The sequence below is a fragment of the Aptenodytes patagonicus genome, chromosome Z (assembly GCF_965638725.1).
Source record: "Aptenodytes patagonicus chromosome Z, bAptPat1.pri.cur, whole genome shotgun sequence".
Classification (NCBI taxonomy): domain Eukaryota; kingdom Metazoa; phylum Chordata; class Aves; order Sphenisciformes; family Spheniscidae; genus Aptenodytes; species Aptenodytes patagonicus.
Window position 1 is genome coordinate 11,229,477 of NC_134982.1, and position 280,544 is coordinate 11,510,020.

Here is a 280,544-nt window from a genome sequence, read left to right on the forward strand (position 1 = left end):
TTGTTGTGGGGTTTTTCCCCCTCCGGAGAATCTCTTTTGTGCAAAGGCGAGAGACAAGGCTCCTAGCTCAGCCTGCTGTGTTGTTGTTCGCCTGAAGTCCAGCAAGAATTCAAGGAATGGTTCCCCACGTCTCCTATTCACCTTGCTCCTGCCAGTGGCAAGGGGTCGGGGCAGGGGGGGCGGATATTTTGGGGAAGCCGTGAGGAAGGAGCGCAGACCTAGGGGCTGCTGTGAACTCAGGGATTTTGGAGGACTGAAACTCATCTGCGTGTTGCCTGCCAGTAGTTCAGTGCAGGAATTTGGGCATTTGGCTTTGAACAAATGATTCACCAGTAATCATTCAATCAGCTCTCCCGATGGTTGAATAATCTGTGAGTAATTTATTCAATGTTTGCCACAAAGTATCAAATAAATGGTTTGGAAAGACACCGGCTCAGACTCCCGCCTTACATATAATCAGCTCTGGGGTACAACCAGGCAAATGTTGTCCCCCGAGCTTTGGCCCTGGGTGTCCAAGGGATCTGTATTGCTTTACAACTAGCCAGGTCCAGCCCAAAAAGTTCAGGATCTGACCATGGCTCAGCCCCATCATACTCTTGCCATGCAGCTGTGAAGCATCCGCTCTCCTGCTTGGGGTACCACCGCCACTGGAGGCAGGTGGGTGGCATGTAATGGGGTACTGACATTTTTGGTGATAGTCTCCTGGTTGAACATCAATGTACAGGCTTGTGATGAGCCCCCGCTTTCTGAGCAGCTCCCACTGGGATACAGTGGATGGGAAAAGCAGCCCACGGTGATGGCCTGACGCTGGCTCATAGGCTAGCAGAGAATCATTTCTCTGGGTCTAGCTCTCTTCCTGGACCCATTGGTGCTGCGGCATCTTTCCATCCCTGTCCCCATGAAGCCACCTGCTCTCCTGACATGTTTCCCAGTGGCATCTGAGTGCTGCTGCTTTCCCCACAGCTTTTCCTCCTTCTTTTTCAGCCCTGATTCTGGCTGAAAGCAGGGCTGGAGGGTTGAAGAGGGGTAAAAAGGGGTTGGGATTTTCTTTCCTCTTCTTTCATTTCGTGACTATTTCAATCTGGTTCAGAGCCTCCGGGCAGGAGGGTCATTCTCCAGCTCTGCTGCAAGCTGCTGAACAGCCTTGGACACATCCCCTCTCCGCTCTTAGTTTTGCCTCCTGTTTTTTCAGAACCTGCTATTATCTATCACAAATTCCCCCCAGAGCCCCAACATGCTGGTTATTATTCACAGATAAACCCAATAACAATAAACAGATAATTTATTGTGGACCTTCGTCTGAGACAAAACATCATTATTTTCATCCAATTAATAGTGGCTTTTAGTAGCATCAATGAAAAACTAGACGAAACCTGGCTTCCACCCAGCCCCCTTCCTCTGCCTGTGTGACATTGTCTGTGTGAGGCCAGGACTGTGGGGAGAGGTGGTATCTTTAATTTGATCAACATATATCTAGTTGGAACAAAACAGATGGGCTTTTGTAGGTTTGCCCAAAGATTACCTTCTCTTTTTTTTTTTTTTTCTTTAACAGGAAGATCAGGAAGAAAGTCTTGTTGTTGTTGTTACTACTGTTGTTTTCTGCAGCCCAGGAGAAGTCCTGGGATGCCAGAGAAAGTAGGAACATGCCAATGGGAGTATTTCTCCCAAGTCCTCTCACAAAGTTTTCTCACATGCGTTGTTTCCTGAGTCATGGGGATTTGTGCTGGGAACACTCGGATATCTGGAAGCTGAAACAGCCCTTACTGCCGACCTGAGTGCTGATGTCCAGGGAGCAGCACCCCAGCCCTGCCACAGCCCCTGGGGTGGGGGCCAGGGCAGAGGACTCCCATAATGAGTTGTAGGGCTCTGCAGGGCTCCCCATAAAGCCCCCGTCAGCACCAGTCTCTGCCCCTCGCCAGCACCTAGCCCCTGGCAGCGAGCAGGCTGTTTCTTTATGAGTATTTGTCTCTTCCAGGCTGGAGAAACAGAGGTATTTACCTGCACGCTGGCAGCCAAGCAGGGGATGTGGCTGGCTATTCCCCCCAGACCCCCGGCCCCACGGCACCCTGCAGCTGGTGCCACCACGGTGCCAACTGGCCTTTCCCCAAATCCTCCCCCCAGGCGTTTGCAGTTGCCTGTGGGGGTGGCAGGAATTGGGGGTGGTGGGAGCCCTGGGAGGGTGCCTTCTCCTCAGCCTCCTGCCCACCCTGCCCTTCCTTGCCTTGAGGCCGCTCAGCTGTCCTTGCTCACCCTCCCCTTTGGCTCCTGCTCGTTTGGCCTCACTGCCGCTTTAATTTTAGCAATTCCTTGGAAAGAGTCATTTTCCATAACTCAGCTCGCAGCAAAGCCCTCTGCCTGCCAGCTCTGCCTTCTCACACGTGTTCCTGGCGTGCCCCAGCAGCACACGCCTGCACCTGCCCAGCCAGGCCTGCCTGTCCCAGCCTTTTGCACACCAAAGCCTCACAGCCGGCTCCCGTCCCCCTTTGGCACATTTCATCCTGGCACTCCCGAATTCTGTCGTGCCACGGCTGGAGCGGGCACCCTGGCCTGGCAACCTTGGCTTGGCTGCATGGCCACCCCTGCGGCTTTCGTGTCATCAGGAGCCATTGTGCACAGCACATCCATCCTCTTCACCCTGCAGACCCCCCGTGTGTGTGACAGCTCATGATCTTTACCTGCAGTGGGAAATGGGGTGACCCCACACACCACGGGGGACCCCACAGCCACGGGGGTGTGATGGATGGGGGCAGGGTGGGCTTGTCAGGCATGCACCAGCAGGTTGCATGCGAGTGGGAAAGGTGGGTGCGCGTGTTGGTGGGCTGCCTCGCTTGTGCATTGGTTGTGCAAGAGGGTGTGGGAGCACAGTGTTGTGTGCGTTGGGCGTTCAGTTGTGCAGAGTGTGTGCGTGTGAGAGGGGCGAGTGCCGTGCTTGCATTTCAGTCTGCATCTGCGCGTGGCGCTTTCCTTGTGCACTCTGAGAGGGTGCTTGTGCAAGGGGGTGTGGCACTCACAAGTGAGGTGTGTGCGAGGATGTGCATGGAGGTGTGCATGGAAATGTTAGTGAGGTGCCTTCATTTGGGTCTGCATCTCTTGAGGGGGGGGGGGAGTGTGCGGAGGGTGCATTGTGCATGACAGTGTGTGCGTGGCTCCATGTCTGTGGGGCACGCGTGAGTGTGCATGTGCATGGGGGGGGGGGGGGGGGGGCTGTGACCGTGCTGCCTTTACTCGGGTCTGCATCTCGGGGGAGTCGGGGGGATTAGCGGCGTGCCCCTTGTCCACGCACGCAGGGACTGTGCGCGCTGTGGGTGCGTGCGTGCGTGCGTGGCTCCGCGCGCACAGTGCCTTCACGAGTGTGCTCCGCCGTGTGCATTTGCACGGCGGGGCGGGGTGTGTGTGTGTGTGTGTGTGTGTGTGTGTGTGCGTGCGTGTGTGCGGTGCCCCCCTCCGGCGCAGCATCCGCGGGGAGGTGGGGAGGGGGAGGCCGCGTGTCCGCAGGGGCGTGTGCCAGGCCGCGCGTACAAGCGCTCGCGCGTGGTCGGCGGCGGCCGCGCGTGGGAGGGGTGTGTGTGTGTGGGTGCGTGACTGTGTGTCTGTGTGTGTGTCTGTGTGTGCGTCTGTGTGTGTGCGGGCGTGGGGCGGGTGCGCGCGGCGGGGCCGGGAGCGCGTCCGCGGCGCTGTGCCGGGGGGTGCGGGCTGAGCTCATCGCTGGCTCCCCGGCGCTCCTTACCAGTGGCTTCTGCGGTCACATGGGTTATGTGCTGGAGTTTAAAAGAGCTTATAGCCCCCGAGCCGGTGCAGAAGCAGCCGGTGGTTGCATGGGGTAGCGCCGGGAGCGGCGGCGAGGAGGGCGCCGTGAGTACCGGGCGGCCGGGGCCGGAGGGCGGTGTGGGGTGTCCCCCCACCCGCGGGACGGAGGTGGAGGCGGCGGGCGGGCGCGGGGGTCAGCGGAGGCGAGCCCCGGTGCCCGCCGCCGAAGCGCCGCTGCCTTTCTGGGAGGCGAAAAGTGGGGGCGGGAACGCTTGCTCCCCCCCTCCCCCCCCCCGCGGCTGGTGTTCCCTCCCGCCCCGCCGCCGCGCACCTTTCCCCAGCGCGCCCACGCGTGTCCGCGCCCCGCCGTGGGCCGCGCGTCCGCCCCCCGCGCCGCCGGGGCAGGGGCGAAGCCCGCGAGGAAACAATTTGGGCAACTTACTTCCCTGCTCCGCCGTGTGCGTGCGTCCGCCCTGCGCCCCGGCCGGGCGTTCCCGGCGGGGGAGGGATGGGGGGCACGGGGTTGGGGCGTCCCCGCACCCCCCAGGGCAGCGGGTCCGCGGCGGGGAGGCACGGCGGGACCCCCTTCCCCAGCGAGGAGAGGGCATCGCGGCCGCTGCGAACGGCATCAGGTTGAAGGCTGGAAAGGGATGAGCCCTCCTGCCTGCTGCATTGCATGAGCAAGGCTGGAGCCGAGGTTGCGGGGTGGCCCTTTGTAAACCGGAGCCCGTGGATTTCCTGGGCGGGAGAGCAGACTTTTTCTTCGTTTCTCCAAAGGCGCAACCTGCCCTTTCCTCTGCTGTGGCACTGCTGATTATTTTTATTATTATAATTTTTGAGGGGTGTGTGTGTGATTTTATAAGAAAAGCGTCTGCTTGGCACTTCTCTGGAACTGCTCTCCCTGGGCTAGGCAGTTCATCCCGAGCGCGACTATGAGGGCTGCTTTCCAGAATTGCATAATACACACCGATCCCTTTGCTGCACAAACTCCCTGACATTTCCAGATCTTGGTGACTTCCCCCACTGCGATCTTAAAACCGGATTGGGACTCCAACCCGCGCGTGAGCTAATTTGTGCTGCCTTTGCTGGGGACAGAACCTGGTCTGCATGTTTCGGCTTCCCTGGCTCCTCTGGCAGTTGTTTCCTAATCCGCTAAACTTTTTGGTATAAAGATTGGCACTTCTCCTTCAGTGTCTTAGAAAGCCCCTTTCTTCCCCACCCCATGCTTATCGACACAGGCGTAGGGTCTGTGCAGAGCACAGGTTGTGGAGAAAGGATTGCCTGCAAAGCTATTTGATTTCTTTTTCACATCTCTTTGTGTTTTAATTTGTGGGATAGTCCAGGAGGTCCTTTTCTCAGATTGCTTTTTTGCTCAGGAATTTGCTGACTTCTGCTAGGATTTTGCTATTTTAACTCTGACTGTGCCCGCTCTCAGTGCACGAGCGTTGTTTACCTCTGTGAGGGACAGGTCCTGCACACACTGCTGCTGGTCCTGCTGGCTGCGTGAGCAGGCAGCGGGGCAGGGACACTGCCTGCTTCCTGCGAAATGTGCAAATATGTGGGAGCAGTTGTTCTTGCTCCCTGCCCTGCCCCTCCGTGAGGAGTTAGAGCTTTGGCGTGATGACTGGAGACGTGCAAGGGATGCTCGTGTCCAGCCAGGCATCTCACTGGGACCAGGTCCTGGGACCAGAGCTCGCTGGGTCTTGCTGGGGAAGGGTGGACTTTGCTGAGCCAGGCTGTGCTGTAGAAATGAGAGCCCCGTGCCTGGCAGACTTCTTTGCAACAGCCTTTTACGATAACTTCATCAGAGCCTGTTGTCAGAGCAGGCCAAGCCATGATCTGACGATCGTGCATTATTTTTGGTCTGATTTACCTCGAGAGGACCTGATCCTGCCAAGGTGCTGTGTCCCCATTCCCATGGAAGGTGCTCAGCACCTCCTGGACTTGGGAAGGAAGAAGCCTTGGTACCTCTCAGAGCCGCAAAGCTTGTGATGCACATACACGTACAAATAACGGTGCAGCCAAGGCTCGGCTTTTGTGGCTGACTCTTTGAAGCCGGCAGCAGAAGTTTTGTGGGTGCAAGTCCCAGCTCCCGGCCCCTCTCAATTAATTCCCCGGCAAGCTGGAGGAATGCATCCTGCTCCAGCTTAGGCTGAGGCTGGGTGTGCGTCTGGGGAGCCTGTCTCTCGGCTCTGTCGTTTATTACTGCTGCCGCTGCCATTACGCCTGACAAATGGGAGTTGCTGAGTAATGTGCTGTTTGTGTGTAAATATCTGAGTGCTCGCAGCTGAGCTCACTCCTGTGACTTTGCAGGAAGCCATCTCAGCACCTTTCCCCCATGAAGATCTGGGGAGAGCAAAGACATCTTTCTGCTGGGACCTTCCCACCACTCCCAGTGGTTTTAGCCTTCGCTCTCTGCTGCTTTCCTGCAAGCATGAAGCCTCCATCCTCTCGGGTTAATGTGGAGGCCCTGCTGCTTTCCGGAGTGTGAGTCAGGGGTGGGAAAGGGCTCTCTGTGTGTGTGCATGCATGTGTGTGTGTGCACACCTTCTTAGCCACCGAGGCACGGTTGCTCCTTGTCCTAGGCAGAAAGAGTTTTGGGGACTTCGTGTGTTTTGATAGAGAAAGTCACGCACAACTAGGAAAGGACTTTTATTTTGGGTTGGGGTTTTTTTTTCCTACCTACTCAGCTCCGAGTTTCCCTTAATTTCATCCCATTACTGCTGAAGATGCTAAATTATTCCGTCCCATATCGGTTTCATCCCATTTGCAGATTAGCATCCGACTGCTTCTGTCAGTACTTGCTCAGCCTAGCTAGACTGATCGCAGCTCTTTTAATCTCCCCTTGTAAATCAATCCCTTCTGCCTCCTGATCATTTTTGTTGCTCGTTTTTCTGAAATCCCTCCAATTTGTCCATTTTGTGTCGGTGACGTATGCCTGGTCCTAAACATGATGTATACCAGGCATGGCAGCGTGAGGGAAGGACACCTCCTCCCCTCCCACCCCGCTGGGGCCTGTGATGCTTTGTCAGCACTGAGCTGAGTTACTTCCCCATTATTCTAAGCTATAGTCCCTGCTTGGTGTTGCAGAAGAAAGCAGCATACCCAGGTCAGTGCCCTGGGTATTGGAGAATTCCTCCAAATTTTGGCGATGAGTTGCTGAGGTTTGCTTGCATGCTGCTAGCACATGCTGGAAGGGGCCGGTGCTGTCCGTGGGGTGCCTCTCCCCACAAGAACTAATAATTGAACAAGGAGGGATGAGCAAAATAAGAGAGGGCAAGCTGCACTGGGGCTGCTGGACAGATGGGGAAACTGAGGCACACGCACGGGCTCAACACACATTTCCTGTGCTCCTGTCCAGCACGCACCTCTTGTTTAGGTGCTCTGTGTGCGGGGTTTGGTCCCAGTTGCACCCATTAGTATTGCAGCCATCATGGGCATTTTCCCAGGAGATACTGGATCTTGTCGCTTGGTCAGAACAGGCTGGCAGGCAGGGATGCTGGGTTCTGGGCTGGTTTTGTGCATTGCTTCTTGTGCTAACGGCCAGAGCTTGATGCCACAGGTGCTCTCATGGGGAAGAAAAGGGGACTTCGTGCAAAGGCAGTGGTGTCTTGCATTCATACACTTTGAAGTTTTGTCGTCCCAAACCCTGAGCTCCTAGCACCGAGCATTCCCATTAGCTGGAAGGGCCGTGCCCTTCCAGGGACCATCTATTTTTAGGAGGAGTTGTATTCTGGACAGTGTCCACCACAGATGCTCTCTGCCTCCTCCTCTTGGCCCCTCGCCAGGGACACCGCTCGGGCTATCTGCCGGTGGGACAGATCTTGCTGAGGCTCTGTGGGAGCATAATGGAGGTGGCACTGTGCCGGGCACAGGGACACTTGGGGGGCTATTGCTACCCCGGGGGTGCTTGGGAGGGCCAGCGAGCTCACCCTGCCCTTCACCTGAACTGTCGGAAATGGCATTTAATTGCGTTGTTGGTATCAGCAGGACACGGTGCCGGCTTTACTGTGGGGTAAGTGAGGGCACTGCCTGGGCCAGGTGGTACCCGGTGCCGGTGCCCGGTGCCGGTCCATTCGCCAGGATGACACTAGGGGGCACGAGATCTGCTGGAATCCCTTTGTTGGGGACGGGGATGGAGGCTGCAAAGCCGCTCTTGACCCTTCAAGCCCGTACATCATCCCCCTGCACATTTTGTAGGAATCCAAGTGTGAAACCCCAAGGGCTGCCCCGGGTAGCTCGTCCTGCGGCAAGGGCAGGACGCGGCTCTCCGCATGCTGCTCCGCTGGATCCGTGTGTCGCCGGCTGTGGGAGCAGCAGGAGTAAGGATAGGAGCGCTCAGACGGAAACATCTCTGAAGTGAGGAGGAGATGGATGCAGCCAGAGTGCCAGGGAGTCTCCAGGGAATTTGGGAAATCCAGGAAAACACCTAGCATGGTTTTAATGCCTCTCCAGAGGCATTGGCCAGAGCAGGGATTAAGTTAGATTCAGGGTTGGCTTTCAAGATGAAGCGTGTTATGGTTTCATTTTCTGCTGGATGTTAAGTTGATGTGTGATGTCTCCTCAGGGTCATGTTCTCCCAAAGCAGCAGAAACTTTAGATTTAATGAATGGTTCTGACTGATCGGAAACATGGTGGGTGTGCATGTTATACATATGTGTCCATGTATATATCTGGGTAGGGTGCAAAGAATGTGTTTTTGAAGGTATGTTTATGCATTTCTGCATACATTCAGCTGTAATATTGTCTTCTGTCCTTAAAATCTATTATTCCAGATGTGAATGCGTGTATGTATATTAAAACACTGTATACTGGAGTCTCTCTCTCTTGTTATAACAAACCTCGTGAAAAGCAAATAAAGAGACATTGTTCTCATAGCAGGCTTGGAAGGACTCAATATTTATCTTCTATGAATTTTGATGTATTTTGTCCAGCATGTTTGCAGTTATGATGGTGGGCAGTTTTTTGCCTATCTACTTAAGATTTTGTGCTAGTGGGAAACTGAAAACATTCAGATTGTTTCAGTTTATTCATTACTTCACAAAAACAGAAATCAAGCTTCTGGATTGAAATATTGATGCTTGATAACATTCTGGCATATTAATTTCTAAATGGTTAGGTTTTTTAATGCCTTCTGTCACGAGATACCAGGCTCCTTTGCTGGAGCACCACTTCTTTCTCAAGCCCCCAGGCAATATTTTTAGTAGGACACTGACACATTGTGAATACTCTTGTTCTCCTAGAAGGGGCTTTGCTGACTGTAGTTGAAAGTAGCACTAGGATGGCTAGAAATGAGAGATCAGAGGAGGACGATGCTGCTGCGTCAGTGTATTTGCTTTGTGCCTCTGATGGAGGGTTTGTGTCCGGCCACGCGGGTGCGTGCCTGCGCAGATGTGAGGGCACTTCCCCAGCTGGTTTCTGAGCCAGGGCTGAGGACCAGGGGTTTGTTTATTTTGAAATGCCTTGTGAAGTGGAAGGAGGTCCCCGAAGAAGTGCCGAGTCTACTTTTAAAGTCAATTAGGGACCATATCTGAAGGCATGACATGGTCTGAAGAAGAGAGGGTGATTTGTCTGAAGGTGTTACCTAATTAGAGGATACCCTCTAATTAGTCAGGGCTCTAATTAGCTGTAATACCCTAAAGATGTCATCGAAGTGCTCTTGAGGCACCGCTGATCCAGCAGCGTGGCTGTGAGCTGTCTGGGCAGTGTGGCCATGCACAGCTGGGGCTGCCACCCTCCATCTGGGAGGCAGCCCAGACGCCAGCGCTGGAAGAAGCTGTTTTCCTTCAGGTGACTTGCAGTGCCCTCTGGGGCTGCTGCCAGCATCAAATGAAGTTCATAAAGTCACAGAATGAAAGGAAAGCAGCAGCAGATGGAAGAATTAATACTAGTGTCCATTATGTGGGAAATCTCCTCGCTCTTTTCCCTGGGGGGATCGCTTTCTGCTGCTCCCTGCTCAGGGGAGGCTGGAGGAAGGCTGGAAGAGTTTGCAATAAATGATGCTGTACTGTAGTCGTGGCTGCGTTTGCAGCAGCTGGTGGAGGAATCGTGACCCCGCTCTAGTGTTGCCTTACAGAGGGGACATGGGATCAACTGAAATCTGTCTTGCCTGGACCTGGTTGCATTTAAATACTATGCAACACACCCTGTGAGGGGGGGAACTCGTGGGGGAAGTGTCACAAGAAATGCTGGGTGAGGGGAAGAGGCTGCTGGGGAGGCTTTGCCCCAATGCTGGAAGCAACTCTCAGCCTGGACCTCCGCTGACCCAAACCTGGGTGATGGGGTGGTTGGTCCCTCTCCAAGAGGAGGGACTGGGGGCTGCTCCAGGGCTGCTCTTGCTCCCTGCTTTTTATCCATCGAGTCAATTGGTATTTATTGACTCAGTTCACTCCTCCCCCACAAGAAGAAGATAGTATGAGTTGCCCATTCCCACCAGTGATGCTAAGAGCCAGTAGGAGCCAGGCGAAGCCGGGGAGTTGGCTGGTGAGAGAGCAGGGAGAGCGTGGAGAGCAGGGCCGGTTGTCATTCCCAGCATCAGTGAGCGAAAGCATCCTCTCCCTCGTGAGGGCTGAGGTCCCCACCACTGTCAGAGCCCTCTGAATTGCCAGGAGGGTTTGAATCCAGCCCCTCAGCACCCAAATGTCCCCTGAGGGTGATGCTCAGCTCTGGGAGTAGCAGTGGACGTCTCGGACCTCCTTGGGAGGAAGGAGCTACTGTTATTCCTGTTTCAATGTGAAGAGGAGGGGATCCTTGTGGCAAGGCAGGGTCAACTGTGTGCTGTGAGCAACCTTGCTCTGCAGAGGGACTGGTGATCAGCTTTGCTTTTGTAGGTAGTACCACAGGACCCCTAAAGCCCAGGCTAGCAATTACTGAGGGATGTGCCTGCTTTTAATTATGTGGGTGTTAAGCCAGTGAATGCATTTTGTTCACAAAGTTGCAGCCTGGTATTTTCCTACTGCTCATGGTCCCTAGTGGCTTTCCCAGTCTCTGGAGCACAGGTGAGAATAACTTGGAGACTGGATGTAGTATCTTGTAGGACTCTGCCATGGCCATATGGGGCTGACCCACCCAGCTATCCCTATATATCCTCCACGCTATTGCCATGGCTTCCCAGTGCTGCAAAGGGGGCACTGCGTTTTGAGGTGCCATGTTATAGGTGATGGATGGGGAAGTAGAGAAGGTAGCTGCTTTTTGACCGCTGCATCCTCTTTGCTCCAGAAATACCTTCTTTCAGGGTGACCACCAAGGCATCTTATTACTACGTGCTTTGCAAATGCCCAGCAGCAGAGCTGCGGATGAGGCAGGCAAATCCCGTGCAGGCACAGCAGCTATTGCATGCTGCATGGGATCATCTGTGAGAGGTGTAAAGTTCCCTTTGCTGGAGATTTGCAAACTGAGCAACATGGAAGGAGGGATCTGCTGCTGCTGTCAGCGTGCTTGGAGAAGGCAGGCTGGGCTGGGCTCCTCGGGGCCAGGCACGAGCGTTCACTTGTGAAATTAAACAATATTACATATAATAAAACAAGCTTGTGTCTGCTTGGAATATAGGTACATGCTCTGCACTGTGGTCCTTTTGTCCATGGCCTAAAAAATACTGGTGATAACAAGGACACATCCTCTCCTGTGGTTAGAGCGTGGTTCTCAGATGCAAAGGGCAGGCAGCCTGGGCCAGACTTTGCCAATGTGTGATTTACCCTCCTCCGTGCATCTGAACTAAGGTCTTGAAAAATAAATATGTTAAAAAGAAGGAGAGAGAACGAAACGCTGCTGCTGCTCTGAGATTCGATCAAAAAAAGCTCTGTCCAGTCCTCCGGGCTTCTCACTTAGCAAAGGGCTCTAGAAATAACAGCATTACAGCAAAGGTGCACCCACAAATAACTATGGGTTTGGGGAGGGCACGGTTTTGTTCTGGATGAAGCGCGTTTTGGATTTTTTTTCTCCTGAAAGGGTGTGTTATTCTCGCTCCCTGAATATGAGGCCCTTCAAAGCTGCCTGGGATTGCTCAGCTTTTAAATCTTTGCCTAGCCTGTTCTCTTTCCCCAGCACGCTAAATGCCTGTATCGGTGGGAGGCTGTTTGATTTGGGAACCTGGCTGGGGGGGTGGGAGAAGTCACACTGAACAGCAGTCACTGTTTTTCACAGCTCTCCCGCGCCGTGGTTCGGAGCAGTTTCCTCTCACCCCATACCCCGGACATGTGTGGGGCGGCCGATTCCTCACACGTGTTGCACAGACACATTTCCATGCTGGCTCTTTGTGCCTGCCCACCTATTTGCAGCTGGGGGAGCTGAAGCTGCTCTTTCTTGTGATTCACAAAAAAGTCTCTCTCTGGATGGAGTTGTCTGTGCTTTTATTGACCTGGTTCCGGGAACGACAGAGGCTTTTCCGTCTCCTGGATGCATGATTTCTGCAAGGGCTCTGGAGCAGGGGCTGGCTCTTGCTGCTGGTGTGTTTCCAGTCCTCCTAACGTGATTAGTTTGACAGGCCCATTGGGTATGTTGGCGAGTCTAGTTTTTATTTCGTGCATGAAAGTTAAGTACTGTGGCAGCGCCCAGAGCACCGGCTAATGCTGAAATCTATGCTGGAGGGAGCTTATTGGCTGGACAATATCTTTGGCCATGCCACAGATGGGCTGTGCCACCCCTAGCCCTTTTGATGGGGCATTTCTGTATGTCCCAACTCCCAGAACATTTTGGGGTCCCCTCTTTTGGCTATGGTTTGGAGTTATTAACTGCCATCAACCATTTCCCATCCACGCACCCTGCTTGCTGGGCTCCAGTTTGATGTGTGTTGCCCTCTCCCAGCAATGCTGAGATACACCAAGTTCTCGGGGCTTGTTCAGATGGGAGGAGGACTGGGAGAGGGATCACTGATGCTCCATATCCTCACTCTACACAGTGCTTTTTGCTGTATAGACACATCAGCTGCCCGCCAGCCCTCTTTGCTTTGGATCAGCGACTTCAAGTTCATCCTAGCTTGTCCCTCCACAAAGCAAGGATGAAGAGTAACTTTTCCAACAGCCATGGTGGGTCCCTGACTTCAAGGGAGTGCGGTATTTGTGCTTCCTAGTTTTTGGCACATCTTTACCTGCAGTCAGGCCAGCAATGCTGTTTTTTCCAAGTAGGGTTGCCTTAGGCACAAGAAAGAGCCAGTCATGCACTGATGGGCTTGCTATCTCCCCAGGGCTGGCAAAGGGAGGAGGAGATGATGTGACTTGCTCAGGTCAGAGGTGTCAATGGCAAAGGAAGTGGGTTGGTGATTTTGACTTTCCCTCTCACAACAAGGAATTGGGATGGTCTGACCTGTGTTTGGGTCTAGGACCCAAACAAAGAGGTTTGGCTTATTGCACATCTGTATTTAGGCTTGGAGGGTTCCCCAAGGCTGCTCGCTATAGTACATTACCAGGGTCAGCCTTTAACCTTGCTATGACCTGGGGTTGCAGGGAAGCATCTTTGCCTGCAAAGAGGGGAAACTGAAACCTGAAGTGGCTTTGGGATTTCCTTGAGGTCCCAGAGCAGAGCTGGTGGCAGAAAACCAGATTTCTTGAGTTGCTGACAGCTCATGCCAGCTGTGGGACACATTAGTAAATACTCTACATAGACCAAAGCAGGGCATCCGGCTCTCTGCGCAGCGCTGTGTGCTTATCTGTCTGTCTCTAGTTCTTCTGGCAGCTGAACCCCTGAGATGACATTTAAAGGCTTTACATTTATTCTCTCTTGCCAGTTGCAGATCAAATTTGCTGAGTTGTCAAGCTGAAGATGCTTTTCTCCTAAGTGCTGGCCCGGCAATAGCTCACCCTGCTCCATCCCTGCCTTGAAGGAGTCCAGCTGGGTTCCTCCTGCCTCTGCTGTCACTGGCAGTAACGCATTGGGGCTGGAGCAACAGCTTAGCTGGTGGATACATGAAGAGAAACAGATTCCAGCTTCCTCTTCCTCTGTCGCTCAGGCCATGCTGGAATCAGCTGGGGGTGGGTGTTCAAAAGCAGCAGACGGAGCCAGGGCTTGCACTGGAAAAGGGGCGCTGGGATGGAGAGGGCAATGGTAGGGACTTGCATGCAATCCCTTCCTCCTCCGCAAGCCTGCATCTGACCTAGGTCTTAGTGGCAAGCATGTGTGCAATGAGCCGGTGGGTTCTCATCAGAGTCCCAGAAGGCTGGGTGTCTGCCTTGAGACAACCAGGACGAGTGACACTAATCAGCGGCTTGCCTGCTGGATTTCAGCAAGGAAGGCGAGCACTTGTCCATGCATGGTGAGTAAATTGCTCTCTTGTCCCCGGAGGCTGTCACTGTAACACTTTGCCATGCTCTACTGGCAGGGAGTGGCACCAGAGGATGCCTCTACTGCTGCCGTCTGCTTTGGGGACAAGCACAGACACGTGTCTCCAGCTGGAAGTCAGCTTGGGGAGCAGAGAAACCTCCCCGGAACATGCATTTGCAAGCTCTGGTGTGTCGTAGTTCCTCCCAAGCAGTCGCAACCTTCTGCCACCGTGTGAGCTGGGAGGAGAAGTTGCTGGGCTCGGCGCCTGTTTCCTGGCAGGAGAAGGGGATGGTGTCACCTCTGCTCTGGAGCAGCTGGTGCAGAGAGCCAGGGGTGGCTGCAGGCACTGGAGCTAGAGACGTCCCTTGGTCCCAGCCCCAGCAGCCAGCTCCAGCTTCGGTCCTCAGAGCATTTCTGAGGGCTTTGTGCAGTATGGTTTTAAATCCACCCCTTCCTCTTGTGCAAGCCTCCTCCCTGATAAACTCAGTCCTGCAACAGATGTATTTTACTGGCTTTTGCTAGGCTCTCATCTCCCACTTTATGCCCACTAGACCCTGCACAGTGTCTGTCAGGAGCTGCCTGAGCTCTGCCTGAGCAGCATTTTCCAGGAGGGATGGCAGTTCAGAGGATACCACATAACTCAGTAGGGTGATGCCAGTTTAACCCGGCCGATGGCCCTCTCACAGCCCCAGCACTCACTGCCATGCCTGTGGAGGACACCAAGCAGCTGCTTGACAGTAGAGACACGAACTGACCTGCATCTTGGCTTTTAAGGGCAGAGTCAGCACATGTGGATGGAGCAAGGCTGTGACACAAGCAATTACAGTGTTGGCTTCAATGACCAGAAGCCCGAGGTTGCTCCCGTCACCCAGGCTAGGAGATGGAGGAATTTAATTATCATTCTAACTTCTTCCAGGAGTAGCTCGAATGCCTCAGCAACAGACAGCTTTCTAAAATTGAAAGGAGAGGAGAAAAGCAAAGGACCTCTTTTTGCTGAGTCCTGGCCAGTTAGCCTTTTAGCCATACCGTGCCCAGATGGTGTGACCAGGCTCCCTGGGGCTCAGGATCTCCCTTAGACACAGCCATGTCCACAGAGCAGCAGGGCAGCACCTCCTCCCTTCTGCAGAGGTGGGATCTGCCCTAGGTAGAGCCTCTGCCTTGGTAGTGCTCCGTTTCAAAGCCCTGCCTGCTCACTGTGCCTCCGCAATTGCTGCTGTGGACATTAATTTTTCCCAGATTTCTGCTTCCCTTTGAATATCTATGCTATGGATCATTTTCCTTGCATGTGTTAGCTGGTATTTTCCCAAAGCTGAATCTTGTGCTATTTCCTGCCTGTCTTTCTATGATTTCTCTTGCTCCCTCTTCTGTTATCCCTAAACCCACCTTAGTCTTTGTTTCTGCTCACTTTGGAGGAGACTAGTTGCCCCTCTGGTTCTAAGAGTTTGCAAGAGGGGAGGAATTGGCCGTTTAAAAGATGAGAAATCCTGCCCACCTGTGTCTTGCTTAGCACCTCCCCAGCTGGACAAAAGCAACTCCAGTTCCATAATAGCCAGGGTGGAAGGATAAATCAGGTGTTTTGGGGGTGGGGAGAGCTTTGTAGGAAGGGAAGGGCTGCAGGGCAGGGGCAGGCTGCTGGGGCTGGTAGGAGTTTGCAAGGGCTGCGGGGTGAAGCTCCTGGCTGCAGCAGTGACTGGAGGTAAACTGGGAGCTCCTGTGCTGGGGGGGGTCTGAAGGTGAATGAAGTTAAATCCAGTTGGCGGCCCATCACAAGTGGTGTTCCCCAGGGCTCAGTATTGGGGCCAGTTCTGTTTAATAACTTCACCAATGATCTGGACAAGGGCATCGAGTGCACCCTCAGTAAGTTTGCAGACGACACCAAGTTGGGCGGGAGTGTTGATCTGCTTGAGGGTAGGAAGGCTCTGCAGAGGAACCTGGACAGGCTGGATCGATGGGCCCAGGCCAACTGGATGAGATTCAACAAGGCCAAGTGCCGGGTCCTGCACTTGGGTCACAACAACCCCATGCAGCGCTACAGGCTTGGGGAAGAGTGGCTGGAAAGCTGCCTGGCAGAAAAGGACCTGGGGGTGCTGGTCGACAGGCGGCTGAACATGAGCCGGCAGTGTGCCCAGGTGGCCAAGAAGGCCAATGGCATCCTGGCCTGTATCAGGAATAGTGTGGCCAGCAGGAGCAGGGAAGTGATGGTGCCCCTGTACTCGGCACTGGTGAGGCCGCACCTCGAATACTGTGTTCAGTTTTGGGCCCCTCACTACAAGAAGGACGTTGAGGTGCTGGAGCGTGTCCAGAGAAGGGCAACGAGGCTGGTGAGGGGTCTGGAGAGCAAGTCTTCTGAGGAGCGGCTGAGGGAACTGGAGAAAAGGAGGCTGAGGGGAGACCTCATTGCTCTCTACAACTCCCTGAAAGGAGGTTGTAGCGAGGTGGGTGTCGGTCTCTTCTCCCAAGTAATAAGTGATAGGACGAGAGGAAATGGCCTCAAGTTGTGCCAGGGGAGGTTTAGATTGGATGTGAGGAAAAATTTCTTCACCGAAAGGGTTGTCAAGCATTGGAAGAGGCTGCCCAGGGAAGTGGTTGAGCCGCCATCCCTGGAGGTATTTAAAAGACGTGTAGATGTGGTGCTTAGGGACATGGGTTAGTAGTGGACTTGGCAGTGCTAGGTTAATGGTTGGACTTGATCTTAAAGGTTTTTTCCAACCTAAATGATTCTATGACCAAGAGGCAATGAGGGTGTAAGGGTGAGGCTATAAGGCCAGGCTGGAAAGAGGGGTGTCTTCTCTGTGGTGGTGTAGCTGGGGTTTCATGTTGCGGGGGGGTAGTATAAAAATTAGCTTGTCCTTTAGCAGTGTTTTTCCACAGTTTTCTGTAGCTTCCCAAGTGGAAACTTATTTTAGGCTTGAAGTCACCCCTATGCAATCTGTTCCTCTAGCTGTGTGTGCTGCTTAAGCTGAGGCTGCATGGGGACTGTGTGATAACTTTTTTGTGGCTCCTTGTTTAGGTCTTGCCTCCTTAATTGCTTGTTGTAGCTTTTATCTCTTCCAGCTGCTGCTCTTGCTATTTGTCCCTCCTCAAGGGGAGGGGAATAGCAAGAAGTGGGACAGGATTACTGCAGACCCCCTGGCCCCACTGTGTGCACTGAGCTGGGGATGGAGGGTCCTCTTGCTTTGCCCTAGTTCTCGTGCAGCTGGCTGTGCTGCGGCACCTCCAAAGGGGGTGGGCAGCCTTGGTTGCAGGAGGAGGCAGACACAGGGGGGTTTCCGAGAGGATGGAGTGGAAGGGGTGGCTTTTCCCATCTGAAGCAACGAGCCCCTTTGTGCACCCCTTTTTTTAGACCTTGCCTTCCTTGTACCCTTCATCAAAGTAGCAGGACAATGCTGCTTTTCCCAAAGCCCGGTGCAAGGGGACCACCACTTCCATGCTACAAGCTCAGGAGCCAGACGGTGGCTTAAATACTAAATATATCTGCTGCTGCAGCTCTTGGCTTCTACAAAAATAAATCTTATGGAGGTAACTTTTTGCTGTGCAGTTCTCAGGGCTGGCTGTGCTGTGGTTTCCACTGAGATAGCATTTGGCTAATACAGCCAAACATGAGTGGAACAAGCCTGGAGCTGTAGAGAAAGTGATAAGATAAGGCAGGGTTATGATTTGCCTGTCTGATCCTGAAGCTTTGTGCATTATTTAGCGTGTGTAGCAGGAGGTCAGTAGCCTCCTGATAATTTTCATTAGATTAGTTGGGCAGGATAATCACCTGCTCAGAAAAAACAACTTGACACTGTCTGTTCAATAGTTGGAGTTTAACTGAAAATAAATAGTCTTGTAATTATAAGGACATCGTCAAGGTCAAGAGGCTCAAAGATTCACTTTCTTTTTTCCTCTGGTATGTTTACAGAGATCCTGCAATTCTTTGTGAGATTTTTTTTTTTCCCTCTCTCTTAAATTCAAACTGAGAGCTTCAGAGCTCTTAAAGGAAATTCAACACTTCCACAGCAGTGGACGTGAGTGGTGTTGCAATAGCCAAGTGGTGCTTGTGCCCTGCTGCAGTTGAGTGACCCCATGCTAATGAGCAGGGTACTCGCTAGTGAGCTGGGAGCACGTGCTGCCAGCCCAAGCAGACCTAACCGGGGCAGAGATGCTCTTCCCTCCTCATCTGTGCTAATTGTGGGATGGATCCAGCCCAGAAGACCAGGCTGTGCGTTGCTCCCTGCTAATGTGGCAGAGGGTATCCCTCCTTGGGAGCACTCAGCCCAGCACGAGTGCCACCCTGTTGAAATGAGAGCATGCATTAGCTCCTGGGGGTGACTTTGCTGCTATAGCTAGCTGCTGGTTTCAGAGCTCAGGAAGGAAAAGGTGGGAGCAAAGCTGATGCCCTAATCAGTACCAACAGGCTCTGCAAAGGGGACTCTGCTAAGGAAACAAACAGGATATTAAAGCTGGGGTTGGTGCTTATGCGCTGCTGAAATGCCTGCCCTTTTCCAGCCTAGAAGTGGCAGTGCTTGCTATTATCTTCCTCAATTGCATGCAAAAATAAAGCCTGGGGGGATCTTGTAATCTTCTAATCTGGCTGGCTGCAGGACCAATGCTTGCTGGGTGAGATCTGGGGTGGCTTGCAGGTGCTCAGGGTAGGTTCAGAGCTGACAGTTCCCACAGTGATGGAGAGTTGCTGTGCACCCATGCTGGGTGCTGTGGTTCCTCGGCAGTACGTTGCGATGGCAGGTAGCCTTGCTTTGAACCAAGCAGTGGTGTGGAACATATGGAGGAATCTCTCAGCTCACTGTCCTGAGCTTGGCTGTGAGCCAGGAGAGCTGCTGGCTGTGCAGGGAGACTTCAAACCCGGTAACCTCTATGGCAGAAGAGGCAGCGTTTGCATGCTTGTGCCAGCTGTGCATGTCTCTGCCACAGAAAAAGTGAGCTGCTGATGTGGGCAGATGAGCTAGTGCATTGAGCCCTTGCTGCTCTTGGGTTTTGTTTTTCACCAGCCTAATGGCCCGTAAGTGGGGATTCTCGTCAGCAGAGCTGGTGGGGCTCACGCTCAGCCTATCTTCGCCAGGAGTCTGCTTCCCTGTCACAGGCTTTGACGGATGCCCGAGGGAAAGCGAGGGCGCGGCTCGGCCTGATGTGCCAAGTGACTGATGGTGTGGTCTGATGACTGACGCCACGCGTCCGCGGCAGGCGCACGGGTGCTCCCTTGCTCTTCCTCTGCGGGAGATGGGAGGAGAGGGGGCTGCCTTGACAGCTTGTTTTGAAAGCAAAATGACTCCAGGGCTGGATTCTTTTTTTTTCCCTCCCCCCCACCTTTTTCTTTTTTGCTTGACAGAAAAAGCATAACTCGTCTTTGTTTAATTGGTGCTTTGTGCCTGTCTCCTGCCAGAACTCAGCGGAGAGGGGGCTGGCTGGATCAGAATGGCTCAAAGTTGGGAAGCTGTTATACGTCTGGCCTGCCTGTTTAAAACAAAAAATCAACTTTTACTTCTCCCCCCCCTTCCCAGTTGTAAGCCAATTTCCTCGTGCACCATAAAAGCAAAGCGGCAGATGCTGTTGTAAGCCCTCCTCAGAAGACACCCTGTTGGAGGAGCCCGATTGACATGGGGAACACACGGCTGAGCGCCGGTGAGATGACATGCTGCGCGCTTGACCTTCTTCTGAGTGTGGGGTTTGGAGCATCTAATTGGTATGTTCTTGTAAGGCTTCAGACTGTTTCATGATCTTACAAATAAGACCTGCTGGTGCCTCAAACACAAAACAAATGTGTCGTGGATCAAGCGGGGAAGTGCTCTGTACTCCGTGGGCAGCGCCGCAGCAGGGTGAGCAGATCTGGCTGTGCTGCCTGTTTGGTGGTGCTTTCTATGTAAGCAGGGCAAAAGTACGGTTAGAGCAGTGCCCCGGCTCTTTGGGAGGGTCCCTTCAACCACCCTGTCTTGGTTTCCATCTCTGTTGAACATCTGTGATGATACGAGGCCAGCTAACGTCTCCTCGGTGGGGTGGCATATCTGGGAGGGAGTCCATGCCCTTGTGCTGTCTTCAAGCTCTAACTCTGGCAGAAAACAGCACAGGGTTGCCTGTGCTATGAGGCCTTTGCAGGCTGGGCTTGCCCTGGTCTTTGCAGAGCAAAAGCAGCTAAATAGTTTGCTGCAACATGTGGCTCCTGCCTGGCTGAGCACTCCTCCGTACAAGGGGCTCCAGCTGCTCTCCAGGACTTCTGGAATGGCCTGGGTGTCTCCTAGTGCTGCTTGTTTCAGCCCGGCCTGTTGGGGTGGTTGGGTCAAGAGCCCTTCCTGGGGGAGAGGGCATGGACTAGGTGTCCCCTTGAGGTCCCTTCCAGCTGGATCTGTCCCGTGCAAGGGGACAGCAAGAAAGTCAATTGCTTGGCTTTTCTTGTCTCTACTGTGGAGTTTGCGGGTGCTTCTGCCCTTCCCCAGCCAGAGGCAGGGGCAAAGCAGCTTGTTCTGGTTTGGGGGCATGGCCTAGCCCTGCTGTGCTGTGCTTCTAGCTCTCTGCCTTGCACAAGCATACATAGCTTTTGGTGCAAGACCAGCCCTGGTGCATGTGGGACAGAGGAAATGGAGGTGATTGCAAGTGGCTTCACAGCAATTGCTTGGTCACTACTGTGGCATCACAGCAAACCTGGTGCTGGGGCAATGCTTCTGTAGGTGTTTCTGGGGCTCCTTCTCAGGGTGATGGGAGCAAAGCATAAAGTGGCTTGTCTATGAACATTAGGCTGTCCCATGGGCATTTTGGGGAGCCTTGCTATAGGTGGTGAGCAGTGTTTTCCTTTGGGGGAAAGGGGATCCTGGGAAGGGGCTTGGGGGAGGATGCAAAGAGAGGAATATTTGCAGCTGGAGGTTGGTGGGATCTGAGTGGGGTCCATTTGCCCAAGGAAAGGCAGCTGCAGTGGTGGGCACGTGAGAAAGTGGGAGCCTGGAGGAGCGGGGTGGAGTGGTGTTACAGTTGATGTCATTGGGCCAGGGAGGTACTGTGGTGAGCAGGTGGTGGTCAGGATGGGAGTATAGTTGCTGTGGAGGCATCTGGAGAGAGAACTGGGAAATTGGCTTGTGCTGGAATGAATTGGAAGTTACAGCCGGGTCTCCATGAGGAGATGTCAGTGATACTGCTACAACTTTGCACAGCCACCAAAGGGCTGTGAGTGGGGTCTCCTTATGTTTGGTAGGTGTTTGCCTACAGAGGAGATGGGAACGGGCTGGAGCTGAGTCCTGGCTGGACTGCTGCAAGTCCAGAGTCACTTTACTGGCCGTGGTGAATGGTGCTGCTACAATGAACTTACCCTGCTCTTGAGACAGGCAAGGAGGTGAAACGCCATCTGTGAGAGACCAAAGCCCTGATGGGCTGCATGTGTTGTGAGAGATGGGGATGTTTAGATTGTGGACAGGGCTGGATGCCCAAAGGAAGAGGTATTTGAGGGGAGCAGACCTCTGGGGCTTGTTCCTTATTATCTTCTATATGGGAGCTTCGGACCCTCTTATGGGAGGGAAGAAAAAACAAATAGCAGCTCCATCACAGTAAAATCCTAATTTGCCAAATCATCTTGTCCAAGACTGTCTGCACTCTGCATGTAGGATTTTTCTTCACTTTTTTGGGACTGCTCCAGGCATCCTCCCTCAGGGGTGGTCGGTCTCTCTCTCCCATCCACAGCCCTTCTTCTTGCAGCCACACAGAGCCTTTCCCAGCTTGTTCTCCACTCTGGGCTATGCAAGGCATTGATGCTCTGGAACTGTCTTGCTTCTGAATTTGCAGAACTTATTCAGCAAATCAGTATTTCAGACCCTCCCCAGACTTGACTGTATTGATCCGCAAGCGTGGGAGAAGCCGGCAGCCACTTTTGTGGGCCACTTCTATTTTTAGCTCCAGGTCCGCAGTCACAGGGCTCCTACCCTGCCATGCTGACAGCTGTGGCTGCCCTCCTTGGGGGTGTCTGGAGGAGAGCAGGGCAAGGTGCTCTAACCTGGTAGTTTAAGGGGTAATGCAATGAGTCTTTTCTGCTTTTCCTTCTGACCCTCCTTCTACTTGTGCGTTAGTTACTGTGTTCTTGCCAGTGGAAAATAACTGGTATATACCTATTCTTAAGTTCCTGAGGAGTCTTAACCTTATTTCTAGGCTGGAAATACCATACTCCATAGGTCAGAAATTGAGGGCTGCAGTAATTCCAGCACTGCACTGTAGCCTCTGGAGAGCAGCTGACTGCTTCCCTGGGACAGATGCTTTGCTCGTATCTCCTTGTTCTTGCTGCCATATGTGTGATGGACAGTGGCTTCTCTGCCCTGAGTCTGGGAATAGGGCTTTGGGGAGAGAGGAAAATGGGGAGGAGTGATGATCTCCAGCAGAGGAGGTTTGGTTGGGAGCTTTGTGCATTGCACCTTGCCCTGGGGATCAACTTTCTGCTCCTTCAGCTTGATGATAGATCAGCCTGCTGCAAGCTCTTGCTGTTTGTGCCTTTCCAGGTGGAGAAGGTGCAGGGGGCAGAGGAGGGGATGGCCCCTTCCTGCATTCCTCTTCCCCATCAGTGGGATTCAAAGCAGGGGTGGGAGTCCATCTTGCAGAGGTGAGTGGGGAGCCCTAATTGCCCCTCTTCCCAAGGCTCCTCTGTGTGTTAACGACCTGTAAGGGGATGGGTTGTGTTAGCCTATTAAGCCCCAATGGGGTTCCTTGTCGACTTAAAAGTGTGAGGAATTTCACTCAACCTTGTTAAAACATTTCCACCCCCTTTAACAGTGTGATACATTGATTTAACCCTATGGCAGCTGGGGTTGCTTGCTGGGAAAAGCCATCTGGCTTTCCCCAGCCTCCCATCCTGCCTTCATGCAGCTACTTTGGCCAAGGTTTGCATTTCTGGGGGATCTTATTAGCAGGAGGGCTGCTCAAGCTCTTGCCTTTGCAGTCCTCCCGGTGGCTGGCTTGACAGAGCTGGTGTGGGAAGCAGTTTCCCTTCCATCATACTGAGCGTGGTCTTGCTTTGCTGCTTTTAATGAGAGTAATTTTGCCCTGGCTTGTATCAGCCGCAGCCCACCTGTGCTGCCAATTATACCGGTGGATTTGGTGTGACCTACGGAGCTGGGATCAGGGTGTCCGAGGTTCAAGTGTTTCAGAGCTGCAAGGTGTGAAAAGTCTCACCAGTGTTGAAACAGAGAGGGGTGGGGGAGCAGCTCTCTGGGTTATGAAAGACCTAAGGACATGCCGGTATCAGGTGCTGTTGATCTCTGGGGAATTTAGAGAATCAAGGGCTTGCTAATTGCAGGCGTGTTGCCAGCATGTTGGGAAAGAAATTCTCCATAATCACAGGCTGCGTGCCCTCTATTTTTTTTGTTATTGAATTAGTTAAATGTGTATTGTAACACCTCTGTGCCTGGGTAGGCTGGGAGGGCTATGTGTGCGGGCCTGCAGTGTGTGCCTGTATGCAAACACACTGATAGGACTCTGCGGGAGTGCGGGTGGTGGTTGTGCTACATAAACATGATGCATCTGTCACACATTTCCCATTTCTGGAGAAGCTGGCGTGCAGGCCAGCATGTGCCTTGCTCACACTGACCCAGGCACCGTCCAAGATGAGCTTTCTGCAGTGTCCACGTAGCCGTGGCTTCCTTCTGGCTGGTGGCTGATGCTCAAATTTGTTCCTGCCTCCTTGTAATTAACTGCTGTTGGTATTGTCATGGTTTCAGTCATTGCAGGGCAGGTTTGAAGGAGAATATTGGCTGGACTGGTGTTAGCCTGTGTCCTTCAGGGCCCCAGGCAAAAGGCAGTGGCGGGGGTGTGAAAATTGGGGTAGCTGGGTGATTGCAGCACCATTGAGTCCTGTCCTAGGCCTTGGTGCCTCTGCTGGTATTTCTGCACCAAATGTGTGCAAATACACTGATATCTGAGGCATGCATTTAAAGTTTTGGCTGGTTCGAGATGCTCTGCTAGGGCCCATCATCTGAGTGTTGGGAGAAGACACAGTATTTTAGAGGCTGGATAGGTACTGCAGTGCCTTGGCGGGTGCTGTGGTGTCCTGCGTGCAGAGCAGGAGGCACAGCCTGTGGGGAGAGTGATCTCTGGCAGCATGGCTGCACATAGGATGACTTACAGCAGTAACAAGTCATGTCAACTCTTATTTTGTCAAGGTTTCTGGTGTGGGGAGCAGCTTGTGTTGTCGCTAGCAAGCAGTGCTCAAAAGGCTGTGCACAAAGGCACTTGGTGAATTTTGGGGCAGAAGCTGTACTGGCTCTTGCCCTGTGTGCAGGTCAGCTGTCTCCTTCATTTGTCATTCAAAAGTGCTATGCTCTGTATGCACCTAACTACCTCTGTAGTTAGGTGCAAGGAAGAGGGCTCCAAATTTTCAAGGTGGGGCAATTGGAGGGAGAGCTGCAAATGAATGAGGAGGTGTTTGTAGGCTCCATCCTCAAAGCAGCGGGAGGTGGGGGCAGAATTGATGCACTTTGAAGAAATGTGAAGATGCTGTTGATGAAATGAAGGCTAGCTTCTATTTCAAAGGCTTAGACCTTCTCTGGACACCCTGGCACAGCCTGGCCTGGGTCTGTTCCTTCTTGGCAAGGATATTCTTGTAAATGGAAATGCTGGCCTGGGTGACCTTGTGTGTCTGGCTGTTGGAGGAAATGTGCTGAGCCGAAACAAGAGTTTCCATAGCTGAGCTCTCAGGCTCGGGGTCTGTTGATCTCCCTGCTGAGATGCTGGGGTTGGCAACCGGGCTGCGGTCCTTCTCAAGTGCCTGGGCTTGCTCCCAACCCGGGCCCATCAGACCACTTGTGATATTAGCTTGCTTCTGACTCTGAAGGTCAAATGGCTTGCAGCAGGGTGACAAAGGAGCCCTTGATCTGAAAGCGAGATTGTTCTTGTGCCTCGCCCCAGGAGGGGTCTCATGGGCTGGGATGCGTGCTGGCTGAAAAGAATGCTTAAAATGTTCTTTCTTTGCTCCTGTCAAAAGCCCTTGCAAATGTGAATCAAAATATCTGCCCCAGTGCTTTCCTGCTGCATGCTTCAGGCTGGCTTATTCCCTGAGAATGGCTTGATCAGTACAGCCAAATGTCCTGGGGTCCTGTCCCTGACAGCGGACAGTAGTGGACACGCAAGGAAAAGCATAAGAACAGGGTGAGCATGGACTGGTGTAGCTCCAACCTTTGACAGCCCGTGGCTCAAACGTCTTCAGCCAGAAGTAAAGAGATTTTTTTTTTTCCTCTGCTGTGAATTTATTCAAGTGCATAGATTCAAGAAAGCAAGTCTTGATCACCTGCAGCAGCATCCAGCTGGTAGTCCCACTGCTCTGCTCCACCTCTTGTGAAGAGCTGGTCCTTTCTGCATTAGGGACCTGCTGCTCGCTGCCTTTTTCTGCCTCCTGCTGTGGGGGCTTGGGTGCTGTCAAGGGCTGAGTGGGACGCTCACGCCTTACACTCTGCCAGTGTGAAGCCTGTGCTTGTGTATCTCCAGCCCTGCAGCTGGAAGGTATCCTCCAGCAAGGCTCTGTGCTATGAGGAGTATTGCATGATGCTGTGCATCCCAGCCTCACGCTGCATCCCTTCTCTGGCTGGCCATGCCTTGTCAGGTGTCTCCAGGCACATGTTTCATGCTGTGCCACAGGTGTCTGGCTGCACATCTCTAGTGCTGATGTGTGACAGCTGAAAGATCAGCTTGTTTCTGCAGGGAGGCAGCAGCTGCAGCCGGGTGTAAGTTGCTCCTGGGGTCCCATGTGCATGTGCCAGGCTGTTGCGCTGCAGCCGTGAAGCACATCCCAGACACATCTCACTGAGATTTTCCCCAGCTCTTTCTCTTCTTGGAGCTTTATTCAATTATGTTTTGGCAATAAAGCAACTGAGGGCTCTCATACTGGGCAAATGTCAACATCGCAGCCAGAAAAATACCTCGTAAGTTTCTCTATACAACTTTAAATTAAAAAAGAAAAGCTGCAAACTGGCAGCACCCATTCTGGTGAGCCTTTGGCAGTGTCCTTTTGATCACGAGGAAAAGGGATTGGGGTGACTTCTGCATTGCAAGAAGTTGTGCTGGGGCTGGAGGGAGGCTGTAATCACTAGATTGATCATCCAGTCTTAATCCAGTAGTGATGGTGTGTTAATTACTGCCGTCATGTGTTAACAAGACACTTACACCAGGGGGACCTGTCATACCCTTAACTTGTTGCAAGCTGTCCTGATGGCAACTATCATTCCTGTCACATAAGCTGTAAATTGAAGGCAGCGTGTGGGTCCCTGGGAGGCAATGAGTCTACTTATGCATGTCAAAGGGCTTGCCTGTTGGAGCCGTGTGGCCCGTATTGCATTTGTAGCCTGATTTGCAAGCTTCCTGCTCTGCCCCTGCTGCAGCTGTGGCTTTCTAGCATCTGCTTGGCCTTGAGCTGCAGAGCATGGCTCTTGGCCTGAGCAGTGATGTGCAAGGATGTTTGCAGAGCAGGGAAGAGCTGCCTTGTGCCCAGGGGGGAAACACCAGCAGGAAAGATGCTGGGAGCTCCCAGCTGCACCATGTGCCTGTTGTGCTTTGCTGGGAGTGATGCTCAGGCAGATGGGAGTGTTCTGGTCTTGCTCTCCAGCTGTTCTAGGCCTGTACTGCTGAGCTGCAGGCAGAAAGCTGTTTGCAGTCTTTTGCTCCCTGGGTAGATCATGGCAGGCTTGCTCGGTGCTTTTGGGTTAGGATAACCCTCACCTGGGTCTAGCCTGCAGATGTGGTGGGTTGCAGCCCTGGTAGCAGTTTGCCTATATGCCTGGTTAACAAAAAGCTGAGTGGTTGTAGCTCTTTCCTTAGGGAAAAAGCAAGTACCTGCTGGCTGGTGCTCCCCTGGGTGAGGCGGGGTCTGAGCAGCCAGACTGCAGCCAGTGGAAAGCATGTTCCCTGCATGCCATTAAGTCTTGCACGTTGCTATTACAGCTGGCTGTGAAGTGCTTGGGGGATTTCTCTGCTTTCTCCATGTAAGTGGAATAGAAAATCTAATCTACTTAAGATGCAGGTCTGCATCCATTCCCTCCACCCTGCAACTCCGGGTCGTGGATCGTCACTTAAAAATCACAGCACTCTGTTTGCCTTGAACTGAAGGAGGCTGTGTGACCCGCAGCCTCTGACCAAGAGATGCTACACAGGCAGGTGAGGGAGAGGAGAAAATCTATTTTTTTTTTTTTATCCTCTTGTTCCTTGTACCCTCCCTTTGAAATGCTCTGAGCTATTTAGGGAGTGGATGGTCAGGAGGCTGGCAAGGATGGGAGGATGAGAGCGAACTGTCATTTGGTGCTGGTCCAGAGTACCTGAGGAGCTTGTGCAGGGCTGCCCAGGCATTCTTGCTGGTGAAGGATGAAGTGTCTGGGCTGTCGGCAACTGATGGACAGCCCCACTGTGCCCCCCTCCCTGAATCTGCTGGCCCAAGTGCTCTTCCCTGGGGAACAGGGGCCTGCCAAAGGGCCCTTTTGCTTTCCCTTCTCTTGTTCCCCACAGGGCATTCAAATGCAAAGCTGTCAGGTTTCTCCAGCATCTTCCAGCTCTTGGGGGACAGGCATGGCTAAGCCCACCCAGTGCTACCTGCAGTCCACCTGGCTGGCCCTGGTGCCTCCCCTGAGAGCTGAGGAGCATAGGAAAGAAATGGCACAGACTGCAAAGGAGCTGGCTGGTGTGCTTTGCTCTTCTCTTAGGTAGATCATGCAGCTGATCAACAATCCTAGCAGGTTCCCTGTGCCCAGGAGCGGGAACATCATGGCAATGTAGGGGTCAGAGAGGGGTCTGGGAGATCAGGGCTCAAACCCAGCCAAGGTTAGTGTCATCCTGGGCTCTCCCAGGTGATTTGCAGGAGAATATTGTTGTGTGAGTAGTGCAGTGGGGGTTACTGTGATCCCTTTAACAGGACACTTTCAGAGACACTTAAGAATTAGGTCTCTGGCCCCAGACACAATGCTTGGTGCCCTGTTGTGTCTAGGCTGGGCTGAGGACAGCCTGGAAAAAGGTTGCCTTGTGGCAGAGCATGAAGCAGGTTTCTTTGAAATGCTGCGGAGGGAAGGAAGGAAATCTCCCCTCCTGTTTGTTTCCAAATCCTCTTCTAATGAGATGGATGAGGCTGATTGTCAGCATGGCAGCACTGTGACTGTCCAGATAATAACTTCAACTTTTTTGTCTTAAGCAATGGAAAATACCAGCAAAAAGTCTCTTTGCAGGAAATTAATTAAAAAACCCCAATTGCCTGATTTTTTTTTTTTCCAAAGATGGTTGTTTCTCATCTGACCTTTGGCTGTACAAGAGCTTAGGCCAGCAGAACCTCAGGTGGAACAAGCTCCTGTTTTGGTGGTCAAAGGCACAAGGACACCTTGTCCTGCTGTTAAGGCCAGAATGCATGTACATCACCCGTGTCCCTGCTGCATTGGGGAAGCGGTGGGAGTTTTAAGGCCTCCTTGGTTATAAGGCTTCTTTCCTTCCTGGTTTTGCTGTGGCCGTGAAGATCTAAGCCTTCAGGACAGCATTCCTTGACTTTTAAGGGCCACCTCACCTTTTTTGACAAACATCCGTGGGCTGTTTTGTGAAGTGTTGCAACACTTCTCTGCTTACAAACTTGCTCTCTCCTATAGCTGCTTGTGTGCACAAGCGCTGCTGTATGGGTGTGAGGTTTTCCCTTTGCAGCTGCACTTGGGCTGCTCTGTGATGCCTTCAATGTCTTGAGTTGAGGAGTGCTGGTCTGGGGAGCTCCCCGCTGGTGCATGGGACTAGGAAGGGAGAGCAGCACCCGGAAAACATCCCCTCCTAGCATGGGTTGCATTTCTGTCTTCTTGTGTTAATCAGTAATGCCTGACTGACCTCACCATGCTTGGGAGAAGTTTGTCTCTGCCTTGCTAGCTTTGAGCCATTCTAATATGCTTCCACAGGCATTTATTTCTGTGCTTTCTCCAGAGCTGTCACTAGCTTGGAGCACAAACCTCTTCAGGATTGAATGCTCTCGTGTTATCATTTGGAAATACATGAGGGAAAAAGATTTTTCTGGGGGATGATAATGACCTTGTGTTTGAGGTCAATGAAACATCAAGCTGCCTCTTCTGGGGTGCCCGTGGCTCACTCGGGGTGTGTGTCTGTGAAGGTGAAGCCTTTCTTTTAGGGAGGGAACTCTTGGTTGGTCATATTTTCTAGTGGTACCTGCAGCCACCAACCTCCTATGATAGTTATTCATCCTGGGAGATGAATCTTTCCTGGATTCAGGCCTCTTTGTACTAGGGATATTTCTCTAGTATGGGAAGCTGTGGGGAGAAGGGAAAGAGCTTTCTTCTGCCCCCCCCCCCCCAACTCAGTCCTTCAGTGTTGAATCATTCCGAAGTCTCTCTAACACCTTGGATGTGCTCATTCTGAGGGTTGCAGGCAATGGCACAGAGGGTCCGTGCTTGCCCTCGGCTGCTTCCGGAAGCCAGGCTGTGCCAGAGTCCAGCTTCAGTCTGGGTTCCCACTTGCCCTTTGAGCTGTGCCACTGGCCAGCAGACTCCAAAGCTGGTGACCCATCCGGGTGCAGTGCAGGAGCTTCTCTTGGCACTTGCTCCCATGCACTTGGCTGCAAGCCCTGTGGTGTCTGCCATCTCTGCTTGGAGGGGACAGGCATGCTGAGGGTTTGATCTTGCCAGCTGCTGGCAATAGCTCATTTTAATTTCCGTAATGGACCTGGTTCCTGTGGAGGTGGTCCAGAGAGAGATAAATCACAAGGCTTGAAGAGGAGGGGTGGGGGCACCAGGTGAAGGAAGAGCCCATCTAGTTCCCATCCAGTTTCTTCCTCTGTCTCTTGTCTTTGCCAAGGCAGACCCACTTCCTGCAGTCCTGGATGCTCTCCAGTATCTTATAGTTTACCAGGCTGGAGATGGTATAAATCACACTTAGAAGATGCTGAACCAGAGAGTTTCCTGACCCTGATGGGAGTGGGGAGGGAAGAAGAGGAGCAAAAAGGGCTGAAGAGGGGAGGGAGCTGAGGCTTGAGTGAGTGGGAGATGATTTCTGGGTAAGGGTGAACATAAAGCAAGCAGGAGCCAGGCTCGGCAAGCAGCGAGGCTGTTTGAAAGGAAGGTGGTGTATTGCTGCAGCATGTCACTGCTACCTGTCATTGCTCTTTCCCCACCTGTCCCAAATGCTCAGCATTTGGCACAGGGGCTGCAGGAGCTGGCTTGGAGGTGGGTGATGGTTCCAGGTCTGTGCATCCCACCATCCGGCAGAGGAAAACAGCACTGCTGGGGGTAGTCCTGTATGCAGCTACCCTGTGTCCACGTTGACCAGACCTCTGCTGCTTCCCTGATTAAGGCTAATGCTATAAAGTGCTGTCTGGTTTTAGCATGTGGGCTGTGTGCAGCATCTCTTCTGGATCTTCTCTTCAGGCGTCTTCTGGAAAAAGGGACCTAGAATATGCTGCCAAAACAAATTGTTTTCCTTAAGACTTCCTGCTTAGCTACTTTTTTCTGCATGTCTACTAGTGCCTCCTTCTCTACCAACTTTCAGCACTGCTGAGTGTAGGGACTTTTTGCAGTCAGCTGGTGAAACATGGTCCTGAATGTCCCTTTGAAGATCCTCTAAGTGAGGGGGAACTGTGAGATGCCGGGGTGGGGAAAGTGAGTGACCTGGGGGACCACATGTTTATCCACTCACCTCCTGGGAGGCTCCAACCAGCCATGGCAGCAGGGTGGAAGTAGCCAAAGCTTAGCAGCAGAGAAGAGCTCCCTTGTGCTCATGCAATGGCAAAAAAGACCCCAAAGCTTAAAAAAAAATGACTGAAGAGGAAGAAAAACTTCTTCCCTTTTCCAAGTCCTCTTTTTCTCAGACTGACCAGCAAGGTACTGTTGCCCAGATGAGGAGGCAACGTGGAGGATGGCAGGACAAAACCCACACAAGTCAATGGGCAGATGGGAATTGAACTCTGCCTCTGGTGCTCCAGCACTGCCCAGTTAAATCCACTCTCCTGCATAAGCTCTAGGAGGCAACTTGGGCTGCGCAGATGACCCTGGGCCTTGGATGTCCTGGCCTGAGTACAAGCCCGTGTGTCTCGGTGGCTGCAGGTCCTTCAAGAGCTATTAAGTGGCTTGGTTTGGTTTGTAGCATTCTCAGCTCTTCTGCCCCTTGTCCCTGTGCTGCAGTCTTTCCTGTTTGCTTGGAGCTGGTGGAGACCAGAACGAGCCTCACAGCTTGTAATGAGCATGGATAATATGGATCAGAAGTGCTCTGGGAAATGATGTTTTCCTTCAATTATCTGTGCTTGTTACTTGTGGCAAGGGGAGGAAGTGCCCTTGAAGGTGAAGGGTGGGTAGAGTTCATGCAAAACCAAAACAGCCTTTTCTTGGCTGGTGCTTCAAGTCTGATTCTCTCCCTCCCTACTCACAGACATTTCTTTGCACAGGTGACTGAAAGCCATGCTTGTGCAAAGATGTTTGAACTGGATTGCTCCAACTTCCACCAGTCCTGCAGAAATGGTTGCAGATGAGCACGTCAGGCAGTGGAGAAGGAGCATGCAGCATGGTCTGCTCTGTGGCCTGCAACTAGTTGCCTTCCTCTCTCCAGACCTGTTTTTTTTTCCCCACCTGCTGTGTCTGCACAGGCTGTAAATCTTTCCAGGCAGGGCCTCTTGCTGTGCGTGCGGTGTTGGAGCTGCTGTCTCAGCTGGAGGCTCTGGGCATGCTGCAGAGACAAGAGCGCTAAGAGATGGTGGGGACAAGATGGCTTGGAACTGCCCTGGCTGATGCAGCAAGCCTGGGAGGCTGCCGTTGAGTTGATGGTACTGCAAGTAGGCAGAGGTCTGGGGACCAAAGAATTTGCATTGGTCCTAGCTGCCTTCAGAAGGTGATGGAAAGGCTGTGATGAAGCAGTGAAGGACTATTGTGAGGTAAGAAATCCATGAGGCAGGATTCTTGCTGGGAAGTTGTGGGCAGCTTTGTATCCCCAGGATACCTTGCCCAGTTGCATTTTTAGGTCAGTGATTTAGTACCTGGGGAAGCCGAAGTAGAAAGCGGACTTAAAAATTACAGGCACTGGGAGGTGTAAAGTGGCCCTGGAGGATTGCATCAGGGAAAGAACCAGGAAAGGAAGAAATTCAGGAGGCAAAATGCAGCAGTGAGGGATGTAAAATGGAGAATAACAGAAGTGTGCTCATGTATGGATTTCTGGAGGGACTGGGAAGAGTGGTCAAGCTATTAAAAACTTGCAATGTCTGCAGGGATGTTGCTGGATGCCAGAGAGGAGTGTGGAGGGTGAACACTGTTGAATGCAATGGGATGAAACTTTTAAGTTACGGTGTGGAGGTGTCTGAGCTGTATGATCTCAGCTCTTCCAGCTGGCAATGGAAGGAGGGAGAAAAGCTTTTTCACAGTACTGCCAGGGAGATGTAAATACAAGGGAGACAATAGGTCTATTAAATAGAATTGGTTTCTCACCAATTTCTTTTCCCTTCTCAAATGACTGAGATCCTCACCTCACCTGTCTTTAGCAAGATTAAAGAAGCCCAAAGAGGTGTGGGGGAGACTTGGAACAAAAGATGACTGTACAGAAACAGCTATTAAGAAAAGCTTGAGAGTGCTTTGCAAGCATCTCAAATGCTTGGCTAACCTCAGTAAATAGTCTTCAGGGCATTAGGGGAATTAGTGATTGAATGTAAATAACTGGTGTCCCTTTGCTTTAAAAAAAAAAAAAAGGGAGCCTAGTGCCGGGGTGTTGCCAGTGCAGGGTGAGTACCAGTCTGAGGGTCAAGACCGGCTCCCAGTCGGTTGTTCTTCTCCACGCAGGAAGCTGTGTGATGTCTCTGCTCTCTCCGCTTGCAGCTTGACTCTCCAGGATGCAGCTCTGCGATGGGATTACAGCCCCAGTCTGGCAGCGGCTGATCTGTGCCATTTATTACTCAGCTCAAGTAGGCATCCTGGGCAGCCTTGCTTTAAAGGTGAAGTGAGCACTGTAATTGGAGGGAGGAGTGAAGAGCAGGTTTCAGTGTTGCAGATAGGTTTTAGAGCAGTGTTTGATGCAAAGCTTCCCTGGTGAAAATGGTTTCAATATGGAAGCGGGAATGAAAGGACAGTGAGACTTCAAAGTGCTGGAGAAGCACATGGGATGCCTGTTCTGACCTCTTAAGGTTGCTGGTCTGTCCTAATTGATCCTCCTCCTGATCCGGTGAGGATAGCTGACTTGCATTTTAAAAACAACATAATCTGCCTTCCCTTTTTTCCAAATGACCATTGGCCTGACTGTCTTTAGTGAGAACATGGGCTGTCTCCTTTGGTAGGTTTTTGCATGTGAAATGAAGAGCTAAAGGAAGGTGTAGAGGGACATCTTGGGGTGGGCTGTCAGTAGATGCCGTTGGTGTTGCTACATGGCTTGGCTTCTGGTTCATCTTTGTGGCTGGTCTGGAGGGAGGGGACCAGGGCATCTCCACTGCTCATCTGCCCTCCTCTGTTACACCTGGGGGTTTAAGGGAGGGGTGGCTTGCAATTGGAGCTGACACTTGGGCATAACGCTTCCCAGCCCAGGCTCGTTTGTTTGCACTCTTACAGTGATCCACAAGCTGAACTGTCTCCATTGCCTTTGCTCTGCAGGATCTGAGCCCATAGCCCTTTCCGATCCTGCCTTTTGCCTACCACGTGCCCCATGCAGGAGCAATTTTCCCTTCTCCCCTCTTGGGAAGGGCACTTAGCAGGAACCTGAGCAAGGGGCAGACATGACCCGTTTCCCTTGGTAGCCCTGGGGGAGGGGGGGAGGCATCTCCGCTGCCAGCGGAAGTCTTTTCCCTGCACTGGTAGTTTTGCAGGGGGTGATTAAATCCTCTCCTGATTGTCTCTTGGCTTAGTTGAACCAATTGAGCACTTGAGCCTGTGGCTGCACAGCAGGCTTTCCAGTTCCCGCCTCATTCTCCTAATTCTTCTTGGAAGCTGTTCCACTTCCACAACCTCTCTTTTTTTTTTTTTTTTTTTTTTTTTTTGCAAGCGCAGACACCAGTACTGAGGGCAGCAGCCAGGAATAGTCTCACTGTGCTCTAGCAAGACCTAATACTAAGCTCGTGCTGTTCAGGATGCTCCCTGGTGTATGCAGGGTATTTTTTCCCCTTAATTATACCACTGCCCTTGAACAGCCTGACTTGTGTGTAGGAGCCATGGAGGAGATTTGGAACTGCATTTTGGGATATATGAGGCTCATTTAGACCAACAAGTGGGTTGCAGTGTTTGGCTATGCTGGCGCACACGGTGCTGAAACTGAGAGAGGAGCTTCAGCGAAGGGGACATGGCAAGGGGAGCCAGTTGCCCTTGTGACACTGGGTTTGCAGCTGATGCAGCGGAGCAGGGTTTTGCTTATGCCACGGCATATGCTGTAGGGATGAAATAGTGATGATTACTTGGGAGGATCGGCTTTCCGCTGAGCAAGTAGGTGGAAAGTCAGGCAACAAAATTAGCTGAATACACAAACAGTCTGGGCTGGAAGAGGTTCTCTCCCCGGGGAGAGATTAAGGCATGTGGTGTCTTACGTAGCAGTGATGGCCCGTGTGCTCTTGCCGTGCCTTGGCGCTCTGAGCTGACAGTTGTTGAGCTGTTGGCTTTGTGCTCTGTCCTCATTGCTCCCAGCTCCTTTCCGGTGACCAGCTGGGCTTGAATATCTTGTGACACATGCTCAGTCCTTCTTGCTGCTCTTTTCCCACAGGCGGTTGGGTGCTCTGCCCCAAGCCCTTCCTCCCTGGGACGCTTGAGCTCAGCTTTGCATCTTGCCTGGATCCATATGCAACTCCCAGGGTATGAACGGTGCCGGGGGGACAGGCAGGGCTCTGCAAGCCCTGTGCCACTGGTTTGTGCCAACTGAGCTTTTAACAGCAGGGGCTGTACCCATGAGCATCATATGAGACTTCAGAAATATCTTTGATTGCACTTAGACAACCTCCCTGAGTTTCTGGGTGGTAATGTCAGCACAGTGGATCCTGAGCATGGAGCAACAGGCATCTCTCTCCGCCTCTTCCCTGACACACAGGCTTGCAGAGGGGAGGAGATGGGTGCAGTGGAGCATAGCAATAAAAATCTGCAGGTCCTCAGTTGTTTGGCTCCTGGAAATGTAGAAATCAACAGGATGCTGTTGGTCCTGGCAGCAGGCTGGTGTGCAGTGATTTTCCTTGGCTCACTGTAGCTGTGTCTCCATGGGAGGCTGTAGCTGACCAGGGCCCTGCAGGCAGTAGCTCAACTTCCCATGCAGGTCTGGTAACATCCTACCCAAATTCCGTGAATGGAAAAAACCAATAATCATTTGTTGCATGTTTTTTCTGCAAGTGGGTCATATGTGCTCTTCAGTGTCAAAAGACCTTAGCAGGTGGAAACTCTTTTGCAACAAACTTGATGCAGGAACTGAAAGCCTTTAGCAAAGCCTCAAGATTATCTTATTTCTGAGAAGGATGAGAGCTCTTCCCCCAAACCTACCTAACAGGATGTAGATAAACACTTGGCAAGGTCTGGATGTAAAGTCCCTTGGTTGGTCAGAATTCACAGTATGTGGCAAGGCAATAAGAGGCTTGAAGGTGTCTCAAGTGTTATTGCAAATAATCTCATTAATTCTGCTTTTAATTTATGCCTGCTAATGAGCAGGGAGGAGTAGCAGAAGTCTTAAATTCAGCTCGTGTAACTTGGAAAAGAGAATGAAACTTGAGAAGCCACCAAAAAATAGCAAGGATGTGAAAAGAGTGTAAGGAAACTATATCCTGAGAGGATGAGAAATGAAAACTGCAGGCTACTGCAGGAGGGGGAATTCTAAAGTGTAAGGACTTTGGACATTTCCTGTGCTGAAAGCGTCAGGCTTCAAGTGTTTTGCAAATGGAGTACAGGGGCCAGGTTTCCTCGTGCAGAGCTTGGTGTGCCCCATGCTGGGTTCCCATCAGCTGCCTGGCTCCAGATGTGCAGTTGTCCTGCTCAGGCAGGAGTGGGGATGGGAGGAGAGGTCTCTGGTGGTCTCCTTTGGTGTGCATACCTGGAGACTCCCTGCCCCCTGCTCTGGGGCTGCTGGTGGCTACTTATAGGCAGAAGTTAATAGTGGGGGTCTTCCAGGTGCTTGCAGAGAGCAGCTTGGCCTGGTTCTCCAGCTGTTTTTGAATAAAAGGGTCACCCTGACTCTCATGTTACTTATTTGGCAGTGTTTAGCATAGGGCCAATAATGTTGGTGTCCTGTAGCTCCTTTGCCATGGATGTGTGTCACCAGACAAGCAATAAGGAGCGGGGTGTGTGGGAGGAACAGGTCTGGGTTTTCTGTTCCCTCTGTCCTGCCCCAAACTCAGTCTGGGAAACCCTTAGGAGGTGCCTTGAGGTGGAAATCACATGCTGCAGAGGACTGGGACCGTGTTCTGCAAGGTCTGAAGGTGGCATGTGGCTCTGGCACCGAAAGCCAAAAAAACCTGGGCTGTGTAAGTGTGTGTGGGGGGGGAAGGCTTTTGCAACCAAGGGGGCCAGGGCTTTGCAACCAGGAACCTTAAATCAACAATTTGGTCTCTGGCTCCTTCATGGCCAGTGTTGGACAGGGCAGATGTTGAGTTGCATCTCTTCCCTCTCATTTTCACCTGGAGACCCCCACATCCTTGACTAGTAAATTACTAGCCTAAACTTCTCCACAGCAAACTGCAAGGTAAATAAATATTCTGTTTTAGAAACCTCTTTGCCAGTTAAATTCACCCTCTTGGTACTTTCATGCATTTCAAGAAGTCAGAACAGTTCACAATTGAAAACAAGTGGTGTTTAGCTCCTGCTGTGAAGGGAAATAGTCAGGCACCAGAAAGACTGTCATTTTAGCTGTGCTCTTACAAAAGAGGGTGTTACAGTAAACTTGCTTATTTCACTGAAGGAGAATTCAGCAGGCTTGACGGAAACCAGATGAGACAGGCAAGGTAAATGGATTTTGCTGGCCGAATTGAAGGCAAAGAAACATGCATGTGCAGTGGCTGGTCAAGAATTGACTGTATCTTGCAGAAACCAGGAATGAATTAGGGACAGTGAATTAGCAAGCCCTGAAATAACATCTGTCTAGCTGTATTCAAGGTCCTATTCACCTGTGGTATGCCTCCAATGGCAATTGAATGCAGCAAGTGGGGCAGCTCTGTTTAACTGCCTTGCTGCCTTTTAGCTCTATGTGCATGCTGGAAGGGTTAGGGGTGCCTGCCTGCAGTCTGCTCAAATGGTACTGTTGAGGTTCAGTAAGCTGCAATGCAGGTTAGGTCTAAGGCAAGCTGAGGAGGCTTCCTCTGGATGCAGCATCCCGGCAGGCAGCATCCCATGTGCTTGGCACCAGCTGCTGGAGGTGACTGGGCGCTGGTGGGGACCATTGGGGTAGAGCAAGATGGATGTCTCCTGGTGCCCGATTCCCAGGGGAGGAGTGGCACCCAACCCTGCGTGGGGGAGTTTCTCCAATGTTTAGAGGGTGGATTTAACTCCCCATTGAGTACTGTGTGGGGATTGCAGCATTTCATTCCCTACTAGCACAAAGTGTTTGCTCCCTGTTCTTGCTGCAGCACTGGCAGGGGCCCTCCTGATGAAATGGGACCTATCCTGCCTTGCTGACAGCTGTGTGGAAGGCCAGGGAGATGTAGTACTGGAGAGGTGTACAGCGTATTATCTGTGACCTCTTCAGCAGCAGCTCCCTGCCAGTAACACAAAAGCAAGGCTTTTGTCCTGGTGTCCTGCAGGCTTTCGTCTCTGAGCAAAGCTACACGTTGCACCATTATAGCTACTAAAAAGGACTGATGCTGCCTTCCCTCCTGGGCTGGGGGGACTCCTTTCCTCCTGGGGACAGAGAGGGGACTCTGAGCTTCAGCTCCTGGGGGGTGACCAGGTGGGAGCCGAGCAGGGTGGTGGGCAGCACAGTTGCATGCGCTGTGCTCCTCCCAACTCAGTGAAGGAGCCTCAGAGCTGCTGGGGGCTCTGGTTAGTGTGTGAGGACAGCTACAGCAAAACAACCTTTCTGGTGTTAACCTAAGGTAAACCAGCTTGGCAGGGAAAAATCCAAATGCCAGAATGAAATGTCCTCCTTAATCATACCCCAGCATGTTCCTCTAGCAGACATTCTTCTTTCCTAACCAGAATTGACATTGGCCAGGTCTAATGCACAGCAGAGGGCTTTTGTGTAGCAAATCTGACCCAAAGCATTAGGAAGGTGGGCTTGGTTCTTCCACATTGACTGTCCTGCTTCCCCCATAAGCACTGAGGCAGAAACATGCTTGTTAATAAAAAAACATGCTCTGCCTTTTGGTAATGGCTCTATTTACTTTTCTAAAGAGAAGTTATGTACTCCATCAGTATAAATCAGGAACAGTTGCCAGTGCTGTGTCCCTTGGCAGGCTGCTGAACCTCAGCTAGAGATGAAGAACAGAGGGACTTGAATAGGGGACTGCAGTAACCAGGTAAAAACTAAAGAACGAGGCAGGGGCTCCCAAGACTTGGGAGGCTGCTTGGGTACAGGTGGCCTGAGAAGTGTTTAAGAAGTGCCTGTTCAACATTAGAGCAGTACATCCTACATGGTAACCCATATAGCATTTTGATCTGTGGGCTGATAATCTAAAAATGGCTCTTGGACAGTTGGTTTACATTTTCTATGCATTTGAAGTCAAAACACCTGGAGTCCCTCTGGATCAGTGATCCAGAGGTGTATGAGGTGCAAACTGGAGATGTGCTTGGACTCAAAACCTTGATTACCTGGATCTTATGTGCTGTGTTGGAAATGGCTGGACATAGAAGCCTCTTTTTCTTCTGTAGACAGACGCTGGCTGCCTCTGTGTTGGTTAGTGACACAGACCGGCTCAGCATCATGGTTGGTGTTAAGGTTAAATGGAAGTCACATACTTCAGGATGAGGATGGGAGGGAATCAATCTTACACCTGTCTCAGTGGCAAGGGGTAAACCCAGTGTATTGCCTCTTCCACCAAAAATTAAATCCTTCAGCTTGTGAGGTATATCAGCAGCACCTTGATTTTGCAGGGGCGTCAGTGTCCCTCCTGTTTCCAGTATAGTTTGGTGCTACATGGTTCTGTGTGGTCTCACTACTGCTTTCCTTTGGTCTTGTCCTGTGCCAGCCTCCCCCTTGCACCCCAGGTGGCATGGCCAGTGCCTGGCTTTCCCCTTCCCTGCCTGGGTGCTGCCTGTATCCCCCTGCTTGGCAGCAGGCACGTGGCTGCCCCCTGAAGGGAAATGGAGCTTGCTTGCCTGGGGCTCCCAGGGGACTTGGAGGCAGACAATGCCTTGGGGAGCTGGAGAGCTATCATTTTCCAGCTGCTGTCATGTTGGCACAGGCTTGCCATGGAGCCACAATTCCAGTGGGACTGGGGAGAGGCTCTCTGTCTTGCTACAGAGTTTGTTTTCTCTCAGCAGCCTCCTTTGCTGGCCCTGTGTTTAAAGCCTTTGACCTGCTGAGGTCTGGGGAAGCTGGACTCCTTGTGAAGCATGCTCTGGGAAGGGCATTTCTTAGCATTGGGTTGTGGCTGCTCATTACAGGGTAGCAGCAGGATTTTTACCTGGTGGCAGTATGCCTGGGCTCAGCAGCCTGGCAGGAGGCTGCCTGGACCCAAAGCTGTGTTTATCCAGCTGCTCTGGTGGCTTTTGCAGCATCTGCTGAGCGCCGTTCTGCTGCCAGCACTGGAGGGTGCTGCGTGGGCTGGCAGTGCTACAGGTGTGGTGGTGTCCGGCTGTCAGGTCGTGTCCTCTCTGAGTGTCTGGCTCTTGGTCTCTCCTCCTGCACAAGAAGGTCAGGCAGGGATCTGCCTCCCCCAGACACTGCAAGACCAGGGCATTTTCAGTGTGAACTCCCTCTGTGCCCTTCACTGGCGGAAGAAATGTCCCAATTTTTACTTAATGCCCTCCACACGCTCCCCTGTTCTCCTCTAGCAGGGTTGGGGCCCCACTGCCCCACACCTCCTGATTTATCAGCTCTTCCTCACCTCTCCATCCCTTTGCTTAGATCCCCCACCCCAGCCTGGCAGTGCTGTGAGGAGAAGCATCCATCTGGGAGCAGGTACCGGACAGCAGCAGGATTAACAGAGACGTTGTCTTGGTGCATCCCAGCCTTTATCAGTGCCACCTGCAGATGCCACATCTCCCAGCCAGATGCTGCCCATGGGTGCCATCTTCCATGGGCGAGCGGAGTCAGTGGCAGGTATGGGGAGGCCATCGAGCGCCTTTTAGCAGGAGGCCAAGGCTGCTTCTCGAAGCCAGCAGGACAATGAAGGCGCTGAAGCAGCCAGAGCACGGCCGGGGGCAGAGGGGGACAGGCAGGCAAGGGGAAGCCATGCAAATGGAGACTTTGATGTGGCTGCAAGGAGCGGGGCTGGAGCATTGTTCCTATCACATCACATCAGTTTCACATTCCTCATGCAGGAGTGATCAATGCTTTCAGGGCCAGACAAAAGAGCGGGAGATGAACAAAAGCGGGGAGGGGGGGGGCTTTACCTACTGCAGAATAGAGGCAGAGGATGAATTGCTCTCTTGGCAAGCTGTGGAGATGGGCTGGCGGTTGCTGTGCTTTAAAGCACCAGCTTAAAATTTTTCTCTTTTATTTAAAGGAGGAAAAAAAAAAAAGGTAGGAGAAAGGGTTTCCTGTGTGCAGAAGCAGGGATAAATAAGATAGCATGACAAGTATCTGTGGTCTTCTTACATTCCCTTGCTTGGTCTCCCCAAGTGATGACTCTCAGCTTATTGCAGAGGTGCATTGTGTCCTCTTGAGACTAGGGGCTGGCAAACATGGGTTTGACCCAGACTGCAAGGTGAGAGTACTTTTAAGGGAACTTTCTCCCAAAATTAGCGATGTAAGTGGGTTTGGAAGGGGGCTGGCTACATACAGATGAAGACTGAGCTCTGCAGAGTCATGGAGTATGTTGGCATCAGCCCTGGTACAGGGGGAAAAACTGTGTTGGAGGGAGCCATGGGTTTTTCCCAGCTCTCCTAAGCTGGGGTGTGAGGCAGAGGAGGGTGGAGTAGATGAGGAATCGCTTCATCCTTTCTGCTGGCTGCTCTGGGCATCCTGCCTGTTGCTGCAGGGGAAACTTGGTGATGTCCCTTCGCTGGGCTGGGTTTTGCTGGGGCTGGAGAGCAGGGATGGGGCATGAGACAGAATATGGCACAGGGTGCACATGCCCACATGTGTGTGCTTCCCATGCTGCCATCTCAGCCTTTGCTGCAGCCTCAGTGGCTGAGCCCAGGGTTATTAAGCACTGGCTTTGCTCACCTGCTTTCCCATCCCTGATCCCTCCTGGCTCTTGCCTGCCACTGACCCCTCTCCTCTCTCTGAGCCTGGGGTCCCCCTTCTGCCTTGTCCTCAGCTCCCTGCTTTCTCTGGTGCATGCTGCTATCCACTTACCTCGGGAGAAAAAGTATATTAAACCAAGTCTGTTTTTTTTCCTTTGTATGTGCTATCTGCAGTTTGGCTTTTGCCAGTATTAAGTGGAACTGCATCCTTCAAGGATGCTCTAGCCTCTCTCATCCTTCCGCAGAAACCTTTTTCCTGTGGAAGCACAAACCTTGAGCATTGTCCCCACTTCGCAGCCATCCCTGGTCTCCCAGCCCCGTGCATGGCTCCAACTGCCCCCCCCTTAGCCCTGACCCACGGCCCCCTCCCCTCCCTCCAGCCCTGGGCCTCTCTGCCTGAAAGGCTGTCAATCAGGCTGAATTGTCTGGTGGTTTTGTGATGTGGAAAGACTCCCACCAAGGAGTCAAGGGCCAGGCTGAGACCTTTAAACTCGATCCCATTTGCGTCTTAAATCAAACAGGAATCCAGGTCCTGGGATGGAGGGGGAGGTTTAAGGGGATGCAGAGGCTCAAAAGCCTCCACTGCCCCCCCTGAGTTTTCCTGGAGCCCCTTCCCCACCTGCACTGTGTGGGGGGGCTGCTGTGCCCATGGCCCTGGAGTTTAGGGCTTGTTTCCCTCTGTAGCCCTTTGCCCTGGGGCTGTCCTGAGAGGCTGGGTGTTGGCAGCAGTGCTTCCTTTAGTGCGGGCCCTTTAAATAAACCCTGCTGCCTAGGGTACATGGCAGGGAGGGTGCTCTGCCCTGAGCTGGAGGGGAGGGTTGAGGGATGTGCTGGGAAATGGAGGCTCTGCACTGGGGAAGGGGAAGTTTCTGGGATCTGCTGCTGGGAGCACGTGGGGCTGGAAGGTGGGCAGAGCTGTGCTCGCAAGGTCTCTGGTCTCACTAGTTTGTGGTGGCTGCTGGTGCATGGGAGGATGTGGGTGCAGAGGACAGTCTGTGGCTGACTGATGTCCTGCAGATGGTTGCAAGGTTAAAAGCAATGTTTTAGCCTCCTCCCAAGACAGTACAAGCAAGCTTGACTTTTTTGGACTGTTGGCACTGCAAAGGGGAGAGTGCCCTGGTCCCTGTCCCCAGAGTGCCTGTGTCTTGGTGGCTTCAATCACACAGTGCCTGGTGCTGCAGGTCATCCACTGGTGCCTGGGGGGGGGGGGCAAAACCACAAGGCAGCATGTGAGGTGTCCTGAATTCCCCATCTGCTGCCAGAATAGGGCATCAGGGCAGGTGAGGAGGCTTAAACACCCTCTGTCTTGTCCCTACTGTGTGCTGAGATGGGCACAGTCTCCTGTCTGGAGAGGGAAGATCATCTTAAATGGCAGGTTGATATTTCTTTTTTTTTCTCCAGAAGAGGGTTTGACAGCAGCAGAAGTAGTGCTGCCTGGTTTCCCTTGGGGTTGAGCCCCATCCCATCTCATGGGGGCTTCTGGGAGCCCCTTGACCTAGCGCTGCTGGAGAGAGGAGGGAGACCAGGGCTGGGTGGGGAACTGGCTTTTGCAGCTCAACCCGTAGCTTTCTCTGCCTGCCTGTGAGCAAAGAGTTTGCTTTTCTTTTTTTCCTTCCAACTTCTTTCCAAAGTCCACGTAGGTGAGAGATTTCTTTTTGTCTTCCCGAGGGAAAGTTGCAAATCTTTCTTCCCCTGACTGAGCTGTGTTTTCAGGAGAAGCCTGAAGCTGCCTTAATACATGTACAAGCTCAGAAATGCAGTGGCTGTGTTTGTTTTTGCATTCTGGGCAAAGCCAAGGCTGCTGCCAGTGCTAAGTAAATACAGAGCTGCCCTAATGAGTGACTGCAGTAGCCAGGGCCATGCTTGCTGCCTGTGCGAAGCCAGATGGATCTATCTGGGGACTTGAACAGCAGCCTTCTTGCGACTAGGAAAGGCAGAGCCACTAGCATTTGGATTACCAGCTCTCCTGTGCTTTTAACAGAGTGCCAATGTTTGACAAAACCATTAAGTTAAATTAAGCCCTGCGCATTTCAAATGGATTTGGAGACTTCTGGCTGACTCGCTATTAGCAGAGCTGTCTCTTCTCCCTTTCGTCTTACTCTTTTTTTTCTTTTTTGTTTCCCCTCCTCCTCCATTTAATTCCCTCTGATGTGTAGCTGGTTTTACTACTGACATTTAAAAGCAACATGCTGGGACTCAAGGAGAGGCCTGGCATTGGGGATGGCACTGCTGTGAGCCCAGGCATGCCTGGTCTTGCTGTGGTGGACAGGAAGGATGCTTGGAAGGTGTTTGCTCAGGGCAAGCCCTGTGTCCCACAGAGCCTGGGCATGGGTTGGCTGGGGATGCTCCAGTCCCTGCAGAGCCCATGGCTGCTCTGCTCTTGTCCATTGCCAGTGTTATTTATGGCACATGCTGCTTTGCTGGGCTGTTTACAGAGAGTGGAGAAGGATGCTCTCTGCTCCAAGGGGCTCACAGCACAAGGGCAGGGGATGGCAGAGAGCATCGGTGGGAGCAGGAGCAGCAGTCTGTCCAAGCCACCTTGACTTGCCTCGGGCAAAAGTGAAGGGCTTTAAAGAGGCACAGGGCGATGACCTTGTAAATGGATGCATGACCCAACTGCTCCCCTGTGGTGTGGGCTGCTTTGTGTCCCTGATACCGATCTTCATGCCTGTGGGGAATCGCTGGGCTGGGGGGTGGTTGCTGGGGTCTCATTTGCACAGCTGCATCTCAACTGTGCAAGCTCTGCTGGTCACCGGTGTGAGAAATGCTGTCAGCTTCCCCCAGCCCATCTAATGTAGCTTTTCTTGGGGTAGGAGAACCCATGTGGGACCTCACTGTGGCTGCTGGTGGAGCTCTTGCTGCCCTGGAGCATATTTTGAGGGTGGCCTGTGGAGTTGAAGAGGGGTGAGCAGAAAGCGCAAGAGGGTGGGTGTGGGGCACCAGTTCACCTATGCCACTGGGATGTGGAGGGATGGATGGCCTCTGCTTGGGAACATCACTGCAGCTGTGCTGGACTGTGAGTGGGGTGAAGAAAGATGGAGGGTTGGTGGCATGGAGTGGGCTTAAAGGCCAGGGATAGAAAAGCACTGAATATTACAGTATAGGAGTGAAGGTTTTCCAAGTAGTAAAAGTGCTGAGTGGGATCTGATGGAACTCCTGGACTAGGGAGAAGATACAGCAGCTGGATGGCGGACCAAAGCTGGAAATGGCTTGCTGGTGTCCGAGGCTTGCAGAACTCTCATCTGCTGCCCTGTAGTCCTGGTCTGTGGAAACACGTTGTGCCAAGTGCTGTCCTGGCAGACAACATCCCACGTAGCAGCTCCTGTTGCTCTGCCTGCAAGCTTCAAAATATTAATGATGCAGATGATGTGGGGGACTGCAAGCTTTGGAGAGAGATGGGCTGCACTGCTGGAGCAGCCTTCCTGCTGAGCAGGTCACTGCTCCTTGCACTGAAATGCCCTCAAGCACCTCTGCTCCTGTGCACCTCTTGCCCCTTGGTCTTTGCTGCCTCGGCCCCATGTTTATCACGTTGCTCTGAGATGTGCCCTCTTGACACACATCTTAATGCAGCTCTCCTCTTGCTCTCCCTGTCGCAGCTTGCCTGGAGAGGAGCCAGAAGCTGCTGACGGAGAGACTTCAGCAGAGGGACAACATGGTCAGTCTTGGGTGTGCAAAGCTGGAGTGTTAAACCATGGGAAACACCTCTGGGTGAAGACCTGGAGGAAGCTTAGCACCATGAAGCCTGCTCCCATTGACACCCAGCACACAGTGCCTATAGCCAACTCTTCCTGCTGGGTGCAACTCCCCCACTATCAGTGTCTTGTTTCTGTGGGTGCTCTTGTTATTTCCATGTTCATTAATGCTGAATCGCTCAATTGCATCAGCTCATTTCCAGGGACCAAGTGCAATCCTGCGCCTTCACTTGTATCCCCGCTGCCTAGCTGTTGCCCAGGCAATGCCAGGTGCTTTGACATCATTACCCAGCCAACGGGCATCCTCTCTGCCCCATTAACCTTGCCGTAATTGACTTCGAATTGAAGGAACTGGGGGGAAAACTGTGTTGAAATGGCAACTGTTTGTATTGCTGTGGAGCAGGACTCTGTTTTTTGAAAGGAAAACTGTGACAGTCGGTTATGGCTACGACTAGATTTGGGAAGGGTTTCTTGCCCTCTAGGAAGCTGTGCAGTCTGTCTTGGTTTACAATATTTCCCCACCACCATCTCCTGTGGGAAAGTGATGTCAAAACTCATCGGTGGTTGTCAGCAGGGAAACTCAGAGGGTTTGTGGAGAAGAAGAATGGTGTTGGAGATGCCGAGAGCAGCGGGTCTGTGCAGCCTGGGGAAGGGAAGGTGAAGGGTATTGGGGTGGGTCTTATTGCTGTTTTGAGCCCCTTGATAGCTGAGGAGAGACAGGAGGTGGACTCATTTTTTGGAAGCACCCAGGGACAAGGGCAGCAGACAACAGCCCAATTTGGAGCATCTGATTGACTATCAGGCACTGAGAAGTATCTCGTCCCCGTGAGTGTGGTAAAACACTGTGACAGGAGTGAGAGATGGGGAAGGTCCAGCCTTTGAGATGCTTAGCCCTGACCTGCAGCAGCCCCTGTGTGACCTGAGCTGGCTGGTCCTGCTCCTCCTGCATGGTATTAGGTTGAGATCTGAGCCAACCTGTCTTATTGTACAGATCTAATCCTAAATCCATTCTGGTAACTAGCAATACTTTCTTCTTGGTTAAACTCTTTTTTTTTTTTTTTTTTTTTTGTAACATGTTGAAATAGCATAAAACTACTCCGGAGTTTTTCTATTTAAAAGTAGAATTGGCTTTTGTCATGTTTTCTTTTTTGCCCCCTTTTGAGCCAAAGTCATTCAAACAGATGCTTCGCTACAGAATCTCTATCACTGAATTGGCAACTTCCAACCAACTTCACTGCTCATTTTTCTGTCAACTTGAGTCAATTTTATTTATTCACCTTCTGCTTGCACAGCACCATGGTCGCCAAGTCTTCCTTCATTTGCTCATCACTCGTGCTGGATGTAATTCGTTAGGCTTAATTGAGCTGCCTGAGGAGAAGGGCAGTGTGAGAGTGGATGGATGGAGACCTTGGCATCGGCTGCTTGATGGCCAAACCCAGAACTTGTCCTGCTCCAGCAGAGCCCCGACACAAGGCAGGTCTGTCCAGCGTGGCGAATTGCTGTGCTTCCCTATGCAAGAGAGGAACTTCCCATGTGGTTCAAAGTTGGGACAAAGGGGGGCAATACTTCAAGCTTTACTGTCTCTTATTAAGGAATTATTACTCATTATTTATTAATATTACTATTTAATTACTCATTACCTGTTACTTACTAAGAGAGGAGGTAATTCTGCACTGTGTTTCTGAGCTTGCCAAAAGGCAGACCTGAGAAACTTGTGGCAGGAGGGGTTTCTTCAGCTCTAGGATCTCCGCTGACCTGATCTTACCTGTCTGGCGTGGGCTGACTGTTGCATTGCTTCATCTCCTTGTCCTCTGCAAGGTGCAGGAGTCAGCATAGGGCCAAGCAAAATGGGGACTTGGTGCTGTACAAACTTTTAAGTGCTGTTGGGATGTGGTGATAGGGAAACTGTTCATCCCCTCCCAGCAGGGAGATCTTCATTTGAGTGGAACCCTGGGGCTGTCACCCCCAATTGCTGTGTTATAGAAAAAGTCTGGTGGAGGCAATTGCTGGTGCTTGTGGTTGTTGACTTTGGATTTGCACTTGGGTCTGACCATCAGCTGGGAGAGTGTTTGAACCTTTGGTTGTCACAGTGGTTGGAGGCAGGTCAGGGCTGGGAGAAGTGAAGTATTAAGAGATACTGGGATCTCAGATATTGTCAGCCAGATACACCTGGGCTGGCGTGTGCAGCTCAAGCTGGCAGCAGTGTGACTGTGTCCCCAGCAGTTTTCCTGGGGAGCTCAGGCCCCTCATATCGCAGTTGCAATCAGTGAGCCATGGTGTGAGGGGCACAGCTGTGCCTCTGTTTCCCCTGGAGCTAACAGGGCTTAGTATCAATTAGCAGCTTAATTTGTAATTAATAACTTGCTCTCTTTTTTTTTAAATGGCTTGCAGGGGGGACTGACACAAGAGGCTCACACAGCCCGCAGTGTGCTGCCATCAACTGCCTAGGAGCATCCTGAGATTTGGGGGGTGGGTTTGGTCACGGAGGTTGTTGGAAAGCAGGGAAACAGGGGGATGCGATGCAGGCTGTCCTGGAGATGAGCCTGGGGACTCAGAAGCCTAATGCTTTTCTGCCTTTGCATCTAGGAGTGCTGGCTGGGGCAAATCTTGCTTTACTCTGTAGCACTACAATGCAGGGATCCATGCTGGGAGGGTTTGGGCTTGGCTTGGATGTGCCCTGTTGAGAGGGGCGTGCAGAGCAGTCTGGGTGCTCTACTGTCCTCCCATGCCTGCAGTCCTCCTGTGACAGCCAGCCCAGCAGTGCTGGAGGTTGTCCGTGTGTCTGGCAGGCGCTGTGAGGGGCTGGCAGGGCCATTGCTTCCCTTTGCATGTGGGAGCTGGTCCAGCAGCACAGGTTGCTTGGCTGGGTGGTTGCGTGTGTCCCAGAGCTGCAGTCCCGCTTGGGATCTTCCTTTCTGGGGTTGACATATGTCATCTTCCTTGCAGCTCTTGGTGGGTTTCCCTTCCCTTTCCATATTACTTTCCCAGCCACACCAGCTCACGGCAGTGTGTGGGGACTCCAGCCTGCTGAGTGCCTTTTGCACAGGAAGCAAAGGTCCCTTCAGTGAAGAAATTGGGGCTGCCCTGCTGAGAGATGCAGCCCACAGAGATGTGACTGGCCCAGGGCCACCCAGCAGGGATGAACTTGGGCTTCCTCATACCCCATGGCTATCTGCTAGCAATGTTGCTCTCAAAGTAGCCTTCCTCATACCATCCTACAAGGAAGAGCTTGATGTGATGATGGTGATACCTCTTTTTTCCTACTCCCCATTCTGCTCCATCCTTCTCTGGCATGCCCACTCCATGTAAGCGGTCCAGAGGACTCCTGTCCTGTGCATTCCTCCCATCACCTGCATGGTCTGTATCTCTCACTTTTCTCAGCACCACTACTGGTCAGTGTAGGATGGAGAAGAGCTGTAGTTCTTTCTCTTCAGCACTTTTTCCTGAACAACTGGTTGCTGCTTCATTTTCTGAGAACTGCAAAAAAAGTGACTGTGACAGGTACAGGGAGAAAAATGCTTCTGTGCTTCACCTTGCAGAGGAGATGGCACAGAAAACACAAAGTGGGTATGTGCAGCCATGGGAACCAGCAGAGAGCAGTGGCAGGATGCCAGTGCTGGGGGATTCCGTGCATGTCCCAGGTTGGGTGGGACACCAGTGTCTGAGGGACACCCGGTCTTAGGTCGCTCCAGCCTTGTCTTCCCTGTGTGAGTGATGTAGCTGGGTTTGAGTCAGTTTTTTTCCATTTCAAGGCTTCTCAATGCTCAGCTGTTTGAGCCAACTGTTCCCTTAGCATTTGAGGTGCTCTGTGCAGGGAGAGATTTGCATCCGAGTTGCTTGGCATTCGTTTGCCGTCCAGTGGGTCTCATGTCTGGAAAGGTCTGCAGTCAGGGTAGAAGCTGAGTTAATTTGCACTGGAAGGCAGGCATGCTTTGTTTTGCATGTTGGTTTCTTCTTGCAGAAATCCCATTTGAGATATTTGTTCTCTTCTATTATTGAAGCCATGTTAGGGGGCATGACAGCCTCCCTGCAAGGCTGGGAAAAGAGAGAGCTAGCCTGAAAGGTGCAAATTAAACCTGTGCTCTGCTGTAAACAGCTATTGCACTGTTAACATGGACCCTTCTCCCGAGTTTTGATGCTCTTTGCCTGCAATTGAGGAAGAAATGCTCACCAAGACAGTCCTGTGGGAAGCAAAACAGGCTCCAGAGTTCAGTTTGCAGCTAGATTGGATGAAATGCTTCTAAAATTCAGGGAAAACGTGCCAGAGGGTCTTTAACTGTCATTTGAATCTGCTCATGAAATGATCAGACAGGGCACGGCATTTCAGTACAGCTTGCCTAGGAAGAAGGACGCTTGGGAAGAGTGGCTGGGTCCGAGGGTCCCTGGCACTGTGGAGAACACAGAGGGGGGAGCATGGGGAGGTGGCTGCAGCGCTGCGCAAGCTGGAGGTGTTTTGGTCTGGAACTTGATTACCCAAAAACTTTGTTCTTCCTTACCTGGGTGCCAGACTTAGGACCTGTGGGTCATCTATGTCCTCCCACGGTTGCTTCCTTCTGGGGTTGCCCCAGAGCCCGGTGCGAGCTCCTAGCAGTGTGCGGTGTTACTGCTCCTGGCCCCATGCATCCCGGGGAGCTATCACCACCGACAGCCCAGTGACCATGGGTGCCGCGGGAGGGCTCCCGATGGGCTGGGGCAGAGGCACCCCAAAAGCATCTCTGTAGGGAAGGCAGCTCCAGCTGCAAATCCAGAGGAGGTGGAAACCAGGAAAGGCCATAAACCTTGTTGGTTATTAAGCGGTCAGTGACTCGGTGCTCCTCTGTGCTTTGGAATGCTGTTTGCACAGTCCTCAACTCATCCCAGCCTGGGGCTACTGCCAAGGCCCAAAATACTCCTTTTTCATGCCCTGCAGCAACATTGTCATGGCTTTGACAGGTAGAAGGTGATTGCTGCAGACTAACATGAGCTGTCGAGCTTTCCTTCACCTCCCCTTGTATCCTGTCCAGCCAGGTTGGGAGCTGGGAGAGGCACCCATCGGTGGTGCCGGGCTGTGCCGCCTGCAGAGGGGCTGGTGCCGGTGGAGAGCCGGCTGTGGGCTGCGCAGGGTTAAGCAGACATTGACAGAAAACAGGAAGAGAGGACAAAAGCAAGTCTGCTGTAATTATGTAGCATTTATTATTAATACGCTGGAATTGCTGGAAGCAGCCTCTGTAATGTGAATACTGATACAGAGGTTCAGAAGACAATTTAGCTCTCATCTGTCTGTTTATTAGCTCCCTCAGCTCTGGCAGGCAACGAACTAAAGCCTCATTTGCTACTGCCTTGTTGCACCCCCTCCTTCTCCCCCCCAAACTCCTTGCTGTTTCCATAAAGAAACCTGTTCTTTGTTCGTCCTCCCGCCGGGCACCGCAGCGATGCATGGCGTGATCCTGGATAGCAAAACAGGCTTCAATCCTTGACCTGAGCCTGCCTGTTTGCAAGGCAGGGCCCAAGGTGTGACACTGGGCTGTGCAGAGCTGTTGCCTTTCTGAGAGCAGCACAGCCATGGCTGATGCTGGCTTGGAATGTCCCAGCTCCCGGGTGCAGACGTGCTCATCCTCAGGGCAGTGGCTTTATCAAGACCACACCGCGTGGGCTGGCACAGCTTGGGATCCCCAGTTCATAATGGGATTGTGATGAGGGGAGAGGGCAGGGGAGCTACGTGTTGCTTTAGGAAGCTGGCTAGGAAATAATTAAAGGCCACTGGGGTGGAGAGAGCAGGAAGAAATTAAACCAGCTGTCAGGAGGTGCAACAGGTTTCCTTTTTTTTCCATGGCTTGATAGGATCTGTCATTCTAGCTTCTGTCCAAGTTCCTGAGCTTCAGCCTGTTTTTTTTTTTTTTCCTGCATATCCAGAGCATATAGGACATCCATTCCCTTATGTATTATACAGTAGTTTAAAGAGGATTAAGACAATAGCTAATCTAAATGATGAATGTAGTAGATTGCTCAGCCTCTGAGCCACCAGAGTTTTTCTTGCACACAGATTAGTCAGCTCAGTAGCTAAATATTGGGGCAAACAGTATAAATCCATGCAGATAAGCCTCTCTGGCTTGAATAGGATAGAAGGATTTTGAAATGGGCTTCAACGCCGCTCTGCGTCTTGTCACAGCATCTGTGGCCACGTCGCTGACATGACGGATGGGGAAGGAGGCCCAATGGCTGCTGATGCACAGCCCGGGTGGCTGAGGAAGTAAAGCATCCAGTACTTCCAGGTCGATGCCGTTATCGGATATGGATGGTGGCAGGAGAGGGAGGGGCTCAATGCCACTTACCTCCCTGCCACCTGAGCAGGCTGTTTGCTTGTGGAGCCGGGGGAGCCTGACCCAGCCTCAGAGACGGCAGCCTGCAGCAGGATAACATGGGCTGCTGGGGTTTTACTTGGATGAACAGGCTGTGGCTGGTCCCTGTCCTCCCTCCCAGCATCAGCGCCGGGACGGTGCTGGCAGCCCCCAGGGCAGCATGACCCATAGGAGAGAGCTTGTCCTGGCATGGGACTGACAGTGGGTTTTTCTTAAGCTCTGAAGCAGAAGGGTTTAAATCTTTTATTTATATGTCTGGTCGAGTCTGTCAGAGTTGTGTCAAATATTTTTGACAAGCAAAATGCCATTTGCTTCAGCTTAATGAAATTTTTTTTTTTCTCCAGGAACTAAAAGAACTGTAGTTTCAATTGCAAACCCAAAAAGCTCCTGAGGAAAAAAAAAAATAAACCCACAAAACAAAACCAAAAAACCTTCTGATAGTTCTAGAGTTGGCTGTTAGAAGAGACTCTTGGTTGGTGTTTTGGGTCTGTGTAAAATGAGGGTCTGGAGAGCATTCAATCATATGGTATCTCCTTTTATGAAGCTTTCTGGGCATATTATTCTAATGATGTTTAATGGCACTGATTTCTTCATCAACTGAGTGTGTCTTTTCCCAGTCCCATATCATTTTAATTCGTTCCTTGTATGAGAAGTATGAGAGCCGGGACTGGCTTGACTTCGTGCAGACGAAGAGCCATCCTGCCAGGTGTCTCATCCCTCCTGGTGGGGATGCAATCCTCCCAGCATCTGGCTGTCTAAGGCTGAGGGTTGTGTTGAGGCACAGCTTGCATCAGGACCAGGATTTGTTAGAGGACCCGTTCTTGAATTTTCCTTGTTCCTCTTGAAATCATTTGTTTTCTGCCATTTAGCAAGGAGCTGTGTAGACGTCATGGTTTGGCCAATACAGTTTGTGTAGCCAGAGGTCCTGTGGCGAAGTCCTGTCTCCTCCTTCTTCCCTTTCCCTCTTCCCAGGCTGAAAAGTCTTGGTGTACTTGGTTTGCCCTGATGCAGAAGCTGTTTTGTTCCCCTTTCCCTATACCTCTTGCAGTCTCACTAACTCCCTTTCTGAGGCATGAGAACCGGAGCTGTGTGTGTTGTCCAAGTGACAGTTGCATAGTAGACTTGTATGGTGGCAACATGGTCTGGTTTGGGGCAGAGGGGTGCTGGACCCTGTGGCATAGCTCATCTACTCTGGATGACACAGGCACAAACTCTGCTCAGAAATGCAGGGTGGATCTGTGTCTGGATCTTAATCTGGTTTCCTCATTGAGTGAGATCTGGGTTAAAATTCAGCCTGGATCATGTTTGGCTGTGGAGAAGGTCTGGGTGTCACAGTTGGTACTGCACATTGAACCACGCAGCTGGCTAGGTAGTGTGGGGCTGCAACAGACGGGGCTGAGACACAGGATGCTGCAGGCATGGGGAAAAAGGTTAGGGGGGTTGTTTTTGTGGTTTGTTTTTTTTTTTTTTCCCCTCCTGAGATTCAGGTAAGGCTGGCTTGGGGGACAGATCTCCCTTCTCCATAACCTAATGCAGTACTCAGCAAGGGAGACCCTTGCTTGGGTACCAGCTGGGAGAAGGGTAGGGCAGTGGGACAAACCTATGCACACTCAGCACTCATCCTGCAGCTGAAAGGTTTGTCTTGTGCATCCTGAGTCAGGATCAGGCTGTGTCACAGCCCGGTCCCCTGCCTTGCGTTGCATCCCCTGGGAGCTGTCAGGAGGCTGCCTGAGACGTACAGTAACACAGGTCTCAGGGATGCAAACAAGGTCAGATGTCTGCTCAGAAATGAGATTGGTGATGATGCCACTGGTGCTGACAAATGGCCTGTCACTAATCTCTAACTCACAGCAGCGGAGAGGGCAGTGGTGGAAGAAACCCATGAGGTCACTCGCAGCCTCTCTCTCCAGGGAGCTGCACACAGCTTCCACCCTGAACCTTTCTGGATGGGGTGGGTGCCCATCCCCAGGGATGCTGGGTCTCTTCCTACATGCCTACCCTGAGTGTGTTTGTGTGCAGGTGAAGGTGCATGGCATGACTCCAGTCTAGCTCCTAGGCATGGTGCAGACAGCGCGAGACCTGTAGCCCCTGTTGGGGACTGCCTGCACGTGGCATATCTCCAGCTCAGCAGTGGTACAAGCAGGATGAAGGTTGAAACAAAGCTTGTGTTTTCAATGTGTTGCAATACCATTGCAATACACGAGGTGCTGTACTGCTTGGAGGTGCTGCAGGGAGCTGGGGTAGACTAGACCTGGGATGCTCCAGCCCTGGCTGTGCTCCCCAGTGCTGGGGCGTTGCCTGGGGCCAGCTCTGCTGGGTATTCAACCCTCTTGCAGAGCAGCCTTCACCTCCTCTTGCTTTTTGAGTCTCTTTCCATGCCTTTTATAGAAAGGACGTCTTTCCTCAGTTGCAAAAGACCACTTGGAGGTTATAGCCAAAACAGCCAGGACCTCCCATGGTACTGGATGCTGGTGGAGATGCTGCACTCACTCAGCCATGCTGGCAAGCTGCACAGGGCTGAGCTGCGTTTCGGGGCTGCTGTTGATGCTACAAGTACAACCTTTGCGTATGTGTGGGGAACAGGTGACTTCCTCCTCTGAATTATTTGGGTTTTTTTAATCTCTTTCAGGAGGAAAGGAGACAGTTATTCCACCTCTGACTCCCTCCAGACGCTTAAGCCTGTCGGCTGGTGCTGGGGAGTTGATGGGCAGCAGGAGATGGGGGCACGTGGGATGGGGTTTCTTTGCCTGGAAGGGCGGAGAAGAAGGGTGTGCTGATGGGCATGAGGAGGTGCTGGTTTCAGGAGTGCGAGGGCTGCCGCCAGCCCAGGCTGCTGCAGCCATGGCACAGCCCAAGCTGTGCCTCCAGGATCTTCCCCCTCCGCCTTTGCTGAGCTACGATTTCATTTTTCACTTTTCTTCCATCCCCTCTTAACTGGAAGAAGTCCTAAATAAAGTTGCTGTCACTTTTATTTATGGGCACACGGGAAGAGATGGACAAAAAGCCTGTGTGCTCCTGACAGCTACAAAGCAGCTGGCTGTTTTTCTTTGCTCATGTTGGCAAAGCGATCGATCTAGGCGCAGGCAGGCACCCTCCTCAAGTGTGTGGGGCTCCCGTGTCCCCCTGCCTGGGGGCTTGGGGAAGATGGATGGAGGGGGGCTCTGCATCCTGGCTCCTGGCCATGGGACTGTTGCAGGGCCAGGCTTCTCTGAGAACACCTGTCCTAAAATCCTGGACCCCCGAAAATACAGATGCGTGAACTCGCTTGCCTTAAAAATCCATCACAGGCTTCTTGTCTCCATCTTGATTGGTTCCAGTGAGGTCAACTTTTTTTAATAACTTCTGGACTTAGGCAGGGAAAACTATTTCCTTCAGGAAATAATATAATTAAGGTTGCCTGACACTTCTGATTATAAGCCCCTGTCTTCAGTTGCTTGAAAGTATGCCAGCCTTTAACCATTTGGACTGAAACTTCACATGTCTCTGCCTCCGGCTGAATTTTTTTGGAAAATTTTAGCAAAGAGGGTTTTAAGCTGCTCTCAGAACGCAGTTTGGGGGAGAAAAAGACATTAGTTTATCCACAGCTTAAAAAAAAGAAAAAAAAAAACACCAGGAAAAATTCTTGCAGTTGTTGCGCTGAAGAAACTCTAGTACCTTTGTGCTGTGAGACTGGGTCTGATAGTTATGGGGAAGGCTTTCAGCCAGGTGTTAGGGATCTGCTTGTTGCTGACGCCATGAAAATCCACCTTCTCCGCGCCAAGTTGTGAGCCTCCGAAAAATGCTGCTGTGTGGGTGTATTATATATAGCATGTGCAGGGAGGTAGCGGCCGCTCTGCTCCCACAGCAGGAACTGTGCTGCTTTGAGCACATGTGAGTGCAAAACCTATGCTCCAGCTCTTGCACGGGATGCCTTGCTGCTGGGAAACCGTGGGCCCCTTCTGTTGGTACAAGTAAAACTCATCGATCCCTGATCGATGTAGCCCTGGCTTGTGCTGGGGAGAAAGATCTTTTGGCAAGTGCTGTGTGTTTGGCTTTTTTTTTTTTTTTTTGCAATAAGTGGTTCAGTTATCCCTTAGCCCTTGCTGTAGCATGCAGATGCATCATGTGGGACATGCAGCATGCAGTGGGTGCTGGGTTTCCTTCAGGGTTTTGCAGGGACCAGTTTAAACAGTTAGTGCTTTTGCATTGCGATGATTGCAAGTCCTTCCTAACTCAGCTTGTTGCTACAGGAATGGCCAAAACGAGTATTTATGGGGGACAGCCCAGCCAGGCCCTATAAAGCAGGTGTCACATTGATGAAGTGTCCTGACTGTGGCATTGCTGGGACTTGAGAGTCCTGAGTGATGCGGGGTGAGCTCAGGACTGGTGCAATCCCTCCTGCAGGGACCTGCCCCAGGACTCGTCCCTGCTCTGTGGCTGGTGATATTTGCTCCTTATATGAGCCTGCCTGAGCTGTGGTCAAGGCTGTCCCCTGTTTTTGGGGCAGTCTAGCTCACAGATCTTCCTGCTAGCTCAGCAGTAGCTCATGCCCTGAGCCAGGTCCTTCAGCTGGCAACCTGCTTGGGGCATGCTGATCTCCTTCAAAACCCAGTTTGACCTCTATTTGGGGTTCTTAAAAAGCAAATCCGTGCTTCTGACTTCCATGGGAAAAGTTGGGCTGCTGGGCCTGTGGCAGGGATGGCTTGTCCCATCAGGACGGGGCACAGAGGTAGCAGGGGGTGTCAGTCCTTTCCACATGAGCAGGTTCCAGGGATATCTCTCAGCCAAGGCACTGGGATTTTGCACTTTGTACCCAGCATAACGTGCTGTCCCTGCAAGGGCCGTGTCCTTACGGCTCGGGCAGAGGACACTGCAAAAACCTGCCCGAGAGTTCTCGGTACTAAACCCATCTCTCTTGTCCTATCCCTGCCAAGCTGGAGTGACAGCCCAGGTGGGTCCCTGCCAGGTAGTGACGAACGAGCCTTGTCACTTGCTGTAGCCTGGTCTCCTCTGTTCCGCTTCATCTGCAGGTAGAAAAAAAATTAAAAAGTTGGCATTGGCATTGCAGAGCAAGGGGAGGCTTGGTGGGGAGGAGCCCTTTCCTCTCCTTGCCAGTCACTTGTGAGCTCGGGGGTGCCTGGCGGAGTGGGTTTTGAGTGATGGGGTGTTGCAGGTGTTGGGCTCAGGGCAGCTGGAGTTAAATTTCTCAGTGGCTGACACCTGACAAGCGTGATAAATTGCGGCACACCATGCGCTGCTGGCATGACAAAACGGTCCACTTCCCTCCTTTTAAGCTCTGGGAAAACTTTTTAATTATTTCCCAGTGCTTTGCAAATAAGGGTTTCTCTATCAGGCACCCAGCAAGGTTTGGGGGGATTTATTTATTTAGGTTTTGTAGGCAAGTGGGGGGTGGATCGGGGTTGTAGTTTGGGTTTCTGTAGCATCCTCCCACTGACTCGCCCAGGCTTTGGATGGGATCCCAGGGAGGGCTCTGGCAAAGCTCGTCAGCTCAGGGTTGGGTGCTAATTAAAGCACGTGGTGTTCCAGGCTTGGAGTCACTGTCGCCCTTGGGAAAGCATCTCCACAGGAGCGGCTCCCAGACTTTCCTCTTGCCAGTGGAGTTTGGCTCCTATTTTTCATTTTTAATAATGCAGAACCATAAGACTTTTTTTTATCTCCTCAAAGCATTTAAAAAGGAGGGGGGGAACAACACAAGCTCAGCCACAAGAGCTAGATAATGAGCGCGGATCTCGACTGATAATTTGTTTGTCTAACATGAAAAGCATATTTGCTGCTATAACTGAAGGCACCGCTGGTTACAGTAATGCCTCAGACTCCATCTCAGTAGGCCGCATGTCAGATGTAGCACAGAAAGTCTCTCTCCCACTTCCAGTCCTCGGTGTCCGTGCTGCAAAGCCGTACGTGCGTGCTTTCCTCTTCACACTCCCGGGTTCAGACAGATTGGCCTCTCCCTGCACGGTTTAACACGTGTGTGAGGCTTTGCAGGATTAGGGCTTAGGCAGCACAAGACCTCATGGGCAAATGCCTTGGTGCTGGGCTGACGTTTTTAGTGCTGTTATGCTGTTTTGACTGGGGAGCGTTGCTGTCTGTCTTTAAAGAAGATCAGAGATGCCCCAAGCTGCAGTATTTTTTTCCCCTCTCCCCTTTCATGTCTCTATATCGAAATAATTAAGTAAATGCGTGCTTTGGGGCTGGACTGTGATGCTCATGTGGGAGGGCTCTTCATCTAAATGAGCTTCATGTTTACATCGGTTACCCTCAGCCGTCAGGGCTGGTAAACAGATGCCCCCCCTCTGCTGTTTTCTAAACCCGAAGGGACAGCAGAGCTCCACCTGGTAACCTGACAGGTTGTCTTTTCTGTTTTGTTGAAGAAAATCCCAGATCTGAGCGGCGAGGGTTGGTCAAGCAGCCAGAAGAATCCCCTGGACGTTGATGAGAAATTGGGGACACCCCAAGGACTCTGGACTGGTGGAGAGGTAAGAGGTGGGTTAAAACACTTGCTCACCCGGTTTGTCCTCGGTTGGTGCGCTCTGGGCCACCTGGCTGTGGTGGGGCTGCAGGCCATATGTCTTTTGGCTAGGATGGTATTTATTAGTGTGAAAAAGGCTGCTCCTGGTTCTGGCGTGTGAGCAGCCCCATGGCTGCTGTGCAAAGGGGGCAGATGCTGACAGTGGTTATTTAGATTGTAGAGGGCCAGGTTTGGATGAACAGCTTGGAAAGTGCACATGTCATGGTGTGGTGGGCTGACCCTGGCTGGATGCTGGGTGCCAAAGCTGCTCTATCATTCCCCCTCCTCAGCTGGACGGGGGAGAGAAAATACAATGAAAGGCTCATGGGTTGAGATAAGGACAGGAAGAGATCACTCACCAATTACCATCATGGGCAAAACAGACTCGACTTGAGGAAAAAAAAAATAATTTGATTTATTACCAATCAAATCAGAGTAGGATAATGAGAAATAAAACCAAATCTTAAAAACACCTTCCCCCCACCCCTCCCTTCTTCCTGGGCTTAACTTTATTCCCCATTTTTCTCTACCTCCTCCTGCCCAGCGGCGCAAGGGGACGGGGAATGGGGGTTGTGGTCAGTTCATCATGCGTTGTCTGTGCCACTCCTTCCCCCTCAGGGGGAGGACTCCTCACACTCTTCCCCTGCTCCAGCGTGGGGTCCCTCCCACGGGAGACAGTCCTCCATGAACTTCTCCGACATGGGTCCTTCCCACGGGCTGTAGTTCTTCACAAACAGCTCCAGCGTGGGTCCCTTCCACGGGGTGCAGTCCTTCAGGAACAGACTGCTCCAGCGTGGGTCCCCTGTGGGGTCACAAGTCCTGCCAGCAAACCTGCTCCAGCGTGGGCTCCTCTCTCCACGGGTCCACAGCTCCTGCCAGGAGCCTGCTCCAGCGTGGGCTTCCCACGGGGTCCCAGCCTCCTTTGGGCATCCACCTGCTCTGGCGCTGGGTCCTTCATGGGCTGCGGATGGATGTCTGCTCCACCGTGGACCTCCATGGGCTGCAGGGGGACAGCCTGCCTCACCATGGTCTGCACCACGGGCTGCAGGGGAATCTGTTCCAGGGCCTGGCGCACCTCCTCCCCCTCCTTCTTCACTGCCCTTGGTGTCTGCAGAGTTGTTCCTCTCACATATCCTCACTCCTCTCTCCAGCTGCAACTGCTGTTGCGTGACAACTTTTTTCCCCCTTCTTAAATATGTTACCACAGAGGCACTACCACCGTCACTGACGGGCTCAGCCTTGGCCAGCGGCAGGTCCGTCTTGGAGCTGCCTGGCATTGGCTCCATTGGACATAGGGGAAGCTTCTAGCAGCTTCTCACAGAAGCCACCTCTGTAGTCCCCCTGCTATCAAAACCTTGCCATGCAAACCCAATACACATGGACTGCACGTGGGAGGCTTCTCCATAGAGAGCCATCCTGCTTGAAAGCCCTTAGGACAGCTCGGACATGCATGATCTAACTGGGGTATTAGAGGTCCTGTGGTGGCTGAACTACTCTGGAGCAGATAAGTGTCACCCAGCCCTGCTTTGTGGTGAGAGGTGAGGTGCCACCTCTCACAGACAAGCACAACTTCAAGCTCTCAGGCCTGCTCGATGTTCCTTCTGCTTTCCTGCACTGGAGGCTGCAGCATCACGGGTGTGATGAACTTCCCTGGGCTCTGCTCTGCTGAAGGGGGCTGTATCCCCTTAGGAGATCACCACCATCACCAGCCATGGTCAAGCAGTTGCCTCACCTCTGAGAGCTGTTGCATATGTGCTTTGTATGGGGCTGTGGTAACACAGTGTTGCTTGAGAAGAGGTTTGGGGTCATCTTCTCCAAGCCGTGGGGACCCTGATGGAGCAGGGAAGGGGCCCGTGGATGGGGCTGCCCCATTTGGGGACACAGACCCTGCAGAACCATGCTGGGGAAGCCAGTGCTTGCTGGCATTGTGCTTGAGAAATAAAAATGATGAATTAAAATTTAACAAGTCTCTAAATGCCAGGCAAGGACATCTTAAGTGGGAATTGTCACCGTTTGATTAGCGCAGCCTCCCACTTAGCTAAAACTGCATGGCTTTAATTACATTGATCTTGGAAAAACAATAGCTTACACCAAAGAGGAGAAACTGTTGGCCAAAATAGCATGAAGTGGCATGAATTTTCCCTGTGCAGCTCCCCTGCCCTTTCTCCCTGCATTGTGCTTCCCAGGGGTGTTTTGCAGCCCCTTTCACCCTGGGCTGGCAAAGTCCTGTATCCTCCGAGCCACAGGCAAGGACAGAAATGCTCCCTGTGTGCAAGGCTGAATGCGGGCTCGAGTTAAAAGCTCAAGGTTAAGGGACTGCAGGGGTGGGCAGCACGTGATGGAGCCGCAGTGGGAAGCAGGCTGGGGTCTGGGCATGCAGGGATGCTCTGCAGCAGCAAAACCCTGCCCTTGGCACTGCCCGGTGGTGGCATCCGTGGGTTGGCGTGGGATAAGGACCCTTTTCCTCCCCATCCTTGGTGTGAACTGGCCCACCCACGGACTCCTCACAGCTCTGCAAATAGAGCAGCTCAAGGAGGGTACATCACTAATAATACCAATTACTGTTACATGCTGGCTACAAGGTACACTAGCAGTAATGGGATCCAGGGGGATGAAATGAAAGCGATATAATATGGTGAGATAAATTAGCGTTGTAAAATTAGCCATGGGTCTAGTCAGGGATCTGACAAATGTGTCGCAGCATCGGTACAAGCTCTGAGTGCTGCTGAATTGGATTTAGTGGCCCAGAGCAAAGCAGATGGGAGCAAGGGAAAAAAAAGAGTTTATGAGGGGTCTCCGTACACACATGCTAACGGTTAAAGCTGCTTGTTTCTTCCTTGGCTTTGCTGAATGATACGTCCCCTGGTGCCCACTCGTACGCGGCAGCGAAGGAATAAAAAGCCCAGCCCATTGATGTGCTGTTGGAGTAGCTTGAGCCTGGCAGAGAGATGGGAAGGGGGTTGTAGAAGCATCAGCAGGCCGGTACTCCTGCCAGCCTTGGTGCTTCAGCTGCTGGTCCCTGCCCTGCATCACGGCTGTGGGCTTTCTCGCCCAGGTTTGCTCCCAAAGGGAGCATCGATGGGGTTTGGGTGGGATGTGTGGCAGGCGTTTGCACATATTTTAGCCTTGTAGGGATGGTAGAAAGCCGGTTTCTGCTTCCTATGTTACAGCCTGACCTCGTTTTCCCATGCTCGGCTGGGCTTTGGGGCAGAAGGATGGATGGAGCCACACATCCTGCAGCACAGGGCCTTTGCCTGTTCACCAAGGGTGTGCAGCCAACTCTTTCCAGTCCAGATACACACACATTATCCTTCCCCCTCTGAGGCAGAGGGTGGGAGCCAGGAGATGTTTTTTGTGCCTCGTGGAGACTGGGAAATGGATGTGGCCTGTTCCAGTGGGATCCGCTTCCTGGTGGCTCATTAGGACAGGCTCTGGAGGGACGTGAACGGTCCTGCCTGTGAGCGATGGATGGCCGGTGAGAGCCTCTTACGGATTTGTAAATGCAGGCTAATTGCATGTTTAATGGCTGACGGATCACACAGGATTTAGGGAGGGGCAGGCATGATTTAGATCTGGTTTGATAAGGTATGTCATGGGGCTCACTTAATAGTAATAAATAAAAAAGGGGGAGAAAAATTCTGAATATGCTTTGTAGTGCTCTGCAGTGGAGCTGGGGGGGACAGAGGGCTTGCAAGGGGGTCTGTGCAAGGCCTCTCCAAGTCATGCCACGATGGTGCAAGAGGTATGGTGGGTACATGGCAGACATGTCTGCAGGAGGGAACCGGCTTGTCACATCCCTGGGGATGAGATTGCAGAGGGCAGGCTGCTGCCCTGTGTGGTTCTGCAGCAGCACCAGGTTGAGCAACAAGTCCCAGGGGATCGTCTCGGCACTGCCTGGAGCATCCCAAGAGACTTGAGTGAACTTGTGTGCTGAGCCCATGTGGATGGAGGCCTGAGGAGACGAGCTCCAGGTTGTGGGACGTCAGCCTGGCCACTGCCAGCAGTCCCTGTGTCCTCTTGCTGTAAGCAAGGCACGAGGTGCGGTGGTGACCCTTTTAGGGTATCTCAGACCCCAAGCAGCCCCAGGGCTAAGTTGTCCTGGCAAAACCAACGGGGTGGTGAACTGCAGCAGTGGAGGAAGCCCCTTCCTTCAACTTTGCTGCCGGAGAAGTAGTGATGTGGGACCGTGGCAGGGAGCAGCAGGACAATGAGCCCGTGGCTGGAGTGCTAGTAGCAGCATAAATAGAAATACAACTTCTCAGGTTCTTGTGCAGCAACGATATATCTTGTTTCTATTGACTTACTTAAACCTCTAAAATACTTTGTAGATTGATCTACAAATCTGCAAAAAGCACCTGTTTTTTTTAAAGTCTAAAGCAATTTTCTGCCTGCTCCTTGTGGTTGGCTCTGAACAGACACATGTTCTCTTGTCCTATTTGAGGCTGGCATGCTGCCACAGTGGTAGGAAGTTTAGTAATACTTGAGCTGGATCGATTCAAGCCCATTATCTGTGCTGCCTGGGACTCAGCGGTGAAGGGGAAAAAAATACTCTCCCTGAACGCATTAAAGCCCTGCGATAAGGACACATGGTTGAGCTCTATTTATAGATGGACAGATGTCTTGCCAAAGCTCTGCTGCTGTCACCTGGTTATGCAGTTTTTGAGTGTTTAGCAGTGTTTGGGTCTGAAGGAATCTGTTCTACCTTCTGGCGTAGGTGTGTCCCCTCCAGGCACAACCCACGGTGGTACTGCTGCTAGGTGGGCTTTGTCCTTCCTCCAAGCAGGGACCTGCTTTTTAGATGGGAAGAATGAAGCGGCTGAGAGGTCTTGCAGGTGCTTGTGGAGTCGGTGACCAAGATAAGGTCTGACCAGCAATCTCGCATCTTCTTCTTGCATCTTCATAGACCCACAGGGACCTCAGAGGTCTCCAGAGCAGAACTACCACCATTGCTATGTCAGATCAGTGTGGCTGTTCAGCTGAGTGTTCACGGCTTAAGTGTGGACATCCCCCATCACTTGGGGTACCCGGCCCTCAGCTGTGCCGCCTCCAAGCAAAGAAGTTTTTCCTACTCTTCACCCTAAACCTCCCAAGCAGCCACATGTGGCCACTGCCATGTTGCATCTCATGTGTTTTCCTCCTTCATCAAATGCTATCAAGGACATTTGAATCAGTACCAGCCATGCAAACTGCATGTTTGGAGTGGTTCCTCAGGCCGAGTTAGCACAGGTCTTGCAGCGTGTGTGCGCATACATCTTCAGTGAGTGTATGGTTTTTGAGGGGACGGTGGAAAGGGTGGGGTGAAATGGGTTACCAACTCCAGGTTCAGTTCCTGGTGTGAAGGAGTGCCTGTGCTCATATGGCAGAGTTGCTCTTCATTTTCTTCCATACATTGCTCTGTCACAGTAGTCATGAAACTGGGAATGGGAGAAGGGTAAAGGCTTAATTCTGCCTCGTTTTGAGTGTTGTTGTTAAAGGTGCTGTGCTGGTTTTCCCTTGGTTATGACCCTAGGAAGCAGTGGCCTGATGTGACATTGCAGCCACAGTTTTTCACAACAGACTTGCAAAACCATCCAGTTTGGAAGGGACCTTGGAGGTCTCCAGTCCAGCAGAGGCTCTGCACTGAGCGGGAGACTGAGATTGGACATAGCTGCTCAGGGCTTTATCCAGCCTGCTCCCGAAAGCCCCTGTGTATGGAAAGAACATAGGCTGTTTGGGCCACTGTTCCAGTGCTGGTGGGCTCTAGAGGGGGGAAAAGTTTCTCCTTGCATCCAGTGGGAACCTTTTATTTCAGCTACTGCCCACTGTCACTCAGCTTCTTGTTATGTGTTGCTGCGAAGAGCCTGGCTCAGTCTTCTCAACAACTCCCCTAGCCATCTCAGTGGCCCCTGCTGAATTTGCTCCAGTTAATCAACATGTGCCTTGTTTTGGGAGCCCCAAGACTAGGAGCAATGTCTTGATGTGGTCCAAGTGCTGTGTGAGCTGCTGGCTGTGCCGCAGCTCCTGCAGCCCAGCGTGCTGTTGGCTCCCTTTGCTGCCAGGGCAGGCAGATGGCTCATGCGGGGCTTGCTGCCTGCCAGGACCCACGCTGGCATGGGGTGGGTGTCCCTATGCCCAAGCCCTGCACCACACCATGACAGCAAGCTGGAGACTTCACAATAAGTGGAGTTTTTTCAGGCATTGGTGGATTGTGACTGCAGGAGGGAAGGAGTTGTCCATGGGCAGGTTTGGGGACCAAGATCTGACTTTTTTTTGCTTTTTTAATGCATCCTCTTGATCAGGTGCAAGATAGTTGCATGATGGCTTCTGGCTGTGTGCCATTCCCATGCTTGGGAGAAGGGAGATTTCTCCTCCCCAAGGCGTTCATAATGTGTTTGTCTGCACAGCTTCTGCAGAGCACTCCGAGCATCCCTTGCTCTCTGCTTCATTTTAGTCTGTCTCCAGGGTGCTGCTTAGCTTCGCTCATATATTCCTCTGATGAGTGGGCAAGACAGGAAGCAAATACCTCTGTTACAAAACCACATATGGGCTTTCAACGGGTGATGACACTTCCCCAAGCTATCTGTCTAGTGAACGCACTTTGCCCCGCTTGTTTATATTCACAGGAGTGTTACTTAGCTGCTCAGGTGGGCCATAGATGTAAAGAAAGATGTCAGCGTCAGGCGAAGACTTTAATGCAAGGCTTCCTGCTGTTCTGTGTGACGGGTGGTGGATGAGACCCCAACGCGCCGAGGACCGTGGGTGTGGGAGAGGGACTGTCTGCTGGGTCTGCCACAGGAGCCGTGGTTCAGGAGAGAGGCAGCGTAGTGCTGGAGGTGACTTTTTACAGCTGGCCCAGGATGCTGAGCTGCAGCATGACTGAGATGATCATTCAGTAAATGAGGGCTTGATGGAGGCAAGACGTGTTTTCCAATTAGAAGAAAAACCATCAGCAAGAGGGACTGTACTCCCTCTGAAACCATTACAGGTGGTGTCATGGCTGCTGCAGGTCTCGCAGCTCCTGGAGGACCATGGTGGTGGATGCCCAATGCTCTGCGCAGTAGAGCTGGGGATTGTGGGGCCACAAACGTGGGGTGTGTTTGCCTGGGGTGGGAGCTGCCCCACTGAGTCCTGGCTCTGAGCCATGGGGAACCGTTGTCGGCCTAGAGGTGGGCATATGGCTGTGTAAAGTGGGGACCCACTGCATCAGATGGAGGGAGGGGGGGAAGTGCAGACCTGCCTCCTCATGGTTCCCCTTAATGCCCAAGGGGAGCAGGTGCTGGTGGGGATTCACTGGAGGAGCTGTCCAGCTGCAGTGGAGATGGGCAGGATCCCACATCTGGGTGGGAAGAGGAGCAAGGGGCTCAGCTGCACACACCTGGATCCTTTCCATGGCGCTCCCAGGGTCATGTTTGCTCAGCACCAGTGAGGCTGTTCACAGGGGAGGGAGACTGCAGTGCTGATGGCACCCCTTAGCAATGTCTATTGTATTATTTTTCCCTTTAGGATTACTCTTTTTAAGCTCTGGATGGCTCTAGGAAGCCTCCACTGAGGCCCCATGTCTCCAGGGCAATTTACAGCACACAACAGCCCCTCAGCATTCGTTACAGTCCCTAATGAGGAGGGCTCAGTGCTACCCTTCAGTAACGTTGCGTATTACTGGCTCTTTTTTCTTTCTCTTGCCCTAAATTGTTGCACTTTACATCAAAAAGGAGGGGCATGCACGTGGGGGCCAGCACAATTTATGGATCAGAGATTTATATGCCGCTGCGACACTGTATTTTTTCCCCACAGTGACACTTTATTGCCACAAATTACCAAACAGGCAAGGTTACGTGAGTGACAGCAAGCAGAGCTGTAAAGGACAGGAACAAACGGCAGCAGGAAAAGTACCCAGAGGAGAGGGGGAGGACGGGCACCAGGCAGAAATAAAACAAGGCGGGAGGTGGGACAAGCATCAGAAATCTGCTTGCCTTGCAGCGGAATGCGTGGGTGAAGCCTGGGAATTGGTGCGCGATCTCCGGTGCACGGGCATGCTGTGAGGTCAGGAGAGCGGCTGGTGGTCTGAGTTTGGATGCTGTAAATCTTGCTGGTTTGGGTTGGTTCCCCTCCCCCCACAAAGTTGCTAGGTACTTCTGCAGGCTGCTTTTTTTGCTGGGGGAATTGCAGGTTTTTAGTTGCTGAAGGTTTTTCCCTGTGTGCTGGGTGGTGTCAGCAGGGAGGAGCATCCTTAGAAGGAGAGACTTTATCTTCCTTCTAAGCACCCTTCATCCCTAGCAATGTTCAGCCCATGGTAGAGGTGCTTGGGGAAGTGGTGGTGTCCCTGTGCTTGCCTCCACACCAGCAATCAGTAAAACCCTGAAGTGACCTGTACCATACAGAGCAAACAGATCCAGCTCCCTACAGGTGGGAAGCAGCAGACTCTCATCTTGCTGGCTGAGTTCTTGTCATCCCAACCACGGCATGAGTGGTGCTGGAGTCGGGGATGCTCTCGGCAAATCCCGGGAGCACCAGGACTCCCATGAGAAAGTTATTTGCAGTCTTGTTTTCTCGGCTTGGTTTTCAGTGCTCTGCCTATGTGCTGCAGGGACAGTCAGGTCATCTCCTGGCGTTGTTTGGACATCAGGCTTGGATCTGGAGGCTGAAGGCTAGTGGCATCAATTTTTCTGCCTCCTTGGTAGAGGGAAGGAGGTGCTGGGGGGGTGGGCAGCACGCAGAGGGTTAATAAGATGTGTTCTGCCTTGCAAATGGTTGCTGTATTTCTTTGCTTTATGGTTGCAGGGGGAGGAAATGTCCCAGGCTTGCCCTTTGGTGGGACAGGTTGGTCACTTATGTCCATCTATATTAATACATTCAATATACATGATGGTGCGTGGGGGACAAGCACCGATTCTTGGGCAGAGGGGCGTCCGCTTTGCTCCCAAGTCTCTGCGGCAGCCCTGCTGCGACATGCTTCGGCTTTGCTTGAGCAACTCTGCGCCCACTCACCCAAGTTAGATCAGCTTAACTTCAAACGAATGTAAAAACTGAAAGGCTCGAGATCGACGGCGGTATTAAGGCTGCCTTTGAGCTGGGGATGCTACTCAAAGCTGCCGGGGAGCTGTCACTCTATTGTTCTTGCAACAAAATGCTACCGGAGTTGCTGAGAGCTGCAGAGGCTCTGGAGCCACAGCCAAAACTGCACTTAACTAGCAGAAATGTGCTACAGCCATGGGGCTTGCTAGACCAGCCCAAGGGAGAGCCAGCACTGCCGTGTGCCTCCCTCCCTGGCAGCAAGATGGAGGGGGTTCAGGTCGCCGTTGCACCATGATGGACCATTGCACAAGGCAGTTTGGCTTGTCTATTCCTGTGCTTGTAAAAGATAATTTCCCTTGAATCCCAATGCCATAAGCCAGGTATTTAATCTTACTTGAAGGGAGCATGTCTAACGCACGCAGGGCATCACAAACAATAGTAAGCAATCAATAGGCTAAATCCTGAGGTTTCTTAACCAGACTTTGCTGGAGTAAAGGTTGACAAAGTGCTGAGTAGTTACTCGAGACTTCAGCCCTGCACTGAGGGCAGGAGAAGTGATTGACTGATTTATTGATGATGCATTTCACTATGAATCTAGTCTGTCTGTTAGTCACAAATGCTCATTTGAGCATAAATCCTGGGCTGCCATGAGCAGATTGCTTCTCCTACAGCAGAGCTGGGCAAAAAGATTTCAGATGAATGGCTTATTTGGTGAAAAATAATTTTGGATCAACAGGAATAGCTTGTGTTTCTATGTTGTGCTTGGCAAATAGCCTCAGCAGAAGAAAGTGAAAGCCCACTTATGAAAAAGATCAAGTGCTGGGTTTTGACATGATGTTTAGATCTCCTTTCAAACTGGTTTTAGGTTTTCTTCCCAAATCAAAAAGCCAGCCGAGTTTCAGAAGATCACTCTGAAACCCTTTTTCCTCGCCCTCTGTGCCTGGCTTCTGCAGTGAACCAGCAAAACATGGCACTTCTTAAACCTGGCGCTGACTTGCTGCGAACCCATACTTCATTTATTTTTAGTTCACCCAGCGGTGTGGAGGCTCAGCCGCTGGCGGGCATTCATTAGTGCTGCTAAGCTGGGGGCTGGGATGTGTAAGGCTGCAGAGGGGCAGCTCTTCGCACCCCTGGGTCTGCTCCCACGCTGGGGGACTGGGCTTATCCTGTCTCGACGGACCCGTGGAAGGCTTGGGGAGGGCATCACAGCCAACAACAGCTCATCCCCCATGCAAGGTTAGGTAAAGCATTAGCTGTTTCTGCAGCAAAAGAGTGTGCAAGCCCTTTGGAGGTGTCCTGTGGAGTAACCTTCACCCCAAAGCCTCAGCAGCTGGGACACGGCTTGGTTAACCCCTGTTCTTGAATAATCATCCTTTTTTTTTGATCCCTTAAACTGAGTAGTTTCTATTAATTTGGGAATAAAACCATGCTACTCTATCACCTCCAAGGCTGTTTTTTTCCCCTGTAGTGTTGATTCTTCTTTGTTTTGAGCCTGGCGGCTGCTCGCTACCTCTGCCGTGGCTCCTGGAGCCTGTGCTCGGTGTTGAAGTGTGTGGATACGCCCGTGGTAGGTGCCGAAGGAGACCGCTCAGACAGATTTGTGCATGTGTATATGCCTCTCTAAGTATTTCCCATTAATTAATGGACACTGGAGTCTGTCGTCTGTAACAAGCACTCACTGGCGGGTGATAAATTGCTTGTATGACAAGATGGCAGTGAAAGCTGGGCAAGCCGCGGCTGTCGGCGCTGGGTTTGGGAGCGAGGGGCAAACATCAGTCAATATCTGGATGGGAAGATGGGTGGTGAAAAGCCTAGCAGCCGAATGAGAGATCCCCAGGGTATCCTGTCTGCTCGTGCTGGAGGAGCCCTCACTGTGGGCTCTAGCAAACAGGCAGTGATCCTGCACTGGACCCCACGATTGCCTACCAAACCCCAGCTCCATTGCTGCTTTTCGGTGTGGAGGGAGGAGGAGGAGGAAGGGGCTTGCGCCATGGTGGCCACCCCTGCTCCACAGGGATGCTGGCTGGGGCTCGGATGGATGCAGTCGGAGCAACCCCTCCCAACCCAGGCTGGGTTTTACTGCCTCCTGCACCCCAAAGAAGGGACTGTGTGCCAGGGCCACCTGGTATCTGTGCTCCAGCAGTGCCACAGCTTCCAGTAAACCCTGCTTGGCAGCCGAGTCCCTTGCAGCGGTGCCAGCACTAGACATCCCTGGCATGCCTTGCCTGCTGGCACCACCATGAGAACAGTGGCATGAGGCTTGGCTGGACACCTCTGTGTGAGACCAGTGTTTTTGGTGGCCTCGCTGGGCAGCATTTGTGGAAGCAACTGGGTCTATACCACCAGCAGCTGGGTGTCAAACCACTAGCAAGTGGTGGTTGAGGTGCTGTGTTGCAGAGCGATACAAGGCTGGACCTTATGGATGTGCTGGAGCACAAGGCTGGGCATGATGTATTCGAGTTGCTGGTGTTCACAGCCTCTTCAGTCGTAGTCCTGTAGCGAGCCCAAAGTCTGTGAGCCCCACGCAGCAGAGATCCATCCCAGGGAAGCAGTGCCAGCACCAAAATCTGCAGCTTCCAGGGGAGCAGGCATGGACTGAGGCTGATTCTTGCTGCATCCCCAGTGGGACTAATCCCTGCTCCATCCCTCTGGAGCACACCATGCAAGCTGCACACTGTAGATCCATCTCCATTTTGACTGGCACTCTGAAGCTGAGGTTCAGTCACCCGCTGTGCTCATTAGGACTCCAGCAGTCAGAGCAGGGATCCCCCTTGGAAGGACAGTGGGTGCTGGGCACCCTGCGGGATCCCCTCTGCCCTGGGACCTGTCACTCTTGCCACAGTGCAGGGGGAGCAGTCTGCATTTGCTGGGGAATTGAATTATCTGCTTCCCCGAGTGGGGAAAATAAAAATAATAAAAAAAGTGCCTTCCACTAGGTCATGAGCCATTACCTCGAGGGGCCCTTCATCAGCTGATGAATTCTACTTAATAAAATAAATACTGAGAGAAAATGTAATTGGATTTCATTTATTACCCAGTTCCGCCTAGCAGCCCCAGATTATACAAAAGCAATTAGAGAAAGCTCTCCATTAATAGCTATCTTCAAGCTGCCCAATGGGCTCATTCCATCAAACCTTCTGGCTCGTGTAATTTCCTTTCTTGGAGCTTGCTCCTGGCTGGGGGAGGATGCGGGGTGCGCAGCACCATTGCCAGTGGCCTCTAAACAAAAGCAGCCCTGTCTCTAATGCTTGCACAGGCATCTTCTTCCCAAATGTGTGGCTCTGCCAAAGGGTCTCCTTGTTTGGGGCGAGAAGCCAGAGCACCTGGGCAGTTTGGCTGCAGACTAGGGCATGGTTGTGCCTTCCCTGGGCTGGGAGCATCCTTCCTCCACTTGGCATTGACACGCAGTGAATCTGTCTGTGCTGCTTGGCAGTGGGTATGCAGAGTCCCATGGGGGCATACGGTGTAATGCTGTCCTCCTCGGGATGCGGTCGGTTCTCTGGTGCTGATCTTTTCCCCTAAAGCCAGCAGCTTGCATAGCAGCTTCTGTCTCTGCCAGCTTGCAGGGACACAGCAGAATACTTCTGCTTCCTTGCTTTTTTGCTGGGAGCTCAAGGAGGGCCTGGGATAGCTTGTTAAGGTTGGGCAGAGGAGTATGTCCATAGCATCTCTCTGAAAGTCTTATGGCAACACAGGGAAGCATGTTTGAGGCCTGTCACAGGGCAAAGGACAGATGTCTGGCACTTGTGTTGTCACTGAGGACAATGTGCAGGTTAATCTGCAGCAAAGGTTTAGCCTGGTATCCTTACTCCTAATCCCTGTTTACAGTGCTGGATGAGGAAAGACAATTATGGTGGAGATGGCTTGCCAGGGGGGAGATGCTGATTGATCCTGGTGCATGCTCTGAGGAGTGGTCTGGCCTCGGGGGTGGGGGTAGGAAGGGACATACAGTGTGTGTGTACAGCAGTAAGAGGCCAGACAACCCTCTGACCCCTCTTCTAGCCTGTGCACTTGCAGCCCTGGAGGAAGCTTATCCAGCCATGCTGCCTGCTTTTGGGTCAGTCTCATTTTCTGGGGGGGCCTGTAAGGACTATCTCAGCAGATGGGTGGAGAGGAAGGATTCTGAAGGTTGGTCCCTTTGCAGGATAGAGGAAAGGCTTTGGGGGCCAAGGAGGCCCTAGTCTCCTGCCTGGGGGTGTCATTGTCTTCTCATCCCAGTTGTCATCACCCTGGGGAGAAGCCAGCAGCCTTTCTCAGCTCAGGCAACTGACTCTGTTCCAGTTGATGGTTTGATGGAGCCGGAGCGGCTCAGCAGGGATGCGCCAGCCCCCCTCCTGCATGGGAACCTGCGCTTGGCTTCGGCATCTTTGACATCCCCTGCCACGAACATGCTGTCTCCCTCGCTGCCTCTTGCTGTCACCTTTCCTGGCTCACTTTTTGTTCCCTCCCTTTTATGCCTTCATTGGCCTCTTTGTCCCCAGCGCAGGGTGCGGGCGATGGGAACAGCACAGCCGGGAAGGAGCTGATGCTTAGATTCAGACAAGAAGCAGCATAAGGCGTAATGCAACCGGAAAGGCGTGGGCAGATGGAGAGGGGCGGCAAGAATATGTGGCTCTTTGTCTTCGTTACAAGGCTTGTGTCTGTGATCTTGTTTCAGTGCTGCTTGCCGGCAAGGGAGGGATGGCCAGCAAGCAGAGATGTGCAGGGAGGGTTTTGTTTGCAAGCGGCAAGGGTTATTTCTGCTGGGTGGTGAGGCAGAGAAGAGCAAAAGGGGAATTTCTTAGGGGGAGTGAGCATGGGAACAGGGGGACGCGGGAGGGTGATGCGATGGAAGACCCAAAAAGGATAAAGGGGTGGCTTTCCTTGACGCACCACTGGGAAATGCCTTGCAAATGCAAGCTGTCTGTTCACCCTGGGTGCTCTGGAGAAAGGAGAAGTGAAGGGGGTTGTTTGAGAGCACAAGGGGGGGTGTCATTGATGCTGGTATACCTACAGAGGCAGGGGATTTGTCTAGGCTGGTGAGAGGGAAGGTGGTATGTGCCACCTTGCTCAGAGAGGGAGGAGGTAGAGCACGGGATGGTGAAACTGCAGGTCTGAGAAGAGGGCTGAGGTGTGGAAGAAGGTGGAGACCTTTCTAGCATGGAGTGAAGGATGTGGAAAGATCAAACACGAGCTGTTGGGCTGGCACTGGCTCTCCCTCCTCCCCAGAGCAGCAGCTTGTCTTTGGCCTGGCAGAGAGGAGGGTCTGGGTGGTAACCTTGGGCTCAGCTCTGAGATGACAGGACAAGCTCTGAAAGAAGTAAACCCATCCTCCAAAGAAGAGAGAAGACGTCAAAACTGTTTTTTTCTAAGCCAGCCAAATGCAGTGACTACATGAAACCTTCCTTTTTCATCTCATTGTTTATTTTTCATAGGGGGCTTTTATTTATACCCCCTTAACATCCATGCCATTAAAGCAGCCTTATTAGGATGCTGCCCTTCACCAAGGAACTCTGCTCTCGAAAAAGAGCATTAAAGATTCAACAAATAGCTGAGAATTGGGATTGATCCTAACCTCCCATAACTGGGAGTACCTTCCCCCATTAATCAGCTTTGGTTTTCACTTACAGGATGATGGCCTCAGTGCTACACTTCTTCAGGACTAAAAGCACGTTAAATATTTATCACAGCTGAGTATTCACTTCCCCCTCTATTGCCAACTAAGATCCACTGCTTAAGCCTGCGTCGGCTTGACAGGTTGCATAGTGAGGTGGCATGCCATTAGGAAACCTCTTGTGCCAATGTGCTCCACTCATTTGCTGTGCTAAGCACGGAGAGATGGTGGCATCGCTCATCTTGAAGCATGGTCAGCATGGGACCGTATTATAAAGTTTCTCTGCTGGCATTTGCACTAGTAAATTAAACATGCTTAGGTTTGCTCTCTAGCAGAGGCTGGAGCATCCACGCTCCTCCATGTCTCCTTTAACCTCCAAAATAGCATTATTGCATCCAAACTGCTCCTTGGGAGCAGCCCATGGTATGCGCTGAGGTTTTGCCCCATGCCAGGAACTGCGTTAGCAGTTCAATGTGTGGCTGTTTGCATTGCAGCGCCTGGAAACGTTTCCCAGCTTACGGCCATGCACATGGCTCCCGTGTCGTCCTCCCGTGCTGAAAGGATGCCGGCAGTGCTCTGCATTTCCCTGGGTGTGCTGGGAGAGAGCTTTCATTGCCTTGCGAGGCTTGAAATGACAGCAGGGTGTTTAGTGGTCCAGTTGGTCTAAACATATGTAAGTATGTCCTTGGTAATTGTGCCAGGTGTGCCATAGCATTTTGGAGAGCGGCTATTTTAGGAGGATCTCTGAAAGCTGCCTTTCCTTTTTGCTCTCTGGTCTTGTGCCAGCATTTCTCAAAAAAAGGCTCTGACTTTGAGAGTTGCTGATAAACCTCAGAGGCTGGAAAAGGCATGGGCTGCTCCACACCAGTGTCCTGGGGTGCTGCTGTAAGCAAGCCTTGAGCCCTCCTGAGCCACAGTGCTCCTGCCCTGTTTAGCTGCTAGGGAAAAGCTCGCCACAATGCTGGAGGGAGTTTTGCTCCTGCACCAGGCTCAGGGCAGACTCCACTTGGCCAACACCAGCAGCTGAGATTGAGCTGTTGTTGCTCGGTTAGTGCTTTTTTTTTTTAATATATTTAACTTGTTGGCATCATCATGATGCATCTCCCTGTCTTCACGCCCCCCCATCGTCCCCAGTTTGAGTTACTGATGTGCGCAGCCTTGTTATAGCCATTTACACATATAGGCGCACAATGTGTTTCATTATCCTTGTATCAAACTTGTTTTGCTGCTGTCACGCACCAGAAAAGTTAAACACGTCTGATCAAAGGCATGTAAACACAGCTTCAAAACAAATGCTTTCGAGTCCTGCCAAAAGCACAGAGCTGTCTCCGAGCAAACCCCATCTCGTATTCCCCCGCCTGCGCCTCCCGCTCCTTCTCTGAGCGCGTGTGCGATGCCGCCTGATCTCAGAGAGCCTTGTGGCTGCCATTTGCAGTGGGGAAGGGTTGCCCACTGGTTGAGCAAACCTCAGCAGGGTTTTGGACTGAGCGAGGCAGCTGGGGAGGAGGAGAGCAGAGCCTCAGCCGCAGGGCGGGAGGGAAGAACTTGCTGCATCTTTGCATGTGCAAGATGGCAAACCCCAATAGCCTGTGCTTTGCAACGTGCTGCAGCTCCAGTGGGTCGAGGGAGAGGAAAGCATGATGTGAGTTGGCTGGAAATAAAGGTGCTGAGTGTGTTTTTTCCAGGTCTCCTGTGGGGCTCTGGCTAGTGTGTTACCTTGATGGGGAAGCTGCAGGACCAGGAGCGCGCTCCCAAGGCTGCCGCTGCCAGCGCTCCCAGGGCATCGCTCTGGGGTTGGGACTCAGCTGGAAGCGGAGGCAGCTGGTTGCATCCTTTAACCCCCTTTCATCGTAAGTGGGATGAGAGGGACTGGGGATCGTCCCAGACCAGGAGCTGCTTTTGCTCTGCCCCGTTTCCAGCCGTGGGCGGGCAGGGAAGAGTGAGGTGAGACTTGCACCCCTGGCTCAGGCGTCTTGATGTCACTTGATCTCCCATGAGATTGCTAAAAGGCAGGGGATGCTCTTAGTATCTATAGTTGCAGACAAATGAAGTTTTCATCTTATTCCTGCCTCTGGGAGGGCTAGATGTGCATCTTAAACGGGCATGGAAATATGTGGGCTTTTGCAGCCTAGGAAGGCAGGTGTTTTCAGAAAACACTAGCTCCTTTCAAATCTGCCAAAAACCCATTCATAGCTTGGCTACAGGCATGACCAGCGAATAGTTTGGGAATTCATGAGCTTGTGAACTGACCTGGACTCTGCAAATGAGTTGCCCCAGGTCTTTGCCAAATGCCTTTGAATAATGGACATGTCAGAACCAGATGGGGTTGCAAATGGCAGGTTATTAGTGCCCACTGCCTGGGCCAAGCGGTGCCATGCGTGTGAGTGGCACATAGTGTGAGTGGCACTGTTGCGTGCAAGGCTCGTCCCAGGACTGCGGGCAGGTGAAGCGGCCGGGTTGCTGCAGGTAAGATGATCCGATGGGTCTCCTTCAAAGCACCTAATTGTACTAACTGGGGAGATAAAAACTCAGTCATCCCCCCACTTGCTGCTGGATGGTTCCAAGCAGGCTGCGAAATGCCCTGCAGGCAGTGGGGACATGGTCAGAGGTTAACAATGGTGTCAGCCTTCATAAATCATCCCTAATGAGACTTGGGAAAATGTCAGGTTGGAGCCTCTGATGCATGGCTGTGCTGGGTTGTCTTTCCTTTACTTCAGGCTTTTTTCCCATTTGTTTTTTAGGATTATTTAGGTGAAACCTTTGTGCAGCTGAAGGTGCTGGAGGCTTTCCCACTGCTTTGGGTGGTAAGAGGTCCTGGGCTCTGCCCAGCCCTGTTCCTGCTGGCTGGCTCATGTGCTGCAGACTAAATAAATTTTCTGCCTTTTTTGTCCCCAAGGAAGTAGTTCATGCATCCTTAGGGTGCCAGAAATCGTAGGCTGGAGGGTATTGCCCAGGTCCTGGTGCGGAGGAGGAGCAGCACGCCGCATGCTTGCTGGTAGTGCTTGATGATGCTGGGGTTGGGATGGCTCTGGGTAGAGTCCGGGTCACAAAGCCTGGCTGAGCCAGCGATGCCTGTGGGCAGTGTCCTGCCCAGCCACCGGACAGCCGAAGGACTGCAGGGACCTTCGCTCAAGGTGTCCTCTTAGCCCTTCTCACCAGCATGGGGACCACATTATGGGGGTGCCATCAAGTCCAAACGCTTCGCCTGGGAGAAGCCTGTCTGGAAGCAGGACCCAACATAAGAGGCTTGCAAGGTGGGAAGAAGAAGCAGAAAGAAGGTTATTGAGGTCTCCACCAAAGGCCACCTCTGGGGCTGGTGGTGGTGGGCTGCTCTAGACCGTGTGTGGTCCCTGCGAAAGCTGCCAGCCACCAACTGGGACACTGGGAGGAGTGAAGCAGGGTACAGTGAATATTCCCTCTGACTTATTATTTATAAAGTATTGTCACAGCCCTGGAAGTGTTGGGACTCTCAGAAAAGCTGTAGGAATGTACTAATTAAAGAACACAATGGGAATGTAAATTGGGAAAGCTCCCCAGGGGGAAGCAGCCCTGGGGGGAGCTAATTTGCCAGTCCCCACTCCTCCTCTGCAAGCTGGCTGAGACACTGGAGCAATTAAGGAGGAATTTGAGTGTTAAATATAATCTGGAATTGTGTTTTTGGCTTTTTTTGTAATTGGTTTATTTTTCTCTTGGGTAACTGTGTTTCCAATTCTGTAATTGGGTCTTTAACCCTGTGCTCTGCTACGACAAAGGCTGGGTTTTGGGGGTTTTTTTGGTGCTTGTTTGGTGTTGAAAACAGATTCAGGTGACTCTGCCGGTGCCAAGGTGACAGGTCACCTCCTTGGAAGTGGTAAAGCTGGATGGAGTGGTCCCACAGATGGCACTGTGGTGATCTTTGCAGCCCGGGACAAATTTGGGAGGCTCCCGGAGGATAGCTTTGGGGGCTGCTATAGCTCCAAACTGGTGTGATGAAGGAGATGCGGCACCAGGGCAAGGCTATCCAGAGCCGATCTGGTAAGAGACAGTCCCTAGCTTTGATATAAAATATCGGTTGTCAGAGCCATCTCCTGAAGCCCATCCTAAGAGTATGGCTTTTTTGGTTAGTCTTTTTGCCTGCCTATTTCTCTTCTGCATGGTCTGGCTTACTCTTTTGTTCTGTTTTGACTCATCTTGCCCTGCTGAGGAAATATGTGTATTTGGTATCATTTGAACTGTGGCCAGTAGGGTGGACTCAGGGTAGTGGCTGTGATGTATTTGTCTTTTTCTGTAAACTTCTTTGATACAGTCCAGGGAGAGAAGAAAAACGAGGAGATTCCGTCATAGATGCAAGGTGAAGTAAAGACATGCTGAGGCTGCGGTGGTCAGCGAGGTATGACCATCAGCTCATGTGCTGCTTCGTGTTGGGTTTGTGGGTCAGCTGTGTCCCTGTGGCCAGGTTTGCAGTTGAGCAAAGGGTTTGTGTTCTTGGGTTTTGGGTTTTTTGGTTTGCATCATCTTGAGCGGATCCTTTGGTGTGCTTTTTATTGGAAGGTATCCTCAAAGCTTGTAGAAAGGCTTTGAGAAGAGAAGCCGGTGTGATTGCAGCTGGGGTTTCATGTGATGGCTTGGCTGTTGGATCGTTTTAAGATGGTGCTCCCAGTGGCAGGCAGGAACTAGTGTGTTACAGGGTCCTCCTCCCTCTCTCATTTTTATTTTTCTGGTTAACTTGAATATTTATTCTGTTTTTTCCATTGGCATTAGTGCCTGAGATTCTCAGCCGTTGCTAGCTCCTGTTGGCAGGGGTTAGAGGACTTTCTAAGCTGAGACACAGAAAATTTGGTAGATGTACTCATGTGATCTGAGTACCCTCAGAGCAGTAGGATTTAGCATGGCTATGGGTGCTGACCTGCTCTGGATTAAGCAGTGCTTTGTTGTACAACAGTGTCCCTGGTCCTAACCCTGAAAAGCCTGAATTCAGCCTAGACTGTTGCACAGCACAGAATCTCTCTCCCCTCCTAGGGATGTTGGGAAAGGAAACCCCCATCTGCCCAGCCCGCTGCAGCCGGTGGTTTCTGCTGCCACCGGACCAGGCTCCATCCCCAGGGTAAAGCCATGATACCCTGTGGCCTCGTTGCTGCGGCTGCTCTGTGCCAGCCCGGTGGCTCTTCATCTCCTCTCCCCATCTGGATCCAATAGCTGCATATGGTGAAAAGTCACACCGAGCCTGGGAGCCTGGGGAGAGCCCTTTCCCGGCTGGGGCTGGGTGAGCCGCTCCCTGGCCAGGACAGGAGGGTCACCCGGCGGGGCTGCCACCGTGGTCCGCATCTCCCACCATGGTCCACATCTCCCACCACAGTCCTTGTCTCCCACTGGGGAGAAATGGGTCCCGGGGTTTCGGTGGTGTCAGGAGATCGCCACCAGGATCTGGAGCTCTCCCAACAGTTTCCCTCTAAGCCCGCCTGTATTTATTGCCATTTGTTCTGGTTTGTTTTTCCAAAAATAAAAGTTGGTTGAAGTAGCACAAAAGCTTGGGAGGAAACAGGCTGAGGGAGCCTGGGAAAACAAAGATTTGGAGATTGTGCTGGTTCCCCCCTCCTCCTCCTCACCCCCATCTCTGAAAAATACATGGAACTGTGGGATTAAAAAGCCTTCCATCTTTATTTACAGACTCCATCTATTGCCTGTGGTAGGTAGTCTGGGGAGGCAAAATAGGAGAAAACTAGTATTTTCCCTATATTTGGAGGTGGGGAGGGCTGAGCCCCTCTGGAGCCTGGGCTGGGAAGCTGCGGTGGAGGCAGGAGCATGGCCGGAATCACTGGCTGGCCCTTTCTCTTCCTCTCCTGCCTGCAGCACCAGGGACGGTCTTTTGGGGACCGGGCTGGGACCTGCCGACACTTGGAGTCGCATCCAGGTTCCAACACGGCATTTTCCTGTGTGACCTCTGGCCAGCCTGCCCCGGCGTGTCCGATTCCCCCCGGATCTGGCGCGGATCGTTCTCCCTTCCTCCCTCTCTCACCATCTGAAGTTAGTTTCCTCTAGATGACAGGGGTCAGGAGTACTCGGGTGCTGACGGGTCAGCATGTGCTTCCCTGGATCAGGGCCTCGCATTCCTCCTGCCCGTCCAACTGGATGCGGGATCCCTCCTGGGCTGCAGTGCTGGGGGGATGCTGCGGTGGGGGATGAGACGCGAGCAGCACAGCGAGCCCTCTCGCCTGCAGTTGCTGCCGTGGCTTTTCTGCTGGCAAAGAAACTTGCCTCGATTGCAAGGATAAATTAAAACTGAGGAGCAACTGCTATGTGCTGGGCTGGATCAGGCTGATAGTGGCTATCAGTGCTTTGTCTTGACCCAAGCCAGTTTGTTTAATGCGCTGGTCTGTGAGACGGCAGCTTCCCGCTGGGAAACAGCCCTCATCTTTGCTTGTCCCGTCTTTGGGCAAGGGAAAAGGCTTCCTGGAGGCGGGGGGTCTGTGATCTCAGCCGGGGGCCAAGGTAAGTCACCTTCTCGGTGGGGTTGTTTGCACAGCTGTGGGTGGCCGTGCCCGCTCCAAGAACTCCACATTCTTCCTTGCGCCGAATATCCGGGACAGGCATCCCTCCGCGCTCAGCGCGCTTTCATTTCCGTCGGCGAGCTTGGGAAGCTTCGCCGAGCATCCAAGCGCCAGGACTGACCCTCCATCCCGCCACTGCTGTTTGCCTGGCTGATGGCAGCATGATGCAACCGGCTCTGGGCTGTGCAAGATCACCGGCACTCCGTGCCTGCAGGAAAGCAGCTCCTCACGCTTTCGAGTCCACATGCAGCTGCTCCCCTCCTGCTTGCACACTCCTGCGTGGTTCGCTGGAGGCTGTGCTGGCGGAGCAGGAGGCTCTCCGCCACCTCCGGGTGCTGACAGCCTCCCTGCGCAGAGCCTCCACCGTCACCCGGCACGTTGTTTTCTTTCTCGCCATCCCTCCCGCCGACCAGCAAGCCCTTTGCTGCATGCGGATTTTAGACACTGACAACCTGCTGACATCCGTGGGTTGTGGGGTTTTTTTATTTGCTCGGCTGCCTCCATCACCCCAAAACCCCAGCACCAAGCCCAGCTCCCTGCTAGCGGTTGCTGTGAGATTTTCATGGCTTCTCCCTGTTCTTTCCTGCTTTGCAGAGAGCTTTAACGCTGCCCTGTTTGTCCTGAGACTCTGCAAAGTGGCAAGCCTCGCGCAGACAGCGCGCCGGGGCAGCTGCCTGTGCCGGCCCTGGGATTTACTACAGGCAGTTTATTTTCCCAAGGAAGTTAGTTTCCAAGATAGCATCTGGTTTTTATGAGGTCTGATCAAATAAGGTGGTATGTGTATGAGCCGGGGGGGGGGTGGGTGGGGGTGTGTTTTTATGTTTGTACATGTATTTTTAAAGTTTTATAAATAGCGGAGTAATGAGTTGCTTGCTCCTTCCAAAACTGCATCTCTTGTGACAGTGCTTTTGCTGAAATTATTACTGAATCCAGAAAGCAAGTTGTTTCTCTGAAACGAGAAAAGGGCAGTATAGATACTCATACCTTGCAGCATACACATATTAGCAGTAGGTGCTGTTCTTTTCAACAGCGATGCAGAATTATTCTTTACGTTTCTCATCCACAGCATGAGAGGCAGTCAGCTGCAGATGTTATGGGTGAAAACTAGATACTTGTCCAAGCAACTTGCTGGCCCATTGAAGCTCTTCAGCAAATAGTAAGAGAGACACAATGCGTTCTAGGGGGCTTGGACTCAGTTTGCAAATAATTTTCCTGGAATAAAAAGGGTTAGAGGTTTGAATTTGCTTTTGTGGGCAGAGCTGGAGAGAGAAGCTATGTGCAAGTTTCCAAAGGGATTCTGAGCTTTCATCGGTGTGCAGTGAGTCCTACATGGAAAAAGGACTAGATGGAAACTTGCTGTGGAGCTGCTTCTGCTTGTGTTTGTTTCTTTTAAGGCTTCGGTTGAAAGAAAGGAAAAGAGAAATGAAAGCGCAGCTCTTGGGTATTAGCTTTTGGAGGAATTTCTTGGAATAAAATTGGAGAGGGAAGGAGGAATGGCTGAAAAATATGGTAATGGTAGAAGATGGAACTCTGCTATCTGCAGCCCTTTCATTAATGGGTGATTAATAAGTGATGTGCTAATGGTGTGTGGGGACCTGGTTACTTGTGGCTTCCCATCTGGGTTGGTTTAAAAGTATCTACATAGCCATCTCGTCTCATTTATATTTTAATGCTACCATCTCACCTCTTCCTTTTCACTTTCTTCTCCACGTGCATCCCCTTCACTCCTCCTAGGTTGGCTGCACCAGACCAGGTGGGCATCATCCTATGGCATGGGGTTGTCTCCTCCATGGAAAGGCTGGCCAGCAGAGTCCAGCCAGGGAGACCACCAACATGCTCATCTTCTCCCGGTCCCACCAGTGCTTCGGCCAACCGTGCAACCGGCAGGGATAAAACCATCCCAGTGAGACCTGCCCTCCTGTTGGTTTTTGGAGAAGCTTCCCCTTTCCCCCCGCCTTTACGGAGGCATGTCCACTCGTCTGGATGTGAGCGTTTAATCCCCTCTCCTGCAGTGACCCCCGCGGAGCCCACCCTGCCGACAGAGATAACACCGTGCCGCAGCTGCCCCTCGGCACATCCCCAGCTCTGGGATTTGTTTTTCATTTCCTCTTGCTCTCCCCTCTCTCCCTCCATGAGACGTAAGGGTTTGGCAGCAGATCCTGTCGCCCCGTTTGCTTTCCTGCAGAGAATCATTTCTTTGGGGTGTTGTGTTAGCGGCGACAGGGGTCTGAGCCGAAGCCACTGGATGTCTTCTTGGAGAAGACATGAAAAGCAAATCTGTGCTGTGCGACCTCACCTCCTACCTCCTCGCCACTCTCCTGGGGACCACCACCAGCTTCCCCAGCTCCTTCCTTTTTTGCTGTTCTGTGCACTTTAGTTTTTCTTGAAAATTTTTAACCTATTCCTAGAAACTTGTACAGAAAGGGGAGACAAAGTGTCACCCCTGTGAGACAGATTGGTAACATAGCTGGTATTTCTACTACCTTAGAGCAAGCCAGCATCAGCTGGAACCAGGATTTTCTTTGCAATATCATAAAAGCATTACTTAAATGCAAAAAAAAAAAAAACAAAAAACAAACAAACCCCACCTTCTTGCTGAGAGAGAGGATTACCAGCTGATTTAGCATCTGCACCCAGGCTTTGTTGCTCAGCTAAACCTGCGTCCCGGTGTCATTGCAGTCATTTCCAGTTTGGTACCAGCTGTCCTGCAGGCGTCTCTGAAGCATTGCCAACATTATGAGAATATGATGCTGCGTTCAGACACTGGCTTTTATGAAGATCGGAGCTGCCGGTCAGGAGCAGCTGATGTTTCACATGATGAATTTCTTCCTTTTCTGGGAATTGCTAGGAAGCAGTTCGTGTAGAGGGGAGGATTTTGGGGACCAGGAGCTCATGCATGTGTGCGTGTATGCCTTTATAAGGGAGATGGAAGAGGTAAAGCCTTCTGGTAGCTCAATAAAGGGCCTAAGAAAATATAGCCCTGAGCTTTGATTGAAAGCCTGGGTGCTGCTTTACCAAGAAAATGCCACTTGCTGCTGTTTGCACTGCTGTGAGTTATTTACCCAGTGCCTCCTGCCAGCAAATGTTTACATCACTCAGGAGCAGCTTACCCAGAGTTTTCGGCAGCAGGAACCTGCCTTGTGTTGTTGTTTCTGGCTGCCGGTGAGGCGCCCAGCCCTGCCTCCTGAGGATGAGGATGCCAGGATGAAGGCGCTGGACTCCCTGCGGCTTCAGGGAGGGCAGCTGATGTGTCGGTGGCTCCTGCTTTAGCTTTTTCTGGGGGCACAGCATTCTCCCCAAAAGCTTTGCAAAATCTTTCTGCGGCTCGGTGCAAGCAGGAGGAAGACACCTCCTCCTTTTTGTCCCTTTGCTGTGCCTCCACCTTGGCTCACTCAGCTGTGGTCCTGCTTCGACAGAGGACAACTCCGGTGCCATGAATGAATAGCACCAGGGTGAGGACTGTCTTTCTGCACCCAATCTGCCAAATGCATGTTCGTGTCCGAGTTCAAAGCTGTCTTTCCGTGAGCATTTCGTATGCCATGCTGCTCCCATGCACGTTTTTTACCTTTAGCTGAAGTATTTCTGGAAAACAGATGCAAACTTTTCATGGGAAATTACTGCAAGGCATTTGCTCAGTTCTGGCCATGTATTGCAGAGGAGCAAGCGGTGCCTTGCCGTGGCCCAGGAGTCTCTGCTTAATCATCTGCCCATACAGAACAACAGAACAGATAAGAGAGAGCTGCCTTATGTTGCACACTTGTTTTTTCCCAGCTTCTCATTTGGGATGAGGTGAGCATAAGCAGGGATTAGTTTGTTAAGCTGTGACAGTTCATTAAACTTCTTGGACTTCTTCTCTGTGTTTCCTCTCCAGACACCGCTGATGGCTGAGCCGGTGGGGGTGGGAGGGGTGCAGATACTGTGGGACAAGACAGGCAGCAGAAATTTTCGTGACTTTGGTTTCCAAACACCCTTATCTATTTGCAAAGCCAGCCGAGTGCCTGCAGGAACTGTTGCATTTCAGATACTTCTATTTTGAAAAGTCTGTGGAAGCTAAGTTCATTTTTCATGGCTATTTTTTGCCTTGAAGTGAGTCTCTTTTTTGTCAGAAACTGATGGCTGAGGCTTAGATGTGTAAAACTTGGTGAAATTAATGGGAGCCGTGCCCTGAAACTCCTGCGTGGCTTTTAAATCCTCTGACTTGTAAACAAGGAGTCCAGTTTGCAGCTGGCTTTCAAGTCTTCCAAGGAAAACCCTGAAGTTTGAAGGTAAAGCGAGAGGGATGCTCACAGGGAAGGGGAAGAGAGTGGTGCACTGTTCCTCAGTTAATGCCTTGTTGCATTAATTGCTGTGCAAAGAGTGAGGTGAGAGCTTTGTGGGCACCCTTGGGTGAAGAATGCCGGGATGCAGCAGGGCTGTGCCGGTTGGTATCACCATCACACCGGTCCCTTTTGTCTTTGAAGCCTGTGTAACCCCATCATTCAAGCTTTGTGAGGAGACCCCAGCTTGCAGGACTTGTTTGGACTCTTGCAAAGGGCTTGGGTGCCCCATTGGGTAACCGTGTGCAGGAATGTGCTCCCAGTTGTATTTTTCCCAATGTGAAAAAGTCATCGTTGAGGGGAAATTATTTGCATGCAAAGCTGTGCCACCCCATGGTGGGTTTCACCCCGCGCAGAGCACAGAAGGGGCAGCTGAAGGGAAGACGTGTGAGCATCTCTGTGTAGCCACAGAAATCTCATTTGATCCTCAGTGGTGGGAAAGGAAATGGAGCAATAACCCAGGACAGTTTAATAGAGTTTGGGTGAAATACGGTTGTTTTTGTAAGCTGGTCTTTGTGCAGTGAGGGCTCTTTAGCCCGTTTGTTGTGCTTGGCTCTGCTCTGGATGTTGGCACCAGCTGCTTTGCAGGTGCACGTGTCTTTGGCAGGAAGGAGCTGGGATTTGGGGATTCGCCTTGGTTGGGGGGGGGAGAGGAAAAAAGCAATGAGAGATGATGTTTGTATCTTGCAAGTGAGGAAGACACATTGGGGAGGGGGAAGGACACAGCCCGGGGTTCAGTCCTGTCTGAGAGCCGGCTGGAGGGCAGGGTCCTCTCCCGGTGGCTCCTTCTCCCTTCCCCGGGACAAAGTGGGAGCGGATCCTACAGGCTCTGGGGCTGCAGAGCCTGGACGAGGCCAGCTCCTGTGAGCAGAAGTTTGCCCCAGAGCTGAGAGCAGCTGAGACAGGGAGCAATAGCAAGTATTGCCTGTAATGCCCCCAAAATCATGAAAATTGGCGTGGGGGGTCATTTCCAGAGCTGAGCCCGTAGGGATGCAGAGAGAAGAAATTTTGGGGGCTGCTTGCCCTGCACCTCCCTATCGTTTTCACCACCAGCTTTGCTCCCTCCTTCCCATCTTGCGCTGTGGCAGTGGGTCCTGGGGACCAGCACCCCAAAGGCGCAGAGCCCAAACCCCAGGTGCCCCCGAGGAGGCAGTGATGCCGAGTCATCCCAGCTGTTTCACCCTCCCAGCTGGTGGTGGGGCAACATTCCCAGGGCAGCTGGTCCCTGTGGTCCTCAGATGTGGTTTGTGGGGGGAATCACTGCTCTGAGCACCCCTGTGCTTGCCCACCCCCGCCCAGTTTTGGAGCACAGGGACTGGTGGGAGAGGACTGGGAGCCCCCGGAGCCCCTGAGCAGGGGTGGTTTGGTCCAGCAGGCAGAGGAGGGGAAGAGGCCGATGTTTCCTCTAGTGAAACCCTGCGGTCGAGCCAGAAGCAGCAGACCTCCGCACACTGGCACGGGCCCAAGGCGTCTTTGCTTCCTGCCACCCTTTCAAATTAAGCAAACGATTCATTTTATTTCTTTAATTTTCCAAATGGAAGTGAATTGGCCATGCTGGCAGGTGCCTGATTGACATTCCAGAGAGGATGGGAGCTGGGAGCTGGGGGGGGGGGCTCGCCACTCCACACCTGCCACCGCCCTCCTGGCAGCGCTGGCGGGGACACAGCCCTGCACCTTGGGGCATGGGGGCCACTTTGTCCTCCTAGGAACAAGCAAGAGATGCCTGGGTTTCATGCCATGGGTAAAACAATTGCACCTCTGAGCTCCTGCGAGGTCCTTTCAGAGCGGAGAAGCGATCCGTGGCACCCCCGGTGCCCCGTATTAACTCCTGGCATTCAGTGTTTTATGAGTGTGGCTTTTCCTCTTGCTTTTATTATGCTTTGCAGAGCCTTTCTCATGCATCTGCTTAGTCCCCTTGCTTGCCTCAAGGGGACACTGTCAATAAATGACACCGGCTTCCAAGGAAGGACCAAGTCTTCCCTTGCAAGGAGGTTTCGGGGTGGGATGTTCCTGCAGGGGACCCATGGGGATGGCCATGCACCCTGCCCAGCCCAGCACTGCCACTGTGCACGCTTGCTGCAGGGCTGAACACCCATCTGGGTGCACCGCTCTGCACCCATATATCCTCCCGGCTCTGCTCATGGGTGCAGGGCTCGCTGCAGAGCCAGCTGCAACTCTCCCTGCAGCGAAATAAGTGCTGGGAGATGACGAGGGGAAGATTATCCCCACTACGTGGCAGCGATTATCAAATCTATACGCTGCATCGGTGAAATGAACAGCAGCCGGTGGCTCGCTGCTGGAGTGCGTGGTGTGTAATTAAGTCTAGCTCCCCAATCTCTGTTAAATCTCAGAGATCCTTTCCTAATCTCTGGCACCACAGTACAGGGAGCATGAGAGCACGGTTGTGTCATGGTGACGATCCCAGCCTGGCTATTAAAAACAGCAACTTAATTGGCCTTTAGAGGGGGAGAAAAGCAATTCTCATACTCACCTCACCTGCTCTGAGGAAAGCAAGCCCCCCCGGCTTGCAAACACACCATGTTCCTTGGGCCCATGCTGCTGTTCCTCTGCTTTACAAAGGTGTCACCAGCACCCAGACCGTTTGTGGCAATGGGGAAACTGAGGCATGGCATGGCATGCTGATGTGATGCATTCGGGGCTGCTCAGCCTGTGTCCCAGGCCAGCCGGACTCCCAGCAGGGCAGGGATGGGCCATGGGACAGGGGAGCCCACGGTATGCCTGTGCCAACCCCTCGGGGCGATGGGGTGCTACCAGCCGTGCTCTGCAGCACTCCCCTCTGTCCCAGCAGCCAGAAATCAGCTCTGCAACAGCTACAATACTCTCATCATCCGGAGACAAGCCCAAAAAATTGGATCTCCACTCTGCCCAATGCCCTGCCCATGGAGGGCACCATCCTCCCGGTTTTTGTGTAAAACCATCGGCAGTTTGGAAGAGGACGGGCAAAACACGAGCTGTCTGCAAGCTGCATGGCAGCCAGAGGGATACAGATAAAAGCTCTGCTGTCTACCACTGAGATAAATTTCATCTCTGGCTAATTCAGGGGTAAAAAGGAAACCCAACAGCTGGGTTTTGTAATCTTGCGAGGGAGAGGTTTTCTGGGAGATGCTGGAGCTGGCTCATTTTTACGTGGGCATTAGGGATGTGACAACTTAATTGCGGAGAGTTCTCTGGAGAGGGAGCAGGAATCAATAGGTGTTGGGTAAGGCACTCGTTTTAAGATAAAGTCTATTTGTTAAATTATAGTCATTTGTCTCCTTGCAGCCTCAAAAGCAGTTAATTGCGAGCAGCCTGGAGGGGCGGCATGCTCTGCCCCAGCTTGAAGCCCAAACGCTGGCCGTGCCCTTCGGATGCCCGGCATGGAGATGGCTGGCGGTGCTGCCGGCTAGCGGTGCTGCTGCCGCAATTCAGGCGGGAGGGACCCGAGCTCTGGGGGAGGCTGAAGGTTGTGAATTCAAGCCCTTAAGCGTGTCCTGTAATCCCTTTTCTGGCCCAGAGGAGCAGCAGCCTCTTCAATTACCAGGGCACGGAGGGCTGCAGGGTATGCGTTTCCCAAAGGCCAGCCCAAGGCTGCAGGGAGAGCGGCCAAAAATACTCAGCTTATTTGGGCACCATGAGGACTCGCCTTACAAGGCCGGAGAGTAGTTTGTTAAACAAAAAAAACCAACCGACCCTGGTATCCAGAGGCTGAGTTTTGCATGCTGAGGTGGTGGGGAGGCCTCCACAGGCTCTGCGGGGCCAGCTCTGCCCCAGATGTGAGCGCACAAACCTTCATGGTCTTGTCCCGGCCCCGCTGGGACACAACTCTCCTGGAGCTGATGCTGTTAAGCCTTTTCTCCCCAGGGCCTTGGGCTCACATGGTCTGAGCTTGGAGGTGTGTTGCAAACAGGAGAAGCTTCAAGGAGACGCTGCTGCTCCCAGATGGGTTTGGGGATGGGGCTTTGGTGCTGCATGTTTGATGGACAATTTACCTAGGCTGGTGCATGTTGCAGACTTGCTGTGTGCTCGCAGTAGTGCCTGGCTCCATGGCTCTTAGGGGCACTTTGATAGGGAGTGGATCTGGCAGGCCACCCTGCACACCCATGCACAAAGCTGCCATAGGAGGATGGGACAGCTGGGGTGATGGGGACCACCAGCAGGAGCTGTGTCCACCGGCCCTGTACCACCCCCCCTCCCCCGAAATACCTGCATGCATGTGTATTTTTGCAGGAGGTGGGAAGGTCTGGACCAGTGCCACATGTTTTCTACTCAACAATTTGCTTAGGGCATCCTTTATTTTTCTATTTGTTCCCTCTGCCTTCTCTGGCCTGCCCTTCTCTCCCCAGCTGTGCGAGCACAGCCTGCTGCCACCCGGTGAGACCTGTCCGATGCTGTGCATCCCCTGGGCTGGGAGACTTCCCCGGGCTGCCTCCCTCCCTGCCTGGCTTTGCCCTGCCCGGCTCCTCGCGGGTGTGCTCACATGGCCATCCTCAGCACTAGTACCCAAAAGCGGCAAGGGGCTGGGGAGGACAGTGTCGAGATAAAGAAATTAAGCAGGAGAAGCTCTTTATGGAGCAAGGGGTGGGATATTCTCTCTGTTTGTCACTGGGGATATCTGCTGCGTTGCGATCTGATGGGTGGTGCTCGGAGCATCCTCCAGAGCTCTTGGGAAGGAGCACACGGAGCTGGTTTAGTGCTTTGCTGTGGGTCTGTGCTGTGATGGTCCAGCTGTGGAGCAGGACCAGGTGGGCCCTGGATTTCCCTCCATATCCAAAATGGGGCTCAAAACCCCATGGAAAAAAGCCCAGGGACAGTTATTCCTGCAGCTCAGCCCTTCAGCACAGGGTGAGGGCCTTACGGCCATGAAGGCCAGGCAAGCAGCAGCCGCACAGGGAGACCTTGCAGAAGGGACAGGTTGTGTTTCTCCTGGGAGGTGGTGGGGGCAAGGAGTCCTAACCCATGCAGCCACACCAGCATCCCTCCCTCAGCACCCCGGAGATGGCTGGGAAGCTCTCCAGGGAAGGCAGTACGCAGGGACGATGGGAGAAGAGTTGCTCAAACCTCTTGGTCAGTAGGGAGTGAGGGTCTCCTCTCTGCAGAGAGCTCAAGGCGGTTTCCTTTGCAGGCCAGGTAGCCAGCAAGCTAACACTGCTCAACCTGGGCTTTCAGCCTTCTGCGCGGGCTGCACCATGCTCCCCTGTCTGCCTTCATCTTCCACTTACCTGCCCAAGTGTTGGCCCCTGGATGTGGTACTTGAGGGTTAATCATTAAAGTCTGCCTCCGGCAGCAGCTGGGCTTTGGGGGCTGATGCTGGAGACAGCAGGATCGGGCCTTCCCACTCCCATGGTCTCACACCGGCTCCTTAACCATCAGCGATCCTGGCGAGAAGGGCTCAGCCATCATTCCCCAACCTGGGAGCAGCATCCAGTCCTGCCTCGGGGCAGGCAGCTCCGGCAGAGCTGAGCACGGATCAAGGTGGGCGGGGAGGGTGTGCTGGGGTCCAGGGCGTTTGCAGTCAGGTCCAGCCAGTGCAGCCAGGAAAGTCCTTTGCGTGTGGGCTGGATGCGGAAGCATGCACCAGGCTTTGTGTTTGCACATGCAAACGGACATGCGTGTTCATATGTGCCCATGCTTGGAAGGATGGGGAGGGTGCCCACACTTTGCACGCCCAGGGCGAGGAGGCGGTTGTCTCTGCTCACAGCCTCCTCGGGGGGACGGAGGTGCACACGTGATGATCTCCATGCCTTGCACACCATCCGTGTTGATCTCATGTGCTGAGATTCTCGCAGGCACCCAAAGGAGTCATCGAGCTGTGCGCCGATCACTGCGTGCTGCCAAAATCCTCTGGAATCTGCTCCCCTGCGTCGCCCCTTCCCAGGTCAGCGTCGGGCTTCGCGGCAGCAGGTGCTGAAACCCGTCCCTCCTCGCGACCTGCCTCCCTTGCTTTTCCAGCACATTTTCTGGAGGTCAGTTGTCCCCTCCCTGCCGCTGGATTGCTTTCCTGCCCCTTCCCACCTGCTCTGTCCACCCAGCAGCTTTTTTGGAGCTGGAGAGCAGCTATGGGGGGGTCTTGGGGGGGAACATGAGTCCGAAGGAGAAATCAATCCTAGCCTGGCTGGGGCTGAAATCTTGGAAACACCATGCTCTGATCCAGCGGCTCTCGAAGAACCAGGGCCGAACATGGCACTAGCTATTTCTGGCCGCTGGCGGCTATTCCTGGCCCCGACCCCAAGGTCGGTCCTTTTTCCTCGCCTCCTTCCCTGTGCACTGGGGTGAGCTCGGTGTGGTGCGCACGCTCAGCAAGCTATAAATAACGGCAGCCGTGGGCGGCCTCCGGGAAGGGCACCAAGGGGAAAGCATCCCCGGCTCTGTGGGCAGCCGGGATCCCCTGCCCCAGCCCCCCAAGGGCGATGGGGGGCCACCTTCGTTGTGCTTTTTCCATGGGGTTTTGAGTCCCAGAGCCCTGCTCTTCCCTGCAAGCAGCCAGCAGGGCTTTCAGGCTGAGTGATTGCTTGGGGATGGGTTTATTTTTTTAATATCCCTTGCGAGCAGCTCAAGCTGGACTTGCTGCCCTGCAAGGCGCCTGGGCTGGGATATCTTTTTTCCTCCAGATCTCTCTTTTCCTCTGAGGAGGGTTGAGCAACCCGACAGATGTGGCAGAGGGAGCATCCAGGTGGAGGCAGCTCCGCTGGAGCCTGCATGCAGCCGCAGCCTGAAGTTTCCTGAGCGCTTTTCTCCTCCTTGCTCGTCCCCCTTTCCTTCTCCACACCCTCGCTTTCTCCCCGCTATCTTTCCCTTTCTCATGCTCTCGCTTTCCCTCTCCCTCAGTTCCCCTCTGTGCTTTTCATCGCTCCGTCTTTCGCTCCATCACTCCCCTGTACTCCCACGCCCTCCCCTCCCTACTCCCACTATTTTTGCCCTCCTCCTACCCCATCCCCTTTCTCTCCTCGATGCTCCCCCTGGCCCTTCTCTGCAGCAGGGTACCGTTTTGCTCTGCAAACACCAGCTGCCTTGTTTTTCTTGTGGTGCAGCAAATGTTTCCGCAGCGCTGTGGAGATCGACGGAGCCGCCAAACAAAAGGACCTTTTCATTTTAGCAGCAGGATGGAGAGTGACTGCGCTGCTGGCCTGTGAGGTTGGCACTCAGGTGGCTCCCATGCCTACATCCAGCCACCTCGCTGGCGTGAGCACCGGCCCCCCATCCCCGGACAGAGAGTGGAGGGGGAAGCCTGGTGGTCTCAGAGTCGCTCTGGGTTTATTTGGAAACACCCGGCTTGTTTCATTTGTTCCCCCCTCCCGCCTCTCTTGCTGCAAAACCAGTGTAATTGGAGCAGGAAATTAAACATTTGAAGCGTTAACGTGATAATCTGCTGGTTTAGGCTTTTGGGGGGACAGGGAGCTGGGAGCTGAGCGCACTGCTGCTGCCCGGCGTGCTGGGAGGGACAGGGGACACGGCACTAGGGGGGTCTCCCCGGCACATCCCACCCTCTTGCCCTAGCCAGGGAAACCACAGGGACGTCTCTCCTTCAGTTCACTCTGGCCTCAGGCAGTCTTTAGGCTCTTGGTTAGGATGGTTGTGTTTTTCCTTTGGTCCTGATAGCCATTCCTCATTGCCAGTGCTGGTGTACGGCTACACCCATCACCTGTGATGAGTTTCTCAGTGCTTTGCTGATGCTGGTGGTGGATGAAGCAGCCAGGGACCTGAGCATGTCCCATGTCCCCAAGGCCATGGTTTGGGAGCGTTGAGGCTGGAGAAGAGAAAACGCAAAAAAGCTGTACGCTTTCAGAGATGCAAAAAACTCCCTGGGAAACCAGCCCTCGTGTCCCTGGGGCAATAAACCCTGGGTGTAAAACACAGCAACAGCAGTTCAGGCTGGGTGCCAGGAGAGCTGATTCTCATGGCAAGGGTGGACGGATGTCCAAACTGACTGCCAGGCAAATAGGTTGGCGTCTCCATCTCTAGACGCATTGAAGAGCTGAGCAGACCCCCATCAGAATGGGTGCACCAGGATGGTCCTGGGTGTGGTGGAGGGTGCATTGCTCTGAGGGGGTTTGGGCACCGGCTAGGCGAATGAAAACAGGTGTCCCGATGCCTTCCCTGAGCTCATCAGTGGTCTATAAAGATGGCTGTCACGAACATATTATGTTTTTTTAATTCCTTTTTTATGTCAGGCTTGGATTTTCTAATAGACGCTTGCATTGTAATTTTTTACTTTAATAGGAATCATTTGTAGAGAGATCTGCTGAGCTCAGCATTCCGGCTGGAGCTTTTGCATTATCGGGAGTTGCTGTCTTTGCAGATGGATGAGTTTCAAGGATTTCTAAATACACAGGCCTATCTGTCTAAACAAAAGTTCAAATGCTGTGCAGTTCACTGGTTCAGAGCAAATGTCAAAGAGGCAGGACAGGGCCGTCGCCACCAAACAAACCTCTGTCCCGTTTTCTTTTGCGCTTTCCACAAAATCCTGCACAGATTTGGTGTGATCGGCCTGTTTCTATTTGCAGGGTGAAAAACCAGCATAGAGGAGAGCTGTGGGGTTTTTTGCTCTGCTTGGGGTTATGAAGGTGTTGGAGGGAGGAGCAGTGCTATAATTGCTGTAAACCCCTTCCCTTTCCAAAAAGCTTTTCAGGGAGGAGACTCGACCGTTCCTGAGGAGCATCAGTTTCCATCGGCCTGAGGTGCTGGCAGAGTTGATGCCTTTTCCCAAGGATCTTGGATGAAGGTGAAGGTTGTCCAATGTGCCCTCTTCTCCCGGAGCAGGACCGGACATTCTCTTCATCACCCCCATGGATGTTTGTCTCACTTTTTCCTAAATAATACCCCAAACAGGGGCTCCGGAGCCAATGGTCACAGAAGCGGGGCGAGCTCCTGGTGTGTCTCATGGGTTTTAACATGCTGCACCCTCTCTGAAAAAAAAAAAGCAGTTGTTTGCAGACAGGGATGTCACCAGGAGATGCCTTGGGGTAGTGTTTAACTCCTGGCCTGACCCAATGCCTTTGTCCCTTTGCTGCAGTTCTGAGGGCAGGGAAAGGGGACTGTGCTTTTCCCAGTGATGCCTGGGATAAAAGTGCCCCGGTGATATCTGTAGCTGAATGGTGAGATGATATCTTGGCAGGGGCTCATATGCACAGCTCTCCATGTCAGCATGGACATATTTGAAGCCTCCAAGGCTAGATACCATTTCCAGATACTTCTTGGTGCTGATGGGCATGGCTGGGTGCATCCTCTGCTGCTTCTCTGGCTGGTCCAGGTCGCCGACGAGCCTGCGGAGGGATAGAGTCCTCTCCGGGTGTCAACCCCACACGGGAAGGCTTTGTGGGATAGAGATAGCAGCCTGGCGTGGGAGACGGGAGACCTTTTTCCCTGACACCTGCATATGGTGCGACTTCGGCACGGCCTCTCGCGTCCGGTGTTTTTTGTGTGTTTTCCGAGGCGTTTTGTGTTCGCTCCTTGGCCGGTGCTGGGAGGACTGGATTGGAAAGGAAAGGGATTTTCATACTTCATCTTTTTCTCGCCAGGGCCTGAAATGTGAGCGCCTCCGAGGCGTTGCCGAATGAGGTGGTAATGTGTTCATCAGCTGGGAAATCACCGGACCTCAGAAAAACAGGGAGGGGAGAGATGGAGAGACGCTCGAGGACTTGTGTCCGCCCGTCCACCCCTGGGCAACTGTGGTTTTAGGATGCAGCTGGTGGATGCAGGGAGCGTGGTGTTGAGGAGCATCCCAATGGTGTCAGGGAAGGTGGGGGCTCTGCCTCAGTTTCCCCACCCTGAGCAGCGGCTGCCCTGGAGAGCCATATGGACATCGCGTTCATAGTGATGTGCTGGAAGCGGTGCTCCTCATCAAGGGTTGAGGGAGGCATGCGAAGAGAGAGAACCCAAGTCAATAAATACCTAAAATACCGCTAAGAGGCGCAGGGGAGAACCTGCCTGCTGCAGGGCATGGGTTGACCCTTGGCTCTGCCCAGCCAGGAGCAACCTCCTGTGGGGAACAGGTCCCGTTTTCCTGGCTGGATGCGGGTTTTGTCCATAAGACCTTATGCTGGCCGTGGTGGTGTTTCCCTCAACCTTGGTCCTCTTTTCCCCAGCACGGCCCTTCCTTCACCCACCACCTGCCAGTGCCACCACGCACCTACGAGTCTTCTTAGAAATCAAAGCATTTAATTTGTGCTTTTAACTCTCCCTGGTTGTGAGACTGCGGGATGCTCAGAGGCAGCACAGCCCAGGAGCTGGCTGTGCACCGGGCGCTTCGTGTGCATAAATAAAGCAGCTTTAAGTCTCCTTTTCGGTTTTGTGGACTCTTCTTCTGCCCTTGCCGTATTTGAGGAGCATTTGCCGGCTGTCTTTCATTGCTCCCTGCACCTCCTTCCTCTTCCTGTTTATCCGCCTTTAAAGTCTCAGACTTTTCAATCTCACACTCTTTCTCTACATCTCGTTTTTATTGCCTGTCTCTGAACAGAAACGCTTTTCCTCTGTCTTTTTTTTACGCAGGATATCCAGGATTGATCAGAGCATTCCAGGTCAGGGCACACCGTTGATTTACACTGTCACGTATTTTATAATCCCAGGTCTTTATATATCACCTAACATTTTGTTTGCCATTTTAGCCGTGGCTGCAGAGCGAAGGCTGACATCACTTTGCTGGTTGTTTTCAGCTAATTTAGACTCCAGCAATGTGTGTGATTAGTTCAAAATCTCCCTTGCAGCGTGTGGTGGCTCGCATTTATCACCATGCCGGGCTTCCTCACTGCCTGGCGCTGCTGTTCGCTTTGAAGGTCTCCCCTATCCATCATATTCTTGATTAGCCTAAACAGTATTGTCATCTGCCAGTTTTTCCTCCTCGTTGCTCAGCCCTCTTCAAAGCATTAATAAACAGATTATAGCGCGCTAAGCCTCATTCAAAACACTGAGGTGCAGAGAGCTGGCAATGCTGTGCTCGGTCCAAGCTGCTTTGGCTGCTTAATAAATTCAGGAACTGGGATGTGAAGAAGGTAATAGCGAAAGGAGGCAGAGACAAAACGGTTGGTTTTGTTACAAATAAAACTGTTTCTATTTTCTGACATCCCTACGACTCTGCCCTATTCACTTTATGAATGGTTAATACCGGTCTGTGTAACCAAATATGCTCTTAGTGTTAATACTTTGAAACGGAACCATTGTGCATCTAAATGGCAAGGGCCTTTTTAGGGAAATACTTAGGACTTTGGTTTCATGGGAATAGCATAGCTTAATATGAAAAAAGTGTAGAGTATTATTGATGTGCAATATGGTAAAATTATGTATGTGGACATATGCTTACAGTTAGATCAATAGATGTTATTAATGTGTAAAGATAGCATTTTTATGTTTCTTTTTTCCAAAGGGTTTTGTGGTTAGCTTATATTTTGAGCTTATTGATGAAAGAATAGTATTTATTTTGAAAAGTCAATGATTCAAATCAGGGCATTTTTTTTAATGGGCTGTAACTTTTAAGCAGCGTAATAAATTTTCTTTGTCATTTACAGAAGTATTTCCCTTTGCATTTGAGATGAATGTGGCAGTCTTCAGGTCAATGGCTCTGGTTTTCCCTAAGGTAAATTCTGGAGGTGCAGAGCTGGCCTCTTCATGGTGGAAGCAGCTTGCAGCTAAAATGCCTTTAAAATTTGCATTATTTGGGAAAGGAAGCAAGGGAAGAGTGATTACAGCCATGTTCACAATTTTCCTATGTATTGCCCAAACTGAAACAAATATAATTCTTAAAGAGCATAGGAAACACAGCAGAAATAGCACATCTGTGCACTGGTTTGTAGCCTCACGGCTTCTTGCAAGCAGCTGCTGCTCTGGCGGCTGCCTCAGCATCAGCAGACCTGCGCTTCTTGAAGGTCCCTTCCCTTCAGCCATCAGGGTGATTTTTTGCTCATACAAAGTCCTGCCCTGGCAGTGACTTCTGCTGGGTTTTGCTGCGTGAAAGCACCACGAGAGTTGTGTCTTGTGTTTGCTTTAACCAACTGGTTGATGGTTGTATTGGGCAGCCTGCGATTGATGTGCTGGGTGGAGGAGCAGCCAGTTGCTCCCTCTTCGCTTCCCTGGGTTTTTTTGTTTGTTTTGCTTTTAACTTCACTATAGAGAGGTTGGGAAGAGCACTGCAGCTTGCCTGCTCCCGAAAAACTGCACAACCTGCTTTGAGACGCTGGCTGGGAAATGGGAGAAGAGCATCCACCTTCGGGTGGGTGCCCCATGGGTGCCGTGCCCCCTCCACTGGCTCCGGCTTTCCTCTTGGCTCAGGCAAGCTGTGCTTTTCATAACCCTGAGCAAGAGCTGCTTGGATATGGGAGAGGTGCTTGCTCGGTTTTATTTGTGTCTTTGCACCGGTGGGACCAAATTTCTGCTCTGACTCTGAATTCAGCTCATGTCCCCACTCTCCAGACTCCCACCTCACCCCGGAGCTGTCAGGGATATTTGTTCCTGTGAAACCTCCTTTTAGAGGATGGTGGTAGCTCTCTTCTGCTGTTGTTTTGCTCAGTAAATAGGATGAAAACAGATGAGGTCATTGGTGTCTATACAGGCAGATTTGGCCTCCATTTTCTGTTTACTAGGACTGCATTAGTTATGAATAATGGCGCGTCAAACTACTCGCTCCAAGCAATTTATTCACGGGATTTGGCCCTGCTTGCTGTCTGAGAATTGCCTGCCAACAGGATCTGATTTTTAAAATACACTTACGAACACACAGCCATTTGCCCGATTTGTTTGCAGACATATCTGGGCCTCTGGGTGCTGAGCAGATGCTCAGCCCCTGTGTTGGGGCTCCAAAAATCACCTCCTGGGGTTTCGGTCCACGGACGGGCAGTGGCGATGTCCTCTTTGAAGCCATTAAAAGACATGGAAGACAAGAAGTCATGGGAGGTTTTAAATAGTCTTCTTTCTCTTTTTGCCCTGGGGGACATCATTATGTGAAGCTGGAGGCACACACACAATCACGAACCTTTGAGACAGGATTCCCTCCCCGACCCAGGAGAGACGGCAAGAAATGCTAGCTCGTTTCTCGCCGTCTGGCAAATTTTACGTCTAATTTTTTGCTCTGTCATGTCCCTGCAGAATAACCATTGATTTATACAGCGGCTGAGTCCAAAACAAATGCTTTCACTGGATACCTGTATTCTCTCCAAGAAATGGTCCTGCTCCCCAAACTTGGATAAAAAGGCCAAAACCAAAAAGAAACCCCCAGTTGCTGTGATGTTGGTGGAGAAGGGAACACAACAGCCCATGTGTGATGGGAGGCAACCACGGGTCAGCTCTGCTCACCCGCTGCCAGTACGATGTGCACCGCGCACTGCTGTTTTCCAGGGTATTGCTCATTTGATTGATTGCTTAATTTGCGCGCTTGTGCGATAGTGACTGTCATGCAATGGCTCTTTTGTCGTGCTGGACTGAAGGATTTTATTCTTGGGAGTTCAGGCTCCGAGATGCTTCTCGAGAATGCCTGGGCTGATGTTCCCATGGGCCATATTTGGAAATCCCAACCGTTTCTTCTTGGCCAAAAGCACCAGTTGATTTTAAGGGACATTTTGTTTGTGTTACTGTGCAAGTTTCTGGCCCCTGATGGTCTTGAAGGAAAGAAAAAAAAAAAAGATTCCCAGCTCACAAGACATTTGTGCTAATTAAACAGCGGTGTATTTGCTTCTCTTCACCACGGGTTTGTTTTTTAGGCTTCTGTCAGGTCTTTTGCACACAGATTTCCACAAACCTCGGTAACATGGGTGGTGGATGTCACACGAAGTTGGGCAGATTTTTCCTCTCGAGGTTGGTGAGATGCAGACTGAAGATGAGGATTGTATTCCTACCACCCGCCTCCATTGCCTGAAGTTCCAGATCCCCTCCATCACCTGTCCAGAAAGGAGGGTCCTCGATTTATTAGGGGGTGATTTATGCCAGGAGCCTGTTCTAGGTCCCTTCCATTGCTGCCTCTCTCCGTGGCTGTGGAGGGAGTTTGGGAGAACTGCATCCCGGGCGAGACACCGGGAAGGATGTACACCCTCCACTGGGTACCACACCACAACTGGAAGGCTTATTATTTTTTGGCCTTTTCTAGCCTTTTGGGCAGGGAGAAGCAGACGGGGCAAGGTTGAACTTTCTTTCTCCTTCATGCCCATGGAGCAGTCTTGGAGCGTTCGCCCTCCCCACCTGGGAAGGCTGTAAATCTAAAGCCCAGTCTCACTTCCCTCCTCCTTGAAGTTTATTTTCATAGAGTCATAGGATCATAGAATAGTTTGTGTTGGAAGGGACCTCTAAAGGTCATCTGGTTCAACCCTCCTGCCGTGGGCAGGGACATCTTCAACTAGATCAGGTTGCTCAGAGCCCCGTCCAACCTGGCCTTGAATGTTTCCAGGGACGGGGCATCCACCACCTCTCTGGTGTGGTGTGGTGTGCTGTGCCAGCGCTTCACCACCCTCAGTGTAAAAAATGTCTTATGTCTAGTCTGAATCTGGCCTCTCTTAGTTTAAAACCATTACTCCTTGTCCTATCGCAACAGGCCCTGCTAGAAAGTTTGTCCCAATCTTTCTTTTAAGCCCCCTTTAAGTAGTGATAGGCCACAATAAGGTCTCCCTGGAGCCTTCTCTTCTCCAGGCTGAATAACCCCAATTCTCTCAGCCTTCCTTCGTAAGAGAGGTGTTCCACCCCCTGATCTTTTTTGTGGCCCTCCCTTGGACCCGCTCCAACAGGTCCGTGTCTGTCCTGTGCTGAGGACTCCAGAGCTGGACACGGTACTCCAGGTGGGGTAATTTTGAGTGATTTGTCCATAAAAGCCATAAATTCTGGAGACGCTGGCAAACTTGGGAATCCCCCTTCATCCCAGGGAAATGAAGCAGTCCCTGGAAAGCCACTGACGGACTGGTCTTTGGCAGATAACCTCTCCTTAAAGCCTGCTGCTAGGGGAGCGGGCTGCGTGCCACAGCAGAAGCCCTGCGCAAGCTCTCCCCGTGCTGGAGGCTCATCCTGCCCGCCCTGGGCTCGCCTCCCACTGAAACCCAGCGGCTTTGCTGAGGGGCAGCTCCAACTTCCAATGCCAATCACGGCACGCCGAGCGTGGACCGAGAGGTCGGGGAGAGCCCAGCCATGCTCCGCTCCCCCCCGTGCTTCTGCAGTTTTGCTCCGTTAATCTTCCTAGGTTTCATTTTTGGCTGTAGAGAAATGTGAGAGGGGTTTTGGCGGGAGGAGGATTACAATCTAGGACCCTCTGGATTGTAGTAGATGCCCTGGTGTTGCTCAAGGTGTGGGGGACTGCAGGAGCAGAGCTCCTGCTCCCCCCGATTTGGAGCAAGGGGCTAAATCCCGCAGCCCATGGCCGGGTGAGCGCCCGCTGCTTGCTCCGGCAAGGTCTCTGGTTTCAACCACAAATTCCCCTCCTTCATCCAACAGATTTGCCCTGGAACACCTCTCTTCCAGGGTATCTGCAGGATTTTTTTTCTCCCCCTCCTGTGCAAAATCACGCAGTCGACAAAATCTTTTCCAGCGCTAATCCTCGGCTATGCAGGAGGACTCCTCCAGCCCCGCGGTAGTAGGGGAGAGACAGATGTTCAGCAGATAATTAGTGCAGTTGTGCAGTGCCTTCCTGCTCGAAGCCTGGATGCCAGAGCCCCCGAGTAAGTCGCTGTGTGTCTGCCTGCACTGCTTTGTGCTGTGAGTCCTCTTTGGAAAACTAAGTGCTGACAGGACTTGCTGCTTTAGGAGACACCATGTTCCCCAGTAAAGTTTGCTCTTGCCCTGGTTCCCGGAGCCATTTCTGCTCCATTGTCCATTTAAGCACTGCTGAGCCTCTCTGAAGCCTTTTTCCTATGGCTTATCCCCAAGAAAGGGCTTTTTTTTTTTCTTTCCAGAGTTTTTCCAAAGTTAGGGGTTAAGTTTTGGGATAGAACCAGCTCTTTCCCAATGAGGATAGCAGTACTGAATGCAAAGGGAAGTGACGATTTCGGCACAGGGCAGGGAAACACTAACAGTTTCTAGAGGTTTCGTTTCCTAATGACATTTTCAAGCAGTTTTCAGAAGCAGACAGAAATAGCATAGGGTGATTTTGGTTGAAAACCAGGGGGAAATGAGTCCTGGCTCCCATTCGACAAAAGACATCACGTTGGGTTGCAAATCCTTTGGAAAAACCAAGCCACTGCTGAGCAGGTGGCTCGCTTTCACGTTTTTCCACTGTGGTCCTGAGGTCCACCATCAGCTTAATTGTTTCCTAGTAATTGGATACTGTGGGCGTGATGGCATCTTTTAAAAATCCAGGTCATCCATGGGGTGCAGCTGGGTGATGCAACGCCAGGCCATGCTCTCAGCAGGACTCCTCAGCTTGCCCCTATGCCAACATCTAAGGATATCCGTAAGGAGAAGCTGGAGGTGCCCACCCTGTTAGAAGCATTGGACCCTCCTACAAAGACCCTGAGAGGTTTTTGTGGCTCATTTCCCCCTGGCTGGGAGGGAGATGAGACGGGGAAAGCTGTTTGGGTTTCCCAGGGCAGCAACATCACCCCCTGAGGATGGGCACCTGCATCCCACCTGGGGTCAAGAGGACTTGCTCAAGTTGCCCCCACGGCATTGACTGGCTGCATCTCTCTCCTGGACTCCATTTGGTTTCAGGAACTGGTTCACAGAGCTTCTGCTCCCCAGTTCTGGCCCCCGGTACCCGCTCCCCAGGAGGGGTAAGGCAGGGCTGTGCCCGTGGCAGCATGTCAAGGGGCTGATGTGAACTGGCAATTTATTGCACCCATGTGAAGGCAGCCTGGCACGGGGAGACCTACACCAGGGCATGCTCTTTTAATGTGCTCACCGGCAAATTTAGTGTCATCATTTAAAACTCCATTATTTATTCAGGAACAGAAGCATTGCTTACTTTCCGTGTGCATGTGGGATGGGGATGACCTGAGAGGCGGCTGGCCACGCTTGGCCGCAGTGGTTGGAGGAGTTTGCAGGTCGGCGCGTGGGATAGCAACTGGAGAGCCCAAAAATGGAGCCAAATCACTTATCCTTCCTCTGTTCTCCTTTGGGCAGCCTTGTAGCTCGCTCAATATTCACTCTGCAGCACGAACTGACTCTGTACACAGCACCTAGTGCTGTGAGATTAGTCTTTTGGGGTTTTTCTTTGTTTAAAAGAAAACCTTTTAACAAAAAAAGAGTACCTTTTGATGCACATCATTCTTCCCCTCTTGCATATGTTCATTTTTGATTCAAACACACTGTCGAAACCTTTCTTCCCTCACAGAGCAAAATCCCCTGGAAAAGAGCAGAGCCTGCTTGTGTGCATTTATTTTTACCAGATCTTGAAATAATTTGTGACTTAAAAAGAGAGAGGGGAAAAAAAAAGCCTGTTCCTGATTGAGGCTGCTGAACATTACTGTGATAGAACCAAAAATAATAAGGTAACAAGCAGCTTTAACCTTAGCTTAATTAACACATCGTTAAGATCAAGTGCACAGAGAGGTAGCAGCTCTGTGCTGCTGTGCCTCATACGCTGCTCTTACAGCTGAACTGGGAGGCTTGGCGACCCAAGAAATGCATTGCAATTTATTTCTTATTTAAGTATTTGTTCTCTAGCCCCGGTGAATAATCTAAGTAATTTCTCCAGGGGAGACCTGCGACACACTCATAACAATTTTCGGGTATGAGTGGGAAGAAATGAGCAATGTGTGAAAGGACGGCATGTGATGGGGGAAGAGTTGTTCAGAAGGATGCCTGGTGTAAGCAGGTCCAGAGCTGGATCCTCGGCTGCTGAGAGCAGTCAGGAAAATGGGAGATGACTGAAAGCTTTTAGTGCCAGAGCTATTTCTTGACGTCCGAGGCAGATCGCTTTCTGATCTCATCTCCCCTTGCACTGAGCTTGGAACCAGAAGGAGAGGTAAATGGGTCAAGATTCCCAGGGGGGCGGTGAGAAGGGCCAAAAAGCAGGCGTCCATGGGGGGAAAACAGTCGATTTGGCAGGTCTGGAGTTCATTGAGAAGTTATTGCTTTGGAAGGCACAGGAATATCTGTTGGGAGTCATAGAAGAGTTATTGGTGTTGGAAGTTATGATGTAGAATTATGGTGGAGGATATAGAGACCCTTATAGAAGCTCAGCAAACCTGTGAATCCATCTATCTAAGCACCCTCAATTCCCACTGAAATCCTCTTGGAACAATAATAATCATTTAACAAAGGAAATGGTTTTTGACCCAGACAACTAAATGCATTTCCGCTTAGTGCTTCCCAGCCCTCGCCTGATGCTCAGCCGTGTGTTGAGGTTGTCTGTTATTTTCCCAGACATCAAAGGCTTTGAAGGAAAAATTGCAACTTGGGAAAAATTGATTGTTTGCCATGAAAATCTCCCCTGAAAAGAGCAATGTGAAGAACAATTAGCCAGAGGCATGCAAGCAGATTGCAAAGCAAAAATACAACATCGGGGCACGGGCGAGGATTCCCCCAGGAGAGGTAGTGCAATGCCCTGCTGGTGCAGGAGCAGTTAAGGAGGACAAGGGCATTGCAGAGACCTTAACTGTTTCCTTTCATCAGGTTTCGTTACAGCGGGTATCGGAGGGAGATCTGCTCCTGAGCGAGTGCTGGCAGGAGGGAATGGATGAAACCTGGAGCTTTTCTTTGCTTCTGGCATGCCGGGTCCTGTCTGATATAACAAAAGCTCAAAGAGCATCCTGCCCTGGATGGAGGGACTGATCCAGTGTTGCCCTCTCTCCTTCAGCTGGGGAGTTGGGGATCTGAAACACTGCCCTTCCTATAACTAAAGGCGATGGTACCCATCCGCCACTGCTGCTGGAGATCTCTAGCCCAACACCTGTATGGATGATCTATCCTGCTACGAAGCCCTGGCTAGGTGATGAATGTTTAAAGCTAAAAGATAATTTTGGGTCATGAAAGCTGACTTTCCACCTGCAAGCCTCAGCACCACTTCCTTGATGATGGAGAAGGATGGAGAAATAAATCCAACCTTGTACAGTTAGCTCTGCAGAAGACATCACAAGCAGCTACGAAGGACCCGGAGTCCCCTTGCAACACCAATGCCATGGGGCCACGCACAAGTGCCAAGTTAATTTTGCCATCACTAGCTCATTCTTTTATTTTTTGTGTATTTTGGACCCAAAAGAATGATTGTGCTGAGAAGGGATCAATAGCTCAGCCGAGCATCCAAGTTATTAACTCACAAACAAACAGCGTCGGGGCTGATGGGAGGAGGAAGAATGTCAATTTTCTGTGCAAATATTATTGCGGGGGGCCTTCAAGGAGTGTTTTATTTACCAAATCAGGGCTATCAGAGACAGCTATTCCTTTGCCGGGTGAAGGGGGAGAGTTGGGGAAACGAATTATGTGTCTGGTAAAGTGTCTCGGGGGGGTAGACCTTTAGGCTGAGGGTCAATCTGAAGGGACCAGATGGGGTGGGATGTCATGTGTGAGAAGGATTCCTCTCCTTCCCGCTCCATCTCCCCATCTAGCTTTGCTCCCACCCATGGAAAAGGCTCTTTGCTGAGTTCCCTCTTTCCTCTCCCCTTGTTGTTTTTGGGATGTTTGCCTTCACAGGCAAAGGACATGAACCTACCCTGACTTTTTCCACAGGGGAAAAAAAGGGGGGGCTGGCCTGTTCAAGCCATTCTCCCTTGGAGGTGGGTCATAAAAAATTGGGAGTCACCTGCTCAGCCATTCTCATCACCCTTAGGGCTACCAGCAGAGAGCTGTGCCCCCTGCATCCCGGCAGGTTTTCAAATCCTCATCCTCCTCTTGCGCAGTCTGGCATGCCAGGACTTTACATCACCTTGGATTGTTTCAATCTCTCTGCCATGTGCCCGTAACTAAGAGTGGCAGAAGGCTGGAGGGCTGGGCTGGCATCTGGGGCCGTCCCAGTTCTTAGCAAATCCAGCCATGCATTAAAATCTTTGAAATCCCAGCCCTTTTCCCCTGTTATTTCCAGCATCGGCAGTGACTCAATATGTAAAAAATATTACCAAGGTCAGAGCTCACGCTTTGAAATCTCAGCTGCCACAGAGGAGGTGGTTTTGCAACACATAAAATGCAGTTGGTATGTTGCCACATCCCAAACTTGCAATGTACCGTGCAATGCACTCCCTCGCCCGACGTTTATGAAGTAGATAGAGAAAATCTCTATTTCATTCCCCTCCGTTCAGGTTTGTCCTGCTGCTAAACCCTGCAACAAAACCCAACGGGTTGTTTTTTTTTTAATGTTGTGGTGTGGATCTCTCTTACTGAAGTTTTTGCAGCCTGTGTGTTTAAGCTTTATCCCGCAAGTATATTGCTGTGACACCAAAGGGCCCTGTGAGGGCAACGGCATGGAAATCCCAGGGCTGCGTGCTCAGGGTTAATTGCAGGATGCTCTGCACAGCAGCATTGCCTGCCAAACTTGCAAAACCCGGTGTTAATGTCAGGGGGTTCGTGCCTGCAGCCACCAGTGCCATCCCCCCTGCCCCTTTCTGCATGGGAGGTTGGGTGCTGCTTTTAGGGGGTGCAGTGCACCTCTCTGACCCGGCATGGGTGCAAGGGGAGGGAGGGCTCATTGCAGCGATACCTGACCGCACAGCCCCCTCACGCAGCACGGCTGAGCGCACCCTCCTCTTCTTTCCACTGGTAAAACCTGACGGATGGCAGGTCCTCACGAAAACGGAGCCTGACATTTCCAGGGAGCATGCAGCCACTTTGCCTTTACAAGCCTGTAAAAGCAGAGTGGAAAAGTGCCCTTCTACTGCCATGCAGCCACCTGTCATTTAAGAAAACGGTGTGTGATTAAGGCAAGCATCTGCCGGGGTGGGTTAGCCCGGTGCAGTGTAGCTCTTGCGATGCCTCCATTTCCATGACTCCGTGGGGGTCTGTGGGCATATTGGGGAAACCCCTGCCTGCTGCAAAGGGGTCTGGCTGCAGTGGTGCAGCACAGCCTGGGAGCTTCATTGAACCATGGAGCAGCCCTGAAGCAGCCAGCCTGTTTTGGGGATTCAGGGTTGTACAGTGGTGATGCTGTGCGGGTGAGGGGCCCGGTGCTCCTGGACCCAACCATTGCTCCTCTGCTTGCTGAAGCACATGTCCCAGGCTGGATTTTCAGGGCCTGATGTCCCAGTTGCTTGAAGCAATAGATGTCATGCTCTCCTCACAGCCAAGCCTGCTTGGCTGCACTGTCATTCCTTTATATACACCTTGCTCACACATCTGCATCTCCTGGGCATGCTCCTGTGAGCATTGCAGTGTCTTATCTGCTGATGAAAAGCCTTTTCCTCAGCTAAAGGGGGAAAAAATAGTGAAGGATGGCATTGGCTTCACATCCAGCGAACTCCAGGTGCCAGTCTGCAGTACAGCATCACGCTGGGCTCCTGTGAGGAATTGTCTGAGGCGGGTGATACCTTGCTGAGCAGCACCTGTGTCCCAGAAAGTGGTTGTCTGCAATTTTGTGTCACATTTCTCTCCCCGAAAAACTTTTCTTTCTAAACACAAGCTGGTAGCAACTTGCTGCCATGCACATTGTGCCCTGGCTCATGTGCCAGAAGAATTCTGGTGGGTTTTTCAGGGCAGAAGAAGCTATGTCTAGCAGGCAAGCCGGCAAAAATTTTGCCCTTGGATGAAACAAGAAAATCTGGCCATAAAGCCCAACATTTTATTCCACATGCAGCAATTCCTTGGAAAAAAAAAAAAAGAACAAGCCCTTCATATTTTTGCAGAGCTCTGGTCCCAATCAAATAGCTGGACTGGGAGAAGCATTAGAAAATGGGAGAACAATCTCATGTTAGTCCATTGGGAAAGTTAATAGACCTTTTCCATCCCAAGTTTGTAGGATTCTGGGCTTTTCGCAATAGCTGCTCCACTTAAACCGCAGCTCTGTGCATTGCCTCGCTCAAACTGACGGCTCCTTCCCCTGCAGCGGCCCCGCTTGTCTCATTAAAGCTCCCACCTTTCCGCTGCTCAACTGAAAATCAACAAAGGGAAATTTAGGCTGGATATCAGGAACAATTTCCTCAAGTTGACTGTGAAAGTGCCTCCAGGGAGGAGCAGAGGAGGCTTCGTTGCTTGCAGCGTTTAATAGGTTTCCCATCTCGGCGTGGGAGGGAGGGCAGCCCAGGCTCGGAGCCGTCCGGACGGTGCTGGGCACCCCTGGCTGCAGGTGATGGTCTTGCTCTTTTTTTGATCATTTCCCGAGGGAGGAACAGAGCAGGTGTTGCTGCTTCTCCTTCCCTGCCGTTCTCGCCATGACGCTGCTGAGCTGGAGCCTGCAAGTGTGTTGGTGCGGTGGCTTTCCCCATTAATAAACCCTGAGATAACTCCCTGCCTGGGAGAGCGACCAGGGCATGTTTGGCTTGAAGAAGCGTGTGCTCTCTAGCTGTCCAAAAACTGATTTCAGGTGAGAATAGATCCACATGTGTGCTGGAAAAAGCAGACGCCTTCATTCAATGACTCACGTCCTTTCTGCATCTCATCGTCGGCCCTGCGTTTGCTGGAGGGGGGTTTCACTCCCAGTTTTGCTGTCCCAGGTCGGCTTGGCCTGGCTCTTCCCCATGTTGGGGTAAGCCTGCAGCCATACCACTGGGTATTGCTGCTCCAGTATTTATTGTACATCTGGGAAAGTGTTTTTCTAAATGAGGTGTGGGGTCCTGCTCTGGGCCCCGGCATGGTGAGTGCATTGAGCGCAGTGTCTGCTGGATCCTGACACCACTCTGCACCTTCTCTGCAGTCCCTAAAGAACAGACACCAGAGAGGCTCCCAAAATATTCTCTCTCTGGAGAGGCTGGTTGTGGTACGTCACTGGGTTGGACCTTTAATTTCAAACTGGGCTTTTAAGCTAATTGTTTCAATTGGAAAATTCAATGTCTCATGTCGATTCCCCTGGTCCAAACGAAGGGGGCAGGAGGGATGGAGAAGCTGCCACTTTGCCGAGGTCACTTTGAATGGAGGGAACCATGTTCTCCTGGAGGAAACGCTGCAAGATTATCGGGGATGATGCTTTGGGATGGAGGAGCCTGGGGAAGGAGCGGGCGTAGGCAGGGCTCGCCGGTCGTTCCCGGCTGGCAACGCAGGCAGGAAGGGCTCACAGATGGGCTGTGAATTAAGGTGAAGCAAACGTTCCACGGAGCCAGGCTGAGAGGGCAGCCTGTAACCCAGGCAGCGTGAGAGGTGGGGAGGAGATTCAGCGAGGAAGAAATGAAGCCCTAAGGGGAATAAACCGTCACCCAGGCTCCTGCAATGTGTTGGGGGGCTCCTTGGAGACCAGCGGTGTTGAGGAACAGGGTAGGTAAGCATCTCTTAAGGATATTTGATCTAACCTTGGGTGACTTTTAGCCCAGAAGCCTGAAATGTGGAAAGGGGCAAAGAAAGACCCCATAGTTTGGCATCCCATAAAAGTATAGCTGCTGTTGCAGGAGCTTTGAAAGGAGAAGAAAACACGTTTGCAGTATGAGAGAGAGATGAGTGCTTTTGTGGTCCCTGTTCTTCATGGTACCATGTGGGCATCTTACGGCTGCTCACGGGCTTTCCCCTTGCAGTGACCTTGTGAGGCCGTAAATATGATTGAGAGAGAAACCCCAGAGTTTCTGGGGACCATCATTTCGGGGTGTTGGCACGTAGTATCCCACAGTGATTTTTCTGGGTTGCATGTCCTTCCCTTCCCTCCACAGCTGGTGCTGAATGAACGCAGAGGAGGATGTTTAATCCTTTCCTTGAATAATTTCATAACCTAAGGCTAAAGGCTACAGATGAGCATGGCCTATGGGGGACAGGGAAAAATCGAAGGTCCTGGTCAGTGTGACAGGCGGTGGTGTCAGCTGCCAGGCTCTTTTAAAGCAGAACCCTCTCTAGATAGCTTTTAAAAACGTACGTGATATCTCACAAAAACATGGTCGGGGTGTGGATTCCAGCTGTGCACTTCAGAGATTTCCGATCTTTTGTTTCCCGTGCATGAACCCAACGCACTAATCTGCAATTTGGGGTCTGACTGTGCTCTTTGCTCCAGCCGGTGGAGCTGTGCCGGGAAGTGGGACGCCACGTGTGACCCGCAAGGGCTCGGCAGAGAGCAAGCCAGGAGCGGCGAGGGGGAAGGGGAGCAGGTTGGGCTTGATTTGTATGGCTCAGCTTGCAAAATGCTGTCCTGCTGTGCCGGATGCTGCTGGGAGATGGGAGACCCCATTGGATGCTCTTCCAGAGACCGGGGATCCTTGCAGCAAGCCGCTGCCCCCAGCGGTGTGGTAGAAATGCAACATCTGGGCTCTCCTGGGCTGCACCCACATCCCAGCTCTGTAAGGAGGCATTGCTTGGAGCCTGACCCTTGGTGCAAAGACACGACCTGATGCCTCCCATGAGGGGAAAGCTGCCACCAGCATGGGTGCAAGCTGGCTCGGAGTAGGGGCGGAGGTGGTGCAGAGCCCAGGGGTCCGATCTGCTCCATGCATCAATGGTGGGCCAGCATGGCGGGGTACCTTTCCCCAGGCTTTTCCTCCACTAGCATCATTCTTAGCACCACCAAGACGGGCCCTGGGTGTCTGCATCCTCCTTGGCGTGAGGGCTGCTGATGAACTTCCCAAGGCATTGCTGGGGAAACCCACAGAGGAGGATGGGTGAACGCATGCAGCCCACCGCAGGAGCCAACACCGGCAGCATCTGAGTCAGGCAGTTGAAAGCTGTCTGGAGCCAGGGTTGTACAAGCCGTGCAGGCAGCGGGGTGCACAGGCTTGAAGGGTTTCTTTGGAAGAGGAAGCCAAGGCCATGTAGCGCAAGTAGGGCTGCTCCTGTAGCGTGCTGGGAGCGATTCCCTTTGGGGAGCCCAGACCCAACCCTGCAGCCTTTCCCCAGGCTTTCTTAATTTCATCGGTGTCTTTAGCCAGGTCAGGGTTTCCCTTGTGGTAGCTGTCATGAATGCACCTCTTGCGATGGAAGTGACATTCGTTTTCTGCAACAGTGACGCTTTGCCCTCCCAGAGCCAGCTGAATTCCCGCTAATCCTCCCCTCCCTCGTTTCACACATTTTTCCTTCGTTCTGCTCCTAGACCATGGCGCTTTGCTAAGCGTCGCAGTCAGCAGCAGGTAATTTAAGCACACATCTGCTTGCAATCTGGGAGGAAGGAGAGAGGCAGTTTGTCTTTGTTAGAAGCCCGGCGGTCGTGGCTCTTTGCTTACCTGGTGGCACTAAGGCTTTTTTTGTGGCTCTGCGGGGGCCAGGTGGGAACCAGGGGTCAGATAGGATGGGGACAAGGTGCCCTGCTCTGGTCCCTCGCCCAGGGGTATCGTTGGGGATGTTCGACCAGGATTGATGGGCTGCATGACACAGCTTGAGTGCTGATACCTGCCGGGTTTGGCTGTCCCCATCTCCCCTCCCTTTTGGTCCCCTTCTTGTGGTCTGCTGGGCTGTCAGCCTTCCCCGGCGAAGGCTCACCATCCTGCTGGCCGATTGCAGCCGGGTGTGATAGACAGAGAAAGCCACCAGAGTCGGTGACCAGGTCCATGCCCACGTTTCAGGAAAGCTCTGGGGTTTGGGTCCCCTCCCTATGGATGAGGCAGGGGACACAGGATGAGCAGGAGGAGGTTGAAGCCATTGCTGGGGTCACAGGGGGATTAAATGGCGCAAGCCTGTAGGACACCAGAGCTTTTCTCCTTCCAGTGCTTCAGGGCAAACTTATTTCGGCAAATCCTCCATCCCTTGTCGCTGTTCCCTCCTATTGGGTTTCCTCTTAATGCACCAAGCTGCTTGGTTTATTTTCGGAGCTGCCCACTCCCCATTGGCAGCACAGAGGTGCAAGGGCACGCGTGCGTTGGAAAGGCTGAAGGTGGGTAAATTGGGAGACACTGCTGATTTTCCTGGGGAAATGAGGATACATCCCTGCGTTTTTCCAAGGAGCTGGAGGAGTGGAGCAGTGCTGCGATAGTCCCTTTGCTACCGAGAGAGATTGGGGCTGTGGAAGGATGCCGGCACCCCAAAATCCTCCTCTTCACACACCCCTTGCAGACCTCTCCTTTCCCATTCCAGTCCGTGCAACTAGTTTTCAAATGCATCGAAGCCTTTCGTCGTGTTTTGTTAAGTTTAGACTGACTGCCTTTTCCCTCGGTGTCCCAAAACAGCTGCTGAATGAAAGGCAATCGTTTTCTGATATTCAATACCATAAGCAGGAGTGATTTGAAAATGTGTTGATTCCTTAGACTGTGGGAAAAAGACCTGTACTGCTGGCAAAACTGGGCTGAAAAGTAATGTGGGGTTTTTCAGGGATTTTTTTTTTCTTTTTTCGATGGGTTCATGGAAAAACAACTCATATTTCTTCATTGCTTTGAATTTTCCCTGGAGGCTTCCAAGGGGCTGAAGTCTTGTATTTCTATACACTTGTTTGCAGAGACGGCAAAACGTGGTGGATTCACACAAAAGCCTTGGATTTGGCAGTATTGGAAAAAGGGGATCTGCGTAATGCCCCGAAGCGTTGTCCTTACAGCCCATGAAAGCCAGACATCCCAAGGGGAGCCCGATACCAAAATTAGCTGAACTCGCAGCCACATCAGTGGGGTGAAGGGACTGTCCTGCGGCCAGTGCCGGAGGAGTCGTGCTTCCCGGCCCTTGCTTTGACACAGATGTTTTGTGTCACACGCGGGTCCGCTGGCAGCAGTGCCGGGGCTTTCTGCTCCCCGCAGCTTCAGGGCATCTGCGAGGGAATTGCTCCCACAGTCAGGCTCGACCCTCCAGGCCAAGCACGGGGCGAGATGCCGATACCCGGGCTCGGTCTGGATGCTGCGCTGCTGGCTCTGCGTGGGCTTTCCTCCGTCCGTCCGGCAGCCTCAGGTCCTCTGAAGATTGCGTGTTTGAGATATGTGTAATATTAGTCCGCGTAAATCACATCAAGCCTATGGCTTCCAGCGCTGCTGGCTTGGATTCTTGCAGACTAGCTCACTGTCACTCAGCCGCGGGCCGTCTAGGTTAGCTTAATGAGGAAGCCAGACTAAGATGAAATAATTAATGCAGCTGTAGAGTGGAGATGTAGGAGTCTTTGGGGGATAAGGGAGCTGGCCCAAATCTTCCTCCCCAACTGGAGCGCTCCAGGCCTTCGTGAAGGTTCGGAAATACTCCATTTCCACTGGGTGCCGAAGGTGGGTCTGTGGTCCTTCCAGCCTGGGATGCTCCTGGGAGCTCTCCAAATCAGCTGCGTAGGCATGGGGGTCTGGACAGGGTTCAGGGCAGCAGCTGGGCTGGGGCTGCAAGCTGGGAGCATGGTGGGGGGCCGCTGATGTTTTAGGAGGGTAAAACCCCAGTGCTGGGGGAGAGGAGAGCGGTGCCAGGCTCTGGAAGATGCTCTGTTGTTGGGATGCTCTTCTTGGCCCTGAGAGTGGGGAGATGGGCCAGAGCCCTTCTCGCTTGGGGCTGGCCCTACTCCACTGGTGTGAACAGGCAGCATTGAGGGGAAGCACCCGCTGCCGCTCTGAGCTCCTGCCCCTCGGCGTAAGCCCAAATTAAAGCGGGTTTATTTAGTAAACCCATTCCAGGATAAAGCTTTTGATTTATAGGCGCCTCGATAGTGCTCCAAGGAGGACTTGTACAACTTTAACTGCATTTTCTCAGCATCACACCAGCCCAATAAAAGAGAGTTCATATGAGCTGCACAAATTCTCACTTCCAATATAAAAAAGGTTTTATGAGACTGGAAGTCTCGCTGGCTCTGCGGGGCCGGGTGTATTGGCGGATACTCCGCATGACAGACCCTCGATTCCTCTTCGAGTTGTCAGACTTCAGTAGCATTTACAGCTATTTAGCTATCAAATTTTATGTGCGGCTCTGAGAGAAATGTGTCTTTTAAATACCGCTCTGTCTCATAAACAGCAGTCTGTTAAACCATGTCAATGGTGCAAGCGGTTCGTGAAGCCCTCCGATGCAATCGCCTACAGCTCCGCTCGTTACCTGAGCGGCAAAGTGTGGAACAACGCACTTAGTTAATTTTCCGAGCCGGTCGTCTTGGCTGGGGATCGGCTTGCCGAGCAAAAGCTGGTAATAACCGCACTCCAGCAGCCCAAATTTGGGTCCTGTTTTACCCCAGTGTAAATCCCCTTCCTGCTAGCCTCCGTAAAGCCCCGCTCACTTGGTACTTGCTCGGCGCACACTCAGGCAAGGAGCTAGGGTTTGTCATCTGCGCTATAGTTGCATCCAGAGGCCACTGGCGAGATCAAATCCCTAATTTTCCAACCCAAGGCTTTGAAGCTCAGGATCCTCGCCTCTCCACGGGAAGACCGTTCGGTCTTCCCTTTGGTCCTCCTTCTTGGAGGAGGAGCTGGAGGCAGGAGGTTTCTGGGGTGCTAGCCTTGACCTTGGCCATAACAAAATCCCTTTGTTGCTCCTTCAAATCTCCCCCTAGGATACTGCCATCCCATCGCCTTTTGTGCTTTTCCAGGCAGCAGTGCAGGGGATCAGCATGTACCACTTTGCATCTCCATGCTATTTATTTGGTGACCCAAGCTGAGCCCATTTGTGCCGGATGAGGAACAGAAGCTGCTCACCCTCTTTGCTGATGGTACAATCACGCCAGCTCCAATGCTTGGGATATAATTTACAGACCCTGAGCAAGGTTTCGGAGCTGAGCCAGGCTTGCGCTTTCAGCCTCTTATTTTATTGTTTTCTTCCTTTTTTCTTCTTATTATTTTAGCACAAAATGGTAACTTTATGTGTGTCTTGAAGCCTGCGCCACTTGGAAGGTGCAGGTGGTGCAGGCGGTGTGGAGAGCCCAGGCTGCAGGCGCCTTCGCCCAGAGGCGCCGGGTAACGAGCGCTTGGATGTATAATTGCTGCCGTGCGCCACAGACTGGGAGGTTTGCTCTCCCATTGCTGCTGTTTCCGCGTGCAATGAGCCGGGCGCTGGGGAGGAAAAAAATAGGCGTGCGTGTGCAGCATGGTTATTTTCAAATACGAAATTGCACCTGCAGAAATAGAAGCCAGGACAGGACTGGCGAGCAGCTCAGAGCTGGGAGGTGTGATACGTGCAGAGCAGGGATGGGGACAGCATCTCTGAGTTTCTTTCCCATGCTCACGCTGCCTGATAGTTTTAGCGGACGTTACTCTTCCTCCCCCTTGCATTTCAATTAATCATCTGCTTGTCAGCGCTCTTCCCCCCAGCTCCCCTCCCCGCCAAGCCTTGGGGAGCAGCATGCACGCATGCAAGCACCCATGCACGCAGCCTGCGTGCCAACGGGCTTGGCCGCTTGTTAATCACTTACTGGTGTCGTGCACGTTGGTCCCCACAGAAGGAGGTTTGGAAGAGGGGAAGATGGCTGTCTCCTTGATCTCCACTTCATTGATGGGGATAGGCTGAGCGTAGCATCTGGCCCTGGTGTGTTGCAGCCCACGGTCTCCATCCCACTCCAAGCGAAGAGCTGGTCAGATTTCTTCAAACAGATTTTGCTTTCCAACGTGTTTGAAAGGAGCTCTGGGCTGAGCTGTCCCCCTCCCAGAATTTGTGGGGGACTTTTTTATATTTAATTTTTCCTGGCAATGGCATGGTCATACACCCATCCATGTGAGAAGTCACCTTAGGAGGTCTCTAGTCCAGCCTCCTGCCCCAAGCAGGGTGAATACTGAGTGCAGACCCGTTTAGTTTGCCCATCTGGGTCTTGAAAACCTCCAGGGCTGAAGATCCCACAACCTGTCTGGGTCCCTTTTCCAGCAAATGACTGTCCCTATGGGAAAACGTCTTCCTTACGGCAAGCCTGAACCTCTCCTGTTGCAGCTCATGCTTGTTGTCTCTCATCTTCCCACCATGGAGGGAAAGGGTCTGTCTCCATCATCTCAGTAACCTCCCTGTAGGTGCTGGCAGGTTGCTGTTAGGTCCCCCCCAAAACCATCCCTTCTCCGGGCTGGACAAGCCCTGTTTTCTTAACTTGTTCTCATCCCCATGTGCTTCAGCCTTGTCACCACCCTAATGGCCCTTCACTGGACTTGCTGGAGGTCAGCAATGCCCATCTTGTACCAGAGCCCCAAAACTGGGCACAATGCTCCAGATGTGGTTTAAGGACATTTTTTTTAATTGAATTTTTTTCCCATAGTGGATCTTGCAGACCATGCCTAGGCATGTACCTGGCATCAAATTTCCCCTCTGGTTGGGAAAGGTTGCCAAAAAATAACAAAATTAATAAAGTGTGCGTGTCTTTGTGTGTGCATGTTTGCGTGCACAGTTATTTAGGTGTGATCTCTGTTTTGAAGATTCAATAGATTTTTTATTAATACTTTTCACAGGTGTGTTTAAGAACTTTGGTTTGACCCTTGTGCAAATGCACTGCTCTGGTCAGAGGCTCCTCTGCAACCCCAGCAGGAGCTGTGCCCTCTCCCCGAGCTGCCGTCTGCTTCACTGCAGCCACAGAGATAGTGAACTCAGATGGTTTCTTCTCCTACCCCCTCTCCTTGGCCAGAGTTTCTCTTAATTAGTGCTCTGAGTTTTCATCTGCCAGGAGGAAGCTTTTTTGGGGCTGTGCAGGATCTGCTCTGGCGAGGACTGTTGCACGCTGTGCTGAGAGGTGCTGGAGCTGCAGAGAGCAGCTCGGAGGGGCGATGGGGATGAAGGGTGCAGCCAGAGCTGGGGACAGGGAGCATGAACCCTTTAGGAAAGGTTAAAGAAGGTCAGGCAGCCTCGGCAGGCTGCAGGGCAGGAGGCAGAGCACCTTGGAGGTGGGGGCTCATGGGGAGGAAGGGAGCATTTGCTGGAGGTGAGCATCCCTGGGAGACGGTGAGAAGATGCTTGGCGTAAGTTTGGTTCCCTCCAAAACAGCTCATTGGCTTGTTGCAGAAAAGCCCTCAGCCCAAATGCTGCTGAGCCAAAAGCTGAGGGTGAAAGGGAGGGAGCCGGCAGCACCGGTGGGAGATGGGGGACCGAGCGAGCCCTGGCAGTCGTCCCCTTGCTGGGACAGGCTCAGCTCTGCGGCCATGGTGGAGTATTTCCACCCTCCCTGAGTTTTGCAGAAGGGTATTAGCTAAAGGGTATGCCCAGCAGCAGGTCCAGGAGCCACCTCCACATCCCTGGGGTGGAGAGCTGGGGTTTGAACTGAAGCGTCCTGCTGTGCCAGCGAGGTGGAAGTTGGGCTCCCGCTCTCCATCCAGGCAGCATTGCAACGGGCTCAGGCAACCAGAAAGGAGCAAAACTGGGGGTAGAAATGTGTTTCCCTGCATTTGCTGCTCATCCGTGACTTTACCCTGCAATGAGCACAGCAAGCTGATGAGTATGAGTAGACTTGACTCTGGCTCAGCTTTTCCTTTGTTCTGCCGCTGAGGAATATTTGGGGATTGAAAGTGAAATACAGCGCTTTCCTTTTCCAAAGAAAAAAGAAAAAAAGAAGGGAAGGAGCCCCTCTCGCATGCTGCACCAGTGAACCCTCGTCATCCTGTAGCAGGAGGCCAGCGCACATGAATATTCCTGTGCAATATGCGCGAGTGATGAGCCCCATATGCAGGCCTTGGGAGAAATTAAATATTTTCTACGGCGTTTTCCAAAGAGCCTTTCCATCAAAGTGCTCGGTTGGGAGCCAAAACGCCCCAGCTTTTGCAGCCCCAGCTGGTTGACACTTTTTTTATTATTTTATTTTTAAACACTGATGAATATTTTCTAATTAAAAAACAAGCCCTCCCCTAAACTGAGTCTTGCCCCAGTGGATGGAGTTGAGCCAGAGTTTGGGAGGGGGCTGGAGGCCGCCAGGGACTCCACGGCTGCTCTCGGCTGCTGGTTTTTTCCTCCTTCAGTGCTGGAGCCTGCAGGAAGGGTCCTGAGATAAAGCGTACACGCGGTCCGCATCTGCCCAGCCATGCGCGGTGGAAGGCAGCCGGCCAGGCAGGGGATGGCAACCTGGTCCCTGTGTGCTGCCTGGCCCCCGAGAGAGGGGAGGGATGAGTGCAGGCTTCAGGCAGGCGGTTTAAGGAGCACCAGCCTCCCAGGATGGAGGTCACTGGGGTGCAGGTGGGCAAGGGGACTTCCAAGCAAAGTTTGGCATTGCAAGGGCTGCTTTTCATATACCGGCTGTTTTGCCTGCAAAGGTGAGAAGGAGCAAAGGCTTGGCATGGTTTTGGGGATGGAAGAAACAGGGCGATTACTGGAGGGGGAGGAGCCCGAGGAGGGGCAGATACGCAGGATGAGACCTAACGCTGGCTTTTGTCTTGAGTGCGGGGACAAAACCCCTTGCTAGTTTTAAGGTGTGTGAACCTGGTGCAGAGTTGGAGAGGAGCTGACCTGTCGGGGGCACGGGAATGGGAGATAGGTGCTGATTCTGTGGACTGGAAGGAAAGGAGAGCCAGGAGAGTCCAGCAAGAGGCTGGATGGTGGGGCAGGGTGATGGGCAGCAGGGTGACGTGCACCAGCAGTGGCAGAGAGCATGGGGCCAGGCAGGAGGAGCGTTGGGCACTCCCCTGCTCGCTCCTGGGGTCTCGCAGCATGGCCAGCTCTGGAGCTGTAGCCCCTAGAATTGCCCCAGAATGAATTTAGGCCTGGATCCATGCTCCTTGGATGCGAGTCTTCATGGCAAGTCAGAGAGGCCATTTGCCTTCATGTTTAGCACTTGGCTTTGATGGTTTACTGGTGGAAAAAGTGCCTTGGAGGAGCAATGCTGGCAGCAGCCGCCCTTGCCTCCAGCCTCTGCTGTAGTGGTCACAGGGCTTGAGGGCAGAGCAGGGCTCACGGAGCAAAGCTCAGGTGCTGGAGAAAAAAGCTGCTGGGATCTTGCAAAGTGGGACGTCTCCCAGCTAAGTTGTTTTTCTCCTAAGGAGCCAGACTGGCTCCAGATTGTTTTCTGCTCACTGCAGCCAGTCCTGGTAGGTAGGAAGGTGATGGTATGCCCATCTTGAGTACTGTACCCCACAAACCATGAGAAAGAAAGAAAGAAAGGATCTGCACAGTTTGATGTCACTTGGGGACCGAATCGGTTCCCGGGCACGGTACCAATGTGTGCATCTTCCCTCCCTTGCAGGGCTGGAAACAAATTGGATTTTAACCCAATTTCTCCTGTATTGAGTATTCATTTAATTCTGCTGGCTTTACATAGCAAAGTCTTCCTCCAAGCATACATCTTCTTGGCTCTTTCTTGTTTGGAAAGAGGCTGAGACCCAAATACGGTCTCACGCCACAGCTCACCTGTCAGTGGCAGCACACAGCGATGCTGGGCTTGCCAGAGCTCATCGCTGCTAGCAAGAGCCATGCTCAGAGGGGATCCTTGTTTCCAAAGGGGTGTTTTGTTTCCCCCATCACCACTAAGCCCGCCACGCCGCGCCGGCACACGTTTCGGTGTACAGCCGCTCCGTCCTTCTCCTCGCCCTGCGGGAACTGCTTCCCTGATGTCAGACAGCTAATACCCCCTAACAAACATGCTAATTTAAGAGCTGCTAAAGCCAGGGGCCAGCGGGAGGTCACAGTCCACACAAACAGATGGTGTTTTGTCCTTGATAATTAAATTTTCCTGTAGTTTTGGGCGAGAGACTTTCTTGCCTTTTATTTCAGAACAGCTGCCTCGAGCCAACTCCGTTCCTCCCTCCTCATCCTCTGCTCACTCTCAGCAAACACCATCTGCGGGGCTGGGGCAAGACCCCATGGAGGGCGAGGGTCCCCAGGGGGTTTCGGAGGTGCCCTCAGTGGCCCACTGGGCTTGCCCCACGTGCTCCAACAGCTCTGGGCTTCAGTGTTTGGAGTCCCCCCGATGAGGCAGCAGTTGGAGACCAGGTGAGTGGCACCAGCCCGGGGTTTGTGGGTGCCCCCAGCCCATTTCAGCAATGCTGGAGGGGGAGGGGACCCCGTGCTTCAGCCTCTCGCGGCTGCTTTTCTCCCAGCTCCATCCAGGCAATGCCAGGCGGCAGGGGGGCTGGGGTCAGTGAGGTCCTGCTGCAAACCGAGGTGGCAGTGACGGCAAGACAGCTGCCGGCACGTGGCAAGGCTCGACATGCGAGTAGTGCCATTTCGGAGGTTGGAGAGAAAAGGGGTTGGTTCCTCCCCCCAGCTTTCCCAGAAGGTCATTTGCAAGCAGGACTGTGCAAGCGTGTTGTCCCGGTCCCACTGCCAGCCCTGGTCCCATCACTGTGCCCAGTCCCACCACCGTCCCTGGGCTGGGCTCTGCGGCACATCCCCATGTCTTCCAAAGGAGCTGCTGGCAGCAGAAAGCCCCCGCAGTATCACTGGCCCTGACCCGGGCTGCCCCCGCCAAAGAGGAGGATTAGTCCCTCCCTGCACTGCCACTCTCCTTGCTTGTCCTTAGGGTGTCACGGAGCAACCCCGTGCCTCAGTTTCCCACAGCTCACCATTTTGCAGCATGCTCAGTTGCCCGCTACAAAAACCGGGTGCCACCGTGGCGTTTGGAGGCAGTCACCAGCAGGCTGCACGGAGCATACTGGGAGTCTGCAGGATGGCACGGGGTGAGCGGGGTGGAAAAACTGGATGGAACTGGGAGAAGCAATGAGCACCAAACCCCATCTGGCTGCGGGGTGGGCAGCATTTCTCTCCAGTCTGTGCTTTTCCCTGCCCAGGTTTTGGGCAGCATCCTTGCAGTGGGGAGGGAGGCAGGGGGCAGCCCATATGCAGATGCAGGACAAATGTCCCCACCATCACATCTGTCCTGGCTGCCTGGGGTGGCCTGCGTCCCCACAGTGGCTTGTGGGCTGGTGACCCCAGGCTGGTGGTTGGTGTGAAGGAGTTGCAGAGACCACTGTCCAGGACACTGTCCCATTGCGTTGTTTACAAACAGGGGTAAGAGGGGAGGGCTGGGGTAGGCTCACAGCCTGGCCAGAGCTGGGGTCCTTGGACCATCCTGATGGTCTCCCCATGCCATTTGCTGTCCCTCACGGTCCGTTGTGCTGGGAAGGACACATTGCAAGGGATGGAGGGAGCTCCTGGGGTAGGTGGATGGGTTGCAGAGCGGGGAGCCCAGCATCTCCCGTGGGACCTGGACAGGGAAGGACAGCAAGCAGAGACCAGTGAGGAGCACACAGTCCCCAGCATCCTGAGCCCCTGCCTGCATCCAACAGCGCCCGCTGCTCTCCCTGGGCTCCGGAGGCTGCCTGGCCCCTGCCCGCCCTGTCCTCCTGCCAGCTCGTACTGCAGGCATGGGGGAGAGATGAAGCAAAACAAAACAAATCATCCCGAGGCGCCTCTGGGAAGGCAGCGTCAGAGTCATTGGAGTGGCTTCCTCCGTGCCAAGCACTTAAAGAAAAAAAGCCCAAACAAATAAACAAGCCAAAATTAAAATGCCCAGCAAGCTCTGTACAACTGGATGCTCCCTCCCTTACGCTCCCAGCTGCTAAGCCAGTGTCTTATTCCCTCCCTGGACAAGATGGGCTGCCAAGGTCTCTTCCAGCGCTCCTCACTCCAATCCTGCTCATGTCCCTGATCCCCTGCAACACAGGCTTCAGGCTCTCATCCTCCTCCAGCTCTGTCTTGGCGTGCTGTAAAAAAGCAAACCTGCCCTGCTTTCTGAGCAGCGATGCTGCGGCCTCAGTCCTTGGCTGTGTTTGTTGATTTGGGAGTGAGCTGTAGCTCTGCCTGGCTTGGGGACATCACCACCGGGAGGTTTTCTGGGGCCAAGCCAGCGTGGTCCTGCCTGTGCCAGAGGGAAGGGGTCCTGCAGGCTGCAGGGTGCCAGCGGTTGGGTTGGGGCAGCAGCCAGAATTGCACCCTGCTTGCCCCTGTGCTTCTGCAGCAGCACAGTGCCCTTCACCTGTCCGGTGTGGTAGTGTTGAGGTAACTCCAGCACCAGCGAGCTCAGACCCTGTGCCTACGCTGGTGTCTAGCCCCTTGCATGGGTGCTGCAGAAAACAGACCTCCAGAGGAGCAAGTTTGGGCTACAAGGAGGTGCAGTTTTCATATTTCAAGCCAAACCCCTTTGTCCCTGTGTCCCCAGATGCCATTGAGGGGGCTGTTAAAGGTCCTGTGGCCAGACCCCCCCAAAATCACCATTACCAGTGACCAGGCTCCTGAGGCTTGGAAAGGCTTGGAAAGGCTTGGAAACACTATGCTGCCCTATGCCATGTCCACTGTGCCACGGGCATCCAGCTGATGGAGGAAGTCTGGACAACGAGCTCTGTCTGTCCTCCCTTTCCTCTTTGTTTTGCTCAGGACAGCGCATGACTATGGCACGGTCCCGATTATAACGCTAGGATGCTTTTCTCTGCTCTGGAGGTTTGCATCTTTAGGGGCGTTGGGGAGTTCATAAAGGACCCTGGCCACAGACTCTCCTCAAGGCAAAAGGCAGGGTTGTGAGCAAAATCCTGGGGGGGTTGAAGGGCAATGCAGCCCCACAGACAAAAATAAGAAGTGTTGCAAGCATTTGCCTGGAAATCAGAAACTGAACCTGTAATGAGGCAGCAGAACCTTCCTAAAACTTTTGGGGCTGTTTGCTCGGTGTATTGGAGTTGGGTTTTGCTTTTGTATTTTGTTTTGGGTTTTGTTCCCCATCATTAATATTCTGTTTTTGTGAGTGGAGACTGGGAACTGAAGTGCCAAAATTCACTGTGACACCAAGAGCTCCTTCCCACAGTAATCACAGCCTGGAGAGGCGGAGTGAGCAGAATCTGCCCCCAAATGCACCTGTCTTGGGTGATTTCTCCAGCTTCCAGGGAGGAGCACTGGGAAACACCTGGACCACGAGCATCTCCCATCTGCCATCTCCCTCCCTTCTCTGATCTCCTCTGTCTGTCCCTGGCATGGTACAATCAGCTCCACGCCACTGGGGAAAGCATCTATGGAAAAAACCAACCCAAGACCCAACTTGAATGGAGGCTCCAGAAAAAAAACACCATCTTTGGCACTTCTTTAATAGAAGCAAACATCTGATTGATTCCTGCAATCTCTCTCTGCAGGGAGCTGGAAAATGCTCAGCGCGGGGGAAAGTTGAGTAAAAAGGGGATGAAAATGGTGTTTCCCATCATTGGTCCAAGCTTTCCTCCATCTCGGAGGCTGTCTGGGCGTGGGTGTGGAGGAGTGGGGCTCAGGTACAGCAGCTCAGTTGAATTCCTGCCCGGGTGGCACCGGTGTCCTTGAGGAATAGGCTTGGGGCAACATTTCTCTGCTGCCCTCCTGCCCTGCCATGCTTTCTCGCGGTGCCAATTTCGAAGACATGCGATGCTTATTAGTATGCTGTGCTTTGCGTTGGCTTTTATCACCACTGGAGCAGATGGCTGGTCTTGGACCACTGCCCTCTGCTTGCAGAAAGGCCGGTTAACGTGATGGTAGTTGCGAGGACAGGTACAGGCTGTGGGAAACGTTCCCCTTCAAGGCTCTGAGCGGGAAGAGGGGATGGGCAGCAGCAGGCAGCTGCTTGCGTGGCAGCATTGCCCCGTGATGGCCGTGGCACCGGGGGCTGTTGGTAGGCAGGGTCGTTGGATAGGTTCCCAGTGGTGTACCTGTGCAATGCTCTCCTGACATTGCTCATGGAGGTAGGATATAGCTGGCTGGGAGCCACACCACAAGGACGGTTCCCCTGCCTGTCCTCGGGGCACGGAGGAGGGAGGTTGTAGCACCCCTGCGCGTGTCCCTTGTCCTGCCGGGGTCAGGTGTGGGCTGCAGTGTCCTGATGCATTAGGGCTCGCTTGGTTGGTTTGGAGGAGCTGCAACGTGTGGTTTGAGAGGAGAGGAACCCACCTTGCTCCTGGAGCAGCAATCCCCCAGTCCCTGCAGCTGCAGGGTGAGGACCTTGCTCCTGTGGGTCTCAGGGCCCTGCTGGCCTTTCCACAGCTCCCTGCCCCAGCGGGAGCACATGGCTGTGATCCACACGAACAAGAAATTACCATCTCAGCTCCCCCTGGAGCCCATGGGCTCTGCAGTACCCCCTGGAAAGCAGCTCTGGTTTTAGCTGAGCTGATACTCCCTCCAGGATAGCCTCTTTCTTCATCCCCATGGGCATGGGGAGCAGCTTCGGTCGCTGGCTTTCTCACTGAGACATCCTACCAACAACATGCAGGGATGATGGAGCAGCTCCAGGCTTCAGCACACATGTGGTGGAGCCAAGAGCCCTGCAAGCCTACAGCTACCTTCAGGGGCACGTCTTCAGCCAAAGCAGCTAGGAAATTTTTTGAGGGCCATCCGTCCGCCATCTGTCCATTTCTCCTAGACCACGAGGGCAGGAGAGTCTGCGCAGCCACCCAGGGGTCTGTCAATGCTCCCCAGGCCGGCAGAGGCACAGTGATGGAGGGGCTCTGCCGTGGGGGGCTCCTTCCTCCAGGGCATCCTCTCACCTGGCATCTCCACTTCGTTACTGGAAAGGGAGGAGGTGGAGGGAGGAAAGCCACAGTCTGGAAGAGCGGTGAGCAAATTAGTTTCAGCTGGCCCTGGTCATCCCTGTGGCACTCGTGGTCCAGGGGGGCAGTGCTAATCACCCTGTTGACAGTGGGGGTTTAAATTAGATTTAAGAAGGCTTTTCAAGTGGCAGGGGCTCTGGCTCTGCAGGTAAGGCTTTCTGATAGCACATATTAAGGAGATGATAAAGCCCCTCTTTTCTCTCCCCCTCTTAAGCAGCAAAGTGGAGTTCAGCACGAACAGCACATTGCGAGACTGGGAGGTTTTAGGGTTGTTAGGAAGTGTACAGCATTAAGCAACAACTATTTTTTCCTTTTCTTTCCCTTGCCTTGCTGCCAGGGGAGGTCTGAAGGGAGGAGATGGCACTTGGTGCTTTTGGGCGCCCCAGTGCTGCTCCCAGGGCTGCCCCCCCCACCCCGAGCCACAGGGCTGCCCATGAGTGGTGCAGTCCCTGTGGGAACTGGGACTGGGGGATGTCCTGCCCACTGCGGTGCTTCACTGCTCATCCCAGCAGCACGTGCTGCCCTCGGGGAGAGATGACATCTTGCTGGAGGCACCGCAGATCCCCGGGGCTGGGAAAGCTGTGGCAGGATCTCTGCTGGCTGGGCTGAGCAATCGAGGGTGGCTTTGGTAAGGGTGTTTCTGTGGGGCTGGGGCCCAGGAGGTGTCTGCTGCAAGTGTCTCCAGCGCAGGTGCACTGTAATGGCTACAGTTGGCGTCTGCACTACAGGCGTAGCATCACACCTCGGGACAGGCAGATCGTGACCTCTCCTGCAGGATAGGTGTGCTGCGCTGTCTATGGTCAGCATCTGCGGTAGAGGGGTATGGTACCATCTACAGTCAGCATCTGCAGTACAGGTGTACTGTAGCATCTACAGTTGGCATCTGCAATACAGGTGTACTGTAGTGTCTGCACTCAGTGTGTGCAGGACAGGTGTACCATAGTGTGTACAGTTGGTGCCTGCAGTACAGGCATACCAGAGCATTTGCAGTCAGTGTCTGCAGTACAGGCGTACCATGGCATCTACAGCTGGTGACTGCAGTAGAGGTTGTACCATAGCGTTTACAGTTGGTGCCTGCCGTACAGGCACACCATAGCGTCTACAATCGCTGTCTGCAGTACAGGCACACAGTAGTGTCTACAGTTGGTGCCTGCAGTACAGGTGCCGCAGAGCTCCTTTGGAAGCCTCTGGGCAAGGCTGCAGGGGTGGCACACAGGGACAAGACGACTTAATGGAGCTTTTTTCTCCCCCAGATAGCCACTTCAGAGCCAGGCCTTGAAGTAGACTTTGTTGTGGAAACACTAGGTTTTGAAAGTACCCCCTTTTTGGGGGGGGAACCCCCCCTTCCAGAATGGGGTCTTACTTATTTATCATGGCTGGGAGGGGACTACGGCAGGTGAGAGTTGCGGGGGGAGGCTGGGGTGCAGCCCGTGTCCCTCACCAGCCAGGGACAGCCCTGTCTTGGAGCTGCCATTTCCAGCTGGCTGTCACCAGTTAATACCCCATTGCCAGCGAGCATCGCCATGGGTTTGGGGATCCTTCTAAGGGGGAGCTGGAAAGGATCCATCTCTCTGCCTGCTCACAAGAGGACACTGGGACTGTTCAGCAGACGGTGGCATCCTACTTACGGTTGGACTCGATGATCTTAGAGGTCTTTTCCAACCTCAATGATTCTATGATTCTATGATTCTATGATTCTATGATTCTACTTTTTGCCTGGATACATGATCCTCTTTGTTCTTGCTGCCCACCTCAGGACTGTCCTCACCCCATCACACCACAGCAGTTAATGTCACATCACTGTGCCCCTTCAATCCTGCTTGCAGGAGCAGCTTCTGGGCTTGTCTTCATGTAGGTTTGCCCACAACCCCCTTCCACATAGCCTGATCTGGCTCAGGGAAAGCACAACTGGAAATGCGTTTGGTTTAGACTGAGAGCTGCTGGAGGGGACCGTATTCATGTCTACGTTGAGTTGTCTTCTGCTAAGAGTGAGCACGACTGATGTCCTTATTACCCTTGGTGCAGGGGACAAGGCAGGGAAGGATCAACTAGTTGGTTTCTCCCAAAGCAAGAAGCTGGGGACAGTGAGGAGGGCTGCCGGAGGTAGCTCCAGCTCCAGAGCTGCTGGGCCACCGCATCTCATGTGCCCCCTCACCTCCCTTTGCTCCTGCCGAGGCTCCTCTTTCCTCTCCGCCGCCAAGAAATGATTCACTACAGGGGCAAAAGCAAATATTCTCCAGTCTCTTTTTCTGCAGAAGATTGAGTTTCCCACTGCTGGGTTTGCTGTGTAATAAATGCGGTTCCCCACCATCACCTTTCAACTGGTCCCTGCCGGAGCAGGGACACAGCCCGGGGAGCTGCACGCCTGGTGAGCTGCTGCTCACTGGCCTGTGTGCCTGCGTGCCGGGGTGCTGGCTTTTGCTAGAGAAATTGTTAAATGAGCAAATACAGCAAATGGAAATTTGCATTAGAAGCATCTGCAGAAATTGCGAAGGTTTTGTTATGTGCTTGGAAAAAAAAAATCAACATGGCTTTGGGCAAAACAGGCAAACAAAGCAAATACTGCATGGGAAATTGCGATTCAAGTGAGAAAAAGTTGGTTTTCTGGCTAGACTTTTTGCACTAAAATAACTCTGGCTCCTGCCTGGCGGCAAGGCTCATCTCTGAGAAGAAATGAGGTTTTGCAGGGCAAAAGCAGCCGAGTGGTGAGGTCTTTGTGCCAGCACTAGGATCCTCTGCCTGTGTCCTGGCCACGCCACAGAGTGCCCAGAGACCTCGGCCAGGTCCCTCCTCTCTCTCTCTTTTTCTACCTGTAGCCAAACAGCATCACCCTCGAGACTGGTGCTTCAGGGCAGGAATAGTCCCTTGCCACTTAGTTCTGGTGCCTGCCTCCGCACAGGTCCGGCCTCGGGTGAGGCTGCTAGGCACACGGGCTGGAGCACCAGCAATTATTTTAATGACTGATAAAATGAGGAGCAGCAGGGGAGGGTGAGTGGCTTTGCTCCCTGGCAGGACCAAGATGTAGAGTGTGATGGTTGGCAATGATATTTGCACTGGTGCAAGCCAAACCGAAGGCTACGGTGATCAGATTTCACGCTTTTCAAAGAGCAGGCTGATTGCTGGGGGGCTGGAGGGGCTCCCGTCCTGCGTCCCGTCATTGCCACCATCCCCAGAGATGGGATGACTGCTACCTGGGGGTACCTGGACTGCGGTGCAGGGGGGGCTCCAGCCCTGGTGCAGTTCCTTGCCTGCTTCAATTCCTAGTGCCACCCACCAACTTCCAGGGCTGTAGGAAGGGAATATTCAGTGGGAAGTGAATTTGGGATCGGTAGGGAGAGTCAGCTCCTGGTTTGCAGGCAGACCCCAAGCTGCTCGGGGCCCCACGTGCCAGCACTGCCCCGGGATGTGGCATTGCCACCTACCTTGGGTCCTGGCCATCACCCACTCCCCAAGCTGCCGCTTGCGGTGGCAACTAGCGCACAGGTGGGGTGGCAGCAGGGGAGCCACGCTGCCAGCACGGTGGGGACACATGGAGGAGGCAGAGTGGAGAGCAGGCACAGGGGAAAAAGAGGAGAGAAGCAGCAGATTGAATGATAACGATGTTGTAATTAGCACTTAGCGCTCCCCGCCCAGAGCTTTCAAAGGAAGGTCACCTTCATTATCTCTGTTTTACAGGCGGGGAAACTGAGGCACGGGGGAGGCGGTGAGAGCGATTTGCTCAAGGTGACCCGGGAGGGCTGGGGCTGGGCTTGGAGCGGGGTCTGGTGCTGGCGTGTCCATGCTGTGCTGCCACAGCCATGCCGAGGCCAGCTCTCACTGCCAGCCCTCACTGCCCAAACCCAGCGCTGCAAATTCAGCAGCAAAGCCATGGGTCTCTTCTCTGCCTGTCCCCTGGCTCCCCATTTTCAGGGCCCCTGTTCCTCCAGCATCTCTGCCCCTGAGAGGCATTTGAGACCAGGCTGCACCCCAAAATCTGCTCGTGACATCCCTCCCAGCCATGCTTGCCTTCCCCTCCAGCCCTGCAAAGGCTTGTGTCCTGCTGCAAACCCAAAGCCATCTGGGCTCCTGCAATGGCCGTATTGGGTAATGGAATATGTTTTGCTGGGTTTTTTTCTCTGGCCGGTACAGCTCCCCCTTTATTTAGGTTTAAATGGATGCCATCTGGCTAACGAGCCCATACGCATGTTCTAGTTTAAAAGGCAATCCTCCACGCGTTACTGATAAGGCGCTGGAGATTAGAGAGGTTTAAACGGTTTTGAAGGTGTAATTTGCTTTTCACGCATCGTGCTATTTACCTCCTGGCAGGTGGGCCAGCATCCCCATCACTGTCTCCAGCAGCTCACTCCTGGCTCTGGTCTCCTCCACTGGCCCTGGCTGCAAGAGGAGGAGAGCTCGGGTGTCTCCGAGCCTGGCAGGGCTGCGCAGGGCATCCTTGTGGTTGTTGCTGCCATTTGTCCACTCCCAGGGAGGCTCATTGGTGCAAGAAGGATGTTCCCTGCTTGTTCCTAAAGCACAGCATGTCTCCACCCGCCTGCCTTCTTAGCTGTTCCCTGCTCCGCACCTCCCTGTGCCCCAGCATCCCCTGGGACATGGCATGGCTCACTGGGACGTCACAGCCTCTGTCTCTCTCCCAGCCCAGAGAGATGGGGACAAACCATGGCCCATCAGGGTGTCAATGGAAGGCAGCTGAGGCAGCATGCAGCACCCATCGGTCACTGCAAAGGCACTGATGAGGGTTACGCTGTCCCTGGCATGCCCAAAAAATGCTGCTGCTGTTGCATCGGGCTGGTGGACAGCATGGTGCTTGGTGCTAGTGCCGGAAGGGGCCATACCAGAGCAGCAGCAGCAGCTGCCCGTGCTGGGATCTGCATCTTGCACATCCTAAGCACTGGCTGCTGCTGTGAAGTGCCTGGGTGTGCTCTCATCTCTTCAAAAAACCTCTGCGACCCACTTGCAGGCAGCAGGGTGATGCTGCAGCTGCCAAGGAGAGCCCAGCACCAGGGCTTGACTTTCTTAAAGGAAAGGTTGAAAATGAGACAAGGAAAATGCAGCATTTGTGCAAGGTGTATCGTTGCCTCTGGGCATCTGGTTGTGCTGGCAGCTCCCATGGAAAGTGCCACAGGCCATTGAATGATGAAGTATGCACTAGCAAAACACCTTGTTTTGCAGCAAGTTCCCCTGTAGCTGAGGTGAAGTCTTGCTTCGTGGCCATCTTCTTGCGGTCCCATTGCACCTTTCAGCTGCCCAGGAGGGACCGGCTCTCAGCACGCTGTGTGAGAGGTCTCCTGGGGGCAAACCCTGACTGCTCTTGCCTGTGTTTGCTTCCACAGATGGCTAACCCCGTCCCGTCAGCCTGCTGCGTGGTGCTCGCCGCAGTGGTGGTGGTGTACGCTCAGAGACACAGCCAGCAGGGTAAGTCTCTTCCCACCTCTCCCACCTTGGGGGTCCCAAAAAATGTCAGTGCCACTCCTCCGGCCTCTCTCCTGGGGCAAGCTGAGTGCACTCTCTGGGCTTGGCTGATATTACATTTCTGGATGTTATCACTTTTCTCCTCTCCATAACACGTGTCCCCTCCTGCCTGCTGCTGTGGGATTTGGGCATCCTGCATCCCCCCAGCACCTGCTGGTCCCCCTCATCCTGCCCACACCCCCGTGTGTTCCAGGGTGCCCCTACAGCCAGGGCACCGCTTCCCAGCCCTTCACCCTTCCTTTTCTGCATGCTGCCCTGTGCAACCCACCCATGAAGGGATGAGCAGGTGGGAAGAAGCAGCAGCCTGACAGCCCCAAGCCCCAACGCCCTACCCCATGACCATGATGGGTGCCTCATCCTGCTCTCACCTCCTTGGGGTGACTTTGCTCCCATTGCCACCACCCATCTGTGCCCACCACTAGCTCCTGCCTCTCCGGGTTAGCAGAGGATTTGGGGCTTACCTTAGTGATGGCTTTAGAGAGATGAAATTTTAGAGACACCGGTGATCCTGGGACCAGGCAGGAGCAGGAAGGTTATGGGGCAGCGGGTTGGGTCCTACTGTAGGGTCACCTGTGGGAGCCCTGCAAAAATGGGACAAAATGGGGGACCTCCAAAACTCACTGAATTCCTGGCAGTCAGCCTGGCTGTTGTTGCTTTCGGTGGATTATAGAGGAGAATTTTGCTGATTAGCTCTGGTAAGGACATCTGTGCATCCATGGGCCCTGTGGGATTGAGGAACCCAGCCAGAGCACCCCACTGAGCTCCCCTAAATCCAGCTGGGTGGGTTTACATTGTTGGAAGCTGACAGCCTTGCTTGCTTGGACACAAAGCAGATGGGGTTCAGTGGCATGTCCCCATCGTGTGGGGACAGCCACTCTCTGGACACGGAGGGAGCTTGCTGGGTGGTGTTGCAGGAGCATTCCCAGCACCTTCCCAGGGTGCCTGCTCAAAGCATTTGGGTGCTGAGCTGTGTGCTGCTTGTGGTGGTGTGATTGCTTTCTGCAGAGGAGCAATGCTGCTTGGTCCTCCTGTGCTTGCAGGACCGCTGCTTGGGAAGCCTTGAAGGACCCCCAGTGTCAAGGCTGTCAGAGCATCCCTTGGATGCACCGTGCTGCTTCCCTCCATGCTGTGGGGATGGCAGCCCAGACCTGTCGTACAGGGAGATGCGCAAAACACAGAAGTGCCCGATACTTCAGGGTTACGCACACTTGAAATGTGTTGCCTAGACAGAGAAACAAATGCTCCCCACCAGCGCTGGCCAGGGACACGCATTTCGCCACTGACAGCAGCATGATGGCACAGAGACCACAGCCCTGGGCAAGGCCCATGGCCAGGTGAGCCGCAACGACTGTCATCTTCTGCTCCATGATCCGGCAGGATTGAGGGATTTGGCAGCACAGCCTCCCCATCCCTGTGTCCCTCCTCCTTCCCTTGCTCGGCTGCATCTGGGAGGGAGATGTCTGGGGCACCACCTCGAAACCGGAGCTGCTGAGACCTGAGTTCATCAACAGGCACCTGGAGGGAGTGCGCAGAGTGAGGCAGGGCTCTTCCCATCTGCAGGAGCCAGAGAGGCTGCTGTGCACTGGGGGACATAAAAAAAATTGGGTATAAAAAGAATTCCTCAAAAAGAATTGGGGAGAACTGGGTGTAAAAGCTGGAGGAAAGCTAGTAGGGCAGTTCCAGGACTGTCCTCAATCTGTTCTCCAGAGGCACCGTGCGTCCCTCCTGGGCACCTCTCTGAAACACTGAGGTTATGCTCTGGGCACAGGCTTTGGAGCAGCAGGTCTCCTGCCCACCCCACTGTGCCTGGCTTGGAGAGGCTGCACGCATGCAGGTGATGTCAGGGAGCGTCTGTCCTATGTTGGAGACCTGAGGGGTGTGCTCCATCCCCCTACCCAGAGCTCACCCCCTGCCCCACTGCAGCCTCCCCTCACCAGCCAGCTCTGGGGCTCATCCCCCGCCAGCCAGGCACTTGGGCTGGGAAAGCACAGCAGGAATGGGGTGGGAGGATGGATTAATCCCACTGGTGGCAGAGACCGGGTGGAGTGGGGGGAAGACGCTGGCATAGAGTCCATTTATCATACACTTGAGGCACACTCGACTTTAATAGCTCATGAAGCACTTTAAGAGATGCATTAGCACTGAATACTTGAGTGAGGAGGATGTGACAAGCTGTTAAGTGAGCACGAGCACAGCGCAGCAAGGCGGGCCACCCGCTCCTGGCTCTCACGTGCACCCTGGTGATTACTGGAGTGTCCTGCAAAGTGCCACATGAATTAATAAAAGCAGCATCGGACTCAGAGGAGGTGAGGCTGCTTATGCATTAACCCTTCTGTTGCTCATCTTTGGTCCTTCTCCTTGGAGCTGGCAGAGCAAAGGGTGCATTTGTCTGGGATGCAGGAGCCCAGGATGCTCCCCAAGGTTGGGGAGGGGCTCAGAGGTCAGTGGATTTGCGTACCCTCTCTCCCTCGGGTCACAGAGCTCCCTTGCTTCGCATCCGTGGCAGGTTGCTAAAATTACACCTGCACCACCCCGCTGGGCACTGCCGCTTCCAGCTACCCATGGGGGTGGGCACTGTGCAGTGGGAGACCAGAGCCATCGCTCAGGGCAGCCCCAGGGGGATGCTCAGAGGGTGTCACTAATGTGCTGGCTCGGGCAGGGGGTTTTGAGTGTCCTGCTTGCAGGTATGGGGCAGAAGAGCAGTGAAAGAGGGTGTTAGCGAGGGCTTCTCCCACAGTGTGGTCCCTTGTGTCACCCCGACTTGGGGCCACAGGGATGGCGCAGAGTACCTGGCTGCAAGTTGGAGATGCCAGTCCCCAGGAGAAACATCCCCATTTCCCATGTTGTGTCTTCACCCCCAGAATAGCTCAAGCCATCAAACGGGGATTGCTTCCAGCCTACCTCCACCGCAGGGTCTTTGGCTCCGGCGTTGATGCCATTTTGGGGCAACCAGGTTGGACTGTGGGTTCTGCTGGAGCAGCAGTTTCCTTCTGCAGGCAGTGGTTGCTGCCGATTTATTTCAGAGTAGAGGAAGGTGATGGGGAAAGCTCAGCAGAGCACAGAAGCGATGCTGCCTGCTGCGACACTTGCACCTTTTGTTGGCCAGGGGCTCTGTCGTGTGAGAGCAGCACTGGCAGAGGTCCCTGCCATGCAGAGACCCTCTCCCTAGCAGGGCTTGGGCACCCTCAAAGGAAAGGGAGAGGCCACAGCATGAGCCCTGGGACTTTGCCAAAGGTCCTTATGTGGGAAGTGTGTACATGGTGGAGATGCCTAACCACGTGTCAGGCCATAAAGTGTACGTGCATGGGTGATTTCAGCTCTTTCTATTCATTGCCATGACTGCCTGTGGCTGGACTTAGCTGTTCTCAGTAGACCCAAGGGCTACAGCAGTCCTGGGAAGAGGGAGTTCTGCTTCCCCAGGCTCTTGCCATGACCAAAGCATCTTCCCTGTCCGTCAGCTCTGCCAGAGTTATGTCCACATCTGTCCCAGATTGAGATTTCTCTGCTTTTAGAAGAGGAGTAATTCTGCTTTATTGATCCTCACCTTGCTGAATTAACTCATGTTTAAACAATAATTACGTTTTCACCCAAGAGAGGAGGCAAAGAGATAAACGTCTCTGGAAATGAATGCGTTTCAGATGCCACATGCTGGGGTTAATTTATTGATGGGCACAGAAGCTACTATCTCCTCTCTGTCTGACCAGCAACAAGCAATTAGCCCCCATCATTCCTCAACCAAGGAAAAGAAAGAAAGATTTTGTTTCATTACTTTCCCTTCTCTCTTGCTCTCTTAAGCCCTGGTGCTAATCTTTTGCAATCAGTTCTGCTGCAAAGCCTCCCAGGAGCTCCAGTTTGCATGCGCCTCATTAGAAATGCTGCCCACATTTCAGCTAAGACAAAGCCTGGGCCAGTAAACAGCTTTCAAAATGCACAGCAAAGCCATGCAAATTGGCTTTTTGAAGAGAAACCAACTGTAGATATGTCTCTCTCTCCCCTCCTCACATTGTCCAACCTTCTCCGTGTGGCATTCATTGGCTGATGGGGATGCAACCCGCTCTTTCTGGACTCTGCTTCCTCCCACATCAATCAGCCCTTGCAACTCCCCAGGGCACCTGCCTGGCACGGTTAAACTAGTTGCTTTGCTTTTGGGGGCGTTCTCTGGGTTTTCTGTGTAGGAGATGGTTTGTAGATTCACGCAGAAACGTGTGGCTTGTTTGTAGACATCTGAGTAGGTTTTGGTTGTTGTGCAAATGCTGTTCAGTTAAGGTGCCTGGATTCAAGTGGCATGATGGGCTACCTGGGTCTCAAGCCTTGGTCTTGTGCCCATGGGTGCGCAGGGGAGATGTGCATCCAACCTAAGACAGCACTGCAGGAGTAGTCTCTCCAAATATACATACAGAAGGTCTCATCTTCCCTTCCCTTCCCTTCCCTTCCCTTCCCTTCCCTTCCCTTCCCTTCCCTTCCCTTCCCTTCCCTTCCCTTCCCTTCCCTTCCCTTCCCTTCCCTTCCCTTCCCTTCCCTTCCCTTCCCTTCCCTTCCCTTCCCTTCCCTTCCCTTCCCTTCCCTTCCCTTCCCTTCCCTTCCCTTCCCTTCCCTTCCCTTCCCTTCCCTTCCCTTCCCTTCCCTTCCCTTCCCTTCCCTTCCCTTCCCTTCCCTTCCCTTCCCTTCCCTTCCCTTCCCTTCCCTTCCCTTCCCTTCCCTTCCCTTCCCTTCCCTTCCCTTCCCTTCCCTTCCCCTCCTCTCCTCTCCTCTCCTCTCCTCTCCTCTCCTCTCCTCTCCTCTCCTCTCCTCTCCTCTCCTCTCCTCTCCTCTCCTCTCCTCTCCTCTCCTCTCCTCTCCTCTCCTCTCCTCTCCTCACCATGCTGTTGGAGTGCCTTTCAGTCATGCATTAAGCGACATGACTAACATCTGTCATGTGTTGTTTGTTTTTCCACCCGCTCCCCAGGGCAAGATGCGTGTGCAACAGAGTGTTTTGGAATTTTTGTAATTGGCAGTCGCTGTTTACACTGGGGAAGGCAAGGTCAAAGGGACCATGCGTGTGTGTTGAGCGGCCGGCCGGGAGGCTGGAGACAGTGCGTGCTTCCCACAGAGGCTCGTTCCCTGCTCCGGCTGGGGCCAGTGCAGGAGAAAGCTCTGTCTCCTCATTACATAGCACTTCCCACCTCCCCTGACACCTCCTTGCGTCTCGGGCCAAGTTTTGCTCTCATCACAGCACACTGGCACTTCATCTCCGGGTGGCTCCTGCCAAGGCATTATCGGCGTTGTCCTCCTCAAGATGCAGCCCTGCTTTCTGCGAGTCTGACCTACATTCCTCCACTGGAGATGAATGGACTTGTGTTTGGCTGCATAAAACACGTGCTTTTGACGAGGAAAGGCTACTATATTAACTGCTCCAGAGCTCTGTGTGCGATGGACTCGTCCTTTCCGTTATATACATCAGCCTTTTTGTCACCGGCAAACTTTGCCAGCAACAGTTTTATGTTGCCTTCAAGATAATTGATAAGACAAGCGATTAGCAATGGGCCAAGAACAGATCCCTGCGGAGCCACACTGGGAACACCCTCCTGCAATGATGATTCCCCATTAACAATTAATTCCGCATTAGCAATTACATTTTTTAATCCTTCCTGTTGTAAGTCTGGATGCTGTCATTATCCAGCTGGCTGAAATACCAGCCTTGCTCCAAAATGCAGCCCCGTTCAGCATGCAAGCTGGTTTCAGAGTATTTCCAGGATCTCTGTCGGGTTAGGAAGCAAGGTTTGGCATAGCCTCTACCTGCCCCTGCATCCATCACTCATTGCAAGCCATCTTGAAGCCAAAATGCTCTTCAAATTTGCTTCATGGAGAGCTTGGAGAGCCAGAACCGAGGCTCCGTGCTGGATCAATAAAAGGACATGTCTTGGCATTGGAAGGATGTTATCAGGGTTTGCTCAGTGCAGCCAAAGTCAGGGGGCTTAGCTCAGCCTGTTCTCAGGCTAAATGAGCTCAGTTCACGGTGGTGTTCACATAATCTGCTGAAGGAGCCAGCTGTATCTGGAAGACCTCGGTCCCAGGGCATGTCATGAGTAGATAGATGCTCCTGCCTTGGAGCTGCAAGAGGGGAAAGACACAAGCACTGGGGCCGTGGGGGAAGGTATTGCCAAAGGTTTGGGCACCCCTGGATGGCAGCACCCCTGGCAGAGCAGTGCTGCCTGCACCTCTGGGCACCCCAGCAATCACCTGACTTCTGTAGGCAACTCGTGTACCCAGCGGGTGACTCAGCCTGACTCATCGAGGACACACTACCCCTCACATGAAGGCTCCAGCACCGGCAGCTTATGTGCAGCGATTAGGATTCGAGCTTCTCCGCGAGACAGAGCCTGTTTAAATCATTCTGAAGGCTGCCATTCAAGGGCAGGCATCCGCTCTTTGCCTCCTTTACCTTGCTAATTGCTTCCCAGGGCTAAGCTAGCCCAAGCTTATGGCCGTCTGCTGGGGACCAGCATCATTCCAGTGGGGTTGCTGCGTCTGCTGGGGGCCGATCTGCTAGCCCACCCCATGCTGGCCAGAGGTACAACCTGGCTGCAGCTCAAGTTGCATGAAACTCGTGTCCCTCTGATGCCTTTGCAAGCAAGGTCCGTTACCTCCATCCCTGGGCATTTGTTACCATGGTGGTTTCCCCATTGCCTCCCCATTTTCCCTGCCAGCCCACAGCTGCAGGGAAGCAGCAAGAGACACCAACTCACCCCACCTGCAATGACACCCCAGCTGCAATCCATTAAACTCTGCTGCATGCTATTAGAGCATTTAAGAGCCCATCAAGGTCTAGGGTGCCCCTTGCTGCTCTGATCTTTCCCTGCTGCTTCTCTACCCTACATGGTGAAGGTGAGTCTGTCTGAGAAGAAGAACCCCAGACCCAAATAGGCACAAACTTCTGCACCATCACCCCCACCCCCGCTTTTCCTTCCTACCCTTCTGTCTGTCCCAGGCCACCTGGCTTTTTTTTTTTTTTTCCAGCACAAGATGCATCTCCTGAAAGGTTCCCTGTCTGTAAAGTAAAAGAAAACAGCGAAAATAGCCCCGGGTCCCGGATCATCTTTTTCTGTTACTGGACATCCCTCTGAGCTCAAGTAGATTTCCTGCCCAGACACAGAGTGAATTATGGCCAAGCTCTCGGAGGCTGACCTTGTGGTCAGCTGGAGCACAGGCTTGCTAATAAATGTGGTCAGCCCCTACTGCAGACAGCCTATTTTTAGTGCCTGTGTTTCCTCGCCCGCTGCCTCATCGCTCTGCAGGTCCCAGAACCAAGCATCCCCCCGGGTCCAGCTGGCACTGCAGGATAGCCCCATGAGGAGCACGTCCCAGGCTCACTCCTCCCCCCAGAGCACTTGGAAATCGAGGGGATTGATTTCCACGCAGCGTCTGTTAGTTTTGCATCGTAGAAAGTCATGGGTGCATGGGGTGGGATGGCCTGTCTTGCTGGGGTGGGCTGCAGGAGTACAGCTCAGATCGTGCCCATCAGGGAGCGGAGAGCTCATGGCACTCACCTAGGGTCTGTGCTTGGAAAATAGCTGCAGGTCAGCAGCAGATTGATGTCCAGTTGTGCAAAGTGCTGTCGGATACATGAGGAGAGATGCTCTTAAAGTGAAGGTGGGGGAGAGAGGAGAAGGACAGGAAGAAAAATAGAGGGACTGGCACTTAGGTGAGAGGGAGCACAGCTCTGTGGCTCCAGGGCTTTGAAGACTTGCTCTTAGCAAGTTGCTGAAGTTTGGAGACATGCAAAGGACATACATTGCAAATAAGCTGCCTGCTTTTGCTATACATGTCTGTCTGGAGGCATTTGCACTGCATTTACCCCTTTCTGGGAATGGAAGAAGTTATTTGAAATGGAGCCAACAGAGATAAGGTTCTGGAGCAAAGCGGGGATCTGTCCCCAGGTCCGTATGAGCCATCTGAGAGCTTGGAAGGAAATCTAGTAGGAAATAATCTGGGATGCTAACAAAAATATGAACCCTTCTATCAGTCTGGTGTATTGAAGCAGATCACAAAGCTGTAAAAGATTAAAGAAAAGAAAAAGTAACTAAAGGTAAGAGTGTGGATCTGGCAGGTTTTGTACAAGCCTGTGGTCTCACAAAACTGGTGAAAATAGTTCACATCTGTGGTGAGAAGAAGACACCACCAAGAGGATTGCAGTCTGCCAGGATTCATTAGTTCTGCCAGTGGCAAGGAAAACCATGTCTCAGTAGTCTCTTAGACTTCATTAAACATATCGACAAGCAATGAAGGAGGAGGAATGGGTTTTGTAGTCCAGCCAGACACGCAGAGGAGCTTTGGATGGAGAGTGTTCAGCCCAGGATGAAGCCCTGGGAGTTACTGCTGGCAGGGGCAAAGCTGCTGCGACCCACAGGGAGGAGGCAGGACCTGCCGGTGTGGATGTGCAGAGGGGACAGCGTAGAACAGGGAGCAGCACTTGGCTCATGGGGCATCTGTGTAAGCCAGCTGGGTCTTTGCTGACAAATCCTTGCTGAAACCCACTGCTGGACAAGCCCAAATCATGGGGAGAGGCTGGGAAGAAGGGTTTGGATAAAGGTCATCTTCTTGGGGTGGCATCATCCCGTTGTGTGAAGCGGGAGCATCACTTCTTCTGCTGACACCCAGTTGTAAATCGAGGCATTGCTGTAGCAGCTGGGAGCCCCCAAATACTGGTGGAAGCCAAAATCTCATTTGCACAGTTTTTTTCAGACCCAGGGAGCTGAGGCATAGCCCAGCACATGGGGAATAGCTGTGGGCTTTGCTCTTTGCATGAGCTCTGGCTGCTGAAGAAGGGCCACGTCCTGTCCTAGCACTGAGCTCCTTTTGGCGAGGGAAGAAGCAATCCTCGACCGTGGGTTATGCCTGTTGTTTTTTTATGCCTGTTGTTACATTCTCAAAGGGTTCCAGAAATGGAAGATCTCATAAAACAGTGACAGTTGGAGTGGAAAACTTCAGCGCTTCAGGGGTTTGGCTTCAATTAGCCTCCAAAAGCTCGGAAAGGTCTTGCCTTGGAAGTCACACGGAGCCATCCCAGGGAGCCAGCCATGTCACATTTCCAAAGCAGCCTGGTCCCCACCAGCCTGTTCAGTGACACGTGTCCAGCTGAACGTGGACTGAAGGTGCCATTCATTATTTATCTCCTTTGAAGGGTTTCCAGTGTCTGAAGTCCCGGATCGTAGGCTGCCCTGGGACTGCAAAGCCAATCTCCGGTCAGGCTGAAAGAGCAGAGTGCTGCAGCTCCAGGGGCAGCTCTGGGCACTGCCTGCAAGAGCCCACGGCCTTAGCAGAGGGTGCTACAAATCATTCCCAGAGCATGTCAGCAGGGCTGTGTGTGACAGACCCTGGGACCAAAAGGGCAGGCAGGGCTCGGGCTGAGATGTTCAGGTCCTGCACATCCATCAGTAGTGTTGGACACAGAGTGAGTCACTTGCTGCTGTCTTCAGGCCACCTGTGACATGTCTGTGACCAAGCAAAGCCCTGGATAATGGGAGCACAGCCACAGCGAGACACTGAGACCAAACATCATCATCTCTGCTTTCCGGGCAGAGGATTTTGCTAGGGTGGGAACAGAGCAAAGGAAACCTGAAGCAAGCTCGGGAGCGCAGATGCTGGGACACAACATGCACAAACCTTAATAATCGGAGTCTTTTGCAGGGTTTAATTTCTCTGGGCAGACAACTGTGCTTCTGTGCAAAGGAAAATACCTAATACCCAGGTTCCTAATCCAGGTGGGAGATGCTGGAGCGTAAAAAATAAACAGAACAGCTTGCAAGATGTGTGGTCTGTCCTGTGGATGAAAAGAGCATCTTTCAGGATAAGCAGTCTTGGGCAGCACTAAATGGAGCAGATCCACGCGGAGAAGCCAATATAATTGTGGCATATTAAAAGGAAAAGGAGAAGAAGAAGGATTGAGCAGGGGCTGTGGCAGGCTCGTTACAGAGGGGAAAAGCGATGTGTGTCACCTTGTAATGAGTGCTCCAGGAAGACCAATCAGGTGGAGAAGTGAAAGGAAACTGCATAGCAATCGACAGTGATGGAGGCAGGAGGGGTTACAGCAGTATTAGTCCAGCGTATGGACCATTGATCTCTTGGTGTAGGATTTGCTGGGAAAGACTGTTATTTAGGCTTAGCTGCCACCAGGTGCTAACTGAAGCTGAGGAGTCTGGAGCCTCATTGTACCACCTTCCTTTGCTTAGAGCCTTACTGGAGAGGCTGGTGTTGGGGAAGGGGCTTTGTATATGTGACTCACAACATGGGGATGAAACAGCCTTTGTCTCCGCTTAGGAGACAAGGGGAGGGGGCTAAAAACTTCTTCTTGCACAGCTGCATATATCTGTGTGCAGGGTGAGTCCCTGTCCCACAGCCCTGGGCAAGACACATCCGCCTCCTGGTGCAAAATCCCCCTGGATGGGGCAGAGCCTCACCATAGGGTGCACATAGCTGACAGAGCCACGCGCTGCCCTTCATCCCAGGTTCAACACACTTGACTTTCCTAACTTTTTTAGCTTGCAAAGCCTGAAGCATTTCCCCCAGTGCAGATCTCTGTTAGTGGATTTAAGCCATCCGACAGTAGCTGGGCTCTTCCTAGTTATCTATTCTGGAGTGTTGCAAAGCAGCCAGAGGTCTGCAGAACCAATGCTGAAAAACATTGACCTGCAAGGCTGGAAGCCTGGAGGACTTCTGCCAGCCAAGAGCTGTGGGCTTTGTAGGCAGAAGAGAGCCAGCACTGTCACACTGAGGAGCTGACTGGGATGCACAAGCTAAAGCAGAGCTGCAGTGTGTAGCATGTCTTTCTTGATTTCTGCTGACTTTGCTAAGGTGTAATGAGGTGTGCATGTATGTGCATGTATTTCTGATGTCCAGGCGTTGGGCGCGCTGCTGGGTAACACAGCTCTGCTGGCAGAGAGCTGGTGGGGAATGGATGTTTTGCTATGCCCAAGTGTGTTTCTGCTCTCTGGAGTGAGGTCCCCTCTCTACTCTGCCGGTCTGTGATGCTTGCAGAGGGCCACACCTGCTGCCTGCAGGATCCAAACTGAAATAAAGCTGAGGAAGTTGCCGAGCATCCCTCACAGAAGTAACAGAGCTACGGAGGGGGATCAGGGTCCTGTCCTGTTGTGAGCCGCAGGAAGGCAGGCTTACGACAGCAGCAGCTGGTGCAAACCTGCATCATGCAGAGCATGTGCGCAGGGGTCTGGTGCTGGAGGCCAGTCCTGGTAGCCCCATGTCCATGCATCCGTCCAAGCACAGATCTCCAACCAGGCAGGAGAGCTCTGCTCACCATCCGCATTGTCTATGTGCAAACCTGCTCTCGGGCAGATGGTAAGCCAAACCCAGAGCACTTGCTCCCAAGGGGAATCTCCAGCCGTAGCCGTGAACTGGAGACTTCGTAGGATGAGTCACAGAGAGCCTCTGACTCCAGCCAAGCCGCAAGCCCTGGCAGGTCAGGCTCTGCTGCGTCTGTGGGTTGCTTGCACTGTGGTGTGGTTGCTCCAGCTGAGAGCATGCTATGCAAATGAGAAACTGAGGCACAGAGGAGTGAGAGTGTATTAAATCCAGAAGCTAATGTCTGTCTGTCTACTCCTCTCCCTGCGATTTTCCATGGGAAGCCTCCGTGTCTGGCCATAACTGAGAGCCTGAAGATCTGCCACAACCTGTGCCAGCTGCTGAGACAACTGGAGAGGCTGGGAGCAAAGCGTGAGAATCCAGTGACGTTGCTCAGGATTGGGAAGGGACTGCTGAGCCCTGCAGGACTCCTGCTGTTGGGAGGGGATGTAGCATTACCTGGGATGCAGCGAAGTGCCTGGCTGGTGATCGCATCCAAGTGCTCAGCAGACTTGAAAATTAGTTTTACCTTTGTGGTGGGAAGCATGAGGTAATTGGCCTGTGTGCTTGTGTCTTTTTTTTTTTTTCCTTCGGGTGAGGATCCTTGCTGTGTGGCAGAGGGGAAGGGCAGCTCAGGAGCTTGGGTCCCCACTGATGCCTCCCAGCTCTTAGAGCATCACATGAGCCCCTTAGCAGGGGGAGGAACTGTGGCCATTGCCAAAGGCTACAGGCTCACTTGCTAGTGAGCTGTAGCACCATTCCCACTGGGGCTCCTGCTGGAAGTCCATCCACTTCACTGGGACTCTTCCCTGCCTCAGCTATCTCCAGGGCTTCGCCCTTGAGGAGCCTCCCCAGCTTTGCCCGGTAACACCCAGCCCTTGCCTTGCCCTCTCCCAGCATCACAGAGGACTTTGGGTGCTAAGAGAAAGGGTGGTGCTCCTCCTTGCTCTTGGAGGATGCTTGTGCTCTCTTGCTGGACCCATCGCAAGCATCCTCCTCTTGGCCTTGGTCGGGTGAAATAGCTCTGTCAGCTCCATGGTTCTTGTTGGCGGAGAGCCTTTAGGGACGCCTCCAGGCTGCCTTACTGCCCTTCCCATTGTGTCAACGGCGCTTTGCTGATTTACAGCTACGGCGCGCTGGGTCTGCCCCCGTGCAGGCGACTCTTCCAGCTCTCAGCCCTGAGATGGACATGTCTGTCTGTCCCTCCTGGCTTGCAAAGAGAGTTTCTGTTGTTTTCAACTCAAGTTGCTGGAGACTGATCCTTGCTTTTATGGAGAGTGAGCCCTGAATATTCAAGAAACAGCACTGAACTCAGTGTGACCATGGGTGGCAGGTTCTGGCCCATAATTAATTAGCATTGATCGTACTTCACTTCCAACAGTGGAGGAAGGAGCTGCAGCTCAGGGAAGCAGTGAAGTGTTGCAATATAATCACTGCGGCCATTTTCATGCTGTCGGTCGGTGCTCTTCAAGAGTTACATAGCTGCTGCGATGGCAGCATGGGAGACAGAAAGGAAGCTCCTGGGGGAGCAGTAATGACATGGGACTTAGGAAGCTGTCGTTTTAAGAGAAACATTTGTTTATGCCTTTATGCAGGGTTGGGGTTTTTTTCTTATTTTTTTCTGGTTCTTGGCATTGGCTTAGCTTGACTTAGCCTTAGCGAAGGTGCTGCTCGTGTCTCCTGCATGGCAGCAGGGTCAGCGTGCGGTCCATCAGCCCACCAGGAGATTCAGCCATTGAAGCCTGGGATCTCCATGTGCTCCCTTTGTTCCCAGCTCTCCTGTCTGAACGCAGCAGCAACCTTGCAACCCCTGGGCCACCAAGAAGTGCTATTTAGGAGGTGGAAATGTGCCTTGTCCCCCAAGAAATTGGGGGGGGGCTGGATCAGTCACTTGAGAATGGAAGTGTCTACCCTATCTGAGCAAGATACCCAGTGGTCAGCCTTTCTCTGTGATGGTGAACCCTCCTTCCATGTGAAGTTGTCCATCTCACTCCATAATCTGGGCAAGTCTTTTCCACTGAGCTCTGTGAGTCCATGGGCTTTTGCATCCATGATGCATTTCTTTCCCCGTATTTCTGCAATTACATTCTTGGCAGCTCCAGAGAGGTGGCTGTGGGCATCTTTCTGTTGATCCATGGGTAGGACTTCAAGATATAAACGCAGAAGGAAAATTTCAGGATTTAGGTAGGCAGATTTAATCCCGTTGCATTCTTCATCCTCCCCTAAATCACAGCTCCAGAGTGAAGACTGCATAGCGAGAGCCACCAAGAGCGCATCACTTTTTTTTTTTTTTTTTTTTAACATGTTGCGTGATGTTGCAAACCTGTCTCCCAGGTGAATATTGAGCCCTCCTGCAAACACTGTCTTTAATTCGTGCTGTGGTCTGGGCCAGCAGCTCCCAAGCTTGTCCTTCCACAACCCATTGCTGGGGGGTCCCAGCTGGGCTGTGACCACATGCTGGGAGCCCCTACCTCTGGTGGGTTTTCTCTCTCACACAACACACGTGCACGGCTGGCTTGCCAGGGTGCTGTGAAAAGCAGTGCCGGGGCTGGAAGAGGGGTGGGAGGTGGGTGTCAGCAGGCAGAGACATTCGAGTCAAACCCAGTGGGCCATAGCAGAAGGGATTAGTGGATACAGACTGTTAGCTGATTTAATTGTCTTCCTTCCTCCAGTGAGTTTGGGCCATTTTTCTTAACTTGCTTAGCTCTGAGGAGTTTTTTAGCATAACCACTCTTTGTGGAAGGCTTTTCGCTTTGCTGCTTCAGGGGGAATCACCGGTGTACACGGCAGCAGCCGTCTCATAGCCCCACAAGCCAACGCTGCAATGTCTGAGTGCTGGCATCCTGGGGGACATACGGGGGTTCAAGATGGATAAGAAGACACCACCTCAAATGAATTCTGTGCTTTGGGTGTCTGTATTTCAGCAGGGCCAGGAGAGCCCAACCAAACCCTGGCGTCGATGTACTAGGTACCATAGGATCACAGGGGAGATGCAAAATCAGAGCCTAGCTCTGATGAAAACAACTTGCGCACCCTTGGGCCAGTCATTTAATCTGCTTTGGGGACTTCAGCTCTGTCTGTAAGATGGGGAGAATGATGCTTCCCTTGTTTGTCTCATCTGTTTGAGTTGTCAGCTCGTTAAGGCGGGAGCTGCCTTTTGCTGGGTGCCCACACAGAGCAGTGGGTGACAGGGTGCCCGTCCTCAGGGGGCTGCAGGCAGTGCAGTAGCGTGAGTGCTGGGGAAGAGCTGCCTCCATCCCCTGCACCGGGACTCTGTGCTACCCATGAGGGGCATCTCCGTTGGGAAGCGAAGCGCTTGCTGCCAATCTGTCTCGAGCAGAGCTGACGGGGAAAATCCTCAGGGGAGCCATTTTCCATTGGAAAATGAAGTCCTGTCAACATCCGTATGTTTTACAAAATCATATTTCTCTGTTGGGGGTGCAGGGGGGGAGTTGCGGGATGAGGTGAAGGGCTGCAGTATGTCTTTCTGGTATTTTTCAGAAATGGTTAGGCTCTTCACTTTAAATTGGCGCTCCCTGACCCCCAAAAAGGGTTGCAAAGCCTTTTGTACAACACAGTTTTTGAAAAAAACTGCAGTTTTGAAAAAAACCTAAAAGACATGAAACCCTTTGGTTTCCTTCTGAATGAAAGAACCTTCCTCTTTTTTTTTTTTTTTTTTCTTTTTTTTCTTTCCCCTCTCTTTAAAGGAGAATTTTTGGAAGTTTGGGCTTTTGCCCTGATGGGTCCAGAGCAGCGTTTCCAACTTCATGGCAACCTGAGCTTGACCCGGCTGTGCCATAGCTGCGGGGGGCTGCAAGCGCCGGAGCCCGGAGGAGCCGGAGCATCTTCTCCTGCCCGTCCCCACACAGGCGGCCGCTCTCCCTGTCGCGGTCTCCCACGGGCCAGCAGCCACTCTTCCTGGGTGGGCTGCAGAGCATCCTCTTTTTGCTCTGCTTCAGTTTGTTTTCTATTCATGGCCTCAAGCCGGAGGTAGGGGAAGAGCTGCTTGCTGCCTGTAGCTGCTTTCCGTGCGTGCATAGATTTGCACTGATTTTCTCTCCTTACGGGCTTTCTCGTATTCCCCCTCCTGCAGGCAGTGTGTGTGGTTGTTTGCAGGCTCCTGCCTGTGGGCAATTTCCTCCTCCTCCTTACTACCATTCACTCCCTCATCCCTTCTTCTCTTCGTCCCTCCTGATGGAGACAGCCTCTCACAGCCGACTCATTTCAGAGATGTTTTTTCACTGCCAAAGCCAAGATTTTTCTCTCTCCCATCACGCTTAGTCTGGAAGTGGGAGGGGGAAGCAGGTTTTGGGGTTGGGGTTGGTTTTTTTTCCAGCAATAAATAATTTCAGCATGCTGAAGAGGCAGGAGAGTGAAGCCAGCGTTAGGCTACATTGAAATACTCCATTTGTTCTGGGAGTCTCTCTCCCCTCTTCAGAAAGCTTCCTCTAGTGTTTAATTTTAAAGCAAGTCACTATTATTTTTCATTTTCTTGCTTTCCAGAGGAGATTCCTGTATTATTTCGGCTTGCCTGGATGTTTCCACGCACACCAGAACTTTTTCCTTTGGCTTTTCTTTCCTCTTCGCTTTCTTTTTGCCGGGGTTAAAAGCCCCAAGTCAGCAAGGTACTTAAACACATGCTGAAAGTTAAGGGCTTGCCTAAGTGCTTTGCTGACTTGGAGCCAAAGATATTTTCTCAAGTCCTTTAAATGCTTCAGAACCTGAATTCAAAACGTTTTACAGAAATTCCAGAATTCAAGTATCTCTTGTGCTAATAATAGTTGTAATTCAGTAGTGCCTTCAGATAACTGGAGCTCTAGACATGGTGAGCTTCTGTATAATCTCACTTTCAGAAAATATGCTTCCCTAAAATCTTCTTTTGCTTCAAACAAAAGAGCTCTCCAGAGAGCCGGGCACGTTTATTTGTATTTCAGTCAATGAGCATAACTGGCCTTTTAGCTGTTGTTTTGCAATAAGACACTGGAAGCTTTTAAGTGTTGAAATTTAGGAAATAATGGGCAATTAGTTCAAATCATACTGAATGAATGTCTGCTCCTGAACTAACATTTGCTCCTCATCCCCAACACAGGGAAGAAAAAAAAAACGTCACCAACTTAAGGGCTCTCAGAAACAGCAGCATCAGTAACTGGAGGTTAGGAGATGCTCTCAAAGGCAGGATGAGCTCCTGTTTCACAGAGCCTGAAAACAGCGCCGCTCTCTCCTTTTGAGAGTTTAGTCAGAGGGGTGGCAATAAAAGTGGTATGGAGAGGGAATAGCGCTGGGTAGACAAGCTGGAAAGGCTCTGCAGGTGAGGAGGTGTTTCCAGAAACGGAGAGGCAGCAAGCATGGAATAGAAATTGCAGTGCAGTTGTTAGGGGCTCTGTGTGATGAACCAAGGGGCCTCTGCCAGCAGCCAGCCGATGGGGGCCGCTTGGAAATGCTCAGTTGCTTAATGAAGGTCATCTTCTTCAGGGGTTTTGGAAAGGGTGCTGGACACCGGTGCTTCAAGGCACCAACAAGGGAGCAGGACCAGGCAGGAGATGGCTTAGTTCACAACCCTCTAAGGAGCTGCATGCACCCTCCTCTGAAAGCACTCTGTGCTGCTGCCGGGAATGGGAAACCCAGCTGAAAGCTCCCAGCTTACCATCCTCATCTTAAGGCTTTGTTTTCCGAGGTATGAGCTTCTGCGTTGCGCTTTGTAGAGATATGTGTGTGCATCTGCACAAGGCATGCAAAGCCTCTATCCACATGCCCCAAAGCACCATGTGCTTGCAGTCTCCTGCTGTCTTATAGACGTGCTCTGTGAGTTGCTCAGAAACTATTTGGGGACCACGATCCTGCAGTCGTGTCATCCGTGGCCCAGATACACCTTCCAGCCCATAACCAGAAACCCAGCCTCATTTAACCCCCAGCTGGAGCCTGCTTCCAAGCTCTGGTCAAGATCCAGGAGCTCTCTCCTGGTGTCCTGTCATGGTCTGCAATGCTCCTTTAGCTATACTCAGGGATTTATCTTGATGTCTCTGGTGGAAGTAACCCTCTTTCCAGTGTGCCATCAGTCTGATATGTTGCCATCTTTCACCCCAGAAATGCTTGCACCCAGCAGATGCTCTGTGTGACTGTCGGGCTGCAGCTCTACAGCTGTGCCACGGCTCAGCGTGCGCCGGTGATTGTTTCCAGGCTTGGCTTTGCTTGAGGATCCTTTGGAGTGAAAGGAATGAAATGCAAATGTGATATCTCATTATTACTGAGGCAAATCCTGAGGCCTTGGCTTAATTGTTAATACAGCCCCTAATGGGTAGAGTAGATGGTTGCCTTTTTATTAATATTGCTTTGAAATCATCACCAGGCTCCAGAAGTGCAAGTGTTACTTGGAGAAGTGAGTGATGGTGACTGAGTCAAAAAAAAAAAAAAATTACTTGGGAAAACGCTTCCCATTTTATCAGCATCTATTCTTCCCACCCTCTGTTCACCATGCTGCGCTGACAGCAGCTCAGTTCCTCTGTTACCCCGTAGCCACGTGCGTAAAGAAAAGTCTTGGTGGTGATGCAGGGGGAAGAAATCCCTCTCTTGGGAAGAAACAAGTCCTGGGGTCTAACCTCTGGTGGATGTAGGGATGGAAGAAAAAGTATTGATGTTTCCTTTGGGAATTCCAGGGCACAGGACATCACTGGGAATACTTTGGTGCTGCCCTGTCCCGCCATGTCTCAGCGCAGCAGGTTGCATGCCTGCTTTGATTTCTAAATCTAGTGTGGGTGATGCCTTTGAGTCCTGGCCCCACATGCAGTGTGCCCTGTCCCTCCTCCTTGCCGGGGCTGGGTCATAAGGAGGAGGATGAACCTCCTGTACCTGTGGTTAAGAAAGTGGAGGAGTTTTTCCAACCTCGGGCCACAGAAGTTCATGTGTTTAGTTGCAGCGGTCCCAGCTTCAAGCCCAGCTGCTGCCGATCCACCCAGGGGTGTGAGCATTGCATCTGTAAGCGACAAGCCACTGGCCTACAGCAGGCAAAACCCAAGCCAACAGACAGAAAGAGCCTGAGGGGCTGAATTTTAGAGCTATTAAATGATTAAATGCAAGGAAAAAAAAAATTAATTTAACATCACGGTTGTGATTTTACACACCCAAGAGCCTGGAAATTGAGAGCTCTGCTTCTCACACAGGGATCGTAACTTGGCACTGCACAGATTGTACAGTATGTAAAATTAGACTGGAGAAATAGTAAATATGCTGCAGGGACCAATACTGTCTTGGCAGAAGGAGGATGGACTGAGTGGGACCCAACAGGTCTTTTACGCCTCTGACTTCCATAACTCTGTGCTAATAAAAAAAATATTGCACAATGCTTGATGCTAATCTGCAGCCTTGAGCTGGGTGAAGCGGGAGCCGTATTGTTATGTGAACAAATAGCGGTCTCCCCCGGTGTATTCGTGCGGAGGAATGCTGTTATTTGAGGGCGGGCATGTGGGCATTGGCAAACAGTGATGGGGAAGTGTACACTGCGCACCGGGCTTAAAAGGCAGGCTGCGGTCAGTGGGGTGCGAGGCGCCCCGATGTCTCTATCCAGCACTGCCCCCCGTCCCCAAAGCTCAGTAAATACAGGCATCTTCGCGCTGTGGCTGGACCACAATGAGCTTTTCTTGTGTTTACGGCTGTGATTTGGGTACCTAATTCTGAAGCATATTGATTTCTCCTTAAACAGCATTGAAAAGCCTGATCTAAGCACTCTTCTGTAGCCTAGAGTTATTTGTCCTGTCTGCATGAAAAAGCAGGACCAGAAAACAAGCCTTTAATTCACCCGGGGTGCTAACACCAGTCACCTGGCAGCCAAGGGCAAAGGCTCAAGTGAGCCTGGCTTGGAGGATATCGGCGGGATTTTTCTGCTGTGTGCTGGTTCCCGTTAGTGCCATTCATCTCCCTCTGGTCCTCCAGTACCTTCCCCTCCATATTGTAACACCCCACGTGCTGGGGCAGCCACAATGTAGATGCAGGGGGCTGGAGGAGTTGCTGCTTCACCAGGCAACTGCTCTTCCTTAGGACAAGCCATCTCAAGTTGAGTTTGTAAGGAAGCTGAGCGGGCAAGGTCCCATCCAGCCTTCCCTTTGCCTTAGGGTGAAAATGGTGTCATAGCTAAGCCTGTCCTGGCAAGGAGAGCACTTGGAGTTCCAGAACACAGGCATTTTTGGACCAGAAGAGCTAGGACATCCAAGTGAAGGTCTTACCAAGGCCTCCTGCTGGAAAACAGATCAACACATGAGCTCAGGTCCCCTCCTGGGATGCAAGAGCAAAGTCTCCTGGGAAAAAAAAAGCCAAGATCACCAGCCCAACAGCATCCAGTCCTCTCTGCTGCAGAGCTGGTGAAACAGAAAAACAGAATTAACATCAGAGGCATATCTTCTCCTGGTCCTGCATATGGCAACACAAGACGAGGTATGCAACCACTGCAGATGGGTACACACCAGCATTAGCACCCTCTGGCAGAGCTCAGTCCTATCCCGAAGCCATGGGAAAGGACAGGTTCTTTGGGGTCTCCTAACCATGCATGGCTGGAGAGACCCTGTTACCAAGGCAGGATGGACTTGCTTGCTGTTCCCAGGTTTGCTTGTCCCCTGTGGCCGGGGACAAGTTGGTGTTGGGGCAGCACGCTGCTGTACAGCCCCTGCTACTCCCAACAAGAGCTGAGTGTGATGGCATGTGGGGAAACAAGGCTGCCTTTGATGTGGAGCCCTTCTGGCTTGCAGCAAGGAGCACTGCCAGCACGATGCTCCAGGCTGATGTGGTTTGGCAGGTCGAAAGAGCTGCGAGAGAGGCTCCGTCCCAACATGGGGCTGCCAGAAATGCACCAAGACCAGTACGAGACACGGACATAGCAGTCCTGTCCTGGCACAGGGAGGGCACATTCTGCCCAGGTGAGATCCCACTCAGACAGGGCCAAAGCTGTTCGCTCAGCCAGTCCGATGGTGTGATACAAGCAGAAAAATGACGCTGACGTTACTCGTCTGCTAAGGCAGCTTCCCCCATCCTGCTGCATGTCTCCCAGCCAGGGCTCAGCGTGGGACCACAGCCCACAAGACATGGGTAGCTGCCGCATCCCTTGGGGCTGAGCCAGTGCTGCAGCAAGGACTTGGCCCTCGCTTCTGCTGCGAGTTTGTGTTGCTTCTGCTTCCAGTGGTGGGTCTCTGTTCTGTGGTTTCCCACTGGGTTTAGCACTGCGTTTTCTCCCCAGGAGGGTGCTTATGCTTAAGCCTTGTTGGCCCCAGTGCACGAGCTGTGCAAGTGCCACCATCCTGACTATGCTGCCATCCCAACTATGCCACCTGGAGTTTGGTCCCAGGGACGGCATGCCAAGCTGGTAGCAGAGTAGGCATCACGCCTCCCCACTGCTGGACTATCGGGTCCAGGAGGGAGCCTGTGGCATGGATTATCATTTGTGACAATGGCATATTTGATTGCAAAAGTGTCCCTTCGTCCTCAGAAAGTCCCAGTAGTGCATTAATTTTCATGGAAGAAGCATCAGCCTCTTGCAGCTGAGTGGCTAGAAGGGCCACAAAGGCCCTTTTCATGCCATGATGGACATCCCTAGCTGGGTTTGGGGTGTAGCTGCAGAGGGAGGTGCACTCAGCTGCAGAGCAGTGGTGAAAGGTAAGGCTGCTGCAAAGCTGGAGGAAAGCTTCTTCAGGGGCAGCAGGGCTTTGCTGCCCCTCACGGGAGGATGTTTTGTGGTCACATCCAGGCCAAGAGAAGAGGCTCTCCTGCCCTGGAGCTTGTCCTGAGCCGAGCATGTCAGAGGGGGAAAGTGCCTCCTTTACAACACCCCTGAAGTAAACCAGGCTTCCAGGCTATCGTGGAGTGATTGAGTACAAGTCCTTTAGCACCCATCTGTTATCTCTTAATTAAAGTTTCTCGCTAATTATTTTTTCTTGTCAAGAGAGCAAAGCTGCTGACTCCAGGGATTTACCAAAGTAGAGCAAACAAACGCGGGCTCTGCTTGCTGCAATTCTTCATTAATGGACAAAATTAACTTGGAACGGTCCATATCTTTGGCTACATCGATGACACTTAATTACGCCTGTTTCCTTACAAAGATGTATCTAGTTTTAAATCACTCGTGAAAGAACTGCCTCCTTAACCATGAAATTTCTTCTCCTTGAAGGGAAGGTTTCTGCTGACAACAAAAGCTGTGCAAAGACCAAGCAGCACTGGAGGGAATAGATGTGAGGAGGTCAAGGATGGAGTGTGCTTCAGGAAGCTGGTGTCGGGAAACCCTCTCCAGTGCCAGAGGCTGTTTCATCTCAAGAAGGGCAGACCTCAGGGCTGTGGAGCTGCAGATGGGAGCAGAGCCACCAGCATCCCTTGGGCATGGTCGGTGATGCTCATGCCGGCCAGCATGGGTGCAGGAGCGGGAGAGAAGCCACAGCGTTGTGCCACCACTGGCACAACCCAATGGCCAGGAATGTCCTCCTCCATGCAGGAAGGATGATGGGATATGGCCAAGCCACCTCCTCCCCAGGCACCGGCACATGAGACATCACTGCAAGGAGGCAAGGCGACCTGGGACAGAGCTGAGCAGAGGCACTTGTAGCTCTTGCAGCGGTGGCCAGCCAAGGTGGGGATCAGTGCCGTCATCCTTCCCTCCCCACGCTGGCCAGGCTCTTTCCCCTCACCCTCCCCACCCTCTGGGGCTCACCGCTCTTCTCCTGTGGGCTTATTCATTTCATTTACCACAGGAAGTTGCAAGGTGCAAGACCTTGCCAGTTCGTCTGTTTGGAAAGCTCTCGGCACAGCCCCGGCACTGTGTAAATATTAAATGTATAATTTATGAATACATACACAGAGACCTAATTAGCTGCTGAGATGATTTTTCGTGGCTAGTTGCTTAGCTCTGGGAGGGAGGCATGAAGGCTAACGGGGGTGATGTGAAGGCCCCTCTGTTTGAAGGCACATATGTAATTCTCCGTCCTGCTGCAGAAGTGCTCCACTTCCTGTCAGGGGAAGTGGGGACATGTCCTTTCTCACTGCCTCAGTTTCCCCATCTGCAAAAGAGGGGCAGAGCCAGAGGCTCTGCATCCTGCAGAGGAGGAGTGCTTGTGTCTGTCTCCAAAAATGCTTCCGTGCCTTCCTTTTTCTCTCGCTCTGCTTACGCCAGCCACAACCCTGTGGTACATTTGGGCAGAGGGCTCCGGGGGGAACAGTTGGCTCCATCTGCCTGCAAATCGCTGTGACGGCGAGGACGGTTTTGGCCCCTGCGAGTGCGTGCTGGAGGTCGGCTCGCAACAGGCCCTGGCACAAAGAGCCCCATCGAGGGGCTGCGGTGAGCGCCGGTGCCGGGAATGCAAACCATCTTCTCTGCTTCCTCCACTCACTGTTCAAAAGACCCCTCGGGCATCTGGGCACAGAACGCCAGGGCTGCATCTGTGGCGCAGCCCCATGCATGCTGCATAGGGCAGTGCGCAGCGGCACGCTTGCCCTGGCAGCTGCCCACTGCCCACGCTGGCAGGGTGGGAGCCTTGGTGGGAACAGAGGGACAGCAGCCAGTGGAGATGCTGGGACCCCAGGAGGGTCCCAAGAGGAGTATTGCTCCTTCCCAACACAGCGCATGCCAGCGCAGCCCTCGAGTTTGCAGGATTTCCCTGTGTTGTTGTCCTTGCAGCCTTGATGCAGGTCAAGATTCATTAAGAAGGAAAACAAGGATGATGTTTCTGTTGAGGAGCTCCAGCTGAGCAGGATGGGTTTGGGAAGCATCAAACATGTTCCCATGGACCCCACATCTCACCCACTTCGTCTAATCTTCCTTCTGTGTCTCTCCCCTGGACTGCTGTCCTGTTGGTCCCCGTTGCATTGCAGTTGCACAGATCGTGCCATCAAGTTGTCACTCATCATTGCTAGGAGGGCAGCAAAGCAGCTCACAGCTTGTTTCACTGAGCTGCCCCAGGTCCACCACTGAGAGCTGTGTGAGTCTGTCCCACGGGCAGCTCCCGTCTTCCCTCCACTGCAGCTTTGCAGGGCTGTGGGTAAAGCTGTAATTTCTGCCCTCATTATGCATCACCACGGCTCCTCTTCAGCTCTGGGACTTTATGTTGTAAGCCATGCTGTGCCTGGCTGGCGTGCTGTGCTGCAACAGATGATGTGGCCCTTGGTGGGGTTGGATGCTCAGAGACACATTGCTCGTTGGGGGTGCAGCATCACAACCTCTCTGTCATGTGTGCTTCACCCTTGTGCTGTTACCTGACCCCAAAAGCAGCATACTTTGGAGAAGCAAGGTGGTGTAGGGGCAGGGCAGCATCTCTAAGGATCACTTCTACTCACCTCTACCCAGTGATCACAGCAGTGTTGGTGAGGGGAATCTTTATAGGTGTCAAGTCCAATGTCCCACTCAGAAGAAGACTATTCCCAACAGTAGACCATATCAGCCATGGCTTTGTCAACAGAGCCCTGACAACCTACAAGGATGGAGATCCCCCCGCTCTGTGGGTATCTGTCCCAGGGCTGTACCACCCTCCTGGAGAATAAACTTTCCTCCATGTCCAGCTTGAACCTCCCGAGCTGCAGCCCCTGGCTGTTGGCCCCCATTCTGCCCATGCCACCAGTTGATGTCCATCCAGCAGGGCTGGCCCTGCAGCACAGGCACAATCTCAGCCATCGATCCCATGTGTTACCAGTGACGTGATGACCAGGAGGGGGGACAAACCGCCCTCCCCTCCCTGCTTGAGAGAGATGTGAGGCTCTGGGTGGGCTGGGGGCAGGGAGGTCTTGCCCATACCCAGCCTGCAGGAAGTGGAGGCTCCCAGTAAGAGCTCTGGTCACCCTTGCCCATCCCCGTCCTAAAGCAGAACTGGTGTCCACAGTGCAAGACAGGGCTGCTGTAGCATTGGGGGGGGCATTGTCCCCATGGTGCCCCTTCTCAAATGGAGGTGACGCCTGCCAGTGGGGCTGCCATGTGTTCAGATGGCAGTGTGGTTGGGTAGGACTCTTATGGCTGGCATGGGGCAGGAGGGACATGGGGACCTGGCTCGGCTCCAGAAAGAGCCTCACCAAACCTGTCTGGGAGAAACGCCTCCTCCGAAACTGTGCTTTGGATTTCTCCTTCGCCAGGGGCCTTAAATCATTGCCTTGGAAAGGAGCATTGCTTTCAAAGAGCTGTCTTCCAGGAATGGCTCCTTCAGCCCTTCTGGATGAGTGCCAACATGTTTGCACTGTGCTTAAGGACAAATAGGAAATAATTCAAGGTGCCTTTTCCCCCTTCCCAGCTTAGTTCTGCTGCCATCAGCTACAGACAAGCTCTCAGCCACAGTCCTGAGAAGCAGCGCTGGGCACCCCAAAGCTTCCCGCCCCCGTCAAGCCTTCCTGGGGGCCAGGCACTGGGCAGGCAGGAGCCAGGCAAGGCAGGCAGGTCTGTGGGCCCATTGCTGCAATGAGCCTTTCTCCACGCAAGGCTGGTGGGTGGTACAGCGTCTCCAGTGTCTCTGCTGACCAGATCCCCAAGTGTAAGGCCAGGAGAGTCAATGGCCTTTTGTGAGCCATCAGGAAGGGCGAAGAGAAAATGTCTTTACCTTACTCAGTAGAAGAAATTAGAGGAGAACTTGAGTAAGGTGCTGGGACTCTTACTTTAGCTCTGTTATCTATAACTATCCATCCACCCATCTGCCTAGTGATCTGTCCATCCATCCATCCATCCATCCATCCATCCATCCATCCATCCATCCATCCATCCCCACAGCCATTCGAACAGCCAACCATCCATTCAACCCCACTGCTGTTCATTGGTCCTTCCATCCCCCCCTCCTTCCACCAGCCCACCCATCCATCCACCCATCCCTCCCACCCACATACACCACCAGCCAGCCAGCTGCTTATACTCTTATCCCTCCATCCTCTTACACATCTCTGCATCCCCTGTATGCCCGCCCATCCATCCATCCATCCATCCATCCATCCATCCATCCATCCACTTGCATAGTCATCCATCCTTTCAGCTTCATACACTTCCCTCCATCCCATCTGTGCCCATCCATCCAGCTGTCTGTCTGTCTGCGATCACCCACATTCATTCTTCCATCCACCCGTCCATCTTCTTCCATGCTTCTGCCTATCTGCCTGTTTATCTTTTTGTTTTGTTTATCTATTGCCGCACCTCGAATACTGTGTTCAGTTTTGGGCCCCTCACTACAAGAAGGACGTTGAGGTGCTGGAGCGTGTCCAGAGAAGGGCAACGAGGCTGGTGAGGGGTCTGGAGAACAAGTCTGATGAGGAGCGGCTGAGGGAACTGGGGTTGTTTAGCCTGGAGAAAAGGAGGCTGAGGGGAGACCTCATCGCTCTCTACAACTCCCTGAAAGGAGGTTGTAGCGAGGTGGGTGTTGGTCTCTTCTCCCAAGGAACAAGCGATAGGACAAGAGGAAATGGCCTCAAGTTGCGCCAGGGGAGGTTTAGATATTGGACGTGAGGAAAAATTTCTTTACTGAAAGAGTGGTTAAACATTGGAAGAGGCTGCCCAGGGAAGTGGTTGAGCCACCATCCCTGGAGGTATTTAAAAGACGTGTAGATGAGGCACTTAGGGACATGGTTTAGTGGGCATGGTGGTGTTGGGTCGATGGTTGGACTTGATGATCTTAGATGTCTTTTCCAACCTCAATGATTCTATGATCTGGCCCCATTCCAGCTACCCATCTTCACAGAGATGCCTCAGCTTAGATGGTCTTCCCTCTTTCTGCCTGTCAGTATATGCTCTAAGCTTTTTTAAGACACTTGAAACATACTTGTCTGATTAGTGCAGTCTCTCAAAGGTCCCCACCCTTGGCTAGTGTCTGAGATGATTCTGTGGCATCTCACCAGCATCTTACTACAACCCAATTTTTCCTTGTCTGTTCTTAGCACCCCCTTTCCCAGCAGGGAAAGCATCCCCAAAGGTGCTGCTTCCCTCTCTGAAGTAGGTGTCCTGACAGACCATTTGCAGGAGGACTCAGAGCTGCCAGGGTCTCCCCCAGGGCCCGCGTCACCCTGGGGCTCTCTCCTTTGCAAATGGGCTCAGGCCGTGGGCTTTCACACAAGGAATGGCTGGATCATGCCCATGTGGTCCCACCTATCAACAGGACCCAGGAGCTGATGTCTAGAGAGGGAGAAAAGAGCAGGACAAGCATGGGAGGTGCTTCTCCCATCCCTCCCCACCACCAGCTGCCTGCAGCCTCCCCGGGCTCACCAGGCAGCTCAGTGTTTTACCGCCCTGGGTGGTGTCTTCTGTTATGGATTCATTTAATCACTATTTTCCCCAAAATGTTGACATCCACAGCATCTGATGGACATGGGTTTCTGTAATTTAATCACACGTTGTGCGAAAAAGCACTTTCTTTTGCTTGTTTTCATTTGCTGCCCCTTGATTATTTTATTAGGAGAAGGAGCGAGCGGTCCGTCTCTATTCGTCCTCTCTGTGTCACTCATCATTGCTTAAGTGTCTGTCACGTCTCCGCTCAGTTGTCTCCTTTTACGGATGAAGGGATCTAGTCTGTTAAGCCATCCTGATGCGGGGGCTCTTTCCAGACTTTGCTCTTCCCTGTTTTCTCTCTCTCTGCTCCATTTTCAGCTGAACTGTACTCCTAATGGCACGGGGACAGATTTGTGCGTGGTTTTTAGGGTACAGTGCTTTCCATTTTCCTCTCAATCCCTTTCTGAATAAATCCTAGCGTTGAGTTTGCGTTTTCCATCGCCACTGAGCTGATGTTTTCGGGGAAGTGAGCACAGTAACTCCAAGATACGTTTCCATGGAGGCTGCAGCTCATTTGGAGCCAGGCGTGGTAGGGGAAGCAAGGCTTGATTTTCCTTGTGTGCATCCCTGTGCATTTCTCAACACAGTGTTACCACGGGTGGGTCTGTACCCTGATGTCCTTCTGCAACGCTTTTGCACCCAGCTGTAATTTGGCTGCCCTGACGGCCTCAGCAGCACGCTGTCTCCTCTCACTGCCTCGACCCCCTTTTCCCCGTGAGTTATGAGGGTGTTGGGCAGCTCTGATCCAGCTCTGATCTACATCGAACTTCACCAGTGACGTCTTCTACTGCCATGTCCGATCGCTTGTTCTCACCTTTGGTCTCCTGACCTTTAGCTGCTCTAAATCCTTGCAAGGACTTCCCTCATGTATCAGGGCTGCTTGGTTTCCTTGGGAGGAACCTTGTCAAATGAGGTTTTGAAACCCAGGAGTATTTTGAGAACCGAACAGCCCTTGTCTGCGCACAAAGGCTTGAATGAAGCCTGGAAGGAACCTCACCCTCTGCTCATCCCCCTGTCCTGCTTCACCCCATGTCGTACGCACACACACACGCGGTTTTATCCTTGCACGCACAGCTCAGCACAGCCACTGTAGCAACACGGGAAAGATTCAGTTGCTAAGGATCATTAATGAATGTCAGCTCGAGCTCCTGTCCAGAAACCTGAGAAAATTCAATTAGGCAGCTGGTGCCCAATGAGCTGTGTTGCCCCACTCGCAAGATGCTAAATCAAACAGCTCAGCAAGGCATCATGTTATTGTAGAGAGAGAAGAAAAGCCAGGCAGGGAGACAAACAACACAGTATGCACCAAGCAGCTGCCCCTTTCCAAAGCATGGCACGGTTAGGTTGCAGTCCTTCCATCCGATTTCCTGGGCAGGGAATTGCAAGGACAGCTGCCTGCTAGTAAATAACTTGAGTTTGCTGGTGACAAGTCCTGGGGCTCTGTCACCTCTCTGCTGGGAATTTCTGATGTGTGCGTTTGGTTTGCATCCTGCAACAAGCCACGTAGATACAAGAGTGGCAATGACTTGCTGGTGCGAGCACCTGTCTGTGCTGTGGGGCATTTGGCTGGTGCAGCCCTGACATGTCTCCTCTAAGGTAAAGGTCAGAGAAAAGCATCTTGTGAGACGGAGGTGGTCCATCAGTCCGGATCCCCTGGTCCTTGCCAGCTGATTCACTCTGGTCTAAGGTTAAAATTAATCATTATCAGAGCCAGGAGGAGAACTTGGGCTTCCCTGGCCCCGAACACAGTGTCAGTCCATGCCCCAGTCCTTCCCTCGCTTCCCTTACAAGTGATGGTAAGATATTATTTCCAAGGCAGCCCTGCCCACCGGGCTCCGAGCTCACCTGGTTTTCTCCTCTTCCTCCCCACAGACAGCCACATCCAGTATGAGCGGGTAGGCGCAGATGTGACCATGAAGTGTGGCTCCATGGACTGGGACGCAGCTGTGACCTGGACGGCCAATGGCACCGACATTGATGAGTCCCACCTGAACGGGTCCTACCTGATCCTGAAGAAAGTCGACCTGACGCAGAGCGGCCAGTACTCCTGCTACGAGGGCTCCTCCTGGCACCTCAAATACCAGACCTACCTGAGGGTGGGAAGTGAGTACCCTGGCGTGTGACACTGCAGGGGACAGAGCCATGCTCTCTGCTCCCATGTTGACCACTTGCAGCCCCCTCCTGCCATGCCAACCCCTGTACTGTCCATACATACGGTTGCCTGCTGCACCCCACCATACGAGCTCTCCATGGTGTACTAATGCCAGTAGCAGGATGCTGGAATCAGCCTCTCCTGCCCCAAACTTTGCATCAAAGCCGGTAGATTAAATGATGCCCGAGAAAAAATTTGGGAAGGGATGTTGTTTCTCCATCCAGCCCAGTGCCACGACCACCGCCTCTGCAGGTGGAAAGAGTTGGGGCTGAGCTGTCGGAGGGGATTGCAGCTGGGAAGGAGAAGTCCTGGCTGGGGTTACTGCAACATGGTTGTTTCAGAGGAGCAGCCAAAAGGTGGTGGCAGTTGCTGTGTGTTTGCAGAGCCCCTGTGTGCAGGCATGTTGGAGGACAGCTACAGGTTTCCCAGGATTTTGCATATCTTAAGCACGAGATGTGCTGATTCACAGGTCTCGGTGCAGGAGATAAGAGTTGTGCTATATTTCACACAGTGCTGAGAGCTGATAGCAGCTGTGTGTTTGGTGGGCTGCTGTGTTTGTACAGCTGATAGCAACGGCGTGTTTCACAGTACGGCGTCTGCAACCGGCAGCAGTGGGTGTCTGGCAGCACCAGCTGGCGTAGCTGGCTGTGGGATGGTAACTGCTGCGGAGGATGCTGCGAGGCACCAGCTGGGAGCCCCACCAGCTGGGGACGCGTCGTGTAGGTGGCCGTATGTTCCCAGGTTTGGAGGACACAGTAGAGCTTTTCTTTGCTCCTTGTCTCACCTTCCGCACCTTGCATCAGAGCCAGGGTGGCGTTTCCATCCTAGACCGTGGTCCAGGGGCAGAGGATCACAGGAGGGCCAACCGTGACCGGCGTAAGCCCTGCAAATCAGGCAGGAGGGGCTCACTGCACCTGTGGAAGAAAATCCAAGTTTCAGGGATGCTGCATGGTGTCCAACTCATGGGGTCTGCTGGGAGGGATCCTGGCACATGGGCCAAGGGGAAGGGGTGCTGTAAGAAGCTGAAAGGCAACGTGAGAAGCAGGCAAGGGGGGAGCAGTCAGCATAGGGTGGGGAGTACAGCAGTGAGTAGGTTTCAGGGCTGGGAGCACAGCAGACAAAAAGGCAGTGGCAGATGAGTCAGGGGCCTCTCAGCCACGCTGTCAGGGTGAGGAGGTGCTTACGGGTAGTTCGGAGGCAGGGCAGGCAGGAGCTGGGTGCAGCGCAGGCAGCAGCAGGAGGCTGTGTGGCTCCTCTTCTTGGGCATGTGCTCGCCAGATCCCATCTGGGGAGAGGTCCCAGGCTGTGCCAGTGCATGGGGGGCTGCAGCCCAGGTCTGGAGAAAGGGAGGGGGCTGCAGCCTCCAACTGCCTCCTCTGCAGCTGTGGCATCACAGTGACTTTGCAACGGCTCTTCCATCTGCTAAGCACCTCGCTAATAGTAATCCCTGTCAATCCACTCAGGGACCCGTGGGAATTGCTCAGCATTAGAGCCCAAATACTGCTGTTTCCTATTACTGCGTGTTCCCATTTGCTGGCGGCTCACAGTCCCCGTGAGCACCAGACAGCTGAGGAGCCCAGTCAGACACCACAGGGGCCACCAGCCCCGGGAGAGAGGGCGACAAATAAATAAGCAAATGCCCGGTGTTGTTAATGCAATTAAGTATGCAAGGAACTAATCAGGTGAGATGCTTTTAGTGGTAATTAATTTAATTGCCTGGATTTTAATTTCATGTTCTCCACGAGGTTTCTTTTCCCAGTGCTGCCACCCCCAACCCCTGCCTGCAACCCCCCCCAACTTTCTCACCTCTGCGGGGCATGATTGATTCCCTGGAGGTGCACGGGCTGCTGTGGGTTTGGGAGCATCCCAGGAGGGGATGGGGATGGAGGTGGAGATGGGTATGTACGTGGGCATGGGGATGGAGGTGGAGGTGGAGATGGTGATGGGCTGCTCGCAGGAGGTTTGCAGCATGGCCTTGTGGCAGCATCCCTGCTGCAACTGGGTGCAGCTGGAGCCCTCACGTGGGATCTGAGGGATCACAGACCTGGGATTTTGGGCACCCAAACCTGGGATCTGAGAGATCTTGGACTCGTTTCATTTCAACTGGACAGGAAGTTAAATGAAAACAGGCCTGTGCCTGCATTTTCCCCTCTTACTGGGGCAACAAAAAAGAGACAGCAGCAGGAGTGAGGGTCTGGGGGCTGCACAGATCTGGGGATCTTGTTAGTACCTGGAGCATGCTCCCCAAGCGAGGCAGGGGCACTCCCAGGCAGACAACGCTGCAGGAAGGATGTGGGGAGGGAGCACAGTGCAGTGAGGACCGGGAAAGGGTGTCAATTAGCAAAGCAAGCTCCGTCATGGGGGTCGGTGAGCACAGGGATAAAGGGAGACCTGCCAGAAGTCAAGCTGAGCGAGACCTTGCAGAGGAAATGAAAAGAGGGGTTAGCTGCAGAGCAAACAAGAAGAGAAGAGCGGAGCTGGCTATGCAGCCAGGTTTCAGGGGAGATTAAAGGTAAACTCGGCAGAGCCCAGTACCGAATGAACCCCGACGGGTCTAAGCAGCGATGCTGAGAGCGAGGGCAGCGCAGGCTGGGGGAGGAGAGGGAGGATAAAACCTGGAGACGGTCCTCCGCTGTGGAGGCACCTTCAAAGAAAACAACGCATTGAAGGCTTGGGGAGCACCTCATTCCCAGGTGAGGACATCTCCTGTTCATAGCAAGGCTCATTAGCAGCTGAGAGGTTATTGGCAGTACCCAGTGCCACGGGGAGAGGTGATGTGTCTCCTGTGCTTGAGAGAAGGAAAAATCCCAATCAGACAGCCTGACCCCACAGCACAGCGGGGCCGCGGGGCGCACTTGGAAGAGGGAGCAATTAAAGATGTGGAGACAAATGGAAAATGGTAGACAAATGTAAGTGGGACTTGCCAGGGATATATCACACCAGATTAACCTGATAGCTCTCTTTGATAAGGGAACTGATTTCCTAAGCCCAGAAATGTGGTCAATGTAATCTGTCTTGACTTCAGTGAAGTATTTGCTATGATGCCACATGGGAAATTATGAGTTAAACCAGAGAAAATGTGGATTAGTATGAGAGTTGGAACATGGCTTAGGAAATGGCTAAAGGGGATCAGATTGTGATGAAAGGAGAGCTGCTGGGAGGGATGGGGGAACTTCAGCATCAGCCTTCGGACCACTCTCAGTGGTGTTTCCCGTAATGGCTCTGGCCCAGAAGGAGCAGGGAGCTCCAGTGGGACGTGCCAGTGGCTGCAGAGGGACCCCAGGATTTCTGGAGTGGGGATGTCACGCTGGAGGGGTCAGCATGCTGCATAAAGAAGGATAAAGAAGGTGTCTCATCGATGCGCTTCAGTAGGTGGGCAGGAGGACAGGGGTAGCTCAGCTGGTCCTTGGGGTGGGGTCTGACACCCGGGTCCACATCATGGGGGACGCATCCAGGAGCCCAGTAGCACCCAGGGGAGCGCAGATGGCTGGGGGAAACTGGGCTGTCTTGTGTCCTGCAGCGATGGGGACACCAGTGCACATGCAATGAGGGCAGTATGCATCCAGAGATGGAGAGCCCACCTCGGAGAGGAGGAAGGGCCCACAGGCTTGCTTATCCCTAAAGGTCCCAGATCACCCATCTCCAGGGCATTAATCATCCTAACCATAAACCAGCCCAGGGGAAGGTGGCACTTCTCCAGGGCAGCATCTTCCAGGGGACTTCGAGCAGCGACATGTTGCTCTGCCTCCTTTTTTCAGGCAGCTGAGCATGGGGTGAAGCACAGAAGAGCAACCAGGATGCTCTGTGTTTATCTCCAGTGGATCATCTGTCCCGCAGCCTGGAGAGCAGCAGATGCCCGAGCATGTCCAGAAGCAGCAGGCGATGGGGCGGGGGCTTTTTGTGTGCCAGGCATCCCGGAGCTGAGCCCGGGGCTGAGCACTGGGAGCAGGCAGGAGGGAGGGGAAGGCTCCAGGTACCGGGAGCACAGTGCCAGGCTCCCGGCTGCCCCCACGAGCCATAGCTCTGCATTTGGTAACGCACGGCTGGAGGGCCCGGGGATGGATATAACAAAGACGTTGGGAAATAATGCGCTCTTGAGGTTTGGCACATGGCTCTGTGCATTACAGAATGTTATAAAAATACTGCTAATGGGCCAGAGAGGAGTGGAAACGCGCGGCAGAAAGGCTGCCAGAAGCCGGAGAGCGCACATGGGAGCGGGGAGGCCTTGTGTGCAAAGAGGGGAGGGAGGGAGGCAGCCAGGGCGGGCGTCCATCCTTCTGCTCCCATCCCTCTGTGCCTTTCTAACCTGCTTATCTCCATCCTGACTCGGCAGCTCTGCCCATTTGCCCCTCTCCTTTTGCCCCTCTGCCCAGCTTTGGGGATGCCCAAACAACACGGGCTGTGCTGCTGCCCACTGCCTAATGGGGGCTGCTGCCAGGTGGGCTGGGATGCCCGCAGGGATGGGGTCTGCGTGAGAGAGAAAATACAGCAAAATCCCCTCCAGCAGCAGGGACACAGGTCAGGATGCAGGCAGTGGAGTTACCTTCCGCGTCGCATTGGTGGCATGGGGGCTCGTAGCCCAGTGCCAGACCCAGCCCTGCCCCATGGGCATTGCTGCCTCCCAGGTGATGGTGGGAAAGGGACTGGCAGAGGGCAAGCGGCTCTGGGCTGGCCTCCTTCCTCTGTGTCTGTCACTGAAGTGGCTGGTGAGAGAAAGGGAAAAAAACATGCGGTTTGACGGAAAACAACATGGAAAAACAACCAAATTAACAGAAAAACAAACAAAGCAAAACCAGAGAGAGGGAGGGGGGAAGGGGCAAAGCAACAGGAACCACATGTGAGCGGGAAGGCCGGGAGAGCCTGAGTGTGTTCTCTGGCCTGATTAGCAAACAATCAAACATTGGCCACTAATAAATAATCAGAGCCTCCCTTTTTTCTGCCTTAGAAGTCCCATTCCTCCCAGCTGGGCTCCAGCTGCAACCGGAGGGTTGGACTGCAGTTTGCATCTTTTTTTTGTTTTGTTTTTATAACTTTTTGTCTTTTTCACCCATCCAAAATAAAGAAGAAACAAAGAAGGTAACAACCTCTCCATGTAAGATGTGCACCTCCAGCTCCCCAGGAGAGGGATGGAGCACCAGGGCAGGCGTGAGCATCCCGTGATGGGCACGGGCTAAACAGTAGAGGAAGGCAGTGCCAGGGACCGGTGTCTGCCTGGCTGCCTCCCTATGTTGGTTTGGTGGGAGAAACTGTAGGAGGGCACTGCCGACACGCTGGCTCGGGAAAACAGAGGTTTGGCTGGCTCTGGCAGCCGGCAGCGAGGATGCCTCTGCCTCGGAGCAGGGTGCTGCCGGTCGGGCCAGTTCTCCTGCCACTGGCACGGATGCTGATGGAGAAGCACGGGCTTGGGGTCAGCGCGTGCAGATATTTCCCTGCTTGTGTCCAGCGATCTGTGACGCAGGGCTTTTTTTTTTTTTAAAAGCCCTTTTGATGGATTTTTCCCCTATGAACTTATACAATCCCTTCCCGCGGCCATGTAAACTGAGGCTATTTCGAGATCAGCAAGTTAAACATGACTGTGACTGTTCCCTGGCACCAGGGCCAGCTGGCAGGGACCAGCGCCCGCCCCTGCGATTCATCCCTCTCACCCTCCAAACGTCCTCCTGCCCCTCGGGGACGGCCCCATGCAAGGTCAGCCCCAAGGCTGTGCCCAAGCGGGGCCTGGGGCAGGACTACATTAACCTGCACCAAACCTATGGCAGGGATGGAGCTAATAAATTTAAGCATGTGGCTGCTGATGTTCCAGCATCGGGACATGCACCCCAAAGCCGTTGGGTTTATTGCTGTGGATGTGGTTGATTTTTCCCCACATGCCCGCAGTGCTGGGGGCTGGGTAGGTGTAATGGCTCTGGGGGGGCTTCACAGCCAAGCATCACCCCCCAGTTCCTGAAAGCCGTGGGAAGGGACCACTGCAGACAGGGTCAACCAGATTGAGAGAATGCCTCATTCATCGAAATCCGGCTTTGTTTCATGAGGCACGCATGCTCTCCAATCGCCGCCTTTCCGTGCCGAGCTGTTTGTTCGCGGCTGGGAAAACTCAACGGACGAACTTTGCTGCCTGTGCCCAGATTTTGGGTCTTGGCCTGGCTGGGAGCTGGAAAGGCATGCTGGGTAACTATATGCAAATTGCCATCCCTGCTTTTTAAGGAGAAGGCCAAAAAAAAAAACCCACCCAAAAACCCCGCCACGCTCCCAAATGCAATTAGTCCTAATTGAATTAGGAGCCGGACTAGAAAAACAAACGCATTTGCAGGCAGTGGGTGACCTTTCTGTCCCGTCCGGCGGGATGCACGCTGCCGTGCCACAACAGGAAGGGCTGAATGAAGTGGTGCCCCGTGGCCCGCGTGTGCACGCACTCGCACGCTCGCACCCATGCGTGCATGCACCCGCGCCCCGCTGCATTCCTCCCGTCCTTCCCCTTGCTGGGCTGGGCAGCCTGCCCAGCTGCAGCATAGCAGAGTGATGCTTCTTTGGCTCGCTGCATAAAATATGATAATCTGGGGCAGCCGGTGTCAGAAACAATAAAAATATCCCCTCTCCCATCCTTGCAGCCCCCCCTCTTCGCGCGGGGGAGCTGGGGGCGGTGGGGAGTGTGCAGCGGTGGGGCGGGCGGAGCGGCACGTGGCATTTATTAGGTGCCGTGGCACAGGACTGCAGCGCCGGCGGCTCTTCCCTGGCTTCGCCGATGCTGTGGCCTGTGAAGCCCCTGCCCGAGGGAAGAGCAGGCCCGGGAGGTGGCCAGCACTTGCAGGGTCCCATGTCCCATGGCACGTCCTCGCCGGCACCTGAAGGGACGTGGCCCCATGCTTGACCCCAGCGACCGATGAGCTCATGCTGGGTTGGGTTCTGTGGAGAGCTCATAGCTTCACTCTTCACCTGAGTCGTGGCGGGAGCATCACATGGTATGAGAGCACCAAGAAGGGGAGAAGGTGGTTGCCCCCTCGCCAGCCCACTCCCCGGGGCAGAGGTGGGGGAGTCCTGGGGTTGCCGGTGACCAGCCAGAGCCAGGGATGGAGCATCCATCAGAGAGAGGGTGCTCCCAGGTGCAAGGACCCCCTTGGCGAGCACCTGGGGAGGTCCCAAGCTTTGGACCTAGGTGTGAAACAAGCCCAAAGGCTGCCTGTGCATCCCCTCCTGCAGCGGGACTGGGGATGAGCTCGTGGGATGGGGCAGGGGGGCAACCCAGCTCTTACCCCCTGCCCCATCCCAGCAGCTGCCGGGCTGGAGGAGAAGTGGGAAAAGGCCTTTGGGGCTTGGCAGCTTCCTGGGAAACCCTCCCCGTCCTTGTCTAGCACAAATGCCGAAGGCTGCATGCCGTGCCAGCATCCCGTGTCCCGGGCGGATGGCAGCACAGCCTCCTCATGCTCTCCTGAGGTTTGTTTATCCTCCTTGACATGACAAAACCAGCCCCACAATTAAAGAAGTCCAAGTCCAGTCTAAACAGTTTCCCACAACCCCTGCTCCCCCATGCCAGGAATTAGGGATGCCCGGGGTTGGGAGGACAAAACCTTCTTGGCCGCGGGCTGGGACCGTGCCTGCCAGGGGGAGCGGAGGGGACACACACTGGCGCTGTTTGCACTGGCCTCTGTGCCAGGAAGGATTTTGTCTCGGCTGCTCCTAAGTGCCCCTTGTCAAAATATTTGGCACGAGCTTCCTGCCGCCCGCTGGCGGTGGGTCCCCGGCTTCGAGGGTGCTGGGAGGGGAGGGACCAGCCGAGATGCGGCCACCTCCTGTTGATGCAGCCATGGGGCAGGGAGCAAAGGGGTTGATGCTCCGCATGTGGATGCCGCTTTTCCCTCTCCACCCACGGCTCCACGCAGCTGTGGCACTTAAAAAGAAATCACAGTCCGCTTCCCAGATGATGCTGGAAGAAGAAACCGCACCACTGTCACCAGCATTGGGGTACAGCTCTTGCCTGTCACCAGCCACCTATGCCCATGTCTGCAGGGACCCAGGCCAGGTAGTCTCCCCAGGGATGAAGACCCCATGGTGGGGACCCTCTGCAGCCCCCCATCCCTGCCACCTGGAAGGAGAGGAGGTGGCAGGCAGCAACAAATCCTCATCTTTTCCCAGCTCCCAGTGCTTCTCCATCCCTTTCCAAAATTGCCAGCAGCAGCTGGGAACCACAGCGGGGCCCGGGCAAGTGGTGAGGTCCCAGCCGAGGGCTCAGCAGGGTCAGGGCAAGATCCAGTGTACTTCAGCGTGAAAGACATTGTCATTAGCTATGGTTTCCCGAGCCAGTGCGTCTGCTGTAAATAATTTAGCAGAGTAAATGTGTGCTAACAGCAGGTCAGGGTGGGGAGGAGAGGAGAGGGAGGAGAGTCTTGGGTCTGGAAAGCAGGGAAGGGCACTGGGAATAAAGTGAGATTATTTTCCTCCTGTTAGCAGAACGGGGTGGTGTCTTCCCCCCAGAAAAGGAGTCAGAGGGTTCCCATGCCTGATGGATCCCTTCTCTCCCCAGTCCCCTCCCGAGCTGTCAGCATCAGTACCAGAGGCAACTGCAGGACAATTTCCAGTTGCTCTTGCTCCAAGCACTTTAATGCTGTTTAAACAATTACGCAGTTGATAAATTTTGACAAGAAGAGATAGAAATAGCCTGGGAGAGCCACGCAGTAGAAATGCTCTAAACAGATGTCCCTTTTCTCCCCCTCCTCTGCTCCCTGGGGGTCTTTATCATTTGCTGCCAACTAAACAAGACAGTGTTTGCGTGAGTTGGGATGGTGGGGAGGGGGAGCAAAATGCCTTATTAAAATGGTTTATGATACCATCCCTAGGGTGACGGCCGCTTGTTTTCTCTCCAGGATGGTCTTCTCTGCACCGACAGGAGCCATGCACAGCCTGCCGAGCGCGGATGTGGCTAACGGCGGGCCGTTCCTCCCTCTCCCCACCAGCTCACAGGGTACCAGACTGGGCAGCCTGGCTGCTGGTGATGCAGGGGAGAGAGAGGGGTGCAGGGCGTTTGCCAAAGCAAGTGAGCAATGACAACCCACTGTGCCAAGCAGCATGGGGAAATTTGGTCTCGCTCTGGGGGTGTGAAGAGCCGGAGCCCAACGGTGCCTGTGCAGAACCTCATGCAGCAGGGACCAGCAGTGGCTCCCCAGTGCTGCAGTTTGCCCCAACTGAGAGACATGGAGGACAGAGTGACCACGAAACCAGGGCTGGACCAGAGTCAGGTCCACAAGGGAAGCTTGATGTCCTGCATGGCTGAGCTCGGCCCTGTAGGGAGGGGAGATGGATGCTGCTGTCCATCTCTGGAGGCCAGGAAATCACTCAATGGGTCCATGCCAGGAAACCCTCGGGAGGTTAGGAGCCAGAGCTGAGACCTTGGTGCTGTATTTTTGCTCCTGTTGGGCTGCCTTGTTCTGAGCGCTCCCAACCCCAGATGTTTTTCCTCGCCACGGCCTTATAGTGTGTGCGGCTTTGTGCTGAGCACACCCCAACTCAGTGCATGTTCCACAAGGAGCAGCCTTGCACGGCATCGCAGATGCACGTGCCCTGTCCTCTTGGTCAGGGAAGAAAGCAGAGGGCTTGAGCAGCTCTCTGCCTTTCGGCTGCTTTCTGGATGCTGTGCAACCTGTGTTGGTCCGAGCCAGTGCCTGAGGACTCCGGCAGGCTGGAGCCAGGGAGCTGTGAAATACATTGTGTGTATGACGAAGGGGCTGGGATTTGTCATCTGTTGTTGTCTTTGAAGTCGACATGGTGCTGTTCACTTTTTTGGGGAATAGCAGCCTTGCTGAATCCCTGCCTCTGATGGCAGGGGACATGCTGATGGCATGGCCCGCAGGTCCCAACACACACTTCTCCCAGAGAAGTGCCCAAGGCAGTTTGTGTTCCCAAAGCCATCCCTGCGGCAAGGCAAGAGCGCAAAGCATCCGGCACTGCACAGGCATTTGTCTCAGCACAGAGCGGAGGGTGCTGGGCAGAAAGGTGCCCGTGCGGGTGTCTCTGTGCAGGTTTTGGTCCGGGGCGCGATGACCTGCCCATGCGTACCTGTGCATCACTGCCTGCATGCCGCAGCATCCCTGTGTGTACAGCGGTGTAGTTGCACAGCCTGGTGGGCAGCTCTGTTGCTTGAAAGACGGTGTGCAATGGGTTTGAATGTGCCTTTGCGAAGAGGGGATCCTGGCATGGAGAGTCTTTGGCTGTTGTGGGCACATTTCTGGCTCCTGATTGATTTCCTAACGCTCAGTCCTCCATTGCTGGATTCATCTCTGCCCTCTGCATTTAGATCCAAGCCGCTCCCCCTTCCCTCTGTGCCTGACTTCCCTGAGTCGCCAGCCAGGTGCAGCTGCCCTCTGCAAAGGCTCTTTAGCCTCATCAGTTTCTTCCTCCTCTTCCTCCCTTGCCCTCACCGAAACCGAGGGACCCAGACTCCAGTGCTGCGCTGGGGACACAGGGCAGCCCCTGCCACCTCCCATTCCCCTCCCTGCCATGGAGAAGAGCCCCAGCTCAGTGGGAAGCAGGGGGGTCAGAGCCTAAATGAAAAGGCAGAAGGGGAAACTGAGGCACAGGCTGGGGAGTGATTTCCAAAGGCCCCACAACTGGGCTTAGAAACTAGACTGGTGATTCAGTGCCCTCCTCACCCTACATGGCTTCCCAACTGGGGTGTGCTGGGTTGGGCTCCCCCCCACGGCAGGGCTCCCACCTGCCACCGCCCACCTCGGGGGAAAGCACATTCCGGTCACACAGGACTGCATGCCTCTGCATCGCACTGTGGAGCGGGACAGCTCACGGGCAGCCAGCCTGGAGGCATCGCCCATGCGCAACCTCCACACATGCTCCCCTTTCTGCCACAGCCTCCGTCAATCAGCCCTTCCTCCCATCCCTCCTCCTTCTCCCGCTGCCTGGCCAAGCAAGCCAGAGCTGGCTGGGCATGGCTGGCCAACATGTGGGTTTACTTCTGCTTCCTTCTGCTCCCTGCAGTGGCTCCTGGTCTGCAGCAGGGAGACAGAGCTGTGAAGCCTGGGGAGGGGGGAATTCCCATATCTCCAGCTGACCTGCTGCATTGGACATAAGTGGCGAAATAAAGTCCAAAGTCAGACCCCTGCACTCCTTCTGGAGAAGAGAGCATGGAGGAGGTAGCTGGTCCCGTGGCCACCCCTGCTATTCACATTAATGCAAAGCAGGTGGGAAAATGCTGCTGGGTTGGGGACTGTGCAAGAGCACCAGGCTGCTCCGTGCTGGAAGTGCAGGTGGTGACACGTGGCTTTTGCAAACCAGGCTTGCCTTGCTGGAGCAGCATAAGCACACCAACAACGCTCCCATCGCCTCCAGAGACTCAGGAGGTGAAACACCACTTGCTTTTTTAGCTGCCAAGGCAGAGTTTATGGGTGTGATTTTTGCCATAGCAGTGCGGGGGCTGCTGCGTCAGCCCACAGAGGATGCTGAGGGTTTTGTTCAGAAGTGAAAAAGAGCAGTGGGCTTTTTCACGGGCATTAAAAATCTCACAAAGCTGCTGTGATACATAGTCATTGCAGGCATCGTTTTGCTGCATTCCCTTCTCTTGCTTCCCTGTCTCCCGGCGACTGGTGGATCAGAGCAAACCTCGGGGATGATTCTCACTTGGGGCGAGCAGAGCAGCTCCCCAGGGCTGGTGGCAGTGCAAAGTCCGTGCTGCCACGCATCTCCAGGGCTTAATTATGATGAAAAAAGGCAAAATTGCAGAAAGCACAGAAGATACTTCCTGCAGGAGAGTGCCAGGATGCAGACGCCCCAAACTGTGAGTTTGTATTGGGACAGGCTGGCCAAAAAGACCATTCTGGGACTTTTGGAGCCAAGATTGAGCCAGGTCTGCCAAATGCTGCATATATACAACAGAGACAATTTTAACCTCCTTGCAGATTGGTCCTGGGATGTTATGGGAGGAGTAATTTGAGAAGGACCTTGGAAAACCAGGGAAAGTAAAGAAGGATGCAAAGGGAGTAGGGGGAACTGCTGTAAGGAGAAAGACTTAAAATAGTCTGTTCAGTGGCTTCAAGAGGAGCTGGAAAGATGCCCTGACTCCTGTTGGTAATTACCTCCAAGCAGAGAAGATACTGGGTACTAAACCAGCAAGCAAAGCCATAACTAGAGCCAATGACTGGAATCTGAGCACAGCCACATTCAAATTAGAAATGAGGCTCATATTTTTAATAGAAAAAATGATTAAGCATCGGAACAAACTGCCAAAAGCAGTGGCAGCTCCTCTGTCGCTTGTTATCTGCAGAGCAAGGCTGGCTGCCTTGCTGAAAGATGATTCAGTCAAACACGAGTTATTGGGCTCAATAGAGGGATAACGGAGGGACGTAATGGCCTGTGCAACCCAGGAGGTCAGGTGAGATGAACTAATTTTCTCCTGCAGCCTTCAAGTTGGTGAGTTAAGGAAGGTGCATATCCCTGTCTTGCAGATTTAGCTTCGCGGTGGCTGTTTCTTTTGTCAGATAATGTGACTTGGGTGTTTGGTGGTGCGGAGCAGGGCTGCGAGGACAAACCTGCAGCATAGCAGGCTGTGAGGCATTTGGAGGATGCTGCACGTCCCCGCTTAGGATGGGGCTGATACCATGCCCCTCATCCCCTGCATCTTCTGAGATAACTGGTGCTCATATCTGGCCTGAAAGACAGCGGGAGAGTGGAGTTTATAAGGAGCAAAATGAGGGAGGTGGGGAAGGGCAGAGCTGCCCTCGCTGAGTCTAAACTGAGTTAGTCCAACCCTGTGCAGGTATGCTGTGGGACAGTGATGGGACAGGGATGATGGTTGCTTTCCAGATGTCTCAGCCAGCCATACTCCCTGCAGCGCTGAGCTGCTCTGGCTAGTGCAGGGAGGTTAAGCAAGGTGCTGGGGGCAGCTGCGAATGAGCACCCTGGAGCAAGGTGCCTGGGAAGGGGAGGGTTGGCAGCAGTCCTGCAGAGCTCAGGAGGAGCACGGCTCCTCACCCTGCTCCATCCCAGCTCCCTGATGCCTCGGCTTTGTATGCACCCTGCTCCCAGCCAGGAGGAGCTGAGCGGTGGCTCAGCACTGGAGTGTCTGCAAGGCACGGGGAAGGCAGACAAGCAAAATGGACCAAAATGGGATGAGATGGCTCAGGGCTGAGAAAGGGAAGGAGGGAGGGAGACAGGGAGGAAAGACTCATGTGAGACATTAGCGTGAAGGAGAGGAAGCTCCCACAGCCCTCCTCCTCTGAAGGAGGGATTGACAGAGAGCTTTTGATGAGGAGCCGAATGGAGATAATGTGCCATCAAACGGCAGTGGGGAGGGAGCTGGGAGCAGCTCCCTGCGAACCTCTGCCTCCAGCGTGCAGACAGGAGCTTGGCACAGCGCATCCAGAAGCACTTACCTCCCTTAATGGCCAGGCAGAGCCTCCCAGGCCTCCCCATTAGGAGCTGCCTCCCCAGGCGAGCTGGCACAAAGTGCTCAGCCAGCCCAGGGAGCAGTTGTGCCACGGAGCCGGTGATGTCGCCTCTAGCCCTGGCGCTCCTGGCCCCTCCAACGGGGGGTAAGGCAGGCCCTGAGAGTGCGGCAGGGCAGCACACCTGTTCGGGGTGAAACCAGGTTAGTTTGTCTCTTTTTGAAGCCATCTGACACCTCCAGGAGCAAGAAGAGCCATGCATCAATCAGGGGATGCCACACACCCTGCAGGTCACGGTCCCGCGTCCTTCTCAGAAGGTGCTGATGTTGCACAGGGGGACACAGCCCAGGGCAGGAGGAATTGGTGGTCCAGGGTAGCAAATGGGCCGTGGTGGGCTTGCAACTGAGCTGGAGATGTGGGGTTTCAGGCTGGTATTGCTCGTGGGCAAAGCAGCACCCACCAACCCAGGCTCTCCACCAGCACCCTGCACGCAGCAGGCACGGGTGAGCTTGTATGGGGTGGGCAGCCCAGCAGAGACACAAGAGGAGGGGGATGCAGCCCCAGCGCAGGGCTCCAGCCGGGCAGCTTTCCCCCACAAAAGAAACTAACCCTGTCTGCATGCTGGCGGCTGCTGCCAGACACGATCCAGGGCACGTATCGGCAGGAGGAGCTGGCTCTCCTCGTGCTAGGAGGGGGCCAAGTTGCGTTCACCTACCGCTCTGGCAGCAGTGCTCCCTGCTTTGCATGAAAGAGGCGCTTTGATTGCTGACATCTGTAGACAATCAGATAAGAATTAGAGTTATTCCTCTCGGCATAAATGGTATTTCTAATCTCATAATCCCTTAATATTGTTCTTACCAGGATGTGGCCGCTGCTAATCCCTGAGAGTTTGTTCTTGGGCAAATTTCAGGATAGCTGGGGAGGTCCGGGAGGAGGGGTTGGCCACCTTCCCTCCCCTCGACCCCAGAATCCTTCCTGGGTACGAAGCAGGCGCAGAAGAGCTGGTCAGGCAACAGCCCCTCTTGCCAACCAGAGGATGCTCATGCTGAGATGGAGGTGTTTGCAGAGCCCTTTCACCACTGCTGCAAAAAGCCCCCGCGGGTCTCCCTGTCTGCATCCCTGCCCCACGTTTGTCTCTTGGCTGAGCAGCTCTGTGGCACTGGCGGCAGGCTCCAGCCTGGTTTTGCCACTTGGCTGCTTTCCGAAAGCAGAGGCTGATCCCTGAGGAACATCCTGGAGCCTCTATTTGCGTGCTGGAGAGGTGCAGCGAGGGCAGCATCCTGCTGCTGTGGGGCTGCAAAGGCCAAGGTCCCCAGGCAGCTGAGGGTGGAAGGTGCTTTGTAAGGACCCTGGGCTGCATTTGGCCTTAATTTTGCATCCTCCTCAGGCTAGAGTGGGGAGAACCACTTGGGTTGCTCCTTCCCCCTGTCTTGATGTTGGTGCACAGGATACAGATGTGCTTCTCTCCAGCAACCTAACATGGCCTTCCCTCCTGGCCACCTTGCCAGCACAGTCAAGGTGGGAAGGGGGCTGGAAACCTCCAACTACCCAGAACAGGCAGGTATTGCCATTTCTCTTGTCCCTGCTGCATCTTTCCTTCCCCAGCTTGCCCCAGCTGTGCTGCGCCGGCTCCACCGGCTGATACCAAACCACAACAGGGGCTTGCACACAAGCTGCCAGTGGGAGCTGGGATGAAATCCAGCCTGGGCAGTATCAGGCTCCTCTGCTGCCTGCAAGCCATGTGCAGCTGCCGTGGTGCAGGGATGGAAAGCTTGCCCAAGATCCTGTCCCATCCCAATGTGCAGGGGCCGCGTTAGCAGCTGCTTGAGGGAGCAGCTTGCAATGCAGAGGGTAACACAGGGGCTGGGTATGCCCATCTCTGCAGATACGGCTCTGTGCCTTTCCTGTCTTCTGGGTTTCTTCTCTTTTACAGCAGCTGTTGCTTCTCCTTCCGCCTCAAGTTTTTCCCCCTTCTTATTCCTCAGACAGGTTGGACAGGCAGCACAACTGCTTCAACCGCGTCCTGGGCATCTTCTTTATCTTAGCAAGGTGAAGTTGTCTGAGATAGCTTGGTAGCAATAAATACTCAACAAGTCTGCTTCTGTCTGTGAGGTTTAGAGATTCCCACTCTGGTACAACATGCCCACGGCATGGGCATGCAGCAGGGCAGAGCGTGTAGGAGGAGGCTGCTTCTCCGGGCAAGGGTGCCCATCACCGTCCCCTCCATGCTACTCACCAGCATCCTACCTGCCGGGGTACCAGCATCCCTCCCCTCTGCCATGCTGAAACCTGTCCATCATTGCCTTGCAGCCCCGAGTGATTTGTTACTATAGCTACATTTTTCCATGCAGGGAGAGCTCAGATCTCTGCTGGGCTGAGGTCTCCCTCTCATTTCTGAATGGCTGGAAGGAAAGGAGGGGGCTTAGCTTCAAGGCCAGGCATTGCAGACCGTGCTGCGGGGATGCCGTGGTGGTAGGACTCGGGACACAGCAGTGCAATCGTGCAACTTGTCCAGGAGTCTCTTAATAGCTTGCAAATTCTGCAAAATCCCTGGGAAGAGAGGTGTGGATGGTGTTGGCTTGTAATGAGCCAGCATCACACCACAGTGCATTTCTCTCCTGCTCTCTGAAGGCTGGCAATTGGAGAAAGAGCTGGCGGGTACTCATTGCACTGGGAGATGCTAGTTTTTGGGGAGGGATTCCTGAGGGTTTTGCCCAGAAAAGGGGAATGAATGTGTTTTGCTGTTCACTGGCAACTTCGGAAAAATGCCCTGGAATTCAGAGCCAGCTGAAAACTTTTGGTGAATCAGGAAGTTAGAGAATTAAGCGGTTGGGTTCAAGATTTTGCTCATTTTATTTTTGTTTGATGAGGTTTTAATGAAATTGGAGGGAGCTCCAAAAGGGAAAGTGCTGGAAACTCAACCTTTCATTTAAAATCACTAGAAGCAAAAAGACTAGAAGCAGAACTAGAGAAATGATCATGCCCCTGTACTCGGCACTGGTGAGGCCGCACCTCGAATACTGTGTTCAGTTTTGGGCCCCTCACTACAAGAAGGACGTTGAGGTGCTGGAGTGTGTCCAGAGAAGGGCAACGAGGCTGGTGAGGGGTCTGGAGAACAAGTCTTCTGAGGAGCGGCTGAGGGAACTGGGGTTGTTTAGCCTGGAGAAAAGGAGGCTGAGGGGAGACCTCATCGCTCTCTACAACTCCCTGAAAGGAGGTTGTAGCGAGGTGGGTGTCGGTCTCTTCTCCCAAGGAACAAGCGATAGGACGAGAGGAAATGGCCTCAAGTTGCACCAGGGGAGGTTTAGATTGGACGTGAGGAAAAATTTCTTTACTGAAAGAGAGGTTAAACATTGGAAGAGGCTTCCCTGGCTGGAAGTGGTTGAGTCCCCATCCCTGGAGGTATTTAAAAGACGTGTAGATGTGGCGCTTAGGGACATGGTTTAATGGGCATGGTGGTGTTGGGTCAACGGTTGGACTCTATGATCTTAGAGGTCTTTTCCAACCTTAGTGATTCTATGATTCTATGACTGCTGTTGTTGTCGTGTTTCCATTGGAAGTGAGCAAGCTGCAAAGCAGCCACAAATGTGCAAAAGCCTTAGACATGGCCAGATCCCTGGTGTTCACCGGGACGAGGTGTGGGGAGGACAGTTTGCTCCGGCCCCATTTGGGTGGCCCCTTGGCTACAAAGAGGCGCTGCCTGCAGGTATGCCTGCACGGGCTGGGGAGGGGATGGGTCCATGACTGTGTGTGGGTGAGCAAACACCCCCCTGGGCATCCTGGGGCTGGCATGGGTGCAGAGCTGCCAGGGCAGAGCAAGGGCTTACCAAGCCCTGAGGCACAAGGGGTGGGAGGGAGATGGGTAAATGTGTCCCGTGGCACTGGGACCATGTGCCTCTGCCCCTTCCCATGCTAGGACTGTGCTCTCCCCCCCTCCCTGGGATCTCCCTCCGTGCAGAACCACCACCCGTCTGCACAGAATTTGGCCTTGCCCTGTGCCCAATCCTGGGCAGAGAGCCCCTGAGGGCAGGTAGACATCCCAACCTGGCCTGGGGGAAAGCCTCAGCCCAAAGCTGTGCCAGCATACTGAAAGATGCCGTAGGGCATTGCGTCTGCAGTGGGAGGGCAGCGACTGCATCCCCTGGACTCTGATGACCTCCAGAAGTGGATTGCGCCTGTGTTATCTCCATCCCTGCGGACAGCCCAATCCCTGTCTCTCAAAGCTTGTTCAAACCAGCCCTTTTTCTCCTCGAGGCTGGGATAACATCTCCGCACACAGCCAAAGGCCCTCCTGGCTCCACGGTTATCACCCAGAGCCTCACCAGGAAAAGCAGGTAATTAAATTCAGGCCCTCGCTTTTCCCCCAGCAAGCAGATGCAGCAAGAAGGCAGTCCTGCAGAGACTTTATTCAGGGCAGGGGGCAGAAATTTCGGTCTTGATCTTCCCCATAGCAGCTGCCGGTATATGGCCGCTGAGCCGGGGACCCACTCCCCCCCATCCAGCCATGCCTCGCTGGCTTATCATTTCCAATCCTATCAGAAACAAAACTGCTGCTGCTTAATGCTTCATTACAGGCTGTTATGTGTCTCCTGCACTGCCCAAGAGAGCAGCAAGGAGGGCTCTGACTCTATTTAATAACTGTTTCATGGTTCCTAATTGACAGATAAAAACGCTACTAACTCAGTTTCATCGAACATAATCCATGGGCAGGAGTGGCAGTGCCCTTCTGGAGCCCGGGCAGCAGCACGAGTTTTGATCCATTATTTTGACATGGGAAATGTGTAACGCGCCGATCTGCCATCATGATGGCGGGTTTACGCCTCACTTTTTCCTCTGTTGGTTTTGGCTTTTACAACCTTGGGGGAAGCTGTTGGGGAGGGATTTGGGGAAGGGTAGCCAGGGCAGACAGAAGTGAGATGGTGGCTGGTGCTTCATTTTGGGGGGCCGTTCCCACAAGGGTCTGCGGCACCCCCAACACGGTGCTTCACAGCAAGGGTTGGTTTTGCAGCATGTCCCCGTGGGGCTCCGTCTCTGGTCGCCTTGGGGCCATGCCTCACACTGGCAGGTCCCCAACCCCAGGACTGTCACCCTGTGGCTGTCAGGCTGAACCATGCTTGTACCTGGGGAAGATCCACCAAGCCTTTTAGCTCCAATAGGAAAGCACCTGTACTTGCTCAGATGAAACAGGAAAGGATTTATTCTTGTAAATTCAGAGATGTCGGGAAACCAGGGTGTTTCTTCGTGCATTGCATGGTTAGCAGGATCTCATCAGTGCCTGGGGGTTTCCTCTGCCCCTTTTTGCTGGTGCAGGTGACCAAGTGGCCTAGACTTCTTCCATGCTCTGTGTTGAGAAACACCAGCCAGACAAACCCCTGCTCTCCCCAGGGATGCACATACAATCACATGGCCAAAAATGCAGGGCCAGGATGTGCAATGAGGAGTGTTGCAGAGGCGGGATTCAAAAGCCACGCGCTGGACCTGAAACCTGCTATTCGACCTGAACACTTGGGGGTTTACTTTATCGGTTCCCACCTGGGGCCGGCACTTGAAAAAAGTCTTTGGAAATTAGATTTTTCAGGGCCTTCTCCTCCCATCACAGTGGCTGGAAACTTAAATACCAGCTGGGAGTCTCACAGGTATTGGTGACCACCAGAGGGGTTGAATTGCACGCAGGGTTGAAACAGAGTCCTGGCATGGGCAGAGGTGGAGTTGTAAAGGAGAAGAAGTGTCAAGACCCCACAGCTCTGTGCAGGGCAAAGCAAATCTGACCATGGCTGAAGGCATCCTGGGAGGATGAGAGGTTATTAGTAGCGAGCGCTTCAGGGATAACACGGAAGATATTGATTTAAATAAAAATCACCATAATGGCAGCTCTAACAGGACCCTATGGGTCACTTGGAGGATAATCAGAGGCAGCAAAGCTCCAGTGCTGGCACACTTGGAGCATTTCCTAGCTGCAGATATCATGCTGGAGAGAGCCAGGACTGCTGCCCGTGCTCCTGAACGGGCAGGGACAGGGATAAGGGTGCAGGGGCTGCACCAGGGTGTGCGGCACGCACCGGGATGCCTAAAGAGCATCACTGCAGCAAGGTTAGAGGCTCGGTCCGCCGTGACCCTCAAGGGCAAGACGGACCGTTTGCAGCACTGCGGGAGCCACAGTGGCCGGGAGATGGCTATCTGTGATCTCAGCCAGTCACGGGGCCGCAATGGAGGTCAGATTCCCATGGTGTGAGTCAGCTGCATTCCTCCCCAGGGTCAGCGAACTGTGATGGGCTTCGGTGGCCTCGGCTGTCTCCGGCCTCGACGCTTGCCGTGATTAACTGCGCTGAGGATGCTCGGTTTGGGTGGACAAAGCAAAGGCTAAGGAGCTCTAGCCGGCTGGGGGCAGCTTCAGCTAGTCATCCATGGGAGAGGAGAAGAGTGATCTCTTGGCCATCCTTCATACCAAGAGTGCTTTTATCAATGGGGTGTGAAGGGGTGATAAAATGCTGGCAGCTATCTCTATAGACAGCTAATCCATCGCTATAGATTTGTTGTTAGGGAATCCGGCAGACCTGTACAGTTCCTTGTAGCCGGCTGTAACTCTCATGCTGTGTACAGCCACCTGCAACACCAACTGCTCTCATCGTGATACAGAGCCGTGTCATGCCATGCCATCGGAAAATGGAGACATGACGCAAGATAATAGCCAAGCCGTTGAGGCAAAATGAGTCTCAGCACGTAACAGAAGGGTTTCTCCAGTCCGGGAATTTTTCTGCTTGAAGTTTTTCATTTGTGCTTTTCTCTAAATGAGTGTTTCCTCCCAATCATTGTGGTTCCATGGGCATCAGGCATTTTGCAGAGGAAACCTCCCATGCCCTTCAGCTTTCCCATCAAATACGATGGGCAGACCATCTGCAGGACCTGCAGCACAGACAGCATGGGACATACCAAGGTGGCTTCACATTACCAGACCTCTGTCACTGAGTCCCTTCCTGCTCAAGGGAATTAAAACCACCTGGAGCATCTCTCTCATCAAGGACACGGCTTCCCTGGGGCCAGCCAGCAGCCTGGTACTTGTGTCATATGCAAGGCTCAACCCAGCGCATTCATGCATTGCAGTGGGTGAATGGAGATAGAGATTCAGCCCGGATCCTGCCCACTGGGTTCTCTCAGGAGTATTACAGACCCGATCAGCATCAGTTGCTCCCTGAGGACCAGAGGAGGTGGGCAAACCCACCTGCTTGATATAGCTGCAAATTTCACCACTGCAGGGAGTGGGCAGACACCAAGAGCTGTGGCTGGAGCTCCCCGGCACTTTGTGTGGGGTTTCTGCACTGTGGTACCTCAATCGCAGCTTGTACTCGGGTTCTGCACAGTCATTCGGGTTTAACGTCCCCGTAAATTATGCGCATGGGTTTTTTTCCAAATCAGCATGACCTGCTTGCAGGCATGGAGCTCCCGGTGCAGTGCTGCCAGTGCTTCGCAGCCCTCCAGCAGCACCCCACTGCTCTACACCCCCCTCAAGGTGCTCATTTCAACATGGAAAACCCCAAACGGGGCAAAACTAACAGAGATGCTGCCCAAGCAGCCAAAATCCAACTATCTGGGGCTGCACAAGCCCTGCAGTCAGTGAGTCCCAGCCGGCAGTACCATGAGCCTGGGGTCAGGCAGCATCTGCAGCAGGGATAAGGGTATTTCCAACTCTCTTAGAGACCGGTTTGTAATGCTGGGATACTCTCCAGCCAAGCCACTTGTGTTCTGATTTCCACTAACCCACCTCATTTCCTTGTTTGTTTTAATCTCCCAGCAAAAATGAAACCATTGGCTGCTTTGACCAGCTCCTTGCCTGGAATTAAATGACTAACTTCTTCTAACCACTGGTCGTCTTGGGCTGGCTTGTCCCAGAGAGAGGGTAACAGAAAGTAAAATTGCAACCAAGGAGCTGTGGCCAAACAAGCAGCCTTGTCCCCGAGCACTGCGAGGTGACTGACCCCAATGTCCTCATGCCACAGGCAGAGGCAGGTGTGTGCATCCCCTGCAGCATCCCTGTGACATGGGATGCAAGGGAGATGTGGGGAACCGCTGCCACCACCTGCCCTGCTGCTTGGCCCCTGCCAGGGCACTGCCCTGAATAAATCCCTCTTTGAAGGGCAGCAGAGCTGCCAGGAAAGCATTCAGCCCGGATTTAAAGACTTCCAGTGGCAGGGAATCCACCGGAGCCTTTGGTGAGCTCTTCCAGGGTTTGATTACCCATGTGTCAAAAACGTTCACCATTTTTTCTTGGTTGAATCTGCGCAGCTTTGGCTTCATCCACTTGGGTTCATGCTGGCAGATGGAGGGTCAGGACAGTGGGGTTGAGCACACCGTCCACACCACCGAGCCACAGCCAGCCTGGCTTTGCACATCGTGCCCACCCTGGGCGACAAAGGCGTTTGATGGGCATTGTGTTTGCAAAGTTAAGGGGCTTTCTAGCTACAAGTGCATTGGCTACCCTCCCTGTACAGCCATGAAAACACTGCAGACAGTCGTGTACCCCATGTAGAGGAAAGACTCGATTTGCCTTTCCCAGGTGCCTGTCTGTCCCCGTCAAGCACAGCAAGAGCGGAGACAGACTGCTTGGCTCAGCAGCTCCCTTCCAGGTGGTTAAAGACAGATAAAGGCAACCCTGAGAACATCGGCCCAGCCCTTTGGAGAGGTGAATCCTTCCAGCTCTCCATGGCCTTCCTGCAAAGCCTCTCTCCCTGGGCTTGGCCCCCATCGGGCTGTCCTCTGATCTCCCTGGCGTCCCTCCCAACTCAGGGCTTGGGGAGGACAGGATCTGGCCCGCATGCCTCCATCACTGGGGAAAGGCACCGCGGAGGGGATCACTGGGTTGAACAAGCACAAGCTTGTGGCTATTTGAGCAGAAACAGGTTCTGGGCCAAAGTTGTCAGTGCAGGGGCATTTTGTTAAAGCCACGTGGGGAAAGGGCTCTGCAGCCACAGGCAGCTGCAGGCAGGTCTCGGTGATTGCCCAGGCACGACCCCCATGGGAACACCATTAACATCCCTCCTGTATAACACTGTTGGCACTAACACCTCTGAATTACGAGCAGTGCAGGGTCTCCAAGAGCCTCATTATTCCAATAGCCGCCCAACAGCCACTGTAGCACTGGGCACAGCCTTGCCCCCGTGCATCAGTGCACAAGAGCTGAGCCTATGACTCGAGTTTTCTAAATCCTGCCCTGTTTCATGCCTTGAGAGACATCTCGCATCTTGAGAGGCTTTTGGCTGTGCTGGGTCCAGCATCCCCATCTTGGGTGTAAACCCCCAGCTCAAGCAGAGCCTTCCTCCCGTCTCCAGCTCTTTGGGATTTCAGGTGGCTTTCCTTACTGAGATCTATTGGTAGAATTACTTTTAATAGCATGTACGTGACGTGGAGTGGGATAGACCACTGTGGCTCTGGCTGGCACGTTATAAATCTCAGTGAAAAAAAAATGCAAAGGGCCAGGAGGGTGGGGGGTGAAAAAAAGCAGAAGGAAGAGACCATTTTCCCAGAGCCCAAAGCAGGCAGGGGTGGGGAGTGGGAAAGGCAGGGTCGTACAGCTCGCTGGGGCAGAGTGTGCAGTTGTTTATACTGGAAATGAGTTTCTGTTTATTGCAAGCTATGGTGGGGAGACCACAAAGTGAATGTAAAACAAAATGGGAAGAGTGTGGGGAAAGTCATGGGAGGGGGAGCGGGTGCCTTTGACAAACTCCAGAAGTCACGTCTAGTAATAAATCAAACCGGGATCCGTCCCGGGATACAGGACCCAGAACATCTGCTTGGGCTGCGGGGAAGCCGGGTGCGCGAGGAGGGCTCTCCCAGCCCTGCTTGGGGCCGGAGGGGGGGACAGGGGCTTGGGCAGCTCAGCCACCCATGGGTGCTGAGCCCAGCGATGCTCACATGCAGGCAGAGGTGGACTGAGCACCTGGGTTCACCAGCATGCATGGGGAGATGTGCGCAGGGCCGAGGGATTTAGCAGGCATCCTCAGTCGACCTCTCCATCCTCAGTGGCCGTCCCTTGGCAGCTCTGTACCTCCATTTCCTTGGCTGTAAGGTGGCACAGGGTGCTTTTCTCCCATTTGTCACTTCTCCCAAGCCTTGCAATACCACAAGCAAATACCCAAGCAAATACCACATGGGAAGGCAATTCCTGCAACATCTCAGAGCTGGGGCATGGCATAGGTGCCACCAGGCAGGGAGTTCTCCTGCCCTCTCCTGGGGCAGCAGGAATTAGTGTGTTATTGGGGCTGCTAGCGAAATTGGAGACAAATCTCGCGATAACCCCACTGGGGCCAGCATTGCATCCATTCTTTGTACAGGCTTTGAAGGTATTAAGTGCTAAGGATTTTGGTTTGACATCTGAATCCAGCTGCATTGTTGTGAGAATCCCTTGCAGATTATTGCTCTAGACCAACCTTTCATATATAATCTATTGCCATGGGTTTAGTGCTTCAGAAAGGGTGATGGACGTTTGTTTTGCAGATTTAAGCATTCCCCTCCTCTTCTTCCTTTTCTTTTCCCCTTCCTTGGAAAATGGATCCTATTAACGACTGCAGATGACACAACGCATGCCAATACATTTGCAACCCGTTGGCTCACAGCGAGGGCTGCGTTCAAGCTAAAAACTTCCCCAAGGATCCAAGTAAAGCATCAGGATGGGGAGGAGGAACAAAGACCGTGCGTCTGCCCTCCGGGTCCTTGCCCAGTTCTTGCCTTTGCAGCCCATATTACTGCAGAAAGCAGGAGAGACAGCCACCGAGATGCACGTGTGAGCTATGACCTCAAAAGTCATTTGCATTTCATTATGCCGGGCTGTGGCTGAGCTGCTCTGCCATAATGCCGTGGGTGCTGCTACGGGAACTGCTCTCCAAAAATGCCCGTGAACAACTTTCTGGGCACGGGTCAGGTACCAAGCTGTGCCTCCAGCATCTCCCTGTTGCAGACAAAACCCAAATCCTCCTGTACTGGATCCTGGGCAGGTTCAACCCCATGTCACTGTGGGAAAGGTCAGAAACTTTGGCAGCATCACAGCACTTCTCCACTTACTCCAGGCATGCTGCCTTCCTTCCTGTGCTGCTTGTGGCACATATGCCACAACCTAGCTGCACTGGCATTAACCCAGCCAGACCTGCTTTCTCTGCTCCAGGAGAGGATAGCAACGTGCTCAGGCAAAACCAGACTGGCCAGCCCTGTCTGTTTTTCCCCAGCACATCCTTGCAGCTCTCATCTGCAGCTAAGCCCCTGCTCTCAGACCTGTCCCCACTGCTCACCTCATCTCAGAAGGATGCTGAGCCGTCTGCGTGCGTCAAGGGGAAAGCTGTCCCTGTTGCAGGAGGCATTTGCAGTGCACGCAGCAGCAGTGTGCTCCCGGTCCATGACAGGGCAGTGGGGCTCATGTGAGCCAGGACACTGCTGCATCCTTCTGCTGCTGGCAAGGTCCAGACCATGGGGCTTGTTCTTCTGCAATTTTCTGTGCAACGCTTCAGAGAGCGCAGCAAAATCCTTCAGTGACTCTAATAACGTTTCCCTCCAAAGCTCTAGGGTATTTCCCCCCCCCGGTCCCTGTGAAGTCATGCTTCAGGTCTGCTGAAATCCTATCAAATACCTCCTGAAATCCCCTGGAGCCCCTGTGACAGTTTATTGAGAGTCCAGGACTGTTTGACCTTGGAGGGGGGAAGAAAGGCAGGGGAAGAAAGAACAGCAATGGGCTTCCCTGCCAAACTCCTTGATCCTATGCTGAGCCTCTTGCAGAGACTACAACCCAGCCAGGAATCAGTCCCAGCCCATCGGTGGGGTATCTGGGCACTGTGCCCTCCTCTCCCTTCTGCCCCAGGTCTCTTGAGGGTCTCCTGCTGCACTGGGTAGTGCCACTGTGTGCACAGTGCAGTGCCTCCCCAAAAAAAGCAGCAGTGCCCCAATCACCTGCGCCCGGTGCCCATCCTGGCATCCTGCCCACCTCGTCCTGCCCAGAAGAGATTTGGGGACCTCCAGATGACGGCTCAGTCCCCAGCTCTGGTGCTTGGCATTTGCAGGAGGATTGCCCACCCCAGGGGAGCTCTGTGCTGGGGGTTCCCCCCAGCCCTCGGGAAAAAATTAAAATATTTACACACATATATATATATGTATAATATATACAATATTTTTGTAACAATAACTGCTTGTTACTTGTTCTTTGTTGAAAGCAAATCAGAGGATGCATGAGAAGCTGCTGTCCTCCATGAGGAAGGACGGGCTGTGCTGAGCATCCAGGTTATCACTGCCAGGGCAGGGCTGGCAACACCACCACTCTCGCCACTGATCTGGTGCCGCTGCACTCAGGAAAAGTGTGTTCGCTTCTGGGGGTTTTGTTATTAAAAGGCCATCGATAAATTACAGGGAGTCCAGAGGAAAATTGATTAAAGGATTAGATGATAGCATATGACCTGAAGGGGAGATTAAGGGAATTTAGTGAGGTGCTCGCTGCAGAGTGGAGCTGGGGGAAGTGGGGAGGGAAGAAAATGAAAACAACCTTGCAAAGATTTTACAGGTGATGATTAGAGTGGGTGAAAACAGTCACTGTGAGTAATCGAGTCGGTTTGTGCTTCACGCTTCATTTTGCAAATGAAGTTTTTGCAAAGTGGGCTGTCATGCGGGTGAGAAGGGGCTCCCCGAGCCCCTCGAGCTGTTCGAGCTGCCCTGGCCATGCATGCCAGGAGTATCCTGCAGGGTTTGCTCACTGCCACTTGCGGAGATTTAAGCATCAAGCCGGGATTTGAGGAAGATGAGCGTCATTTTCGTAAAGCAAAGAGCCTTTTTTTAGCTCCATTTCTTTACAGATGGGCTGAATAATGGGACCTCCCTTGAAGCCAGCTGAGTTAAGGATGCAGCTATTACTTCCAAATGCAGTGAAGTCTGGGGTTGTGTGACTTACATCATCCCAAGGATCTCATTGCCGTAAGATAAGAAGGAGGCCAGGGCCTGATTCAGGCCTGAGGATAAAAAAAAAGACATTCGTAAAAAGAGCAGTGGTGTCGAGCAGTGGTGTTAGCTGAGCTGGTATCTCAGACCACCTCTTCCAGAAATGCCACACTCCTCTGGGTTTCATCCCCTTGAAGGACGCACTTTGGGTGAGCTGCAGAGACTGATGCTCTGAAGCTGGGCTTTCTCCTCCTTCCTGCCTCCACCCCATGGTACCAGCAGCACAGGGGAGGATTTAAGCTTGAGCTAGGGCCCCTCCTGCTGTTAGTGACATGCCTGACTGGTGTTTTCTCAAAGACACAGAGTGGGCAGCTAAGGACTGGTGTGGAGACCTAATTTCCTGGGACAAATTAAGCATCTTCCCTGATGCGTGTCATTAATGGGCTAGCAGCATCCCTGAGCAGCCTGAAGACCACCACCAACCAGACACCCCCTGGGGTGTCCGTCTTGGCCCTATCCCCACCAGAGTCCAGTGCTGTGATTTTCCAGGGTATATTATGCAGAAGGACATGTGGGATGGGCCAGGTGGCTTCACTAGCCATGCCGAGGAGGCTGGCTGCTGCTGCGGGGACTCGCATGGATGCGGGGTGGGAATAGCATGGAAAGAAGCCATATGAGGCTCCTTCTGGTCCTGTGTCAGCTCTCTGCAGCTAACTCTGGCATCTCTCAGGGGACCTCTGACTCCAGCCCAGCTGTTTTCACAAGGTTTCCCAGCCGGACTGCGCCAATGACACAAAGCTGGGCAAAGCCACCAGCATTGCGGGGGCCGGGGCTCTTGCCCACGAAAGGCTGCATGGTCCCTGGGGCTGAGGGACAGGCATGGGCTGCGGATCAGCTCCACGGAGCGGTGTAGCATCTCACCAGGAGAGCAGTATTGTGGGGCAGAAGGGCAGTCCTGAAGACGTGAGTCAGTGGCCAGGGGATGCTGAGTCTGCGTGAGCAAACCTGGATGCAATCTGGATGGCCAAACGAGTCGGCTTGAGGATGAGCAAATGGCTCTGCTGCCTGTGCAGACACCCAGTGCGCAGGGGGGTACCTGCACAGAGATGACCACTTTCAGGTCCCCTGTCCCAACTGAATCCAAGGTGGAGCAGCTGGTGTAGGCTGGAGGGCGCCGTGGGGTCTGCCTTGTAAGGGGATGGGAGCACAGCCTGCAGCATTTCCTCTAGCAAAACGTGTGGGAGAAAAGAAGAGAGGTTTTCCGTAAGTGCTGAAGGAAAGGAGCTTTTCCTGCAAAAGCCAGTTGCCAGTGCAAGAAGAAAGTGGATGGGGGGTATGCCTGGTTACTAACCGCTCCTATCAGCTCCTTCTCCTGCCCCAAAATATCCCTTTCTCTCTTCCAGAGAGTCAGAAATCTCTTACTTCTTCTTCTCCATTCCCCATGGGGTGAGAGGCCCCTCTGCCAGCAGGTACCCCCATCACCGGGGTAGTGCAGAGAACAGCCTGGGGAAGAGCAGAGCAGAGAAGGGTACGTATCCAGGCTGCATCTCGAGAGGGATGAAGAGAGAAGAGGCATTTTTGGAGAGCCGCTGGCTGTGAGAGGCAGCCCACACTCCCCCGCTGGGAGTGATAGCTGGTGATATTTGTGGCTAGCTTGTTGCTCAGTACATGACAAAGTGCTTGTAGCTTCCCTCCAGAGGCTCCTCCTGGATAAATATACAATTTCCAGGAGTTCTGGTGGGACAGCTTTGCCGAGGATACACGGCTGCTGATGGTCCCAGTTGTGTCTGACTGCACCTGGTATTTTCCCTGTCTTCTCCATCTGGAGAGGCCAGGAGAATGCATTGCTTTCTTGCAGCCTTTAAAAAAGGTGATGGAGGGGGCAGGGGCATTGCACGGGTTAGACTGTGCAGAGGGTTTGTGCGTGGAGCTGGGAAAAGAGGGAGAAGGGGATGCTGAGTCCCCTTCTGCAAGCTCCGCAGGCATGGAGGCAGGGGGCTGCCACGGCACAGACCCTTGGGCTCCCCAGTACCTGCCGGGGAGCCCTGGCAGGCCCCCTGCATGCCCACTGCACAGCTGAGCTGGGGAAGGCACTGCCCTCCCGCACAGCAAACAGGGATGTTCCCTTTCTCTGGCTGGCAGCTTTTCCAGCTGAGCTCCTGGAGGGGATTTCCAGGACTCTGCACAGATTCGGGCTCCAGGGCTGTGTGTTGCTCACAGCTGGTGTGGGCTGAGACCAGGCACGGCAGAAAACAACACTTCAGAGCAGTTTTGGGCTGCTCTGATCAAGCCTTTTATTGAGGGGTACCAAGGGAGGCAGCTACTCCTCTCTGGGGATCGGGGCTGTGATGTGCTCCCACATGCACTGACGACAAGCTCCTTGGGGTGAGGAGGAACTGCTGGGGGACCTGTGTGCGTGCTAGGAAGCATTTTCCCCCTGCATTGCCTTGGCACGGTGCATCCAGCCCCATGTCGAGGAGGAGGGTCTCCTGGAAGCAGAAACTATTTTGGCAGAGACTGGAAAACCTCATGCAATTCATGCCCTGCATCCTTCTCGGCCATTTTAGAGGGGTTAGGGTCAGCATTTGGGTGGGAGCTGCAGGGGCGTCAAGCTCTCCTCCCCGGACCCAGCAGCGGAAAGCCCCGTGGCTGTGCTGAGAAAGCAAAGAGCACATCAGCCCCCTGCTCTCCACGCAGGGGCTGCAGCCTCTTCCCCGCCGGCTGGGCATGGCAGCCTGGTGCCCCAGGATGCTCCAGCCCTGAGCCACGGGCAGGGACACACCTTCCATCCCCAGAGCCTCCTTTGGCTCCGTTTGTCGGCACCTTCCCCTGGGAGCTGCACAGTCCCTCACCCCGCGCCGCTCTTCAGGTCTCCAGGAGCTGGACGGAGGCCCAGCACGCTCAATCCCAGAGCAGCCGGTAACGAGGTTTGGTCATTACTGCCCGGGGCTATGTGCGAACCAGTGACCTGGCTCTGAAATGGTTTATGTTACATGCAAATCCCCTCGCAGAGGTGTTGGGGGAGGAAAGCCGGCCTCGCGGTGAACTCCCTGGGCTGGAGAGCAAACCCCAGCGCTGCAAAGGGCTTCCCATGCCCGGCGCGCTCGCCGTGCTGTCGTGTCCTGCCTTGCTGGTCTACCCCTCCCGGGTGTGCCGCACCGAGCACTGTGGGCCCCGGCCTCGCTCGAGGCCTGGCGGTGCTACCGTTATACACAAAACAATAATCAGCTGCCGTAACGAGGATGCAGAGTAGCTGAGCTGGCTTCCCTGCTGTTGTGCCGGCTCCAAGTAGAAACAGCTGCATTTAGTTTGGTTAAATGTTTTATTTACTCCCAATTATCCCAGATAACAGATTTGCTTTCTTTTGTTCAATATTTAATACTGTTTTGGAGCAAAGCTGCTCTTTGGTTTCCGATGGAGGACAGGAGGGTTAGGAAGGACTTTCTGCTGTGGTGCGGTCCCAAGCGAAGGCTGGAGGCGCCCAGCATCCCTGCTGCGCATCGGTCCCTAAGGCACCCGGCCCAGCATCCCGGCCGGGATCATCCCGGGACAAGGTCACCTGCAGGAGCACAGTTGGGTTTGGGATGCCAGTGTGCCAGGCAGGAGCTCCAAGGACCTGCGTGGGCATTGCCCTGGGACAGCAATGCTGCCCAGCACTGGCTCTGCTGGAGGGAGTCAGCTCTGCAGCTGGGAGCAAGGGGGTCTGTCACGGGTGCGGGCTGCCTGATGGCTTCACGTGCCTAAATCACCTTCCTGCAGCATCCCGCACCTTGGGGAGCATCTCCGGAGAGGGCTGCCTTGACAGCCAGCCACCCCACACCATGCCACGATTGCCAGAGCCCCTCTCCTCTTGCGCTTTCCTCTTGCTGTTTAACCAGGCTTGTTTGCTAATTTTTTGAAGGCTTGAGAGCTGTCAGGTTTGAGGAGCACCTTTGCTGTGCCACGAATAGCATGGCCTCGTGCGGTGCAGGATGAAGCAAACTCCAGTGAGCCTGTTATCACACTGTCCTGCTGTGAGGCAGCTTTTAGGGCTAGGAGCTTGCACTGCGATTTGGGCTTAAAGTGGGGCTCTGAGCTCTCTCTTCTCTACGAGTAATGCCTCGCCCAAAAATTTACAGCGCTGCCTCTTGACGTGCGCGCTGAATTTTCTGCAAGGGAAATGAGAAAATCCATAGCTTGGTTTACGAGCCCCAATCAGTGTAAAACAAGGCCTTTTAGAAATTTATCCTTTGCTGAGTCCACCTTTTTCTCCGGCACCTTCTGGGGAATAAATTCTTGCTCTTTGAGGCTGGGGAACTGGCTCCTAGACGGCAGCAGGGCCAGGGGACTTTGGTTACAGCCGCAGGTGTCCCTGGCCCGTTTCGGGAGCTCCCGGGGAGATGCTGCAGCGTGAGGGTGTCGGGGCTGGGCTAGGTGCTGGCTGAATGTGGGCAACTCTGGTGTTCAGCTGGGATGGCTCACACTCCAGAGGGATACATCTTCAGTGTCTAATTCCATGGGGAGGAATGTCCCCCTGAAAATGTCCCTCACTAAGGTTGGAGGTGGCTTAGACTGACTGGCAGACGTAAACCCTGTCTCCATCACTTGCCCAGGTCACCCAGGAGGTCAGTGAGGGACAAGCCCATCTCACCCTGTGCCCCTGCACCCCTGGGCTCTCTAATTCTTTCTCACACGAATTTTGCTGCATTAATTTTTTAAAAAACTTGCTTAATCCTTCTTGAAGAAGCAATGGTTATGAACATGATGTTCCCAGAGCACAGAAGCACAATGCCGGGGAGCATCACCTGCCTCCATACCACCCCACCACTGTCCTCTGCACCCCTCCTCATCCTCACTCTTATCCAAGAACAGCCTGGACAAGGTGTAACAGAGCAAAATCGGAGCTTCACCTCCCCGCCTTTCTCCAGCAACAAAACACAGCCACATCCCAACGTTTGGGGCGGTGGAAGGGACCGTCCCCAGCCACAGCCATGCTGCACTCCAGCACAGGTGGTGCACGGCAGACAGATGCTCCCCTGATCCACTGGGCAGTAGAAATACAATTTATTCATTGTTGTTTTCTTTGTTGTTTCCTACCAGCCTGCTGTATACAGACAATTTTAGAAAAGTGCTGTTAGATAAATAATACATCGTGCTTACAGCCAGCGTGTGCATAACAAAAGCATCTGCGTAGGTGCGTGCACAGATGTGTGGGGTGTACTGCTCTCGTGCCTGTGTGCCTGTGTGCTCGGGGCTGGCATCTCACGCCCAGGTGGGTCCCCGTTGTGCCCTCCAGCCTCTGCAGCTTTGCTTTCGGTCACTTGGGTGCCTTTTTACTTATCGGCACATACCCACCGCCTGCAAGGTCATTGCTGTGGTGCGAAAAAAATCAGAGGGTGAGGATGTGGAGGGCGTCTTAGGCACAGGCAAGAGATGGGGCAGCGATTCTGCCGTGAGCACTGGGGAGAGGCAGGGATGCTAACAGCAGGAGTCTGGCAGCAGAACAGCATCGGCGCTGGGGTTGTCCCCCAGCATGGGGCAGCACAGGGGTCCTGCCCACGTGCAGGCAGGCTGTGTCACAGCTGTAGCTCTAGCACAAGCACACGCTGCTGTCATGGACCCTGGAGGCTTCGCTGGCCCGAGGCCGGGATGATGAGTTATGCAGGTGACCCCACAAGCACGCTGTAGGATCAGTATCCCCCAGCAGTCCGGCGCCTGAATGTGCCCCGAGTGCACAAGAAGAAATACCTCCTACAGAATTGTTTGAGAGGCCTCTTAAAACTTTTATTGGTACTATTTTTTGTATCCCTCCACCTGTGGAGCAAGGCATCTTTAGTACGTTCAGCCCTCAGCAGGAGAGGAAAATTATAACTGATCCATTTCAGAAACCTCTAAAAATGACCTAGAATAACTTTTCTATATATAAAAATGCCACAATTTTAATGCCCATTATCTCATGACCTAGCAGGGCTAGGAAAAGCTATTGTAGATCATTTTTAGTGGTTTCTAAAATGGATTGGTCACACTTTTCCCCTGCACAGTGGGACTCAGGGTACAAGGACACTTGGGCTTTAGAGATGGGAAGGGAGACAAAAGTCTGTGTCTGTGCTGATGCATCCAGAGCTGTTTCATCCTTGAGGACCACTTGTTGTGCTTTCCCCAGCTGAGCAGAGATGCTGGAGCTGGTCAAGCGACCACTATTTCCAACAAGCCAGAGAGACAGCGGTCAAATGGATGCAAAGCCTAGGGTACCATGTGGTGGGAAAGCCAACCCCGTCCTTGCCACAGATCTTCTGTGGGGTCTGCAGAGATGATGACCCTGGCACCAGCTTTCGCTGCTTGTCGCAGCTCCAAATTTTGCTGGAGCATCGCATGGCTTGCGAGCGGCATGCCCAGGTGGGATGCACCCGGCTCTGGCGCAGCCTTTCATCCCCTTGCCCCGAGCTTTTGCAGCAAGGCAAAAGCCTTGCCCAAGCCACTGGGAAGCCGCCACGGACAGGCATTAAACACGATGGGTTTGCAGAGGGGACGTCAGCAGAGCGCATGGGAGAAGTGGCTTCCTGCCATGCGAGAGGTTAATAGACAGATTAGAGAGGGCAGGCACTGTTTGCAGTGAAAGGAAAGGAGCTCTGCCTTTACAGAGTTCAGCAGCTCCATGAGACGATGGGGAAGTAAATATTTGCCAGGATTAGGGAGGCTGCGTGCAGGAGCCCAGGGAGAAGTGCCCATGCAGGGGCAATGTGTTGCTCGGGCTGTTTTTGGCGTCGGGCAGGGGTTGAGAGCTGGACATCAGCCAGGGGAGGATGGAGGAGGTTGGAGTGGGACACCCCACACCCAGAGGCACTGCCCAAAGCCTCAGGGCAGAAAAAGCCTTTAATGCTCCCGTGATGGCTTTGTTTTCCTCCGCTGCCTTTCTTGCTCTCTGGATCGGCCCGACGGGCTGGCCCACCTCCAAAGACAGCATTATGGAGCACCGGATCGATTGGAGCCTGCAATTTTATTTGCTCTCTTTAAGAGCCTTTGATGGGCAGAATGAGCTGTGCCGGCGAGTGCCTTTCCTGGGAGAGGAGGGGAGAGGAACGGGGTTGCAAGCCACCATCTCTCATAGGGAGATGGGGACGCTGCCACCAGCTTGGAGAAGACACCATGGCAGGGTGGGCAGAGACAGCCCTCCCGATGCACCATGGCAGCTGAGAAGGGGCTTGCAGCCCTCTCCTTTGTGGTACCTGGCGGTCACGGTCACAGTCACCCACATGGTGTCATGGTCACAGCCCCGAGTGGCACATAGCACTGGCCCTGCGCTCTCCTGCGGGATGGACTTTCTGCCCGTCGAGGTGGAAGGTGGGGCAGTTGCGTGGCATCCCCCTCCCAAAATGCCTGTGGCTCTGGGACTGATGGCTCTTTGGAGAGATGGAGGTGGCAGGAATGTCTCCCTGAGACAGCTTGTCCCTGCCCAGAAAGAGAGGGCGATGGCTGGGGCGAGACAGGCTTCATAACAGCAGCATCCCTTCAGCTGCAGCAGGCTGAGGATGCTGCATGGGCACCAGGGTGGCAGAGTTATAAGGGTCATTTTGTCCCCCTTCCCCAGGCTCTCCTTCCACCTCTGGGTTTCTAAAAGGCACCAGGGGATGAAAGGTGGAGGAAGATGTGGGCACAGAGGCTAGGGGCTGCATTTAGGGCCCCAATCTTGGAGCAGAGGACAGGATCTTCAAGGCATTCAAGGTTGTGAAAATGGGGGCATCTTCAAAGGCTGCTGCAGAGTGGGGATGGAAGCGGGAGGCAGTTTGGGCAGCTCCCCTTCTCCCAGCAAAGCAAACCTGGAGGCATGAGCCTGCCCCAGCTTTCTCAGTGGAGGAATTAGCACAGATCACCAAGAGCCAGATCCGGTGTAATACTGGAGACAACGGAGATAAATTATCCTCAGATGGACTAACTGCAGCTCAGTAGCAGTGCAGCATCTAGGGCCATGTGGGTAGGGCAGAGCCTCCTCATTGGGCAGGGACCGCGCAGGACTTCAGGGATGCTCGCAGAAGCCTTGGCTGCCTCTGCCCGGCTTCCCAGCTGGCTCCTGGTGTCATGTGGGACAGCTGAGCACAAGCAGCAAGTGGGTGAGAGGCCCACGGTAGCATCCCCAGCATCCTCCCCCCCAGGCAATATTTCCAGCCCCCAGCCCGGTTTGCCGGGTGCCAGGCGGGTGCTGTTAGCCCACACTGCCACCACGTGGTCGCTCGGACCCCAAAGCCTGTCCCTAAATCCCCTGCACCCCTTCAACCGCTCCGAAACACCTCCCAGGAGCCCCCAACCCCCACCATTGCCCCCTGCAAAGGGCGACGCTGCCCTGCTTTTTGTCCCGCCTCACCCCGGGGGCAGCTGTGGGGCAGGGAAGGGGTTAAGGAGCTGGCAAGGAGGAGGAGGATGGAGCTGTAGCAGGGATCAGGCCCTTGTCTCTGGCCTTGCGATTAGCCACTCTGTTTTGCTGCAGAGGGTCTGCTTGAATAATTTAGCAGGGAGGCTCATTAACCAGGCTCTGGCCTTCGTCTGCCGGCTGAAGGCTGAAATAGCCATTAGGAGGAACACGCGTCACGGAGTGGCACAGCCTCCCCTCCCTGCTGGCCCCCTACTCTCCCTCTCCCTCTCCCTCTCCCTCCCCCTCTCCTTGCTCCCTGCTCCCTGACTCTGCTGCCCTTGGCTCTCTTGTCATCTGCTTGCTCCTTCTCCAGCCCTGCCCCAGGGGTGCCGGCGGGCGTGCAAGCCCTGTGCCTCCATTTCCCCTCTGTAGACTGCAGTAGGGTGCTGCAGCTGGAACTTGTGACATCCCCCCAGAAAGCTTTATTAGCAAAACCCATCCTTATTTTCTGACGATGGGCTCTGCTGTGCAATGCCGAGCCAGAATCCCGACGGCCCGCCCTGGTGGTCTGTGCTCACGGCAAACCGGCTGGGTTGGCCTTCTCCAGAGGGCACGGTCGGGCTGCTGTTTCCCATCAGGGTTCTGCTCTGGTCCTAGATGCATCCCCAAGCATGTTACACCAGTGAGGCCTGGGCTGTGCCTAAGCGGGGCCAGGGAGACCTCCAGGAGACCAGCAGCTCTGCAGGGCTGTGCGCCACGTGGGGGATTTGCACAGACATGGCTGCAGAGATGTCCCATTTTGCGTTGATGTCTTGAGGCTTTGGCATCCTCCTGGTGCTGCCAGCTCACCGGTGCAACAAGGGCACCCTTAGCCGACTCACAGCATCCTTTGCTTCTCTGGCACGGCATGCAGAGGGGTGTTAGGTTGGTGCACGGCTTCCCTGCACCAACATCAGTATGGGTTGCTCCATAGCAAGACACGGTGCATGCATGGTGCTGTGGGACTTGCGGTTTGCCCTTGCAGTCCTCGGGGGAAGGAGTTTCCCAGCCTAGGGGTGCTCCCTGAACTCTTGCATCACTGCATCCCAGTTTGCATCTCATTTTCAGTAACGGCAGTGGGTAAGGCATCTGCCTCAGTGGCAGGGAGGAGAGCGGTTAGCCGTGTGGTGGGGAGCGCTGCTGGGACTGCGGTGGGGTGGTGAGCAGCAATGTTTGTGCTGAGGCTGACAGGTCTGCTAGGTTTGTTTCAAAACCTCTGCTTAGAGAGAATAGCGTGTCCTGGGACATCCCGGGTGGATGCATGGGGACGAGGGCTAACAAAAGAAGGGAAAGAGGGACCGCCACAGGTTCAGACAGCCTTTCTGAGGGAACCCTGGTGCATATCCAGCCCAGGGAGTGTATTTTACGACAAGGTACTGTGCCAAGGTGCTGCAGTTAGAGGCAAACTCTGCTCTTAGCCATGCAAGTGTCCAGGTACCAAGAGGAGTTGACTTCAGTGTCAGTTCAGATAAGGTTTTTACCAATGTACAAGGGCAAAATTTATCAGCTGAAAGGCATCACATCTCATCCTCCCACACGCACCGGCCCTCGGCATTTCGCAGTCTTCCTGCAGCTCTGGCTGTGCTCCTGCAAAGAGCACAGAGTGCACATATGTCCAGGAAAGCCGAGTGCAGTGTGAACACTTGGTTGGGCTTAAAATCCTCTTCTGCCTCTAACCTCTAGGACCGGCTGATGAGGCCAGAGGAAGGCTGCTCCCCCCTGCATGCTCTCGTCCTGTCTCCAGTTGCCTCCGAGTCTCTTGGGAGGCAGGGCTCTGGGATGGGATGCTCTGCCCCGCTGCTGAAAGCGTTAACACTGCCAGTTGTCCTGCAGAGCTGAATTTTCTCTGCTGGTTTCAGGTTGTTCCCCCTCATCTTGCCATAAGCGGTCCTTCTTCCTCCCTTTGAGGATCTCTGGTCTTCTGGAGGATCATCCTTCAACCAGTTTATCACTCCCCAGGGATGTGGCAGAGAAAGCCATGAGCGCTGTAGCTTAATGGGGTCAAGAGAGCAGCACCTCCTCCCCATCAGCGATGTCTCTGTCGCAGCCTTGAAGACAATTTCCCCCGGTACCTGCCAACCTCCTCTGCTACTCCGTCTCTCATTAGAGCCAGTGAGCTGCCAGGGGAGAAGGTGAGCTGATGTGCACAGCCCAGTCCAAAGCAAGGTCTCATTGGGGATCTCAGGGACAGACATGGGACAAAGGCCCCCAGATGCTTCAAGCAGCTGATAAACGTAGACCATATACGTTTATGGTGGAGGGTAGGAAGGCTCTGCAGAGGGACCTGGACAGGCTGGATCGATGGGCCCAGGCCAACTGTATGAGATTCAACAAGGCCAAGTGCCAGGTCCTGCACTTGGGTCACAACAACCCCATGCAGCGCTACAGGCTTGGGGAAGAGTGGCTGGAAAGCTGCCCGGCAGAGAAGGACCTGGGGGTGCTGGTCGACAGCCGGCTGAACATGAGCCGGCAGTGTGCCCAGGCGGCCAAGAAGGCCAATGGCATCCTGGCCTGTATCAGAACTAGTGTGGCCAGCAGGAGCAGGGAAGTGATGGTGCCCCTGTACTCGGCCCTGGTGAGGCCGCACCTCGAATACTGTGTTCAGTTTTGGGCCCCTCACTACAAGAAGGACGTTGAGGTGCTGGAGCGTGTCCAGAGAAGGGCAACGAGGCTGGTGAGGGGTCTGGAGAACAAGTCTTCTGAGGAGCGGCTGAGGGAACTGGGGTTGTTTAGCCTGGAGAAAAGGAGGCTGAGGGGAGACCTCATCGCTCTCTACAACTCCCTGAAAGGAGGTTGTAGCGAGGTGGGTGTCGGTCTCTTCTCCCAAGTAACAAGCGACAGGACGAGAGGAAATGGCCTCAAGTTGCGCCAGGGGAGGTTTAGATTGGACGTGAGGAAAAATTTCTTTACTGAAAGAGAGGTTAAACATTGGAAGAGGCTTCCCTGGCTGGAAGTGGTTGAGTCCCCATCCCTGGAAGTGTTTAAAAGACGTGTAGATGAGGCGCTTAGGGACATGGTTTAGTGGGCATGGTGGTGTTGGGTTGACGGTTGGACTCGATGATCTTAGAGGTCTTTTCCAACCTTAATGATTCTATGATTCTGTGACCAGGCTCCCCTGGCAAACCGTGTCCCCTCCTGAGCTGGCAGCAGTTGAGAGTGGAGGGACATCCCCTTGTTCAGGACCTGGTGATAACCCCACCTCAAAGGGTAATTGCTCTTTCTCTTTCCCTGGCAGCCCCCCCGAAGGAGCCACTGCTGATGTGCCGGTCCAACAACTACCCGAAGGGTTTCTACTGCAGCTGGCATCTGCCCACTCCCACCTACATCCCCAACTCCTTCAACATCTCCGTCATGTAAGTGCCTGGGAAGGAAGGGTGCAGTGGGGCGAGTTTTTGTCCATGCAGCCTGGAGCAGGTCCCAAGTAGTGCCGTGAAGTCTTGGGGCAGTGGGTCTGACCCATGCTGAGCATATGGGATTGGTGTCCCAAAAATGGGCCTGGGGAAGGATGCTTCAGGGACATCCAGACTGGATGCTTGGCACTGGGGCTTTGTCCCAAGAAAGTTCCAATTTCCCCAGAGGGGACCAGGAAAGTCCCCAGCCTCCAGGTCCCCTTTCCATGCCCCCCAAGTCCATCCTCTCTGCACCACTTGTCCACAGTGGAGGCTGTGCCTGCTGTTTTTCGGCACACTTGGCGCAGCCACTCTCCCTTCTGCCATACGCTGGCTGCAGCCAGGCAGCAGCAGTGTCCCTCGCCTAGAACTGGCCATGGCATGGCATTGTCCCCCACCCTGTGCCAGGGTCCTGGCACAGCCCTTATACAGGCTGGTGCTGCGCATTATCTTCTGGGGCTTGTGTCACTAGCAGAAAGGAGACCCCGTTCCCCTCACAGAGCCAACCCCAAACCCAGCAGGGTCTCATCCTTTCCTTGGGGCCAGCATGAGGACACTCACCACAGTCTCTGTGCCCGCTTAGGATAAAACATCACACGTATGGGCCTGCAAAATTCCCCAGCAGGAGGAAAGCAGCCCTTTGGCTGTGGCAGGGGCTGGTGCATCGGGGCCGCGGGCAGAGCAGGGACACAGTGCTGCTCCTTCTGCCTCCTGCCTCCAGCAGCATGGATGCATCCCCACCCCGAGCACTGTTCCATAGGTAACAGCTCTTCTGGGCTCTGCTTTCCAGACACGGCACGAAAGAGATGGTCTGCGAGAAGGATGTCTTTCCCAAAAACAGGTGTCACATCAGATACCTCCAGCTCTTCTCGACGGTGAAGTACAAGGTGACTCTGACAGTCACGAATGCTCTGGGCAAAAACTCCACCACTCTCACCTTTGACGAGTTCGCCATAGGTAACTTCCGCGGCAGCAACTGGCCTCTCCGAGACGGTGTTGGGGTTGGCTTGCTCTGCACGCAGCGTCGCCTGCCGGAGCAACAGGCCGGGGAAGGGGCAGGCTCTCCAAGTGGAACCTCTGCCTATCCATGCATGAGATGGAGCTGGGGTCTGAGCCATGCTGGCATCCTCCCTGTGCCCCCTGATTCTCATGGCCCTGCTGTAACTGATGCTGGCCCCTGAGCATCGTGGGGGAGCCAGGCAGGATGCCAACAGGCAGCCCCCATGCTGGTCGCATCGGTGGCCTGGTGCCCTGCCTGGTCCCATCCCCGGTGGTCCAGGTCTCCCACGGTTGCTGAGCTCTTCCCTGCTTGAGGGCTGGGGAAGCAGCTGCCATGTACTGGGGAAGAGGTCTGTGAAAGTGGTGTGGTCCAAATGGCATTGCCCTTCTTGCCCCTGTGAGTGTTCCTAAAAGAGAGGTTTGGTGTTTGTGCTGGAAGCAGAGTAATGGGAATTAGGATTGGGACAGAAATTAAAATGTCCCATCCTCTTTCCCCCACCCCTGGTCAGGATAAAGCCTTCCCAAAGTCATCCTCCACCAGCCCCTACCTAACATGCTCCTAAAAACCTATTCCCCGCTTTGCCCCACCCGGGCAGTGGATGCTGCGCAATGTGGGACAGGGAGCAGCGGGCCCTGGGGGCTGGGGTGCCTGTGCCACCGGCTGTACCACAGGGATGCTGCCCAACCACGTCCAGACCCGCGGTGCGGATTCTCCTCTGAGTGTGAAGGACTGGCGTGGACCGAGCAATTCAGCGCCAAGCACGGCAAAGCAGGGAGCTGGGCACAGCGCTTTTGCCACCAGCCAAAGCCGGATTACAGCCGGTGCTGTGACAAGACTGTCCATCCTCAAAGAACAGGAAAAACAGGAGAGAATAGAGTTCAGAAACATGTCGAAAAACAATTTGCTGGTTACATGTGGCAATTACTGGGCCAGAAAAACAAATAAATGAATCCTTGAAGTACAGCCAGCAGTAAGTCTTTGCCTTCAATGTGCTGCATGTCCCAGTCCTGAGCGTCTGGAAGTGATGGAGTGCAAGAAGAGGAGCTCCACTGCTATCCCAGATTTTCCCTTTCTACCCCAAATCCTGGAAAACATCAAACAAGAAACAAGGTGCCAGCTCTGAACAGAGCAGGGAAATTATTTTGGAGCAGGGACTGTCCTGCCATGTCTCTGCAGCCACGGTCCATATCTGAAGCTTGTATTCGTCGGTGCATTGCAAACGTTGATAACAAGGCAAGGAGCTTAGTAGGGAAGTGGTGGAGTTTCAGTCACTTGGGTGCCTTTAAATGGAAATTGTTGTGTTTGTGGAAGATACACTCCTTAAAAATGAAGGTAACCTCCAGCCTACAGGGCCCAGGGCAGCAATTAAGCTGCATTTTCTGAGTTCCTTGCATTCCCTCCTGCAGGAGTTCAGGGCATCGTCCTGTAACATCTGCATCCCACCCATGCCCTGCCTGGCTTCCCAAACATCTGGTCCTCCGTCCAGCACACAAGGGCAACCCCCCTGGGAAGCACACCCAGCTGCGAGCCCCGGGCATCCCGACACCAGCACAAGCCGGATCCAGCCCAGCAGTTTGAACTCCGCCCGGGTCGGAGGAGCGGTGAGCGGACGCCAGCGCTGCCCCGGGCCAGCCATTAGCACGGGTGCAATATCACTTCCTCTTGCAAGAGTGCCCGGAGCCGTGCAGGGTGCCTGGCCATGTCCCGGCAGTTGCAGTGGGAGGTGAGACCCCCCGGCACCACCTGGCAGATGCTCTAACACCCTCCGGGATGGCACTCGGGGAAGGGACGATGGGCCAGTGCTGATAGAAAGGGCTGTGTCCTGCACCCCAGAGCCAGCCCGCTCCCATAAACACTTCAATATCTAGTGACCTTAAAATCTCCACGTTCTGTACAGCTATGAAATTCTCCTCCTCAGGATTTGGTACGGCCGCCGTGCATAAGAAGCATAGATGCAGTGGTGATTGAGTGTTCAAGCAGACAGTCAACAGGCTTAGCAGAGTCATTACAGGATGAACTCGGCTGCCACCGATCAACAGCCACCTTCACTGAACCGAGCTTCTCCTTGTGCCGCCCCAGTGTTTCCAATTCAAACAAGTGCACTGCATTAGTGGTCTTTGCCAGGCAATTTTGCCCCAGGTTGTCTGCTCTCCTTGCAGAAGCTTCTGCATTTCACTGTCTCTTCTGGCTCTCTGTGTGGCTGCAAGCCCGGGGCTGTGTCCCAGCGTGGTGGGTGCTGGCGGTGTGGATCTAGCACCCAGTAGGTTCTCTGGGGATCTCTACCAGCGTCAGCTGGGTTGAGATCTCATCTTGGAAGTTGTGCTGGGCTTTTCTCTGCTAGATGGAGGGGAGGAGAACCTATGGCTCAGGACAAAGCCATTGCATCAGCTCGTTGGAAAAATGCTGCGTGGGAGCATTGCGACATGTGCACGCATCCTGCTAAAATGGAGAGGTGGTGTCAACCAGTGACTGCATGATGCTCCTCCTAAAATCCCAGGGCTGGGGATGTCAGATCCTGCCTTGTGTTTTCCGCCTAGCCTAGAGAAAACCATCACACCTTCTGCATGGAGGTTAAACCCTAGGTGTGAAGCCCTGATCTCATGGCCTGCTGGGGACAGGGCAGCCTGGAGCCAACGCGAGAGCGGCGTGGGGCCAGCAGCTCTCCCTCCCGTTGCTGGCTGAGCTGGGAGCAGATCCGCTGCTGAGTCAGACCACCCACCCAGCCTGGGCAAACACAAAAAGCCCCCTGGGAAGGAGTGACCTCCTTTGGTTTTGCTTCCTCTCTCCTTCCTCCCTCCCTGGAGCCCCCAGCAGAAAATCCCTTCCCCAGCCGCTTGGAAGATGGGCTCTAATTGAGTGGAAAATGACTGTTACTTTCTTTTGCTATCCTGAGCCCATGCCTTGCTGGCAGTCATGCCGTGCTGGTTATTAGCACCCAGCTGTGAGGGGTTTCCATTTTCAGTGGTGACCGGAAGAGGTTTTCCAGCCCTCTGGACCCCATCTCTCATCAGTAGGAGATCCAGGACGCCTTCCTCCCTGTCTCACTCCTGGAAATTGTTTTCATAATTACGTCTTCTGCAAAGGTATCAATATTAATAAAGGTGAGCGTGGGGAGGGCAAGGCTCTGGAAAGCCCTGCAGATATCAGGGCTCCAGCCCAAATCAGGAGGAGGTGGGAAAGGGGCTGGAGAAGCTGGAGAGGAGAGGGCTTGGAGGCAGAGAAAGGTGCCAGGGAGGAGTGAGGTGGTGTGTCAGGAGCTGTGCACGTCCCTCGTGATGACTGGGACAGAGTGGGACACAGCCCCTCCTTCTTCGCTTGTGTTTCAGCCCAAGAACCAGGTAGCCAGCACATGCATCCACCAGGAAAGCAGGGGCATCACTGCCATGCAGCAACGCCGGTATCCCGCCTCAGCACCTTTCTCTTTGCGTGAGCCTGGGGCAAATTAGCAGGAGAAGATGCACAGCATTAAAAGGAGGAAGGCAGCCTCGGATGGGGCCTTGCAGGCATGGGTGCATTCCCCAGATTTGCCACCCATCCCTTGTGTGACCTTGGGAAGATTGTTTGATCCTCCCAGCTCCGGCTCTGGGGTGATTAAGACGCAGAGCATCTCAGAGGATGCTTTGTGACGCTGCGTGAGGACAAACGTGCCCACGTCGGTGCAAAATTCAGTCTCTGAACATGGGTATACAGTTGCCTAGGCAGAAGGTCAGTTCAATTCATACTACTTAGGGAGGCAGAATTAAATTACCTAGACTGACATTTGGCTAAGACATGGAGTTTAATATCCCTCTGCTCATGGAAAATGCCAGGGGATATTTAACAGCCGCAAGGGATCCATTTTAGTGCTCGTTGGAGAGGCGGGATGGGCGATGAGCCCCTCCATGCTGCGGGGTCTCAGCTGCCTTTCTGAACTGCAGGCTTCATTTTGAGATGAGTCTAACAACAGCCAGGGGCGATGGATAGCTAAAGACTCACAGTTAAGCGTGAGCGTGCAGAGCCTTTACGAAAAGCCACTCTCCACGGCTCTTCTTGCACACCAAGCCCTCGCTTGGATGCAGCAGCCGAAAACCAAGCGGGAAGAGCTGTGAGCTGCCTCCTGGCCAAGTCCCCTTCCCGGGAATGTCTGGAGATGCTCCCTCAGCTCTGCAGGATACTATTACATCTGGTTTTGTAGCTGCTTAACCAGTACTCAGCCTAATGCCCATCGTCCATTATTATTATTACTATTATTGCTTTTATTATGTTACTGCCTGCAGGCCCTCGCCGAGGACAGGGCTCTATTATGCTGGCTGATGTACAGCTAGACAGCCCCTGCCTCACCATGTGTAGGCTAAATGGAGGCAGACAAAGGCTGGGGAAGGAGGAGCGCTTGTCCCTGTCTGTGGAGCAGGGACCCAGGAGGCTGTGGAGAATAAAGGACTCCTTCAAGGTCACGCAGAAGTTGGGGAGCTGGACACAGCCTGTCTCCCCTCGCTCCTCAACTGGCCCCTGCGGCACCGGCCCCAGTGTTTCCCATGATGAGCTCAGCATAATGAGCTCTGTCCTAAGAGACATAGGTCTGTCCTCGCTGGACCGGCTGCCGGAGGTGCGGTCCCCTATCCTGGCTCTTGCATCCCCACCGCCTTGGAGGGACGTGGCAGGAACAGGTTTGGCTTTGTGCTTTTGGAGGGCCTGGCACTGCTGCGCTTTCTAGCCTGGGCAGGAGTCCCACAGACGGGGGGACACGTGGGGAGGTAGCAGGGACTGCTGGTTTTCCCATTAACCCGCAGTGCCCTTTGAAGGCTCGCCGCAGTCGGGAGCGCAGCCCCCTTGGATGGCTGGGCTCTGCTGTGCTCACTCAGAGCCAGGGCAGCCCTCCCCTGTGCCCCAGGGCCAATCTCCAACCCACAGGAGCGGGACTGGGGGTAACATCCCTGCAAAACGGGCAGGTGACTCCCACCTCAGCATCAGGACACCTTTTTTTTTTGCCTCCCTCCAACCCACCACAGTGGCATCTCTCGTTGCTGCCCAAGCACATGTGCCCTGCCCAGCACAACTGCATTTAAGCATCCTTCTGGCATGGCTCCAGGCTGGCACGCCAAAAAGCAGGGCCAGGCTCCCTGCGTTACCCCAGGGAGTATCCCATCGCATCCAGCCCCAGCCCAGCACTTTCCTTCCCACTTCCTTGCTGCAGAGCTGCAGTTCACAGTCATCTGCATTCATTCAGCCAAACAGACTTTTGTTTTGCAAACCGAGCCCGCCGAGCCAGTGCTGGATTTATACTTTTCCGTATGCGTTTGGACTCCAAGTCCCTGTCGATGGAAGCTGATGTCCAGCCCGAGCCTGGGGATTCGAAGCGAGTGGAGGAATTGCACAGCCATCTGGAGTAGCTCAGCACAGTGCAGCCCCAGCAAGTCATCCCTCCCGCTGAGGATAAAGCTGTAAATGGAAAATTGTGTCCTGTCCTGCTGCAGAGAGGGGTCAATGGGAGCTGGGAGGTGGCACTGGGCACCTGTGGTCAGGCCCATGGGTGCTTGCTCACCAGCTGCTCCCTGAGCCTCCGGGAGCATCCTCTGAGCGCTGGGTGCAGTGGGGATGGAGGAAGCTGTCCAGCCCTCATTGCACCCACTGTGGCAGCAGGAAGGTGATGGGAGGCAGGAGAGGCTGTCGGGGTGGTGATGAAGATGACAGTGAAGGAGGACTGCAGCAGGGTGTGTGCCAGGGTGCTTAGCGAGAGGGATGGGGAGAGGGAGTTGGTGGTGGGCTACATCTCAGGGGGAAGAGGGCCAATTCTGGGTCCCACCAAGGTGGTTGGGCTGTGGCTTCATTTCAGCGGTCCCCCCTCTGCCTCACCCGCAGCCAAGAAAGCAGGTCTGAAAGCATCACAGGCTGGTTTCTCCTAAGAGGAGCAAACAGTGATGGTGCAGGGAGGGTGTCTTCCTGGGGACAGCTGCTGCGATGCCACCATCATCCTGGAGCAGAGATGGCAGTGAACAGCACACGCACGACTCCACTTGCAGCAGACTGGCCCCACATCAGCGCCTGGTCCCATACAGCTTCAAGCTGAGGGAGAGATGCCCTTCATGCATAAGGCAGGGCTGCAGGCAGCAGACAGGCAAGCTGACAATGGAGCAACTCACTCGCCACCACCACCTCCTTCATCTCCCAGGGGAGGCGAAGCCCCTGTGTGCACATCACCTCCCACCCGCAGCAGGTGAACCCCTGGGGTCAGCATGGAGGAGAAGACCTCTGAGTGCAGGGCAGGAGCTCTGCCAGGCAAAGAGGGGCTCCCCACGGCCCCAGCATCCCTCCTCCATGCTTGGGAGTGGAGTTTGATGCTGACATCTTCACAAGCTGCTGCTCGAGGTGGTCAGAGCCAGGGCACCATTACTCAATCCAGAGATTTTCAGGCCAGGAGGGATCCATTGGCCTGCATGTGGATTTTGGAGGGGGTTGAAAGCCCTCCCAGGACATGAGGACTCATGTGCATTGCTTCTCTTAGAGTGCACAGAGAGCCCTCTTCCACCCCAGGCACAGCTGTGTGCCCAGCTACCCGTGCCCAGCTCCTTCCTGGCCGTGAGAAAAGGGAGAAGCGTGGGCATACCCAAATCTCCATCTTTTTGTAGCTTTGCTATTGCAAATTGGGAGTTTGAGCTGTCGGGAGTTGAGCAAACCCTTGGCGAGGAGCAAGGCTCACTCTGCAACGGGCAATGCTGTTCATCACAGCCTGTCTGTGATTTCCTTCCAGCACTCTAATAGTAGCTGCAACTTCAAAGCATGTTGCATAGCTCACAGCCAATTAATACTCACTTGAAATACTTGTCAGGTAGCAAGAAAATATCCCTGTATCCCAAAAGCAGAGCAGGGCTGAGAGAGAGATACCTGGGGTGGAAGGTGACCACGGCAATCCTTCACCCTTGGCAAATATGGTGTGCCAATGCTTTGAATCCCCAAAACCCCAGCCCTAAACCCAAGGGCCAAACTCTGCCATGTTACTGTGAGGTAAGCGGGTTTGAACGTGGGTCAGACTCCCAGAAATCGGGAGGTGTGAGGAAAGTGCAGGATTTGGGCTTGGTCGGCTCCTCGCCCTGACCCAAGTAGCCCTGGGGAGGAGGGATGCTCTCTGCCCTGGCCAGGTTGTTTCCATGTGTCTCCAGCACTGGCACCTCCTTGACGGTGGTTATTTTGAGCCAGGACAGCCGTACCACTGACCTGGACAAGAAAAGGTGATTTGCATCTAATTAGTTTGGGAAAAGGATGTTCTGCATGTTTTGGCTGCTCCCCTTGGAAAGCACACGGCGCAAAGCCCAGCCAGCTGTGCCGAGGGGTGTAAGGAAAGATGCCACGTGCAAAGCTTTACCAGCCACCCTCTTCTCTTCCAGTAAAGCCGGACCCTCCGGAGAGCGTGGTCGCCAAACCCGTGCCCAATAACCCTCGGAGGCTGGAGGTGTCGTGGCAAAACCCCTCGTCCTGGCCCGACCCCGAGTCTTTCCCACTGAAGTTCTTCCTGCGGTATCGGCCCCTCATCCTGGACCAGTGGCAACACGTAAGCGATGCTGAGCTGGCTGGGATGGGAGGGAGCTGGGGGAGCTGGTGGCTGGGAGCAAGTTGCACTGGGAACAAGTGGTCAGGGACCCAAAACAATATCTATTTACTGCCCAGGCGACCCAGACCCTTTTCCTCTCCTTCTCTGTCTCTCCTCCCTTCTCTTTTCCTCTCCGTCTTTTTTTAAACTCACAAATGGCTTTGCAGGCTCTCCCTGCTCCGCATTTTCATCCACGGCCCCTATCTACTTTCCATGCATATGTTCTATATAAAACCTGCCAACGAGATGTAAAAGGCATTTAAAGTATAAATGTCACCACATTTAAATGCGCCTCTGCCACATTTAGATTTTGAACTGAAGATAAAATACCGCTTGCCGTAACTCAGAGCACAATCACAGCGCGATTGCCGCGATGTTACCGTATTTCTTACTTTTATTTCTTGTTTCTTTAAAAAAAAAAAAGTCAGTGAAATCCTTGGCAGCCCGGAGGACAGATTTCATTTGTTAGCTGCAGGAAGATAACAAGAGGGCTTTTTTTTTCCTCTGTGTGCTGCTTGCATGCTCAGCTTGTGAAGGAAAGCAATCTGCCGCTCGAGGAGAGGTGCTGCTACGCTGGCATGGCTCATCCAGCATCCCCTCTGCGCTGAGCTGGGCCAGTCGAAAGCCAGTTAGGTGCTTTGCTTGATAAAGCGTTTTGCCCCCCCAAAAAGAAGACAAATAAGAGGCAGCACCTGGTCCCCGGGGAGCTCACCTGCATCGCGGAGCCAAGTGGGGTTTTCTGCTGGCGAGCTCTTCTTGGGGAGAGAAACGGCTGAGAGGGGATGGGAGGCTTTCCTCATGTCTCTGCAAGATGCTGGTGTCTCGGCGACTTTTTCTTTTTGTGTTGGTTGGGGTTTTTTTGACGAGGCAGCGCTGCAGGTCATGTTTCAGATTGAAGCGTTTGCTGATGGCTTTGAAAATCAGAGAAGAGTTGGGAGAGGGTTTTCCTGCTTGTCTCTCTGCCCTTCGCTTCCCTCCTGGGAGAGGGAGAGCGTCCATGGAGCATCCTGAGGGGTAAGAAAGCAGAGGTGGAGTTTGGGTATTAGTTTGCTGTGGATATTTTTTTTCACTTGGGGGAGAAATGCTTGAATTGTAGAAGCTGTGAAAAAAGGGGAAGAATTAATGGGAAATACCAAACACAACGTCAGTTTTTTCAAGGTGTGAAACTGTTGTGGAAAAAGCTGATGTTTTTACCCTGCTACAGCCTGATCCAGCCAAGGACCATGCAAATGCAGGGGTTTGCACCCAAAAATGGTGGGAGAGCCAGTGAGCTGCCTCCCGCCTTGACACCCTCAGGGTGGCTGGCCTCTCCATCACTGGGTATTAGGTATCATATTTGCGGTGTCAAGCCGTGACAGTTCCCTTGCCGCAGGGCCTCCACGGGGACAGTGTGGCCTCTCCATCAGTGCTCTTGGGCAGGCAGCGATGGTGGGAAATACATGGAGATGTTGGTGACACTGGTGGCAGGGCCACCCTGGCTGGAAAAGGCAGTTCTAGGGCAGTAAAAACTTGATTTCTCCTATTTAAAGATACCCTGAGCTGCGGAGAGAGCTCAAGGTACCAACCCTCACAGTGGGTGCAAGGAGGGCTGGGAAGGGTTCATCTCCTCGTGTCCCAGGAGGGCACAGCAGTCGTGGGTACCACTTTTAATGAATATCCCCTTGCAAGAGACATGTTCCCCATCACTGTCTGATGGAGAGGTGTGTTTGGGGAATAATTTGCTCAGTGAGCAAGTGCAAGCATTCAGCGAGTGAGGTACCAGCCTTGTTTTCTGACTCTCTGCCCCGCCGTCTGGGTAACAAAAAATCTGATTTGTGGATGATTTGAGGAAAACTGCCACTATTCATCAGATGAATTATTTGCGAAGCCTAATTCAATCAGCTCCCAAACACCAGGGGATGGCAACGCTGCAGCAGCCGGAGCTGCTCCGACCCCAGGCCCCCTTGACACGCTCAGCCTGCTAAGCCCAGATGGGCACCCTGCAAATGCAGGGGTTTGCACCCAAAAATGAACCCCGCGGATGCCAGCATGCTGGGAGCATGCTCAAGCCATGCTGAGCTCTGCTTTGCTTGACCTATTGCTTGTTGGCATCTCGGGGGGTGTCCCCTTTCCCCCAAATCCAGCCAGGAGAGGGAAGGACATGATTTTGGTAGGGCCAAGCCTATCTGAGCCATCCAGCTCATCCTGCCGTGGTGGTGTTGGGTCTCGCCTTGAAGGGACAAGTGCCCTGAGAAAGGATGCAGAGGTCATGCGTGCCACGCTTGCATGGGGGTGTCTTAATTCTTGCCGAGGTGAAGGTCTCCTGCCACAAGCTGCCCCCCATCTTGGCTGTTGCTGTCCCCACTGGCTGCCGGCGCGTAAAAGCCATTGCACACAACCTGCTTGCTGACAACGGGGCAGCATGGGGAGCCCGGCAGGGAGAGAAGTCTCCGCCAGCAGCCAGGAGGAGCTGGGTAACCTCACGCTCTGGCACATCCCTGTGTGCCCAAGGTTCCCATGCTGATCCCCATCCCTGCCTCCTCGTGGCAACCCAGCCATGTAGCAGCTGTGGGTTTTAAGCATCTCCTGCCACCCCCTTGGCAGCCCCGTGGGAAGCCCAGCATCCTTGCAGTAGCAAACCCACAAGGGAGCACCGGAGACTGCCCAGAGCCAGGAATATCCATGCAGGGCCCACTCGCACGTGGCATTTCTTGGCAGAAGCAGCAGCTCCCCTTTCTCCCCTCCGCCTCCCGTTATCTTTGCAGGGTCTGATTTATGCACAGCACCTCAGCAGGCAGGACCAAATGAGCACTAATAGGATCAGATGGATGTCGAGCTGTCGAATACCGTAGGGCCTGATTCAATCAGTGTCTGCTTTCTCCCAGGCTCTTCCTTTCAGGATTTTAATAATGCCAGGGCTTGGCACCAGAAGATGAAGCCATCCGTGACGGGAGCGGTGGATCTTATCGAGACCGCCGCTGCACGAGCTAGCCATAAATGCAGTTTCTCCCCCAGAGAGAGCCAGGTGATGCTTGGCCCAAACATCCCCCCAATCAAGCAATATCTGGGGCTAACCCAAAGCCAGGGGGACACCCTCATCCCCTTCCCAGCACTTTGCAAAGGTGGGTTTGAGCCCCAGCGTGCCGTTTGCACTCCCTTTCCCCTGCTCAGCAGCGCCTTTCCGCTCAGGCCACTTAGCAGCTCTTGTGTTGCAGTTTGCTCTGGGAATTATGATGATGTGCTCTGGGAATTATTGTCGCGGAGAGATGATGATGATGAGTTTCCACATGAGCGTGCGGCGGGGCGTGTGCCAGATGCTCCTTGCACCATCGTGCTGCCTCGCAGCAGCTACCTTGAACATGGGCATGGGCATTTCCCGGCTGTTCAGGATGCAGCCATGTCACATCGTGTCACATCGTGTGGCCACCAACTCCCCTCCACCCCACCAGCACCGAGCTCGCTCTGAAACACAAGCAGCTTTAAAGTCATGCTCCTCCCTTTCTGGAAGAGGGGCTGCTGGTTTCTCTGCTGCCAGAAGAGAAATGGGATATTTGTAGCCTAAACAGGTTTTTTATTCTCTTCTTTTGGCAGAATCTCCCCTTCTGTCTCCTAAATATAAAACATTAAATGTTTAGGGTATCCTTTATTTTTCTCCTGCTTTTAAGTTTGTAATTCAAGCCAGATTAGCATGGTTTCCTCTTCTGTTTTATAGCCCCATCCTGGCCCCAAGCGAGCTCTCCTAATGCTCTCAGATGTTCCTCTAATGGCTTACCTAGGCTGGAACTGGATACCCTTTCCTAATGGATTGCTAATAGCCTGTTTCTGGTTTTACAGGCTCCTTCAGTTAACTCGCAACAGCAGCAATCGCCACGCTCACACATGTGATCTCCCTGCGAGCACGTCTGCACGCTTACCCCTAGATGCAGGCGGGTGGCCAGGCACCATCCCAAGCATCTTTGGGGAGCCCAGGGCAGGTCTTGCACCCAATTTGCTCCCACCCCGTAGCGTTTGCTGGAGCAGGATCTCCCCTTTTCCCAGTTTTTGAGGGGGAGATCTCGTGTGCTGAGCACTGACCAGCTCACTGCACGTCCCAGGAACACGGCAATGCTCAGAAGGTATCTCTTAAGCAGCATCAGAGCTGGTGGCCAGGCCGAGGGAGGATTTCCTCTGGTGGGTTGCCAGCAATTTGCAGATGCCGTCGCGAAGTCTAATTGAACCCATTGGCTGCGCTGACAACATGAAATGTTAACGAACCGTGAGGCAGGCTGCGCCTCAGATCTTGAGATTTGCAGTAAAAGGTCATGAGATATTTAAAGCTAATAATGTGGTCGGGTTCTCTTCTTCCTCTTCTGTTTTGGAAGCATTAGAGCCATGTCCGTGAGCATTTGCAAAGGCTGGAAACATCCTTCTTTGGAAAAGCAAGCAGAGGTGCTCCCACCATCCCGGGATTTTAGGAGCTGGGGCCACAGAGCCGCCGATGCAGGCGTCTGTGCTGGTTCTGCTGCTGAGCAGCTCTGATCCAGGCAAATGATGGGGATTTGGGGACAGGAATGGGCAGTTTGTGGGTATTGACAAATATTTAGTGGTTGGGTTCATTGGTGTGAGGAGGGCATGGTCCTCTGGGCCGGCCACCATCACTCATGTGTCGGGGGTGGCTGCTAGGGTGGGCACAGGCTCATCTCCCAAGGCAAGGCAACATTTTTCGGTCAAATAGGTGAATCTCACAGGCTGCCTCTAGAAGTTCCTGCCTTGGGGCAGCCTGAAATAACCTGAAAGTGTGTGCTAATGCGTATCCTGCCTGCGACAGGCAAGGGGGAGGGATGGAGCTGGGGAAGGCAATTAGTGCCACCGGCCGCTGCAGCTGCATCCCCGCCGGCGCAGCAGCAATGTCACTTTGCGGCGGGTGAGCTTCTTCGCGCCCATTTGCATCCCCCCCCATGCCTCTGCCGCTTTGCCTGCGCTCCCCCTCTTCACAAGGCAACCTTGGCAGGGAGGTCACCCTGAGCAAGCTGGGTTACAGCTTCACGCCTGGTAGATTTTATTGCGGCACTTCTCTCCCTTCCCCTCCCAGCTGCAAAGTCAGTGATTAAAAAAGAAGGGGGAAAAAAAAGGAATTAATAGGTGGGAGCAAAATGTTGATGCTGTAATAGTGTTGCTTGCAGCTTGGCATGGGACGGGCGGGGCTGGAACAGAGTGCCTCGGAGAAGGATGGAGGTGGGAAATGCTCAGAAATCACCTTTTCCATCCCCCCCTAAGCTCCAGGGATGGAGTCGAGCTTGGGACCCTTGGCTGGCACTGCCTGGGCACTCTCAGCCCCCAAGGGAACAGCTAGTGACCTAAAACTACTGAACACCCGGCAGGATCAGGCCTCCAGAGGTAGCCCTGATGGTGCCACTGAGCAGCAGAGCACTCATGCACGCACCCGTGTGCCTGTGCTCACCTGCATGCTCACACACAGCTACCAGCAGGCAGGACGGTGCCAGCAAGCTTAGCTTTCCCTGCCTGCGTGCAGACCATGCCAGGCAGGTGCCCGTGCCCCGCAATGCCCACACACAAGCTGCACCCGTCTGCTTTCACCCCCAGCCCACTGCATCAGCGTGGTAAATGTATCTGCGGGCAGCAGATGCCGGTGCCGGGCAGGGTTAGAGCTGGTGCTGAGCACCCCGAGCATCCCCAATCCCATCCTCCCCACGGCCGCAAGTGAAAGTGAGCTCTGCCAGTTGTCACTTGGCAGGAAGGGACGGCGCATCCAGAGAAAGAGTCCCATTATTAATGAGCTTACAGCTCCGCTTTCAAAGATGTTCTTTATTTTAAGCCAGAAGGGAGCCGTTCAGCCGCATCTGGTGTGTCACAACCCAGGCTGCGGAGGAGCCCTGCGATAACTCGTCCTCCCAGACTGGCAGCAGGGCTGAGCTATGTGCAGCAGCGGCACAGAAGCCTTTTTGGGGGGCGGTGACAGCAGGGACTGCAGCTCAGACCCTGCTGGGCTCCTCCGCTACCTGTCTGGCAGGGAATAAGGGGGGTCATTCACTTTTCCCAACCTTTTTGTTATTCCAGAGTCCGGGCAGAAAGTTTTGTCTGGGGTTAGCCCAACTGAATCCTGCGGCGCTGCGGAAGGAGGAGGTATCTGGGGGCTCGTTTATTAGTAATGAATGTCAGACCTATTTTCTCTCCAGACGTGGCTTTGAAACGGAAGAAGCAAAACATTTCTTTTCCACTTGGCGACATCTTTTCATGGGCTGCAGTGGCTGTTTGCAGCGACCCTCCCACACTTCCCAGCAGCGGGGCGGCTTGCTTGGGGATTAGCCCCGATTTTGGTTTAGCCTGTTCCCCAGGGCAGGTGGGAGCCTGCCGAGATCCCCCTGCGATCACAGGGACTGAAGGCACCTGAAACAGCAGCTACTCGTGTAGCATGAGTCCCTGCAAAACTCCTTGCAGCCAGGTGGCGGGATCTGGCCACTTGTTGCGGGGAAAAGAGGCTGTGAAATCGAGCCCACTGGGGTGCCCCGTCCCCCTCCCAGTTCCCATTTTCCCTGTTATCCAGAATAACCTGGGGAGCATCCAGAGGTGGAGGAGGCTGCGAGGACGCGAGATGCATGGCAGACGCGGGCTGTGCTCTTACGAGGGGTTTCCTTCCACATTCCCCCGCTCGCTGTGGGTGGCGCAGGCTGTGTGAGCAGATCAGCTTCACCCTACAACAGCCGGGGTGCTCCTTTTATTTTGGGGAAGGCAGGCTCATCCAGGCTCGATACAACACCTGGGACAGGCGCATGGTCTCTGTCCTGGCATGCACAGAGGTGGTGCATCCCTGCCGTGGGACCGAGGGGTGCCAGCCCCCCATCCCCGCATTGCCAGCTTCCCGGCAGCGGAGCACCCCCTTCCCACACCGGGATCTGTGCTGGGGAGCGGGAGGTGTTAAGGAATGGAAAGCAGAGCCACTGCCGCCACAGGGGAGCTGACAAACACATTTTCATGTGGGATGCAGAGAAGGAGGCATCTGATCCCCCCTTCTCCCCCTCCGCCTCCTTCCAACACAGACCAGCCCCCAGCCCAGCTGCCAGGGCAGGGAGGGTTAGGGTTTTCTTCCCCCCCCACCCCCTTCCAAAGGCCATCTGGGCTTCAGACCTGCCTGTGCATCACTGTGTTCACAAGTAATTGCTACCTGGTCGCGCTGGACCAGGAGCAGAGCCCTGGTGGGAACAGAGCACAGTGACCTTTTTTACTGCGGGGGCACCCTGGCAGGGTGGGCTGGGGGCAGCAGGAGCAGGGGGAGCCCCGGGGGGGGGGAATGGCTTCCTTAACTCATGCTGTGCCGAGCGCTGCAAGGCAGTGCCACCAGTCTGCAGGCAGGGACTGGTACGAGGGCACACATGGATGTCCCCTGTTGGGGTGCATGGTGTGGATGGCTCATGTGGATGTCCCCAGGCCTCCAGCACATGTGCAGGGGGGACCAGCATGGACAGGGGGAAAGCCAAGTGCTGGGAGATCCTCCACTCCACCTGCCCTGGGTGTCTGTCCCCATCCCATCAATGCGGCACCAGCCCCTGGGCTCATCCTGGTGCTTGGGGCTGTGGGTGGGCACTGGCTGGCCCTCGGCAGCCCAGTTATCTTTCCAAGCAGGCTGATGGGGGTGTGTGGCCTCAGCAGGGAATGGGATCCCAGCGCACGATGTCCTTAGCAAGCTGTCAGCTGAATTACTGGGTTCAAGGGCTTTTTTTCATTTCTCTCTCTCTTTTTTTTTTTTTTTTTTTTTGCAATGCTAATAGCTCTGCATTGCACTGGCTACTGATCCCTCATTAATCTGGGCAGTGCTTCACAGCCAGCCGGAGTGACTTTTGGCAGGTGCACAAAGGCAGTCAGTGACACACAGACCCCCCTGGCCAAAAAAATTACCATGCACAGCCTTCCTCCAACTTTTGTCTCTGTGTGGCGGGGACGCGGATTAAGGAATTTCTCCCTCTCCCTTTGATGCTGTGTGTCCATCCGTGCCCGCACGACATCCCCGGTGTCGTCCCCTCCCCGGCTCTCCCTGTCTGTGTCCAGTTGGACCCAATCCCCATGTGCTTTCCCGACCCCCGTGTGCTTTCCCATCTGCTGCCGCACTTCTGTGCTGAGCCACAGGCACCCACCCAGGGACTTTCTCACCCACCATGGCAAATGTTGGATGAGTCCCCTGGCTGCCCAGCTCAGAAGTGCTGCTTGCAGACGTCGTATGTGTGTGGAGAGATGGATGCTGTCATCTGTGCCTTCTCTTTTTGTCTGCTGTCTGAAGAGGAGCTTAGGGCAGGTCCTACAAGGAAGGTCCTCCAGGTCCTCCAGTCTGGGTTCTGGGGGAATATCCACCCTCACAGCACAGACTGTGCCGGCGACCTGCAAGCTGCTAAACAGGACTGCTCTAAGCCTGACCCCGTTATCTGGATGAGAGGCAGCAGTGTGACCCCTGGGCTGGCTCTCAGCCTTTTCAGCATTCTGGAAACTCAGAGAAATGTGTCATGGAGCCCCACCAAGGTTGCTGGGCTCGTCTGCCCCCCATGCCAGGCTCCCTCCAGCCAGGCTCTGACCTCAGACCGTCTTGGCAGGCATGCCAAGAAGCTGCCCCCATGCCGATGGGTTGGACCCAATGGTGAGACCCATGGTGCGGTGGAAGGGTGTCCCCTGGAAAGTAGGGATGGACTTGGGTACCAGTTGTCCCAGTGCTTTGGCTAATGGCAGTATAGGGCTCGGGCACATCTCAGCTTGGCACAAGCCCCACAGTGAAACCGCCGGCATTCCCTGCTTGCATCGCACTGGCGCCGTGGGCATCAGCCCCAAGTTGGTGATGCAAGGAGAGGCAGGGCTCTGCCTCCCCCCATCCAGCCCCAAATTCTGCAGCAGTGGGACGGACGCGCGCCTTTCTCCATGCTGCTCCCCCGCCAAGGTTTGGTAACAGCTTTGTGCCTCGTGGGCGGCAGGAGGCCCTTTGCTCCCCAACGGCTCAGGGTGGGGGCCAGCCGGGCCTGCCTCCAGATGTGCTCCAGATCGGGGGCTCCTGCGGGCTCGGGCTGGGTGGCGTGAGCAGCTGAGAGCGCAGAGCCCAAGGGCCCTGCTAATGCTGGGCGGCAGGCTGGATGCAGCCCTGGGAGAGGGAATAGGGAAGGAAAGGCTCTCACCTGGAGCAAGAAAGCAAAAGTGCCCCCCTCCCTGGTAGGGATCCCCCAGAGCGGCTGTAAAAGCTGGGGGGGGCTGCAGTTTGCATGGCAAAGGGATTAAATCTATGCTGGGGTATTGCACGTGCTGTACTGCGGGGACTGGAAGAGTCTTTCTCAGGATGGGTTCCTGCTTTTCAGGTACCCTTGCAAGCAGTGGGGTGATGAGCTTAACCATGCCAGCTGCTGGCCAGGCTGTCACACGCGTCCCTGGTATGCACTCCATCCCTGCGTGTGTAAAGCTGCAGTGCCGGGGCAGCCTCGTCCCGCAGGTGCATTGGCCTGGGTACCCCCAGGCACCCCGGCGGTGCAGCTTTTCTCTCTTTAGGCTTCAGGATGTGATCAAAGACCAGGCAGAAGTTTTTGGCTCCATCTTCTTGGTCCTGTCGTTGAACCGAGTTCTTAATAAAACTCAGCTGTTGGTGGGATCAACTGGGACAGCGGGATCCTGTGCCTGACCTTATCCTAGGTGGCTGGGGAGATGTGGAGGACTCTACGTGGGTTGCACCATGAAGTTCCCCCCACCCGTGAAGTGCTGCTTGTTCTGCTTGAGCATTAGCCCCTGGCTGGGTGCCGGCGCTCACATATGGGTTGCGTCAGACCCACACCATCCCTCATCCCCCCAGCGTCTTTATTATCAACATGTGTCTGGAGAGACAGTGGTTTGTGTCGGCCAGGGCACAGGGGAAGGACGAGGGGTGCCCCGCGTCTCCCCCATGCCATGCACAGGCAGTGCAGGGGGGGAATGAAGCTGGCAGCATGTTAGTCCTCAGCCTCAGAGACTGGGAGGAGGGCGGTCTCCCATGCAGCCTCTGTGGGATGCTCCTGCCTTGGTCCCCTCTGTGCCTGCAGGACCCCGAAGCCAAGCTCAGCTCCATCCCCAGAAGGTCACTTGGATGCTGAGCCATTGTCCTCTGTCACCCGCATGTGTTTGCTCACTGGTGGCCGTGCGATGGGGGTATATTTCTACCGGGCACCTGCATCTACCTGTCCTTGAGCCAAGCTCCCAGTAGATCAGAGATCCCCCAGAAGGTGTGAACACAGTCTGGGGTTAAACCATCACACAAGCAGCCACATCCCTAGGAGGATGGCAGGACCTCCCATGGCCCAGGCAGCGGTGACAACAGGACAGAGAGACTTTTTCTAGGAAAGACGGCTGGACACGGCTTGATCCTTGTCCAGGGGCCCAGCCACAGGGCTGCAAGCCAAGCCCATGGGATGCCAGCGGGCACAGGAGCAGGGTGGCCAGAGGCGTGCTGGTGGGGGAAGCCTCCTCCCAGCACTGGCTATGATGCCCAGAAAGCATGTGCACACATGGCAGCCGCTGCCTTGGATGTCCCGCTCCCAGCCACCCTAACGTGTCCGAGCAGTGTCTGCCCGCACTTCTGCTAGTTTCTGGTGACCTCTAGAGGAAGGCGCTCTGCTCCGGCACCACGAGTTTGGAAGCGGGATGGGGTCTCACCAGACCTTTGGCTTAGCTGCAGCTGGAGCATTCTCCCCCTGCATCCCTGTCCTGGGCTCATGCCTCTGCCCAAACCCCCATAGCACTTCCCAAAGTGCTGCGAAAGTCTCATTATCATCCTGTAGCAGAGCTAAACACGCTGATTGTCTTACACCTCCCTGTGCTGGGGGTTCCTCTGACCGCCCTCCCCTCTCCGCTGCTGCCTGCAGGTCGAGCTGTCAGACGGGACGTCACACACCATCACGGACGCCTACGCCGGCAAGGAGTACATCATCCAGGTGGCGGCCAAAGACAACGACATCGGCACGTGGAGCGACTGGAGCGTGGCCGTCCATGCCACCCCCTGGACGGAGGAGCCCAAGCATCTCACCACGGAGGCCCAGGTCACAGGTGAGAGCCCCCTCCCAGTACAAACAGGTTGTGCCCGCAGTGGGGGGCAACCCAGGAGTCATGGCAGAGGGTCCCCCCTGTCCGGCTCCAGCCAAAGAGATACCCCCAGCATCTAGGGGGGCTGCAGCCCTTCACCCTGCACTTTGCCCCCCCCACATGGCCCTGGCAGCAGGTGCAGCCGTGGCCTGAGGGGTGCTGACTCAGCTAGCCTGGCTCCGGCATCCTCCTCGCCAGGATGCTTGGGGTGAGACAACAAAGCTGGGGGTTCTTTAATAATAATAATAACAACAACAACAACAACAATAACAATAATAATAATAATAATATAACATTATTCTTCCCTAGAGTGCTGCCCCCCTCCAGCCCTCCCTCTCCAGTCCTACCCCCTCCACACCTCTGACCCCGCACAATGGCTCGGAGTGATGCCAATTCGGAATAAAAGCCACAAAGTTAACAAGCCTCTGTTTCTAGGAAAGAGCTGGGACTGTGTCCAAATGGGCGTTATCAGCCCTCTGTTTCCCAGAAAGGCTGGAGTGGACCCTGCGCCGGTTCCTCCGGCTGGCATTGGCAGCAGGGCGGGGGGAAGCACTGGTGTGCAGGCAGGCAGCAACCAGGCTTCTACGTCAGGGACGCGCACATGAGCTGGCCAGATGTGGGTGTGGGGCGGGGGGATGCTCAGCTCCCCCATGCTCCAAGCTCTAGCCTGGCTGAGTGTGTAGATCCCAGCACGTGTGTGCAAGCCGTGCGCTGCCAGAGCCGTGCACGAACCTCTGCAGGCCTTGCCGATGCTCCCTGCACAGGGATGCGGTGGGTGCAAGCCCCGCTGCTGGCAGGTGGAGGTACCTCCTACACGGAGACACCCCCCCCTTGCAGAAACAGCACCCAGTAGAGCACCTGGGGATTCAGGCAGCACCAGGGACTTACAGCCCCTCATCCCTAGGGGGATAAACCCCCGCAAGGAGTGCAGGCACACTGTACAGCTGTCAGGGTTTGGGGTTTGCTTCTATACCCGCTTGCATCGTGCTAAATGCAAATACCACTTCAAACGGCACCTGCCTGCTCCCTGTGCAGGCACACGCATGTCCCTCACACACATGTCCCTCGCACACGTGTCCCTCACACACGTGTTCCTGTGCATGCAGCTGGCTGCAGCCATGCAGGGCTGATGTGGGACACCCTTGCTCCAGGACTGAGCCTCACCGTGACACCTCAGTGGGGTCTGAAAGACGCCAGGACAGATCCCCTGTGGCCCCCAGCATCCCCCCCCAGATTGTCTGGCCAGGGGCACTCTGGGACCTCTGGATGTGACCAAAGCTGCCTCAGCCTGACCACCCATCCATGGCCTCCCAGCAATCCTGCAGCCCTCTGCGGGGACAGAGACCCCATCTGGTCCTGTACAGAGGAGGACAAGCCCTGCGAGGCAGCCAGCAGCCACAGCCATGTCTAGGCCATTCTCTGGGTGGGGGATGCTCTCTGCTGAGCACTTGTGGCCATGTCGTCATGACACAGCCAAAATTCCCACAGAGCTGATGCACAGAGCAGCCCGGCTGGGCAGGATGGGGTCGGGAGGGATGCCCAGCTCTGCCAAGTGGTGGAAGCATCTCCGAGCAGTAGGTCCAGTGTTAGAGCAAGGAAAGTCTCACGGACCACACCATCCCCTGGCTCACCATCCCAGCCCCCAAGCTCAGCCCTAGCGTGGCATGGCAGTGAGAGGGGCAATCTGGGGACGGGACAGTGCCATGTCCCTACCAGGATGTATGGGATGCATTGCGGGGCACCCCAGCTCCCCTCACCATCCACTCTCTCTCCCTGCAGAGACAACGAGCGCTAGCACCTCCTCTTTCATGCCGCCCCCCACTACCAAGATCTGCGACAAGGGGGCCGTGGTGGGCAGTGGGGCCGTGGCAGTGTGTTGGACAGCTGGACTGGTCTTGGCTGCCTATGGTGTCCTCTTTATTTAGTGAGTATCCCCCAAACAGGGGGCATGAGAGACAGGGTGTGGGTGCTGAGAGGGGGCAGGGGCTTGGGGACCCCAGGGGCTCCAGCATGGTTGGGAGGGGGATGCTCCAACCAGACTCTGGGTGAAGGGTGTTGAGAATGAGCCATTTGGGTTTTTCTTGCAGTTTTTTGTAAATGCACCAAATCTGTCTGCTTTTCCAAATTGGATGTTCTGGTGGAGAACTCAGAAATGGCTTTTCAAACATTTTCTGCAAAGCCTGCAAAGGGGTTGGTCTTCAATGCCTCATTCTCAGCAGCCCTCCCCCCTCCCCACTGCTGATATTTTAAGAGGCAAAGAAACCACGTGGACATCTAAGGCCTTTGCATAGGGTTGGAAGCAAAATTGTCCGAGAGCAGAAAATTCAAAGATGCATCTCAAAAATGTCCTTGGCTTGACTTACAATGGAGCTGGCAGCCTGGAGAGCCCCTAAAAGCCCCGTCCCTCCCTGGGCCAGGGCTGCTGTCTCACTGGGTACCCCTGTGCCCATGCTGCCCAAAGACTGGGGCATCGATCTTGACAGCAGCCACATGTGTCGCTTTGGGGGATAAAGGACGTGCCACCCGTCCTTTGGTGCCCAAGAAGGAGCCATAGCAAGGCAGCTCCCGTGGGTGCGGGGTCCTTTGCTCCCCTCCGGCTGTGTCACCTCCATGTATGATGTTAGCAGTGGCAATGGGAGAGGCGGTGGCACGCAGCCAGGGGTGGGTGGGCAGGGTCTGGCCCTGGGAGGAGGAGGTGGAGGTGGTAGGTTTGGGTACCCGAGTTCTGGGAAGGGGTGAATTTCCCCGTGGAAAAAGACCAAATTCTGCGCGGTGTGTCCCCTTGGTGGCCGGCCACAGCCAGAGCGGGACCAGTGACCCCTCTCATCCCTGCTTGCAGATCCCCATCTGTCTGTCCGTCGCAGCCCAGCACAGACGCCCTCCCACCGCCCACCGCCGCCACCGCCCCCCGCCCTGCTGCCCCCCTCCCGGGTTGAGTCTCTTATCTCTTCGATTTTGCACACGTTGAGGACGTATCACGCTTCTCGCCATCGCTTCAGAGGAGGACAGAGCCGCCGCCGTCCCCTGGGGAGCCACGAAATCCTCTCCCAGCCCGGAGCGAGGAGACGCACTTGTCCCCCCCGTCCCCCTCCCCCTTTCCCCAGCAAGGTGAAGCGAGCCCGGGCACTATGCTGCAGCCGAGGACCCCGCTCATACAGCTAACCCCCCCACGCCAAAGACGTGCCCGCCGCCCCACCGCCCAGCCGGGTGACAGGGAGCATGACGGTGCACCGAGAAAAGGGGATATGAAAATGGGGGTGGTGGTGAGGGGAATGATGCTCCCAGCTGTGTAACCCCCTACGGCAGAAGGGGGTCCCCCAAGGACCGGACTCGCTCCCCCGAGCTCTTGACCGCGTGGTGAAGCTGGAGGGGTGCACGGGTGGGGGGTCTTGGTCCCCTCCGAGGGGATGATGGGGGGAAGAACTGGTGGCTTTCACAAGTGCGGTGGGGAGCAGGGAGCTGGCAGGGTTTTAATGGAAAAAAAAGGAAATGAAACACTGATAAAACCCCCCTGCCCCTTGCCGAGCACCTGGGAGAGCTGCCCCTCCGGCTCCCCCCCCCGCAGCATCCCGCAGGAGCCTTCGCCACCCCTAACCCCATCCCCACATCACCCCCAAACTTTTAACCATGTTGGATACAGGGAATCACCCCCTTTGACATTTGTCTCATTCTCCAACAAAAGCAGAATAGCTCTGCTGTTGCCTTTAGAGCTGGAGCCCTGCAGACCTGTCCCCCACTGTTCCCCGCTGTCCCCTGCTGTCCCCGTGCCTGCTCTGCTCTCCTCCCCATCCTGCCCCAAGCCCTGTTTTGTAAAGACACCTCCTCTTGCCCCTGCCTGGACCCAAGCGCAGTATTTAATACCGTACGTCCTAGTATTCCCACTGTTGACATGCTGTATTTGAATTTTTTATAGATGTATATATATAAAAAAAAAAAAGAATCAAAAAAAAAATAATAGAGGGGATAAAAAAAACTTACACAGAGACAATGCACACACGCACACACAAACACCAGGAGAGACGGTCTTCATTAAATGATCATTTCATGATGACTGGCAGCTCTGGGTGTTATTTCCCCTCTGGCTGGAGTGGGTGGGTTTGGCTGTCCGCTCCCATGCGTGGTGCTGGCTGTGATGGGGAGGACATGGGGCTGGCAGTGAGGGGGACACAGACACCCCTGAGCCTGCCCCGGGGCTTGAGCCGACAGCATCATCTCTCCAGGGGGTGGGGGGACCCAAAAACCGGCCTTCGGGACATCCTGAGAAGGTGCAAGGGGGATGCCTACCCCGGGAAACCCCTGGTGATGTAAAGGGGATGGTTGTCACCACCCTGTGTGGCACCCACGGTGTGATGGGGAGGTGCCATGTGTCCCTGTTCACAGGCTCTCGGGGATCCCATGTGTCCCCAAGCTCTGGCCGCACCCCAACACCTTTCAGGGAGGGGGGAGGATGGAGACCTGCCTGCGCCCCGCTGCAGCCTGGAGGCTGGACATGACACGTAGTCCCAATTAATGCACTTTCCCTGTCTGATTAATAATTTCACGTTAGGAAACTGCCACTGGCCCAGATGCTCTGAATTAAACTTCCATCAGGGCAGGGCTCACATGGATCCAGCGCAGGGGCAACGGGTGCCACAAAGCACGCTGTGTCGGATCTGGCTGCTCCCCATATGCCTTGCTTGGGAGCACCAACTGGAGCAGAGATGTTATCGAGCTGCTATTCATCCCAGGGGGAAAAAAGCTTGGTTTTTTTAGGCAAATTGCCTGCCCAGTGCCCCGACAGCATCTCTCCAGTTGGGAGGTAGATGGGTGGGGGGGTGGATGGGTGGAGGTGAAGTAGCCACAGCCCTGGCTCTGCAAAGACTGAAGGCAGCACCAAGCCGGATGGCTAGATCCCGCCAGGCACTTGCTATGATTTTTGCCATGCCTGGGCTTTATGAGAGGAGAGCTCAGGCCCACGCAGCCCTGCCTCCGGCTCGGCCGTGCCAGCAGCAGCGCTGGCTTGGTTCACTGGTTAATGTTCCATTACCAGACAACATGCCTCCATCATTTATTAATGTTTCATTAGTGTTAAAAACATCTGGTAATTAATTATGCACTAATTATGGATTCACAGCGCTAAAAGCTGGGGTAATCTACCGTAGCAGATGGCTCTTCGGGGCAGGGGGAAGGGACAGCTCGTAGTGGAGAAGAAAATGTCAGGCCCAGCCCTTGTCTGGGGGAAGCATCCCAGACAGACAGATTGCCTTCATCTCCACCCAGGATCTTCATGCCTGGTCCACAGGCATGCTGTCTCAGGTCATTAAGTGGAGGAAACCTGTCCTTCTCAAGCTGCTGCAGGGACCAAGGGAACGGTGCTCCCACTGCCCAGGGCAGCTGTATGAGAAGCCATCAGAGAGGGGTGGCTTTCGCACGCAGCTCCAGGCACCCTCCGGCACCTGGAGTTGGCACGCAGCCTGCCGCCGGCTCCGGGATGCCGTTCGTCAGCCCCTCCGCGGTGCCTGGCCAGATTAAGCAGCAGTCCATAAAGCAAGGGGTGTCGTAAAAGCCCACTCGTGAAGTGCCCCGGTAATATTACGTACAGATGTGCAGAGATGTTTCTAACTGGGGAAGGTCCCAGGGGAACATCCCTGCCAAGCAGAAAATCCATTCACTTAGCAGTATAAATCCATACAGGAAGAAAGAGGGAATTACAGTGCTCAGAGAGACCTGTGCATCGCATAACCTGAAATCCAATACATCAGCCGGGCGCAACGGGTCCCTGCATCTTCCCAGCACATATGTGGCAGTAAATCCCACCTTAGGTGTTGTTTTCAGCTGTTGCTGATGCGAGAGCAGCCTTGCGCTGAGCTCCCCGAGCTCTGCAAGAGGGATCAGAAGTGCGGCTGGAAAGCAGGAGCTATTTCCTGGCCACGAGGCCTCGTAGGAAGCAGAAAGCCCCCTTGCTTGAGCGATGGGCTGAGCTGCAGAGTGGGTCCAAATCACTGCACCTCCTGCATCCTTCCCTGAGGTGGGTGCCAGCAGAGATCTCATCCTCCCTGACCCAATGGTCAGAGAAGCTCCCTGCTCCCACACCAGCCTCCGAGGAGCCTGGAACCCCCAGGTGATAACAAGCAGCTTATTTATCACAAATTATGCTGACAGCACTGAGTCATCGGGCTTCAATGGGGCACCACACTTTGGTGGAGCAGCAGGCATGGTGCTGTGGGTTTCTGCTCTGGCAGAGCATTAGACGGTCCCGGGTGAGAGCGGGGAGGCAGAGAGGTGTGAAGGCAGGCTCAGCTGCCAAAAAAGCACACTGATAGCTGCACAGCCAGACCCAAGCACGAGGGCATCCTGCCGAGCTGGGTGGAAATGCCAGGTGGGATCCACCAAGCCAGCAGGCAGAGGAGAGCTGCTGCTTATTTGCACACAGGTAGACCTGGTCCCCAAGGCGCAAATGTCCTCCTCCATCACAACAGGGAGAGGTGGGAGGTGGAGGTGAGAGCAGCAGGAGCTGGTGGAAAGGTGGTCCCCAGGGTGAGAGCGTGAAGAGCAGCGTCTGCGAGGGGTGAGGATGCAAATAGAGTCAGCTTAACCTGGACAGACTCCCCTGGTCCTCAACCCATAATGGTGTCAAGCCCAGCAAAATACAAAAGCCCACCCCAAACCATGGGGTATTGGTTCAGAAAATGCCTACGTCTCCAGTACAGAGAGGTAGCACTGGATGCCCTTGGCAGGTTATAGCCTTCCTCCAGGACTTTCTTCCCCAGTGGCAGGAGGGGTGGCTCAGACACCAGGGGCCCACCATGAGGAAGGGCTCCTGCCTACTACCAGTGGTGCAGGAACGAGCCCAGGAGCTTTGAGTGATTCAGCCACCGCCACACAGAGAAGCAGACAGAGCTGCAGGTGGGGCCCCTGGGGGTAACAACAGCCCTGGGCACCCCCACAATGCTGTAGGGCAGAGGCTTGTGGCAGCAAGAGGTGACAGACGGTCACAGCAGACTGCAAAGGACAGCCTTGGACCATCTTATTCCTTGGTGGCTCCAGATCAGGACTTGATTCCTCTCCAGAAGAGGCTGTCTGTTGTTTGAAGAACCTCAAAGCAGTGACTCTCCTCTTCCTCATGTCCATCCTGAATGGCTCAGCCTCTGCCCTGGCACTGTGTCCCTGGTCCCCAGACACCTCCGCCTGCAGCCTCATGCCCTCCCTCCCCACCAGACCAGCTCTGACACCTCCTCACACCCCAGTTGCACTATGGCCGGATGGACAAGCGCCCACCATTGCCTTCCCAGCTCCCCATCACCTCCCCGGTGCTGTGACCTCTCTGCCCACCTCCAGTCTGCCCCAGTACCCTGCCTGCTCTGGCCAGGGTGACCCACATGGACCATCTGCTCACAGCATCCCAAACCTCCCTGCACGCAGACACAGCAGCCGAGCACAGCCCACCCGGCTCAGATGCAGCACACAGACCAGACCACACCAGGGTCCCCTAATAAGCAATTGACTCTTTTTTTCTTCCCTTTCAAGAAAAAGCCAAGCATTAATTTGGCTTCTGCCACTCTGTTTATCTAATAGCAGCACTGATTGATTGTCTTCTATATAACCCAGATCCGGTGTCTGGGCTGCTCACAGAGATGGGGTGATTGATGGAAAGAAGACAGCCAGGAGGGGACTTAATGGAGCCGTGTGGCTGAGCAGTGGAGTAGTGGCTTAGGCATGAAATGAAAGTGTCTCCCAGAAGTCTGGGCTCCTCTTCTTCTTCCCTGCACGGTTCCCAGGGAAGCTGCTAAGTGCTGGGAGAGAGCAGCATGCTTCCTACTCCCTGCCAGGAGTGATCAGGGACTGTTCTCAGGTCTCCTCCAGCAGCCTGGAGGAGGACAGGCCAAGGGGACACGGCCAACAGGGAGTTGGACTGCTTCCCAAGAAGGCATCACATAGTCTCCGGGAAGGTTTCCCCCTTCCAGGATGGAAGGGGTGGTTTGAAGGTATGAGACAGCCCATGCCTGCCCAGCCACCAGCCTGCTGCCAGGGCAGGCTGGAAATCAGGTCCTTGCATAAACAGGTGATGCAGAGAGGAGCCTTTCCCATGGGTGACAAAGCGCCACTGGATTGAGGTCTTGCCCTCCTGCAGGCTGGCAGCATCTTCCAGAGGTCTCAGTTTTGTCCAAGGCTGGACTGGGACGTTCCCATATCCCTAGGGGAGGTTTCCCTGTTCCTCACACCCGGTGGGCATGAACTCGAGCAGAGTCACCAACCCACGTGTGAATCACCCCATGGAGACAGTCACTGCCGTAAAGCACCAGCAGGCAGGAAAGGAGCCACAGTCCCAGGAGGTGACATGTCATTGTTCAGGGTCACGCTGGGGATGTGTGACAGCCTGGACATGTCCCAGACCTCCAGCCTGCATACTCTCCCCAGAGCAACCCATCCCCAGCCGCAGGGCTGGGTTGTGGTCAGGAGATGGCTGACAACTCCAAATCTCCAAGAAGGCGTTCAGCTTTGATCTGAGCCAGAACGAAACCCTCATCTTGTCCATAAAGATCAGTTTGGGAAGAAAAAGCAACATATTGGTTCAGTCAAAATATTTCATTGCTGTTTAACGGTCTTTATTTCATGTCTGATTGTAACAGATAATCTAATACAAGCCTAGAGCAAAGCCAAACACAGTTGTTTCATTATGAAGAACCCCATCAGCCAGTTTTGACGTGGCCAGACCCCACTCCCTTCCTTGTTTTTTGTTTTTCTTCCTTTTCTTTTCCACATCTGAAATTTGAGCAAAACCAAAGCAGCTTCACAAACACTGCCGTTCAAGCAGACCGAATGACACCAGCTTGGGGACAGGTCTCCTGCCCACCGGCCAGTGCCTGGTAAACTCTATCTGGTGCCTTATGGTAGAGAATTATTGCTTCCAGGAGAAACCCCCCTTGGAAAGTCCCCCTGGACCATTGGACATGAGAGGCCGATGCACGCTCCCCTTGGCCAGGGTGTCCCCAGCTGCCGTGGTCCCCCCGTGGGTGATGCTGCTGCCATCTCACCATGCGGCCGGGGCTGTGGGGGGAGGAGGGGACCAAGACGGGGAGAACCTTGCAGGATGTTAGAAGATGGAGGGGCCCCCAAGCAGCGGGAGCGGAAACAGCCTTTGATGTGGAAGCTCTCCTTTTGCAAACACAATGAGTTGCAGAGGAGTTTTATAAACATAGCTATTGTTGCTCCGTCCCTTTGGTGGGAACAGATGGTCCGAGCACTCTGTTCGGCTCCCCGCCCCTTCCCTCACCCCCCACCCCCATTAATAAAGCCCCGGCAAGTCCAGCACTCCTAAGGTTTTCCCAAGGGGGATCAATAAATAAATGTAATAACAACAAAGGGGCCCATGCAGACGAGATTGGGTTACAAAGAGGCCTCGGCCCCCCTCCTCCTTTCCCGGCAAGAGTCATTGCGCGCAGGCACTCCGGCTGGTTCGGGGAGAGGTTGCTCCATCCCCACTGTCCGCGGGAAGCGGGGACAGGATCTTCCCACAGAAGGAGCCAGGCACCACCTGGAAGTCCCCATCCCACAGTCAAGGATGGTGACGTGTGACCTTGGTAGCCACCTCGTGGCCTTGGCCATGGGCTATTGATGGCACACGGCTCCCAGCTCCCCATGGGCATCTCCTACACCTTCAGAAGTCACCTGGTGCCGACATGGCCCTGGGGACAGGCTCAGTCACCGGCCCTGGATGTGCGGCAGGCAGGTGCCTTCTTCTTCCAAGATTTCCTGGCCAAGCAGTTGCTCCAGGTCCTTTCCCAGTAGGATCCTACCCAGCACAGGGCACTCGGGAGCAGGTGTCCAGGCTCCACCTTGGCTCACTTTCTGCCTTGCTCTTGCCTGACACTGGACCAGGCAATTTTCCAGCCAGCCAAAAAGCATTGGTGACTCTGACCTACTCCTCAATGGCATGATGAGGTATTATGCGGGGCTAGGAGCTAAGGTTTGCAGGGATTAAACCAGGGCAGAGCAATCCGCAGACAGGGTACCCGTGCGGAAACCACCAGCATGGATGGCACCACCAAACACTGCCCGTGAGGCTGCAGGGCAGGAGAGCAGCTTCTCCAGGAGGATCGCTGGGGTTTGAAAGTGGCCACGGCATCTCACCAGGCTCTGGATGCTGGAGAAGTCATGCTCAGGCACTCCATCAAGTGGGCTCTCCTTTGGGGAAGGAGGAGAGCAGCTCAATAGAGCTTTCCAGGGATTCATCTGCTGAGGAAGGGGTTGAACCTGGAGCAGCCCTGCAGGCAGGGACCGGAGGGGACTTCAGTGATGTGCAGGAGGAGCTGAGCAGAGGGTTTGGTCCAGAGGGCCAGCTCCGAGCCCTGTCGCAGCATCCCTGCTCCAGGCAGGCTGCTAGCAGCCATTGTCCGACCTCATCCCCAGCTGCTCCCCGCCGCTCAGAGGTGACGGATGCCGTTTTTATCTGAACAGGACTCCTGCAGCTGGGGGTCAACGGGACGAAACGTGTCTCACACACGCACATGCACGCACCGCGGCCTCCCCTCCGAGCTGCCCTGGGAATCTCCTCCTCCCCCCCAACCCCTCACTCATAAAAAAATTAAAACTCTTGATATCATCTCACATAAACGTGGATTTGAGGCCCTGTCAGTCACCAGACACGTCCCACAATCTGCGCTGGCTCCAGGCAGCTGGAGGGGTTTGCTGGAGGACCAGAATGACTTCACGCCGCCTCCCACGGACCAGGGTTACCCGGAGTGCTTGGTGTGGGGAGGGGAGCCGGGGGCCAGGAGCACTCAGCCGCATCCCCACTGTGCTGCCACCACCACCAGGACGGGTGGTGGTCCAGAGAACGGCCCCAGGCACCGATAGTGAAACACACCCGGGATGTGGAGGCCGTCCCCGCGGGCACAAGCGAGGCAGCTGGCCCAGGCTCCAGTGCCGGCGAGGTTTATGAGGGCTGACCCCTTGCACCGAGCGCCTGGGGCAGGATAAATCCCACTCCGCCTTGGAGCGCAGGTGCACGGGGCTGACGGAGAGGGGAAGGGACTACAGATGCATGGGGGATCCGGTGAGGGGGAGCTGGGGCCAGTCTCAAGCTGTATGCTGCTTTGGGTCCATCCCTGCGGTGGGAATGGTCCCCTCCGTCTGCTCCAGGGCCCGGTACATTGCCTTGCGGGTGCTCTTGGCAGGGCTGCCTGCACACAGCCTACCGTGGCGATGCCCAGGGGCGCAGAAGGACCTACACCATGCCAGCAGATGTGCCGCAGGATGCCCGGAGGAGACTCATGGCATTCTGGGCAACAGCGAGTGACTGCTGGCATCCCCTGGCATCACAAGTGTTTGGGTACCAGATCCATAGCTGTGTGATTCACATTGAATTCGCCCTTCGTTTAAATCCTACCAAGGACCTCCTAGCCACTATAATGAAGGGAACAGGCAGGATCTGGAGAGATCATCTAGTCCCTCTTCCTCCGGCCATCTCAGCCGGGTGGCATGAAAAAAACTGTGCCAAGTGCCTCAGGACAGGGTGCCGGTCACGTCCCTGGCCGTGGGGGCTCCTGCCCTTCCTCTAACGCTGGGAGATGGTTGAGACCTGCACTGGGAAAGACACCCAGTATCAGACACAGCCCGCGATCCTGCAAGCACCACCCTGGGCAGCGGGTCCTGCTGGGGCTGGGGTGTGGGGAGCATCGTGCATAGGCCTGGCAGGGAGCTTTGCAAGAGCAACAGGGATTTCAGTCCATAGCCCACCTCCCCCTTTTCATGTAGCACTGATCTGAATCCTTGCCTCAGGAGCCAAGCAGGGGGTTGGAAGCCTTTCTCCGAGTGAATTATAATCAGCTTTTTAAAAAAAAAATAACACAAAGCAGGCGGCTGAGCTTGAAGGTGGATAAATGCCCGGCACAGAGCACCTGGCTGAAGCCAAGTGTAAGCCTGGCTTTGGACTCTTTGAAGTCAGCGCATCTTCGTGCTCTCAGTGGGTTTGGGTCTCAAACCCTCTGTGCGTGCCTTCTACCAATGCTCGGGTTATTTATAGACGTGTGAGGCTATCCAGAAAGCTCCTCTGTGAACCTCCAGCATCAACCCCGTCCAGGTGGCCGGGTCGTGTTTGCCTCCCATGAACAGCTTGGTAGGAGCACTGTACAGCACAATTGACCCCCAAAAGCAAATGCTAACACTTGGTGTCCAAATCACGTTCATAGACCTGCCGCATCCCTCAGGCATGCCGTCCCCTTGCCGCACACTACCTACCCCACCTGATGGGCAACCATTGACTAACAAATGTGTGCACTCTTTAATTACAGCACGGTGAATCCACTTAGTGCTGTTTCGTTAGATAGCTCGTCTATTCGAGGAGCTGGAGCACTACTTACTCAGCTCAGCAGCCCCAGTCTCTGGATTTTCAGGCCTTTAATATTCACTCTGATCTGTTCATAAGTTATTCATAGGGAGTGGGAAATGCCTCACAAGAGAACTCACTCCAAATTGCGAGTGCTTCTGAGGCATCTTGCAATCTGCTTGCACAGGGAGAGGAGAGGAAAGTAATAAATAAATGATTGTTTACAAATTATTTACTTGTCTCCACTAATTTCCACGCTGTTTACCTGGCAGCAGTCTGAAGTCAGGAACAATTAGAGAAGACTTTCTCCTGGCATATCAGTGGCTGGAAGTTGTGCAGCATGGAGGGAAGAAAGCCAATGCAGCGGAAGAGAGAGAAGGAGCTAGTTTTGGCTGCCAGAATTGGCCACTGAGTGCAGTCTCGCTTGGTCTTTACACTCCAGAAGGGATCGTCATGGATAAGGTCTCAGTGTAGCACGAGCAGGTAGCTCCTCCAGCCACCTCTGCTCAGCCGCCTGGCTCTATCCCATCCTAGCAGATGATGACCTGTCTCCAAAGTGTCCCCTTTTGCATGACATCTGGGCAGGCATCCAGCAGTCCCCAGACACAGCACACTGCAGTGCATGTCCCCAAAATCTGGCAGTAAGTAGCAGCAACAGCAGTGCAAAGCTGTTTTTTCTGTCCCAGCTCACCAAGACGCATGGAGTCAAGTCCAGGATCATCAAGGTTTGCTGAGGGTCATAAACTCCTCAAGGACATTGTGGTCTGCAGAAGATGACCAGGCCTTGCTAGGAGTACCCTCTCTGTTCCCGAGGAGCCAGGGCTTTGTGGGGAAGAGCAGGAGAGGGTCTCTGCTGTGAACTATGCAGCAGAGTGAGACGGGACGAGAAGGCTGACCTGTTTTGGCATCAACCCACCAGTGTTGGGTCTGCAACTGTGGGAAAGATGATGCTCACAGCCCATGGTATGTTGCCCCAAAAAGCAAATGGGAACTCTGCCCTGGGGCAAAGTCACCCCAGCAGACAATGGCTACCCGAGGCAGGCAGCAGAATGAGCCTGTCTTCCCACTTAGGACCATTTCAGACTTCTCAGTCCCATCTCGAGCTAATCTCCCACAATAAACCAGAGACAGAAAATCACAGTGAAGAGGGATGGGGAGCAGGAAAGTTAACATGTAGATGTCCTTTGGGGAAGGAAAAGACAATCTGGCAATGTCAAGTGAGCAGGACAGGCTGGGAACCGGTCAGTCCCAGCTGGGCTGATGTGTCTTGCAGACCTCCCCATGCTTCATTCCCCTCCTGTTGCTCAAGAGTTTGTGAGTCCCCTCCAGTTGAGCACTTAGATCCTATATCCTTCCAGGCTAGTCCTGGAGCATCCTGGGCAAATGTGGCTCTGGAAGGAGACAGAAGATGCCTGTAGGGTGGAGAGGGATGCGCAGACTGGGAAATGCCTGCTGAAGCTTGAACTCGGACTGCCACCGGCTGCTGGCAAAGCTCATGTGAGGGCTCAGGGCTTGGATAATGCAGTTAACCAGTGCGTGGCAAACCCACCTTGCAGAACGGTGACCCACAGGAAGCAGAGTGCCACTGTGTATAAGGCACTGACTAGGTGCACAGAAAGGGCAGGTGGAAGTCAGGTTATCCAGCTGCAGACTGCTGGACAGAGAGACACCATTAGCCAGCATGAAAAAGAAGATGTACAAGATGGATAGACTCATGCCAGCAGGACCCACGAGCAGCTTGTTCCCAGTGCTCACACCTGCCTGTGCCATGACCATACCCTGGGGTGTCCAAGCTCTCAGGTTGCAGGAGGCTGAGCAGGGCTGCAGGTATGCCAGGGATGGAGGGGGAATTTGGGGTGCTCGGTCCAGATCCATGCTCTCACCTGTAACATGGAGAGAGAAAGCTGTCTGCAGGCAGCAGGACTCTTTTGGGGCCCCGTCTCCTCTGTTCCTCTCCCCGCCCCAGCCACCCCTCACTCCCTCCCACCACTCCTCACTCCTCCATGCCCTGAGCTGCTTGGCACTGACCCTGCTCCCTGCAGCCTTCCAGCTCATTGCTCCCTGCAAGCAGCCCGTAAATCATCCTTATACATGCATCTCCTTTGGCCTTGGGGAGAGGGAATTTATCCCCCTGGCTCAGCTGTCAGAGAGACCTCCAGCTGCCAGGAGTGATCAGCATGCTCTTAATTCATGGCGAGGGGTGTGGAGCCTCCAGTGAAGGCTCCCGTGCCTGCTTCCCTGCCAAACCTTGCAAGCACAGTCTTCGGTGCATGCCTGCATCCAAGCCATGGAAGCTGCCTAGGGGAAATTCCCCAGCATGAGTTAATTGCTGTGGTCCTTAATGAGGGTGCATGTAGCTGGGTGCTCTGGTCAGGAAGCAGAAAGGCAGGAGGGGACTGCAGGAAGGGGTTGCAGCCCCACGCATGCTCCAGGTGGTGGGCATCTACATGGCAGGGACTTTCCCAGCTCCTTGGAGAGTCCTGCAGCATCCAGACCAACAAACAGCAGGCAGATGATTTAGGATTGCCCCAACACTCACCAGTCACCGGCAAGTCCATCACGGAAGCTGGTAGAAACACGGCCAACACGTCCAGATGCAAATATCTGGATGTGCAGCCCCTCTTGTCATTGGCCTGAGGAAACGGTGCAGCTGAGGAGGCAAGAGGGGAGAAAGACATGGAAATGCCTGTAGGTCCCTTGGCCAGCACATGGAGCTGGCTGGGAGCTGGCAGGAGTTCACTCGCTTACACCAGTCTGCTGATCTCCCTCTGCAGCCCCCCAGAGCCTGGCTCTTTGGTGTGAGATGAACACTGAGCAAATGCCCCTTTCTTCCTGCCACAATAACCCTCTTTAACTTTTCAACTTATCACCTGCACAGAGGTTTATAAAATTTTCAAGCTAATGGCGTCTCCAGTAATGATACTGCAGATGTACAAGCTGCATCCTGGGATGAATAAATTATAGGAGGCAGAGTAAATTGCAGTGGGAAGGACAGCAGCTGCAGGATGGAAACAGATGGCTTTGCCGCGCGCCACAGCTTGGTCTCAGCGCGGGGTATGTTCCCAGGGCTGGCCCTTTTGTGGTGGCCCTGAAGACCACCTGGGTACACCTGAGGCTGCAGATTCCTGGAGCAGCAGCAAATGCTGCAGCCAGCATGTGGCTCTGCAGGTGGTTAGGTGCTGCTGTGGGGCTGGGCACCACGGTGGCAGTCCGTGGGTCGGCATGGGAGACCTGTCTTCCTTCTGCTGCTCACTGGGTTTTCATGCAGGAGGACGGTTGCGGCCTCCAGGAGCTGACAGGACATTTGGTGGCTTTCTTGAGCGGGGCTGCAGCTGCAGTTTCATTTGCTGCCGAATCTCTCCCAGGAAGCCCTTTCCTGCCTTTCTCCATCCCCGCACACATGCACAGGCACTTCCCAGAGCGGGGTGCCTCCTCCTCCTCCTCTTCTGCCCCATGGCATGAGGCACTCAGATGTGGGATGAGGATGCGTGTGGGCCTGTGCAGCAGGTGCACTCATGCCCTGGCAATGTGACCAAGGGGGTGACCACAGCTCAGCGCTTGGGCTCCTTCATACCCAGGGGCAGCACAGACCCAGTTGAAGTCTGACAGCGCCGCATTTCTCCAGCTCTGGCTCCAGCAAAGCTGGCGGCACACCTGTCACATTCAGCAGGGTGAGAGGACAGGGCTGGGCTGTCTCTGTCCCAGGCAGGGGACAGGGTCACGGAGCAGCTGCAATCCCCAGCACTGTTAAGCTGTGCATCCCCTGGCTGCACTCTCTGTGCCGCTGCTGACTGCTTCAGTGCCTGCCGTCCCCTGTGTGCTGGTTCACGTCCCAGAGAAACTCATCCTGAGAGAGGTGACGCCTGCCAAGGAATGTTTAGGGCTCCTCAAACACTGCTGCAATCATGGCCTCAAATATTACCCAGCCTGGGCTGACCCTCACTGCAGGACTGGGATCTCAGCCATGCGCCTGGGTCCTCCTGCCACCTCTGAGGTTGTTGCTGGAGCAACTCAGCCTCGGTGACATTAGAGGGACGCAGGGTGAGCCACAGGTGGCAGAGAAACCAGTGACATGCGGACAGGCAGCCCCTAAGACACTCCCTTCCCCACATCTCCTTGTGAGTAATGTGGTCCTCTGGCTCAAGGCACACACTGTGGAGCCTACCCCTGCCATGGGGACTCCAGTGAGGCTGATGAATGACAGGCACTTCACTCCCAGACCTCTCAATGTCACCAGAGGCTCTCTGACAGAAATACAGGTCTTTAATATACAGCCAGCCAGCACGGCTCTGTCTCTGAGGGATGCATGGCTCATGCCAACCCACACCATGCATGTGCTGCTGATGCTCACAGGGTCCAACCAGCCTCAACTGGACTGCATGGTAGATGTGCCATGCATCTCCATCCCATTCCTCTCTGGGTGTCACTGGCCCACTTTGGGACCATGCAGGGGGAATGCACCCTCCTCTGTTCCTGCTGCAGGAGTGTCTGATGCACCAGAGAGCTGTGCTGCCATCCCAAGGGACCTCAACAGGCTGGAGAAATGGGCCAACAGGAACTTCATGAAGTTCAACAAGGAGAAGTGCAAAGTTCTGCCCCTGGGAAGGAACAACCCCATGCACCAATATATGCTGGGGGCCACCCAACTGGAAAGCAGCTTGGCAGACAAGGACCTGGAGATCCTGGTGGACACCAAGTTGACCATAAGCCAGCAATGTGCCCTTGCTGCAAAGAAGGTATCCTGGGCTGCGTTACAGAAAGTATTGCCAGCAGGTCGAGGGAGGAGATCCTTCCCCTCTACTCAGCACTGGTGATGCCACACCTGGAGTGCTGTGTCCAGTTCTGGGCTCCCCAGTAGAAGAGAGACATGGACATACTGGAAAGAGTCCAGTGAAGGGCCACCAAGATGGTTAAGGGATTAGAGCATGAGGAAAAGCTAAGACTGCTGGGACTGTTCAGCCTGCAGAAGAGAAGGCTCAGGAGGGACCTCATCAATGTATATAAACACTTGAAGGGAGAGTGCAAAGAGGACAGAGCCAGGCTCTTTTCAGCGGTGCCCAGTGACAGGACCAGAGGCAATGGGCACAGACTGGAACACAGGTGGTTCCTCCTGAACATCAGGAAACAGTTCTTCTACTGTGACAGTGATCAAGCACTGGAGCAGATTACCTAAAGAAGCTATGGAGTCTCCATTCTTGGAGATATTCAAAAGCCGCCTGGACACAGTCTTGGGCAACTGGTTCTAGGCGGCCCTGCTTGAGCAAGGGAGGTTGGACAAGATGATCTCCAGATGTCCCTGCCAACCTCAACCCCTCTGTGATTCTGTGAACAATTTTGTATGCGTTACAATTTTTGCATTACAGTTTTTTGCGTGTTTCCAGGTTGGAGGCTGGCAGGGCTATGCTCAGTCACCCAGCGAGCAGGGAGCTGGCCATCCCTGGAGATACAGCCAGGCTCTAGCAGAAGGAAAACAATTTCTCAAAGCCTGTTCATGTCCATGGGCTAAGGGAGCCCAACCTAAGCATGGTGGAGACATGCTTGTGGACAGAGGGGAGCAATCCCAGTCCAGACCTAACTATGCCTGGCTGGACCTCAACAGCTCCTGCACCCATCCCCAGCCAGGGAAGGGACCTCCCGTCTGCATGCCCTCAGCTGGGCTCGGACACCAAACCTGGGCTGGGGCTGTGCACGAAGTCTCCCTGGGATAGCAGAAACCCAGCAAGAGCAACACCCAGCACCAGCCCTGGTGGGGCTCACTCCTTTGTAAGCAGCCTCACATGCTGCCCAAGCTTGAGGCTCTTGGAGCCATGGGGATGCACATCCCCAGGGCTGTGGTAAGAGCAGCGCTGGGAGGGGACGGGGTCACCATTTCTTTTGTCCGGAGAAAGTTTTGCTGCGCTGGGTAACACCGACTAACTCCACTTTCTTTCGTGGTTTCATTGCCTCGTTCCAGAGCAATTGCGCAGGCGAACGTGTCCAAAAGCAGATGGATCCGCTAAGCATTTCTTTGTTGCACATTATCTCATACAGTTTGGGTGCAATAAAACTTCCAGGCAGAACAAATCTTCAAGCTTGTGCCGTGCCTTATTTTTAGCTGCGAAGTACGTCTGTTTTAGTGCTCCTAATCCCTGGCTTGGTAGTAATTTATGGAGCAAGCTCTTGGCTCACTTGGGCTAGAAGATTTGTAGTAAAACTTTTATAAGTTGCAGAGATAAATCCCATGGACTCTTGCAGTCTCGGGGGACTCTCCTCCAGAAGTGTGTTTTGCTGAGCACTCCCTCAGCATGGGAGCACATTCAGGCGAGAAAGCATCAGATGACTGAGAAGAAACCGTCCTGGGTGTCATCGCAATCTGCAAATCAGCTGGAAGGAGAAATCGGAGGCCACGGCTTCCTCAGCTTCAGACATGCTGGAGTTACAAAAGTCCCTGCTCGGCAGGAGCTGTTTGCCCCAGGTCAATGTCCTTTGCATGGTGCCTGGCAAGACCTAGGGATGAACCATGTTATTGGGCTATGCCAGGCGGCGAGATGCCTGAGTGGGAGTGTGGTGGCTCCAGCTTTAATGGGATTATTGGGATAACTGACCACTCACTCGTGCAGGGAAACCTGCTCATGCATTGCCCCAGAGTGTTTTGCATGGACAAGGCTGTGGCTTAAGAACAGGGGCAGTAGCAAAAAGTCTTTTTCTTCATTTCCTTGGGCTCCTTCAGGGAAGAAGTTTGCAGGATGGAGCACTACTTTATGTTTCAGTGGAGCAGGGGGTTGAGAAAAGTCAAGGAGCAGAGAATGGGAAGGGGTCTGGGACATGGGACCCACCAGCAACCCCTTCCAGATCCCAGTGGAAACACAGGCCCATAGCTGTGCTCCCAACTCACCCATCCAAGGGTGGTCTGCAGCATCAGACCTGGTTTTCTTGGAGCCCCAGTGCTTTCTGAAGCTGGCAGTTCTCAGAGACGCCCCGTGCCCTGTCCCTGAGCCTCGTGCCTCTGACAAGCGGGAGGTGCTTGCGTTCGGTCCAACAGCTGGGGTGGGAGCTGCTGTGTAATTACTGCGGCACATCCCAGCAGGGATGCCGGTGATTCACCATCTGCACGCCACGCTGCAATGGGGTGATACTCACTTTGCTGCCATGTTTAGATTCACGCAGACCCATATTCCCAAGTACTTCGAATTCCCAAGAGCACTTTTTCGGAAGAGAGGGAATGTTTCCAGGAACCATAAAGGAAGGAAGGTCAAATCCAGAGAGGAGACATTGCAATTCTACATAACTTTATAACCCAAGCAGGTATCAAGGTTAGCTGCAGCTGATGGGTAGATGCTCCCCCTGTGGGCTAGCTCCTCCAAAGATGGAGCAACCTTCTCTGTTCTTGGCATAGGGGTACCTCTTGGATAGAACATCCTGCTGGTGCCATTGCATGCTGTTACAGTGGGGAGGATGGGTCTTCCCCAAATGTTTCCAGGTAATTTAGTCAAAGAGAAAGTCAACCAATGCCCAAATTTAGTGTCTTTGCATTTTTTGGTGTCCTTTGGCAAATGCAGATGCAGAGAGCAGAGTCCGTCCCATCACAACCCTTTGGGAGCTGGTTGGGCTGGGCTGGGCAGGGGAATAGCCCTGGGAGGCAACCGGCTCCCACAATCGTGGCTCTCCTCCCAGAAATGCAGAGTTAGCCCAGTCCCAGCATCCACCAGGGATCCTCTGGACACTGTCTGGAGCTGGGAAACGTTGGACACTCCCCCTGTGCCTTCCTGTCTCTAACAAACGGTGTCTGCAAAGATGAATGCCTGCCACATTAGCAGCAGGATCCCACACAAACCATCCCCTGCCCGCTCTCCCTCCCAACGGCTAGCTGGTCCCGAAAGCCTGCTGGTCCCTCTGGCAGCTCACAGCCCACAGACCTCCTGCCCTGCCACCTTCCCCAGCCCCGGCCTCTATCCCCCTCCCTTATAGGAGCAATACCGGTCTCCAGTCACACCAGAGAGGCTCCTGTCGCCCTGGGCATCCTCCCCTCCGGCCCCCGCAGGGCTCTGCGTGGGCAGCGGGCTGGGCAGACCCCCCTCCCGGACACTGCAAGGTGCTGTCAGCATGGACACGCTGCTGGCATGGACACATTTCCAGTCCCTGTCCAAAACTTGGTGCAGGGAGGTGGCCTGTTGGTCCACAGGGCAAATTCCAGGTGAGCAGAGTTCCCCATGCAGCTCCCACAAAGTTTAATTTCTTTCACCTTTTCTCATGCATTTTCCCATTTTGAGCCTAGTTTTCCTAGTGAATGAGCAGGATTCCCAAAGCCTGAGGTGGATGACGTACAGCTGGAGCCACACACACCCAGCCAGGCTGGTCACTGCATCTCACCCACCACGGGGAAAGGAGCTAAAAAGTTTCCTGAGCCAGCAGCAGGTATTGCAGCAGCTCCACTTGACCTGAGCAAGCAGTGGCCTGCTGGAGGGGAAGCTGGGCAAGGGTCCCTGAAAAGTCCTGGGCAGCAGGTCCTCCGCAAGCAGGACCACTGCAGTGCAAACCTGAAGCCAGGGAGCCTGCCTGGGAGTGCAGCCCATTGGGGAACTGAGGCAAAAATAATGAGGCAGCTCTGACTATGGACTTTTACCTCCTCTGGTCCTCCCCAGCCCATCCTTTTCATCCTGCACGGGATGCTGCACCTGAATGTTGCAGAGGGTAGCAAAGCAGGAGCAGGAAGGGATGGATGCACAGGGTAGACGTGAGCCAGGACTGAGCCCCCTCCTGTGCCCGCTGCTCCTGCCCCAGTGCAGGGGCAGCACAGCAGGGTGGGAACTGGTAGCTCCAGCCCCTCCTCTCCGGGGAAGGTGCCTTCTCCTGCCCACCTGCCCTGGCTGTGGAAGGGGCTCCGTGCCCACAAGGGTGCAGCAATAGTCTGTGCAAGGCACACCAGATCCAGCGGGGACACTGTCCCGGGACCCTCGCTCTGTTGGGTGCAGGAGCCTGGGGGCTTGCTTTGCATCGGCAGGCACGTCCCTCTCTGCCACCAGGGCTAGAGCTGCCCTGGTCCGTGTCTCCCATCCAGAGAGCCCAGGGTAACTCAGAAAACGTAGAGGTGTCCTGCCTGCCCTGCCTTGATGCAGAGCAGTTTGCAGGAGCCGGCCCTGGCTGCGATGTGCAGGCTCTGGTCTGCTCCCGCTCCCGCTCCCGCTCCCGCTCCCCTCCTGCGCGGGCAGCGGTCTGTGCTGCCCTCGCACGGCCGCGCTGCGCTGCAGGCTGGGCGCGCTGCGTGGGTCCTGCCGGGCTGCAGAGCCCTCCGGCCCGGCTCGTCCCGCTGCTCCCCGGCTCGGGGCACTGCCGGTTCCCCGCAGCGGGGCTGGGGTGTGCGCATGGGGTCCCTGCTGCAGCCAGGACCGCGGCTCCCAGCGGACCCGACAGCACCTGCGTAGACCGATGGAGGTCCTGGTTTGAAATACATCTCCATCCTCCTCATGCTCCTCCATCCTTCCTGAGCAGAAGCCAACTCCTCATCCCATAGATCCAGGCTGTGCTGCAGGACTATTGCAAAGCCTGCAGGACACCCCCAAACAGCCACAGATTTACTAGCATGTGCCACCCCACCAGTGTTATTTCTCGCGGGGACCCCCGCCTCGGTGACACTGCCTGGGAGCTGCAGCAGGTGCTCTGCACTGGGGCGGCTCACACAGCCCCTCGACAAGGGACAGAGACATCCCCTAAGGGGGGATATTTCCCCTTCTCCCACACCACCCTCCCATCCTGACCCCAAGAAAGAGGCCCAGACCAGCTTCCAGAAATGATATAACCCATCCAGACAGCAAATCCCATGGACCTACTGGAGATACTGGTTTTATGGCACAATGCATAAATCCCTCTTTTCTGCTCACAGACCTCTCCATCTTCCCTGCCGCTTCCCTCCTCCCCACGCACACACCTGCCGCACTGCTCGTGCCCCTGCGAATGGCACCCACTGCTCCGCAGTTGTCATTTCTCATGGGGGGGTTAACGAATCCAGCCATGTTCAGGGAAACATCAGCTTTTCCTGATGTCTCACCTAAATCTCCAGCCCACAGCATCTCCCTCTGGTGCAGGAGTGACCATTGCTCCCTCCCTTTCTATACAGGTGGGCTGTTCTCCATCTAGACCTGTCCCTGCCCAAGGGATGCTCGCAATTAACTGCCAGGTCCTCATTTTCCCTGGCGCCTCTTAGCTCAAGGTCCATCTTCTCGTGACCCTGTGCCATAGAGGCAGATGCCCTGGATCGTGCTGCTCCTTCTCTCCCAGGTGCCCTGCCCTGCTTGGAGCAGCATGGAGCAGTGCAATTCAGAAACACTGGGCAAACTGGATGCTTTTGCCTTTTTTCCAGACTGGAAAGCTGTTGCCTGAAGCATCATCCTTGGAGGATGTGCCTGCAAAATTCAAAACCCGGGTGGAGTTTTGAATGGTGCTGGGGTGTGGCTTGGCCCCTCACAGGAAATCTCTGTCTCACAGAGACATCTTCTGTGATGACCTGTCCCTGAACCCAGGCAGGTCCCTGTCCAGCTCAGGACAAGGTCTATCACCTGCCACAGTCCACACAGCACCGCTGCCTTTCCCACCATAGCTTTTCTGACTTTTTTTCCTTCCCAAACTTGGTTTTTCAGAGTATTTGTTTGCTCAGAGGAAAAAACTCCAAACAGATGTCCCCAAAGCTCTGACTGGTTCAAGGTCCGACCACAACGGGCAAAGGCCTTGAGCACCAGGGACCCAGGAGATCTGGAGCATGGAGGAGAGGTGTACCTGTCACCTGCTGTAGAACAAGCCACCATGACATCCCTGGCATTAGATATCACAGTGCTCTTTGTCACCGAGGGGGAAGGAGCAGGTTTTGGGGATTTGAAGCCTGATGCTATCCTCACCCCTGCCATGACTTTCTCAGCGGTGAAAGAGGGGTCACACGTTGCCAGGGAAGCTCCAGTTTGATGGGTTGGAGTTACTGGGAGCTGCCGGCCCTGTGGAGCAGGGAAAGGGCACGCAGGGCTGCAGCCAGCCTGGGACCCCAGGGGAGGCGGATGCCGCCCGGGAAGAGAAGCTCAGCTCTGGTCTGCAGCCGGGAGAGGGCAGCCGCAGCCCGAGCAGCAGAGCTAGGAAGGCTGCCTGCTGCCTGGGCCTCGGCGGGGACTGCTTCTGCTCCCCTCCTCCGCAGCCTCCCAGCCCTTGCTGAGCACCCCCTGGTCCAGCCTGGGGGCTGCTGCTCTCCCCGGGGCTGTGTCTAAACTGACCCCATGCCCATCCCCCGGGTAAACCCCCCTCCTCCAGCAACGCCACTCCGCGATGGAGCAGAGGATCCATCAGGATGGAGGGTTTTGAGCACCGGGCTCTGAGTCTCCCCATCTTGCCCGTATTTCCCAGCTCTGCTTCATGCTGCAGCATCACCCAGAGCCCAAAGGCACAGATCAGGGATCACAGCGGCAGGAGCAATGGGGCTTTTCACGTCAGCGTAAAGACCGTTCCCATCCCATGTGGGCCACAAGGAGCAGCCTCCAGGAACACGTGCATAAGAAGAGATCCCATCCTGCCCTGACCCGCAGCCAGTAGCAGGTCCCAGGGATGGCTGCCCTCTGATTTTACAGCAGCCTGGGGGAATCAAGGAGGCCTTGCTGGAGACAACCTGCCACCAGCCAGAAGCAGGGCCAGGGCACTAGTGGAGCTGGTCCAGGAGGCACAGCAGAAGCATCTCCAGCCGGAGAAGGTGGGTGTCCCAGGAACAGCAGCATCACTTTGGCTCTGCTGGGATTTGCTGGGGAGATGGAGAGTTATTCTGCTAAGGGACCAAGGTGCAGATACGTGAGTGATATGTCCTTGGGTCTGAACAACCAAAAGCCAGCCTGTAGTCACCAGTGTCTTTGGGGAAGCAGCTGAGCCTTGTCCATGGGCAGGGTCTCCTTGTGCAGCACCCAGGAGGTTACTCCGCGGGCAGCATCCAGCTGCCAAGGGCCGGCACTGGGGAGATGCTGCCCAGAGCCAGGAGAGAAATCCACCCTCCACAACAGAGGGGAGGAGAGGTGGAGTCCAGCAGTGTCTGGAAGGAAACATTCCAGTTTTTCCTTTGGAAATAACTTCTCATGTTCCACTTCTCTGTTTTTTTTTTTTTTCCTCGCTATCTCACGCTATAAATTTCATGTCTTCAGCAAGTCAGACTCAAATATTGACGTGGTCGTTCAGTGAATCCCTGCCTGGACTTTCTTTCGCTGGAAAATGCAGAGACTTAGGATGCCTAAACACAACAAAACTAACACTGAGCTCTAAAAATCATCCTTGCAGGCAGCTCTCTGTGCCCTCCACAGATTTAACTCTCTGTGGCTCAAACCACCCTGTCAATGATTTCAGTGCTTAGTCCTGCATGGTGGGCTCCGGCACCCGGCTGCCTGTTCTGGGAGGAGGGCTGCCAAATCGCCCCGGGTTTCAGGAGCTGGCACAGCTCCCCCTGTTCATCAGCTCACTAGCATTTTCTCCCTTTAATAGCAAGGCAGCCCGGTGAGCCGCCTGACTCTGCGGGGACCAGGAGTCCTCCAAGCGCCGGGAGGTTTCGTCTCATGTCCCCAGGTTGCTGGCTGGTGGTTTTGGACTGAGCTCCCTAAATGCCAGCCCAGCCCTTGCTGCTGCCAGTCAAGTCCTGGCAGAAAGGCAGACCCTATAAATAGCCATGTGTACAATGTCTCCTCTCTCTCCTTCACTTCAGCTGTGAGTTTGCCTGTGTCTTGCAGCGTGCAGTGCTTTGCATGCTGCCACCCGGGTGCTGGCAGTGCACGGCTGTGGGGAGCAGCTGGGGTGGCTCAAGTCTCCATCTGGGCGCCTGCCCCCAGCCCCATTGGGAGGGATTCCCTCTCCTCAGCAACCTCCAGTCCTTGAACCCCACCCATAAAGCAACCATGGTCACCACCATGGTGTTCTCTCCAGGACGAGGACCTGCCACAGCAGCAGGGCTGGAGCAGGCTGCTTGGAGTTGCTGGCCATGGGCAATGAAACACTGGGGTCCTGCAAGCCCAAAGAGCAGGTGAGTCCTAGGCTCTGAGCATCAGGGTGGCAGATGGTCTGTGTCCCCTGTGCCTCCTTTCCTGGGCTGACAGAGATGGACGAAGAGAAAGCCCTGGAGCAGGGATGCACCTATGGAGACCTAGGGCAATGCTCATTGCTGTTTTGCAGAACAGAGGTGAAGAGCCAGGGAAGATGCGACCAGGCTGGTACATCCGTGTGCCAGTGCAGGTAATGCCTGTGGTGTGGCATCAGGCTGGGCGTCCATCAGCAATATCTCCTGGCATGGTGTGGCTGGACACATCTGGGACAAGCCACTCTGCTCTTGGACAGGACAAGCATCACGTGGCACCGAGCGTCCTGCCATCCCACTCCACAGGACAGCGGTATGAATCAGAGCAGAGCAGAGCAGGGCTGGCAGGGCAGGAGCCGCACTGCAGCGCTTGGGGCTTTTGCCACCTTCTTTTCACAGCGCGGGCAGCCCAAGCTGTGACCATAATAAATGAAGCGACAGCCAGGGAGCAGAGCTCTCTGGTTTCCTGTACACCTCAGACTGGCCAGGGTAAACACACAACAAGCCTGCACTTCAAATGGGGCCATGCCCACTGCACGTCAGCCAGAGCCCAGCCACGTGCCAAGCCAGCGTGAGCAAAGCCGCTGAGGAGGAGGCTTCACAGGACAGGTCCCATGCAGGGAAAACAAGCCAGTGCCGACCGGCGCAGTCCCATTGCCCTGTGGTGCCCCGCACCCAGCAGGCACCTGCACCTCTGGAACAGTCACCCATGCCTCTGGCATGTCAGGGCTGGGGCTGGGCTCTGGGGCATGTGTGCGCCCTGTAATTACCCCAGCCCCATCCATGCCCAGGCTGCATGGTCATGAGCCATCCTCAGACAGGCAGCACCGGGATGGGCACCGGGGAAGGAGAAGCTCCACGCCACTGGCCAGCCCTGCACTGAAGGGGATGCACCCCGTGGCGGTGCCCTCTGCACAGAAACTGTGGGAGGACACCGCAGCCTCCAGCTGTGCTCATCTCCAGTCCCCGCAAGCCCCTTCTGTCCATCCATCTGCTCCACTTGCACCATCCAGGCAGCAATCCAGCAAGCGCTAACGCACCCAGCGCAACTGAGGACCGGCATCACCGTCCCTTGGCACGTCATCATGAAATGGCACCTGCACATCAGCATGACACATCTCATTTTGAGTTTGGTCCCATCACAGCTCTCAAGCATCCGATCCCAATCGCTCCACCCAGTCCAGCAAGATCCCACCAGTGGGAGCCCAGTTCATGGATGTGGCTGATTCTTCCCAGCAAACAGCTCGGGGCACCTTTGAGCAGATACCAGCACCAAGTCAGGCAAAGCCATGGGCTGGGAGGGAGAGCAGTGCACAGACCATATGGCCCTGGTTCAGCAGGTCCTGCGTGGGTTTGTGATAGTGTAATATAAGCCCCAGCCATCTGCTCATGTGTCCAAGTCTTGACCTGCCTGGACAAGAGCCGGCAGCTCCCTTTCTGGCCTGGTCTCTGCTCAGGGGAGAGGGAAGAGAGACCCTACGGTCCCCAAATTCAGTCCTTCTGGGGTGCCCCCCCCCCCTTCTGGGGGACCAGCTGCTGGACGGGATGCTGCAGCCAGCCTGGGAGATGTTCTTTCATAAACTGTTGTGCCACAGCACAATGGAGGAGCTGGGAGGTGAGTGGAGGTCGCGATCCTCATCTGAGCCTGAGGATGGAGCAGGGGAAGAGCCACAATGTCACAGCTGCAGAGTGTGCCTGTCTCATTTGCCCTGTGTCAGGGAGGTGCAGAAGAGTCCTGCCCCGAGGACTCCAGGGTGCATGCAGTCCCACCAAGCATCCTGCTGACCCGGCAGAGCCCACAGCACCCCTGCCGAGCCTGACCCTTCTTCACTCAACATTGCAGCTCGCTAGCTCTGCTCAGAGCTGGTGGCGCAGCAAATCCCAGAGCCCCACCACGTCCCGTATCCCAGCGCCCCAGTGGGGTGTCTGTCAGCTTGTCCTGGTTTCGGCAGGGATAGAGTTAATTTCCTTCCTAGTAGCTGTGCTGTGGTTTGGATTTAGGATGAGAACAATGTTGGTAACACACCGATGTTTTAGTTGTCGCTGAGCAGTGCTTACACCAGTCAAGGACTTTTCAGCTTCCCATGCTCTACCGACTGAGAAGGCTGGAGGTGCACAAGAAGCTGGGAGGGGGCACAGCCAGGACAGCTGACCCAAACTGGCCAAAGGGACATTCCATACCATGTGGCGTCATGCTCAGTACATAAACTGGGGAAAGCTGGCCGGGGGGGCCGCTGCTTGGGGACTGGCTGGGCATCGGTCGGTGGGTGGTGAGCAACTGCATCGTGCATCATTTGCTTTGTGTATTATTATCATTATTATTATTATTATTATTATTACATTATTATTACATTATTATTATTGTTATTATTATTTTATTTCAATTATTAAACTGTTTTTATCTCAACCCACAAGTGTTTCTCACTTCTACTCTTCCAATTCTCTCCCCCATCCCATCCGGGGGGGACACGAGGGGAGTGAGCGAGCAGCTGTGTGGTACTCGGTTGCCAACAGGTTAAACCACGACACAGCTCCAACCCCCCTGCACAGAGACCCCTCCAAACCAAGCTCTGCTCTCAGCTTCCCAATCTCAAGGGTGGCCCCAGCCCTGCGGAGCTGGGGGATTCCCCAGATCCGCGGCTCTGCTCAGCTCTCCAGCTCTGCAGCGGCGGAGAAAGCAGCGTGTGGCTCCCCGCCAGCGCTGGCGCCAAACAGCCCGGCTCCCGGCGCCCAGCGAGCACCATGGAGCGCTGGGGAAAGCTCAGGGTCTGCTCCCGAGGGAGAACCCACGGCCAAATGCTTGCTGCAGCCTGCCCAGCTCTGCTCCTTCCAGAGGGGCTGACCCTGCAAGATGCTGGGCGTCCCTCAGCTCAGGCGGACTGCAGAGTGCGGAGTGGCGTGGGGAGGCGGGAAGGGAAAAGTGAGAAGCTGGATGGAGAAAACCTCTCTCTGCTCAGGACCAACCCCTCCTACATCCCCAGGCTCCCAAAATCCACGTGAGCCACTAGCTAAGGGCAGATGTGAGCAGGCTGGTGGGACCGGACCCCTCCTGCAAAGCACCTGAGGGGCCACGTGAGCTGACTCAGGGAGGGACATCCCCAGCCCTGGCACGTCCCCAGCTCTCGTAGCACAGGCGGGATGGATCCGGCCACATGTGGCTGGCGAGGCAGCAGCCCAGGCCACGAGCAGATGTGCCGTGCTGGGCTATTCCTCGGGTGATGTGGGCACCGAGCACAACCACAGCTGAGCGCAACACCTGTGGCGCAGCCAGGAGCCGGTGCGGGTGCTGGGCCGGGCACGCTCACCGCCACATGCAGCCTCCACCTCTCCCGAAGTCCGTTATTGTAGGGTTGCACGGGAGGGCTGGGACGAAGGAAAACACCAGTTTATTGCTGCAGGGTTAAGCGGGAGGTGAGATGACTCACGAGCATGTTATTGCGGGGTTGCAGAGGTGTGCCAGGACGCGAGCAAGGACCAGTTTGTTTGTAGGGTGGTAGAGGGGGGCTGCGACCCCGTTCATTCCTGCTGGGATGCAGAGCGGTCGGTTGTCGCAGGGTTGCCGGAGTGGCGCTGCGTGGGTGCTGCGCAGACCCAGGGCACGTGGACCTTATCTCCGTACAGGCACTGTGCCAGGCGGAGAGGGAAATGCTGGGTGGGTCCCAGGGCTCCAGCAGCGCCAGCCCCGACGGCATCACCCGGGGCCTCCAGCGTGTCCCAGGGGGACCCCATACCACGCTTGGTGCCAAGAGCCAGAGGAGGAGAAAGCTTCCAACGGGCCTTCACCAGCTGGTTTGCCATTGCAGAGTTTCAACATGTTTTTTCCCTCCCAAAAATTTTCACTGCGATAAAATTGCGAAACAAACCCATTTCCAAGGGAAAGCAGGTAGGGCGATGGAGGGGTGCTGCAAAAGGGGCACGCAAGCACGCACTGAAAGCCGTGAGGAGGAACGGGGCTTTTCTTCAGCTCGGGGACACAAGCCCTGGGGCCAGATTTCACCCTACGCGTTCCCCATCAAATAAACCACTACAAAAATAAACCCCAAAGCGATGCCCCTCCCAGGGGCAAGGGAAACTGAGTCACGGGCAGGACCTGCCTGCCTCAACTCCTCCGGGATGCCGTGAAAGGGGCAGGCAGCTTTGGCGAGTGCAGGTGCTGCCCTCCGAAGGCACCGGGGAGGGCTGTGCACCCTGGGGGGAGGGAGGGGGGGAGGAGTGTCCCTGCGCCCCGGGGGCACCCCCGTGCTCCGGGGGTCACCATGCACCAGCGCCCCGCGGGGGGGATCCCGAGCCCAGCGCCCCGGGCGGAGCGGGACGGCGAGCGCCGGGGTTGGGGGGGGGGGGGGGGGGGGTGAACCGCGCACCCCGGGGGGGCCGCGGGGAGCGGGCGCGGGGCCGGGCCGGGGCCGGGGGGCGGCTCGCAGACAGGAAGCGTTCCGGGGCGGTGGCGGCAGATTGGCAGCGCCCTGCTCCAATGGAGCGGCGGCGGCGGCCCCGGCGGCTTCGCACCGCCCGCGCTCCCGGCCCCAGCCAGCCCGGCGCGGGCGCCCCGCCGCCGGCCCCGCTCCCGGCCCCGGCCCCCGGCCCCGCTCCGCCGAGCGCCATGGACACATAGCCGTGGCGCCACGCAGGAAGGTAGGAAACCCTCCCCGTTCCCCCCCACCACCTCCCCGAGGGTGACGGCTCGCCGCCGCCCCGACGCCGCGGTGAGGGGCGCAGGGCTGCGGGCAGGCTGCCGGCGCCGCGCAGGCAGGCGGCTCCCCCGGCTCCTTGCTGCTCGTACGGGGAAAGTTGGGGGGTGGGGGTGTGTGTCCTCGCAAAGTGGCTGGCAGGGACTTGCCCTCCCGCTTCCCCCAGCCTGGCTGGGGGTACCCGGTGCTGCTCCCCCTCCTCCGCCCGGCGCGGCTCCCTCCGCCTTGCCCGGAGATGCTCGGGGGCTGGACGGAGTTCCCGGGGTGGGAACTTTGGGCACCTTCCCCAGCCTCCCCGGCCTCCCCCCCGAATATTGAGGCCCCCCCCCCCCCCCGTCTCCGGGGGGAGCTTTCTGGAGAAAGGCCGGAACAACACCAGGCAAAGCGTCGCCCTGGCAGGGCCCCCTCTTCTCCTGGGGGGTCCGGGGAGGGAGAAGCTGGTCCCAATTACGAGAGGCGTGGAAAGAGGCGCTTTCCCATGCGCGGGCACTGGCAGGGCTCTCTGCTTGCCTTGTCCCTTCTTGGCCCGGGATGCTGTCTCAATCACGACTTCTCCGTCCTCGTCCTCTGCCAGCCCCTGCGGGTGCCCGGCCCCGGGCTGTGCCCACTGCCACCCTCGCAGGCTGGCTGTGTCGTGCCCCAGGTCCCCTCCCAGTTCTGGCTCCGGGCTGGTGAAGGGTGTGAGAGGGGGCCACGGGGCTGAGCTTGGCTGGGACATCGCTGTCAGCAAACGGAGAGCCCACTGTGACAGGGCCTGGGGGCGCCTTGGAAATCTCATTTTCCTTGTGCCTGGTCTCCGTGGGGAGAAACCCAGAGCTGCAGCAACTTGCGGACGTGTTGCCGTGCCCAAAACGGTGTTGGACCAACCGGCGTTGGTGGCGTAGCCGGTGCCGAGCCACCCGGGCCTAGCCAAGTGCTTCAGGTGCCAGGAGGTGCCCGCTCCTTGCAGGCTGCAGCCACGTCTGGCCACCGCATTTGCAGGAGGAGGTGGGGTGTTTGCACTCTGCCCGTTTATAGGAGGGCAGGTCGCAGCGTGGTTACGCACTGGGCTGCACGGAGCCCACGGCATCCCAGCCTGGCACGGGGCAGAGGAGCCTCACGGGAAGCTGCGAGCTGGTGGAGGTCCCTCCTGGGACAGGGACAGGGATAGGACGTGGCCACAATGTCCTCCCAGCACCCACGCGCCCTCTGCTTCACCAACCTGGCCCTTTTTTGGGGGAGTGAAAGGCCCATCTCTCCTCTCCGGAGAACTGTGAACTGGCCTTGGCAGCCAAAGTGGGACTGGAGTTGGGGGACAGGAGCTGAGTGGTGACAGCAAGGTTGTGTGCAGGGCTGGACGTCACCAACAGTGGGTGAACAGGGGATGTGGGGTGCAGCAGGGTGGTGGGGAGGGGTCCCTGCGGGGTGCAGGTGAAGGCAGAGGCTGTCTGCAGGAAGCTGGGAGAAGAGCAGCTCCAATTTTGCCCTGCCTCCTGCTGCATGAACAGGAGCCTTGCGGGGAGGGGAAAACTTGACTTGATTATATCTGATAAGCCACTTTTTCCCCGTCCCAGAGAGCTGTCCCGGCGGCGGGGGGAGGAGGATGCTTGGCTGAGTGCGGGCCCTGTTTGTGAAGGATGAATGAATGACTCACGGTGCGGCAAGTCTCCCCGCCGTCTTCATCGTGGCAGCAGCAGCAGTTCCCTTTTGCAGCTGCTGGGTTTATCAGAAGCTGTCAAGCTGGGTGGGCACCCAGGCAGCCCACGCCTGCATCCCCTAGCCTGGCAGTACCCTGCCTCCCCTGCCCTTCTCCCCTGGCTCGCCTGGACCATCCTGAGTGGGGAAACCCGCACAGACGGCGACAGTGCGCGGCACCCTCACCTGCAATGAACTAGCTGAGCACTCGGTTCAGACCCTCTCTTTCTGCTCCGCTCTTGTTCAAAGGCGACTCCAGACTCTTCCTGCTCGTGCAGGGCTCAACCTCCCTCCGGTTTCCTGCTGAATGCGTTCCTGGAGAGCTTATTCCACCGTGGGTTTGTGCCAACATTGTGCTTTTAGTTCAAGACCTCTTCTCCCTCTCCGGTGTTTACCCTGCTGTATTTATAGCTTCCTCGTTAGGTTAAACAAGCCGAAGGATTCTTGCCGGCTCTTCTCCCACGGGTTTGGCTCTGGAGGAAAACCCCTCACGAGATGCTTCCCACAGGAGGGGGCAGGTGCTGGCTTGCGGCTCTGCTTTTCTCCCTTCAGAAAATTTCGACACCTCTCCCAGCTTGTTTCCCCTCTTCTTGTTCAGGCTTGGGAGAGGGTGGCTCTGCCCCTGCCAAAGATGTAGCCAAGGATGGAGCTTGGATGGGATGAGAGCTCTTCCCTACGGGCAGTGCGCCAGGGCTTCACCTGTATTTGGGATGCTGATACAAAGCCAGCATCAGGAATTAGCCCTTGGATGTCTGGGATGACTTGCTGGGATGTTTAGAGAGCTTTTGGGTTTTATAAGTCGTCTTGTGGTTATGAAAGCATCGCATGTGCGAAAATCACCAAATCTCTCCGGCCAGGGATGTAGTGGCCTTACGACCCCAGTTCCTACCAGCAAATCTCTCTGCATCTCCCAGTGATGGTTTTCTCCTCCCATCCAGGCTGTGAAGGTGGGGAAGGGCGCAGATGCCTTGCAGTTGTTGTTGAGTCGTCTTCTCCAACAGCCAGATTCCCATGCACCATTTCCATGGAAAAAGGAAAATTCCTCTGGAAATTAGAAGCAGGTTTGTGGTGTCAGGGATCAGTGTGTTAATAGGAATTATCTCTCAAATCTGGCTGCTTCCCAGGTCTCTGACTCACCCTGGCATGGGAGTGGGATGGGGTGAGCTTCAGGTTCTTTTAGATGGTCACAGCACCCGCAGCCCCAGGAGCATGTGCCGGGCTGTCTGGTACAGGCGGAGGGCTGGGCTGTGAAAGGTGTGATTCTTCCTTCTCTCCAGTGGTATGAGTCTGGGACATGGAAAAAAAAACTGGCAAATATCTCCTCCTCTTCTGGTGTTTGGGGTGGGGGAGGTCCGGGAGAAAAGGGACAAGAAGTCTGTCAAGACCTGGTTCACCTCCGTCCTACTGGGACTGAGCACTGTGGTCACATCTGACCAGCGAAGCCTGGGCTTGCTCCAGCGGGAAGCTGGTCCTTGCTGAAAAAGCTTACGAGGGATTTCGGAAGGGTTTGGCCGGGGGAAGGTCACATCTGCCAGTGGCCTGCTCGTACACGTTTCCTGAAGATGCTTTTGGAGAGGACAAGCAGGCTGGAGGGACCTCAGGTGAGACCTGGCGTGGTCGGACGTGGGGCTGGCCTGTGCAGGTGGCGGTGGCCAGGGGACCACAGGTAAGGCCGTGCATCGACCAGGAGAGGGGAGGATGCTGAAAGCATTTTGGAAATCAACCTGGGGCTCCCCAGAGGCTGCTCAGCTCTGGTGCCCTCCTCTCAATATGGAGATGGCCGAAGTAGAAACAGCCTAATAAAAACAGTTATGGACCCACAGAGATTACCTTATAGGGAGAGGTGGAAAAGTTTAGGGCTCCTTCATCTAATGAAATCCTGATGGTGGAAGGAAGGTCATGTGGGCATCTTCTGGTTTACCCCACCTCCTAAAGTGAAAACAAGGGAAGCCAAGCCTTGCTGAAAAGCTGACGCTGGAGATGCACTGTGGGGAAGAGCGGATGGGAGAAGCTGACAGCTTCGGGGGAGCATCATCTCTGCGGCAGCTTAGGCATCTTCTAACCGGCAGAAAGGGACTGCCCCCAAGTCCCGTCCCACCTTGGGGAGCCCCGAACAAGGCTCAGGGCTGCCACCTGCCATCCTGCTGGCAGCCCTAAGGGGTGTGGATGTCCCCACAGAAGAGCACGTGGTAGGCAATGGGGCTGGCACGGCATCCCTGGAGCATGTCCCTGCGGGCTGGTGCGGCGATGCCCATCCAGCTATTTCCTTTGCCTTCCTGTGCTTTTACCAGACCCTTCCTTTGGGACTGAAAACCCCGCGCGCTTCATCCTGGCCAGACCGATAGCTGCAGCTGGAGCCAGGGACCTCGCCAGCACCTCTCTGATGAAGGTCGGCATGGGCATCAGTGCCTCTTGAATTCAATAACACTGTGAAAGGTGTGATTCAGCCTTCACCTTCCTGCAAAGGTAGCTAGGAAAAAAAGTGCTGTCATGCGGGGTCTGCATCGCGGGCTGGCCCAGTGCCGTGCCAGTGTTGCGACAGAGCTCCTGACAGTTGTGCTGCAACAACCCCGCAAAGGTCCCCAGGGATGGCTCGGCTGCGGTGGCCGGGCTTGGCTTTGCGAAAGCTGCTGTCACGCAGGGTTCCCCGGGCCAGCTGGCATCTCCCCAGACTTTCTTGCAGGGCCAGGGCCAGCCCCGAGCCCCTGGGGAGGTTTGCAGGAGCCTTTCCTTTGCTTTCCGTGAGTTTTGCCTGAGGCCTCAAGGCTTAGGAGGAGCTGGTGGACCAGACCAGCTATTGCTCCATCCTTGTCTTGCAAGGGCCAACACGCAGCCCCGGGGGGTTCCTCGGTACTTCTGCTGCTTTTGATTTTTTTAGCTCCTGCGAGGCTCCTGGGGGCTGTTTTGTAGCTCCTGCGAGGCTGGTCCACGCCATCGCGGCTTTGAGTTTTGCAGTTTTATGGCTGGAGCGTGGCTGTGCCCAGGGAAGCATCCCTTTTCCCTCGGCGTCCCCAGTCCTGCATCCAGCTCCGTTCCTCCTCTCCAGCCAGGGCTGTGCCCAGGGTCCTTGTACCCCCAGCACCCAAAAAACAATTCGGTGCCATGGGCTCCCCACCTACCGTGTTCCGCCTCCCCACAGTGCTGGGGGAAAATGGTGCAGGCAGGGAGCAGGATGCGGCCCTCTTGGGTGCCTGTGGCTGTGTGGGGAGCAGCCGGTGTGAACTCCGGAGGGGCCATGCTCTGGGAGCATCCTGTTGACACAGCTCTCGGTCTGCTGCACATCCCCATCCCTCCTTCCCAACCAGAGGCTGCAGCGCCGGGCTCTCTGGCAGCTCCGACAGCCGGGCGGTTTGTCCTGGAGATGTCTCAGAGAGCTCCGCTCGGATGGTGGGGCGCTGAGGTTTGGACTCAGAGCAGTCCGGGAGGAGGATGCTGAGATGCCTGGGCTCGGATGGAGCGGTGGCAGTGCTCGTGCTGCGCCTGGGATGGGTTAAGGACGTAAGTGAGACAAGTTCCATGGGGAGGGTCATCTTGGTTTTCAGCCCTGGGGTGCGGCTGGAAGAACGAGACGGGTGCTGGGGCAGCGTGTCCTGCTGCGTCCCCGGCTGATGTCCCCGTGAGACGTGTCCCCGGCAGGGTGGTTAATGGTGAGCAGGTCCGGCCGTGCACGGAGAATTTTCTTCCTCCAGTGCCTGGAAAGGTCCTTGAGGGCTTTTTTTCACTTATTTTCCCCATCTACCAAGGGCGGAGGGACCCTGCAGCAGCATGTAACCCTCCTGGGGCACACAGGGGACCTCAGCAGCGCTGCCGGCGACGTGGCCGCTGCATCTCCATCAGCAGTGGCGTTTCAGGGATGGCAGCGAACGCCTCTCCACCATCCCTCGCCGCAACCAGAGGAGGGTGGAGCGGAGCCGGAGGCAGCTTTTGCGGCCAGCTCTATGAATTTCCAATTACCAGCTTGCCTTGCCACCGTGCGAGAGGTTCCTGCACCTAATTTTTGGTGAAACGATCCATTTTTCTCAGTAATTTAATAGCGTGGGCAGGCTGCTTGCTGATGGAGAGCCAGCAGCCAGCACCGAGGAGCCTGTGTGCCGGGCTGCCGGCCGTAACCACCTTCCCTGGGCGACGCAGGAATGCTGACCTAATAGAAAAGACATTTAAAGGGGAGTTTTGGAGAGCGGCTCGGCTCGGATTCGGCTCACGCGCACGGCTGCCGGCTGCAGTGGGATCTCTCTGTGCCCTGGCAGGTCCTGGGGACCAGCATGGGCGGAGGGGACATCCCCGAAGGGAGCTGGGCACCAGGGCTTGAGCCCTCCCGGCCATCCATCGGCACAGCAGCTGCTCTATTTTCTGGAAAAAAAGGCTGCTTCGGGTAGGCTGTCACAAGTTGTGAGCTGAGGCTGGGTTCAGCGCCCGGCTGAAACTCTCTCAGGGCTGGAAAAGCCATGGCGTTTCGCTCTGACATTTTCCAAATGAGATGTTTTGATTTTTTTTTTTTTTAATTTTATTTTATTCCCTGCCCCAAGGTAATGTTTGGAAGCCAAATTTAGCTCGATTTAACTCAAACCATTTTAAAAAAGTAAAACCACTGAAAACTAAACAAGGCCTATCATTTAGAACAAAATGTTTTGGTTTTCATTTTCCTTTTGGCACGAAAAACACAAACTTTTTTTTTTTTTTCCATTTTCCTCTTGACCCACAAACAATTTTATTATATTTTTTTTGTTCCTCCTGGTTGTTTCCCAACACTGCTTTGTGCGCCATGGCCGGGGGACAGGCGAGCCCCGGTGCTGTTCCTGGTGGGACGGGGGTCCCGGGGCGGGTGCTTCCCCATGGAGGCTGGCGTGGTTTTGCAAAGACGAGTGGGAGTCGCTCTCCCCGCTGCCAGCACTGACTCAGCGGGAGCTCCTTGCGGAAGAGGGAGGCCCCCGTGGGTGGGATTTGGGATTTGGGTCTGTCCCGGCTCTCCTGGGGTGATGTGAGCCCTGGGGCTGAGCCCCGCTGGTACCCGGGCTGGGCACGGCCGTGCTGCGGGTGCTGTGCCCTGCTGCTAGGCATCCCCGCCGGGAAGGGCGAGCTCTGGCATTGCCTTCTCTCCTTGTTTATTCAGGTTTAAAATTAATCTGACCTTCCACCGCTCAGGCTTGTGCAAACGCAGCCTGTCCCTGAGCGGGGAGTTCCTGCGGGCCCAAGGGGAGCCCTGCCTGTCCCCAGCTTGTGCCGTCGCTGTCCCCTCTGGGTGAGGTCCCCACCAGGGCTGGGGTGCTGGGCAATGGTGGGGCGCCCACTCTTGCTGTCGGTGTGCCAGCCCCCTCCCGGTAAAGGCACCTCTGGCTGTAAATCAGGGCACAGTTAATCCTCTGGTGCAAGCTGCCAGGAGGCTGGGTGCCTGGATCTGGCGTCTCTGGGCTGGGCAATGGGTGGCTGCGATGCCTCCATCCCGGGTAGGAGCCCCCATGCTGGAGCCAGCGATCATTCCCCCAGCCTTGACCAGCTCCGTCGCCTGCTGACCCAGCCCTATGTCCTCCATCCTTTGCCAAATCTCAGCTCTCCGCTCTGCCCCAGCCTCACCGGGCTGTCAGCCGGGCAGGGATCAGAGAAGCGATAATGGAGAGCAGCACCGGGGCCAGCCCTGGTGCAGAAGCGAGCAACCGACTCATCCACCACCTGATTTTATTTTATTCCCCTCTTAGTGCCTCGCTGCATACCGCAGCCGTGCTTTTTATAGCCCCCAGCTGCAGCCTCGACGCGCTCCTGGCCAGCTCCCCACTGCGGCCCCACTCTCTCGGTGCCAGCAGCCCTAGCTGGGGAGGGGACGGACGCCGTCCCCAGGGTCCCCGCGGCAGTTCAGCAAGAGGAGAGTGCGGGCTGCGGAGGAAGGCAGATAATTAAACCCTAACCCAGAGCCACGCTCCTGTGCCGGCGGAGGCGTTTAAAGAGCCGCATTAGTCACCCCCGTTGCAGCCGGCGCGTGCCGCGTGCCAGGTTGGAGGCAAGCGGCGGTGGCCCATCCCTCACCGTCCCCTCTGGTGCTGCCCAGGGGTGTTTCCAGCCCACAGGAACTGCCAGCTCCTTCCATGAAATGTGGCCAGTTTGCTCCTCTGTACGGGGTGTCAGCGGTCCCCTCTCCACCCTCAATTCTCCCCCCAGGCTCTGGCAGGGTTGCACTGCTATGAGAGAGGTTAGAGGGAGGTTAGAGGTTCCTGCCCACTCCCTGGAAGTGCTTTTACGAGTGCCTGGGGCTTGCTGCCGTGTTTCCGCATCCCGCAGCTGTTTCCACAGCTGGGATGCTGCTATGGGGTCCGGAGCAAGGAGGCAGAGATGAGATGTGCGGTTCTGTTGCAGGCTGCATGCCTGGAGCATCCCTCTGTTGGGATGCGGGGTTTGCAGGGCAGGGACGGCCAGCCAGCGGGCAGGGAGCGAGCAGCCTCGCTGGGAAGCAGCGGTGGGGGGGCCCTGGCGGCTCCTTTTCCATGCTTTCTCCAGACGTGATTTCACCACCACTGGGAGGGAGCGTGGCCAAGGGACGGGCCCTGCTCGCCCCGATGGCACCCAGCTCGCTTGCCGGGGCGTTAGTCATTTGGGCCATGGCTGGGAACGAGGTGTGCCCGGGGTCCTCACGAGCCGGGGGGGATGGGGGGCTCGGTGAGCCTGTGCTTTTGGGATGCTGCCAGGGAAAAGGGGGAGGGATGGGGGCAGGGATGGATTGGGGGGACTTCTGGGCTCGCAGCCCACTGTCCCCTCCTTGCTGCCCTGGGGAGGGGGCAGAGGGCAGCGGTGAAGCCAGACGTGCGCCAGGCATCTCTGGCTGAGCAGGTGGGGCCGGGACGGGGCCACCTTTGCCAGGCTGACGCCTGCGGCTGCTCTCCAACCTCCTGGTGTGACTTTTCGGAGCTGGGCATGGGAGCATGGAGGCAGAGGAGATGCTGCAGGGAGGCAGCGTCCCGCTTCAGGGATGGATTTGGGGAGATGTCCCAAGGAGAGGGCTTCTGCGGAGGTTTGCGGGTCCCTGGGGATGGGGGGAGGCCCCAAGGTGCCAGGGAACCACATGGGACCCTGCTATGGCCCCTTGCTCTGCATGGGCACGGGGGGGTGTTGGGTGCCTGGGGCTAATTTTAAACCTCAGCCAAAACACCGTCCGGCTTGTTCTGCCTCCAGCAGGGAGGCAGGGAGAAGCCAGGCAGTGAAATACCGGTGGTGCTGCCATGTGGCTGCTGCCAAGCAGCTGGGGCCAGGCAGCCTTGCCTGCACGCAGGCAGGGCAGTGGGCAGGGGAAGGCAGGGAGCTGCCGGGGTGTGGAGGAAGGGTTGTGCAGGGGTGGGTTTTCCAGAAGCGCCAGCTGTAATTTTAAGCCAGTGTGGGTGGCTGAGGCTGGGGGGGCCTCCCAAATCTGCTCCCACCTGAAGGTGCTGGGCTTCACCCCGTGAGGGTTGGGGTCTCTCCGGCAGCACCCCAGTCCTTGGGTGAGCCAGGGGTGGCTGGGGGGGCTGCAGGAAGGGGGAGCTGCTCGTGCTGCTGGCCAGGTGCCGAGCATGCCGGGAGAGGGGAAAGCCTCGGAGACGTTCCGAAACAAGGCTGCCCTTTTATTCTCCTTTACGACTGCATTTTAATATCCACAAACACCCCTCCCTCCCCGGGCTGCTGCCAGCAGAGCCTCTATCGCCTGCGCTTGGCCTGCCGAGAAACCCCGGCCAAACCCTGGGCCCCAGCGCGGGGGAGAGGATTATTTTTCTCCCCTCGTTTTTTTTAATATATGTTTTCTATAGCTCTAATTAGACAGGCTTGAGCCCTGGCCAAGGCAAACACACCTGGGGGAGCCTCGCCTTACAGACCCCATCTGCTGTGTCAGGGGCTCTGCTCCCTGCACAGCCGCTGCCTGGCCCCTTTATAGGGGAGGGGGCTGCTGGGGGGGGGTAGGACCACTCCCACACCAAGCCAATGAGCAGCCTCCACAGAGGAGGAGAGCCCAGCGAGGCAGTGCGGGGAGATGGTGCAGAGGCAGCAGGGGCACCTGACGGAGCCCCATCCCACGGCAGGACCCCCATCCGAAGTGGAGCTGAGGTATCTTCCCCCCCTGCCTGTGCTGCTGTGGTGGCAGAGGGCTCTGCGCCCACCAGGGCAGGATGCTGCGGGGGGGAGATGCAGTGGGTACCAGCAAGGTTTTGCCCTCCTGGGGTGACAGCGTGGGTGCATCAAGGGGTTGCAGCTCCCAAAATCTGCATGTGCCCAGGGAGGGAGGGTGTGGGGGCTCCCCAGCATGTCGGGGTGTGTGTCGGGCTGCAGGACTACCTGCCCGGTGACACCCATCTGGGGACCATTTGGGAAAGCGAGCAGGGGACATCTATGTGCCAGGCCACCACAATGGCTTGCATTGATAGCCAAATCCACGCTGGACTGAGCTTCAGGTGCTTCTTCCCACGACTGCTGGCTTTCTTGAGGGGCTTTTTCGGCTTGGCTTTTATCCCTCTGGTTGTTTCAGGGGCCACCCTGAAGCCCCCATTGCTGGCGGGCTGAGCAGTGCTGGCACCCCCACACCGGGGTCTGGCAGGTCCCACATCACATCTGTGCCTAGCTGGAGCTGAGGGAGCTCTTGGGGGTCTCTGCTTGCCCACATTGGAGTCCCACCTCTTCTGAGACAGGGGTGCACACCCTGACTGTGTGATGTGGGCTAGGGAGGAGCAGCACCCTTGGGCGGCACCCGTTGCCATGGCTCATCCCAGAGGACGTTTCCTCCTCCTCTCCACGCGCCATCTCCCAGGGATGTGCAGGGGACAGCACTGTGACCCCCGCTCCATCCCCAGGGATGGATGCAGCACACCATCCCCTCCCGCTCCATCTGCCCAAGCGGTGAGCAGGCAGCACTGAGCAGGCAGCACGGCTGCCAACTGCCCTCCCGGTGCCCAGGGTGCCACCGACTGCTCCGAGGAGGAGCTCTGGCGGCCGCTTCGCCCTCCGCTCCCCGCCCCGGCTGGTGGAGCGGAGATGCCTGCAAAAGGAAACACCAGGTGCTTTGGGACGCACCCCCACCACACCACCCCGGTGCACCCAAGCCCTTTGCACCAGCATCGCCATCTCGAGGCAATAATAACTGGAGCGGCAACTTAAAATATAAAAAGCAGGATCCAGCCTCACCAGGACCTGCTGGCTCCCTTCGGGTGATGGGCTGGGCCGGGCGGGTTGTACATGGGGCGTGCCTCCATCCCCCTCCGGCAAGCGTGCCAGGCTGGAGGGTTTCCCTGTGCATGGGGGATTTTGGGGCACGGTGGCTGCTGGTCTTTGGTGCCTTCGGCCGGAGCCAGGGCTGTGCAGAGGGCAGCTCGAGCGTTTTGCGAAGGATTTTGGAGCTGCCTTGGCCTCCAGTCAGAGCAGGCTGCAACGGGAACATTTCGAAATTCTTTTGGATGAGGAAAATTCCACAGGCAGCCCCCCTCCGGAGAAAGTTTGGGATGGCTGAAATGTTTGGAGTGAGAGGCTGCTTGCTTTTGTTTACTCTGAACTATAACATTGGAGGGGTGGGGGAACCCAAAAGGAAAAAAAAGAGACAATAGGAGCCTGTAAACAGAGCTGGCCCCAAGCGGGGCTGGGGCATCTCTCCAGCATCGTGGAAGGAGATGTGTCAGCACACTCACCGCGTTGCCCTGCTTCCCCGCCCCAGCTCGGATACGATCGCACTTAATCTTTCAGGAGAACTTGGTTGGGTTGTTTTTCCCCCAGCAGAAAATGAGCCGGTGGGTGCTTTTCCAACCTTCTCAACTCAGGCAGGGCACAGCTGCCCCTGGCCCTGCGCTGCAGCCCCCAGCCTCGGCGGTAGGCTTCTGCCCAGCTTTTCTCCACTTCTTGCCGCTTCTCCACCTCTCCTTTTGGCTTGGGGGCTGCCATCTGAATGACCTGGCACGAGGCGGGGGGCACAGATGCTGCCGCAGTGAGGTGTTTCCCCAGCCTCCATCCCTGCCCTGCTGCATTCCCTGGGCTGCCTCCCCTTAGCAAAGCAGGCAGGGTTGCCTCCAAGCTTGAAGAAGACAAGCCATGGTTATCCCACCGGGTGCCAGAGCCTGGCACCAGCATCCCCACATCACACATTGCCGGGGGCCTGCAACTGCCACCCTCCCCCCACGCAGGGATGCTGCTGGTGGGGTGCAAAGGGTTAATGGGCCACCCTTTGGTGGTGGCTTTCTTTGGCTGCCCAGGTGGCCCTCAATGACACCCGAAATCCCTCTCTGGCCGAAAAGGGGTTTTGTTTTGCAAAAGGAGTGACAGCAAATTGCTAGCTGGGGGAGCATTAGTGCCGCAGTACGGTGAGCTGTTTATTTTGGCCCTGCTGCCCTGCAGCATTTTGGCTGACCCGGGCGCCTTCGTGCCTTGGGGATGGAGCTGAGCCCGATGGCTCCCTGGCACTGGAGCACGGGGAGGGATGGGGGGAGCACCAGGCAGGGGGATGCTGTGGGGCCCCTCTCCTGCCTGGGGTTCCCTGCTCCAGGCTGTCGTTCATCAGGAACATCAGGAGGAGCTGGGCTTGCGTGAGGTGCTCGCATATATGTACACGTATACGTATGTGCCCTACATATATGGATGCATATGCTCTTCTGTCAGCTCCAGGGCCAGCTCATGGGGGGAGTTTGTTCTGGGGGATGCAGGTGCTGCTGGGGGTGTGAAATGCCGGGGTGCAGGCTGGTACCCGGCTGCCCCATCATGCTGGGAGCTGTGGGTTCACCAAAACCTCTGCCAGGCTGGGCTGAGCCCGGGAGCAGGAAAATATCCCAAATCCTAAAATGTTCCCGGGACAGGAAAAGCCTTTCCCACCCTGCTTTAATCACAAGGTGGCCCAGCTCCCTGCCAGCAGGTCCCACCCTTGTCCCTGGATCCGGCACCATGCCCGTCCCCATCCCGCGACCCTGTGCCGAGGACAGTGCCCACGACTCCATCCCTCCATCCTAAAAATAATCTCCCGGCTGTAAAGAAACTCACTGCCACTACAGCTGCAGCGCCGGTGGGTTTCTTTACATCCGGGAGATTATTTTTAGGAATTTCTCCGGCGCGTGGCTTCAAGGGGGGAGCATGGGGATGGGGTTGGAGGGGGGGGGGCCTTCTCTCCCCCCTCCGAATGCAACGCTGCCAGCTGGCGTGGCGTCGGGGGTGCTGGCTGCTAACAGAGCCCTCGCTGTTTTGGCCCTTGCCAATGCCTCTGGTTACAGCCGGGAGCCAGAGACTTCTTCCCGCGGGATGGAGCAGGGGAGGGCGGAAATCAGGACGTTGGGGTGGGAGTTTCTCGGCCAGGGTAAGAGCAGAGCCTGACCTCCACGAAGCTGCCGGCATGCCGAGGTGTGTGGTGGCCCCCCGGTCCCCCAGCACCAGGTCCCGCTAGCAGCTGCCGGCCCCACAGAGGAGAGAGGTGACCCTTGGGGTATGGGGGAGGTTTGGGCTTGGCTTTGGACACCAGCGGGGCTGTGGTCAGCTGGGCGTCACCAGGGGATGTCGTGGGGGGGTTGGTCTGGGTTGGATGGAGATGTGCCTTGTACCTGGCTGAGGAGATGAACTGGTTCCTTGAGCGGCACTGGGGTTAACTCTGTGTTTGGGCTGAGCTGGGGTTAGCCCCACTCCTGGGCTGCATTGGAGTTACACATTTGGACTGTGTAACCCCATGATTGGGCTGTGCTGGGTTTAACCCCACATTTAGACTGCATAACCCTGTGTTTGGGCTGTGCTGGGTCTAACCCCACATTTTGGCTGAGCTGGGTTTAACCCCACTCCTGGGCTGAGCTGGATTTAACCACACATTTGGACTGCACTGAATTTAACCCCAAGTTTGGACTGCACTGGATTTAATCCCACTCCTGGGGTAAACTTGGTTTAGTCCCACTCCTGGGCTGAGCAGGATTTAATCCTGCTCCTGGGCTGCATGGGGTATAATCCTATGTTTGGGCTGCCCTGAGTTAAGCCCCACACTGGGACTACTGGGTTTAGCCCCGCGTTGAGGCTGCACGCGGGGCTTATTGGACTGCACTGGCCTCACAGGGGAAGGCTGCAACTGGTTTTACTGGTTTAACTGGGGTAATTCCAGTGTGCTGGGGTTGGACTGACTGCAGTTGTGCATGTGTGTGTGCTGGCTCAGCTCAGCCTGGCATGGTGCCCGCCCCAGCAGGCATGGGGGCCTGTGGGTGCTCAGCACCCCACCAAAGCGGTGCAGAGGAAAGCAGCCCTTTTTTGAGGTCCTCAAGGCACCAGAAGGGCTGGGCACGGCGAGCGGGGCTCTGCCCTTGGCCTTGGGGAGCATCACCCCAGCAGTGCCCAAGGTGGGTGAGGAGTTGCCCCCGGGCGCTGCCAGTGGTCCTGGGGACTGTGCACGGCCCTGGTGGCCCTGGAGGTGGTGGGGGACATGCTTCCCTCCCTGTCAGCACCCATTGCTGGGCTTTTTCCAGGCACCCAGCGGCTGGGAGGGTGCCAGCGGCATTTAGGGGACAGGGGTGGCTGGTTGCGGGGGACTGTCCCAGTAGCAAGGTTGATACTCCCCCTGGCCCCAAAGGTGCCTGTTGATGCAATGGTGATGGAGGTCACCGATGCTGCAGGGGTGGGATGCTGCCGGGTTTCTGGGCAGATCAGCAGCCACGGGGATGGACTCAGGCCATGCCGCGGCTCCTCAGAGCGGGGCACAGCGCTTCTGCAGGGCTGCCAGGAGGAGAGGGGGTTAGTGGGGCACTGTGCTCCCAACCCCGCAGGAAAGCAAGAAGAGGGGAATTCCTGCTGCTTCAAAACACCACCGCCCTTGGCCACGGGACGTGTTTCCCACAGCAGGCACTGGCAGAGAGGAGGGTCTGGGGCGCAGAGCCAGGGATGCTCCCCCAGCTGAGGGGCAGGGGTACAGTGTGATGCCATCTCTAGGGCGTTAGATCCAGCCAGCGTCAGGCGTCGCCCATTGCAGAGTGGCTTTTTGCAGGTGAGTGACTCTGGCAGGGCCCAGCACGCGGTGGGCAGAGCTGCCAAGTGCCCTTGGGTTGTTTTATTTGCCACATCTCTGTTGCAGCAATGCTGCCCCGGACCACCCTGGGGAGAGGTTAGGAGGCACCCCAGCTTTCTGTGCTCGGTGGGGAGCATCCCGTGTCTCCCCTCTGTCATCTTCAGCCCTGCGGCATCGCATTGTCTGCTTGTGTGTGTGTGTGTCCCCCGCCACCCCCAGCTCTGCGTGCGGCTCATTCTCTTTGAAGAGCAACTTCAAATAAAGCAAAGCAAAAAAAAAAACAAACCCACTGTCTTTCAAAGCGCCATGCGCAATGGAAAGTTGGCCTCCCCCAGGAATCTGCTCCGGGCTTTGCCAGGCCACGACGGGGCATGGCACAGAGCGGCTGTGGCGGGGGGACCGTCACACCCCACATGGGCATCGGTGCCGCTGCACATGGCTGTGATTTTGGGGGATGTTTTGGCTCACAGCATTTCAGTTTGGATGCAGGAAGGGGCTCACGGCAGGATTTCTCCCCGCAGCTCCCCAAAAACTTTTGGATGAGCTCAGATGATGCCCAGCGGGACAGCAGGGTCGGTGCAGGATGGAGAGTGGCACCTTGCGTTTCTGGCTAACATCCACAGGCACCACGCACAGCCTGGTCACCCTGGCCGTGCCGGTGACGAGAGCGTCCCGTGCCAAGGGAGCAGAGTCCAGCGCCGCTGCCCTCCCTGCCAGGGCCAGGCCACAGCCCCAGGCTGGGCTGAGTCCCTCTGCCCCAGCTGTGGCCGCGGGAGGTCACCCACCCCAGGCGGGCAGCAGATGCCTCTCGGGCCGGGATTAGCATGCGGGAGGGAAAAAAAGCTCCAATTGTTCCCTCTGTCCCGGCTTGGCTCCAGCACCACTGTGCCGGGACTCCCTGTCCCCAGGATGTGTCACCAACAGTGCAAGCATGGAGGGATGTTTTCTCCGCTTGTGTGCCCGTCCGTGGGGGTGCAGAGCCGCTAAGGAAGGCGGCCTGGCGACGCACGTGCGTGTGCGTTCATTTGCACGCCTGTTTTCCTCTCGGTGAGGGAGTTTGGTTGCAGAAAGTAAGGGGATCCTTTCTGGGCAGGCTGTTTTGCAGCACTGCCTGTCCCGGAGCGCCTGGCCCCCTGCCACGCCGCCGCACCCAGGGTGGGTAAGGGCTCCGGGTCTTCCCCTGCGCTGCGGCTCCTTCCTCTTTTGTTTGTGGCCTTCGGGCAGGCGAGGAAGGACTTGCCCTGTTTCTTCTCTCTGCGGTGATGCTCGGTTGTGGCTAGGTTTTGGCAATGCTCAGGCGGGTCATTTACTAAGCCAATGTGTGTGTCTGGGGGGGGACTCGGTGCTGCCTTCCCGCAGGCTGCACTGGCAGGGGTGGGCAGCTGCCCAAAAGAGCCCATCCGAGGCAGGGAAGCTCATGGAGTTCTGGGGTGAGGATGGGGAGCGCTGGGGGGGCCCTGGGACAGAGGGTGCTGAAGGGTGGGAGGGTGCAGGGTGGCCCTCAGGGTGAGTGGTGGGGGACAACTGGGGGGGTCACCGTGGAGGTCAGGGGTTGGGATGCAGCTGGGGACGGGGTCTGCAGAGATGCCCTCTGCCACCATGTAGGGGTCTGGGGTGCCTCTGGGTCTGTTGGCAATACCACCCGCAGCCAGGCTGGCCGGGCAGGGCTTACGCTGTTCCCCAGGGATGTGAGCAGCAGCTGGCTGCAAATTGTGCTGTGCCCCCAGCTCTTCCCTTGTCCGTGCAGGGAAAGATGCCTTTCAGCATCACAGCTGCAGGGTCATTTTTCCACACTGGCCTTGAGCCAGTCAGCGACCCTGAGAGCTAGCAAACTCGTGTCAGCAGTGAGCCAGCGCCCAGAGCATATCCCCCTGCCACAGAGCGGCACGGTGGGCGATGGGTGCAGCAGCTCTGCCTTCACCCTCCGCAGCGTTTGTACAAAAACCCAGGGCAGTCGGGAGAAGAAATGATTTTATTTTAAAACTATTTCTCTCTCTACACTAACACACTCTCCCTTCTCCCTGGCCCCCCCTCAGCACTGTCCCCTTAACTCTGGCCCACGTGGTGTTTGGAGTTATTTTTGCTTGCTGCTTTTAAGTGTATTTTAAGTCTTTTTTTTTTCATCACCAAAATATTTTACTTTCAGGCCAAATGTTCCCAGTTAGTTACCAGGATAATTTTGGCAGAGACCTTTTAACTGATGTTTCTTGGGAACATTTCTATGGGTGGTTTGGTAGGAAAAGCTTATGACAGTCTCATGAAATTACTTACGTTTGGGGCTTGCGTTTGAGGCTGACTGGCATGTTCAGGACAGGGTTGATGCAACCCCCCTGCACTCTCTGGGTTGCAGCTCATCGCCTTGTAGGTCTCGTTTCCTTTGCCATGCATTTTGGTCTGCGGCCATGGGCACCTGCCTGCAGGAGGGGAACTGGCAGCTGCTCTGGGGTGCCTTTGCAGGGCTGGAGCATCCCTCCCTGGAACCCCTCGGCTGTTGAACCCGGGTGACTTGGGGGGACACAGATTTATGCCCACGAGCTGCAGCCTGTGTTTGGGGCTGGCAGGGAGCTCACTGCCTCCCATGCCCTCAGCCCCTGCCCACCTGCAGCCGGGAGCAGAGCCCGACAATATGGGTGTAAATAAACAGGCCTGCCCATTCATGAGGGGTGGGCAGGGGCGTCTTCCAGGGAGAAATGATTCAGCTGTCTGTGCCTGCTGGGGGCAGGCGAGGCTGGCTGATAGGGACGGTGTGATGTTGCTGCTATGGATGGCGTGATGCTGGCCAGGATGGATGTCCTGAGGTGATGCTGGCTGGTACAGACAGGGTGACGCTGGCTGGTGTGTGCAGGACAGTGCAGGCTGGAACAGACGCCTTAGGGCGATGCTGACTGTGATGGACAGGGTGATGCTGGCTGGCACAGTCAGGAAGATGCTAGCTGGTATGTGCAGGATGATGCAGGCTGGGACTGATACCTCAGGGCAATGCTGGCTGCTATGGCCAGGGTGATGCTGGCTGGGTTGGCCAGGGTGACGCTGGCTGGTGTGTGCAGAGCAATGTAGGCTGGGGTGGACATCTCGGGGTGATGCTGGCTGGGATGGAGAGGGTGATGCTGGCTGGCACAGAGAGGGTGATGCTGGCTGTGCTGTGGTGGGGAGACCCTGGCCTGTGGCTGGGGTTGACCTGTGGAGAGTTGGGTGCACATTCCTGACTCAGCATCCCCCGCACTTCTCGCCCCAGACCCACTGGTGATCTCTGAGTGGGAGGAAGGGATTCCAGGGCCATTCTCCCTGGTTCCAGAGAGCCCAAATGGCCTGTAAGGGCACAGACCTGCACAGACCAGCCCTGCAGCGGGTGCAGGGATGGGCAGTGACGCGGGACCACCAGCCAGCCCCACTCTCGGTACGGTCTGAACTCTCACAGACCGGCTCTCCCTGGCTGTGTGAGCCTGTTCAGATCTAACTGCTGTCTCCTGCCACGTAAATACAGGCCAGAATTTCTCCTCGGTCCCTTCCCGCTCCAGCTGCACAGGCGCAGGTTTCTGGACCATCCTGGGGCTGGGAGCCAGCCAGGGCTCCCGGCACAGGACTGCAATGGCAAAGAGCCCTTAATCCCACTAACCCACGCAGCCCCGAGCTCCTGGTCAGTGTTTGCCCTTTGTGTCCCCCCTCCAGGCATGGGGACTCCTCAGCAGCCAGGAACCAGCTGTGGCAGTGGCACAGACCCTGCCAGCTGTCCTAGCTGGGGTCCTGGTGTTACGGTCCCCGTGCTGTCCCCGGCAGGATGGGGTGAGATGAGAGGGAGATGCGGGGTCCATGGTCCTGCAGAGGTGCTCTGGGCTGTGGACCCTGCTGGCCACCCCATTGCAGGGGATAACACCCTCTCCCTCCCCACTCTGCCTCCTCCAGATGCGCAGTCCCATCCCAGGCCTGGGCAGGGTGATGGTGTTCCTCGCGGCAGCCCTGGCGTCAGCCTCCCTCGCCGTCCCCGAGGGCTGGGGAGAGGAAGGTGAGCCCCCCCCCAAGCCCCCCCGCACAACCCCCCATGTCCCAGGCATGGGGACCCTGGGGACACCCCATTCCCCCCAGGCAGGCACAGGTCAACCAGAGTCAGGGTGTACACGAAACGCAGCCCCATGGCGATGGGTGTCCTCTGGCCAGCGCCCCCCTGTAGCTGCTCATTGCCCAGCCCCAACTGGGACCAGTCCTTCCCAGTCCCCCGTGGTGGTACCTGCATGAAGTAAGACCCCCCAGCCAGTGCCCAGCTCTCCAAGCGGGTCCAGCCCCAGGCTGCCTAACTCAACCCCCAGCCCTGGCGTGGGGTGGCACGGGGTGCTAACACCCATCTGGGGATGTGTGTATCCCTCCAGGTGTGCAGTACGGACAGGTGGGGACAGACGTGACCCTGTCGTGCACCGGTGCCCATGCCGGGTAGGTGTTTTCCATGCACACCGGGGGATTTATCTGATGGGATGGTTTACAAGGTGGGCCTGGGGTGACCCCGTCATCCCTGTCCTCTAACGCTGCCTGCCCGGTCTCTCCTCCCCAGCTCACCGGTGCAATGGAGACGGGCGGGTGCCGTGGCACTGCCGGAGGGCTCAGCCATCCAGCAGGGAGCCCTGGTGCTGCCACGTGCCAGCTTGGCCACCGCGGGAACCTACAGCTGCCACGACGAGGACAGTGGCCTCCTGCACGCCGTGTCCCTGCGGCTGGGGTGTGAGTAGCGTGTCTGCAGGCTGGGGTATGGGGGGTGTGCAGCCCCACCAGGATGGCACCCCTGGCAGGGGCTTGCCAAGAGGGGACTTCGCGGTGACACAGGGGTCCCTGCGTGCCAGCTGGGCTGTGGGATGGGGGACCCCTCGCTGACCATCGCTTCCCCCCGGACCCCAGACCTGCCGGGGGTCCCCTTTGTGTCTTGCAGAGCGTCCGACTACGAGAATTTCTCCTGCTCCTGGACCTCCAGTGTGGAGACCTTCCTCCCCACCAGATACATCACGACCTACAGGTGATGTATCCCTACAGGGCACGGGCTGGGGGGTTTACGTGGTGAGCCCTGGGTCCTGGCCAAGGATGACCACCAAATCCTGCTGGCCATCTGACCCACGCCTTGGGTTCACCTCCTGCCCCAAGGACCGTGCTGCAGCCTGGAGCAGGTCATGTTTTGGGGTGAGCAGAGTGCTGAACATTTGCTTGCTCCAAGGGGGGCCCCCCAGCAGCGTTGAGGGGCCAGCACAGGCAGGCTCCCTCCCTGCCGATGGCTCTGCCAGCACCAGAGGGACTATAAAGGAGAAGCAGGTCATCTGCAAGCTGCCGAGCGCTTCGGCATGCTTCAGGATGAAAGGAGCCCTGACAGCATCGCTGCTTCTAATTATACTGGCAGGCCAAATTAGCGGACTGCTTTGAAGTCAGCCGTAGCCCATAAAGCACAGCCCTGCTGAAAGCTGCAGGAGCCGGGGGGCTGGGGGCTCAGCGGGGAAGGGGCCACGTGGAGCAATGGAGGCTCAGCAGGGAGGAGGCGGTGGGAAGCAAGGGGATTTGGGGGCTGTAGGGTGGAGGGCGAAGACAGCTGCTGGGGAGCTGCTTTTATCAGCATCCCTGCACCTTTGCTGCTGCTGCATGATAAGACCCTGGGTGGGCAAGGGGCTCCTCCGAGAAGGACCCTCCTGGGCACCTCACTGTCTCATTCCTCTGGGAACCCCGGCTCCTGCTGCCAGGCTGCTGGCTGACAGGGCTGGGCATGGTGTTAGCTCCATCCCCCGTGCTGTGCCGACCACGTGCATCAATGCAGGTAGTGGGGTGCAGCAGAGCAGGCCCCCAGGACTGGTGCAAAGTCCCCTGTCCCTCTTCTGAGTCACGGTGGGGTTGGCTTCATGCTGTCCCCTCATCCTCACTGTCTGCTTTTCCGTCTCTCCGTGGCAGGAAGAAATCACTGACAGGCGAAGAGAAGCGGAGGTAGGACTGGCTCCCACCCTGGTCCCATGCCCTGGAGACTGGCCCCTGTCCCAAAGGCTCTGCCGCTGTCCTCAGTGGCATCCCCGAGATGAGGGCTGGTTGTCCCCATGGGGGAACCAGCTACCCAAATCTTGGGGCCTGGGAGAAGGGTTTGCCCCAGGGAGGGACCTTCGAGGGAAGGACTGTGGGGCTGGGATGGGTGTCACTTCAGTCACACTCGGAGGGATGTGCCGGGCTCTGGAGGGGTGAGGGCTGCTCCCCAGACCCTGCCTGAGCCGTAATGGGGGCTGCCTCCTCCACTGGGCTCTTGGCATGGGGGTGTCTCCACATGGCACCGCCTGTGTAGCACCGAGAAACTATGCGTGGTGGGCTGGGGGGACACGTCACCACCCTGCCTCCCCATCTGCAGGAACAAGAACGGGCACATGGGGCCGTGCCTGCAGGATCTGTCCCGCCCTGGCACCTGCACTGTCCACGGGTCGGAGTTCTGGAGCTCCTACCGCCTGAACATCACCGAGGTGAACCCACTGGGCTCCAGCTTCCGCCTCCTCGACGTCACCATGCAAGCCATCAGTGAGTCCCCGTCTGTCTGTCTGTCCGTCCCCGTGTCTGTCCATCCCCCGGGCATCCAGCCCCGGGTGGCAGCGGGGAGCACAGCACCCCTCTGCAAGGCAGTGCGGTGTGATGAGGGCTCCCTGTCCTCTCCCGCGCAGTTAAGCCGGACCCTCCAGAGGGCTTGGTGGTGGAGCCCATCCCCCTGGCCCCGCGGCGGCTCCACGTGAGCTGGAAGTACCCCTCCTCCTGGCCCAAGGAGCCCCACTTCCAGCTCAGGTTTCGGCTCCAGTACCGGCCCATCATCCACCGCTCCTGGTCCGTGGTAAGCGGTGGGTGAGGGAAGGCAAAGCTGGCGTGGGAGCAGGGTGGACACGGGGACAGGGAGGGCAGCGAGGGGTGCACCCTCCTGCCCCACAGCTCCCCTCTGCCCGGCACAGGTGGAGACAGTGAACCTCTCCGAGGTGATCACGGACGCCTTTGCTGGGCTGGAGCACGTGGTCCAAGTCAGCGCCAAGGATTTCCTGGATGCAGGGAACTGGAGCGAGTGGAGTGCCGAGGCCCGGGCGACGCCGGTCAGAGGTGCGAGGGGGACAGGCTAAAGCCCCCAGCACCCCTACCAGGTTGTGCCATCCCTCCCCAAAGCCCCTCCAGCACCCTGGGCTGCCCCTCTCCAGACCCTTCCCCATGGCACCCATTGCCTGAAATATCATCCAGAGCAAGCCCCAGCTCCTGGGGTCCCTTAAAATTGACCCAAAAAGCTGGTCCCATGCACTGTCCAAAAACTGGCCTCACGGTGGGAGGCAGAGCTGCAAGGGGGCAAAGCATCTCCCAACCCCACGGCAGGCTGCAGCTGTGCTGCTGCCGTTTGGGGATTGCTTCCCACAGCCTCGGGGCAAAGCGGGGATCCCACAGCAGCAGAGGCACCCTGGGGGCACCCCTCGGCTCGTGGGACCCCTGGGGCACAGCGGCACCCTTCTTTGCTCCTCTCTGTGGGTCCCTGGAGTGCTGCCCATGATTTTGGGTGAGTGATTCCCATCCCCTCTATCCTTCCAGACCCGGCTACCATGGCGAGTGAAGAAACCACTACAGACGCCAGCCTGGAAAGCCTGGCCGAGGAGCCCTCCCAGGCTCCCAACCCTGAGCCCATCGGTGAGTAGAGCTGGAGGTGGCAGGAGTGGGGACTGCCACGCGTGGCTGAGAGTTATGGGAAGGGTCTCTTGCCCCATGCCCGTGTGTGTCTGGGGTGCTGGGGTACCCAGGAGCTTGCAATAGGGTCCCCCGGGTGCTGGGGGATGTGGCATCCCTCGGCTGTGACAGTCTCTCTATCCCAGACCGCAGCGACCCCCTGGAGAAGGTGGCCATCCTGGTGTCCCTCGGGATCTTCGCCTTCTTCATACTGGCTGCTGTTCTCGTCATCACCATCCTCATCTGGTAGGTTGGGTTTTGAGAGGGAGGGGTCTGCGTGATTCCCGCTCTGGCCCCCGAAACCCCAGCATGGGGTGCCCCATGTCCCCCCAGCCGTGCTCTGGGGTCCCTGCGCAAACAGACTTGATGCCAGCCCCATAAGGTGGTTCATGCTCCCCTTGCCCCCCTGCCACATCAATGCCTCTTCCCAGCACACCCCACCGGCTCAGTGCTGCCCAGCGTGCCTGGGGTCTTTCTGATGAGCCCACAACCGTGGGACCTTTCTCTGTATCCCCCAAAGACACTGCTGTTACTAACATCCCCCAAAGCCTCCTGCCTTCCTGGGGACTCTCCTGCTCCATGGTCAGCGCAGAGACCCCTCCATATGCCTTTGCCCCCTGGGAGTCCTGCCCTGGGCACTGCCTGCTTGTCCTGACCCCAGGTCCCTTCTCATCCTGCCACTGCTGGGCTCTCCCTGCCGTGCTGTGGCTCTGCTGTCCGTCCCTGTCCCCAGCCCACCCCTGCCCAATCTCATGACCAGCTCCTGCTGTAGCCCTGGAGCTGATGCGCTGGAGCAGCTGGGCACAGCTGGGCACATCTGGCTGGGGATGCAGAGCGGGATCGCCAGGGATGTGGGCAGTCCCAGTGCCCGGGGGGGCTGCTCAGGGTCCTCAGCCACTGCTGCTCTATCCCCAGGCTCCGGGTGAGGAAACACAGCAAGGACGAGACCAAACCCCACAACTTCTTGGTTGCTGCCACCCACTTGAAGGCACTGCCGAGTGAGTCGGGGTAGGGGGTGTGATGGGGGGGGGATGCAGGGGAGGAGAGGGTGCAGGTCAGTGCCCCCTCTGACCCCCTGCCCTCTCTCTCAGCAGAGGCTCAGATCCTGTAGTGAGCCCTGGCCGATCCCTGCTCCCTGCACCTGCTTGCCCACGCGTGGGACTTGATGCCACTGCTGGCCCCCAAGGACCCCACGCCTCCCATGGCCATGGACATTGCCAGAGCCCCCAGCATTCTGGGCGTGCAGGATGGACCCTAAGGAGAGAGGCTCTGCTCCCAGGAGCTTTGGAGCAGGCCAGGAGCCGGTTGGAGGCCAGGAGCCGGTTGGAGGACCTCGGACTCAGGGCAACGGGCTGGCCCCACCGCCGGGTGCTGCTGAACACATGGGGATGAGATGCTGAGCCAGCCCTACTTCACTGCCTAGTGTCGAGGGGGCCGTGGGTGCAGGCTCCCAGGGATGCCGGGCATCAGTGAGCAGGGGGTGCTGAGCCCTGCCCGTCATCCCCCAACCAGCCTCCAGCAGGCAGAAGGGACCCCCCCCCGTCCCTCTGCCCCTCACCCCCATGCTGTGGCTGGACAGAGCAGTGATACCAATAAAGGGGATAGCGTTGGCACTGCCCAGGCAAGACCTCCTTGCAGATGGTGCTGGGCCAGGGGAGAGGTGAGTGGCACTGGGTCAGATGCCAGCTTGGGGACGGTCCTTGCAGGAGGTGCACAGGCAGCAGGGCTGGTCCCCAAACAGGTCAGCCCCCTCCCCAGGAGCCTGGAGGGGCTGAGAGAGACTCTCGCCCGGGCCAGCCCTTGCTGAGTGCCAGAAGAGGATGCAGGCAGCTGCCTAGGACATCTCCCCTGCCCTCACCAGCCCAGCAGCAGGGACAGGACCCTCTGCACAGCCCCCCCTCGCTCGGCATGTGGCCCCCTCCCCGCGCCTCGACCCAGCCCCTCTAATGGCTTCCATGTGTTGGCACCTCCCGACCCCAGTGCTCAGCGCCAGCAGCCCGATGAGATCCAGATGGGGCTGGGTGGAAATTCAGGCAGCGGCGGCGCGGGGAGCGTGGGGAGCAGAGCCAGCGCAGGGTGGGACCCTGCGCCCGCCCTGCCGGGGAGATGTGTCACTCCCAGCTGGGCCCCGGGGCTTCCCTTGAACCCGGGGTGCAGAGGGAGCCTGGAGGAGGGGGGAACCTCCCAAAAGGGTCCTCGTGGGAACTGGGTTGGAGGGGACCGGGACAGGGCTGTGCCTTTTGCAATGGCATGTGTGCCCATGGACCCTTCTGCCCTCGCTGGGTGTCCCCGCACTCCCACCCTAGGTGCACTGCCACAGTGCTTGGCTGTGCCTTTTGCAATGGCAGACCCCTCTGCCCTCGCTGGGTGCCCCCACACTCCCACCCTGGGTGTGGGGGCATGGCGGCTGCCCGTGCCGGTGCTTCGCTTTGCAGGGTCCCAGCCCCTCGCTGCCCCTGGTGAGCACAGTCACGCTGGATGGGGAGATGGGGGTCAGCCCTCCATCTATGGTGTACTACTGGAGGGGCACCATCCTTGGACAGGAGCAGGGCTCTCCATGGAGCAAGTAAGGCAGGTCACCAAGCTGGAGAGGTATAAGGGGCCAGATCCTGCCTGGGCTTCTGAGCCCAACAGCCACATCCCCTCCCCCAGGTGCATCCCAGAACTTGCCAGCTCCAGCTGTGTCACGCTGCCATCACCTGCTGGACTCTGATCCCCGTCATCCAACCCAGCCAGCACCCTTTCTGATGTGTCACAGTCACCCTTGTCTCCCCTCGGTCCCCAGCATGGCATGGGCAGCCCTTTCCTCTTGGAAACCTGCTCTTATCACCACCAGATCCCACTCCTCTGCCACTATGGAGGGGATCAGGGCTGTGGTTGTCCATAGGGTGCTGTTGAACACGGGTGATGTCCGTCTCATAGCTGTGGCTCCAGCATTTGCAAACTGAGCTTAGTGTGTTTCCTGGCACCTGGTGCTGCTTTAGAGGCTGACGCCTGCTTGAGATGCAGGAGCGCAACAGCCAGAAAATGGGAGAGAATGTGCGCAGGCGGCTCTGGCCCCCATATCCTGCCTGCTTATAAACTCCAGAAAGTCCAGGCGTGCTCCAAACAGAAGGGGGTTGCTGCTGGCTGGGGGAGCAGAGACCACCAGAGCCTTGCACATCCACAAGGGAATGTGTGCCTGCATTGTGCAGGCAAGCTCAGGTGGGCAGATGAGAAATGACAGGCAGAGGGGACCCACAGCTGTGCTGTCCCCATGTGCCAAGCCCTGTGTCCCCTTCCTTAGGTGGGGCTTGCCTGGCCGGGCGGTGGGGACATGCAGTTCTGGTGACTAGGGCAGCTTGAGGGCAGGAGATGCACATCTGGTCCTCATCACTGCATCCTGCTGCCCTTGGCCCTGGAGGGTGACCCCTTTGCTCTCTGATGGAAGCTTTAGAGACGGGACCTGCCACCCATTTGGCAGCTGGAGATACCAAGAGCAGGCGAAGGGTCTGCACGCCACCGCAAAGTCCTGCCCACACTGCGGCTGCCTGCTGGGATGCCCCATGGCTCAGCTCCCTGCCCCAGCAGCCTGTAAATGTGACACATGGGCATTGGTGACCCCAAGGAAGCAGCAAGTTCAGTGCTTAGGGGGCTAAAGATGCTCAGTGCTGGGAGCTGCACGCCCAGCTGCCCCAGGGGAGAATGTCCTGGCACTGGACATAGGCGAACAGGGCTTTCCACTGGACCAGTGAAGATGCAAGGGGAGGGCTGGGGTGAACAGCAATCTGGGATAAAGGAGAGGGCTCCAGATGCCAAAGTCAACTTTGCCTTCAAGCCGTGGAGAAGAAAAACAGGAAGGGACCATGAGAGCAGTCCCAGCGCCGGCACCTCCCTGTCCCACCGCGGGGCCAGGGCACTTCCTCCAGGGCTCAGGCTCTTCGGTGGCTCGCTGGGCGAGCAGGAGGCTTCCTGCTGCAGGCTGGAGCCCTGCCTGGACGCACTCTGCCCGGAGTAGGCAGCGGCACTTCCAAACTTGCCTTGCTGCTGTATCCCACCTTCCCCAGGACGGGTGCTGTGCCAAGATCACTGGGGGAGCTGGTACAAGGCAGGCTTGGGGATGCTGAGGCTGTGCCAGGTCAAAGCAGCCTGTGGGCTGCATCCACGAGGAGCAGGGATGGGTCCAGCTCCCTGGCATGGGACAGGGATCAGCCCAAGCCCAGCAGGAGAAAAGTGCAGGAGAACATGGCCCAGGTCCTGCTGGGGGCACAAAATTTCCAGCAGGCAATGCCACATGCCAGGGAAGGTCCCCAGCACTGAGGTGCAGAAAGGCTCGTGTACGTGCCCCGTGTCTCCATCCTGTGCAGGGTGGCCCCATCCAGAGCATCTCTCAGGCAGGGGCTGGGGTGCACCAGCCACCCAGCTGTGTGCAGGGCTCGTTTGGGAAAGCAATAGCCTGGGCCAAAGCCATTGTGGCGGGGCACCGGTTGTGGACAGTTGTGCAGCAGTGCCTGGGCTGCTTGACTGCCATAGACCCTGCCAAACACGTGGGCTGGCCCTGCCTCCCTGCCAGGATCAGCCCACATTTTGCAGGGGAGGAGGCGGCTTGCACAGGACTGTGAAGCGAAACAGTTTCTACTTACCTCTCATGGCTGCTCCTGCTTCCTTCTCTGCCACGTCCTGAGCCAAGGAAAGAAGTAAAAGCACCCCTGGCAGAACATGGAAGCCACAGGGGCATGAAACATATATGTCACGAGGCAGGGGAGAAAGGAAAGGGTACGCCCCATACCAAGGACATATGGCCAGTGATTCAGCAGGGAGGGAAGGATGCGTGGAATGAGGGAAGGAGCCATGCAGATGTATAGATGGATGCCTGGATTGGTTGGCAGAGGGAGGAAGGAATGGATATATGGGTAGATGCATGGATGAATGGACACCCAAATACCATCCTAAGCATCAAAGATGCTCATTATGCAGGGGCTGACTTGTGAAGGTGGCTGGGAGGCCAAGTGCATAAGGCTGGCAAAGGGAGGCCCATGGGCAGAGTCCCACATGTGACCCATGCACCCAGTCCCCATGGAAGTGGCATCACAGCTGACATGAGGAAACAAGAGTCTAAACTGTTACCGGTGCAGGTCACGAGAGTGTCAGGGGAGAGCGTGGGGCATCTCCAGAGGGATTGCATCCACCTCAGGAGCTGCTTCCATCTCATGCTGTCCAGGCACTGGGAGTGGAGGAGCAGCAGGGACCCTGCCCCAGGGACACAGCGAATCCAAACACAGATGCTTTAAAAACCCAGTGCTGAGCATTCACCCTGGCCATAGCTTTCATCTCACCTGCACGTGGGATATCTCTGCCTGGGGTCTTGCTAGAGGGTCCAAGTGCCCAGCCCGCTGGAGGCCCCTGAGATCACCCGTACTCCCTCTTCTTCATCTGCCTCCCTTTCTAGCTGCCACAAGCCTGCAAACTCCTTGCCCATCATCAGCTCTTTCCTAAAAGAGAGAAGGGGAGACAACACCTGCCAGACCAGATATGCTGGCACCCAAACAGGTGTGGAGAGGGGGCAGGCCTGAGACATCTCTTCTTGCTGCCCCATTGTAGGCTTCTCCTTGTAGGAACGGGTTGTTTCTTTCTTTGCTTGCCGGGGCTGGCCCCCTCCCTGCCTCCAGGATGCTTTTGGTCTTTCATGGCTGGGAAACGCCAAACGTGGCTGCAGAGATGCTGGGAGGCTAAAGCCAGCAGTTTAGCTGTACCCAAGCACTGCTCCTCATGATGCTCCCTCCTCAAGGCAGCAGCAGCTCTTCAGACAAGCTCACTGAGCCCAGGACTTTCCTGCCAGCTTTTTTTACACTGCGAACAGTCCTGTTGTCCAAGCCAGAGTCCCCAGTGTTTCGTGTGCCTGCCATGAAGTGTGGTGGTACTGGAGGACACGTGCCGTCATCTCTCTTTCTACAGCAGTGCCCACTGCGTATTCCCCGTGCGCACATCTTCTCCACTGTGCAGCATGAGGACCACATCTCCTCGATGCTGCCATGTCACTTGCCCAGAGGTGATGATCTCCTCCCTTCCCTGTGGCAGAAACTCCATCTTCTCCTCCAGCTGCCTCCAGAGCTGCAGGGACTGAAACAGAGCAGGAGACATTTTGGGAGCTGCCCTGGGGGAGGGATGGGCAGCCTCCTTACCTGCTCTCCTCCCACCAGCTGCACCTTGTGGTCCCCTACGTCCACTGCCACAGCAGCTGCTTCGTCTGCAGAGGCAGACCAAGCAAAGAGAGGTTATGGACAGCATGGCCCAGCCCTATGCAGGAGCTCCTCAACCAGCTGAGGGATTCCAGTGCTCCCTGGATTTTCAGGACTGCATGGAGCAGGCGCTGGGCAGACGGAGAGTGCCATACAGCAGGGCCTATCTCTGCATCCTGAAAATGATGGGCCAGAGTTAAATGTGACTGAGTCTCACGTGGCTTTGCAGGGTTACAGCACACAGGGCCCGCCCAGCATGCGAGCAACCCCCAGCCTTTGCTCCACCCTGGGATATCAACCAGGCTTGGCAGCAGTTGAGCTCCACATACACGCTGGGCACTGACATAAGTCACCTCCGTGCTGGGCAGCTCTGGAGGTGGTAAGGTGCTAAAAGTGCCAGCTCCGTGTCTACACCTGGGATCTCCTGAAGTATGCTGACTGATCCCCGAGAAGATCTGCTGACCTGGAAGGCACTGATCCCCGGGGGAATGCTGACATGGGAAGCACCGATCATCAGGAGGATGCTGACCTGGAAGGGCCCTGATTGCCAGGGGGATGCTGGGGATGCCAACCTGGAAGGTACTGATCCTCAAGAGGATGCTGACCTGGAAGACAGTGATGCCTGGGAGGATGCCAACCTGCAAGGCACCAATCCCCAGGGGAATGCTGACCTGGAAGGCACCGGTCCCCAGGGGGATGCTGACCTGGAAGGCACCATTTATCCAGGGCACAGCGCTTTCTCCCCTACTCCAGAGCACTTCTTTCAGCTCCCCACTTACGCTGGGCACCAGCTCAGTCAGTGACCACTCCAAGGGCCGTAAAGGGCCCGGTGAGCTGCCTGCGGGAAGCTGAGCCAACACCACCTCTCCCAGTTTCCCTCCTCCGCAGAGCTCCCTGCTGGGGCTGGGAGCTGCTGCCCGGCTATGGGCCAGGGGGAGCCTGGCCCCCAGCTCCTGCCAAAACAACCCCAAGCCCCATCCTTCTGCAGGCAAGAGGGATGCCCAGACCCTATTTTCCCACTAGATGGCAAACATTGCCTTCAAAACAGCCTTGCGAGGCGTTACGTGCCTTCCCTGGGAGGCTGAGAAAACCCTTTCTCAGGGCAAAACCCTGGGGATGACGGGCCTGACGCTGGTCGGGAGTGGGGCTGGGGGTGGCAGGGACCCCTGGTGTGCTCCTCATCTTGTTTTTTCTGTCATTTCCTAAATTGTTTTCCTTTCCCACCTACTTGGTTTCTTCCCAGTCCTGGAAGACCCATCTCTCGCTGTGTGCTGGTGGGGCTGAGCACCCCGAGCATGCAGGAGAGGCATCTAGTTAACCCTGGGTAGGACCTTGAACTTCCACAGCCACAAAGTGAAACCCAGAAGCTTTGCTGGGAATTAATTATGCTGTAATTTGCAAGCTAAATGTGTGTTCATCCCTCCTTGCAAGCTCCCAGGTCCACAGGCAAGGCATTATGCTGGGTATAAATAAAGGAGTCAGGGATGAAGGCTGTGCAGGTGGATGTGCATACTTGTCTAAGATGCCAGCTCAGATGCATTTCCAGGCTTGTGTGCATTTGTTTGAATTCAGCCCCAGATTTTCTCATGGTCTCTGCATTAACTTCGTGCAGAAGTTTTCTGAGTGTTTGCTGCTGGCTCTGGCACTGCTGCAATATTGCTGTGTGGTTAAACATGATGTGTCATAGCTAATGAAGGAGCTAACTGTGGATGGTAAATGTTTAATACGGACAAATCAAGCCAATTAGACAATGTTGAGAGGGAAGTGTGTCATCTCAGCTGTGTCTGTCCTGTGTGGAGGAGAGGGTCTGTGGAAGGGTACAATCCCAGGACTACAGGATCAGCAGCTCCCAGCACCAGCCGAAGGTAAAGACCCTCAACGCAGATCTTCCTGCAGACCCCCCAGACCACCGTGTAGGTATCTTCACCTGGGGGAAGAAGAGAGTCTCTTAAGAGGAGGATTTTGTTTCTGAAACAAAGAACTCTGGGTAGCTAGAGGGGATGGCAGCCGTCTCCGGTGCAGAGCTGCAGAATGAGAAGAAGTAAATCATCCCACTCAAAGCACTCCTTGGAGTCCGCCAACAGGACTCTTGGACATTCAACAGCATGCCGCCTGCTTTTGTGGCAATCCTGGGGCTCCAGAGCTCAGCAGTGCTTGGACAGGAGCACCAGGGAACCCCAACAGCCGGGTTCCCAATGGCAGCCCCCCCCCCCCCCCCCCGAGCGTTAACGAGCTAATGGCAGCAGCTGTATTTCCTCCACAAAGCTCCTGGCAGCATCCTCTGCTCTTGCTGCTTCCAATGTTTCCCGCCCAGGGACATTTGGTATCATTTACACTTTGGTGAGAAGGCTCCTTCAGGCCTCCTGGCCACTTCCTTCAGGAAGGGATTATTGCCTCTTCCTCCATGAGGGCTGGGAAGTCCCTCTCGGGGCTATTTATAGTCAAAGAGAAAAATGTGAAAAATTAAAGGAAGAGGGTGACTGGGGAACAGAAACCGAGGGAGCTGTCAGGAGCCGGTCTGCAGTGTGTGGCTCAGGGCAGCAAGCCACCGACCCATCGTGACAACCACCGAACCACGAGCAGAGCAGGTAGAAAGCCCTTCTAGCCCTCTCCAGCATAGCTGGGCTCCCTGCCAGCCCTTGTGTTGGCATGTGCTGATGCCTGGGGATGTGGGATCAGGGCAGAAGCAGTGACAATATGGATGGCATGGGCTCTGGTGCATCCCTGTGGCTTGAGGCTTCCCCATCCCTTTGCCTCACAGCCTCCGAAGGCAGCAGAGCAGCAGTTCAGCACAGATGTGGCTGCATCGCTCTTGAGGGTGGGATTTGCAGATCCAGGAAGGTTTGACCCTCACTCCTAACCCAAGGACACCAAGGGATACACAAGTCCCCTTGCCTGAGGATGTCACATCTTTGCCTTGATGCGTGCCTGAGTCCAGCTTTCCAGTCCAAGTCCTTGGAGCGGTTCTGGCCCTTCCCTGTAGGCTCAAGGTTCTGTGTTTTTCATCCTGAGTGGTTTTCACCAAGCAAATGCTTCCTGCCTCTGCGTGGCATCTCTAAACGGTGACAGGCTGCCATGGGCAGCAGGCACCCCCTCACCCTCTGGCCTTGCTTTTCCCCCTGTCTCAGATCCCTGGAGGCTGGAGCCTGCTTTCATGTGGGTGCCAAGTGGTCCCAAGCTAACCAGCAAGCCAGGGGCTCTGGAGCAAACTGGGAACCGTGGTCCCTCCTGCCTGCAGCAGGGTGACACCATCCACATCCCTCACCTGGTGCTGCCAGGCGAGAACATCCTCTAGGCACAAAGAAGCCAATGCTTCAGAAACGCTGGTGGAGCTGCACCGAGCTACTCAGGGTAAGTTCCTGCACCTCTCTTCCCGTGGCCTTTCACGGGGTCTTGGCCACATGCATGGTGTGGGGCAGTGGTGGCAGAGGCAAAGGAGCAGTGCTGGGGCTGCTGGGGGGCTGTGGGGCTCTGCATCCGCTTTGTGCCAGTTCAGATCCCCCAGCAGGTGATGGATGAGAGGCATTAGCAAGCAAGGTAGCTGAGGGGGCTTGGAAAATGCTTTTGCTGTGTGCAGAGCTGAGGGATGAGCCTCTCCAGACCCAGCTGACCTTGCTCTCCAGGGGGGTAAAGGCAATAACCGACCATGACACACTGAGAGCCCCAGCAGAAGCATCATGCAGAAACCAACACCCAGGACTGCACAGGGACCCTCCAGCTACATCTGCGCTAGGAAATCAGCTCTGCTGGGGACTGATTTTTTGTCCCTGGGCCAACAGGCATGCGACAGCCAGCCTCCACCCTATTAAACTCTCTTCACCCTCCTTGGCTGCACCCTAATTGCCTGTTGGGACTGATGCCCGCCCTTGGGGTCAACTGCCTAGGCTAGCTGACCTGGGCCAAAACCTGCCAGGAGCGATGCTGAAGGTCTTCCAGCAGAAGGGGACATTTGCTTCAGTTACAGTTCACAGCCCTGATGCCCTGCAGTGGGCACCGCTACGTCTTCAGGGGGCACTGGGACAGTCAAGAAGTTCAGACTCCTGCCTGTAGCGTGACTAAAGATGACTGCTGAGTTAAGGGGCCCATTGGGAGGATAAATGGAAGGAAACACAGTACAATTCGTGTGCCACCATTGCCGGGATGGCAGCCTGCTGCGGCCCAACGGGAGGGGAACCCAGCAGAGGCTGAAGCCTCAGAGTGGAGGAAAGACGAAGGAGTTGGTGTTGTTGGTGGCTCAGATCCTGCAGTGGGTTAGCGGGCTCCGCTTCCTGTGAGATTTTAGCTGTTTGCTTATCCCTCTTGCATAAGCACGTTGGCTCTGCTCCAGGGCCAAGTTCTGCAGCCGATAACCTCTTTCTCTACCCTTTTGCATCACGATCCTTTAAATGCAGCAGTTCCTAAGCTGTGGCCTGAGGATCCATGGTAAAGACCTGACAGGTGATCTGCCAGACCTGTTTCACTTCTATAGTGCTCCCTGCTCCGCAGGGCTGGAAACCCATAAGAAACTTAAGAACTGACCAGGGTCTGGAGCCCAGAAGAAGGGTACTGGTGCTTGAAGGGTCATGCTTTCATTTCCTTCTGAAGGCAGTCACTTCGAAGAAAAAAACCCAGAAATGTTCTGCCTCCTTTGCTGGGGCAGCAGCTGCAAAGGGAAGCGCAAGTTCCCTTTGCACAGGCTCCAGCACAGCCCACGGCAACCGCTACTGTGATTTCCCTGGTATAACAATCCCCATACCCTTCCTCAAAGCACAGCCGGGATCCAGAAAGTAAGAAAAGGCAAAAAGACAGTTGTACACAGGGAGGCTGGGTATCGGGGTGATGGGCAGCAACAGAAACCCCACGAGGTGCAAGAGACGGCCGTCGGGTTTCGCTCCTGTCACACCAAGGGAAGCCCAGCCTCTGGGTGTCTCTAGGATCTGGACTTTCAATGTCACACATCTCTCCTGTGCTCCTCAGCTTTGCCGAGAGCAGTAAGGAGACGATGCGACCCCCATTGCCCCTCTGCTCACTGCTCATGTTGGGAGGCAGGATGCAGAGTGACAAAGTACCCCTCCAGCCACACAATCCATCAGCAGCGAAGGACAAATTAGCATCGGCAATGCAAGAAGCAAGAGGGCAAGACTGAGACATGGGGGTTGCAAGTGTCCCTTCGAGGATATGAACCTGCATCGTATCACTGTGAATATTTATGCAAATGCACCCAGGGCTGTGTAATCTGCAAACCTGAGCAGATTGTAAAAAGGGGGATAAAGCGCTGAGTTCTCCCTTGAACATTTAGATTTATCTTCACTTTTCTTTTCCTTGAAGACAGTTACCAGGCTGAGTTTGTGTATCTTGTACCCAATAAAGATATTAAAATCCCTTTAATCTACTGCTGCGTAATCAGCAGCTTATTTCGCTGTGGAGGTAAATGGTGCTGGTGTGAGACATTAGCTGTGCATGGCTTGGAGCTCACTGGAAAACATCCTTGATGAGCTGGGAAGTATTCACTGGCATGCACTTGCTGCAGGCTGGGCAGGCTAGCCTTGCCCCATCCCTGGCTGTAAACCAGGTGGCTTTCAGTGTCCTCACACGGGTACCATGGGCCATGCACAACCTAGTGACAACCGGCCAGGCACACTGGGAGGGTGAGGTGTATTTTCAGGCTGTCAGCAGGGATGAACCCAGGGAATGGCACTAGGGAATGTGTACGGAGCACTGATGCAATGTCAGCTCTGAACTGATTCAGGCTTACATGTACCAGCATGGGAGGTTAAAAAAGAGTAGCAGAGACTCACCAGGATGGAGATTTTGCCTTCCTCCCATGCTCGCCGTGTGTTGTGCAAACTCTTTTACCACGAGCAGCAGGGCACATGTGGAGGTCTCCCACACTCAGCTCCCTCTGCCTCCCTGCAACCACTGCTGGTGCTGATGGAGGGTTGGGAGATGCTTTCTCCTTGCTCTGTTTGTGTCAGGAGGGAGCTGCGGGGAGCAAGGCTTGTGGACCCATCCCAGCACATCACAGAGTCCTTGAGATAGTGTCTCCAGCAAAGACAAGTGTTACATGACCAAAGCAGGGTTCCTCTGGCCTGGAGGAGTGTGGCAGTCTTCTACTGGGATTTTAGGAGAATAGAGAGGGAAAGAGAGTGCTGAAGCATTTGCGATGGCCAGTGCCAGCACTCAAGCACCATGGCTTGGGTTTCCTGCACACTGCAAGGAGCATCAGCACTCAGACCGCAGGGACGTGCCAGCCATGTGCACCTCTCCAAGCCACGCAGGAACCATGACTCTTACAGGTGGTGTCCAGAGACTCAGACCTACGCTGGACCCTGAAGACCTTACACTCTCATCTAAACAGACCAGGCAGGCAATGAGTGGAAGAGTTGATCTGTCACTCCATTACACAGGGAAGGAGGAGAGGGACAGTGAGTGACACACACAGACCATGGCAAGGCCACAGCAGAAGGATGAGCCCATTGTCACTGCGGAGCAGAGCTCTGCAGGGTCATTTCCCCACAACCCAGGTGCTCCCAGGGCTCAGAGCTGCAGCCACGTCTGCCTGATAAACTCTCTGACACAGGCAAGTGGCAATCTGCTCTGCTGGGGCTGCTCCTCCACTGTGGGACGAGCTGGTGACAAGGGGTGTCTTTCCACAAGATGATGAGGAACGCTCTTGCCCCTCCAGAAATGGTGTTTGTGATGCAGCAACAGCAGCCGCAAGAGGTTTAGATGGAGGGCAGGCATCTCTCCAAGCAGCCCCTTACTTTGTGCCCATCTCTGAGGCTTGCCGTGTTCAACCCAAGCATCCCTGTCCCCAGAAATCATTCTCTTTTTAAATTAAAAAAAAACCCACAAACAACCACCAAACCACAAAATACTTACAATGTGTTGGAGTGACCCATCAGCAGTTTTTCACTCCACAGTCAGCACCAGATGTGGTCCGGACTGCTCACAAACACCGTACCAGACCTGTCCCCCACCAACCTCCCTGTGCAGCCAGGACCTAACCATTTCTCTACTGTAAGGAGCTGGAGGGGCCCGTCACGGTGAGCAGAGAATGGCACAGGGAGCACACAAAAAGACTGCCCAACCTCATGCATCGTGTCCTGAGCCCTGGGCCCCCCTGGATACCCTCAGGCAAAGCCCTCTCCAACTTGTTTTTCCCTGCTGCCTGTTCCTGTGGGTCTCCAGGATGTGCTGGCACACACCCACGGCCGGGAACAGCTCCGTGTGACAGCTAGCCTTGGACTTTGCCTGCCCAAACAAAGACAAGAAGAGGCTCAGCGGTGCCTTCCTTCTCCTTCCCGGTGGGTGGCTACCTTTTTCTGCCAGCTGGGATTTTTCGGGGAGGCAGGGACATTTGGTTAAGCATTGCTAGGGCAGGGCAGGGAGCCAGGAGAGCTCTTGTTCCCGCAGGACGGGAGGTCAAAGGACCGGCACTCTCCCTCCCGGACAGCGCTCACAGCTCCTCCATCTGCAGCCGCTTCCTCAGGATGTGAGAAACGCTGGGTAGGTGAAGACCTCCTGGGGATGAAGGGCAGGGAAGAGCCTCTGCTGGTACCCCTCATCCCAGCCTTGCTGGGGGGTGAGGGGTGGCTACATCAAGCAGGGTGTTTGGAAAGGGCAGCAGCTACGGGGCTCGGTCCATCAGCGAGCCGCCCCAGGACCCTGTGGGGCTGGTCACGGGACATTAACAGCAGGTTAATGACATTCTCTGATGATTCAGAGGAGCGGTAATATATCTTACAAGAATAAGTGGATGTAATAGATACCAGGTGAAATTTAGCAGTGCAAAGGGCAGAGGAGACAGTCCAAGAACAGCGGTGCTGGGTCAGGACAGAGGCTGTATCACTCTGTCTCTCTCTCCAGCTGAGACCACTACTAGATACATAAGAAAAAGCACAAGAAACACCTTTCCTGCCACCCCCTCCCAGCACCCAGGAGTCACTAGTGCAGGAGTTTCCGCAGGTGGAGCTTGCGTGGGACCCCTGTGCCCCCACCCGTGATGGGTTTGTTCTGCCCCTGGCTGCACCCCTCCAGCACCCTGCGCTGCAGGTTTCCATGACTTATCTAAGAGGGTGTGAAAAGGTCACTCCCGTTTGCTTTAAACTTGCAACCTGATCATTTCAGGGATGGGCACGGTTCGTGTCAGGCCTGGGGACAATATTAGCACAGGAGCAGCTGGGTTGGCCCCAGCAGCGCTGCAGCGGGCTGCGAGGAGGGTGTTTCTAACCAAAATTGAAGGGGGGACCTGGGTCAGCCTCCCTGAAGCAGGAGGAGGCTTTAAAAGACATTCAGGGTTTCCCGGAGCAGGAGTGGGGGGCAGTGCACTTCCAAGGGGACTGTGGTAGCACTAGGAGAGGGGAGGGGAGCTCAGGGCCTTAGCGGGCTTCAATGTTATACTCCCAGCCTGCAGATGAGAAGTCCTGGACCCGCTGCCCGGGACCTCCCAATAGCTTCCCCGTGCAGTTTAGGGGCCCAACTAACACCGCGGCTGTGCATGGAGCTGCCTGAAAGAAGGATTTGGCTGCCTTTTCTTTTCCCATCCTTCTGATTGCTATCCTGATGTCTTTCCCCTCCATTTCCTGTAAAAAAGGACAAGCAAGTCCTTCCTTGGCAGGGCATGGAGCCAGCCTGCCTTATCAGACACAGAAGAGACAGCCAGGGACTTTCCACTCTTTGCTGCTGTGCCTTGGTAGGAATACCAGCCTGGTAAATCTTATTTGCTTCAGAGACTTCCCCAGCTCCCATGCCCTGTGCTGCCTTTGCACTCT

The 280,544-nt window shown here is 54.8% G+C and overlaps 2 protein-coding genes across 4 annotated transcripts; both read left to right on the plus strand.

Moving 5' to 3' along the window:
• The first annotated feature begins 3,700 nt into the window (after positions 1-3,700).
• CNTFR (ciliary neurotrophic factor receptor) lies at positions 3,701-216,114 on the plus strand. Of its 2 annotated transcripts, XM_076361926.1 has the most exons (10): positions 3,701-3,852; positions 57,585-57,689; positions 126,680-126,761; positions 155,275-155,505; positions 193,440-193,557; positions 194,384-194,550; positions 201,955-202,118; positions 212,993-213,173; positions 214,989-215,133; positions 216,049-216,114. In XM_076361926.1, coding segments are annotated over exons 1-10 (1,293 nt in total). In that variant the 5' UTR covers positions 3,701-3,753; the 3' UTR covers positions 216,050-216,114. The 2 variants fall into 2 exon arrangements, with proteins under 2 accessions (XP_076218041.1, XP_076218042.1); XM_076361927.1 differs by lacking the exons at positions 3,701-3,852; positions 216,049-216,114 and having other exon boundaries at positions 57,632-57,696; positions 214,989-215,134.
• A 27,022-nt stretch (positions 216,115-243,136) lies between these two features.
• Positions 243,137-267,191, plus strand: IL11RA (interleukin 11 receptor subunit alpha). 2 transcript variants are annotated; one of them, XM_076361968.1, is made up of 13 exons: positions 243,137-243,205; positions 261,791-261,890; positions 262,252-262,312; positions 262,431-262,597; positions 262,772-262,886; positions 263,801-263,833; positions 264,243-264,406; positions 264,547-264,710; positions 264,826-264,967; positions 265,442-265,537; positions 265,720-265,819; positions 266,489-266,571; positions 266,665-267,191. In XM_076361968.1, exons 2-13 carry the CDS (start codon positions 261,791-261,793, stop codon positions 266,682-266,684), a joined length of 1,245 nt encoding a protein of 414 aa, XP_076218083.1. In that variant the 5' UTR covers positions 243,137-243,205; the 3' UTR covers positions 266,685-267,191. The 2 variants fall into 2 exon arrangements, with proteins under 2 accessions (XP_076218083.1, XP_076218084.1); XM_076361969.1 differs by having other exon boundaries at positions 266,668-267,191.
• Positions 267,192-280,544: the final 13,353 nt, after the last annotated feature.

Excerpts from the sequence above, each read along its gene's own strand:
- CNTFR (XM_076361926.1), top strand. The coding sequence starts at position 3,754 with ATGTGCTGGAGTTTAAAAGAGCTTATAGCCCCCGAGCCGGTGCAGAAG. Across the intron at positions 126,762-155,274 it reads TCAGAGACACAGCCAGCAGG|ACAGCCACATCCAGTATGAG; the intron begins GTAAGTCTCTTC and ends TCCTCCCCACAG. Across the intron at positions 193,558-194,383 it reads TCCTTCAACATCTCCGTCAT|ACACGGCACGAAAGAGATGG; the intron begins GTAAGTGCCTGG and ends TCTGCTTTCCAG.
- IL11RA (XM_076361968.1), top strand. The coding sequence starts at position 261,791 with ATGCGCAGTCCCATCCCAGGCCTGGGCAGGGTGATGGTGTTCCTCGCG. Across the intron at positions 262,313-262,430 it reads TGCACCGGTGCCCATGCCGG|CTCACCGGTGCAATGGAGAC; the intron begins GTAGGTGTTTTC and ends TCTCCTCCCCAG. Across the intron at positions 262,598-262,771 it reads CGTGTCCCTGCGGCTGGGGT|ACCTGCCGGGGGTCCCCTTT; the intron begins GTGAGTAGCGTG and ends CCCGGACCCCAG.